We start from the raw sequence: 288358 nt of genomic DNA on the forward strand, positions 1-288358 counted from the left end.
AAAAAACTCGACTTTTGTCAATAGTGTAACGTTAGCAGTTAAAGTTAGGTGAAGAACGGCTAAACCAAGTAGCTTTATGTTGACCAATGCTGCGAATTTGCGTGGAAACCCCGATTCAAAATCGGCATAATTTTTTTCCACTTTCACACGAAATTCCAGATAATGAAGAGACCTTTATTAATGGATTTTACACGCAAAATTTCGCCAAGCAATGGTAGCTAAACGTGACCGCACCTAGATTGTAACTTACAGTGCTACTCGATTTACAATACACAAAATGTTATTTGTAAGGGTGTTTTAAAAATCGTCTACTCTTTATTAATTTGATTAACGTTACGTATAAAATGTAATCGTAGTAGTGGATTTGAAAGTTTGCTGAAATGATTAGCAATATGTCATAAGTGCTCTTGAGTGATGTGCAGGCTAGGTAACGTTAACTGTTAGCATACAATAACGTTACATGTGCTAACTTTATATAAAATAAGTGACCTTTGCATTATGTCTATTATTTATTACACAGCAAATGAACCAATCAGAAGATGGACCATTTTCCACCGACCACCGTGTTCAGTCTCACCAGATTTAATTTATTCAGGTAAGCATTGCAGTAAAATTCACTAAATCATTCATTCATATCAAATCAAGCATTCTAAACAGCTTAAGTTTTTATTTTTGCATTCTTTTGATCTATTATTAGGCCAAGGAGTCCGACCTGACCAGGAAGGTGCCTAATAAGCATAGCCTATCAGCGCACAGGTAGGTTAACTACTGAGGGAAAGAAAAAGATCATCACATGGGGATTTCTTGCATCATGTATCTTACTGTGTATTTGTCTCAAACAGCTGTCCCTTCACTGCAAACAAGTTGAAATTGGCTAGCCTAAATCCCTGATTGCAGTTAAGCCTACGAATCTCAGCATTTTTGGAGAGAATTAAGGAAATGTAAGTATTAAAATTTAATCTGGCATAATTTAGTTTACAGTTCAACTGAAATGTTTGAATGTGCTGACAAAAGGGTGTTACTTACAAATATATATATTCTGAATTATAGTATGATGGAGATTAAAAACAATTTGATGCTTGTGTAATTTTCTCCTCTCTCTCTCTCCCTATTATATTTTTATATAGTGTTGGAACTGCGATCTTCTCTGAAGAAGAACTGAGCACATTTGTGTTGGTGGACACGTTTGCATCCAGGAAACAGGGGACTGATGCATATGTCACACTTTTCTGGAAACACTTCAGGAGTTTCAAAGTCGCGATCTGATTGGTTGAATTCTACAGGATGTTCGGGAGATGTGAGTGTCGTGTTCTTTATCGGTTCGCCTGGAAACAAATGCCGTGACACCAAAACCCCTCGTGGAAGAAGAATGCTATTGTGCTTACAACTGTGACAATGAGCGCTTACCAGGATCAACTAAACACTGGATTTTCAAAAGTACTTGAAGTTCGCGGCTCCATTGTTTAACGTTCTTGAATGAATAATTTATTAGATGCAGCCAGTCTGTTATTGTAGGGACATCAACATCATATATTATCACGCCCCTAAACATGACGCAGAACAAAACGAACTGTGATTGGTTGCGTTACATGTCAGTCAAACGTCCTCTTGGGTGGTCCAGACATTGATACTAATAATGAGAACTGTTTCTTGAGCATCAAATCATCGTATAAGAGTGATTTCTGAAGGATCATGTGACACTGAAAACTTGGAGTAATGATGCTGAAAATTCAGCTTTGATCACATGAATAAAATATTTTTTAAATATATTCAAATAGAAAACAGCTGTTTTACATTGTAATAATATTTCACAATATTTACTGTTTTTACTGTACTTTTGTATCAAATAAAATATTTGGTGAGCATAAGAGATTTCTTTCAAAAACATTAAAATGCTTAATATTTTCTAAACTTGGCCACCAATGTACATCAAGCCAAAAATGTTTTGGAAATAAGTGAAATTATTTTGAAGGTGGGGAAGTGTGTCATGTTACCTAATGAGATTGAGAAAATAACTGTTTTATCCTATGTTGGACATTTCCTTTTTGACTGCTTTAAATTGTATTGTTCTATTCTGGATTGAATTTAATTGTTGATATGTCAGTCATAATAAATAAGATAATCAACCACAGACTTTATTTTGTCAAATGCTTATTTTGTTTAGGATTTAGGATTTTAGATACCTTTCTTAACACAGTGTGTGTAGCCAAGGATAGCACATAATGTGGTAATGTTACACATGTTTACACATCTTTTACACATATTTTACACATGTTTACACATCTTTTATGTTAACCTTTCTGACACATTTAGTGTGTTAAACTCATTAACACAGTGAATGAGTTGAAATTAACACAAATCTAGTAGTCCTGGAGCTCACCCACAGATGTGTTAAAATTTAACACAGGTTGTGTCATTTTTGACACATTCTTTCTAAGAGTGTGTTTGAATTAGTGTATAATGGGTTCTTTGAAACCTCAACAGGAAAGGACCTTCGGTTTTTATGTGCTCTGATTTAATAATCCTACGCCATGGAGATGAGTTATAATGCAAGCTTTGAAACTGCTAAACAATTTCACTCTTAGAATACTTATTTTTAAACGATACTGATAAAAAACAGGTTTATTGAAACAAGTAGCGGTGAGCACTAGTGGGTGATGATAATGGAGAATATATTTGAATAATGATGGTGAGATATACTGACAGTCTGTAGTTCTTTTGCAGATGATGAAGGAGATCGTGGATGCTGTGGTGAGAGATCGCTGGAGCACACACAGAGGAACAGAGAGAGGTAAGTAGCTGAGTGATGACAGGACTCATGGAGACTTTGGAGAAACAGGACAGTAGACGATCACACTAAACGTCAATCGTAGGAAAGTGAAAGTAAAAGTAACAGGGAAGTGAGTCCTTACTCAAACAAGACCAGACAATGTGACTGTGTGAGGTGAGTGCTTTTGTGCTAACTGTGCTGATGATCAGATGACGTGCAGGTGCGGATGATTAGTACTCAGGTGACAGCGATCTCTGTGATTGTGTGGTGGTGGAGCCTGGCTGATCCATGACAACATAAGTGCTAAAGGCAAATGTTTAAAAATGTCAAAAAGTGTTGTTGAAATAAATGCTTTAACAGCTTTTCAAAATGTTGTTGTCATTTTCCAGAGTTAATATGGGCAAGACATGGTATGACCTATCTGTCTATTCCTTAAAAAATAAATAAAATAAAAAACTATATTTTAGGTCCGTGATTGAATCACAGACATATTGTATAGACCTTATTTATCCCTGCCCCTTTTTCAGCTCATTTTGTTCTGTCTTCCAGTTTATATTTCCACATGCATGAAGGTAAGATCTTACACAGGATCTATGGTTGTAAAATACAAGTTTGATGAGAGGGAGTAGACTGCTTAGCTGCTCTTGTAGTGAACCATTCTTGTCACTAAACAAGGTTTTATATGGAGTAGAAAGTGACCCGTTTTACTTACATTTTGCACATCGTCATTTATTATTCATGACCTGTGAAATTCATCAACTGGGAGTAGCCTACAAGTGCACCTATACAACATCAGTATCCTATGAAATAATAATAATAGATTTAAAAGATCACTTAAAAAAACATGAAAGGTTTTCCATTTCAGTTGTTAGTACCTCTCTGTTTCCACAAATGCTGGTGATTATTGTGATGTGTATCCAATCATTTGATAAACTATTCGGTTACACACCAAAGGTAGATCTATTTGGTTTCAATCTCATCTTGTTTCATATTTCCTGTCTACAGATTCCCCTCTCCAATTGGTCTTTATCATATTGTTCCAGACACGCAGTGTGAGATCTTGATGGTGCAGCTGTATCTGATAGTGTAGCACTCACTTGATCTGCAAGCTTGTGGCTTCTACCTGCTGCGCTGCTCTGCCTTTTTCTAATTCCCTTGAAAAAATCAGTTTTGCATAAGAATGCAACAAGAAACAAGGTGCAAGAATACAATGACAACAAAGCCCTGAGTATAATACATTTGTTGAAAAACTTTTCAGGACATTTAGTGTGAAGAAAAGCTTAATGTTTGCTGAATGGCGGGTGAGACAGATAAAGCAAGGAAAAAACAGCTGCTGATATTCCTGTTGCTATGGTCAAGACTGGATTATCCATAGACGGGTTTGGACGAGTGTCCTGGGGCACCAGCCAATAGGGGGGCACCCCAGGCCGGATTATCCAATTGGCATTATTGGGCCCAAGCGAGTGAACAGGCCTTTTGCCGAACACGCTCTTCTCTCTTTTGCCAACACATGATATGTAAAACTTATAAGCCTAACATAAATGCCTCTAGCGTTATATTTTGCCAACAAACTAAAATCAAAACTGTGATATGACTTTGTGCCTTTATAAAACAGAAAAAGACTTTAATTAAGTAGCCTATAGGCAATCTGTTTGTGCTGCGTGATTTAAAGAGTAGTGAGCACTTCGCTCACGCGATCAGCATGGTGATCTGGTGTTTTCTCTAAAATAAAAGCTCAAGGGTTTATTTCTTGCAAGTGAAGAAATTAGGGCAAAAGTATTGTAATTTTCCTATACTATAGTGTAATGTAAAATATACTTATGAAATATTCATTTTCATTTATACAGTAGGCTACATTTGTTTTAAAATAGGCTATTTGGATATTACAAGTCATAGGAATAATTATATAAATCATTATTATATTATTATAATAATTGTTTGGCATTCTAAAACACCAGTGATAATGTAATGTAGACTGAGACTCATCATGGCTGAAGCCGGTTGAAGCCCTTAATTTTGAGCTCTCAAAGTGCGCCATATTGATGCATTTAACCTTAAAATGTACAAAATTTTCTTGCGGGGGAGCATGCCCCCTCAACCCCCCTAGAGGAACAGCGGTCCACCCAACATAATTTTACAAAGTCCTATGGCAAATGCTGATCATTTGTGAACTTTACTCCAGCATAGTGCAATAAAAAGTTCATTTTAAGTCAGTAAAACTGTTCATGCAGAATGTCCTTGGACAAACTACATTTGGCCTGCCTACAAGGGGGGGGGGGGGGGGGGGGGGGATGGGGCAACAAGACATTGTGCCTAATTGTGCCTAACATTGTGCTTAAGAAAAAGTGCATATATAGAGCTTCTGAGGATGCAGAAATGCTGAGATATGATTGAGCAGCTGAAACAGGGAAAGTGCTGAATCAAATGGAATGAACCGTCACTTTTAATTTCTACAGAAACTAAAATAACAAAAAGCCCATACACAAAAGAAATATATTTGAAAAATATTTTCAGTATATATTTTGGAATATATGCAAATATTTGAAATTGGCCCAATAAATATATTTCACACTTAACATCATATATTTTTGTTATATTTCAGAATATATTTCAATGTATTTGGAATATATGCCACATATATTTTGACACTTTAAAAATATATGATGTTAAGTGTGAAATATATTTATTGGGCCAATTTCAAATATTTGCTTATATTCCAAAATACTGAAAATATATTTCAAATATATTTCTTTTGTGTATGGGTAGTGACAGGCTCCACAACAGGTGTGTGTGTGTGTGTGTGTGTGTGTGTGTGTGTGTGTTTTGAACTTGTCATTATCACTTTGCCTCGTTGTCAGAACTTAAATAGGTTCAGTTGATTTAAAAAAAAATCTTATAAGTCATGTGAATAATGACAAGAGCATATCTTCATCAAGTTCTCAAACCATTCACCGCCACACAGAAGCAGCCAAAAGAAGCAGCCTGTTTTGAAAGTTTAATTATAAAAAGCTACAGTACGTGTGGCTGCGAGTAGTAATTAATTGCTTAACCCCATATCTTTAAATATAAAACAATTCTATTTGTTATAATTTTGATTAAAAGTAACAAGCTGGCATGATAAAGCCTAAATTGCAATTTAGAAAGAGGGGAAAATAACTGTTAAACATTTATCAGAAACTCTCAACATCTAAATTAACAGTGAGAGAGGGAGCAGATATTGCCATAAAAAAAAAAAAAAATTATTCCATGAATATTGTTACAGGCCACATTTTATAGTTCAGTTTTGAGTAGTCTGTGACCAGGTATGAAAACAATGCCTTGGCTTTAATGTTTTGGCGACATTGGAATCATTTAGTTCCTGGATTTGCCTTAACACTGTTTGAGCCAACATCACATGGAGTTCCTCTAATTAGTGCAGCTTATTATAATCATACTACAATGGGTGGCTCAGAGAATGTACATGATTAATTGAGTAATTAAGTTTGAGTCTCTGGGAGGTTTCACTTTGAAAATGAAATTCCCTTTTGTGGTGATGGCCTTAGAAGGATTTCATTTTTTGTGTTGTGCATTTTCCTTCTCTGTACTTTGATCTTAGTTTAAGCAAATTCCCTTGTTGAAAAATATTTAATTTCAAGTACAGTCGTGCCCTTAATAAACAATCAGAGCTCTGAATGGTTCAAAGAGCTTAGAGAGTTAAAAAAAACTTTGACAGGAGACATAAAGACCAGACACAGCCAACATGACTTTAATTTTCAAAGTTCAAAAGAGTTAAAGATAGGCTAGGCAATTTATTTTTATATAAACACTTTTTGTAATACTGGTTGAAACACTCTTCACATCCTGATATCAATCAATAATAGGAGTGGTCTAAATATTAAAACATATATAGTACATATAGTGCATCTTCTGTGGAAGTCTTGGGACTAAAAATGTTTGTCCAATCATTGCACTCGGTCCGATGTCCCACCTGCCTGTCAACATATGTATTTCCAAACCTCCGCGCACCTGCTCGCGCAGATATCACACGTCATCAGCGTGTTCCGTAAAGGCTATGCAGAGTTGTAGACAGATAGTCACTGAGTGCCGAAAACAAACAGCAGCCACATTTACAGTCCCTCCTGAACCAAAACATTGAGCTTATATGCTGAGTTCACGCCGTGGCACAACTGAATTATGAGAGGCAACCCGTGACGTTCTACCTGGAGCTGTTCACGTCCTCAGACTCGGATTTATGTGTTTTTATGTCAACACTATCAACGGCGAAATGAATCAGCAATCATATAATCAGCATTCTCAGCATTCACGACAGACAAATTAAAGTCTATTGCCTATTGTACTTTTATGAGGGTGAGTGAATAATGACAGAATTTTCATTTTTGTATACAATTTAAAGTTGAGAATTTCAAATGAAACACCAAGGCTGAGAAGTAGTAGTACTGCACAAATCCCCCTCAAACAACAAAGCAACATTCCCATCCTCTGCTTTGGTGATTCTGTCCTCATCTATTTAAACACACAGCTATTTCCTGGGTGTCCAGTGATGTGGCTTCTGCAATTACGGTTGGCACGGTAACCTGTAATCTACTGAAAATAGGGAACACTGACACATTTGAAATGTCTCCAACTTTTGTATGAATAACATATAATTTCTGTTGATGTGTGCCACACTCTCTGAAACCACTTTCTGCCTGTTATGTCTTTTTTTTTAAGCAAACCTGACCCTTTCTCTATCAGCACCCATAAGCAAATGCTGAAATTGGAGGCTTGTTCTGCAAATGTTATTGTCTAACATGCAGTTAATGTCTAACATCACCTCAGTTGAATTATATTTTTGCCATAGAAGATTTGGAAAAAAAAAGCTATTCATTGTAAACACGAGACGTGTGGCTGTAGATGTATTTTATGACTTCCTTGCCCTTTCCTGTATTGCAAAATGTCTTTTGTGGTGCAGGGAAAAACAAATACTCTGTAATCTAATGTGACGTACAGACAGAAGCACACACATTCACATAGACATTGTCAGCTGTTAGGAAATTTCAGGAGAGAGACAGCCAAGAGCTCTGTTCTAGAACCCTGTTTTGATAGTACTACCACAGCAATGTAGGCACTTTTCCCTCCGAAACAACCTATTTCAGAACCTCCCTGGCCTTGACAGATCCAGAGAGATTTCCGCAGCCATCTGTGTTATATGTAGTGACTGTGTGTAGGATTCCCTGAAGAGTTTTCTTGCTTTCATGAGCTCAGTTTTCACAGTGGAAGTAAAAAAATCTATTCGAGAGGCAGGATTAAGAGCGTATGTTACCACAGAGATTACAGTTCTATTCTAATATGTCAAAACTTGTTTAATATTTTCCAAGAATCAAAAGTTACCGAACCATGTCTCATTTGTCTTACAGGTGTTTAATTACTGTATGGGTGGTAAATATTCAAATATAACCTTTTTGATTCAAAGGTTTAATTTTTTTCCTGCACTTTTTTGTGCAACCCTTATAGGCAAGATTATAAAATTGGGGCTTTGTGCTGGTGTACATTTAGATTGTGGTGTTAGTTTTTACCCACAATATATTTTGGACATCAAGTGGCAACCCTACATGGTGCCAAACTTATCATAGAAAAGTAACAAAAATGTCTTCAAAATCAAAATATAATAAAAACGGAATATTATTAGAACCGCACAAAATGCTAAATTATTTGGATGGCATACACGGAATGGGAAAATTGACAATTTTGTAAGTTCATAAACTGAAGTGTGATTTACTAGGTGAATATGAGCCAAAATTGTATAGAATTATTAGAAGTATTAGACAGCCACTTTTATTGCATTTAGAAAAGACATCTACTTGCATAAAGACTGAACATATATTGCTTATTTAATACAATAGTTTCTCTTTATGGCTGTTTACAGTGCTGAAACCTTTACCATGGTAATAAAGTAGCAGTACTTACACTACTGTTCAAAAGTTTGGGGATCAGTACGATTTTTTAAATAATCTTTTAGGCTCACCAACACTGCATTTATCCGATCAAAAATACTGTAAAAATAGCAATATTGTGACGTAAAAATACCAAGTTCTGTCATGAAACTATAGTTAGTGCAGGCTGATGGGTCCTTAACAGAACCTGATGATATTTACATTGTCATAATATCCATTATATCCCGTGTTGTAGAGGATAAACAACATGAACAAACCATACAAACAGTCTTTAATGATAAACACTGGAGTACACAACTCCTTACTTAAAGGGGTGGTAAAACACGATTTCACTTATCTAACTTCAGTTAGTGTGTAATGTTGCTGTTTGAGCATAAACAACATCTGCAAAGTTACAACTTTCAAAGTTTAAAGCAAAGGGAGATATTTCCTTTTAAAGAAATCAATTTCTAAGAACTACAAAAAAGGGTCGGTAGGGACTACACGACATTCCTGCGGGCTTGCTGACATCACTAAGCCCAATATTTACATAAACCCCTCCTCCGATGAAGGATTCGCACAACGGCTAGTCCTGAAAGATGGAGCAGTTCCAACTTTAAAAACAGAAACTGTTACGGGCCACAACCTGTAAGTATGATTTAGTTTTCGTCGTTGTGTTTTCCTGTAATAGTTCATATTGTTAATTGTACGTTGTAGCAAGGAAGAAAACAAAGGACAACGCTGTTTGGATCCACAAACCAGTTTGTTAAATGCTAACGTTAATTCATACTTATCCGACAAACACATATAAAACTTGTTTAATATCACCAGCGCAGCGAACTTGGAATGTTCGTGGTTGTTGTCGTTTATGTGATCAGTGTAAATTCTTCTTTGATTATAGCTTTTATGTATTATCTACTGTACATGCTTGTTTATCTACTGTTTGATTTGGCTACTGTTGTAAAGCCAATGTTTAGTGTTCGTATTGGATTAATAGTTCAGGCGACAGATATTTAGCTACAATCGTTCTAAATATACAAAAGTAACAGTGTCATATAGCGATCTGCAGTCTTAAAAAACATACCTTTCTGAAACGTCCTTTAACAGCCGTTCTAGAACAGGTTCTGCTCGATCCTCTCCACTGACATTCTCTGGGTCTGATTCGGGCTCAAACTGGTATGGCAATATTGACGCCGTTGTTTACTGAAGCACAAACTACCGGTAAAGATAAGGGGCGTGACCTTTCCGAACAACGTGCACTTGGCGGTTAGCGACAGCGTATCACAACACACTGGGCCAGCTAACCAATCTGAGCCCATTGCGTATTTTGAAGGGGGGGCTTCATAGAACCCGGAAATCATCCGACCGTTTTTACAAGGAGGGACAGAGCAGTGTAGAATAATGGTTAAATATGTGAAAAATAATGCGAATTTTTAAAAACGAAGCATGAACACATGTTACAGTGCACCCCACAAACACAATCAAGCCTTCGAAAAAAGGTGTTTTACCACCCCTTTAAGACCAAACAGACAAAAGAATGAACAGAAGGTAAATGAGGGTACTAAACAGGAACAGCTGGACAAAATGATTAACTAATGAGTAACCAAGGAAACAATGAACTCAGGCAGTCACAAAAGGAACTAAATACAGAAACTCAGCAAAAACAGAACATGACTGTACTGTAGTGTGACACATTACCATGCTAAAAATCTTCCGAGAGTTGTCATTATAGAAATGTAATTTATGTATTATGTATTGTGTATTTAATGTATATTTATTCGGATGGCAATATTCCAGTATTCAGCATCACATGATCCTTTAGAAATCATTCTAATATGCTAATTTGGTAATCACGAAACAATTTTGGTTAATTGAATGCATCCTTGCTGAATATATTAAGAATTTCTTTAAAACACATACTGACCCTAAACTTTTTAACAGTGGGTATTGTAAAAATTAAATGCATTAGACATTTGAAAGGTGCTACTGTACAGCACATACAAACTCTAGCTCCAGTCTTATTAAGCGGCACCTGGCTTACTTTTTTTTTTTTTTTTTTTTTTCATTTTAATATTCATGTTAATTTAAAACATAGGAGGGCTAACTTGAAAAACAATTCTTAACTTCCTTCCTGCCAACTCAATCAATGACAGGGGTCGTGTCCGGCCTTCAGTTATATAACAAAGGAAATAGAGTACATGAGCATAAATTCAAGTCAAGGGGAGCGAAAAGGCCAAGTGCAGGAGCAGGTATAGAGGGTGACCTTGAAGCATAGTCATTAAAAGTCCCATTAAGTGGCCTTGGCTGGATTAGTTCATGGTGCAGAGGTCTGAGCACATCCCTCATGAGACTGTACCTGGAAAGAACTATGTGTTAGCAGGGTTCTAAATTAACTTTTTTGATCACCAGCCAATGTGGCTGGTAACTTTCTAAAGTTACCAGCCAATCAGAATATCCACTAGCCAAATTTTTTTTTTTTTTTTTTTTTTTTTTGAGTAGGCTACATGTGGCAATCCTGACAATACATGATGACATTATTGTGATCAAACACTAGCCATTCACGACCCGTCAGCCATTTGGCATTTTCTCTGTCGATACCCTCCTCATCCCCTGCCTCGTTCCTCTTCTCGCCCCCAGAAGTCTGTCCCAAGTTCCACTGCCGCATTTCGTTTAATACTTTACTAGCCAACTCCGTTCGTCTTATTTCTTGTGTTTTCTGTGTCCATTCGTTTCCATGGTTTCTCGCAAACTTTAGGCTAAAGAAAACTCAGAAAAAAGTTTCTGTAATTAACAGAAGAAAGACAATATAAGTTGCACTGTAGTTTCCACAAGTGTAATGGCTGCCGACATTAAAGGCCATGCACACTGAGTCCGAAATTTTCGTATGCGTTTTTTCGTGTTCGTCAGCCTTAAAATTCGTCACGCACAGAAACCTTGCACACTGAGTCCGATGCGTATTTATTAAACCTTTGCGGAAAAAAACGCAAAAAAAAACAAAAAGATTCGTCAAGCAGTGAGGATGAATTTGTTGCACTCTTTCTTTTTTAAAAAGAAAAAAAGAAAGAGGAAATATTGGGTCCATCCAATACTGAGATTGCGCCGAGAGGAAGGAGAGTTTCACCTCCTTATCAAGGAGTTGCGAAATTATCCCGAGGCCCGAGCGATTCAAAATTTACCTCAGAATGTCAGTAGAACAGTTTGATGCTTTGCTAGCGATACTGGAGCCACATATTAAAAAGAAGACCACCAATTTCCGTGAACCAGTCGATCCTGAACAGAGACTGGAAGAAGTATGTCTATTGACGGACACACACACAAACACACACACGCGCGACCGGCAGAAGCGCTGGCCAGACAGAACAGCTGTGTACAGGTTATATTTTATTCAGTGTCTTTGTAATCCGCATTTTATTTTTCATACAGTAGGCTACTTGTGCTGCGAGACGAAGTGTATCAACTTGTCAGACCTCATTCTGGATTTTGTCGTTCGATACGGTGGCTCTGAATTTTCAAAAAACCTCTCAAAACACTGTCTGTGGATGCGAAAAACGCAGAAAATCGAACCCAATCCGATTTTTTTTTTACGGACGAAAGTTTCGTAGGTCAGTGTGCAAGCGTGATTGACATAACGTGAGGTCGAATTTTTTTTTAACGTGCGAAAATTTCGGATGCGAATTTCGGAGTCAGTGTGCAATGGCCTTAACAGACGATTTTGCAAAAAATAAAAAAATAAAACCAAAAATGTTCCGTCTCGCCTCCGTGTTCGGCGATCAGGTTTCTCTCGCAGCTAGTAACTTCACGAGCGTCTTTTCCGCGCCGTTCTCTTCCGTGTGTGTGTGTGTGTGTGTGTGTCGGCGCGCTGCGCTCTCTACTCAATGTTCTGCTCTGTCGTTAACGGCCCAAATGCTCGAATCATGTACCGATCGGCGATCACGCACTTGAAAAGCGTGAAATTTAGAGGTGGATAAACACACTTAGGAGGTGGGTTAATGCTATTTCCGAATTTTGGGAGGTGCGTTAACGGCGTTTACGTGCGTTTAGCCTCCACTACATCCCTGCATGTAGCGCCTCATGCATCACCGGCCAAACTGGCTAGTAAGTTTTTATTAACACCCGCCAAAATGAATTTTAACCCGCATTTGGCGGGTTGGCGGGTGTTAATTTAGAACCCTGTGTGTTAGCATCCTCCATAGATTTGCAGCTATCTATCTGTCAGTAGATTAACAGGTGCGCTCTCCATCGCCCTCCATCTCTCTGAGGGGGTAAGCACACCAGCATCACACCATTAACTGCTTATTGAGGCATCATTTCTATCAATTACCTCTGCCTAAATCCCTCTATGCAAATCTGTCCTCAAGGACATGCTCAGCTGTCACTCTCCACCAGCCAATCAGTTTGTGCCATTGATTAGCATGGAAATGATCTTAGGAAGAGGGTGGCTTAGAGGTGGAGCTGCTTATGAGAAACTCAATTTTTAGCTCTATGAAACTTGTCATTTGTCTCCATTTTCTGTACCAGGCCTCACCTTAATGGCAGGGTGCTTTAGGGAGATTAGCATGTCACATTGCTTCTTTATGTAGAATCACAAGACATGAAAGGAAAATTAAAAGGTCATTTTTTTCTTTAAGCATTTCTGGAGAATGTCAGAAGCCTGATGACAGATCCACATTTTTACTCCCAAAAAGATCAATACTTAGATTATTATTATAATTGTTGTTTTAAATATTTAATATATGTGAAGAAGACATAACTTTTGTCTTTTATAATCTCAGAAAAATTAAGACTTTTTAAAAGAAATTAATACTTCATCAAGGATACATTAAATTAATTAAAGGTGACACTAAAGACATTTACAATGCTACACATTTTCGATTTCAAATAAATGCTGTTCTTTTAAAACTTTCTATTCATTAAAGAATACTGAAAAATTAGCATGGTTTCCACAACAAAAAACATAGCGCAACTGTTTTCAACATTGAAAATAATAATAAGAAATGTTTCTTGAGCAGCAAATCAGTATATTATAATGATTTCTAAAGGATCATGTGACACTGGAGACCTGAGTAATGATGCTGAAAATCCATGCCATTACATGAATAAATAACTATTTTATTATATATTAAAACAGAAACCAGGTGTTTTAAATTGTAATAATATTTCAATGTTAAAGGGCACCTATTATGCAAAATTCACTTTTACATGGTGTTTGAACATAAATGTGTGTTGGCAGTGTGTGAGCAAAACCACCCTAGAATGATAAAAATCCACCCAGTGGTTTTTTTACAATCTCAATAAATCATAAGCACTGTCTCAGAACAAGCTGTTCTAAGATTCTATGCAATGTGACGTAGAATTGAGCAGGCCCCTCCCACAACTGTTGATTGACACTGCAGTTTGAGCATAGACCCACCCTGAGGGAGTGGGACACAGTCCTCCATTGTTTCGAAACTTGAGCAGCTGTAGACAAGAATGTCTCCTAAGCGATTGAGGTGTTTAGTTGTTGGATGTAAGAATGAACATAGCAGTCTTCTTCATTTACTCTCGTTGTTACTCAAAGATGTATCTGTACTGTTTGTGATCCAGCTTACGGTCTCCGGAGCGACAGGCCTAATGTTACTGACCACGGCAGAAATGAAAGTGAGAGCGCGCACTTTATGACAGATAGTTTTACGGATTTACAGTGTACCAGTTTATTAAGCACAGACTGAAAAGTTGTGTATATATTTGTTTACTGTTAGTTATAACGAGTGTTTTGTGTACTTCGCTGTGTATGTTCCATGCTAATGAAAGGGAGAGAGAGAGTTTTGGATAAGACTTAAATGCTCACATCATACTGTGTTTATTTAGCTGCTCTTACAGTGATTTTCTGGAGTAAAACTAATGCTTCATCTTTTGTGTCATGTACAATAAACTTAATTGAACTCATCAGTATATTTTGGTCATCATTCGGACGAGGTCTGCTACGGCTTGTATTAATAGTGGATAAAAGCAGATGACAAATAAGTTATAACCATAATTAAGCTAAACTATACCTGTTCAGTCTCCATACAGTATATATTTTCTGGCTCTGTAGGCATTATTGTCCGACTCCAAGTCGGAATGAACACCGCAACTGAGAGTTTCAGTTCTGATATCATCACATGAGATTGTCCTGGCTCTGAGCGGAGCTCGTGAGGCTCCGCCTTTTGGGCCGGCAGCAGCAGTTCATTTGCATTTAAAGGGATACACACTAAGACACACTCTGAGCCTCAAAAAATGACAATTTAAACATGCTGTAAAAAAATATCTGTTGGGTATTTTGAGCTAAAACTTCACATACACACTCTGGGGACATCAGAGACTTATTTTACATCTTGTGAAAAGGGTCATAATAGGTGCCCTTTAATAATATTACTGTATCATGTTTTTCATTAAATAAACGCAGCCTTGAGCAAGAGACTTTTGAATGGTAGTTAACAACATATTCTTTCATTTTATTCTTTCATTTAAAAAAATTCTTTCAACATATTCTTTCATTTTATTCTTTCATTTAAAAATATGAAATGGGGGAAAAGACAAAAGAAAATGGATTTAGAGTACATGCGGTCAAAAAGTCATGATCCTATGGAGCCTAGTTTAACAGAAGCTGGTTAAGTCTATCCTGTGAAATAGTCAAGATTTCCATGTATATCTCAAAGTCTCTGTTTAGGAAACCACTGGCTGATTTGTTCACTTCCTGTGATAGTAAAGAGAGGCTTTTTAGTGTTTACGGAGCATTCACCCTGTACAAAGAAACCAATTACTCTTACAAGGTCTGCAGAGCACATTGCCATGCCCACTGTTTTATTGGGCTCCCAACTTAGAGGTGATTTTGTGTTTCACTGAACACCATCTGAAGGGAGGATTTCATTCACTGGAACTAAGGACTAGTACAACCCACATTAAATGAAAAGGAGGCTTGTGAGACATCTGTTTCTGTAAGCAGGATTTAAAGCTGTTTAGTTGAACAAATTAGTTGAACTACAAACCCCATGAGTCAAGACACTATAAATTGAAATCTTTTTCAGCTTCCTCTTTGTGGTACCATGTGCTATAAGCAGGAGAAGATGTGTGGTGTTTTTCAAGGCTTTGCAATAGACTAGGTGCACGTGGCCGCCATTTTGTATTTCGGATCAGCGAGTGTGCGCTTAGACACTTCCGCTTTCGCATTACGCCCGGTGCAGGGAGCCGGAGAAAGCCAAAAATTATCTTTTAAAGTTGTTTATATAATCAATTATCACTTAAAATACTACTAAGATCCATATTACTATCACACGAGCCAATGGCAATTAAATTAACGGATGCATAGTCAGATTAATGAATGAAATAACTGTTCACGAACAGAAGATTGTATTTGACTCATATACGCATACGCAATGACAGTTATGCCTACTGTAAATATAGAGTTACAACTACGATTAGAGTTGTTTGCATAAAATGCACCGCGAACATTCACATGTTTGCCCTGTGACAGGCTACAATTTATATCCATAAATACTATTTTCTCAATTCTGCATGCATTTTTACTTATTTTAGCTCGATCAATATTATCATCACATATTTTACATTTAATTATTTTTTTTACTGTAGGTAGCCTACCACAAACAATTTAATATAGGTAAGTTTGTGTATATTTTACACTGTATGTGTTGCTTATAAACACCAGACATATTATTATTATTATTTATGAAACAGATCTTTACTCATCTCACTTGCACAAAATAAATGCGCCTAATAGAAAGCATATAAACGCACAGGTGAAATACACTGAAAATTATATGCATTTAAAAATTTGGTCGAGTTGAAGTTATCCCTCCGGATCTTCTGTAGCCTATCCACTTACCGCAGCGTCAACGGGAATGCATGAAAGCTGACTTCTCTGTTGTAACGTGACGAAATGGTACAAAACGGCACACAACGATGAAGTGCTGTCACTGTCTGAAAGGCAAGTCACCTCTTGAATACTCATTGTGAAAAAAATATCTCTGTGGTAATGGAACTCGGTCGCTGTTGTCTTTCGCTGTCAGATCACCGTTAGTTTTCACTGGAAGTACTGGCCCACACACTCAAGTTCGAACGGTCGCCGTGCACGGAGCGAATTGTAGCCATAGACAGTGATTGTAGCCTATTACAGGACAAACGTGTGAATGTTCACGGTGCATTTTATGCAAACAACTCAAATCATAGTTGTTACTCTATATTTACAGTAGGCATAACTGTCATTGCATATGCGTATATGAGTCAAATACAATCTTCTGTTCGTGAACAGTTATTTCATTCATTAATCTGACTATGCATCCGTGCATTTAATTGCCATTGGCTCGTGTGATAGTAATATGGATCTTAGTAGTATTTTAAGTGATAATTGATTCTATAAACAACTATAAAAGATCAATTTCGGCTTTCTCCGGCTCCCTACACTGGGCGTAATGCGAAACCGGAAGTGTCTAAGCGCACACTCGCTGATCCGAAATACAAAATGGCGGCCACGTGGACCTAGTCCATAGCAGATGAAAAGACCAGTTAATTAATGAGCATCATAGAACTGAATTGTTAAGATACGGATTGTGATTTATGATGATTATAGTGAGTTTGATCTTAATTGAATTATTGAACTATGTGAGATTTGTTTAAGCCTTTTATATTGTAATCCATTTATGTTTGATGGTTTTAAGTGTTTTTAATTATTGTATAAAATGTATAAGGCAAATATGAATTGTCTGCATACTGTATATGCAGTATTCTATTTTTGTTTAAAGATGATGCATGATTGCCATTTACTTTTACTTTAATTTAAAGCATTTGTGGCTTAATGGGTGTCTTAAGAGATGACTTTAATGTTAAATGTCTTGGATGTTAAAGTGGCAAAGTGGTTTAATTTATTGTAAGTATTTTCTGTTAGTTTTTGAGCTACAAATGACAAACCATTTGTAGTTTTTTTTTTTTCTTCTTTTTTTTAGGGGCATAACACACAAGGCCTATTTTAGGAGGGCTTTAGCACTTCACACCCATGAAGGCATACTTAAGAAAACGATCATGCTAATTTCATTTGAAAATTATATATTTTTAAAATTTACAATTTAATTAAAGTAAATAAGCTTTTTAGAGGACCTTCGAGACTTTGTGACTTTTTCTTCTTTTGCTATACTTCATACTTAAGTACAATAAAATTGTTAAAATTTGTCATAATATTCATTTTATAATAAAATCCAAAAGCAAAACACTTTATATATATTTATATATTATCAACTATAAAAATTTACCGTATTTTCCGGACTATAAGTCGCAATTTTTTTCATAGTTTGGCTGGTCCTGCGACTTATAGTCAGGTGTGACTTATATATAAAATTTAATTAAAGGTATAGTGGAGGATCTTTCCGAATTTTAGATAAGACCCGCCCTCTCCACTTTTTGAAAAGTTTGATTGATTCACCAGAATGATTGACAATTAGGAGGACCAATAGTATAGGTGATCCACCCGGAAGTAAAAAATCCTCCGCTATACCTTTAATACTGACTGATATGAACCAAGAGAAAACATTACCGTCTACAGCCGCGAGAGGGCGCTCTATGTGACACAGAGGAAACAGAATTCAATGGATTCAAATTCAGTGAACTTGCTTACCGGTAACTTGCTTGTTTGAGTCGCTGGCTTATGTTAATTTAGTCTATTCAGCCTCCCAGGTATGTTCTTTATGCTGTTGTGTAGCTGAATAACTGTTAATGTGTTACGTTAACATACCGGGCACCTATTCAACCTGTTGTTCTGTGTGCTATTGTTGAATAACTTTACTTTCCAGATTAAATGTCTGTTCTTGGTTTTGGATTTTGTGAAATAAATTTCTAAATAAATAGTCCAGTGCGACTTATATAAGTTTTTTTTTTTCATGACGCATTTTTTGACTGATGCGACTTATATTCTGGAGCGACTTATAGTCCAGAAAATACAGTACTTCACAACTTTCACTTGCATTTACAAAGAAAGAAGAAAATATCTTGCTATATCAGTGGATTAATGTACTTCATATTCTTCAATTTAATCTCACTGATTCTCTTATGTGAAGTGAATCGCACTTTCTCTATGACTGCATCTGAAATCACATACTTCCATGCTGTATAGTACCCTAGGTGAAAAACAGTAAGTGACAAAAGAAGTATGTCTGAATTCACAATACTCCTAAAAGAGTAGGCAAAAAGTCCTTGGATGACCTTCCAGCGATCCCAAATGGCACACTCCAGCCTTGTGGACCTTCTTCGAGTTCACACTTGGTGACGTCAGGAAGTGGGCGCTGGCCTCGAGTCCACAAGGGCAAGCGAGAGTGTATTTTGGGACAGGCTTGATGACATCATGCCACCGAAAGTCAAACAGCCACGAAACTCCTCCTCTCATTTATCTGATTGGGCGTTCGCAATGATTCCTGGGTAAGTAACTCATGTGGAGGGTGCGAAAGTGCGGGCATCGCCGAAGTCTGCATCGAGGAAACAAAGGCAGCGCTCGCGAGCACACTTCTGAGCGCTGAAATGCCGAATGGGACACCTTACGGACTCGTACACTTGGCAAGCACGCACAATTTAAGGTAAGGAGACCTTTAGTCCACATGAAGTGTGCCATTTGGGATCCAGCCATACTATATAGAACATACTTTTTTAGTGATCGTTATTCAAAATAAGTACTTACTCAAGAGAGTTGACAATTTTGGATGCAGCCTATGTAAGCATGTAAGCCTATGTGATTGGCTGTTTGCTACTGATTTCACACTTTCATGTGCACGCGTTCCATAAACTCAGGATCAGGAAATGCGTTTGCATTTCTGCGGGAGGAGCACGATCAGATAATTAACCTGATTAACACGAGAGGAGCGCATTCAGCCAATCAAGGCAAGGCAAGTTTCTTTATATAGCACATTTCATACACAATGGTAATTCAAAGTGCTTACATAGAAGGAATTAAAATTATTACAACTCAAATAACGATAAGAGGAATATATACAGCAGACTTGCCTCTGTTCTTTGGCGGTTTATCAGCATGCCTCCACCGCCCCATCTCCTCACTTCTAGTCCTAAATATTATTATCACACCTGGGGGATTACTCTGGGTTTGGGCCAAAATTCCAAGCTAGGAACCCTCCCCCTGGACAGCACGCCAAATACGCATAACCCATTTACTTATAAGAAAGTGTGAACTCGTGATACTGTTTATACGAGTGAATAACAGAGACAAAGAAACTTCATGTGCAGTTAATTCGTTCTACTAATGACCCAGCAGCTGATTGGGACAAATTTATTAGCATTAGAGTAAAGGCATTTGTGGTTTTTGATGCGACTTTGCATAGATCCATGTGCTGTTATTATTTTTTTTAATAGAAAACAAAAAGGGAATGATTTAATATTGGACAGATTATTGGACAGACTGGCTATATTCTAAATGAGTATTAATGAACATTAGCTGATTATTTAAATTTATTTGAAATAAAATAAATATTCAGGGATTGACTTGATATAGTGTATAACCTACTGTATTATTCATGCCTACCCTAGTCTACAAACAATATACTAAATTAACTTTTTAAATCCTCATTGGGGGGTCTGATTCTGATAATCCCACAGTTTCTTTTCAAACATGGGGGCATTCTAGGATTTCAGTTCTGAAATCAATACTGACAGCCAGAAAGCAATTCGATGCTACAGTACTGAAATCAGAATCCCCCTATGTTCGAAAAGAAACTGTGGGATTATCAGAATCAAACAAACGCGACCATTGCAATCTCAATACTCAAGATGATTACTTTCATGCCATCTGGTCTTGCCCCCCAGTTACCAAATTTTGGAAAGAAATTACAGGAAAATTATCTGTTTACCTTAAACGTAAAATCCCGGCAAACCCGTCATTACTGTATGTCTTCTAGGAGACATATTACAAATAAACCCTCCACTGGAACATACATCATCCTTACTTCTGTCTCTAGTTATCACCAAGAAAATAATTTGGATCAATTGGGGGAAAAAAAGGGGGGGAAAATCATTATTACACAATGGCAACAGCTATTAATAGACCATATTATCAAAGAAAAACAGACGGCTAGCCTCAAACACAAAATAACTAAATTTAAACAAATATTTGGCACCATTACAGAATTCCTAAACATTATTGTGCCCTGAGAGGTGAATTCTCCCCGTTGGATTGCAACCTGGTAGTGTTCGGGGAGCTTGGGTGTCTCAGTGACCCCTAGAACTATACCAGCGGGAGATTTAAATCATGGTAGGGCCCCCCATGCTGGACAGGTCAACGCAGTGGCGGAGCCAGAGGGGGGTCCGGGGTGCAAATTTTATTTGCTACTGGCAGTTGCTGATGCTGATTAAAAAAAAAAAAAAAATTACGTTCGCCGGCAGCGCGTCGCGCGCGCAGTTTTCAAACGGACGAGCAGAGGACGAGAGATAGCCTAGTTGCAAGATACTGAACTTCACCGAATAAGAAAACATCATATTTGAAGTAAGTTTTTAAGGTTTAGCATCGGGGGGTTTGCTCCGAATACATTCGGCCTAATACACGCATACAGTAGGCTACCTTGCCGTGTGTACGTTACAGTAGGCTATACAAATGTTCTAGCTCTAATGTGAGGATATGAGATCAAAACGCAGGCAAAGAAGAGCAGAAACAAGCGATATCATAATGCGATCACTATAGGACTATGAAGCTTTATGGGTGTAGGGTGTTGATGGACTCGATCTGCTGTGTTTTGATCATCATTAAATCTGATCTAGATGTAGTCTTTGATAAAAATGCGATTTTTTGATAAAAAAAGACGCACAAAGCTAGAATAAAACTTTCTTTTTTTTTTTTAAGAACAGGGTCTGTTCTTTCTTTTGGTATGTTCAGATATTCATACAACAAAATATTCTGGAGTGCCATGAAATTGTGAAAATTACCAAAAACACCTCTTTTTTTATACTGGAAAGAGTTAAGATAAAAATATTTGTAATAAGCACAAACATAGTCCAGTCATTTTATGAAAAAAAGGTTTAACAAATTGCAGCAGAAGCAAACTCAAATAATTTTGTATCCTCAATATGTCCTGAGTAAGGAAAAAAAGGTCCAGAAGAATCCCATTAGGGGAAAGTTTTGAAAACTGTTTCTGGGGATTCACTTTTTATTTTACCTACTAATGTCTTCTGCATTCTCCTTACCATTGTCTCCTGTTCTTCCCTCAGACTCGTCCCCCAGAAACAGTCACACAGACCCAGGCCCAAACCCAATCTCTTAAAAATGAATAAAGGCTGGTTTCTAAAGTACTTCTTCCTGCCTCTATGTATTAATGCTCATGGGTAGCCTAAATGGGTTCATTCAGACATTAACATTAGGTATTTTACAGTTATATGTCAACAAGATTCAACAAGACATTTTCACCCGGCTATACCCAATGTTTAAATCTGTTGTGGTATTTATGCAAATTATAGCACATACATAATTAGATTATGCACAATTTGTCCATGTTAACAAACAATTTAAAAAAAACTTGTAATACATTTTTTGTTTGTCTTGATGTAAGTAATCAACTCAGTAATTTTCATGGTGATATCTAAAGGTTACAATTTTTACCCTATTCATATAAGAGAAAGAATGAATAGGCGTATGAATAGGATATATTTGGGTCTTTTTCGAAACTTTCCCCTAATGGGATTCTTCGGGACTTGTTTTTCCTTACTTAAGACATATTGAGTATACAAAATCAGTTGAGTTTGATTCTGTTGCAATTTGTTCAAGGTTGACCCCCATTTTGGCTTAAAATGACTGGACTAACTGGCCGATCAGACCCCAGCCCTTGCATCACCACTGGCTAGTCAGAGTCGGTGTGGTCAGACTTCAGGACCAGGAACAGGTCAGAGCATCTACCAGACACAGGCAGTCAATCACATACCCAATTCAGGATTTTAAGTTGAGAAGATTTTGCCAGATTAAAAGGATAGTTCACCAAAAAATGAACACAAAAAAATAATTATAAATTAAATAATTATAATTAGAAAGATGTTCAACACTTATAGACACAAACAGAGTGACCCAATTCCTTCCATAAGATTTTCCACTGTCTGTCTGTCTGTCTGTCTGTCTGTCTGTCTGTGTGTGTGTGTGTGTGTGTGTGTGTGTGTGTGTGTGTGTGTGTACTGTGTACCCCCGCAAGTAGCAGTGGCCACCCCCTGGCCACCCCATGTATAAAACTCTAGTTCCGCCACTGGGTCAACGGGTAGAGGCCAGACAAAGAGCAATCCACTGGTCCTCCAGGTTGGGGGTTTAGCACAGGGCTAACAAATCTGTCTTGTAAAAAAAACAAGCACGTTACGGAAGCAGCAACAGAAGGTATTGACACTTCCAGGGCTATCGTCAGATGCTAGGATGAATGCCATTGGTGAAAGCTGAAAGGAAGCCAGTGGCAGGAAGCTGGAAATCCTGAACGCCAAACTTAAGACTAGGATAGGATTTTGGAATGTAAGAACAATGTACGATACAGGCAAATTAGCACAAGTGACATCAGAGGTGAAAAGATACAACATAGATATACTAGGAGTAAGTGAAAGCAGATGGACAAGATCAGGGAGACTCACAACAAGCACAGGGGAAACAGTGCTGTACTCAGGAAGAGATGACCACCAACATAGGGAAGGAGTAGCCATCATTCTGAAGAAAGGAGTAGAGAAGAGCTTGATTGAGTGGAAACCTGTCAACAGTAGGCTCATGAAGATTTGGCTGAAGGGGAAGCAAATCAACACAACCCTCATCCAGTGCTATGCTCCAACAAATGACAGCGATGACACCTTGAAGGATAAATTCTACGAACAACTGCAGGCTGTATTGGAAACTACACCCAGACACGACATGAGGATAGTAATGGGGGACCTAATGCCAAGGTGGGAAACAGCAACACAGAACATGACAAAGCGATCGGAAGGGAAGGTTGCAGTGTCATGAATGAGAATGGGGAGGACCATGCATGACCTCGTCATAGGGGGAACCCTGTTCCAACACAAGGCCATTCATAAGCTAACATGGTACTCTCCAAATGGAAAGGATCAAAATCAAATAGATCATCTCATTATAAATGGCACCTGGAGATGCTCTTTACTTGATGTCAAGGTCAAACGAGGAGCTGATGTTGGGACAGGGAGCAGAAAGACAGTCAGAAAGCAATTCGATGTCGGAAAGCTACATAACACCAAGGTCAGAGGTTATTTTGTGCTACAACTAAAGAACAGATTTCAGGCATTCGCAGATATGTTGGATCATACAGAGCCAAAATCAGATATCAACACTATGTGGGAACAGACAAAAGCAGCTTATGTGAAGACCAGTGAAGCCTGTCTTGGATACAATGACAAGGAAAAGAAGGAATAGTTAAGTGATGACACATGGCAAACTGTAGAAAATAGAAGGGCCTTAAAGAAGAAAGTAAATGCGACAAAGTCTGAATGGCTTAAGGAAAAATACAGGAAACAGTACCAAGAAACAAACAAAGCCGTGCGAAGGAAAGCCAGAGCAGACAAGCGGGCATATCTAGAAGATCTTGCAAGTCAAGCAGAAGAGGCAGCTAGGAAAGGGGAGCAAGGGAAATCTGAAGTGATTGCGCTAAACATCTCAGATCCATTACCAATACATGTGAATGGAGAAGCTCTACTAACAACAAATGAGTTCACCTATCTTGGGAGTACTGTAAGATATGATGGGGGTGCACACAATGACATTAAAAACAGAATCAACAAAGCCAGAAATGCATTCAGAATGCAAAACATATGGAAGTCTCAGCAGTATAGAACCAACAGATTCTTCTGGCAGAAAAATCCAACAGATTCTTCTCAGACTCCTTGTGTGGAAGACTGACAGTTGGCATATGTCACTTGCTGTCATTCTCCCACACAAGGAGTCTGAGAAGAATCTGTTGGATTTTTCTGCCCAGCAAGATATCAAATGAGGATCCATTAACAAGATGTCAACAAGACAGCATGGATAGCATTGTAACAAAGCGGCGCTGGAACTGGATTGGGCATGTTTTGAGAAGAGTTCAAGACAGCATCCCAAGAGTAGCCCTTCATTGGACACCCAAAGGTAGAAGAAAGAGAGGATGACCCAAGACCACCTGGCATCGCACAGTAGAGGAAGAAATTAAATCTATGAGCCTGACATGGGGAGATGTCCAGAAAACAGCCCAGTGGAGGACCTACGTTGCTGCCCTACATGCCAGAGGCATAATGGGCAGTAAGTAAGTAAGAGAAGTTAATTAATGTCTCACCAATTACCTATATTAAGTAAAACACGCATATCATGCATGTATCAATATTATTGAATACCCTCCGAATATAATTATAACCTGAATTAATATATCAGGAAATGTAAAGGATAAAGACATCTGGGGCCCTATTTTAACGATCTGAAACGCAAGTGTCAAAGCGCAAAGCGCAAGTAACTTTGTGGGCGGGTCTTGGAGCTGTTGCTATTTTCCCGGCGGGATAATTGATTCTTGCGCCAGGCGCAAATCTAAAATGGGTTGGTCTGAAGTAGCTTCATTATTCATAGGTGTGGTTTGGGCGTAACGTGAAATAAACCAATCAGAGCGTCATCTCACATTCCCTTTAAGAGCAGGCGCGCTTGTTCTAAAGCGGGTTCCTATTATAACGGCGGATTTGCCAGGCGCGCACCAGGAGCGGTTCACAGCCAAGGAGAGCAACGCTCTCGTCAGGGACATTGGGGATGGAGAAACCCACCCAAATTAACTTCGGTTAAAAAGGCGTATGATAATTTGGGTAAATGTGTAAGCTAGATGTATGCTTTTATAATAAATTATCTATCTATCTATCTATCTATCTATCTATCTATCTATCTATCTATCTATCTATCTATCTATCTATCTATCTATCTATCTATCTATCTATCTATCTATCTATCTATCTATCTATCTATCTATCTATCGTAATAATGTATGATTTGCAAAAATGAAAACTGCTGCTTCTGTGTAGATGAGAGAATCAAAGTGTATGCACGTTGTGCACACGCTACATTGATTATTGCCAAGCATGCGCCCTTAAAATAGCATATGAATAACATGCGCAACGCGCCACTGACTTTAAACAATTTTTTCCTGGTTAGTGGCGCAATTGTTTTCTAAACCTGCAAAATAGCATGAGGGAACGTTTGCGCCGGAACACGCCTCCTTTTTTGCGCTGAACCGCCCAGGGAGCGCAAGTTCATTCCCTAGTTTAGCAACGTGCTTCTGTGGAGGGAAAAGCGCGCTTTGCGCGGGTGCAAAATAGGAATGATACATGCGTTGGTGTACAAAGTCAATTGCGCTGGGTGCAAGATAGGGCCCCTGATATATTTGCAGTATTGTTTTGCATTTTACTTATTAGTATATTATGTATGTGCATGTACGTATATGCCTAGGAAATGTTATTATTATTATTGTTATTAATATTCTATTATTAGGTATATGGGTATATATAACTATATGAAGGTGTATGTTGGTGTGTGTGTGTGTGAGTGTCTATATATGTATGTATGGGTGTGTATGTTTGTAGGTGTAAATATATATATATGTAAATGTATGTATTCCGCAATTACTTTGAATTACCTTTAACTGTTGCTATGATATTCGTGAAGGGCTTTAAAGGCACGAACTACACATATATCTAGCATAAAAGTACCATTATTTTTTTTCCTCCCCTTTCTTTTCTACAAACTCATCATTGATGCCACTACCACAACTATATCACTATCATAATTACATGTTTATATTTTTTTTTTTCAATTTTCTTTTCCTTTCTTCATCCTTCTATTCTTCTTTTTCTCACCCTTCCTTGGTCTCCTGCCCCCCCCTTCTCCCTGACAAGGTCATGACAGGACTACATGGCCAACGGGTCTGTAGACCAAGAAGGACTGGATAATATATGATACCTGGCTTAAAGCACATACCTTACGACTACAACTGATGGTCACTTTTAAAAGTTTTATATCCAAGCGCAGGCAGAGACGCGACCGGGTCATGCGCCAATGATCCGGAAGGTCCGGCCAATGTATTTTGGTGGGCCCTTCCAAGACATCTCTTCAAACGGTTGTATCCAAGCGCAAGCAGAGACGTGACCGGGTCATGTACCAATGATCCGGAAGGTCCGGCCAATGTGTTTTGGTGAGCCCTTGCAAGACATCTTGGAGTGGAAGGTGCATGTCCATATTGCACTGGAATGTCTATAATACAGAAGGAAATCGATTAAACCAGACAATAGCCATCTTAACCCCCACCCCCCTTTTTCAAATCCATCTTTTCATTTCTGCTTTTCTCTTCTATCTATCCCCATCTATATCCCTTCTTCTCTGTATATGCCTCTTATTTATTTATTTATTATTTATTTATTTTACAGTAAATAATAAATGATAGCAATAACATCGATGGGGAGATATACAATGTGTCTGTATGTATGTGTGTATATATATATGTGTGTGTGTGTGTGTGTGTGTATGTGTGTGTGTGTGTGTGTGTGTGTTAGTTAACCCTCACCCCCTTTTTCAATTCCATCTTTTCTTTTCTGCTTTTCTCTTCTATCTATCCCCATCTACATCCCTTCTTCTCTGTATATGCCTCTTATTTATTTATTATTTATTTATTTTACAGTAAATAATAAATGATAACAATAACATCATACATCATACAATAACATCATACATTATACATAAAACAGAAAGCAGAAAGCAATATGGATGAACATGCATATCTCTACACACACACACACACACACACACACACACACACACACACACACACACACACACACACACACACACACACACACACACACACACACACACACACACACACACACACACACACACACACACACATACATATATATATATAAATATATATGTATGTGTGTGTGTGTGTGTGTGTTCATCCATATTGCTTTCTGTTTTATGTTGTTTATATGTTTGTTTATTTGTTTGCTCATTTGTTTCCTCTCGTATTATGCATTCTTTCCTTGTTCGTCGTCAACAAGCTTATTTGTCTGATACTTGTTTTTTCAACATTTGTCTATATTTGTTTTTTACTGTTGTTTTCTTTATGTACTTATCTGTATTGTATTGTTTGCTTAATCAAAAAAGAAAAAAAGCTGTGTTGGTTGCCCAAGAGTTCTCATCTCTTGAGAGAAGATGGGGATACATTAATAAAGTGTGATTAAATGCATAATGTATATTTGTGTAATTTAACATTAACATTAACATTTAACATGTAATTACATGTTTGCGTAATATTCCGAGTTTGCATTTCACTGTTTTTATTCATTTTGAGGAATACTGAATCTAATACTGTGCAAATGAGAAGAGTAAATGCATGCTCCCATTTAGTCCAGAACCACAATAACCACCATGTTTACACCGCACACAACGCCTTTGCATCTCTTTACCGGTTTCTCTCAAAATGGGGACAGGAGAGGAGTCGGTCAATAAATGGAAAAACAAAGTAACTTGCGTTGTCCTGATGCGTGGCCACATCTCAGAGCCTTTCAACATTGCGACAGTTGTTTATTCTCACAGAGCTTTTATAGGCCAAACTACAGCTGTGTAGTCTGGCCCATAAAAGCTTTCTGAGAACAGAAAACGTCACAACACTGAATGATACCGCGGACCAGAAATGAGGGGCTGAGTGCGACTCCTCATGCTCCTCACTCAAACCCACTCGCACACGAACTGACATTTACTGTCAAAATACAGTAATATGATCCCTCTCTTCATCTGAGAGTGACTCTGCTCTGAGAAAACCATAATGATCACAGATTTAAAAATGTAAAAGTCTATTAGGATGAGATTCACTGATATCTGACACAAACATGGACAAGATGAATGATAACACAGAACATACAGTAATACTCACCGCCGTGCTTGTGGGATTACGTTTCCATTCTCCTTAGGAGCTTTATTAGATTAATTTGTGTTTAATTCAATATTCTGATTACATTACTGCCTATTAGTCACACACAATTTATATCACCACTGAAAATAAAAAGGAGACAGTGAAATGCTCATCTTGATCTCGCTCGTCATTTGCAGACAGACATTTGATTATATTGGTGGAGATCTGCATGCTTGGTCAGGATGATAACATTTGACCAACAAGTGATTAAACAAAGTTTAATTTGTTCATGTGCTATTTAGTGGTGAATTTATCTGAAACTGAAAAGAAAAAAAAAACAGCATGGAATGTTGTGCCCTTATTGTGTTATTTTAACTCTTTCGCCGCCCAAGGTTTTAAAAAATGTTGCATTTTTGACCATTTTCACAAAAATTCATGGCCCCCTGAATATTTTGTTGTATGAATATCAAAACATGCAATATGTCAAAAGAAAGAACAGACCCTCTGCTTTTAATATAAAAAACAGTTTTATTCTAAAACATGAATAAATGTGTCTTCTTCATGCATTATTTTTTTATCAACACTTGAATGTGTGTAAGTTTAATTAAAATACAACATTTTGAGCAAAAAGCTGAGAAAATCGTTTTTTTTTGGTCAAAGACTACGTCCAGGGCGGATTTAGAACAATGATCAAAACATAGATGGAGTAGATCTATCAACAGTCTATCAACACCCCTAATGATTGGACAGTCAGATACTGTAGCTTGATTTATATGCTGTTTAATGTTGATGATCACGTTATTTTACAGATTGGACCAATCTGAGTTACCACGGGGAAAGAGGTAACTCTTTCGTTTAAAAAACAAAACAAAAAGTTTGCTAGCCACCGCCAGCGTTTTTGGTAATTTTCACAAAAAATGTCATGGCCCCCAGAATATTTTGTTGTATGAATATCTGAACATGCAATATATCAAAAGAAAGACTTTATTCTAGCTTCAAATATTTTTTTTGTCAACACTTGAAAGTTTTTAAAGCAACATTTTGAGCAAAAAGCTGAGAAAATCGCATTTTTGTCGAAGACTACGTCTGGATCAGATTCATAATGATGAGAGAACATAGATGGAGTAACGTTAGACTGAGTCCATCAACACCGGTAACATTAGGCCGTTTTGATTTATATGTTGTTTACATAGACAGTATAAGAAGTGGACAGAGCCATCTCATTGGAACTCAATTGAGACAAGTGAAGCCCATTTTTAGCGATTTTTTAGGACTTCCGTTCCTGATGCGCAGACTCAAACCGACTCAAACAGAGCTTGACGACGTAGATGTGACATGAGCAACCCGTTTGTCTTCTAGTGGCTGTGGCATAAGAAATCTGAATCATTCCCTTCTGAAACTTGCAGAGACGGAGAGTGTGAGTAGGAGGTGTCCATGAGCTTGGAGCAGGAGAAACTTTTGCTAGGTATTCTGATTCATTATTTTGTCATTTTGCCTCCACGTCTCCAGGATTGCCCGCGAGCTTCTCCTCCCATCCATACGGTAATCTCTCTACTGTGCGACAGAGAGTCGCGTGGTCATGACGCAATTGTTAGCCTATTTTTACAAAAACTGCTTCTACGGGGCCATAACGTAAGCTACAAGGTAATGGAGCATTTTATACATTTCGTGTTTCTTTAGAAATAAATAATGGACAAATGGAGTCTTCAAACGCCTCAGATGTAAAGTTATTTGCTGTCAAAGTGACGCCAAAATGAATGGGAGTCAATGGAATGCTAACGCAAGTGAAGTTCTGCTACAAGATGGTGGCACGCGGCCGGCTTCAACTTCCGGTCGACTTCCTTCCCGCTTGGTTGTTTATTGGTGATGATCGCATTATTTTTAATTTGCATGAGATCGCTCGTTTCTGCTTCTTCTTTGCCTGTGTCCCCTACCTTACAACAGTGATAACACGGAAGCCGTAAAAACTCGTCAATGACAGCGAAGCGGTTTCTTATTAAAGACGAGATAACTCGTCAGTGGCGGGGAAAGTTTGCTATTTTTGTTTTGGACGTCTCCTAAGTTTAGTGATATGAACAGTAACGATGACCTTACCATATCAATTCTAGCCAAAGTCCTCATCCCATGGCAGGGAATGCAAAGTGAATTTGCTCTTGCAGTGCAGAAAACGTGTTAATACGGTGCAATATATGCTTCATATAAGTGCATCAAACAATTTCTCTCTCCTGGACAAGGACAACGTTGGCAAATCCAATTAATATTTCATCAGATTGACAACATAGTTTCCAGTTTTGTATGTAAAATGCATTAGATGGGCAGTGAACTGTGCTGGCTGAGGCTGGTATTATACAGTTACACTTGTATTGCACTGAAAACTCGCACAAGAACACTTCATTCAATTCATTCTACTATGTTTTTTTCACAATTCACAATAAATTAGATCTTCTTCAGTTCCAAAACATTTGTCAGTCACATAAATGAACATGCCTTTTAGTATAGAGTAAGCAAATGGCATGGCACAAACAAAAGGTTCTGACATGAGTGCACATAATGCATTTTATTTTTTTATATACATATTTTCCAAAAGTACTATTAATTTATTTATATGTAAAACCTTTTTAATGAGGAAGAAATCACTCTTTCATTTTGCTCTGAGTTACATCTTTCATCTGTATTCTAGGGAGAGGTAAAAAAAAAAGAAACAAATTCTGGATGTGGTGACTGTTCAGAGGCACAGAGCCCTTTAAGAAGATTCACAGTTTTGAGTTTTAGGGGACAGCAGGGCTTATTCTACATCACAATGTCTTACTTCTGCTTTGTTGCCAGCTCTTGCGTGCCAACGAGGTGCTGATGCAACTTTCAGGGGACGTATGACAGCATGTGTGTGTGTGTGTGTGTGTGTGTGAGAGAGGCTGTGCCAGTACTCTCTGTGTTGAATACCCCCCCGAGCCCGCTGGAGTATGTGTCAGATACAAAGACATCAATGCCTTCACACTACATACAGGACAGATAGAGAGATGTGACATAAATGAACAATGATTAACAATATATGTAACACTTTAGTTTAAGGTCCAATTATCACTATTAACTAGTTGCTTATTAGCATGCATATTACTGGATATTGGCTGTTTATTACTTATAAAGCACATATTAATGACTTATTCTGCATGACCTTATTCTACATCCCTTAATCCTATTCCTACCAATACCTAAACTTAACTACCCAGATAGATAGATAGATAGATAGATAGATAGATACACTCTCAGAAAAAAAGGTACAAAAGCTGTCACTGTGGCGGTACCTTTTCAAAAGGTACACCTTTGTACCTAAAGAGTGCATTTAAGTCCCTCAAAGGTACATATTGGTACCAAACGTGTACATATTAGTACCTAAATGGTACATATTAGAACCCTTTTGAAGGGTACTGTCCCAGTGACAGCTTTTGTACCTTTTTTTCTGAGAGTGTAGATAGATAGATAGATAGATAGATAGATAGATAGATAGATAGATAGATAGATAGATAGATAGATAGATAGATAGATAGATAGATAGATAGATAGATAGATAGATAGATAGATAGATAGATAGATAGATAGATAGATAGTTTTTTTTTATGTACATAAATGAAAAGAAAGACTGGGTCACTTAATTAGTGGAAGTGATCTGAGAGTGATAAGTGAAGATGGAGCAATCAGAAGCCCCAGTTCAGAGACTGAAGAGCCCATCACGACAGCTGTGGTGCTTTTAATCTCACAGACAGAGGCAGACATCCTCGCATAGGAACTAATGAGTCGGAATTCAGTATCAAAGGGTCATGGAGGGTAAAGCTTTATTCAAGTATGCCTTTAATGTTTGACTACAGACAGATCCAAGAGTAAACAAGGAGCACTGAAGAGTCAGAATGACTGATTTTTGTAACTGCACTACTATCAGGGCCAAATATTACCTTTAACACCTTCGCACCAGGTTTCCTTTGGACGCTGTTTGATGTTACACAATGACTAATGATGCCAGATGACCCTTTGCTTTATAAACATTAGAAAACCTTAGAAACATTACTGTCCTATCTTTAAGCTTCTGTTTCTATCTGATTGTTTGCTTGTTTTTAATGTTTTCTCCTTGGACGATCTGTTTGGATAAATCTTTACTGAAATTATCCCAGAATATGGTAAAAAGTATTTTTACTTCATTCCAGTACATGTAAAAAAAAAATATTTTTGAATATCAATAATATTTCAATATAATTACATATTCACTTTTTTTTTTATTAAGTTGCAAAAAATAAATAAAAAATAGCTGTTTTGCTAGTAAACAGTTATTTGATTCGTTTTTTTTAATTGTTAACTTCTTTTGGTCCAATCTGTAATCACATTTTCAAAACTCTAAACACAATAACACAACATCTGTCTGTTGTGACCATACCATTAACACAATTCATGTTGTTTTCACACAATATATACTGTCAATTAACACGTTTCTAAAATGCTTCTTTCCACACATGCTTACCCAATACTAAAATCATGGACCTTTCTGGCCTTATTTACAAATGTTTAAACAGCATGTCCCGAACCTTAAATAGAGTATAAAGCCTCTACTTCTGCAACAACAGCAGCTCAAAAGTACTGAAAAAAGATATATATTAAGAATATTGAAACAACTGATAAGCATTTTTAGGTAACAGATCAGTGAAATATTGAGAAAAAGTTCTTTCCATTTCTTGGACATACACAGTAAAAAATGGACTCTTTGAATTTGTTTCAGTTTCTCTCGATTGCTAACACACTATAACTGGTTCAGTTGGCCCAATTTCCCAAACCATTCATTCAGTTCTAGAAACCAAGACACATTTCTCAAAACATTTAACACATTAAACCTGTTTTCACACCTGTTCCAATATTCTCAATGTTTTCTGCAAAACTCTACACAAAAATGTCCTTATTTTGCCCAGGTTTAACCATGTTCTCATCCAGAAAACACAAACACTTAATAGAATTACCTGAGGTGTCACACTGTGAACTCAAATAGCACACATTTATCCATGCGTAAACATTACAGTTTTTTTTCAATTGCTAACAAACATTGTCAATACTGAGGCTACATTTTCAAAACTCTTCACACATTCAGTGAAACAGTTTATATGGTTTATACGGACCAAACTGTGAATCATGTTTCATTGCTTTCACACAAAATGCATTACAGTTTTTCTCGATTGTTTACACACATTTTCTGAAAGCGTGCCTCATATTCTCAGAATTCTACACACAAATAAAAAAAAAACTCACACAATGGGCAAAACCCCTCAATTCTCCTGCAAAATGAAACTTTACATTCAAAACAATGTTATTTCTTCTCAAAATGGTATTTTGTTTTCAAATGACACACGTAAACCATCATATGAATAGACATTTATAAGAACCAGTTGACCACTGATGTGCTCAATGTAAAACACTATGATGAATGCAAAACACTTCTCCATTCATCATAATGACTTAGGCCTTTTTTTTTGGCTCAGTGTTACACTCACTACAGACAGTACATATATAAGTGTGCTGTAAAATATTTGAAAATTAAATTATTTTTATACTCGGAACACACAAATACACGGTAACAAATACATTTTATTTTTCCCACAAAAACAATGTACACAGTGTACATCCCAACCATAGACTGTAAAAAACATTGAGAAAAACTGTAAATGAGCACGTTTCCCAAAATCCATGAACACTTTTGTCATTCATTCTTCACCATCTGCAAAACACTATATTTTTCAAATGCTATCACACTGATTTTAAAACTGATAAAATCACATTCAAATCAGAATGATGGCGAACTCAGTGCATTTCTGCAGTAATTATATTGAAATAATTGATATTTGCAATTTCAGCTGAAAGCCAACCCAGGTGTCCTATTTTTAGTCTCTATTACAGTAGTATTTTATATATTTTTTTCTTTTCTTTTTTCAGTTATCTTTTGGAAAAAATCGGGATGGCTTCAGATTGATTTTGTTTGGAAACATAGATCAAGGAAGACACATTGGTGTGGAAAGAAGAGTGGCGGAGAGAACCCTCACGGTACTGTACATTCATCCATCCATCCATCCCACACATTTTCCAAACCGCTTGTCCTGTAGGGTTATAAGGAGGCTGGAGTCTTTCCCAGCATCTCAGGTCGTAGGCAGGAAACACCCTGGACAGATGGCCGCTCCATCACAGGATGAGACAAATCTACGGGCAAACTTCCAGTCTCCAATTCACCTGTCCTGTATGTCTTTGGATTGTGTGGTAAACCAATGTAAACACGGAGAGAACATAAAAACTCCAGACAGAAAGGCCTCCTGACACAGCTGTTTCCAAAATGTTTTTTTTTTTTTTTTGGTTGTGATTGATTTGTAATTATTATTGCTTCAGGATTTTGTTGTTGTTTCAACTTTTTATTTTTTTGCATGTCAATTTCAATGTAAAGACAGAAAAAAAAAATTGCTGCATTTCTCATTCACCTTTATGCTGTAATACAGTCAGTAAAAATGAAAAGATCTTATTCTTATCATATAATGAATATTTATGTGAAATAAAAAAATAAAAGTTCAACATTTATGTAATGCTCCCTGTTGTTAGTGTTTTTTAGGTCAGTGTTTTATGAATGAAATGTGTGTTTTCTAAATGAGAATTGTTGCCAGTTTTACGGTGAAACAAGCTTATTTTGAGACATACAGTATATTAAGTGTATTTTTGGTCTGAGTGAGTCTTGGAGGTGATATTAACTGTTTGGTCAAGATTCATAATTGGCATTGCAGACTGTATGAAGAGTTTTGAAAATGTGGCTTATTGAACAATGCTAGTTAGCAATTGAAAAAAGCTAATTGAAAAGTAGCAAAACAGATGACACCAATCAGAATCTCAGGATAATATAAATAGGGCCACGGATGATTATGTGCTTTGGAAAATGAATCCTATAGTGATGGGTAAGAGGAAGAGGAGAGGAAAAGAAAAATAAAGGGGACGGGATCAAAGGATATTTTTTCCTGATGAAATACAAAGCACTATAGGTGACCATGTTCTTATGCATGGAATGAACATGAGGGAAGTTGGTTTAAAGGCTCATTTCACTACAGAACAGAACTTTCACTGTTCTATGTACAGCATATACTGTAGACCATCTTATACACCCTCAAACTTGTAATTGTCAGACTGATTTGTAGCAAGTACTTCTGACATTTCATATTTTTGCAGAACTGAGAGACGACTGCCTTGGGGAGGGAGAGAAAGTGTTGTCAGAAGACTAAGAAACTGCTTTAGTATGGCAAAATATAGTCATTATCAGTACTGCATTGCAGTTTGGCCGAGGATGCTTCATTTATTTCTTTATTTTTACTGTACTGTAATTGACAGTAGGCTATACTGTATTGTATTGCTATTCCAAGTTCATATTCAATTCTTTGGTATTTCAACTTTTCTTTTCTAGTGCTTTTCATACTGCAAGATCTCTTTACAGTATTGTAATGAAAATAAACTTTTCTTAAAGCTTACTGTTGAATTTCACTGTATCTGCACCCCTCTATTTATGTTGTATACTATAATATACATTGAGCAGTAAAATGATACCTGATTGCCAAAAGGAGGTTTTTGAAAGGTTTTGAATTGATCTCACAAGTGTGCAAGGCCAACGTTCGGTTTTTCAGCAAGATTGAATGGTTTTGAGTGGAGAGCTTCATTTCGACCTGAAAATAGGAAGTATGGGAAATTGGGTGAGAAGTTATTTTGTGTTTAGAGTTTTGAGAAAAGGAGGCATAATTTCAAGAAATGTGTTTAAGTAATCAAGAAAAACTGTAATGTGGATGCCAGAGAGAAAAAAAATGTTTGGGCGAGGGAGAGGAATAGTTGAAGGAGGAAAGGAGTAGTTGAATGCAGGACAAGGGAGAAGAAGAGGTAGAGTAGAGGAGGACGTTTTTTTTTCTACTGTACATTTTATAAAGTAATGCCTCATTCACTTTTAGATAGCACGTTGCCAAGAATGCACACATTCAACACTCAACCAAAAATGTAGAATGGCTTACAGTAAACGTGAATTATAAAAACAATGGATTTCATATTGTCTGCAGGTAGAACTGAAACGTGACAAGTAATGCAGTTTTCATAATGCAATCAACTGTTAGTATTTTGACAGTCATTGTGCATTGTGCATTGTGCTTCTATGTTGGATAGAAAACTAGTGCTAGTGTTTTGACAGAATTACTCAATTTTAAGTCGGGTTTGCTGTGTTTTGATAGAGTTAGAATACAGTATATAGAAAAAGGGTTTTAGCATTTTGAAATGTAGAGTTTGTATTTATTTTTATTTTTTGAAATGTGGTTTTGGCCAGAAAATAAACTATTTGGCCAACTGTGGGATGTTAGTGTGTTGTTGTGAGTTTAGAAAAAGTACTTTAAGTATTGAAAATGAAAGGGATAGTTCACCCAAAAGTTAAAATCCTGTCATCCTTTACTCACACTCCAGTTGTTCTAAACCTGCATAATATTCTTTCTTCTGCTGAACATAAAGAAATATATTTTGAAGAATGTTGGTAACCAAATGGTTGCTGGTCCCCATTGACTTCCACAGTAGAAAATAATAATAATACAGAAGTCAATGGGGACCAGAAACTGTTTGGTTACCAACATTCTTCAAAATATCTTCTTTTGTGTTCAGCAGAAGTGATAACTTCATGCAGGTTTAGAACAACTTCAGGGTGAGTAAATGATGACAGGATTTTCATTTTTGGGTGAACTATCCCTTTAAGGACACAAACTCTCACCCTGTGTGGTATGATAATTATTTATTAGATGCAAATTCTGTTCTTGGTTTTAGGTCTACAAACTAAAAAGATCTATTGCATCTCTAAATGCACTGTTATAAGGATCGACTGACATATATAGTGGGATGTGTTTGTTATTCAGTCAACTCCAGAATGACGAGAAGACCAAAAACAGCACTGAATACATTATGTTAGCGGAGGAAGCAATACAGTCATGGCAAATTATACTCTAAAACTTTTCTGGTAAGAGATTTTTAATTTATCTTTGCAAAGTGCAAAAGACAAATGGGTTTTATTTTAAATGTTAATCACATGTTTTCAGCATGGTGATGTGATGGGGTGAGACAGATAGAGAGAGAGATTTGAAATTCTGCAGGTGTCTGGCACTGTCTTGTTTTTCCGAAGGCTTTCACAATTCAGAGCATAAAAGTTTCATTGCTCTCACTCAAAGCAGTGTTTCTCATGGATTATTTATTAAATGGGGAGTGACTGTTTATCATACGTCTAATCCGGCTCAGCACAGGTACAGGCTAACTGTGCTGTCTGCGTGCTCATGGCCCGTGAGCCACAGCAGGAAAGACGTGTCTCATTCGTTTGACTCATCCTGGGTGTTTCTGAGAGCAGTGCGATGCAGTGGAGTGCTCTTTTTATTTAGCTAAATCAAGATCTCAAGAAGGGAAGTTGCATTGAGAGCTGTATTTTAATCCCAAAACACACAAAAAAGGGATTGTTCTGTTTTTTTTTTTTTTTTTCGCAGCAGCAGCAGCAGCAATTGCAATTATTACAGTAACAGTAATACAGGAATATTAATACTAAAGTCCCCTGAGGTCTTTACTTGGTATGATCATATCGGCGAGACCGACCAATCAGAATTGAGTTTTCCAGAGAGCCGTGTAATAGAGTGCCTTGGTTCTGTACATATTTTGCCATACATTTTTTGTTTAAGCATTATAAGCCAAGTAACCAAACATTACAAACTTTGATTTAAAGCAAGAAGGTTGTTTAAAACCGGTTTTGGTCAGTCTAGTTACACTTACTTTGCTACAGTTAAAAAAGTATGTTCTTTTGGCGGGATGGAAAATGCTGCTTCCGAAAGCAGCATACAGAGCTAGGAAGGTAACAATGCCTTTAAATGTTTCACATCCTTACTGGTAATTCTTTGTTAAATTGTGAACTCTTCTCTTACTCTCGCTTTTAAGTATTGTAATAAAACTGAAAAACATACATCTTTGGAATTGCTTTTCATACTGTAATATTTAACTCATGATATGTTTTGTTTTAAAGTTAGAAACTTTCATCATAATGTTTGGGACAGATCATCATCTCGTCCTCCTTCATCCATGTTTTCCTATTCTGTGCAGTGTAGCTGTTAATGTAGCTGCGTGCCCGAACCTAAATCTGGATATTATGGTCTCTTCTCTGTCTTCCAGTTAATCTCTGGTACCCTAAATTCCTTTAATCTAAAAAAAAATGTTATCTCGTTTCCTCATGTGTAACACCTGATCTCATTATCTGAATCCTATATAACTTTTGTGACATTTCAATCAAGATGACTGCTCTACTTTCAGTCTGTTCCCACGTAGGACCCTGGGAACATGGGAATGACCCCAAGCTCAAGGTCCACAGACTCCACGCGACCATAATACGGCTTTATATGGCTAGAAATGATTCTGGGTTTTCTGTTTTATTTTATTACCTCCATGCCGTGTTCTGTTGGTAATTCCTCTCTGCTTCCATTCATATTGACGCTTTACCACTTTTAACAACCACCAGCGTCTCATTTTAGTCATAAGGTTTGGTCCTTCCGTTGGGGAGAATAAATGCATTATTTCCATCCAGTCATATTCAAATACACAGGTTTCATGGTCAACCTTCCATTTCTACAATTTGATGAGGCCATTGGACGTAGCTTTTCCAACATTTATTTTGCTAATGACACTTGGCAGAACAAATGAGCTACCTGAGATATGTCAACATCACTAAGCTAGGACCAGAAAGCGTTGTCATAGAGATGCCGTTTACGCTGCTCTGATTGGTTGTCATATGCCAACAGTTAATAACAGAAGGGGAGTAAAATGACTTTTTTTTTTTATTTTTGTATGATTCCGTTAGACATTTAACACGCAATTATAGCTAGTGTTTTAAAAGGCTGTTCACACCAACCTTTGATATATACTTACACGATCACTTAGTCTCTGTCCAGATTGAAATGTCCTTCTCTGGGTTAGTGAAGAATGGTTGTATTGGACAAAAAAAAAAAAAAAAAACAAGCTGAGAAACTTCACAAGTCTCTAGGCCTTTTTTTCCTCCACATGGTTTGTTCTAAACATTCATTAAATAACTAACACTTCTGTATTATGTATTCTGTCCATGGGATGTGTATCAGTGCATGCTGACCAGTGCAAATGCTTTAAATAATGCCTCCAAAAAGTTTACAAAACACACACTTGCAAGATTTTCCAGCAGCACTTGAGACTTGATGGAGTTTTAAAAAAATGTGATCTGACAGCCGCTATATTTCTTGCTTTCTCCACCTCTCACCTGTGGGCATTGATATTCCCTCCATCTCTTCTAAGCCACAGTATTCCGCCTGCCTCTCAATCTCTCTCCCTGGCAAATATTGATCTAGCAAAATGACTTCTCAAGGTTAGGGTGCTAGTTTGTGTGCTACAGTAGATAAGGCGAGGGGCTTGTCATTTGCCGTCTGCACGACTGAAGCCCGCTGTGTCACGGGTGGAAGTCTGAGGTTCGCCAAAATCAGGTGTAAAATATTTTTCATCCTGACTTGTTTACTGATTTAGGGTTTCTTTTATCCTTTTGTCTTGGTTTTGATGTCTGCCGGCATCTACCGCTACTGAATCTTGAATGATTTGTGTGAGGGGAGCTCGGTGTTTTTTTCCCCCCATTTCTGCAGCTTGTCTTGCACTCATTTATATGACTAATAGCTTCATTTTAACGAGACTCAAAAGGATCAGTATCGTCTTTAACCGCTGTGTTGTGTTCATACTTTGCTGCTATAATTAGGACTCAGTGTTTTGCATATCAGAGCCACACTGCTTATAAAATTACCTCTTTTTTTTTCTCAGACAAAGATTTGCCAATCATTTCTTCAGAAAATGAGATATTAATAAAACATTTGCAGTCTATTTATGAATGCGTCAATGATGCAAAGGCATTCTCAATCTGAAGGATTACAATTACCTTCTATTCACTGTTGAGCCTTGGACTCAGAGCTTTCATAATTCAGTCGAGATAGATATGATTAACATTTGCATTCAAAACAGACGCCTTGCGAAGTTGCGCTTGTCTTTTTGTTCCTGTTTATTAGTCCATCCATACATACTGAAGATTTTTAACCTTCCTCACACTGATAGAAATTAACCACCATTTGTATGTTGTAAGACTCAATTTAACATATTCAATATTACATACATTATCATAGAAATTAAACTAACGACATAAGGAACATCTTAAGTGTGGCTAATTTACAAATGATGGCTTTATGTGTGTGCGTGCGTGTATTTATATACATTTATATTTAAAACTATGGTGTGTGTGTGTGTGTTATATATTTATACATAAGATATAAGATATATATATAAAGACAGAATTTGAAAATTAGTCACACTTAAGATGTTCCGTATTTCATTAGTTTAATTTCTATGATAAGTCATATTGAATATGTTTAATTGAGTCTGAGTTGGTTGAGAGTTCACACCTGTTGCTCACATCAATATATTGATCTGCAGTGAGCTGCAATACAAGCATGCTTTTAGCAATGCCTACCAAATGAGGCCTTGCGATCAAATGTAAATATGACAGGTTTAAAAATTTTCAATCATATTAAGCTAGAAGTCAGCCAAACACTTCAGAAACAGGCTGTAAAACGGCATCTTCTCACAAATTATGCATAGCATAAAAATGTTGTCTGCATTTTGTTCAGAGCTTTTAGTATTTCATGGGTGCTTGAATACATCCTCTTATGATTTAAAAGCCTGAGATCACACAGACATGGACAAATATGTCAGTGAAACCACAAGCTAAACAATACAGCATGTATAAATCTTTATAGTCTTAAAAAAAAATCTTCCTATAGAGATAGGAAGAATTTAGAGAGCTGCTTTATAGTGTTAGTGTGTGTGTGTTGAAGTGTGTAACGTTTGACACAACATGTTTTTAATGTCTCTTGCCCTTGCAGGGTCAGTCATGGCATCCACATGGTGCCCTAGATCTTATTGACACATCAGGCAGGAGGGACGGAGAGGGCACTGCCAGTCTGTTCACCTGACAAACAACTCAGTACTCCAAATCCGGTGTGTTCATGTAGCCTCAGGGACTATGGGCACTACCGTGACCTTTTTATTTCGCTTGACTTTGGAGAATGGGGTGTAAAATAGTCAAGTGTCATCCCTGCAACATACTGAGAGACCTGCACAAGTGTGAATGTAAACCCTGCGGTGATCTGATAGTTCGTTTTGGTGACAAAGAGAGGAGTACAAACCAGTTTGTTAAAAAAAAAAAAAAAGACTGCTGATGTGTTCAGAGCTGCTGATTGGTTATGTTCATTAGTGGAAATAAGAAGCAACACTTGGTTTTGACTAGTAAGCACACACCTAGGGGATTCTAAAAATCAATAGTCATGTAGAGTTTATCTGAAAACAAACTGTATAATTAATGCTTTCATTGATTTGCTCTGCAGGGGAATGTCAGTTGTTGATCATTATGAGTATCTGAGATGAAGCCTGGGGGCACTGCTAAACACCTCAAAAAAACACTTCATCTTTTATGACTATGCCCTAAATATACAGGATATAGCTAAGAACTGCACTCTGTGGTACAAAAATATCATTCTTTATTGATAAGGCATTGGGTATCATGAAATAATATCTCAGGTTAATGTTAATTTCTACATACACTTACGTTTAAGAGTTTGGCGTCTGTAAGATGTTTAAATGTTTCCGAAAGAAGTCACTTATTTCTCACCAAGGCTGCATTTAATTGATCCCCCCCCCCCCCCCCCCAAAAAAGAAAAAAAAGAAAAAAAGTGAAATGTTATTACAAATTAAAATAACTATTTTGTATTTTAATATGTTTTTATATGGAATTTATTCCTGCGATGGAAAAGCTGATAAAGAAACAATTAGACATTTGCTGTCAATGTTTTCAACATTGTTGCTTAAAGGAATAGTTCACCCAAAAATGAAAATTCTGTCATCATTTACTCTCCCTCAAGTTGTCCCAAACCTGTATGACTTTCTTTCTTCTGCTGAACACAAAAGAAGATATTTTGAAGAAAGTCGGTAACCAAACGACTGATGGACCCCATTGACTTCCATAGTAGGAAAAAAAAATACTATGGATGTCAATGGGGACCAGCAACTGTTTAATTACCAACCTTCTTTAAAATATCTTATTTTGTGTTTAGCAGAAGAAAGGAAATCATACAGGTTTGGAACAACTTGAGGGAGAGTAAATGATGACAGAATTTTCATTTTTGGGTGAACTATCCCTTTAATGTTTTTGTTGAAACTATACATTTTTAAAAATCAGGATTCTTTGATGAATATAAAGTTAATAACTGCAATTATTTTGAAACAGTAATCTTTTTTAACATTATAAATGTATTTTTATGAATAAGTTTTTATTTCTTTCGATAATAAAAAAAATCTTACTGACCTTATACTTTTGAACAGTACAGCAATACATTTTTAACATTAAAAAATGCTAATGCAAACATTAAGCTAATGTATTATGATCAAATATTAATTAATCATCTACTGTATGTATAAACGAACATTTATTAATAAATGTAGATCTCGCATGACAACTCTTGGAGTGATTGGCATGGTAATGGGTATGACAATGTTGTACGTTTGGTCTTGGCGGTATAGATCTGCTACGCTGCTGCTGCTTCAGAGCAAGTACAGGACTTGCTACTGCCAATACATACACAACATGCTGCTGTGGGCAAGTAAGACATGCTGCTGCTGTACAATATAGCAAACATGAATTACCCGTAGCAGATCAATACAGGTGGAGCTGGGGAAGGTGAAGGGTTTCTGAATGTGCGCTGCACTGCTAAGGCAAATGCTACCCAAGTATTTGAAGGTTCAAGGTTGAGCAGCGAGCTCATTGGCTACTGATACGGCAGGAACCAATCAGCTGCGCCCTATAGATAACGATGTGATTATGAACAAGTGAGTAAAAGGACCTATTAGCCTGCACCATCTAGAGTTTCATGCCAGAACTTTGTATTTCAATGTTAGTTGAACTGAACCTTATTCGATTTTAAGAGAGAATCATACCAAAAGTGGTTTTAACCAAAAGAATCTCTAAACACCACTGTGATTTTCCTTCAACATGTTAAGATCATTACCATACTGGTTTCAGGAAGAGAATAAAGAAAGATTTGTATATTTTTAAAATTTTCTACTAAAGAGAAGCAACATAGTTGATATTGATATGTTCATATTTCTCTCTCAGTTGTGTATTTAGAGTACACTTTAAAAAGACTCGAATGTAGCCATTACAAATGAGTATGCAGAATTTCAGGTACATATAATGTACATATGTCTCCCTTGCAGAACGTCTCTGTTATAAAGGCGAGCGTCGAGTACACTGTAGTCTACAGATGATATTGTACACATGGCTGTCAAAGGCTAAGACAGCTTCAGTCTCTATACAGTACATACTCTAAGAGTATGAAGAGATTCTACGTCACGCGGACGGTGCCTCCACAAACATGCAGTTTCGCTGATTCATTTCTCTTTAAAGCTTCTTTTATATTAAACAAAAAGTTACGAGATCAGAAGTTTCACAGATTGTTTTTCTTTCAGTTGTTTTCAACCTGTCTTTTCCACTTTAACTAATTAAAAAAAACTTTAAACATGGCACTTAGAAAACATCCACAAGGAATTCTCAATTTTATTTTAGAACAAAATTTACAAAGCCATTCAAACAGTCTGTATTTTATGTAATTACGTCTTTTAAACTCAACTTCAAAAAATCATGAATATTCAAAATACACTTTGACTTCACTGCTGTCTCTCATTATATACAAATATGTACAGGCAAGGAAATTCAGCGTCTCACAGTCATATATATCTGTACTGGAAAAAAAGAGAGATCTCCATATCTGTTTGTATGTATGTAATTGTATAAATGCAACCAGACCTGGTCCAAACTTAGTTTTTGTGATTGGCTGGTTGGCAGTCTTTAGAATGCTCTGAAAGGGTTGGCTCAAATAGAGGTCCCATGGCTTGGATCAATGGCTTCTGGGATGGGTCCCCCGGGCACTGCCTGGTAAGAGATGGGCATAGGTGTCTTTACGGGGCTCTGGCGGAAAAGGCCTCCGTTGGGCGCCCGGTGTTTGCAGCGCATGGAGGGCGGCAGAGTGGAACTGCTGAGAGGGAGGGGGAGGCTCCGTCCGGGCACGCGGCCGACCCCAGGACCCTCTTGGAGGAACGAAGTCACGGACAGGCCCCCACGGGGGAAATCTCTCATGGCTTCCTGGGAGCTCTGCTGTGGACGCATGCTGCCCATGTCCAGGGCAGAGATCTCCAGAGACTGACCTGGCAGCTGCTTGTGCGCCAGGTCGTCCTCCATCAGCCCACTCAAACGCTGGTGAACCTGCTCCAGATCCATTTCTTTGTCCTGGGAATGACAAAGAAACAGGGCGACTGAGACAGAGTCCAAGGTGAAGGAAAGATGAAAAGGTGGGAATTGATTTGTGGGGTGGAAGGCGGAAAGAAAATGAGACACGACGAGCAAAAATTTAACGGACACTGAAGCAAAAACAGACGTGAATGAAAGGAACATGGAAGTGCATGCAATCTTTCAGAAAATAGCAGAAGGTGTTTTCCAAGGGCTCCAACAATCACATCAGCTCTGATTAATGATACCAATTACAAAACGTACTACTGACAGCACGGAATAATCTCATAAAAATCAAATCAAATCCATCTCGTCTCCCACCCGCTCCAGCAAGCAAAAGGTTTGAATGCTAAAACAGCTTCATATCTGAAAAGTTATAAAAAATCAATGATGCAAATGAGAGTATGTGCTGGGAAACATGGGCCATAAATTGAATTGCAAACACAAGCCCTGGCGCTTCAATGTTTGGGGCTTATTTCGGAGGAGCCATGAAAAAGGTATTTCTTCATTCTTTGATACGCACTGCCGTGAAATAGCTTCGGTCACGCGCCAGTGATGCCGTGGCGTGCCACTTAATGAAAGAATCAAGCCAACATTAACAGGCTGCTAACTGCTTACATTTTTTCCACACAGTTCTGATAGTCATTTAATTCTCCTGCCACGCATCCCCCGTAAGAGAGTGAGGAGGGTGGACTCGATACTATGAAGCTTTCAGTAAACGCTGATAACCGTTACATCCAGGACTACTCTCTGTTAATCACTGTTCTTCTTCTCTGTTTAGTACAAGTCAGCTCAGTAATGCATCCTGTCCATTTCAATGGGACTGTTCGCTCCAAAATGAAAATTGTCATCATTCACTCACCCTCTTGTCATTCCAAACCTGTATCACTTTCCTCCTTCTTTGGAACACAAACGTAGTTCATCGGGGTCCAAAATGTTCTTTTGGACCCCATCGGCTTTTTATTACATGGACAAAAACAGGTTCTAAAAGTTTCTAAGAAAGAAATTCATACTGGTTTAGAACGACATGACAGAGTAATCGAATTTTCACTTTTGGGTGAATCAGCTCTTTAACTCAATTACAGAGGTCTTCGGGGTCGATGCCAGCGGATCAGCTGTATAGTCTACAGTTTTGTACCATTTATGGGTAATTAGAGGTGTCACATTATGAGACTGTTTCTGAGTCATAAGATCAATGAAGAGATAATTACTGTAGAGCTCATGAAGCTGTACTAGAAAGTCTGAATGTGCCTCTAATTAAAAATGCATTAATTTGCCATTAAAATACGCTCAATTTGGGGCACTTACAGCTGTGACAAACAACACAACTGGAGGCCAATCTCTTTTTGGATTCCAGATTGCAATATTTTGGGACATCGGTGTGGCCACTGAATGGGTGATCTGATGGATGACAAACAGATGATGAATTTGATGAGAATGCCGAGCGAAATGGAGAGGCGCACACAGTGGGATTCCTGTTAGTGCTGCTTTGGCAAAGAGATTCCATGAATAAAATAATCAGTCTCTAAACAGAAAGTACTTATTAATCCACACAATATGGATGAATTAATCTCTCTGACTATGCCTGGGTGTCTGTCATCAGTTAGTTCTCTATGCATGAGTGAGTCATAATTACCTCACCACCCACTTCCACATATGTAATCTGATTTATCTAGAGTCCTAACCCGCTCCAGGAGAACGCATGTCCTTCCTCTAAATGACTTCATATTCTCAAGCCCTGTTCACCCCACTGACAGGTATCCCTGCTCAGGTCTCGGCTGACCTGTGTAAAAAGCCTGCGTGTCTTCCCAGTCTCTTTCTCTCTCTGGCCAAACGTCCCGTGCGCATCCTGCAGCAGTTGCAATTTCATTATATGCCAATGAGCCAGATGCCATCTCCAGAGTGCAGCCCTTAGTGTCCTGTATGAGACCAATGAGAACCTGTGACTACCTGGACATTGGCATATAATTGCAATAAGAAGACACAGAGAAGGATATAAAACGTAAAATGTGTAAAGTTGGTTATTGTGTGGTTCTTATTGCTTGCCAGAGCTCCAATCACTCCCTTCTTCCAGTGTATATCATAACTAAAAACAAAACCATACATAAAAGAAACACTCAAATTGTACAGGCATATGGCAGACTGAACACCTTCAAGCGAGAACAAGAAGTCGGTGAAAGCAATATAGTCTGAAAGCCAGTAAACGTTTTTATCTCTTTATGTGGTACTAATTCAAACCCAGTCAAATTTCAAGCAGTTGACAAATGGTAGTCATAATACAGAAGTCTGATCGCTATTATTCAACAATGTCTGCAAAATTTAATATTATGTTATTGATAATCAACATTCCTGAGCTATAATATGTGGTTTATGAGCTGTTGCTCTCGCCAACGTGCTTGCCTCAACTCAAGATATCACCAAAGGGAAAGGAGAGAAGGAGAGGAGACAAGGACGGAAGAGTAACTGCAGAACACTTGAACAAAAGTCAATCAGTCACTGGCTTTCTCATTGCACACACTTTAGTTTAGGGATCCAGGAACAACCTTTGCCTATCAACCTAGCTGAAGCAGCAGAAGACATATAATTGACTGATATTGCAAATTGGGGATGTTTGTATGCAAAACGTTACTTGGAAACATCATTTTAAATAATACAACTAAATAAGTAGTTGCCCATAACAAAGAGCTAATGGATTTGAATACAAAAGCTATAATATACACTTTTTCAGTGATCATTTTCTGTGGTTCCAAGCTCGTATGATTTGTGTGGAACACAAAAGAAAATATTTTGAAGGATGTTTTATAGTTTAATCCATTATAAAGTCACCGGGACCCCAAAATTCAAAGCTCCAAAATGGACATGGACAAATAGCGTGAAATTATTATTATTTATTATTATTTTTGCACATCTTGTGACCAAAACAGTATGATATTTGTGGTTGAATCGTATGGATTAATTTCACGCTATTTTAATGTAGTCCATGAAGGTCGAAAGTTTTAAGTCCCGTTGACTTTTACAATAGAGACAACTGGCTTTTGAGATGTAGATGTAGTTGTAGTAGTATAGATTTTCTAATGCCCTGTCAACACCTGAGGCTATCTTCATGGCAAGTTGTATAAATACAATAAAAAAATTAAAACCAAACAAAAAGAAAAATCTTACTAACTCCTTAAGGGAACTTACAGCATACAAATGTTGTCTACTTGCATTAAAAGAGGGGCAGTCCAATAAAATGTGTGTAATGGAAGGGGGGGAGGGGGGGCTTGTAGAACATACAGAGAGTTGGGTCTTCATCTTAAAGACTTGTGTGAGCGTTGCACTTAAAAATGCACTAAAATTTACTAATTGTAAAGGCTGATTAATGTGAGCGTGAGCCAAAATGTTTGGAAAAGTCCAGCATATGTCACCAGAGAGAAGTCTGACATATTTTGATTAAACATTATGAAGTCAAACTTAAAAAATAACATATGTACAGATGAATCGTAAAAAAAAAAAAAATCAACAACATGCATTTAACTCTTCATCATGCGATCATCAACATTAAACAGCATTTAAATCAAAACTGCCTAATGTTAAAGAATGAAATGTCGACCCAGGAAGTTGTATAGGACTGTGAAGCTTTGTTGTGAAGGTGTTGATGGATTCAATCTACGCTATCTATGTTTTAATCATCGTTCTGAATCGGATCCAGGCTTTGACAAAAAAAACGATTTTCTCAGCTTTTTGCTCAAAATGTATTGATGAAAAATAATAAGACCAGCAGAGGGTCTGGTCTTTCTTTTGTTATATTTCATGTTCAGATATTCATACAACAAATTATTCTGGGGGCCATGCAATTTTATCAAAAACGACAAGTTGGTGGCTAGCAACTTTTTAAAAACACGTTAAAAATTAAAAATAAATGTTAACACTTTAAAAATTCTTTTGTGTTCCATGGAAGAAAGTAATTCATACGGGTTTGGAATGACATTAGAGTGAGTAAATGTTGACTGAGTTTTCATATTTGGATGAACTATCCCTGTAAATAATAAATGATTTAATCTGTTTTTTTTTTTTCTTAGGTATTTTGTGCTTTTTTGAGCGACTCCCTCCCCCTTCACCCTTCCCTCTTGCCATCTCTTTGGCAACACTTCAGCAAATGGGAGGCAGTAAGTTCTTGATGATCACACCTATAGCTGGGTGTACTGGAGCTCGACTAAATCAGGGCTTGCATCAGTGGCGTCTGGATCCATAAAGTAGAGTGTGGCAGTGGCTGTACAGTCCTGGGCGCGGTGGGCAGGGGTTGGCCGTAGTTTGGCCGGCTGTGGGGTCACCTCTTTTGGCTGTGCCCGTTGGCAGCGTGGCCCGTTCCACCAAGACTCCAGAGCGGCCACCAGGCAGGCCAGCAGCAGCCCCGCTGCTAGGATACAGAAGACCCCAGCGAAGCTGTGCAGTCTCAGGGCACGACCCTCCGGCTGAGGCTCCGCGTGCTTGTCCAGGTCACAGCGACCTTTCCGAGGCCACCACTTCTGCTTTAGAATGTCAAGGTCTCCTTTCTCCTGCAGGTCAAGGATCCTGAAGAGAAGAGGAAAGTATCTTGTTATGAGAATCGTGGCATGAATCTGTCATTGCTTTAATTTTGCCTTATATATTGCTTTGCTGGACACTTTAAAGAAAATGAAGCTCTGAAAAGTATACATATGACTGAAAGGGGATAATGAGGCAAATTTTGCATTCAGTGGTCAAGAAAAAAATGACAAAGCAACAATTGATGGAAACATAGTACATCTAGTTTCAGACAACAATTGTCTCTTCATATAAAAGGCAGAGATACAAGGTCCTCAGATAGTGTTAACAAAACCCTGAAAAAAATACTTCTATTACAATCTTATAAATTAGCTTTATCTTTATTCATTGACACGTTTTCTTCCTAGTTATTCATTTAAATGCAGGAGACGTTCAGAAAGAGAAAGTATTTGTAAAGAATCCAGAGCAAAAGGACAATAACTATTCATAGAAAGGAAAATGTCAAAGGTTGAAAAATAAAGTCTGTTCAACTGCAATCGTCCTGGGTATTAATTTAAAATGTGCTTGATTCTAATTCCCCATAACAGACCGGCAGGTGATTGTAGAGGATCCTTCATGGAAATGCATTTCAAGGCCTTGATGTTCCTGATATGTGCATTATTAATTGCCGACGAGCTTACCTCCCTAAAGCTAATTAGTATGTGAGCAGAGTGTCGGTACGAGCTGAAAATATGAATGCAAATGATAGTCAAACAAACGAAGGGCTGCAGGGTGAGGTGCTTTAAAGCCAGTGGAGAGAAGAAAGGATGGGTGGGAATGAAGATAAATGCAACGAAGAGCAGTAACTGGTGAATCAACACGATTCATCGGTTCTCCGGCAAGACTGCGTCTGCCAAGGAAATAAATGTAATGTAAATGAGAGAAAGGACAGATGATGAAAGAAAAAGGGGAAACAATCCATCACAGTCAGGCACTGTGATGTTTGCGAAGCTTTGGAGCTTGATATTGACTTGCAATGATTGAAACGATGGTGTCTATCCTTCAGCTAGTTTAACGACTTGTATCGTTCTTTGTGATCTTATTGCACATATACACTGAAAGCAAGCGCTCACTTCTGCGAGAAGAGATCTCTGTAGGGGCTGCCGTGCTGCAGAGCCAGGCCATATCCTTTGCTGCTCATGCTGTTTCCTGTGACCACCAGCGTACAATCATCATCTGTCAGAGCTGCATACTCTAACACCGCCAAGTCCCACAGGAAAGCGTATGGATCCCGCTTCACCTGAGAAACCAAACACACGCATGGTACAGTGTTTCATTTGCCCATTTATGGCAGAACATCATGCCATAAATACTTGTGGTTTTGATAATAGTAACGTAAACACAGCCTAAGGTTTTCCTGAGATGGAGAGCTGCTTCTTTTAGTCGCTCAGTTCTTGTCAGACAGGTCACAGACATCATTCAAAATGAAAGATGTTTATTTTTCACTGAAAGTCATGAGATGGCTTTGAACTTGTTTCTTCTCTGGAAACTAGCCACCCCCGCTTTCTTTTTCAAGAGATTAACTCTCTCTCTCTCTCTCTCTCTCTATGGAAAATGGCTTTCCCCCACCACACTAAATAAAGCAGCACAAGCGTCCGCTTTCCTTTCTGTCTCTTTTAAACTCAGGCTCTATCGCAGCCACACAGTTATGACAACTTTCATATGACAAGTACACAGAAAAAAATGGATATCAAAGAAGAAATGACAAAGAAGCTATCGTCCCCTGGCTCTTCCATATAAATATGAAATTTTCCCTATACCTTTGTAAAGTACTACAAATACCTGTCACTGCCTGAAATGATATTTACTGTTTGGCTTTCAAGTGTACATCTATTAGTAGGATTTTCACACTCTCAACCTATTAAAGCATTGATTAAATAACAAATCAAAGGTATACAAGTTTCCGGTTTGGAGAATGTGCATCAGTTAAACAAAGACAATGACCTCTAAAAGACAGGATAAATGGACATAGACATGCAGTAGGAATAACTAAACCAGTTGCTTATCGGGTTTATATGAGATTTAAATGGTACATTCATTATATGGTCACATTAAAACTCTCTTTGAACTCCAACACCCCTCCCCGACCCCCACCATGATACAAACCATGACACATTTTTTCCAGGGTTCTGATGAATAAAAAGTTAAAAAAAAAGAAGAAAAAAAAAGAACAGCATTTATTTAAAACAGAAATCTTTTGTAACATGAAAAGTCTTTACATTCATTTTTAATCAATTGAATGAATCCTTGCCGAATAAAAGCCTGTTCACACCAAGGATGTTAATGAAAACGATAAAGGCAAGGAAAACAATATTGTTGGAATCCCTTTCGAAACATTTTTTTTTTTTACCAGCTGATGCATGATAAAAACATTGACAGCCAATCAGAATCCATCTTGCTTTAAAGATGGCATACTATTTTTTTTAATTAGTACTAATGAAAATGTTTTCTTGAGCACCAAATCAAATTGAAATGATTTCTGCAGGATCATGTGACACTGAAGACTGGAGTAATGGCTGCTAAAAATTTCAGCTAATCTGTCCCTTGATTTTGGCCTCATTTCCACCACATAAAATGTTCATGTTTTTTTAGGGTTGGGGTGGGGGTGGGGATATATATAAAGTATTTTTATATAAAAAATGTCTAATGTGATACATGTGTATTTACTCCTGGACATTGTTAACAAACACATTAAACTAGTGAAGGTGAAATGTATAGCTGTTAGAGAATTATGTTTTTAGTCCACAGGGACAAAAGTGGCCATAGTTGAAGAAACACTTGTACTGTATATGTGAATCTTTTGGGCAATTACTGGCAGTTAAATACTTCAGCATGGATGGCCTGACAATAGCATTATTCAACACCATCCAAAGTGCTGGGTTGCAGACATACAGGCCTCTATTTCTCTGTGTCTTATCGCTTTTCATTATTCTACTTACTAAATCAGTTCTGAGCCTGCTGAATGGTTAGCTTAATAGCCAGTTATGAAAAAGATTCATGGTTTTGGTTATGTCTCCAGTAAAAAGCATGCCAATGGATATTTGCTATCTGTAACAATAAGATGAGCTGTGAAATTTAATAGCTGCAATTTTGTGAAGTTTTATCAAAGGGTTTGATGTGGATTTCAAGTTTCTTAAAGATTATCTTGGCATAAGCCACAGTTTATATACAAAGTGACTTTGAAAGTTTTACCAAACAAGCATAAATACATGAATGGATTCAGCAGCATATGAATTGTAATTTTTATGGCTCACACAATATGGAGGGATATTACAGTATCTGAGCCATGAATATTTATCTTGATAGTCTAAAGCTGTTTCCTCATGTTTTCTGTCATACTTGGATGCGAGATGCCAGAATCATCCTGTTACGAACCTAAACAGACTGCATTTTACTGATTGCTCTTTCTGTGCTCTGTGATACATGCTTTGGATTACAAAGAGCCACCGATAACCAGCCAGCATCAGGCACATGGTAGTGCACAGAAAAGCTTGTGCCAGCACAAAACTTCAGCACCACTGACAGCTCTTACCAATCACTACACAGCTAAATTCAGCACCACGGACAGCACTCCACTCTGTCTAACAGGGCTGGTGCTGATTTGAAAGGATCGAGCTGGTCCTGTTTATGCAGATATATACAATAACTGAACATATATGCAGACATGCAATTTTTACCTGGTTAGTTGAACTGATTAATTTCAAATTTCTCAAATTATTAAATCTACTGTTAAGTATGGCAGACCTATTTTTCTGACAGTAAGAAAACCAAATTTGCATATAAATATATTTGTTTTATTTTATGTCTTTAAAAGCATCTTTATAAAGTTATCTTTATAATATCAGACTTTTTTCCACAAACAATATACAATACAGTTCAAAAGTTTGGGGTCAGTAAGATTTTCTAAATGTTTTTGAAAGAAGCATTGTTTCATGTTTGCCAAGGCTGGTTTATTTGATCAAAAATAGAGTGAACACAGTTATATTGTGAAATATTATTAGAACTGCTGTCTATTTGAATATTAAAATGTAGTTTACTCCTTTTCAGCATCATTACTCCAGTCTTCAGAGTCACATGATCCTTCAGAAATCATTCTAATATGCTGATTTGGTGCTCAATAAACATTTCTTCCTTTTATCAATGAAAACATTTAGTGAAACCATGTGCTGCTTAATATTTTTGTGGAAACCGTGATACATATTTTTTACATACATAAAGTTTAAAAGAACATAAATTATTTGAAATCTAAATCTTTTGCAACATTATAAATGTCTTTCTATTGGGTCTGTGCATATGAAAATACATAGATGCCTTGATATTTAGGGGTTGTTGGCATCATAAAGTTTGAAAACTAGGCAAATTAGGCAACATATGTGGAATCTTTACATCATCTGTAAGTAACATGAGACTGATGTGTGTCTGATACCTTGCGGATGCCTTCAGCAGGAGAGATCACAGAGTTGTCCTGTCCCTGATTTTTATTGATAGTTCTCCACAGCTCAGAGAAAGTGCTGTCTTGCTCCAGGGGGTTCGTGCCCTTCACCCTGAAATACTCGAACACAGCAGACTCTCTCACCGTTCCGTAGCTCAGTTCTGTCTGCTTGGAAAGGTCTTGAAATGTTCTGAATGAGAAGAAAGTTATAAAATATATAACAAGCACATGTTCCTCAAAATGCATTAAATTAAAAATAAAACCAGATATAATAAAATGTAGAAGAATACAATTTTAGAAGGATACAAATTTAAATATTTACAATATTTATTAATGTGCTTGATAAATTGCCACTGTGTTCACATGGTGCCGGATGATTTTAGTGTTTAAACAATCTGGAGGTCTATAATATACTCAAACAACAACATAAAAAGCTGTTAATGGTACATTTCACAACCTGCCGAAACAGTGTGAAAGGAGCATCAAACAATTAAAATCACACTTTCCTTGGAACCAAACATTTGAGCATATCATATGGTGCTTTGCAGTCAACTGAATAACATGGAAGTAATATTGTACACACAAAGATACTTTTTGATGATTTTTTGATTGCATCATTGTCTAGTTTAAGGAAGTTTTACAATATATCTGAAGTATGTCTACTGAATACATTCAAAATATGCTAAAATTCTCTGAAAACCCCTCCAAAAACATTTAAGTAAGTGGATTATAACCCGGTTGACATGTCCTTCACCTATGATACTATTTCTCTCAAATGCGCTCATGAATCACAGAGGTGTGAGGTCGAGCTATTGCATAGCTGCATTTCAATTGGGTAATATGGGGGTTAATGAAAGACCCCTAACTAACACTACCATTACCGCTTGAACTGGCCCTCTATGTACCCATCTACAGCATGAAGATCTTTGGCTGGTTTACATATGCAACAATGCTCTTTGCTCCAGATTACAACAATGAAAGAGCTCATGCAAAAATCCAATCCCTAATGTAAAAGCAGACAAGCCACAACACTTAAACTGTCACACGTAATGAATGAATGCATAAACATGATATATTCATTAATTATTTGAATTATTTGGAGGAAAATAATACCCCATGACAAAATACAGTTCTAAATGAGTTTGCAGTTCACAGCTGCTGCCTTCCATCTGCAACTTCCGATGTCATGCAGTCCATGTGTGATGTTTTTAGGGCAGCCGGCTGCTCTTCCCTCTTGCGTAATGACACTGTGTTGCTTCTCCTTCTGGTTTTAGTGGGGAGCGATTTCATGTTGAGATAAGCATCTTCCATCACCCTTGACAAGCCTATTTAACAGGACTCATACAATTTTCTTGCAGATTCAATGAGTCGGATTGTTAATCTTGAGAAGATAAATCAGAACAATTAATCAGTTTAATTATAGTGGTACTGCCACATCTGGAGGGGAGAAAAAAAACAACTACGGAAATATGTTACGCATTGAGTCATCTCGTTATTTATGATATAGTCATATAGACTCCAAACCCAGCTGAGCAGCTTTTGTAATGAAAAATATAGCAGTTCTGAAATTGATATTTCTTTGGGAAAGCTGTGACAAAGCTTTTTTTTTTTTTTATTGCCTTTGGGACACATTAAACTGATCAAAAGTGACATTAAAGACATTTTTTAACAAATAAATGCAGTATTGGTCAGCAGAAGATACTTCTTTTAAATTTTTTTTTAAAAATCTAACCAACCTCAAACTTTTAACAGAAGTGTCTGTTACATCAAGTCTTTAGAAATTATGTTTAATTTCTGTTTTTTTTTATTTATTTTTTTATTTAAAAACAATGTGCTTGTGTCATGCCATGCTTGTGTCTGTATCATTGAGCCAAGTTTGGTCTCGGACCATCATTATACCGAGATGAGATACTGTTTGCTCTTGATTCACATTTTGGGGTTAAGTTGACTAAAACATGGACTGATCAACATTATTAATCACTATATTTAACAAAGTTGTTTAAATAAACCACCTTGGTGCCATCATTATTTTCATAACTGGTTTACTCAATTCGCCTTTGGCTAAGCCACACCCTAAAATGTAGATTGACCAATCACAGCGCAGCCAAGAACGAGCTCCGACAGAGGTCCGACTCTTTTTCACAGCGATTTTTCACAATCCTGACAAGTGTCGTCTTTGGATTAAACTGTGTGTGTGGACGTCCTCACAGTCAGCTAAACCCTTCAAGGATCAACAAGCACACTTTTGTGTGCTCTAAGGTAAATTTTGCTTTTAACCTTACAGTGAAGTTATACTAGTTAGACAGTTTTATGCTGTTTGTTTTAGCTAACTTTGTTATTCAAGATACTTTGTTATTCAAGATAGGATAACGTTAACGTTATGTGTTTGTATCTTGAATAACAAAGTTAGCTAACATCCAGCCGCTAGTCAAAACATACAATCCTGACTTAACTTACGTGATAACTAAACTATCGCTAAGCTTGCTTGCTAGCACCTTGATTCTTCATTAATTAGGGTAGAGAACCGAAATCATAACCTAAAACTGTCTAACTAGTATAACTTCACAGTAAGGTTAAAAGCAAAATTTACCTTAGAGCACACAAAAGTGTGCTTGTTGATCCTTGAAGGGTTTAGCTGACTGTGAGGACGTCCACACACACAGTTTAATCCAAAGACGACACTTGTCAGGATTTGACTTCGGTTTTGGGAAGGGGAAAAAAACGGACACCCCCCTCCAACCTCTCTGGGAAACGCGTATCTGTGTTACAAATGCCCCAAGCACAACGTTAAACCATATTTTTGATAAAACTACGACGGTAATAGCCTGCCGAGACCAAAAATATGAGACGCCTGCGTTAAAGTCAATGGAGCGCTGTGAAAAAGAGTCGGACCTCTGTCGGAGCTCGTTCTTGGCTGCGCTGTGATTAGTCAATCTTCATTCTAGGGTGTGGCTTAGCCAAAGGCGAATTGCCTCAGTTTCTGTAATCCATTTCTATTTCAGTTTAAGTTCCTGTTTTCCACTAGTTCTTGCTCAAGCAGATTTAAATGTATGGTCTGCCTACTGTGAAAATAGTCGAGATGGCATGTATGCACAGTATGAGGTCACAGTCTCCATTGTGCTAATATGGTTTGTGGATGTTCTAAAAAGAAGTCCAGGTAATGAACAAATGACCTGAACGAAACTTGAAAGAATTACTTCTAAAAATAGAAAAAATAATGTGGTAAAAACCACACATGCAATTATGACTCATGATCCATGTGCTACTATATACAACACACTTCACACCACACTTGGTGAGAGCAGGCAGCAAAGAATGAGTAATAAGCTGTTAACACAAGATGTGGTCTTGCACTCAAAAACAGCTAGCCAGAGTGCAAATGAAAACAACAGAATGAACACAGGGGTCTCCAGATGTGTGTTTTTAACTTGACACACTGGTGTAAAAATGTGCTCATGGTGTGAGATGCTGAAAAAAACATAGCCAGATGTCCAAAAAAGATGATCAGAGATGTCCATCTGACACGTTTATGCAATGGGAGATTTTTTTTTTTAATCTTCAATCAATTGAATAAACTTTTATTTGATATTGATATGTGTACAATATAAATAATAAACAAATATCTTAAAAATAACCACATGTATAAATAATACATGTAGTGTTTTAAAAATGATTTTGTCTAAACAGATATTGATATGTATCTGATTAATTAATTAGCATATTATGTAAAATGTTGAATTGACTGACAGTCCTAAAATGTAATGAAATTTCCAAAGGGAACCAAGCAGGTAAATACAAACTCCATGCCTCTGAGTTTCTTCCAGCAGGCCTCTGCAGGACATATCAATATAGGTGCTCTAAAAAGCTATTATTAGCTGTAATGGGGAAAATAATTTTATTAGATCCATTATCTTGTTTTTGTTGTGTATGAGGATGTTCTAGATGCCCTACATCCAACAAAGCATGGAAAAACTGTATTAAACTCCACTCAGACAGGCTTATGTTTTGAAGCCCCCAAAAATTCCAATTTAACTGCATTATTAATCATGCAAATTAAAAGGGTGACTACATGCTCACAAAATAGTTTACAAACAATTTACAAACACACTGCAAAATAGCAGACCTACATTTTCTACACAAAACGACATATTCAATGATCTGTTTTATAGCAAATAGATTCAACACAGCAGAGTCAAGTGACTCAAATAGTCTCATAACTGGCCAATCAGCAGCCATTCCACCAGTCAATCACAGCCCACTGACAGAGTGAAGCCTAGCATTTGGGGACCTCAGGACTGAACACAACATTTGTCAAGCTTGAATCCCATTTTACATCTAAGGCTGGTTAGAGATATGAAAGACTCCCAGTGGACTCCCAGCGTGCTAACGATAGCGTATCATGCACCAGCAGGGCTGTCTGATTTTAATAACAGTTACAAACAAGGTGATTAGCACAACCATAGCAGCTGTGGATGCTGCCACTGAGAGACACAATAATCCCCCAGAGCCTCACACACACTCACAAGAGCTTGAATGAGAAATGTGACGGCAGCAAACTCTCCATTAATGCTCCAAAGCAGAACCTTTGGGCAAACGGTTTTGAACTAACAGGTCCGCCAGGAGTATGAATTCAGAATTCAGAGGGACAGAATGCATTAAGCTTCTCCCACCTTGGATTTTCAGCTGGGCTGAGAGGGCTGAATTCAATGAGCAGGCAGATAACATTTACAGAGGCAGGAGAAAACTATTTGCACATCAGGTATAGGGCATTACCAGTTCATATAAGACAACTCTCACAGTCAAATAAGAGGGAGGTTTTAAAGCAGAAAGAGCATTTATTTCTGCTCTGACAACGCAATTATCCTTCTGTAGCGAGGGAACGAATGGAATCACTCCAGCTCTTTTGTGACAGATTGTTTGTGTGTGTATGTATATATATATTTTTTATTTTATATTATATTTTTTTGTTGCTTTTTTTTCTATATAGTATAAATAAATAAAAAAGACCTGTGTGTTTATAACAAGTGCATTATAATTATCTGAATTGAGAGTAGCCAGCATTGACAAAACCTGCAAAAGACATGAAAGGAGAAGAAAAAGGTTCTGGCATCTACAGAAAGAGAAAAAATGTAATAAAAAAATAAAAGAAAGGATTTTAATATGAGGCGACCTTTCGTGGAATTTATGGAGAATGTCAGGAACTGTGAGCTCCCTGCTGGGAAGTGAAGGGCCAACGTGATCTCTAAGAGACAGCCGGCATGCTGAGATTTCAGATTTAATTTGAAGAAATAGGATGTATAGCAGACTCACAGTATTACCTCTTTCAATTTTAGACCTACTTCCTAAACACCTCAAAAACAGAAGTTCACTGTTTTGCCCCAACTGCCAAACTGCGTCAGTATCAACTAGTCATTTCCCCTTTCAAATGCATAAATTGTTGATGACAACATAACTCTCATTATGCAAAGGTAAATATAAAATGAAACTAGAGAGCCTTGTATTCAAAAAGCATGTATTAAGTAAACCACACTGCAGGCACCTGAGATGAGCATATTCACATACAAGCCTAAATTTTCATGGATCACAGCCCCAAAAATATTATAGCTGTAATGCACTAAACAACTTTTGCCTAAATGTTTACAGTCTGACCGATTCAACGCTAGTTGCCAAAAGTCAGAGCCAGTCTGCAGATTTGAGTAGAGATTTCACAGAAAATCTCACATTGTATCATGGGCTTCGGACTATGATTCCGTCCACAGGATGTCAAACATGTTTGATATTTTGAGCTGATTTCAGAACAAATATTGTTCCCTTTCGAGAATGGTTCACTTGTATTGCATAGCTATACGCTATGGGAAAACTCCTTTTATCGAGAATATTGAAGCCTTTATTTTAAAATGCAGTGCAGCTGCACAGCAAGCACAATGCAGGCTGTCTAAGCACGCTGATTGGCTGGGCTGTGGCAACTGCACGAGCCTATAGCGAAGTAGCGAGGACGCGCAAACCTATCAGGGCGCTTCCCGCCTCGCACACACCAAAGCGCGTCAGGGCGGCTGTTCTCACTGCGAAAACATGCCGTTCTCTGCTTTGCGCTCGCGGCTAGCTCTCTTTACGTCAGAGAGCGACCCCGCCCCTCGCGCCCTCCTGATTCCAGCCCTCCTCCAGCCTCGGAGGAAGAAACGACGGGGTCAGAGGATAAATGAGCGCTCGGAGGCGAGCTATCTCACACCAAGTCCGTCCCTGCGTGCCTCACTAACTCCAGAGAACGAGTAACCGGTTCTCTTCACGAAGACGAACCAGCGCCCCTCCCTCGAAGCGGCAGGCCTCATCTCGCTCGGCGGATCGGTGGAGGATATGGACACCGGTGGAGGACACCGACCTGGCAGTGCGTGCCACCAAGACCACCGCCCAGGCCATTGGACGGAGCATGGCCAGCCTGATGGTGTTAGAGCGCCACCTGTGGCTTAACCTCACAGAGATTAAGGACGCAGACAGAACTGCTTTCCTGGACTCCCTGGTTTCCACCTTTGGTCGCTTCGGCCCATCAGTAAAGGGTTTTGCTGAGTGCTTCACTGAAGCACAGAAATCTTCGCAGGCCATGGGACACTTCCTTCCCAAGCGCTCCAGCTCGGCTTCAGGTCGCCCCAAGAACGCGCCGACCCAACAGCCAGTCAAACCAGCGTCACCGGTCTCTCAGCCCCGCCCAGCGACTGAAACCAGCCAAGCGCTTCCCCTGTCCAAAGCGCCAGGGCCCCTGAAAATAGCCCCGTTTAAATTTACGTACCCCTGCAAACAAACGCTGTTTGTGCGACATTCAAGTTATTCAAGCTGTAACAGCGACCCACATAAAGCACAAGAACAGCAAATTTCCTCTTCCAAACACCCCGATACACGGCGGCCTGCCCCCAGACTTCATTCAACCCCTAGTCACTTAGGATGCCATCCCCAACGTGTCAAAATGGGTATTGAGCACAATAAACGAAGTTATTCGCTCCAATTCGCTAGCAGACCCCGCGCTTTCAGGCTGTGGTCGAGACATCGATAAGCTAAAGGGGCTGTCGAGACAGTTCCCCGATCACTGAGCGAGTCAGGCTTTTACAGCCATTATTTCCTCTTTCCAAAAAAGGATGGCGGCCTCAGACCTATTTTAGATCTCCGAACAAGGCCCTCATGGAACAGCCGTTCAGGATGCTTACGACCAAACAAATCCTTGTGCAAATTCGCCCGAGGGATTGTTTTTTCTCAGTGGATCTGAAAGATGCTTACTTTCACATCCAAATAGCCCCCCATCACAGGCCATTCTTGAGATTTGCCTTCGAGGGGCGGGCCTATCAATACACAGTAAATGCATGGATGCGGCTCTCCCCCCCGAGACAGCTGGAAATGCGCATTCTGAACTACCTCGACGACTGGCTCATTCTGGCCCAGTAAGAGGCAGAGTCACAGACTCACAAAACCTGGCTCCTCCGCCATCTAGAACGCATTAGGCTCAGGATAAACTTCTCCAAGAGTGTACTGTCCCCCAGCCAGCGTATAACGTACCTGGGAACAGTTATCGACTCTGTTCAGATAAGAGCTTGGCTCACGCCAGGCCGTGCTCTCTCGATTCAACAGCTAGCTGCTTCATTCAAAGCGGGCTCCCTCATGCCCCTCGAACGTTTCAAAGGGCATTGTCAGTACTCCACCTAGGCCTACTGTGTATGCGCCCCCTTCAGCACTGGCTGAAACCCCAAGTCCCGGCTCATGCATGGGGACCTATCTACGGTCCTCAGGGCTCTAAAGGGACCCCCATTTCAAGCCGCTTCAGTCGGCTGACTTAAAGCCACTTTCGCTCAAGACCGTACTCCTGCTAGCCCTAGCATCGGTCAAGCGAGCAGGCGATTTACAAGCACTCTCCATGAACGCTTCCTGCCATGAGTTTGGGCCCAACGACTCCAGAGTCGTCCTTAAACTGAGGCATGGTTATGTACCCAAGGTGCTCTCGACTCGTCTCGTTCAGAGCACAGGTTATTTCACTATGGGCTCTTCCCCCGTCGGAAGACAATAGAGACTTAAATCTACTCTGCCCTGTCAGGGCTCTCAGAGTCTATTTAGAGCGTTCTGCCCCGTTCAGGCAGTCGGAACAGCTCTTTGTATGCTTTGGTGACTGCACCAAAGTGTCTCCGGTCACGAAGCAGAGATTATCACGATGGATAGTAGATCCTGATAGGTTTGCGTGTCCTCGCTGCTTCGCTATAGGCTCATGCAGTTGCCGCAGCCCAGCCAATTAGCGCGCTTAGACAGCCTGCACTGTGCTTGCTGTGCAGCTGCACTGCGTTTTAAAATAAAGGCTTCAATATTCTCGAGTTTTCCCATAGTGTATAGCTACGCAATACTCGTTCCCTTATCTCCCAGGGAACCGAGGTTATGCTAGTAACCGAGTACGTTTTCATTCATCATGCATCTCCTAGGAACGAGGTGCATGTTTCTGTGTGAGCTAGTTTGTTCGGAATAACTTGAATGTCTGGTAGTGTGTGATCCGCAGTTGTTTAGCGTATGATGACCAGTTGTACCTCTGTATTTGTAACCATTTACAAAGTCTGCAAGTATATGATGTCTAGTGTTGGCCATGGATAGAGGAACATACCATTTTCAGAACAGCATTTGGCTAAATTGCTCATGCCAACCAGATAAAACTTGGTCCCTTGTCTGTATCACTGAACCCCACAGTGATTTTATCTCATTTCATCCTCTGTTATGTTCCTTGCTATTTCTTTTTGGCAGTGACTCAGCACTGCAGCCATGTAATAAGACTCATTCACCCATCATCCATTTTTTCAATACCTGAAACGAATGAAGTCGCCAAAAGGCTGACACAACTATAAGTGAAAGGGACATAGCTTTTCTTTTTTTTTGACAGTTTTTCTCAACACAAGCTGTGTGAACCTTGCAATGAATATACACACGCACAACCATTTTCTCTATCCCACATCAACAAGCAGACATTTTCTCCCCTAACTCAACCTAGCGTTGAACTTTGCTGAAACGGCACAGTGCATAGTGAGTCATTTACATAAGGTAAACACTGACCGACACACTAATCGACTAATTTTCTGGATGACTAGTCAACTAGTAAAAATGAGCAGTCTGATCTGATCTAATCTGATGCTAATGAAGGCAATCCAGTGACGTGATATCCTAACCGGGAGCTACGTTTAGAGATGTGACAGGTCTAATAAAGCTCTATGACACACCATGTGGTCAACAGCGTGATGAGCGGGAGTTATCAAGCCTGCATATGGACAAGCATCTGCAGATATGTGGAGTTCTGGCACTGAGATGCAGAGCTGGACTAGTTAGCTTACCGAATAGCGTTATCCATGCGGGACACGGTGAGGTAGGCTGCCAGGTTGGCTGTGTAGGATGAACAGACAATAAGGGTGAATAGCCACCAGCTTCCCATTGCAATCCTGAGAGCCAATGAACTCATGAGGGATTCGCCACCTGCAAACACAAGAAACAAGAGAAAAAACATTCTACAGGTTGAATCATTGTTTTCACCATTTCAACTATATGCAAAAAGACACAACGAATAGCCAAAATACATTGAGTCAATGTAGAAACATGCTTATGGAGAGGAAGCAGATCCTAACAGGTTCAGGCTAAACCTTGACCCCTTGTCTATTTCACTGGACCCCTCTGTGATTTTATCTCATTTCAGCCTTTCATTATTTTCTGGCACTTTTTGGCAGTGACACAACACTGCAGCCATGTAATAAGATTCATTCTCCTATAACCCGTTTTCTCAGAAAAGCTCAACACCTTATAAGCCTGTGCTGAAATGTCAACACAATATTCCTCTCCAGCACACACAGCTTTGGAAATGTCATCACTGACACAGAGATGGTGAGAATAAAACGGGAAGGGAAAAGATCTGGAGCTATCAAGTTCAATTGAGCTTGTTAGGGGCAATAAGTTTTCTTTTTGGTCTCGGTCTCGGCCAAATTATCTGAGATCTGAGATGTTCTTTTAGGCCTAAAAGGATATCCACGGAGTATGTAATTGGAAAGGTCAAGGGTTAAGTGGGCATCTATACTCATTACAGGGCAGAGAGTACACTGGAAAAAGAAAGTCTCCCAAGAAAAGAAGTGATTGTGTTTTTAAATGCCCAGACATAAAATGTGTATCTTTAAACCACTTTCATTTGGAAATTTCTAAACAAGTACAACCAAATCAACATGCAAGTTCAGTTTGCGGATTTCACAATAAAATTACAAATCTTCTTTCATTAATGATGAGCTGCATTCACAACATACCAGCAGATATTTAGGGAAAAATTTAATGCCCAAATTTAAAAGTTAGGGGTCTGTACGATTTTTTTCATGTTTTTGAAATTTTATCATGCTCACCAAGGCAGAAATCATTCTAATATGCAGTTTGGTGCTCAAACTTTTTTTTACATTTTTATTATCAATGTTGAAAACCGCTTTGCTGCCTAATATTTTTGAGGAAACCATGATCATTTTATTCAGGATTCTTTAACAAATATAAAGTTTAAAAGAACTGATGGTGCACAACAATATGAAAATAGAAAGTGAGCACCCTTCATAAAGGAACAATTCACACAAAAATGACAATTATATCATCATTTTCTCACCCTTTTGCCATTCCGAACCTGTATAATATTTTCCCCTTTTTTTCCCTCTGGTATGTATCAGCAGGATTCTGTCCCGCCTGTTCTTGCAAAATTATGTTACCTTCTCCCACTCTCCCACTACCCGCAAAAGTCCACAGGGAAACATATATACATAGATTTTTTTCAGTATATCCATGAAATTTCCATGAAATAGTTTTAAATTATTTGTCGCCTAGCCACAATCCACACATCCCAGCATAAACGCTTCCGATAAATTATTTGCAATTTAAGAATCTAGATTCACAATCCACTGTTCATTTGAACAGAAAAGCAAGCATAAGCTACTGCATGCGTTCAAGCGTTCATGCGTTTGTGCATGCGTACTGCATGGCACAAACTACAAAGAACGCTCCCTTGTTGCTTTTGTGCAATAGATAAATAACAATTTATTTGTTTATAGATATTTCAATTTCGCTCATCAAATCTTGTGCCGCGCCACACTCTGTTCCGTTAGGTCCCGTGGTAGTCCCTTGGGAGTGCAGTTCTCTAGTTGGGGACCCTCTAAGAGTGCTGACACAATTTGGACACTGTAGCGCATTATAATTTATGGCTGTCCTTCATGAGTGGCAGTAAATGTTTATTTAAGAAGGTGAGACAAATGCAAGCCTATTTTCATAATCACTCGCCATGTGCGTTTCATTATTAAATTATGGGTCCAGGGATTATAATCAGAAATTGGCAAAACAGATGTTGAAAAAAAAAATTAAATGTCATTTAACAGCTGTAGTCAGTTGCTTGCATCTCAGCCTGAGTTGCTACATCTGAAAGTGCAGAGACAACTTAGAGTCAGGCTGGTGTTGACAAGATACCCAGAGTATCCGGAATAGAAAAGTGCAGCCATTTTTTGAAACCTCAACCAAACACAATTGGCACCTTTAGACGTATACAGCTTTCAAAAGTGAGTTGCAGAATTCCTATGGAATAATATATTTTGTCAAACAGTCAAAATGTGTGACTCTAGGGATTGTTTCTGGTGCTGTAAGTTGTACTTAAACATTTGAAGAATTATATATTCTGCTGAAAATATATTTTTCTTTAAATAAATATATTAAGTCGCTGCACAAGCTGTATTCGAGAATGTCAAGACGAGAATGTCAGCAACTGATTGAAAAATCCAGGTAAGGTGACTATTCAGCAATACCTCATCCCTCATGTTCATGTGAAATGACCCATCTCACCTTGCTGTACAAAGGCTCCGTAGACGATCCAGATGGCACTTTGGAAGGACGTTGTGACAGAAGTAGGCTGGTGGGGCCCAGGAGGATTCTGGGAGCGGACAGACTGGACGCGTCGGAGCAGAAAGACCATGACACCAACCACAGGAATGGCAGCAGCAATGCAGGCCCACACTGCCAGGTCAAACGGTGCCAGCAAGGAGAAGATATTGAGTCTCTCTTCTGTTTTAGTCATCAGGATTCCCACAGAATAATCCAGATAGCGTTTACTGAAGTCCACCACATTCTCTCGTTCCGGAGTGATGGTGATGGCTGAAATAGCCACATCTGCCCTCTAAAAAATAATGCATTGAGAGTATGTTAAATTTGTCTGAGATGAGATGACAATAACATAAATCTGGCTGTATAAATTACAAGAAAGTAAATATAAATAAAGTGCAATGCCTTCACAACTATTAGCGCTGACTAATATAAATATGCAGTTGTGCATTTAAAAAAACAAACAAACACTATATATGACTATAACTTGAAACAGTCTTTATGTATGTGAATCTCACCTTTCCAATTAGCTCTCCAATCATTCCGTTCCAAGACCCGTTGGCCTGAGGAGATCCATATTTCCCATCAGCCACCTGATACATTTCATACTTAAAGCCCAGAATTTTGGCCAGGGCATCCAGAACATCTATGGAAAATCCCTTATATCTTTTGGGCTGACCTAGAATGTTTTCTGCCACCATTATGAAGGGCTCCTCCTGAAGAAAACAGAGAAAACTTATTTTTTTATTTGACACTTTGGTAATCTGATTCAGAACACAATTAAGCAGATATGAGAGGACACATATGCTTGTACTGTATTCACAATCACTACTGTTCAAAGTTTGGGGTTGGTAAGATATATATATATATTTTTTTTTTTTGTAAGTCTTGTATGCTCACCAAGGCTGTATTTATTTGATCAAGCCTTAGTTTTAGAATTGTTTTCTATTTTAATATGATTTTATTCCTGTAATGCAAAGCTGTATTTTTAAGCATCACTTCAGTCTTCAGTGTCAAATGATCATCCAGAAATCATTCAAATATGCTGATTTGGTGGTTCTCGTTATTATGTTGTGCTGCTTAATATTTTCTTCAAGAGTCTTTGGTGCATAGAAAGTTCAAAAGAACAGCATTATTTTAAATATAAATCTTTTGTAGAATTACAAATGTCTTTACTGTCACTTTTGATCAATTTAATGAATTCTTGCTGATATATATATATATATATATATATATATATATATATATATATATATATATATATATATATATATATATACAGTGCTATGCATAAGTTTAGACACCCATGCTAAAGTTGACTAAAAAGAGGAATAAAAAATCATCTTTTGGAATTTGAACTTAATGCCTTAATTAAAAAAATTAGGAAAAATCCAACCTTTAAGGACACCAATTTTCTTTGTGAATGAATAATGTATCGTAAATAAATAAATGTTCTTCCTTAAAATACAGGGTGCGTAAGTTTGGACACCCCTATGTTAAATTCCCATAGAGGCAGGCAGATTTTTATTTTTAAAGACCAGTTACTTCATGAATCCAGGATACTATGCATCCTGATAAAGTTCCCTTGGGCTTTGGAATTAAAATAGCCCCACATAATCACATAGCCTTCACCATACCTAGAGATTGGCATGGTTTTATTTCAGTTAGCCTAATAGCTGGTTTGATTTGCATTGAGAGATGATCTTATGGAAAGTACTCCATGCCAATCTCTAGGTATGGTGAAGGCTATGTGATTATGTGGGGCTATTTTAATTCCAAAGGCCAAGGGAATTATTCATTCACAAAGAAAATCGGTGTCCTTAAAGGTTGGATTTTTCCTATTTTTTTTAAATTAAGGCATTAAGTTCAATTTCCAAAAGATGATTTTTTTTATTCCTCTTTTTAGTCAAATTTAGCATGGGTGTCTAAACTTATGCATAGCACTATATATATACTTTTATTCAGCAAGAATTCATTAAATTGATCAAAAGTGACTTTTTTTTAAAAATCATACTAACCCCAAATTTTTTAACTGTGTCTCACTTTGTGTTTGATCTTATTCTCAGTATATACAAGAGGATTAATTTGTAGAGGTTTTCAAACAATGGCATTTCTGAGTCTAATTTGCTCACAATTCACATATCACTATCACAGCATCTTGACAGTAATGGACAGGTCTAAAAGCTGACCTGGCATTATTTGACGTTAGTGTCAGACAGATTTAGATTGAATCTTATCATTTATTCATTTGAAGGGGGGGCCAGAGAACAGTCTGACTAATAGGTTTGGACATACAGTATTTCTACAAATAAAGATTTAATATTGATTGCGAACCTTATTTCTGTAGTGAATCCGTCTGTTCAGGTCGTGACTTGTGGTCAGATTGGCTCTCTGTCACATTCAAAGCATAGGCTGACGTGACACTTTTACCAGTGACAGATGGGACCCTTTGGTCTCAGGTTAATCTAAATGAAGTGTTTCAGCTGACCTATTACATCATGGCAAGGGAAGCGTGCAATGCCTCATCAGACAGAAATTCACCTGGACAATTTGCAGTAAGGCATATCGCCACCAAAAAAGACTCACTGTTTGTGAAACTGGCCTTGTGCACTCAAATGCAGATGGATGAAATATTTGAGGCTCAGGCTAGTGAACTATAATTGTATTTAGGGAAAGCACAACAGTGATAGACTGGAGAATATATAAAGATCAAACCCCAAAGGAATCCCTGGCAAAAACCTTCTCTGCATGACTAAAGTACTGATGTCTGATGAGACAAAAAGACAAAAACCACACAGCACAACTGTGTTGAAACATATACTGTTTATGACAGCCATAAATTTTTTTATGTGATTGTGATCCATGATATCTTACAGCAATACATTTCCTGATTTGAGTTCTCAACTCGAATCAATTCAGATTTCGATTGCATTTTATTAGATTTTTTATTTTTTTTTCATACATTTGGGCATATTTTAAAATTGCATTTCTTGTAATTATAACAATGTATAAAAAATTATAAAATTATAAACTCAAGTATACTGTGATATAATCTTTCATAAAAGTATAGAAAGTTTCATTAAAATATTCAGATCATAAGAATCATGCGTTTATGAATGGAACTACTTTTGCTGCCGTATATGTTTTTAATTCTCTAAAAATAACCAATTTAAAAGTCGTTTGTTCATGAATTGGACTACTCTGGTCCTGGTGTATGTTATTGCATGCAGCCTGTGATGGCAACTCCGGAAAAAAATACTTGTTTTCTTTCATGATATTTCTGAAAGAAATATATGTCTGTTTTTTGTCTTTTTGTCTCATCATATATCATAAAAATATTATTTTCTCAATAAAAATATTTCTTTCTGTTCATAAATTGGACTACTCTGGTCCTGGTGTATGTTATTGCATGCAGCCTGATGGCAAGTCCGGGAAAAAAGACGTGTTTTCTTTCACACAGTTGTGTTGTGTGGTTTTTGTCTTTTTGTCTCATCATATATCATGACATAAAATATTTATTTCTGTTCATGAATTGGACTACTCTGGTCCTGGTGTATGTTATTTCATGCAGCCTGTGATGGCAACTCAGAAAAAAAAAAAAAAGAGAAGTGTTTTCTTTCATGATACTCGCCGGCCCTGGAATTACATTCCTATCTAACAATCAGATGTAAGCTTAGGAATGGGCTTAGTGCCTTAAATAACATTCTTTCATTAATTATTCATTTTAGGTGGAGGGAAAATTACTGCTTGAAAGGAATCTTATTCCAGGAAATAGTCCTACTTACTGAATAAAAATTATGTCATTCTTTTTATTTTACAGTGATTGTATATAGTAACCTGACATCAGCAAGGCATTGACTGGACCTACAGGGAGCTGAATCAGATGCATTGGAATACGCACCAGTAAGGTCACCACTTTCAGAGTAACTCCCTGCATGCCATGCTCGGCCCGGTTCTCTCTCAGACTGCCGTTCAGCCCACGGTCCGAGTCCCACGTCGCCAGCTGGAAGACAGCGAGAGATTGTGATTGAGCTTTGATCAAGTTTCAGATGGCAGAAATGATTGCAAAGAAAAGGGAGATAGAGAGAAAAAACTGGACAGTTGCTGAAAGCCAGGGATGACCTTACATGAGTTATTGTCCCCAAACACTTATTTGTCTATGATAGACCCCTCACCACTGAGCAGCTCTTTCAGGATTCGTCACAGGGGTTTGGCTATTTGTGCTTTTGTCATGCCTCCAGGTGAAAATGGTCATATAAGTGTGAGAGGTGGTCGCCTAGGCAACAGCTGTCACATTTTCCACTTCTCTTTTAAAACTAATATGGAACACAGACCCAAGCGCACACATACATATCTGCTCTTTGTTGATATGCTTTTAACAGGCTGTTGATTAGATCCAATATCAGCACAGAAATCACTCTAAAGCTGAAAACAATACTAAAAGGAACAATGATTCTTAATTTCAGAAGGCTTTGAAGCTGAACTGTGGATGCTACTGCTAAATCATCATAGAACACAATAAAAATCTTAATTTGAAATGTAAATGTGCTGTAATCTTCCTGAAGGATTAACAAATGCTTAAAATAATAGTGGTAAAGTTTTAGGTAAGATTAGTTTTAGGTTTTTGTTGCTGAAATGCACATCATCCTACTTTAAAGCAACACTAAAGAACTTTTCCTCTTCGATCGCCCTACAGGTTGGAAACAGAATTGTCCATTACCGCTATCGTAAATAATTTCGCCACCCGCAGCCTACTGTCGCACGCACACTCGCTGTTTATCCAGCACCGGCTTTGGAATTAACGATGTCCACAGACAAGGTAGAGTATGTTGCATGATTTTATGAAAGTATGATGTATTGCGACATCAGAAACGAAGAAAAACAAAATAATGACTATTATAATGCTTGCTGTAAAGCAAGTCAAATTTGTAGTTTCTTATGTCTCATTCGAACTTTCATTTCACCTCTCTTAATGAAATCCACTTACTATAAGTTAATTACTGAATAGGCACAACAATACAGAACATGTACAACAATCTTTTTATCATACATTTCTGTAAGAATTCTATTTCAGTATCTCTATATTAATCCACAAACTAACACTATTTACAGCTTTGTAGGTATTATCTCTCCAGATTTCTTCAAGGGGAGGGTCTATGGTCGTGTAGATATATGGGCTTTTTCAGATCTTTCAATCTAATGGATGAAATAGGCTTGTGCAATTTACATACAGAGAGCAGCAGCTTTCATTTCTGCTCTGATAGCTGGAAGACCACTCTGAACGCTGTGAGTGCATGTTAGAAATCAGGTGTGGTGAGAGAACATTGTGCTTTGTATGATTTTCGTCTTTAAACCAAACTTAAATCTCGTCTGGCTATCGCACTTCCCATTATGTTTATGCATTATGTCAGTAGGCGGAGAGTAGGTGGTCTTATGTGGCTGACGCTTTCAAACGCATTCAACCACATGAGCATCAACACCACGAAAGCAATCCGGTCGAAAGCTTTTTCGACTACCTCTGCAAGTGGTTGAAAGTGGACAGGCTCAAAATATTTTAGACACCGTTTACACCTGTATATAGCGCTGTCCACATGTGATCTGATCGACAGAAACGCATCTTAATACCAGGTATAACAGGGCCTGAGTGTGGAAACTGGAAACTGCTTATATTCTCCCTCCACAAGCAATGACAGCGCTTCTGAAAAACACAGTGCCTCACTTCAAGATGAAAGCCGTGATGTATCTATCTTCATCATATTTTGAGCCATTCATCATAATCCCAATATCCCACCAGATCCGTTCCGCTGTGACGGATTGGGCAGGCCACTGCATCAACATCTTGAAAAGAAGAATCTCTGACTCTGAAATCATCCTTGGCTCTTGTCTGGCCAGCATTTGACCCCCCAAACCCCCCTCTCTGTGAGTGACAGGATGACAGAGGCTTTAGCATCTGCCCTAATGACACGTGTCATTTGTCTTCACTGTAGCGCCCAATACACAATCCCTCTCACAATAATAGCACCTACCTCATCCGTGAAAGGATTCAGTTCAGAAAACTTTATGAGCAAGATATAACTATTTAATATGATCAAATCAAAAAAAAAAAAGAAAGAAAGAAAGAAAGAAAAACAAAGATATGATAACATGCTAGGATTTTGAAAGCACGCAGTGCTTATTTTATTAAATAATTTTAGCTGTTTAGTGCATTAGCAGTGGGGATTTTTCAGTGTCTCTTACTGCAGGTTACACCCATAGGTCGTGATATGACCAAGTGTCTTTATGAGAGGTTAATTTGAATCATTTACACAAAACGCTTTATTTATTCAGGAACAAACCAAGCGAATATCTTTACGAGTGAGCCATTGAATCACTCACTCAAGCGATTCATTGAAAAATGTCACTGAGTCATTGAATCATTAGGGGATTCGTTCAAACACTTTCAGGAATGACACTGCTATAATACATGCAACAGTGGTTCAACTTTGGATCTCTTTCTTATTGATGGAGCAAAAATAGTAATTGGTAATATTGTGTCTAAAATGTAAGTCACTTAATGTTAACTTCTTGTCTATTGAACTGTTGTGAAAAAACAATGTCATATTCGCAATCGTGTGTCTGGGCTCACTGGCCCCAACTCTGCCAATTTGGCTCCAAGGCATAGGGTTATGACAGTTTTAATTGTTTTTTTTTTTTTTAAATTGAAGTTATTTTGCCAGACTATGTTTAGATTGATTTGTGAATTGAGTAAGTTGTAGTCTTACTTTGGACTGAAGTTGAATCATAGTTGTTCAGCTGCCTTCTGAGAGCTGTAAGTATTAGATCTCTTCTGCCATACACACTTCAGTAAGCTGAAAGAATTCCTCCATCTTCTCTGTCTGCTCTGTTTTCCCAGGTGAAGCTGACAGTGTTTTTTCTTCATTTCGTAGGTTTCCCACAAAATTTTCTCTTTTAGTTTTTGCCTGTGCTTCTAAATAGTTAATCATGTAGGTGGGTGTTGACAGAAATGAGAGAGCAATGTGGCTTGTCCACTGGAGATGTTCTGTCAGTGAACACATGAAAGCCAGATCTATCCAACAGCACAAAAGAGCTGCAAGTGTGTGTAGAATCAAATTCAGTGTCATGTCTCTCTTAATGGAACAGTTACCCCCAAAATAAAGTTTCTGTCTTTATTACTCACTCTCATGTTGTTTAAAACCTGCATGACATGATGTGAGAAATTTTGTAGAATTTTGGCTAATATAGGAATGACACGAAGGTGAGAAAACAAAATAACTGTCATTATTAAGTTAACTATTAATTTAATTAGAGCAGCAAATAATCAAAATAGATGAGTAGTGTCATAGTACCCACTATTTACTTTGACAGAAAGCCCATTAACAGTTACAAAAGCCCTCCTATAGTAGTGATTCACCAATATGAATGAAGCTTCCTGTTTACAGATGCCAATCGGAAGTCAGGGCTTCAGTAATCCTTTTTTCCGCATTTACATAATACATCTCTGACTGCATTTTGCCTTTGCTGAGTGTTGTGTCAGCCTCTTTGTACTGGCAGACGCTCAGCTGGTTTGTGCCGTTTTCTAGCCTCTCGTTCTTTTCATCTCTTGTTCCTGATATTAGTGCTACAAGTCAACAAGAATCTCGCCTGTGAAGACATGAACATTTTGTCAAGACTAAAGGTCTTTGCGGCAGGAGTTCACAGCTTTTATTGTTTGTAACTTGGATAGCTGATGTCTCTACTTGAGAGCACATAGGGAAAAGAGGCAGAGGAACAAAGAGCCAGAGAGAGAGGATTGCACACAAACAATACCGTAAGAAACAGTATGAGAGACAGGGTCGTGCAGAGCAGTGGAGAGGGAGAGAGAGAAAAAGAGAGAGGTGTTCTTAAGGTGCAAAGATGAAGCTGACATTTCTTTTCGTATTGTGAAGCAATTGACTTTTTATGATTCTGCAAGCTACTGTTTCTGTGATTGGTAAGTGAAAGAGAGAGAGCGGGATGTCTTTTGGCCTCTTTATTGAGTCTGTGAGAGAAACTCATTACTATTCATCAAATCAAATGAGACTCTCATGAGTGATAAATTCACCTCTTCTCTGCATTATCACACTTTCACACTATCAAAATACTCACACACAAAAAAAGACATCTGTCACAAATGTGATGCTTTTTTTATACAACTCACTGAGCCAATTTGAACAGATTATGATGTATATATATATATATATACCTAAGAATATATATGTATCTTACACACACATATATATATATATATATATATATATATATATATATATATATATATATATATATATATATATATATATATATATATATATATATATATAGTTTAAAATATAAAAAATCTTACTATTCTTCACTATTTACTATGACATATTTAAACTGAAACTGAATCAGCAGCTTTTTGTCAATATAGATATAAAGAACTAAAATTATGTTACTATATCACTTATACAGACCTGATTATCTGTATAACAGAACAGTATATCGCAAGCTTTTAAATATGGTATTGTGGAGCAGTATTTCTGACAGTAATAGATAAAAAAAAAAAAAAAACACTGCCAGGAAGGACATTGAGCAGACAGTTTGAAAAGTGAGAAGAATAATGATTATACTGCATATTTGCACATGTTAGAAAAATAAAGAGAATTTCAGGTTTTGCTTTTTCTCACAATAAAGTATGAGCGTCCTCAGAGACCCCCCCTCCCCCTCCCCCCTCCCTCCCTCCCTCCCTCCCTCCCTCCCAGATTCACCTGCAACCCCTGGTCAACCCATTGCCATGGGAACTGCTCAGGTAATTGTGCAGAGGTCACCCACGGTTGGCTCGGCCAGATTCAAACACAATACCCGTGTTCCTCGAGAGACCCAATTTTACCCTGATGTCACTCACAAAGATCAGGTGTGAGATCAAGTGTGTTGCTTTTACTTTGGCCTTATCTTTTAGCAGCATGTGCAGGACAAAGTGACAGTGCCTGCCTAGTCTGACTTGCTATTTGTTTGGCCTTCCCTTCTCTTACTCCCTTCAGTTTCTTGTTTATTAAAGGACAAGTTCGGTATTTTACACTTAAAGCACTGTTTACAGATCGTTTCTGATGAAATACTGTAGAACAGTTAAGATTAAAATTTGGACACATGCTGCTGTCCCGAGAATTTTAGGTTTCTTTCGCTTTCCCCCCCACCTACAGAATTGCTGCATACAGTAGGTGCACTGGAACAATCCTTCCTAAAAACGCATTAAACATTCGTTTACAAAGACGTGAAACTCACCGAGTGGTCAGGGGTGTCCACTGATATGCTCACACAAAAATCGCTGCAAAAGATGCTTTCCAACAGGTTTTACCATTCGTTGTAAAACTGTGGACCTATTTTTCCAAACGACTCACACCCGTACATTCTTCCGTTGAGAGCTTGAATAATAGACACTCCAGCCCAGTTGGTGGCGGAGTAATACCGTACCTCACCGCATATCCAATACAAGTCAATGGACATCCAATACAAGTCAATGGAGTTGGACAAAAACTACGATAAAACCTGCTGGAAAGCATCTTTTGCAGCGATTTTTGTGTGAGCATATCAGTGAACACCCCTGACAACTCAGTGAGTTTCACGTCTTTGTAAACGAAAGTTTAATGCGTTTTAGGAAGGATTGATCCAGTGCACCTATGCAGCCATTCTGTAGGTGGGGGGAAAGTGAAAGAAACCTAAAATTCTCGGGACAGCAGCATGTGTCCAAATTTTAATCTTAACCATTCTATTTCATCAGAAACGATCTGTAAACAGGGCTTTAAGAGTAAAATACCGAACTTGTCCTTTAAGATTGTTAAGTTGTTGAATTAATCTAGTTCACTAAAATGACCTGCTCACAGGTGTCTCTCACTGTCAATCTGAATAATGCATCAGAACTGAACTAATCTATCTCACATTACTGCCAATATGACACCACTAAACTATTAATTTAGATGTATTAATTCAGTGGCTTGTCAAGTTTGTCAACCATTAAGAGGTTTCTCTTCTCATCACCTGCTCCTCACATGGAGGTGTTGGGCTGATCTGCTCTGGGCGGGACTGGGAGCAGACTCATCTTGTATAAAATGCTAGGTTTCCCATTCTGGATTACACCGTATGAGACAATTTAATGAAAAGAGAAGATTAAAAGAAAGTGAGCGGGGGAGATGGGGAATGACAGATGGAATTGGTGAGAATGAGAGAGAATGAGAGAGAATGAGAGAGAGAGAGAGAGAGAGAGAGAGAGAGAGAGAGAGAGAGAGAGAGAGAGAGAGAGAGAGAGAGAGAGAGAGAGAGAGAGAGAGAGAGAGAGAGAATAGCATCTCCATCTTCATTATGGAGGTAGATTCCTCTCGACACCTGGCTGAAAAATAACCTCCTCATTCCAAACATCCAGTATACTAGTAGACACATTTCCTTGCTCTATAAAGCAGGGCTGTAACCACCATAGGCATGCTCAGAAAATCCAAACGGCTTGATTATTGAGAGTGTTTAGGCTTTTTGAGGATTAAAAAAAGGAGTGAATGGATTTTTTTTTGTATGGTGGTTGTGTCCACACACTGCAAAGACACATTTATATGCAAACACCATATAAAAGTGAATTTTACATCTGATGACCCCTTTAACGTTCACTAAAGATGAGTGTGAATTCCAACACAACGCTTTTAGTTTTTACAGTGAAAGAGTGCATGCGTGATAAGATATAATATGAACTGTTTTACGATGGATGTTTAACGACAGTAAACAGTAACATACAGTGATAAAAACCATTTTGAATCGAAAATATGCTATCATTTAAATTATGTCATTCATAACTGAATGCGAAAACAAGAAAAGTTTTTTACATGTTTGACATATTAGACATACAAACAAGAGTTAAATATTATTTGCAAAGAGTTTAAATGGATTACTTCACAATAATCCACAATAATTAGATCTGGAACTTCTTTTACCATTCTAATTTCTTCTTTTTTCCCTTAAATCCCTTTTAATCCTTTAATTATTTAATTTCTTTAAATAACCCACAACTCAGTTTATACTGATTGTTATTATTATTATTATTATTATTATTATTTGGTCTGCTTGGAAATCAGAAATGCCAGCACTGTTTTTTTAATGATCTCATACTATTTCTCAATTAACATCAGTAATTATACAGTGTTACTGTTTAAAATATCAGAATTTTATTATTTTTGTTTTTCAACAAATTCGTTGTTGTTGTTTTTTACTTTAAACAATTTCAAGTGAAAATTTGATGTCAAGTATACTGGACATTTATATATAGACAGACACAATACAAATACTGTAAATATACTGTAAACTAACTAACTAACTAACTAACTAACTAAATAAATAGAGGCATGGAGAGGAGAGAGTGGAAAGATTAAACAGCAGGAAGTGTATCGTGTGATGTGCAGAGTTCTGAGTTGATACGGCTTCAGAGAGCCTTGAGGAGGAGACATCATTTTAATGTGTGTGTGTGTGTGTGTGTGTGTGTGTGTGTGTGTGTGTGTGTGTGTGTGTGTGAAGTCATTAGCTCTCTGTGTTTCTTGCCAGAGGGAATGGTCGAGTTCAACTCACACACTTACTAATATTCAGGCAACAACATTGAGATTGTTTGGTGTGTGATAGACCCGGCAGCCTTGCTAATGACCACGGCCATGTTGTAAAGCACTTCCTCTGCCCAGCGAGCATGTGCGTATGAGTGCTTGTGCATCAGATAGAGAGATGAAAGAGAACTAGAGACAGAGAGAGAGGAAAGCGACAGATTCATCAGCTCTGATGGGTACATTTTGATTGTGTGTGTTGATGTTTGTGTGTTATTATGAGATTTAATGAACTCTGAGCTATTTGTCTGTGTTTGTGTAAAAGTATCTTGGCCATGTTCCATATCGGTGTCTTCAGTTCCAAAACACAGCAGGACCCATCATTCTGTCGCTCTTATTCTCTGTCCATCTGTCTCGCTCATCTCGCGTTCAGTCCACTTAGCTTCTCCTCTCATATATTTTCAGTTTCAGTTGTCTCTGTTCTTTCCCAGACATGTTTGACCTCTCTAAGAAAGAATTTGTATTGGTATTTTTTCTTTCATCTTGAAATGAATATGGTCAGGGTTTTGGTGGACTACCTTATCCCCATTTGATAGATGCCATAACAAACTAGATGTACCGCATCGCGGTACAAAATATGACCGCCGCTCAGGCCTGCACTGGCTTTCCACAAAAATAAATGACGTGGAGTAATTTGGCTGTATTGCGTGTTTATGTATATACCTAAAAAAAGTAATAATATGTGCATGTCTGTCTGTGTGTGTGTGTGTGTGTGTGTGTGTGTGTATGTGTGTGTGTTTGTGTATGTGTGTGTCTGTGTGTGTGTGTGTGTGTCTGTGCGTGTATGTATGTGTGCGTACATGTGTGCGCGTGTGTGTTTGTGTGTGTGTGTCTGTGCATGTGGATTTGTATGTGTGTGTATGGGTGTGTGTCTGTGCGTGTGGATGTCAGTGTGTGTGCATGCTTGCGTTTGTTTGTATTCCTGCATGTGTGTGTGTGACAGTATCATCCTAAACCAGCAACCCTTCGCTCAACAGCACCATCTACAGGCCGATGAGTGTACTAAATGTGCACATAAATGAATTTATTTTATACCCCCCCATGGATGAAATTCTACAAAACTTAGCAGAGGATACCCCCAGAGGATGTCAAGTTAATCATACACATGAAATATGGTGCAGTTCTGAACATCTCCACTGAAGATAGGGGCGATTAAAGCAGAATAATATTGCATTTTCATTTTTTTATGGGAGGGGCGCAAATCACAAATGAGTGATTATGGGCTAGGTTGATGGACCAACATACCATAAAAATTTCTTCATCCTCGGTGCCACGGTTCAGGTAGTTATTTAGGAAAAACTGCATTTTTTTGGGTTTGGGGGGGCCCAGCGCGGGGGGGGGGGGGAGTGGCCCCCGAGGACCAAACGAAATTTTTCTGTAGAAGTCTAGTGGGGCTACATGCCCACCAAATTTCATGTTCCCCGGTGTTTCGGTGTCCCTGGTATCGTTGACGAAAAATTTACGGGGGCCCCAGCGCAGGGGGGGGGGAAGTGGCCCCCGGGGACCAAACGAAATTTTTCCGTAAAAGTCTAGTAGACCAACATACCATAAAAATTTCTTCATCCTCGGTGCCACGGTTCAGGTAGTTATTTAGGAAAAACTGCATTTTTTGGGGTTTGGGGGGGCCCAGCGCGGGGGGGGGGAGTGGCCCCCGGGGACCAAACGAAAATTTTCCGTAGAAGTGTAGTGGGGCTACATGCCCACCAAATTTCATGTTCCCCGGTGCTTCGGTGTCCCTGGTATCGTTGACGAAAAATTTACGGGGGCCCCAGCGCAGGGGGGGGGGGGAGTGGCCCCCGGGGACCAAACGAAATTTTTCCGTAAAAGTCTAGTAGACCAACATACCATAAAAATTTCTTCATCCTCGGTGCCACGGTTCAGGTAGTTATTTAGGAAAAACTGCATTTTTTGGGGTTTGGGGGGGCCCAGCGCGGGGGGGGGGGGGTGGCCCCCGGGGACCAAACGAAATTTTTCCGTAGAAGTGTAGTGGGGCTACATGCCCACCAAATTTCATGTTCCCCGGTGCTTCGGTGTCCCTGGTATCGTTGACGAAAAATTTACGGGGGCCCCAGCGCGGGGGGGGAAGTGGCCCCCGGGGACCAAACGAAATTTTTCCGTAAAAGTCTAGTAGACCAACATACCATAAAAATTTCTTCATCCTCGGTGCCACGGTTCAGGTAGTTATTTAGGAAAAACTGCATTTTTTTTGTTTTGGGGGGGCCCAGCGCGGGGGGGAGTGGCCCCCGGGGACCAAACGAAATTTTTCCGTAGAAGTCTAGTGGGGCTACATGCCCACCAAATTTCATGTTCCCCGGTGTTTCGGTGTCCCTGGTATCGTTGACGAAAAATTTACGGGGGCCCCAGCGCGGGGGGGGGGGGGGGGGGGGGTAAGTGGCCCCCGGGGACCAAACGAAATTTTTCCGTAAAAGTCTAGTAGACCAACATACCATAAAAATTTCTTCATCCTCGGTGCCACGGTTCAGGTAGTTATTTAGGAAAAACTGCATTTTTTTGGGTTTGGGGGGGCCCAGCGCCGGGGGGGAGTGGCCCCCGGGGACCAAACGAAATTTTTCCTTAGAAGTCTAGTGGGGCTACATGCCCACCAAATTTCATGTTCCCCGGTGTTTCGGTGTCCCTGGTATCGTTGACGAAAAATTTAAGGGGGCCCCAGCGCGGGGGGGGAAGTGGCCCCCGGGGACCAAACGAAATTTTTCCGTAAAAGTCTAGTAGACCAACATACCATAAAAATTTCTTCATCCTCGGTGCCACGGTTCAGGTAGTTATTTAGGAAAAACTGCATTTTTTTGGGTTTGGGGGGGCCCAGCGCGGGGGGGGAGTGGCCCCCGAGGACCAAACAAAATTTTTCCTTAGAAGTCTAGTGGGGCTACATGCCCACCAAATTTCATGTTCCCCGGTGTTTCGGTGTCCCTGGTATCGTTGACGAAAAATTTAAGGGGGCCCCAGCGCGGGGGGGGGGGGAAGTGGCCCCCGGGGACCAAACGAATTTTTTCCGTAAAAGTCTAGTAGACCAACATACCATAAAAATTTCTTCATCCTCGGTGCCACGGTTCAGGTAGTTATTTAGGAAAAACTGCATTTTTTTGGGTTTGGGGGGGGCCCAGCGCGGGGGGGAGTGGCCCCCGGGGACCAAACGAAATTTTTCCTTAGAAGTCTAGTGGGGCTACATGCCCACCAAATTTCATGTTCCCCGGTGTTTCGGTGTCCCTGGTATCGTTGACGAAAAATTTAAGGGGGCCCCAGCGCGGGGGAGGAAGTGGCCCCCGGGGACCAAACGAAATTTTTCCGTAAAAGTCTAGTAGACCAACATACCATAAAAATTTCTTCATCCTCGGTGCCACGGTTCAGGTAGTTATTTAGGAAAAACTGCATTTTTTTGGGTTTGGGGGGGCCCAGCGCGGGGGGGGAGTGGCCCCCGGGGACCAAACGAAATTTTTCTTTAGAAGTCTAGTGGGGCTACATGCCCACCAAATTTCATGTTCCCCGGTGTTTCGGTGTCCCTGGTATCGTTGACGAAAAATTTAAGGGGGCCCCAGCGCGGGGGGGGAAGTGGCCCCCGTGGACCAAACGAATTTTTTCCGTAAAAGTCTAGTAGACCAACATACCATAAAAATTTCTTCATCCTCGGTGCCACGGTTCAGGTAGTTATTTAGGAAAAACTGCATTTTTTTGGGTTTGGGGGGGCCCAGCGCGGGGGGGGAGTGGCCCCCGGGGACCAAACGAAATTTTTCCTTAGAAGTCTAGTGGGGCTACATGCCCACCAAATTTCATGTTCCCCGGTGTTTCGGTGTACCTGGTATCGTTGACGAAAAATTTAAGGGGGCCCCAGCGCGGGGGAGGAAGTGGCCCCCAGGGACCAAACGAAATTTTTCCGTAAAAGTCTAGTAGACCAACATACCATACAAATTTCTTCATCCTCGGTGCCACGGTTCAGGTAGTTATTTAGGAAAAACTGCATTTTTTTGGGTTTGGGGGGGCCCAGCGCGGGGGGGGGGGGAGTGGCCCCCGGGGACCAAACGAAATTTTTCCGTAAAAGTCTAGTAGACCAACATACCATAAAAATTTCTTCATCCTCGGTGCCACGGTTCAGGTAGTTATTTAGGAAAAACTGCATTTTTTTGGGTTTGGGGGGGCCCAGCGCGGGGGGGGAGTGGCCCCCGGGGACCAAACGAAATTTTTCCTTAGAAGTCTAGTGGGGCTACATGCCCACCAAATTTCATGTTCCCCGGTGTTTCGGTGTCCCTGGTATCGTTGACGAAAAATTTAAGGGGGCCCCAGCGCGGGGGGGGGAAGTGGCCCCCGGGGCTACATGCCCACCAAATTTCATGTTCCCCGGTGCTTCGGTGTCCCTGGTATCGTTGACGAAAAATTCAGTAAGGTGACGGGAAAAAAAAAAAAAAAAACTTTGACAATCCCTATATGACCGCTTTCGCTAGCTACGCTAGCGGCGGTCATAATAAGCATTCACAATTAATATTAGTGCTGTCAATTGATTAACAATTAATAAATTAATTATTAATTATTTTATTTTATTATAATATATATTTATAATAATTATAATTATATATATATAATTATATAATTCTTCATATAATTATTATAATATATTAATTATTCAATTAATTATTAATTATTAACACCAAACATCAACATTTATTTTATATATTTGTTATATTGTATTAATTTCACAACAAATCTCCAAATTAATATAGAAACAACACAAAGACAGTCGCCTATATTTTAAATATTTGTTTAATGGCATATAGTATAATTGAAAGCTATCAATTGTAACATTTATAAGATTTTTAAAAAATACAATTTAAGTGAACTTAAAACAACCTTCTCATCCATTGTAATAAATGTCATATTTACCTATGCCCTTCAATATATCAGGGCTCAATTTTTTCCCTACAGGCCCAGTCAGATCAGTTCGGATTTTTACTAGTTAAAATGCACAAAAAGTTATCGTTTTCGTTGTTTTTGACCCATGTTACCTTGTAAATAGTGTTTTAAGATTTTTATGTAGGTCTAACAGGTAGGATACATGTATACAGAAATTTAATAAAGTTATCAAACACTTCACAGTCTTCACTGCATAAATTATAAATTAAAATGATTAATCCGTATTAAAGCTACAAATGTAATCCAGTCAAGAGCAGTGAGTGATTTTCTCTTTTTCTTTTGTTCTTTGATTATCCTTAATGACAAACAGCAGCAGGTTTATTAGGCTGCCGTCACTTTAAGAATTGACGCACATGATGCGGATCTGACACACATTTTCTCTTTACGTTCATTTAAAACTTCGGTAACACTTTACAATAAGGTTTCGTTAGTTAACTAAACTACTTTTAACTAATTTGACTGTGCTTGTGAGGATACTCTACAAAACAAATTTGTCCTTTCAATATACATACAGTAGGCCTATATCACAAATAATATACAAATATATATCAAATAATAAATAAATAAATTAAGTTATAAGTTATTTTGTAGTGGATGTATGTTTTAACAGTGACCAATTTATATGGTGGTGGAGACGGGGTGCTTTATCTAAATACATCACCATCAAACACCACAAAACAAAGATATCAGCATCTCTATAAATAAATAAATGAGCAACTGCAATTAAGTGAATAGCTTGCTCCAGGTATATTAGACCACTTTGTTGCCATGAAACAGTGAAAACAGAACAGTCAGTTCTATTAAATAAATAAATAAATAAATAAATAAATAAATAAATAGATAGATAGAATAAAGAATTACAATGCATGTCCAACAGATTAGCTGAGCAAGAGTAATAAATATTTTTGTGCATTTCTGAACAGATTGTATGGAATAAATAAATAAAAGAAAAGGGTCAAATATACAGCTAATAAATAAGTCAGTGGGAATAGCAACAACAACATCTTACAGCATACATTTCTGCCAAAAATGGTGCAAAATCCTATGCATGTCTATCTAGCTATCTGTAGAATCACACCTCTGAAACAGGTCTCCAGAGGAGGGTTTAAAAATAAAGGACAGCATCCAGCATACCATATAATGTGCGAGTGTTGGTTATATGTCGTTTTAACTGCTGTGCTATTTGGGGGTACTTATTTTATGCCTTAAATTTCCCAAGCACTAGTATAAAACACATATATTGCCATTTTCTGAATAAGATGACAACCAAGATGAGAAAGCTTTGGAAAATCACTGCATTACTAGCAGAGTTTCCCCATAACATGCCAAATAGTGCTGTTAAAATAATCTGAACTTAAGTCATTCATTATTTATAACTTCCACTCACCCATTCACAAGATTTGCACTCACCCGCTTTACATCTTTTCCAAACGTCTCACTGTAACTGGTCCCCAGGACCTCAAACTGGACATGAGGGTTCGCTCCATTGCTTCGGAAGTCCATTAAACCAGTGAGCCCAGAAATCCGTCCCTGAAGAGAACGACAAATAAGACTTCTGTTCAGAAAGAAATTCATCATTCAAACCAGACCAGTTTTATTAAACACTATTGAACTTTACTAGGCTGAACTGAAGAGAACTGAACCAGATCAAATTAAGTGTAATTGAGATTAATTGTAAGGTGACTTTTGACCTTTTGGATGGTGTCCAGCATGGACCAGCCTCCGTTCCAGGGCTTGGTTGACTTCCTCATGCAGTTCAGACTGGCCATGCTATGCCACTTCCTGTCCTCTAACTTCCGGTAGAAGGCATTGGCCAACATCAGCACACTGTCGTACAGGTACAGACTAGACACCTAGAAACACACAGACCAAACAAATGTGTGAACATATTTGTATTATTTTTTTTTTACATGCGCATCTCACAAAAGTTACAGTTACTAACCTGAAAATACATAACGTCATGTAGATCTTAAAGGAATAGTTCTCCTAAAAATGAAAATTCTGTCATCATTCACTCACCCTCTTGTATGACTTTCTTCACCCTCAAGTCCAGTAAGCCGTGGACATGTTAACCTGCTTCTTCATAGTGATGTCCAGTTCACAAATGAATCGTTCGTTTGAACTGGTTCTTTTTAGTGAACTGGTTCAATCAGTTTACTAAATCGGACTGAACCGTCTGAGACAGTTTGCGGCTTGAGCCAGTACAGATCTACAAGTTATTCAATCAAAACTCACTTACATGTCTGACAGTCACAATAATCAGGAGTATATGATCCTATTTTTGCCAACTCATTCAGCGTTCCAGTTAGTCCAACTATACACTGAACTGAGAACAGTACAGACACAGTATGTCCAACATGCTGAGAACTGTCTGGCAAGAGTTTCATAAAGGGGGCAAAATTTATGTTTCTGATGTCTTTTGCTGAAAAGCATAAAGTTTAACAAATAAAACGTATTAAAAATATAACAGTGATCCGATGGCAGTAGTTCTCAAGTCAACAGCAGTATACTGATAGCAGTTCAATGTTTACAACAGCTCTTGAGTTACCAGTACGCTGAACCGAGGAACCAGTTCAGACTCGGACATGTCCGCGAAGGACGGATGAGATGCTGATACAAGTAAGTGTAAACTGAGCAGTTGACTTTAATCAGGGGCTGAAATTAAAGTTTTTTTCATGGTTTATGTAAAAAGGTGAGTTGATTTTCACAATAGATGTAAAACATCTGCGATTCACATCATTATTGGATGCTTTAACAATATTATTGCATGATTACGTAAACTGCGTTTAACCGGTTCATTTAAACAAACTGTCGGAAAGAACCAGTTTGCGGAAAAGTCTTCCCATTACTACTACTTCTGGTGTTTTAATGGCACACCAACTTAAAAAAAGTGAATTTACGCCACCACCTGGACTGGAGTGTGAATCGCTGGATGGTACAAATGAAAACAACAGTAAAGACAGCAATTTTACAATGCAATTGCTTAAATTTCAGGTTGTTTTCATCAAAACCAATCCAATAAATATTAAGCTTTTACATTTTCTCCTTCTGAGTTCTATAAAAGATAGAAGTATAGTCATACAGGCTTAGAACAACATAAGGATGAGTAAATGATAACAGAGGTTATATTTTGTGGCGAAACTTCCCTTTAAGCTGTATTCATTTATCGGGTAAAGATGATAAATGGTTTAAGCACAATCAAATCGGCACACATATTTTTAAAATATATATTTTTTTTACATTACAGCTTATTCAATGTGCGTATGTCTTGTGTGGATATCTGTTTAGTAATTTCAAAATATCATGTAAGCATGGCTTTTATAATGATAGTTATCAGTGTTTTATTGTATGTCAATGCACTCAGTCCCTAACAAGGCTGCCTACACGATAGAGTTAATGTCAGAGAACAATGCAAATTCATTGACTCCAATAGGAATGGTGCGTTATAAAGGTATTGTGAAAGTGAAGTTCTTCATCATGCAACCAAAAGTACAATCATCCATTGACCAATGAAAGGTCCTGTTGTAATTTCCTGTTGTACTAAATCCAGTTCAGACTCGGCTGTTTTCACACCCTCAAAACCACTTGTGCATTGCTATCTGTCAAATGTTCAGTCAGTTTCTCCAGTGTGTAGGCGGCCTTAGTCTAAAAACATCTAAAAATGTAGCTGAATAGGGCTAAACACCAAACCACATACTAAAATTGGTCTCTAACTTTGTGAAAGACAGATTGAGTGTGTGAATGTGTCTGTTGACTCTGTTTGAGATAGAGAGCAAGAGGAAAATAAAGAGGGCTGCAGGAGATTTGCCATGACTCTGTCGTGCTGAGAGACACCTGGAGAGAGAAAAGACACCCTCAACGACAGCGCTGTTATCGTCAAGGAGACGAGAGTATGGGGGCTGCACGGCCAAACTCAATGTCCCCTCAGACATGTGATCCTGACAAAACAACACACTTATGAGCAGATCAATGCATAGATAGAGGGAATGACGGCGTGATTGAGAGAGGAAAGAGTGCAAGTGAGTGAAGCTGGAAGGTATAAAAAATGTAATTTTACAAGCCCTGTCCTAAAAACATTTCTCGTTCAAGAATGTCACAGCAGGAAATCGCAATTCCCTTTTCAATGCTAACTTCAAAGAACTTTTGCTTTTATATCGCCATCTGTGATTGAAAATATCTCAGGTTACTCCTGTAACCATGGTTCCCTCAGAATAGGAAACGAGACGCTGCTTTCTCTGGGGGTCGCTATGGGGGAATGGCAAAGGCAAAACTATGGGAAACATGGCAAAGGGACGCAGCATCTCGTTCCCTATTCTCAGAGAACCATAGTTACCTGAGACGTTCCCTTTCGAAAGGGAACTCGCGCTGCGTCCCCTAGGGGTCACTAGGGGGGATGGTATACCCACACCGACATGCTGAAGAGATGAGTGCCCTATTGGCTGAGCTAAGTCAAAGGACTCAAAAGAATCCTCATTCCTATGGTGAACACCCGCAGTGATCATAGACTGAAGCTTCTCAAGAATGGAGGCCTCAACAGGATGACTCTAAGAGAGGAAGCCTAACTACGTTCATATCCAAGCCAGCGTCCAAGGAGGCTCCCAGAGAGCCTAACAACCTAGAATACTATTTTATCGCCTAGCCAAGCTCTAGGGCATGTGCTTCTTGCGTTTCCATGGCAGATCTAAATTCTCCACGGCGCGAGACATAACGTCCAACAGCTTGCATATGCGGGGCAGGCGGGCTGAGAGCGCTCAGAAACATTGTCGTCCTCATCAGCCTCCTCCTGCTCGACTGAGAAAACGCTAACACGGATGAATACACATTCTAATACTCGCAGTGCTCGAGCTGGCCATAATAAACTTGCCTGTTCAGATCGCACGTTCAAACAAACAGTCTCCTGAAGACAATAAACGGATGATGTTTGGCACAGGTGCACTCTCTGTCTCACCTGTAGGCTGCTGCCTGCCAATGTCAAGTTCATTGTCGTGTTTAGATTCCCACTTAAGACACCGGTCATGCCAAAGGCATTCCCCCATAGCGACCCCTAGGGGACGCAGCGTGATTTCCCTTTTGAAAGGGAAATACATAGCCTAGAAATCTAGACGCACCCTAGCGGCAGCAAAATGTATTTTGCAGCCAGGGCAGTCTAGCAACTCTCCATTGACTTTCGAGCTGCAAAAACCTAAATTGGGTCAGGCCAATCACGTCGTGTATAGAGTAGGCGGGGCGGGCTTAACATAATGACGACAGAGTTGTGACGGTTACCTGCTACTTGAAAACAAAGAATGACGGCTGCTGCTGGAGAACAGTCTTTCGAATCGGCTTTGGCCGCGACTCTGGAGGACTTGGAGTTAAGTTTTTCTTTGAGAAAAGAGCATAGAACGGCACTTAAGTAATTCTTAAAAAAGGAAGATGTGTTTGTAGTTTTGCTGGCCAGATATGGCAAAAGTTGAATCTATCAACTAACGTTAGCTCCGCTGTTGGGAAAACGCTCTGGTTGGGTGAAGCGCTGTCCTATTGCGTGCAGAGGGAATTTGAAAGACAGCCGTTTATCCCGCCCCTCGGATTGAGCCGTGTCTATGGTGAGTTGCCAGACCCAACATCTTGATGTAGGTCTGGCTTGCCAGGCTAGGAAATACAATTTCGCATTTCAAATTTTGTTTTGTGAATCTGGCTAAAACTGACTTTTTTATGTTAAATGTTAATTTGTGTAAAATATTGTGTAAATACAAAGTAGTTAAAATTTTCACTATGTTCATTTTGAGATATTTATGTAGAGTCTCTTATGGTTGTTATATTCTCTAAGTGTTATAATTTGCCTAGGCAGAGGCTAAACAGATATACATGTAATGGTACGGAATAATGGCAACAGATGCAATGAAGTCATATGCCAGTAAACCAAAATCAAAGTGATTGCATTTCAAATGCATTTTTTGCACTTAATTCAGTCAAGCATAACTGTATACACGCATATAGCTGCAGGCGTACAGCTGTGACTGTGTTTAATTTCAGTTTACTACACAGTCAACTTGCCACGAATGGTTTACTAAAATCTTAAGTGCCATATGTGGTATAAAGTAATGGAGAGTGATCCTTATTTGCTCTGCTGAAGTTGGCAACCCTGTCCACAACCCTACTCATGTTCATGTTCGTATGGGTTTGCAATCAAGGTAAGAGTTGTTTGCTCATGTAAGAGTTACGTGAATGCAGAAACTGCTAATGTTCCCGTGACATAAAGTCACATGCTTTTGATCGCTGATGCTCTTCATCATGTCCTAAGAAGTGTTGAAGAGACTTCAGAACGCCCTGCCAGCTGTCCGATTAGTCAGACATATCCTTGACATAGATTTAAGGCTTCGAAAGCCCTGTGAAACTGTGGAATTATGAGTCAAGGCCCACAAGTGAGACAAAACATGTTATCTGTTTTAACAGCTTACTACTGATGTACTGTAGAGTGAAGACTCACACAGTTACTAAGAAACAAATAACATGAATCTGTGACTTAACTTCTCTGTGTGCTTCTGTGTGATGATTGCATGATTCCTAACAATGTTGAATGACTTGTTTTAAAACCAGCATGTTTCTCACTGAGAATTGATGATACCACAATGCATCCAATGCATTGAAAAGTGACTATCAAAGAGGTCTATAAGATAGCTATCTGTTTGCATTCACATTCATATCAATGTCAGTTGCTCAGATGGTGCTGGCACAAGAAAGTCATGATTTTAAATCTGACCATTTTATCATGGGCTTACTTTTGAATTATTCACATGCTCCATAAATGTCATCTGACTAAACACTCTGTAGGTGCAGGAAAATGATGTCAAATTAAAATTTTATTTCATTTTTATTTTATTTTTCATTAAATACACAACCATTAAAGATACTTTTTTTTTAATGTTGTTTTTGAGTGTCTTACACTCACCAAGTCTGCATTTCTTTGTTTAAAAATAATGTAAAAACAATAATATTGTGAAATCTTATCAGAATTTGAAGTAATGGGTTTCTATTTTAATATATATATATATATATATATATATATATATATATATATATATATATATATATATATATATATATATATATATATAATTCCAATTCATTAGCTACTATAGATAAAACTAGAAGAACAACACAACGGTAAAACTACTTGCGCTACAAACCAATGTTTATAATTATGACAATGTATTAAAGGGGTCCTATTATGCCCTTTTAAGTCTTGATTTTGTTTCTGGGGTGTACTAGAATAAATGACCATGCTTGATTGTTCAAAAACTAATTATATTTCAAATATTTTACATTATTGCAGCATCTCTCTTCCCAGTGTCTCAAATGCTCTGTTTAGTTCCTGTTTCGATTAAGCCCCTCCTCCGAAACATGAAAAGTGCTCTGATTGGTTACCTGGCCCAGTGTGTTATGATTGGCGAACTGCTTAGAAAATGTTCTGGAAATGTCACGCCCCTTACCATAACCACGAGTTTCATCTGCTAAGGTGTAAAAATTTACAATAGCGTTGATTTTGCCATACCAGTTCGAGACACTGAGAATGCTTACGAACAAGAGGATCATGCAGAACCTTTGCAAGCATGGAATTTACAGGACATTTCAGAGTGGTAAGATCCTAAGGATTGGTGAACAGTCCTACAAAAGCGAGAGCCTACAATAGCGAGACCTCCGTAGCTAAACACTACATCAATACTGTAATGTTAGCTAGCAGGCTAGCGAAGCCAAACAGCTTTGCTCTTTGTTTACATAGTAGCAACAACATAAATTATTGGAACTGTATACTAAGGCATACGCTCTAAATTGAGAATTAATTATACCTTTGATACAAATCATTGTTTGATTTGCAAACATACAGATGGTGGTCAACCAGAATGCCTATTACCGCCGCGCCAGCTGCCGCGGCGAAATTACCGCGGCAAAAATAAACCAGCCGCATTTCAAAGTCGTTCCCGAAATGACCGCCAGGTGGCGCAAAGGGACATTGTGCAAAACAGCAGCAATTGCCGTATTTTAAAATGTAAGTGGGTTAAATAATAGGCATATTTTTCATATATATAAATAGGCCTATTAGGCTACAACAGAATAGAACCAAAGATAGAATCAATTTTACAGCTAAAAAAATAGAATCAAAAGTTAAAAATAGAGACGATGTTAGGAGCAATGACGCTGAATATTTTTACTATTCTATTGAGGAATTAGATAAACGAAGAGCTCTCGTGAGCGATACAATTGCACAGTAATTTATAGTGATTTCAAAAGCAGTCCTTAAAAAAAAAAAATTACATGGAGTAGTGTGGCATAATTTTTGAGAGATTACGCGGAACACGTTTTAGTTAAGATCCTGGTTTCAATGCCCTTAATGTATATAGGCTAGGCTTTAAAAAAAATTCACAACGCGTTTTGAGATTGTTTTGAATTAAACATTGAAGTTTAAAATGTAGTGTTTTGGCACACCAGGCCGAGTGGCGTTACGCATTGTTCAAAAATCAGGTTTTATTCTGGCATGTTGAATTGGCGTTAATATTTTTTTTATTTATTTATTAGATTTAGATTTTAGGTTTTGTTAGATTTATTTTTCTCATAACAGCTAAAATAACTTAATATATGCCTTGTCTTCATATGATTTTTATCAATGAACTAGTGTTTTCTGACAGTGTCGACTGCAAAGATGAAGTTGACGATCGCCATATTTGTAGTGAACGCACCTAGAGAGAAATGCACAAAGACATAATCAGAGAGTAGCCTTTTTCTTTTTCGTTTTGAATTATTTCGTTTGAAGACATTTCAAGCTTTGTGTATTTGATGTATTTATCATGTCTGTGTGAGGCATACGCTGAGTTTCGTTAAGTTAGGATGAGATGCGCTCCAGCTGACGTGCAATGCAAGTGACCTCACGGGCGCCTCTATGATTAGTGTCTGTTTGCTTCTCTTACTTATTGAATCCAGACAATTGGGTGATGAAAAAATTTTTAAAATTAAGATACAATTTATAGAAAACGAAATTCACTTTAAAAAAAGGTTTCTACTAAACAAAACTTAATGAAGTGGTCAAAATCATGTCTGACCCACTCCATATCCATCTCTCGATATAATGCATCTTATCTTACTCATGCTGTTCACTTTTCATATTCAACATAGATTGAAAAAACAACATTATAATATTTTAACAAATATGATACTAAATGAGATTATTTAATGTCTACAACAGTATAGTAGGCCTATAGACTCTATTTGTACAAATTGCTGCACGTTAATGTAATTAAATGAAACCTTGTAACGAATTCACACTGTAGACTGTGTACAGTTGAGACACCTTAAATAACTTGCGTTCGCAGCAAGCACAAGTTGTGATTTTTGCTGTGCACTTGCATATTAGTGTCAGCTGAGAAGGAAATATAGAGACCAGACCTCTTGGAACTTTAATTGAATACATAGCGTTGGTAAAGCATACTGAAATTACATCCCTACAAATGTATTAGGCCCTACTGAAAATAAATGTATCGAATTTAAGCAAAGTAGCCTAAATGTTAAGACTGTAAGCCCTTTACTTTTTTACGTAGCCTAAAGGACTCTTATAGCCGACTTTGGGTTAATTTAATTTGTAGAGGATTTTTTAACTCAAACATTAACACTGAAATAAATTAAACTAAATTATTGTACATTTTTTGGCACACCACGACGAGTGGCGCTATGCATTGTTCTAAAGCCAGGTTTTATTCTGGCATGTTGAATTAGTGTTCAACAAATGCGGCGGCGCGTTCATTTGAATGAAGAGCGCTTCTCGCTCGTGTGAGCGAACACACACTGGAACGTTAGGCCGTATCGCAACGAGTGAATTATAGTGGCCGAGTGGTTGAACTTACGTTATATCGTATACGATCATTTAGATGACACGGGTTCGAATCCCGAACTAACTTGGACTACTGGTGTTTTTATATTAGCCTATTAATGCATTTTATAGTCTATTGTTGATGCAGAGAGATTTGTCTTCTAAAACATTTTTTTTGCCTATTTACAAAATAAAATCGCCATGCATTTCCATTTTACACTAAGGAACAAATATTATACAATGACTTTACTTCTGTAGCCTATAATAATTCATATATATGACGTTTAAACGACAAACAATAAAATCAGAACCAGTATTTGCGTTCATGGTTCCAGTGGCAGTAATGCATCCACGGCTTTTCAAAATGTCACAAAGCGTTTTGAGATTGCTTTGAATTAAATATTGAAGTTTATAATTTGTTTGGCACGACGAGTGGCAAACTCTTTGTTTTGTTTTGCAAACTCAGCTAGCCTGTGGGGGGTTTGGAGAAGGCAATACTTTGCTTTATCGTGGGGGTGCAGGACAGAGGTGTTAATGTTCCGTCTTTCATATGGAGAGTGTCGGAGCCAGCCTGATGAGGCAAAGGCAAAATTCTTTTAAGGATTAATCTCAAAATCTCCAAAAGTCCATAGCCTATGTACAGTAGGCCCTATATCTTATTAAATTATATATTGTAGTTTTATTGATTGTATAGGTTTTCCACAAACAATTTAAATTTAGCAGATACAGAGCTCTTTTATTGGCGACCCACCTCGTTTTATTGTAAGGTGAATTCAGCAAGGCATGTTGTATCTTTGAAGGAACAAAAGCTATTTGTTACAGTTTTTTCTTTCGTGATTTGTGTGGATGACACACAGCGACATATACAGTATTATCATATGGTGTTTTTTTACGCTGAAATGCTTAATTTCGAGAAAGACCCACCGCGCGCAGTGAGGGAGACCAAACTTAGCCTACTAAAAAAATATCCAGCGCGAGAGAGGCAAAGAAAAACGCCTGTTCTTAATTTATGTTGCTTTGAACTTTTTCCGTTTTGTACCGTTTTAATTTTTTAATTTAGCTGCAATTTCTTTGACAATAGAAATTTAAAATGTTGCAAGAATAGGCCTAAGATTCTGTGTTTCTTATTTTGCATCACAAAGGGAATAAACTCTATCGATGCAACCCTGTTTAAATAAATAAACTGTCCCGACACTTTATTCATATCTTAAAATGTGCGATGGGTTTTCAAACTTAATTAATTTTATTTTTATTTTACATTTTCATTGTTTATTTTTTAATTGAAAGCAATACTGTATTGAAAGTATTTTTCTGATTTGTTCGATCTGTTTTGAAAAATGTCTTCCGTTGATATGGCCGGGTATACTGTCAGTCATCTCAATCTCGTGAATGATTCACACAAACACAAAAAAATAATTTAGCAGATTAAAGACGAGCTTCATCATCTTCATTTTCTGGTGCGATCGACTGACAGTCTTCCTTCATCAGATGTGTCGTCTTTGCAGCGGGAATGTAGCAAATTTATGTTGTAATGTACAATTGATAATTAAACAAGATGATTGACTTTAATAAACAGATACATATTTAAGCATCAACAACACTGTCGGCTACACTGAGATTCGATCTCAGATCGTTTTGAAGCTCCGAGAGGCTATTGTTAATGCTTTGACCACAGAGCTACCGTCTGAATCGCCAACGTCTACTATTTTCTCTGTTTTAAAAGTTTGTAACATGTAAGGCTATATTTAGTTCTGAATATAACAAAGAATGATTAAACCGACTACATCGGTTAGGAGCTGCAAGTCCTGAAAATGTTTTAATTTCACGGTAAATTATTTTAATTTATTTCACTGTTATGTTTCAGTTAATAAATCTACAAACACATTAAAATAACACGAAGAAAATGACAAGTAACCTATTGACATAGCCTTTCTAAATTATAGAAAAACTGGGCACACAATGTTAACGTGTGTCTACTTTGTTTGAATTTAATGAATTTGAATTCGTTTAACCACAATATTTATCTTGAATTTATCTGCGACCTCAGCTCAGATTACTGCCGCGGCAGATTACGTCATAAAGAGAATAAACTGACACTTTTCAAAGTCTGTGATTACAGCGCCACTCAGCGGTAAAAGGCAGCAAATACACATCCCAATTTTGCCGCCGCGGGAACGGCGGCGGTAAAAGTCTCATTCTGGTTGACCACCATCTGTAGACGTTCACAGAAGGCTTTAAGACCCAGCAGAATCCAATGCCGGCTGGTCGCTCCCGCTTCACAGCGAGCGGGAGTCGCGCTAACAGCAAATCCCTTCCACTGTCCGCGTTTTGATTTTGGCAAATCAGTTTGGGCGAATGCAAACATGATTATTGCTCATGAGTCCAACATTCAACCACACAAGAAAACACGCAATCTCCCTGAGGGAAGACGTGATCAGTGAGTTGTCTTTCACTGTTGTAAGTTAATGTTGTTAAATTGAGAAAAACATTTTACATTTAAGTACCTTGTAGCGTATTCTTGGACCTCATTATTGAAACACAAAATAACCAAGTCTCAAGCACCAAAAGCAACCCATACTAATCCAAGTTCTCTTTAATTGAGAAATAGGCCTATGCATTTTCATTTATTCATACATGGTTGCAACATCATTTTCAAATTTTAAGTGTCATTGTTTAAAAACAAAAAATGCTTTATTGGTCGAAATTTCAAAGACATTCAGTTATCATGCTTTTAAATTTTATGCCATCTATGGCATCTTCCTGACAAAAACAAAAAAACAAAAAAAAACATCATTTTGAATAGAGGTTGATGATTTGTAATATCTGTTGTTGTAGCTAGAAAATGGGTAAAATTCAACTATTTGAACATGGAGCCACATTATATCTATGAAATTGAACCATATAGTTTGAACCATTGAACCATACGGTTGATTTCACAGGGAATGACCCAAAAGTGCCTGAGAACATTTTATACACCTTTTATACACATGCTTACCTGCAGACACTGAAACGACATACACTGTGTGGTGCAGTACACATATTTTGAGTGTCCCTTATTCTGTTCCTTATAAAGAACCACGATTGTCCCTTATTTTCCTTTCCAGAAGTTGGCAACCCATAGTAGCCGGCATTGCATTCTCTTAGGTTCTGGAAGCTACTCTCCTTAAAATATGCAGCACACAGATAAACGGTGGGGTTATAATGTTCAGGAACAGTGTTAAAAATAAATTTTAACCACTGTTTTCTAAGTTCGTCCACTTTAGGAAAGCCAGACAAAGGGGTTTTGAAACCGGGGTGGAAAAAACAGTGTCTCATCGACATGGCAACAACACGCTACTAAAGCAGGTCTTCTTCTTCGTCTTCTCTAGTACAGCTCAACCAGGTCTCACCCCCTTTTTTTGCATATAATTGTGGGCGGGGATTATTTAAATGAGTGGCAATGTGACTTCACAAGATCCGGAAGAAGTGCATTCTAGTCCCAATGAGCCGTTTGTTGTAGTTCTTGAAAAGTGTTTTCTGTTGAAGAGCAGATATACCTTTGGAGTGGACTTTAAGCTTTGTAACCTTGCAGATCTTTTTGACGCTCAAACAGCAACATTACACACTATCTAAAGTTGAAAAAGTGAAAAAGCATAATAGGACCTCTTTAAAATACAAAGGTAAGAAATACAAGTTTGCAATATCAAGCAGCATAACAAGCTGTTTTGTACGGCTAAAAATAACTAGAAGCAGATGACACCAGAAGCCAGACATAAATTTACAAATTACCTTGTCTTATCTTACGTTAAAAAATAAGGTGGAAAGGCAACATATTCAGAAGTGGAAATTGCAGAAGGAAAGCTAGTTTGGTGAAGCCTGGGGAATTGTGTAACCACAGAACAAGAACATGCTACATTTATGTGTATACGCTTATTTGAGGCATTTGAGTTGAAACAAGATATAAATCATTTATTTTCCTTAAATTGTTTTTACCAGTTTGAATTGGAATGGCATCCCAACTCTAAATTTAATCCCCACACTATAAATACTATGTATTTACTTGTAGAAATCATTAGTGTTTTGTCCTAATATCTTGTCACCTTTGCTGCCTATTGTCAACTCCTTCTCCAACCATCTATGCACTGCCAATGCAAAAAACCCAACCATCCATAACAAAACAAAGGACACTATATGATCGAATGCAGCCAGTCAATGTGTTAAACATCTAGATGTAAACATTTTGAGAATGTAACAATTTCAAGGACTCCAGCTTTAAATCTGAATGAATGAAGTTCAAATTAAGACATCAATTAGATGGATAAAAGCATGGCACCCACAGAGCTTTTATTCAGCGTTGCGTGAACTGTCAGCATGGCGCATGGAGACCCGTGGCCCGAGGGAATCACAATGCTGACTGCAACCTCTCGAGTTAATTAAAACAGCCATTCTGCCACAGCAAAGATTCAATCTCTTACTCTTTTCAACCTGCACTGTATCGTTAGCACCAATCGAGGGGCGAGAGGCATCCCAGCGGCTCCTAACATCTTGCATATCTCCTCCTCTTTTCTGTAAAGGACTTATTTGTCCTTTTGTGGTGCTGCTTCGGCATTAGCTTGTATGTAACCCTCTTTCTTCATGAATTATTGAGACACTGAGCCCCAGAGAACAGACACATGGATTTGCCATCTGCTCTAAAAGAGGGAAAATGGATTCTAAGACCCAAACAATGTTTTCATACTGTTTAAGCCAGAAACAGATACAGTGTTTTAATGTTGCGTAAATGGGAGGGGAATGTTTTCACAATTACAGCGTACCGTCTGTGACTTAACAAGATGATATTTGTTAACGGGTAAAATCATCAGGTCACAGGCGGCTAATATGGATCAGTCATGCATAACCTTGTTTTGAATTAAGATTCTAGATAAATTAAAGGATACAACTAAGAAAACAAACATGACAGTTACTGCCGTCATTATGCAGCATTACAGATACTTCTAAACTACAAATGCAAAGCTGTAATGAAAAGACAATTATAGATAAATTCAGACTTGAGCTACTGGAGTAAATCAATGCACTGAACTCCTTTTCTGGAAGAAAGCAGCTGCCAAGTATCTTAAATGCACTATGAATACAATATAACCTTTTGGAAAAGGCCACAGATTTGAAATTTCTTGTAAATCATGCTGCTTTCAGCAGCTCAATGAAAAAAAAGAAAGAAGCTTTGCTGAGGATAGCCTTGGAGCCAGAACTTCTGGTCAACTCTTATAAAAAGAGACTGTCTGAAGAGGCCAGCTGCGGTATTTGTTTTGTTTTTATGTCCTGTTTAGGTTGCGGATTTATCTGAAATAGATTATACTACAAAAATACGCTATCTGTGGCTGAGACTACATTGAAGATGACCTAATTTGACCTTGACCTATAGACCTCTTTCTGATGAATAAATATGAATTCACTGCACTCTTGAAAAGATACGCACCTCTAGAGATTGCAGGTACCCTTCCTGTGGGTCGCAAAGCAACGAGGAGATCCGGTGATTGTTCCTCATGCAGCGGATGTTGGAGTCCCTCCACAGGGGGAAGATCTGTCGGATCACTGTCATCCGGCCCAGAGCGCTGTGGACAAGCTCCATGATCTCTGTGTCACTAACCTCCTACACTCAGATAGAGAGAGAGAGACAGACACACACACAGTTTTACAATGGTGTAGTGTGAAGACAGGCATATTAAAATCTACTGGCAAAAAAAAAAAAAAAAAAAGCCACCAAACATACATATTAAACCCCTGGCTGCACTGAGGACTGTCCCAGCAAACAGAGAACATTGCTTTGGTCCAAAAGCATAAAACATCCCTGCTGAAAAAAGAAGTTTAAACCAAGCTGGTTTTTAGCTGACCTACAAGTGCCTAAAAACTTAGACTGCTTTATTTTTTTTTATTATTTTGATGGTCCCTTTAAATATATATCAGAAAGCAATACATAAAATATCAGTTTAATTTCATAAATATATGTCTGCTGAAATAAGGGATGAAAATACAGCCAAAGTAAAGAACAAGGACATGCTGAAATAAATGCTTGACAATTTTTTGACACATGCATCAATCTCTTGCTGGTCAGAGTAGCAGAACTGGGTTTCTGTCAGGACCACTATCGTCAAATACGATTGACAATTAGCAGTTAGGATTGGCGGTATGGCTCTGTTCTGGGCAAGAACTCCCTGTGCATCCATGCAGCCTAGCATGGATAAGAGCAGGGAGAGTTTACCCCCCTTAGGGTAAACAGAACAGAACCAACATAAATGTCTTGCAGATATCATTGATTCAAGATTTTAAAGTACAACATAATTCGAGAATTTATTCTGATTCAAGGGGAATCAGAATGCCAAATACTGAGTGCACGAGAGGAGGAGCTGGGGATGGAGGAGGGTAATTATCTCCTGAGAAACGCAATAGCTGCTGATAATACTGAAGGAGCTTATATATGTATACAGTGATAGGTGTCGTATTCCTATAGGTAGACTTGGATCAACTGAGTGACAGCTAATGTGAGCTTGACTAACGTGGCCTGGCAGAACTGACGCTACGCTTAATATTCAACTCACTCACTTTTCACGATACATATTTCATAATGTATTAGCATCAAAACATATCAATCAAAGTCAAAAGTGCCTCTGACTTACCAAGAAATAAAAGGAAGAAAATAAAGACCTTAAAACTTATAGTTTAGTTCATATAGTCTTTGAGTGCAATTCATAAAATTACACTGGAATAGCTAAAGCCTCAGGGAGTTAAGAATTAATCCTATTCTCTTAACTACTTTCAGGAATATAAAGTACAACATATGAAGGAAAAATAATGACAGGAATGACGGATTGGTCCCTCTGAGAATACGCTAAGTCAAAACACTTCTAAAGATCTGCAATACACTATAAGCTACAAACTGAAACAGAACTATTTCTTGAATATCAGCTATACAGTACCTGAGGTATAATAAATGTTCTCCAGTTTTAAAGTCTATAAATTAGTGAAAGATCTGAAGTTTTCTCCGCAACGTTCTCACGGCCTTGCATATCTGATGTCACACCAAGGCAGAAAAAATAAATAGCTATATTTCATAAATATATGTATGCAGAAGGCAGAAGCAAAATGTCTTAGGAAAGCTATTTAATTGTATTTTAGTGATTAAGAAATAATTGCAGTGTTTGAGTCAACCGCTACAAAGTTATTGTTTCTATTGAGTTAGAATCGGTGAATGCAATTTACAGGTTTCACAGAAACAAAATGATCAGTTGCTGTTGGAATACTTTGATGATTGCGGTACAAAAGAGCTCAATAGTAGAGACAATGTAAACGCAGAGACGTGAAAAAAATTTATCTTTTTTTTTTTAAAGAATATAGGCTTGAAATAATGGATATTTTAAAATAAAAAAAAATGGTCAATTTGCTTTCATATTATTATAGGACCATACAGTAGAATCAAACTGTTCTGCATGACTTTTTGAGAGAGGTTTTGTTCAGCAAGATAAAAATTAGAGGGAACATTAATTGTCTGTGTTGATTTTAAGCACATTTCTTCTCTCGAGACCCACCATGTGTGTTAGGCTGTGGCTGTGTGACAGTCTTTGGCTATCTAGGGCTAGAAAGCGATCTGTTATGTTATCGATCTGTTACGATCTGTTATGTTATCTGTTATGATGTTCAATGTGGTTCTCATCCTATTTACATGGAAGAACCTTTGCTGTGGAACTAGGGACCACTAATTCATCCTCTCATCCTGTCATCAGGTCAGGGGTTCATCAAGGTTAATGTCTTGGCCCTGTCTGGTTTTCCTTATATATGCTCCTACTGGGATTAATCTGTCAAAAAAACAATGTGGTGCTTCACTGTTACGCAGATGACACCCAGCTGTATCTACCTCTGAAATGTGATGATGACTCCAAACTTACATATCTGATTGATTGCCTGGATGAAATAAAGGTGTGGATGGCAACTAGTTTTCTGCAGCTAAATGAGTCTGAAGTGGTGATCTTTGAAGTTAGCCAAAAAGCTTGCACTTCACCTTGGCCCTTTAGCCACCAATGTCAACACTCAAGCAAGGAACCTTGGGGTGATTTTTGACTCGGAGCTGAAATTTGATAAACAAATCAATGGCGTGGTTAAATGTAGTTTTTTCCAACTGAGGGGCATTGCTAAATTGTAGAACTTCTTGACTTTTAAAGATATGGAGACTGTGATTCATGCTTTTATTTAATCCAGCCTGGATTGTTGCAATTCTTTATATCTGGAACTGTCTTGCTTTCTCGGTTGCAGTTGGTGGAAAATGCTGCGGCCAGACTTCTGACTGGCACGGGGAAATGTTCTAGTATCTCTCCCGTGCTGGCTTCTCTGCACTGGCTTCCTGTTGATTTTAGAGTGCAATACAAGATTTTGTTAATGGTTTTTAAAGGTTTACATGGTATTGCTCTAGAGTATATTTTAAGTCTGTTACAACATCACTGTGCTGCTTGACCCCTAAGATCATCGCAGAGTTTCCTCCTTAATGTTCCTAAATCACGGTTGAAAACTAAAGGAGATTGTGCTTACTGGCAGCGCCACACCTGCACATTAGATCTTGTGACTCGTTTGAATGTTTTAAATCTTTGTTGAAAACGCATCTCTACTCTGTTGCTTACAATTGCCCTCAGGCGTTTGGAGTCTGAATAGTGATGTGTGAAATTGTCAATTGTGTATTTTTGAGAGTGTAAAGCTCTTTGGTCAACTTGTGTTGTTTTTAAATGTGCTAAAGAAATAAATGTTGATTGATAAAAAAAAAAAAAAAAACTTTGCTATGACGCTGAACATTATTTAGTCCTATGTATTTATTTTCCTTATGAGAATGTCTCTAACTTGTTCTCATTAAAAATTGTTGTATCGTTCAAAAGTGGCGTAAAATATAAATGATCTAGTCCCAAGTGTAGGTATTAATTATTCCTTTATTCGTGACAATAAAACTTTTTACTGATCAAGGTGACATCAGAAGAGTCAGGTCTTCTGATGTCACTGTCTGTAATTAAATCACCACAGATGTTTGAATCCCTGAACATGCAGCATGAAATATGTAATTTAATTAAACTTCAAGCGTTTGTGACGGTAAGAGAACGTTCTGACATCTAATAAAGGTCAGATCCCCTGAATATAGCTTATCTGTGCCTGAGCTTGGCTTAATGAAACGATGTCACAATGACATCACAGGGAAAACAGAGTTAATATTTCCCCCCTCAATATTTCATTTAAATTATTTCCATTAAAAAAACAAATTATTTGGCATCATTTGTATGAAACTTGACTTTCAAACACTGATAAACCAAATCCAGGTTAAAATGAATGAACTTACACCAGATGATCCACCATGAGTCATGACCTTGATGAACGACAACCGTAGAGGCTTCATTTGTGCTCATAGTTGTTGTGTTGACCTTCATTTCTGCTTTGTGTTGAGGCACAAGCAAATTACTTAAATTACTTCAATTCGGGATAAGAGACAAAACAGAAGCATCACAGCGATGTGACTCAGTGAACATCTAAACCTCTCTAGTTCAACCCTTAAGGTAATGAATCATGAATTGCTTTAGTTTATCATTTCTAGGTTTAATGTGACTGTGCTTTAATTTGTTTATTGAAACAAGCTGAAAATAGGATTGAAGATGCATATTTAAAAAAAAAAAAAAAAAAAAAAACCCAGGTACACTAAAAGAGTGGTAAATGATTTACGTACATTTACATTTCCTTTCTAGTTACAATCTAAGTGTGCATACTGTACTGTAACTTGGTGGTAAAAGTATTACTGTTATCAGTGAGGTCTAGAAGAATTAACAGAGAAGTGCACTCATAGTGAGAAAATTTACTTTAAAAAACAAATATAAATCTAAAAATAACAATATCTTGTGCATGCTTTCACAGATTGAAGTGGAGCGTGACACTGCCCCGTTAAGTGGGCAGCTCCTATGATTTAATGTCTCATAAAGTTTAGTCAGTCTGATTCAAGGACATATACAGTACAGAGAGAGAGAGAGAGAGAGAGAGAGAGAGAGAGAGAGAGAGAGAGAGAGAGAGAGAGAGAGAGAGAGAGAGAGAGAGAGAGAGAGAGAGAGAGAGAGAGAGAGAGAGAGAGAGAGAGAGAGAGAGAGAGAGAGAGAGAGATGCACTACATGGCCTGAAAAGGAATGTGGGAAAACCCCTGAATTACAGGCTATCTTATTTAAGCTATACATTTCACAAGCCATGTTCCTTGGTGACTTTTCTTCATAGGAAAAGTTCACCAAAAATTAAACATCATTTGGTCACTCTCATGTTGTTCCAAACCTGTATGTATGATGTAAGTGAATGCTGAGCACATGATTTTCAAAGCTATGAATTATGACTTTCGTACACCGAGGAATCATATGGGTTCAGAAGACTAGAAACATATCATCCTAGTCCTAATTTTACTATGCTTGTATGGTGCATTTTGTCCTTTTTGGTGCTTAACAGCTCTTAGCCCCCATCCACTTTCAATGTATTGAAGAGGGTGTTTTGGGTGAACAACCCTAAAATACAACAACTGCCATTTTATGAAATGTGTCAGAATGAAATCAAATACCCACATCCATGTTCTTCTGGAAAGAGATGACTCCTACTCCATGTGAATGCTTTTGAAATCACATTTTTGTTTGGTCAGTAGTGTAGAGGGATACAGAGAGATAGACAGTGCTTTTGGATAAGCTTGTAGTGTGCTGTAAAAAAAAAAACCCTCAAGTATGACTGTCATATTGTCAGATACTCCCAGAGAACCAAACTAAAAGCAAAGTTTTCTTTCTCTCTCTCTCACTCACTCTGTATAAAGACACTGTCTGATTCTTTTTCATTTTATTATGTAGAATGTTGATGTTGGTGTCAACACATCAAACAGAATCAGAGTTTTCATGCCATCCACTGCACTCCGCTCTTATTGGGCCAGACTCTTCGCGCTCAGCTCTTATTGGCTTATAGGGCCAGACTCTAATGAGGTCTTACTTCCATCCAACTCTCAGTCAACAGAGTGAGGGAGAGAGACGAATAAGGAGAGCAAAACTGTGGCTCTGAGTTGTGCCAGTGCAATAATCCACTGTCAGCTTTGCTCTAGCATGGTGACAGCATATTACATACTGAATGAGAGATGTGCCATATATCAAACACTGGAAGTTGAAATTGGATATGACGACAGCAGACTGAATTTGGGCTGTTTTCTGAATCTGATTGCAAACAGCTTTGAGGTTGATGTCTCTTTTAAAAAATAGATATGAATGAGTTATGTTCTTACCTCATTGGCGTACACCCAGTGACTATCTTTGGATGCTAGATTTGTTTCCACTGCCTGCAGAAAACAAAAAGACAAAAGAATGTAAAAAAATTACTAAGATGGAAATAAACAGCTATCCTTTTTGTCTGCATACCAAAATTAGAAGCTCAAGCATGACGCAAAGAGAACCAAGGACACTCTTTAAAAAAATGTTTTACTTTCAAACATTCAAAGAAACATTGCTATGTGCTTTATTTCAACTTTTCAGAACACATTCTGTGCACTTCTCATAAATTAGAATGCCTGCTTCCTGTAACCATCTAAAAAGCAAACTTTACTTTTAATGTTTTAAATCTATGGGAAAAAAGCTGTCAAAAGTTCGAATCTCACATATGTGCAGACATAATAGTCCTAATAATTAATTAATTAAAATAAACTCAAAAGTAATTAGTGCATATTTTAAGTGTCTAATTAATGCAGTGTAAACCACACTGCACTTGATGAGGGTGTCTGTCAGTCACAATTTTTTGGCACAAAATGGGGTTGATGGAAACGATTTACATTACAAAGTAGTAGTTACAAAGTAGTTCACCCAAAAATGAAAATTCAGTCATTAATTACTCACTCTCACGTCGTTCCAAACCTGTAAGACTCCCGTTCCTCTTCAGAATACAAATGAAGATCTTTTTGATGAAATCTGAGAGCTTTCTGTCCCTCCACTGACAATCTACGCAACTAACACTTTCAAGGCCCAGAAAGGTTGTAAAGACATCATAAAAGTAATCTATGTGACGCCAGTGGTTTAACCTCAATTTTATGAAGAAACGTGAGTGCTTTGTTTGCGAAAAAATAACATAATTTACCACTTTATTTACAAAATATGAATCTCCAACGTGCGTTTTCGAGAGCAAAAAGAGGCCTGTGTGTTATGTTGACATGAGAGCAGACGTTGTTACATGAACGTGTTGGAAATTAATATTTTGTAAATAAAAAAGAAATGTAAAAAAGAAAAAAAAAAAGAAAAAAAGATTTGTTTGCACAAAGCACTCACATCTCTTCATAAAATTAAGGTAAACCACTACAGTCAGATTAATTACTTTAAAGATGTCTTTACTTTTCTGGGGCTTGAAAGTGGTAGTTGGGTAGCTGTCAATGGAGGGACAGAAAACTCTCAGAGTACATCAAAAATGTCTTCATTTCTGTTCTGAAGATAAACAAAAGTCTTATGGGTTTGGAACGATTCTGCCAGTATTTAACTGCCCTGCATGCATTTATATCTGTGGAAAATATAATATTTTTAAGAATGCTGCTAACTCATTCAAAAAGTTTAGGTTACCATTGACTTTCAATGTATGGACGAGAAAAATAAAGAAAAAAAAGAAAAGAAAGAAAGAAAGATCTCAGAATACATTATTTTTTGTTCCACAGAAAAAAAGAATGTAGTACAGGTTTAGAACAAAATTAGGATGAGTAAATCATTTTAATTTTTTGAGAATTTTCAATTTTGGGGTGAACTATAACTTTATGTTACAGTGACAGTACATGGTACAGAATTCCACATGGTACATAAATGCAGTCCTGTGGGTAGAAATGCAATGCAGTCACAACCTGTCAAAGAAATGGAATAGCGATTGTTGGATATCTTGGTGTGAATCTTGACAGTGGACACAGTGAAGATAGGAACACCTCCAGAGGTACAGTCTGGCTTTCATGGTTAGGGAATATATTGGACTAACTGCAGGCAGTAATGAGACGATAAGACCACATTGCAGGAGACTGATCAAAAATGTTCCTTATCAAACATCCTGACTGAGTTCAATATATGTGTATTCTACACAGAACAAGATAGTGGGAGTGTATTTCTATGTCAGACACAGACAGCAAAAAAAAAAAAAAGTAATTTTCCTGCTCAAGCTACATTTCTAAGTGCATATCGGATGCTGGAAAATATTAAAAAAACAGCTAGGGGCTAGAATGCCTCTTGCATGGACGCTTCAAAACAATGAAGAGTGTCTTGGGGTTTTTTTTATTTATTTTTTTTTAACTTGAAAATATTGATCTGGATTCTTCTACTGAATTGCTCTGGATTCTTCTACTTGTTGATCTGATCTGATAGATCAGATCAACAAGAGTATCCATGATTGCAATCATGTTCCAGGAAAAGTGAGTCTCCCTGGCTTACTCAACTGAAACTCTTGATTTCAGGAAGAAGATCCCTTTTGATCCCTTCTTTCTTCATCTCAACCTTCAAAGAACCTTTATGCCTTTTTTGTACTGACATCTTCTACAGCAATCACATAGAGAACATACAGTAGCACATGATCCAACTTTAATGACAAATGAAATAAAAAAGTGAGGCAAACTAGGCTAGAAAAAGCAGGTTTACACATGGTTCCACAGCAGCTTTTGAATAATACAATTGTGTTTTTTATGTACAGTAGCTTCATTAAGCAGCATGTTAACAAACAAAAATGAAATCAGAAACAGCATCACTTAAGAAAAAACAATCAAAACTTAATAACTGCTAGTGTACCAGACCATTTTAATGTGTTAATATTAACAAATTATTCTATTATTTGACAGACAATTTACTCCTTCACTACAGCGAGAAGTGTTTTGAAGCTGTGCTGTAAACTGTTATTTTTTATTTGCTCTTGGTAGATTACATTACGGAAAGTGTAAAATGCATCCCACTCCATTAACAGTTAAAATTTTCTCAGATGGAATGCAGACGAACCAATTTCAGCAAATCAGCTTGGTGTGTATATGATAAAGGGAATTCATGTAATGTAAAAAGACACAAAAAAACAGTACAGCTGTTATTTCTTTTATGTCATTTGTATTTCATCACCTATTAAAAATGTGTAGAATTGATCAATAACACTCTTTGTTAATATACTGTATATATATACTGTATATATATATATATATATATATATATATATATATGTATTTATATGAATATATATGTTAATAAGGGCTTGTTAATATTAACAGTATTAATCTACACTGTAAAAATTAAAGGTGCCTGGAGGAACCTTTTGGGGTTCTTCACTTCGCCACACCGGCGGAACCGTCTGTAGATCCTCTAGGCACCCTTTAAAAAGGGCCGGTTCTCTGAGGAACCACACAGGTTTCCTGAAGAACTCTTATATGAAGCACTGTGTGGAACCACTGTGGGTGCCTCCAGGAACCAAATTTTTTTTTTTTTTTTTATTATTTGTATTAAATTAATTTCATGTTGTTACTACGGTTACCATAAACTTCTATTATAATAAACAAACTGAACCAAATACAAAATAAGAATTGTTTATTACATATTTTAGATCCATTTTAATACATACACTTCAATGCACTTGGGGAAAAAAAGCTAGTAATAGATTAATATCAATGAATACACACAAAACAAATTGTATAATACATAAGTAACATGGATAATCAACCATGTGTATACAATAGGCTACACAAGAAAAGACATCTCAACAAAATGCATAGAAAACACATGTTCCATGTAATAAATCAATGTAAAAAATTAAAATTGACTAATTAAAAATGTCCATCTTCACTTAATTTTAAAACGTGTTTCAGTTCGCTTAAGTCTGACGCAACTGTTTCCAAGTCCAAAAGCTCTCTCAGATGCCAAAAACAAACAACAAACAGTGCTAATATGCACTCATTGTTCTGTAATATTCCTGAAAATTATGATCCTAACCTTTATCTCTATTCCGAAATCTCAGATGGTTAGTTATTCTGCTATTTTGAATCATAAAATGTTGAAGTCTGGGATGCCGTGAGACTGGAGACTGTAATGTACACTATGGCTTTTGAAAAGCTTAAATGTGACTTGAATCAACAGTTCCCATAAATGGTTGAGTATATTCTCAATATCTAGAAACAAGATAAAGGAAGTAGAGTAGAGGCTTTGACCCGGAAACAGTATTCCTTATGTCACAACAAGCAGAAAACATTTTCCATTTGAACAGAGTTAAGGTGCAGTAAAATGATCTGTTGTTCTGTGAGTGTTCACTGGTGAATTCAGTCATTTCAATAAGAATCCACACGATCAGCAATTTTGTGTGGTGCTTCATACATTACATTGCTACACTGCTGACAATGGTCAATGGACCTTTTTGCCTGTGTAATTTCATGAAATTCACAAATGTGACGCACCTTTACTCACTGCAACATAAAATGCAATCAATTATAAAATCTTCACAAGGGACATGTGAGGTACTTAACGAGTTAGAAAAGTGAAAAGGTGCATCAGCTTCATTTTCCGTTTGTTTTTCCTCTTTTCTGGTGGATGGTCCAGGCACTTCAATGATTTTCAGGTCTACAGGAGGATTTTTATTCTTCTTCAAACTTGTATTTCAGCTTACCGAGATCCCTGCAAAATACAAAATTTACTGTTAGTAAGGTTATTAAAGTGATTGTTGTGAAATTTAAATAATTTCCTCAGCCTTGTGACGTTCCAAACCTGTTTGACTTTCTGTCTGTGGAACCCAAAAGCAGATCTCAGGCATAATGCAACCCCTGACACCATTCAATTTCACTGCATGAAACACAAGCAGAAAAAAATTGTGTAAATCATTCATGAAACCATTCTTATGTACACTTGTCTAGTTCAATTCAATGCAACAATTTATATAAAAATGGTTAAGCTCCAAAAATGTCCCAGAAAAGATCCTAAAAATAATCAATGAATTCACAACTCATGTGTTATGGGTTGTGTTGTAAGTCTTATGAAGCCATTTAATAGCTTTTTCCTTTTTTTGTCGAAAAAGACCAAAGTTATAATTCAGGGTTCAAATGTCTTATATTCAAATGCATATGATTAAGGTACTATAGCCTATAAAAAATGCATAGCATTATTGGCTCCAAACCAGTGTTATTACATGAATGTAACATGAATGAGATTTGAGAGCATGAGGGAAGACGATTTTCAGAGAATAACTGATTAAAAAACACAAGTACACAGTCAAACAATACAATTGCACACAGAGTTCATAGTAATAAAGTACTTGCATGTGGTGCAGGTACTTACTGTAATTCAATGTTGCCACTGAAACATTGTAAGTTACTGGTTGTTCTGGGGAAACAAAATAACAAAGCTGATTATTCACAACATAGTATTTATTGACCACTAAATGGATTCAAAATGATATCTGAGAGAATGAGGGCACCTGTAGTAAGTAAAGTTAGGCTAAACAAAAACAGACCAAACTATATTAACCTGCTTTTGTTATTCATAACAAACGCCAATGACGACAGCAGGAATCAGCTAAATTAGTTAGGCTGTAAGTTATATCAGCAATTTGAAGACACATTTGTGCAGAATATGTTGAATTGAATGACTAACTTTAAATCAATCTAAGACAATAAGTCAATAATTTCAATTTGTTCATTAGATCAACGTAGTTTGCATCGCGGCTAAAACCTTCATACCAGATACTGTTCAATAAACCATAGCAATAAACAATTGAAAACGTAGTAATGTATAATACATTTAGTTTATATATGTGTGTGTTTGAATATATAGTGAGTATTTATATTTCGTTGGCGAGTTTACAAACCTTGTAACGGAGAGCCGAACAAACGGCGGAAGATGCGGCAGGCGCTGATGAGGAGAGCCGTTACTTTCAAACTCGATGACGTAGATCAGCTGAGCTTTGTTGCGCGCGAGCAGCGCGAGCATCACTGAAGTGACGACAGCAGAGGAATAGCAGCAGTTTCGTGACTGAATAAAACCTTTATCCTCATGGTTCTTCTTCTTCAAATAATAATTTATGAAGAAGTAAAAAATATTATTTTATTACTATTATTTATTCAATAATAATTAATGATTTTTTTATTAATATTATTATTATTTAGTGTTGTTGTTTAAGGTTTAAATTAATCAATAAAATAGGCCTATATAAATAAATGTAAGCTACCCAGGTGAAAAAGACGTAGGCTACTGTTAAATGTATTAAAATGCATTAAAGTAGGTTATATTTGTATTGAAGGCCTACTAAAAACACACTCAAGTACATTTTTAATAGTAGCCTATACGTATTTTTCACCTGTGTATGTATACTGAATCAAACTTAAGTAATAATAGGATAATAATAATATCATTCTGGCCTCACTGAACCACTGGGTTCCTCCAGATGCTGGCTTTAACATAAGAGATCTTCCAGGAACCACTTAAATGTTAAAAGATCTTCCAATAACCCTTCTATCGCATTCAGGTTCCTCTATTTTCCCCCAAAGCACTTCGAGGTCTCGTGGTAATGAAAAGGTGACTCCAGAACCTCTAAACTAAATACAAAGTGCTTAAAGGATCCCATAAGTTCCAGCAAGAACCTCAAATATTGTCAATGCTCCTCCAGTAACCCTACTATAGGAGAAAGAGCTTTGAGGCACTTAAATTACATTTTTAAGTTCCTTGAGTATCCGACAGGATATTTGAGGCTCCTTTAGTTTTTACAGTGTAGTCCAACATTATTACTGACCAACTCAACTAAACAGTCTCTCTTAGTCAATTTATGTTGTCAGCAAACTAAAATGAATAGGACTATGTAGCTTTTAAGAGGTCACAAGTTGTCACAAGAGTGATAAATCATGACCAATATATGGCAATATATTGTGAAATGGTCAAAGGTGTCAAGTAACGAAGTACAAATACTTTGTTACCTTACTTAAGTAGAAATTTTGGGTATCTATACTTTACTGGAGTAATTATTTTTCAGCCGACTTTTTACTTCTACTCCTTACATTTTCACACAATTATTTGTACTTTCTACTCCTTACATTTTAAAAAATATCCCCGTTACTCCATTTCATTTCGGCTTGTTTTCATTCTGGCTTGTCATTGTCAATAAAAAAAAAACAACAAAAAAAAACTATCCAGATAAATCGCGCCATCCGGATATTTGATTGTGGTTGGATGAGAAGTATAAACACATACCATTCCGACACCCTATTGGTTTGTACGCAATCCATCGCACCTGCACATGACACAAATCACGTCACACTCCAGCAAGGACATAGCCAGTGTTGGGGTCGTAGAATGCTATGCTATAGAATTGAGCATAGTATATACCAGGAAGGTATCAATCAGGATTATGAGTTATTTTTATTTTTTATTTTTTGATTAATCACTTGGATTAATCATTCATTTTGACAGCACTAATGTTTATTGTATATAGACAACCATACAAGGGTAATTGTTACTAAGCCTGCCCTGGGTACACCAATTTTCTTGTCCGTTGCTTTTACAGATTCCTGCAGCTAAGCTTGGATGTACATTTACATTCCAATAAAGGTTATTGATAATACCCCTCTGAAGTTTGATTTTTTGCACCATTACAATACTTATAGGCAACTAGTCATCATATCTTCTGCTCCATGAAACACGTTAATGCTCAGTAGTACATAATGGTTCTTTAATGTATTTGCATTGTACTAAAATGCATTCATTTTCAATGGGCATATATGCGGCTGAAACGGGTAACCTAGTGCATCCCAAATTTTTAAACATTAACATTTTAATATAACATTATAGTCGTTATGGTCTTCGGAAAAATGTTTTTTTGAGGAGGTGGGGTAGTGCACTAAAGGCCCCTGTGGCGCGGCCTAAGCTTTAGTCCTTAATGGCATTTTTTTCCTTATATTACTTTTACTTTAAGTAGTATATTACTATACTTTAAGTAGTTTTGAAACCACTACTTTTACACTTTTACTTGAGTAAAAAGCTTGAATTGATACTTCAACTTCTACAAAAGTCTTTTTAAACCCTAGTATCTATACTTCTACCTGAGTAATGAATGTGAATACTTTTGACACCTCTGGAAATTGTTAGTTGAAAGCAGTTGTGTTTCTTTCGGTTCTTGAGCACTGATTGCAGTGTCCCGGCTCCAGCTGTGGTGAACCTTGAATGAGACCAGCTGCAGTACTTTCTGAGCTGTGATTTTCCTTCTATCATCTCATCACACATGCATAACACATGAGTCCTCTTAATATATATATATATATATATATATATATATATATATATATATATATATATATATATATATATAAAAAATTCTACTGAATGGATGCATGGCCATGATAAAGAAAAACACAGCTATTAACAATTAACAATTCATGTAGCTCAGCTAACAAAGTGTTGCCAAGGTCATGGGTTTGATTGCCAAAACTGCATCTATGCATCTTATAAATGCACAAATATTGAACAAAATATTAAATATTCTGTCATAACTGACAGGGTTTCCTTCTAATCTGTTGTCTGTAGACTTTTTGTACAGTTGTTTTCACTCATGTAGTATACAGGAACAGATTTGACTCCAGCATTCCCAGCATGCTACTCTGTACCTGTTTGACTCAATAATATGAATCTGCTGCACAGGTGAGCGATCCTGGCACACCAATGCCTTGAGGACTGAGCTGAGGTTTGAGCTGACCACATCAAAATGTAGATGTGTGTGTGTGTGTGTGAGTGAGAGAGTAAAGATCTGTGGTACAGGAAAAGTAAACATGTTCTTGGTGAGTGGAAGCATGTATATATATATTGCTCTCAGATGGCAATAACAAAACATTTCAAAACACCTCCATAATTCAATTCTCTCTGGCAGAAGAAACATAAAGGAATAAATGCATCAGCTGAAGTGGATGTACACTTTGAAATGAAATCCAGTCTGCTATCTGCAGTGTTTCTCTCCTGATTCTCATCACATAACCTACCTGTTTCTTAAAGAAAAAATGTTTCACCTTTGTTGTCCTTTGCTTTGGCTTTACTTTTATACAACTGCAGCTTGCAAGAAAGTGCAAATATTATGTGCTGCTAAAAATCTGAACAAACTCTAAAAAGGACAAATATAAACCTAAACATGACAGTTGCACCGGCGTTGTTCTCCCTCAGCTGTTTCATAATTAAGTTGCTGAAGTTGAGAAATAAACAGCTTGTGAAAAAGACTAGGCTGTGCCCTTGAAAGATGCTCTGCTAAGATCATTTCTCACTTTTCAGATATACAAAAACAAGCGCCGAATTAAATTGTCATGGGAAAACCTGTGGATTTCCAGAGAAGAAAATCTCATGGTCAATCCGAGGAGGAATATTTCTAATGAAAATTTGATGTCTAAATTCACATTCACTCAGGGTCAACAGCCTTACACAGGAGAAAGATGCTCCACTTGAGACATGCTTCATCTCAAAAGAAAGGTTTAGCTTGACCAATCCAGGGACGCAAAATGAGAAGATTTTTTTCCCCATTATTTCTCAACCAGCAAAACCAGACAAAAACGTGTATGAGTTGAAACAAGAGTGCTAGGGACGTAACTTAGAATCATTTGGGATGATAAATTGCTTCACATAGGGAGACTCTCAGTGATTGGTCAATGGGGAGCTATACTGAGCTCTGATTGGCCCCTTCATTGGTTTACTGGAAAGAAATGCGAACAAACACATCTTCTTTATAGCTGTGAGAGCAAGGTGAATGCATTAACATCAGTTCCCCCGCAACTGCCCCATGACTCAAAAACATTTGTCTTCACAATAATGCCTGAAAAGATTGGACAACTGAAATCAAATCAATATTCGCTACTCACAAAAACACATTTGCCAATTTTCGGCCAGGAGGAATGCTTGCACCGGTCATGTTCACCTCAGAGATGCATGGTAAGAAACAAAGCAAAACACTACGGGTGTCAATATTCATTAGGTCTGTCAACAACACTTGAATAGGAGCCACTTGCTGTGTAGCCTGCTCACACATATCTCCCTGTGGGTTTGTTTATATATCTACTTCCATTTCATACGCATGACAGCATTCTGACAAAAACAAAGTTCACTGGCAAACCCCCAATAATCCTTGGAGACAAACACAGAGAAAGTGCAGCAAGGCTTTTCCATTACTGACAGACCAAGTAAATTGCTTTCCATACTAATAGCCACAGTTTCACTTTTAAATTAAACTAGGCAATAAACAAAACACGAAGATACTATAAATGTACACAATAGAATTAAAATAAGAACATTGTCTAATTTGGGTCTCTTTTTAATGACTACAGGGTGTTCCATTAAAGGCAAACATTTGAATAATGTTTGTTTTTGAAAGAAAATGTTTTTATTCCTCAGGGAAGGAAGATTCAATGAAAGTAGGAACCACATGCGGTTACTATGTGTCATGGCATGAAATATCACTGCCAGAGAAAACAAATAAACAGAAATCTGCAGAGAAATGATACGCCGCTTGTGCTTAACTGTCAAGAGCTGTTTAAGCAGGTGGAGGAGAGATGGGAGGACAGATAAGAGAAATGGAAATAACCCTGTTATGGGTGAAATGTGGAAATAGACGTAACAACAAAAGACTGCTAAATGGTTTTGATCAAGTGGATTGAACCGGGCGCAGTCTTAAAGCACTAACTAGGTTATAAACAGTCCGACTGGGCATCTTGCCCTTACACATTTGGGATCTACACTTATCTATAATTTTGTTCTGTACTATTTCAAGTCTGTCACACACTCTAACAGTGTGAATGATCTCTTCTGAACAGTCCTAAACAGTCTCTCTCTCTCTCTCTCTCTCTCTCTCTCTCTCTCTCTCTCTCTCTCTCTCTCTCTCTCTCTCTCTCTCTCTCTCTCTCTCTCTCTCCCTCCCTCCCTCTTTCCCCTCTCTATGTCTACCCATCAATATGTGCAACAAACAATCAGCTGAAAGCCAACGAGAATTGATTCCCTGACACTTAGATTTGTGGGAGAGCAGGAAGTCTTTGATAGTCCAGGATTGAGTTCAGACTCTTGAATCAAACACCTACTGATTGCTGTCAATCCACACCAGCATAAACAACAGCAAAACAGACAGGGATCCACTTTAAATGAGTCATCTATAAACTGTCGACCATTATGAAAAACAACAGGACAACTCATTTTGGAAATCAATTCTCCCCTAGGGATGCGCAAAACTACATACTGTAGCTGCACAATTGACTAGTAGAACACAAAAGATGATAATTTGAAGAATCTTTCTATTGGTTTTGTCCAAACAATGAATGCCAATGGCGTACAAACAGCACTGAACCTCACTGACTTTAATCATATGGATAAAATATATATAATATATACAGTGCTATGCATAAGTTTAGACACCCATGCTAAAGTTGACTAAAAAGAGGAATAAAAAATCATCTTTTGGAAATTGAACTTAATGCCTTAATTAAAAAAATTAGGAAAAATCCAACCTTTAAGGACACCAATTTTCTTTGTGAATGAATAATGTATCATAAATAAATAAATGTTCTTCCTTAAAATACAGGGTGCATAAGTTTGGACACCCCTGTGTTAAATTCCCATAGAGGCAGGCAGATTTTTATTTTTAAAGGCCAGTTACTTCATGGATCCAGGATACTATGCATCCTGATAAAGTTCCCTTGGCCTTTGGAATTAAAATAGCCCCACATCATCACATAGCCTTCACCATACCTAGAGATTGGCATGGTTTTATTTCAGTTAGCCTAATAGCTGGTTTGATTTGCATTGAGAGATGATCTTATGGAAAGTACTCCATGCCAATCTCTAGGTATGGTGAAGGCAATGTGATGATGTGGGGCTATTTTAATTCTCACGAGAGACTGGCGTTCCAGTGTATGACGTATGACGTAGGACGCAGGACGCTCCGGTGAAAATATGATAGTTATCCAATAGTTAACCAAGTTTGTTGACGTCGAAGGATATCCATGTGAATAATTGAATTGTTTGAGCGATACTCTTCATTTTCTTAGTCTGAAATGGTGTTTTCGTGATTCGCCATTCACTGCCATTATAAAGCTTGGAAGAGCCAGGACATGTTTTAATTTAACTTTGATTGTATTTATCTGAAAGAAGAATGTCATATACACCTAGGATGGCTTCAGGGTGAGTAAAGCATGGGCTAATTTTAATTTTTGGGTGAACTATCCCTTTAAGGTACTCACATTCACAATGTTGTTTCAGCTTTGTCTAATTCTAAGCTGAACCTTGTTAAATTTGATAACATGTTGCTATGGTAACTCTGATCTAGGCTTGTCTCCCAGAAAAAGTGTTTAATTTAAGATGGAAGACTTTAGACAGGGGCTGCTCTGCTCAAGGAAGCAACAGGTATTCATGAGACTGAAAATGAGCAATAAATAGGGCTTACTATCCATCTAACACATGAATTAAGAATGTGAGATCAATGTATTCAATGCTTCACAAAGAAAAACAGACATCCTCAGGGAACAGTGATGATATATATTTCTTTATTTGTTTATTTTTATTACCTTGTAATGTGTTGACATGTTTGGCTTCTTTTTTGCCCCTGGATATCAACATTTGCATACATGAACATGCATAAGATACTGGGTGCTCGACCTCACGGTCAGACGTGAATTAGATCCATGAATCTAGCACAAAACATCCTTCTATTAAGAGGGCCAAACATTTCCCCTTCATTGGATATTTTATCACACACAAGCTTGCATTAACTCACTCTGATACCTGTTGCCATGACAAAGACACTTAGCATCCCTCCTTTACTGAATATCCATACAGTAGCACATGCACTGCCCTGATATTATGGCGTTGAATGTATACAAGCTGGAACAAACCAACTCAACCTCCATGAATGTATTGCAAATCCAGTGTTAAAAGAGGCAAATACTTTTTTATTCTTATGTAATGTCATTAACCATCTGACTTTGTATTTCTGGCTTAACAATACACACACACACACACACACACACACACACACACACACACACGCGCGCACGCACGCACGCACGCACGCACGCACGCACGCACACACACACACACACACACACACACACACACACACACACACACACACACACAAAATGTACATAAAGTGATATACTTTGATAGGACATGCTTTAAATTAATAAACAGACATATGTTGTTGGCGCAGTCGCACAGAAGACTCAAAACCGGCCTGGTTCATGTGCTGAACTAATTTCCCCTATTTTTCCTTCCACTTTTCTGCCAAGTCATTTCTAAAGCAGTGGTTCTCAACCTTTTTGACTCAAAGGCCCACCATTGCACAAAACATTTTTCAAAGGTTCTCCTTCATAAGGGAAGATTTTTCTGCCAGAATTTCTGCTAAAATGAAGTTCTATCTTAAAAATAAAATAAAAATAATAATAAAGAAACTGGAAACCTATATTTATTTATAACATTTTAATTAAGTTAGATTATTTAATTTATTAATGATATTCATATCAATTGTATTATTATTATTACAAAATTATTTATTAATAAAATATATACTTTTAATCATTTTCAGTCATCCTGAGGCCCCTGGAAGTTTGCTAAGGCCCCTTAGTGGGTCATGCCCCCCTGGTTGATCTATAGCATTTGCAAACCATTTTACTTCTATAATATAAATATGTATTGTGTCCATTAGGGGATAAAATTCAAATCAGAATGGAGCCTGGATGTTAAAGGGAAGTTGTAGAAAAGTAAAAAGACATAGTGACATTAACTGAAAAGAAAAATTGTTTCAGAGGCAGAGAAAGGCTTTGATGAAATACTACAATTATTATTATTTCTTGGCGCTTTCTTGGTCTTCACACAGACAGCGCTTCAATCTATCACTTAACGCCATTGTGGAGACATGTATTCCTTATGATGAAATCACAAAACAAAATGCACACAAACGTGTCCATGCTCTTGATATACAATCACTGATGAACACATTTGGTTTTAATGAGAAAAAAAAAAATTACTATACCAGGGCAGATTAGAACCCAGAACCTCTGACAATCTTAACAAAAGTTTTACCAGACCATTAAGGCACACAAGCATTCCAAGCATCTATGCATTTATTCACTGAAATGTAAGCTTTAGCGTAAGTTCTGCCAGTAAGACTCAATTGTGTCGTCACTTATTACCTTCACAACCAATCGTGTTCTAATACTTGCATTATAAAAGATCGGTACTTACACAAGTCTGAGTTCACAGATGCTGACGCCATCAATTACCTCCATCCTCCCCACCATCACCAGGATGGTCCCTGTCCATACCTCCCAGGGGGTCGGCTGCGCCCCTGCTTTCGTCTTCAGGCAGGAAATGCAGATTCCATTACCCTCGGATTGCGAGCTACTGACGCCAAAGAACTTTATAAATGCTTGCTGGGCTGTTAATAAATTTATGCTCTGTTACGTTATTTTGCCTCCCGAGTCTTTCTGGTAGAACTTAAGAATCTCAGGACTAACAATATTGTATTATATAGCAGATGTAAGGATGAAATTATCACGTTAAACATGACTTTTGTGTCGATAAATTAAACTCAATGTACTATTGAAACAGATTTCTGGACATTGTTATGTTTTTTTAATGCAATTGTTATTGTACATATAATTATATTAGCAACTCAGGCATCAGTCAGTTCACAGCTGTTGGATACTCAAGGGGAAGTGTTTCATAAAACACCCTACATTACAGCAGCACTCAAGCAATACATTTTTTTATTTTTTTTTATTGGAGGTCTCCACTCCCGCAGGACTACCACAAAATCTGCAGGGCCGATGCAACAAAGTTTTGAACTGCTGATTGTGGATGACCGAGGGAAGATATTTATGTGTGTGCAAGAAACGTGAGAAAGAAATTAATCCTACAAATTATAGATATCTAATGACAAAATAAAGTTTTTTTAAGGTACAGAATGTTATTTGTGTTATTCCTTTATGGTTTACCGGCATAGGGTTGGATTTTCTCAATGTTGTTCGATTGTAGGATCAGTGAGGGAAAGTAGATTCCTTTTGCCTACTGTGACAAATGCAACAAGGTGAGGTCTGAAGCATTTTGCATGTGAGGGAAATGGAAACCAGGCACCAGAGCAAGACAGAGTCTTATAGGAAACGAACAGGAAATTTGCATAGATCTCTACCCGTTGGACAAAATGTGAAAGTTACAGGTAGAAGCGGGAATGCCATCCCTGATGTATATGACTTTCTTTATTCAGATAAACACAAAGATTTTTTAGATCTCTTTGAGTCCATACCACTGAATGGCTGCCACACACAGGGATCGTGACTGTAATCCACACGGATTGCAATGGATGAATCACGTCTTCTGAAGCCAAACAATAAACGATAAGTGCATATAAGAAAAATACTAATATTTTTAACTTCTTGTGGTATGCGATGTTTGCTTGCGCGTAAGTTGCTCCGGCTACTTTGATGTGTGTATGGTGTGAGAGTGGCACAGGTTTTTTGTCATAAGGAGAGAGAAAGTTTGACATGGAGCACGCTACATCTCGAACCTCCAGGGGAATCATTCATTTTAAAGGTGACAGCCACAGAGCGCGTAATAAAACGAGAATCAACATTGGCTTCGCTTTTCGGAGATGACAACAACAGAGGGATTTGAAATATTGTAAAAGAGATGCAGAGATATAATTTTTATTACTCAACAGGTGAGTTAGGTATTTTATTGAACAGATAAATTGCCATAGTTTTTAAAACACATGACAAGATGTAAACATCCATTATGTGCAAGCACGTACCAATTAAATCCATGATCTTGACATTTGCAGGTACTTTGATGTTGCAGGATAGGATTAGGATAGGAGTTATGGGAGACAGGTATGTCAAAAATATGGGAGGGTAGGTTTGTCTTCGGGGTCATCAGGTGGGCACCCACTTTCACTGATGTTTCGTTGATGAGCTCATAACATCTCCAGAGGGCTCAATGGTGATACCTGGCGTCCCAGGAACACCCCGCTCCGCTCCACGCAGAACTATATTAGGCCTGAGGGTAGCGGTTGTGATCTCTGATAGAAAACCAAGCTGCCGACTAATATCCACCAGCATCTTCCAGTCGCAGGCTATCCGAAGCTGGTCATCCTCCAGTGATGTAGGCCTGTTCCTGGTTACTTTTGCCCCTTCATGGACATTGATCCACCTCTTCTCCACCCTATCCCACCGTGTCCACTGTCCCAGTTTACCAAAGGAGACTGCCTTGGCCCACCTTGCTGCATCCTCCTGTCAACATGTTTCCTCTACCACCATCTTTCTCCGCTCTGGTGCTATGTCTTTGTTCCCCTCTGGATGTCTCATTGTTAATTCAAGGCCTCCTCTCCCTTGCTGAACATGCTCCACGATGTCCACATGTTTGATTGCTGCTATCGCCTCCTCCACTGCACTGGCTAGCCTCCATTTGTGGCTATCTGCCAAGACTGGTGCATTGTTGCCCAGCACTATGTCTCGTGATTCGTTCAGAGTCATCTGAAGTCTTACTTTAGCAGACTTGAACTCTTATGTGAGACTAGTGAAGGGCAATTTGAGGACAGAATTTCCGTAGAGGCCTATGTTGGTAAGACACTGTGGAACTCTGAGCCATTTCCTGATATAACCTGTGATTTCTCTATCTAGTTTCTCCACTGTCGAGATTGGAACTTCATAAACTGTAAGGGGCCGTAGCACCAGTGGTAGAAGGCTAAACTGCAAACACCAGGACTTAAATCTTCCAGGTAGTTGAGATAATGTTGCTCAGATACTGTTGGGATAGGGTCATTTCCGATGAAGAACTTGATGTCACTTAGCACTCCCTTGACAAAAGAGATGCTACGTGATTTGGAAAGTTTTATCTTCATTCGGGCCCAGCTGATATTCTCTTCTACATGTAGTTTTCTGAGTAGTCTTCTAGTACATGGCACCATGGTGGTGGTAAAGCAAAACTAAAGTATGTTGCAATTCAGAGTCCAGTGTAAAGCATTGTGAAGGGTTATTTTATTGTGGGTTGTTGTAGTGCTGTGCTGGAATTTATTTTCAAGGAAGTGCAGTGTCTGTTAACTGGGGCGTAGCACAAGATCCCGGGCCCTATGCATAGGCAGTCCTGATGGGCCCCCATGTTCCTCAACAAGCTAATTTTAGATATTATAGCCTATTAATTTAAAATTAAACAGTTTCAAATTAGGCTATTATAATGGTGTGTTGTATGCAAACAGCATTGTTAGTGTACAGTTTATTTATTTAGCCTTACCTCAGATTACATGTACAACCAAATTATCATCTGAAAGTGTATGTTCTGCTCAGTGGGTTGTCTCAGTTCATTTTTAGCACTAACGATCGCAGAGATATTCAAGCAGTTTAGCACTATAGATTTCGTGTTCTAGTTTGTGCTCACCTTTCTTTGAAAAGAAGTCAGTTACCAATTGTTTCCCCTCATTTTGTTTTCTTTCCTTCTCCTGTCTTTCCTTTCTTTTTTGGTGGTCTAATTTGGCTTTCTTTGAGAAAGACATTTCTACAGCAGAAGTTTGCACTCCACTATGCTCAACTAACTAACATAAACAAAATGCGTGCAGATGGACTAAATCATTTGTCACATTAGCAAGGGGTGGGACCGTGAGACCTTAGATAGTCTTTACTTTTTTGTATACAAAATAAATGATTGTCAGTCAATCGACCAAGTTATTCAGGCAATACACTAACTTTACTTTTACTTTTAGTTTAATACACACACACAAAAAAAACACAATAAAGCACAAATAAAAAAATGTTCTTCAGCAAAATGCATGCAAAATATTTTTAACTGCTAGAGGGCCAAAAGTTACATAGTGTGCCTTTAACTACAACTATAATGCCTCATAATGCCATGAGAGAGTTATGGGGGTGACAAGATTGCCAGTGCTCGTCATACATCAAAATGTGAAAGAATTATATTATATATTTATGTGTTTTCTTACACTCAAAGTCAGAAAGAGAGGAGCAATATTTTAAGCCACTCTCTACTAGACCCACTGAGGATCACATCTGAGGGCCCTATTTTAACGATCTAACGATCATGGTCTAAAGCGCACGGCGCAAGTTCACTTAGGGCATGTCCAAATTCACTTTTGCTAATTTAACGACGGGAAAAATGGTCGGCGTGCCAGGCGCATGGTCTAAAAAGGTTGTCCCTATTCTCATAATGAGTAATGGGTGTGTTTTGGGATTTACGTGAGTTCAAACAATCAGAGTCTCATCTCCCATTCCCTTCAAATGCCAGCTGCGGTCGCGCCAAGGCAGATTCGCTATTTACATGACGGAATTTGAAAGTGGAAAGACCAAACGCGTATCCAAAACGCAAATGGAACTGCTCGTGCGCAAGGTAAAAGTGCACAGGCAGACCATCTACGGGACAAGCCGTATTCCACCATATCTTTATGTACACAATAATAATCTTTTACATTGTAATCCTTTTATTTTAAATATTTGGCATGTTTGTGTGCTGCTCTGCGTCCCTGTGTGTTAAATAAGCAGAATGTATGTGCGTTGTGGACCCGCCTATAGGCGCACATTACTAACACGCTCATTAAATTTTTGCAGTCTATTTCTGTTGCCTCTAAATAGCAACGCGCCAACAATGCACCAGAACACACCTTGGTTTTAGACCATGGGCGTACAAATGGGCGCAAATGCATTTGCTATTTAAACAACATGGCGCAGGACGTAAAAATGATAACTGCGTCAGACTGAAACGGATCAGAGCTAATGTATCTAATGTATTAGCTATTGGAGCTAATGTATCAATAGCCTTGGCTGCCTGCTAAAAATATTACATAAACGCCCTTTAGAAGACTGTAACAGTAGATTACAGATTTTTGATTATCTGGTTTAGGTTATATCAGTAATCATGGCCTTTCAATATTAGAATAGAGTAGAAAATTACATATTCTGAAGATAAATATCAAAATAAGTGTGGTTGATTACACCCATTAACAGAGTGCCAACTCACTCTCTTTAAAAAATAAAATGTTTTAATCATTGCTTTAAAATGACCAGAACTAAATAAGTTTAAACTGTGAAAAACTTTAAGCTGCACAGAACTTTTATGTTGCAATAGTTGTATCTAGTATTCTTATTGCAATGCCTTAAAAATAATGTGTTTATTCAGTCTCCTTAGGGTTACAGGGACCAAGGACCATGGCAACACATTGTTTTTGCCTTTGAAATAATACTAATACTTGGATCATCTATTAATAATCATAGTGAGCAATACACTATAAACACTAAATTGAATCAGTACAATAATAAAATCACATTTTCCCAACAGTAAGATAATGTAGAACAGAGTATCCACATCACAATTTTCCTCAAATGATCTTTGCTCACCCAGAAAATGTATTGAGCGTTAGTTCTGAACAAGACATTAAAATGCACGAAGTAGACGGTGAACTCTAAACCTCTGAGTACCATCGCAAAATCTAAATAGACAGCGGGTATGTGAAGCTAATTTGTAGATTCGGGAATAGTTCTCTGTATAATTTCACTAGCTTGCTCTATCTCCTTAGCTTGAAGGTAATAACAGACTTCAGAGAGGAGAATAAAAACAAAATAAAAACAGTGGTTTCAAAAATTGCTTAAATAGATACTCTTGACTGACCAATTTGTGGCTTGAAAAATTGGAGCCAGCTGTCGTGATGAATAAAGAAAGCTCTTTATTATTGTAATTGCAAGTCACACTGACACATTCTCCCAGTGGGTTGGATAGATATTCATGCAAACACTTCACATCAGTTAGAAATGAATGTTGAATCTCAAACTCAACCACTGAAACTCAAACATATCTCATTTAGAATTTGAAAGACTATTTAAATTATGTTTCCAATAAAAAAATTAAATAAAACTATTGTTGTTTCGCAGTTTGTCCAAATTTTTAAAGTTTTCATATGACTGTAACAGTTTCAGGGGACTTCAAGCTAAATATAATCAAAGAAACACCACAATATGTCCCTTCACACTCTTGTGGATATTAAAAAAAATAATAATAATAAATAGATTATTTAGGATGTCATGTGCTGGTGTGTTTGAGAGGATTGACAGGTCTTGATTTTCTATGAAAGTTGGGTTAAAATGATCCATTAACTTACCTGCCTGCCAACCTGCTGTGATAACTAATTAAATCACCTGTTTCTCAATCAATAAACACCCCCTAAACCACAGCCTGAGCCATATAATTTGAAACAATAGCAATTTAAGCTTTAAAAGCGGTTTTTTTTTTGTTTGTTTTTTTGCTGTTTGTCTAGACAGAACCTTTCAAGCCTTATTGTTAAAGAGGCCTTTGTTGGTGTATATGTGGTAAAGTTTGGGGCCTTTGTTTGTCTATATACAGACACATATGATGGGAAATATATATATTCTTTCCAGCAAAAATATATTTCAAATATACGCTAAGCATGCTATATGTTGTAAACAGCACAGCTTAAGGAAATATATTTTTTACATAGAAAATATATTGCCCTTAAACCTTCAAATGCCAAAGTATACAACAAAACATACATCAAGGAGCAAGAAAATCCATTTAGAATATAAAAATGCATTTTGGATAAATGCAAAATAAGACCTAGTATAAATGCAAAATAAGACCTCAAAGAACTGATGTTTGTGTGAACAGCCTCGAACTCTGCTTAGCATCACAAACTTCAAAATCAACCACTCCTGACAGCTACTGTAAGAATCGGCACTGTTACAGGTTCACTGTATTACTGAGGACTGAAGCTAGAGACCTACTGAGCCTGTTTTCCCCATGAGGTTGCCACTTAGTCCATTCAATTACTGTAAATGATTTCGGATTGGAAAGTGTCATCCACTGGAAAGTTACTAAACAACCTTGGCTCAGCCATTAAATGACATGTAAATGACACACATCAATGCTAAATGAAGTTGATTATGTGTGTTTACATACATGGCATGTTGGAGAGTGATGGTAAAAAGAAGACAACACCATGATCAAAGCCTGTATTTTCCAATCACTCCTGCCTCCATTAGTTTGATATATGAGGCGAATCCACCTCCCAGACAGGGCCAAAGTCCTGAAAAATGATGCAATTACATGTCTTTGAATAGAGGGGGAGAGTGAGAGAGAGGGAAAAAAGAATAAGAGAGAGAGGATGTGTCATTGTGGATATTCACAAAGAAATGAGAATTGAACATTCACTCGTTTTCTTTCTCCATTAAACACAGCTATGTTGGAATCTGTCATATGATTGTAAGGGGGAACTGACCTGTACAGAGCTGTTACATCACAATAGAACAACAAATTATTCTCAGATAATTCTCAGCATCCTTTAGATGCAATGTGCATGTACCAAGATTTCATTTGACTTTCAACCATATGGAAGTTAATATTCAGTTACTTTAAAGGAAAATGGTTGCTTTGATCAGATTTGCTGGGCTAAAGCACCTACACGTGAGCAGCTCACTTTCGACGTAGACAAGCTGACTACAATGGATACTCTTTCTTTTTGGTAAGACTTGCTGAATGTTCTTGTTCTTGACATTGATTTTTAGAGCTTGCATGAGTACAGCATCCTTTGTCTGAAAATGTGCTTTGGGGATGAAGTAAAAACTTTTCTTTGATTTTGTATGGTTTTGTTTACTCTATTTAAGCATGGCCACCTTAAACAACCTTAAATGGGCATAAAAAGCATACGATATTGATTTACAGTATTTAAGTATAAAATATTTAAAGGTCTTAAGAACTCAACTTACAAATAACAAAATGTTTTATTAAATTAATAGTCTAACCATGGTCTGAACAATAAAAAAGTGCTATGATTTCTTATAAGCATCCTAGAGCACAGGAACCTCCCCTTCAGTAAAGGTCCGAAATTTTCGTATGCGTTTTTTCGTATTCGTCATTTGGTGACTCTGAATTGTCAAAACACCTTTCAACATGCTTGGTACGGCTGCGAAACACGTAGAAAATGGAACCAGATCCGAATTTTTTTATGACGGACGAAAGTTTCAGAGGCAGTGTGTAAACGTGATTGACACAACGTGAGGTTGTATTTATTTTTTAACGTGCGAACATTTCAGACGAGAATTTCGGACTGTACAAGGACCTTAACTCTTCAAATTTCTGGCTGGAAGTGATTGTATTGTGCCACTCAAAATAAGTAACATACACTGGTTTCCTTTTAGTGCCAAGAAAACAAAAAGTTCTTACGAACAGCACACAAGAGAACTCTTCTTGATGTTATTCAAAAACATCTCCTGCAGGTTTAGCAGTTTTGCTATGGTTTCAACGAAAATTATATCACACCAATGCTGATGTTGGCTTCAATTATTACTATAATTAGAAACAATTGTAAAGAAGCTGGTATTGAAAAGAAATGTCAGTGTTCAGATGGACATTGAAATACTCAATTAGATAATCCTTCTTGGTTTGGTATGTGTTAGCTTTTACTGAATAAGAGTAATGGGATGTAGACAAGTATTTTAATTGCACGGCAAACCATGTCTTCATTTGCCATTCATAAAAAAAATTATGAACAAATTGATACATTTCACCTATAAACTTACATAAAGCTAAAGTTTTACCAGAACAAAATGGAAATTTAGCAGTGAACCTGAGGCTTCAAAGACCTTGGTGTAATTTATAATCCACATCTTTTGTTGAGTCACAGCAAAAGAAACATTCTTTTACCTACAGCACATCAAAATATCTAAGATTTTCTTATATGAACTCTCTATAGAAAAAACAAGGTCTTTCGAAAGGTCTCCAGGATGCTGTTTACTACACGTTTCTACATCTGATGTCCTTGCTCATCTGATGGCACTAACAATGCCAAGGTCATGGGTTCAGTTCCCAGGGAACAAACACACTTGAAAAAAAATGTGTACCTTAAAATGTATTAATGTCATTTTGGATAAAAAATGCTAAAAATGCTGACATATCATGTTAAACTAGATGTACCGTATCGCGTTACAAAATATGACCGCCGCTCAGGCCTGCACTGGCTTTCCACAAAAATAAATGACGTTGAGTAATTTGGCTGTATTGCATGTTTATGTATATACCTAAAAAAAGTAGTAGTATGTGCATGTCTGTCTGTGTGTGTGTGTGTGTGTGTGTGTGTGTGTGTGTGTGTGTGTGTGTATGTGTGTGTGTATGTGTATGTGTGTGTCTTTGTATGTGTGTGTCTGTGCGTGTATGTATGTGTGCGTACATGTGTGCGCGTGTGTGTTTGTGTGTGTGTGTCTGTGCATGTGGATTTGTATGTGTGTGTATGGGTGTGTGTCTGTGCGTGTGGATGTCAGTGTGTGTGCATGCTTGTGTTTGTTTGTATTCCTGCATGTGTGTGTGTGTGACAGTATCATCCTAAACCAGCAACCCTTCGCTCAACAGCACCATCTACAGGCCGATGAGTGTACAGTCACTAAATGTGCACATAAATGAATTTATTTTATACCCCCCCATGGATGAAATTCTACGAAACTTAGCAGAGGATACCCCCAGAGGATGTCAAGTTAATCATACACATGAAATATGGTGCAGTTCTGAACATCTCCACTGAAGATAGGGGCGATTAAAGCAGAATAATATTGCATTTTCATTTTTTATGGGAGGGGCGCAAATCACAAATGAGTGATTATGGGCTAGGTTGATGTGGGCCCTTAAGAGCAACATACCATAAAAATTTCTTCATCCTCAGTGCCACGGTTCAGGTAGTTATTTAGGAAAAACTGCATTTTTGGGTTTGGGGGGGGGGGGGATAGTGGCCCCTGGGGACCAAATGAAATTTTTCCTTAGAAGTCTAGTGGGGCTACATGCCCACCAAATTTCATGTTCCCCGGTGTTTCGGTGTCCCTGGTATCGTTGACGAAAAATTTACGGGGGCCCCAGCGCAGGGGGGGAAGTGGCCCCCGGGGACCAAACGAAATTTTTCCGTAAAAGTCTAGTAGACCAACATACCATAAAAATGTCTTCATCCTCGGTGCCACGGTTCAGGTAGTTATTTAGGAAAAACTGCATTTTTTTGGGTTTGGGGGGGCCCAGCGCGGGGGGGGAGTGGCCCCCGGGGACCAAACAAAATTTTTCCGTAGAAGTGTAGTGGGGCTACATGCCGACCAAATTTCATGTTCCCCGGTGTTTCGGTGTCCCTGGTATCGTTGACAAAAAATTTACGGGGGCCCCAGCGCGGGGGGGAAAGTGGCCCTCGGGGACCAAACAAAATTTTTCCGTAAAAGTCTAATAGACCAACATACCATAAAAATTTCTACATCCTCGGTGCCACGGTTCAGGTAGTTATTTAGGAAAAACTGCATTTTTTTGGGTTTGGGGGGGCCCAGCGCGGGGGGGGAGTGGCCCCCGGGGACCAAACGAAATTTTTCCTTAGAAGTCTAGTGGGGCTACATGCCCACCAAATTTCATGTTCCCCGGTGCTTTCGGTGTCCCTGGTATCGTTGACGAAAAATTTACGGGGGCCCCAGCGCGGGGGGGGGAAGTGGCCCCCGGGGACCAAACGAAATTTTTCCGTAAAAGTCTAGTAGACCAACATACCATAAAAATTTCTTCATCCTCGGTGCCACGGTTCAGTTAGTTATTTAGGAAAAACTGCATTTTTTGGGGTTTGGGGGGGGCCAGCGCGGGGGGGGAGTGGCCCCCGGGGACCAAACGAAATTTTTCCTTAGAAGTCTAGTGGGGCTACATGCCCACCAAATTTCATGTTCCCCGGTGCTTCGGTGTCCCTGGTATCGTTGACGAAAAATTTACGGGGGCCCCAGCGCGGGGGGGGAAGTGGCCCCCAGGGACCAAACGAAATTTTTCCGTAAAAGTCTAGTAGACCAACATACCATAAAAATTTCTTCATCCTCGGTGCCACGGTTCAGGTAGTTATTTAGGAAAAACTGCATTTTTTTGGGTTTGGGGGGGCCCAGCGCGGGGGGGGAGTGGCCCCCGGGGACCAAACGAAATTTTTCTTTAGAAGTCTAGTGGGGCTACATGCCCACCAAATTTCATGTTCCCCGGTGCTTCGGTGTCCCTGGTATCGTTGACGAAAAATTTACGGGGGCCCCAGCGCGGGGGGGGGAAGTGGCCCCCGGGGACCAAACTAAATTTTTCCGTAGGAGTCTAGTAGACCAACATACCATAAAAATTTATTCATCCTCGGTGCCACGGTTCAGGTAGTTATTTAGGAAAAACTGCATTTTTTTGGGTTTGGGGGGGCCCAGCGCGGGGGGGGAGTGGCCCCCGGGGACCAAACGAAATTTTTCCTTAGAAGTCTAGTGGGGCTACATGCCCACCAAATTTCATGTTCCCCGGTGCTTCGGTGTCCCTGGTATCGTTGACGAAAAATTCAGTAAGGTGACGAAAAAAAAAAAAAAAAACAACTTTGACAATCCCTATATGACCGCTTTCGCTAGCTACGCTAGCGGCGGTCATAATTAGAGAAAAAATTTCAGTGTATCCAGTTCTACAGTGACTTGTAAATCATTTTGTGATTGTGCTCCCCATCTCTTCCAGAACTACCTGTTTAGGATTCAGACCCTTCGTTTCTGCATGTGCCATGCATTAATCGAAGAACAGAGGCCATAGGCCACACCCATTATATAGTCTACAGTAGACTGGGCCTTCTGTGTTGCTGCTCGCTCATTGTTTTGGATGGCTTGCTGTGGAATAGCAGAGACTACGACCCACGTCCTGCCCTCATGCTAGACCTGGCTATAAGTCTGCAGTTAAAGGTATCTCTCTCTGCACTGCCCTCAGCGTGTGCCAATTCAATTCTTCGCTAATGATGCTTTTTATTCCACCTCGTTTCTGCTCCAGAGCACCTTCAGGTTCACCGCAGATTAATTAGTCCTGTCAATCCACTCCCTTCCCACCATAAACACTACCTTTCTTCATCCTATGTTCACGTTCATGCCTGCCTTCACCCGCTCTTGCATTCAGTCTGATTACAACATTTCTTCCTGTGCAAATTATATTCTTGTTCTTGTATCTTGCAAATAAAATCAAAGTGAACTGGAATGAAATTGATTTAATTGAGTAACCAGCAACTAGCAAGCAGAATGTCTAACACTACTTCACATAAGCAAGCACACAGTAATATTAGCTTACAAATTACAGCAATTTGCTTCAGAATGAATTCATGTACATATTGATCCGACAGCTGCCTTTGTCAAAAATCCTTGGTAAAATATTTATTCTGATTATTTTCCAGGATAGCATTTGATGGAAAATGCCACATTTACATACCAAAGCACTTCAGATCTCTTAGCTGTCCAGCTCCAGGGAAGCTGATCTTGACTGGAATTCTACATCTCATCTCACTCGGAAACACATCAAGACCTTAGTGGCTGAATCTCTGTGGTAATGACTTTAGACATAGACTAATTATATCACTCTCTCTCTTAACATATAAATCTACATATTGCTTAAAGCAAAGGAACAGATATCTAAATATGTGTACTTGTATAGCATAGCAAACACACATCTTCATATAAACTGAAACATTAATATGATAGTTTTGTGAATGTATAGTTTGTTGGATTTCACAGAAAACATCTTCCTGCTGTTACCATTATTCAAATGAAAATCAATGTTGACATCTCACAAAATATATCATATTTGTTCTGAGAAGCAGATTGAAGGAGAAATACAAGTTTTTCTATTTCTTTGTGTACATGGTCAAGTTTAGAGGTCAGTGTAAAATAGTTTTCTGATTGCTCCCATTATGTCTGTCAGTGTGTTCCTTCAGCCATGGTGGTACAAAAGAGAGGCACATACAGAAGAATGAAAGAGGCAAAGAATAGAGCAATAGGACAGTCTAGGAAATGATACACATCCCTCATGTCTAATCAATTCATGTCAGACCACAGGTCTAGAGGTTTCAAACCATCCCACACCAGAGACACAAATGAGATTTACCAGAAGTGGACCAACAATGTGCTGCCAGTTCTCACTGAGTGAATTAAAAAGCCCCCCTCTCTCTCAATCGAGCAAAATTATACTAAAGAGGAATGACAGCTTTTATGGATCAGCTTTTCACTAGGGTTGTTGATCGCATGAGTTGCACAGTGACACCCGTGTTGTATGAACCAGAACAAAGGGTCTTATTTACTAATAATTGCATAAGTGTTCTTATCTGAAGGGATAGATCACCAAAAAATTAAAACGCTGTTGCTCACTTTCATGTTGCTCCAAACCTGTTTGACCTTCTTTTTATTCTTTGGAACACAAAATAATATATTTTGAAGAACATTGGTGTCCAAACAACATCCCAGAGGAAATCTCTTTAACATCTCAAATGTTTCTACTAGGCAAAAATAAGGTTATCATCAAATGGAAACTTTTGCTTGTGTGTCTCCTGCTTGTCTCATGAGACAAAAACTCTACCACTCTCACATTTGTCTCCTTAAAAGGATTCAGAAGAGATCTCCACCTCGCACGCACTTGCACCGCTGTTCATCTCAAATCTGACAACGCATAAGCATCTATAATATGGTTTGTTGAAAATAACGTGCAAAACAGACATTAGCCAAAGTAAGGCTAATGTGTGTTTCTGTTGATGGATACAAATTCTGCCTTCTCCTAAATTTTGCTCAATGCAAGTGTCATATGTTCTAAAATGACATCACCCGGGTGTTGATAGCGTGGGAGCACAGGTGAGACCTGAACAGCTTGCTTACTGTGTAAAACTAAAACTAATTTAAGCCTTGCCGATTTAAACATTCAAGTGCAAGAAGACACAAAAGACACGCGGGGCCGTGAGAAGATTGGTGTGTGCACTCATCCGAAGCGCGCACATGGAAAGCAGCATCTCAGACATCTTTCAAATCTTGTGCTTGAATGGACAAATTTACACAAAGCTTATGTGAACATACCCATCTTGACGAGTTTCCGAGCTAGCAAACATGGTAGTTATGTCTTAAGTGAACGCAAACAACTGAGAAAGACAACACGTGTATCAGTTACAGTATTTTGGATACGTGCATTAGTCTTAAAGTGACAGCAGCCTTCCTGTTGTCTGTATGTGTTTTTAATGTTAATCAAAAAAGACAAGGAAATCACTCACTGCTCTTGGCTGAATAGCTTTTATAACTTTAATAACGATTAATCTTTATTTCATTTATACAGTAAAGATTATAAGCAACGTTGTTTTACATTTGATTATTTCTGTTCCTGAGAACTATTGTAAGATACCTGAAAAACCTGAAAAGCACTGTTTATTTTGTTTGTATTTTTGCTTTATTGTATTTACTGTAGTTGTGCTGTTGTTTTTAGTTTTATTATTTGTTCTTATTTTCTTTATTTTAATTTGACAGTAGTCCTTTTTTCCCTGAATATACTGTAGCACATACCCAACCATACTGAAACCGTTACCCTAAAACCATGATAAAAACCAAACCATTGAACCATTACACCTCTAGCGCACACGTACATGGTCATCTATGTGATGTAAAAGAAAACGGGAATCATCAAAGCAGGCGACCTTCTTCCACTGCTCCAATGGTGGACAGGGGTCATCATAGGCAGGTCTGCAGCTACGCAGCCCCATACACAGCAGAGTGAGATCCACTGTGCGTTTTGATACATTTCTCCTATAACCATCATTAAAATAAAGACTTTCTGTTGGCTTAGGCCAGATGGGATAGCCTTCGCTGCCCTCATGCATCGATGAGCCTAGCCATAACAATAAGGCCCTTGTCAAAGTCACTCAGTTCTTTATTAAGGCTCATTTCTACTGTATCCAACACAATGATTTTCAAGAGCTGATTGTTTGCTCACAAAGTGTTATGCACAAATATATAATATTCGTATACATGCATTTATAAATGAGACCAAATAAATGAGACCCAATGAGTTTTGAGAAAACATAATTCATTTATATAATGACAAACACTAAGTAAACATTTCAAGATGAAGTAGTAGCTCCCCGCAGTTAACAAACAATCAACCTGTAAATCAGTTATAATACTGCCTGATTTAGCATGTCTGAAATAGTCAGTATTAAATCCCTAGCTGTTATATCATGCTAAATCAGGCTACAAATAAACACACTGATGGCTAGTTGCAAATTTAATCCTATGAACTATGATATTCATGACTGAATTGATTAATAACAATTTATTAAGAGCTAAAGTAATAAAAAAAAAGAAAATTGCGCTCATACTTTTAGATTATGCTTCTAAATAAAAAGAAAAATTACAGGATTCCACTGAGTTTCACTGTAATTTACTGAAATGGATTCTCGGGAAACAATTTATTTCTGAAGGGCTCTTAAATGCCCCCTGACGTTAAGCACTAACATAAGTAATAATCATCCATCACGTCGACGAGCTGCCAGATGTAACCTTTGCTGATTTTAATCTAACATCCTGCCACTTTCCATAACAATTTTTTCAACTCAGAAAAAGGTGTAAAACAATTCAAACTCGGGCTGTAAGTTAGTTAGTGGTTACAGTGCTGTTGATTGACAGTTTGAATGAAAACAGTCACATGAGACAGTTTTGTAATGAAGAGTGTGAACCCTGTCCTCAGGCATTTGATTAATTGGGTATGTGATTGCCTTAAGAGGTGTATTCTAAGACATATTCTATGAGTTCAGAAAGAGCTTCCTGAGAGGTTGAGAGCCTTTTAAAGACTTTTTATCATGTTTATGATTTAACTTGACCTAGCTGTGACTCAGCACCTTAAGATTTGCTGACTCGCTCGTGCACCACATCAAAGACGTTCCCTTTAGATTCTTCTAACAAGAGCTTCTGACACAACAGAGTGGAAATCTGTACCGTAATCACGTCCTTCCTTAATCATTCAGGCGTTCTGTGCACAGACATCATGTAAAACCTAGAATAGGCCGAGAAATTCAGTGTGAACGTTCAGAGCAGCATTCAGTAGACCCATATCCGTATAGGTTAACAGTAATGCTAAGCACACCAGAGTGCTGTCAGTGCTTTAGCGGTGATGCTGAGAGCAGCAGAGTTTTCAAAGTGATTTTGAAAGCTTCTTGAGTGTGTGAGGCAGCCTTCGGGTCAGGTGTTTCACAGTCACACTTTAGAACTATCACCTAACCACAGGAAACAGAGAATAGACAAGGAACTCTGTCTTTGATGTTCTTATTGGGGCTTGAGAGAAATCAAGGGCAAGGTGGAGGATTGATTAAAAAAATGCAAGGAGAAACAGAAAAAAAAAGACAGACAGAAAAAGGGATCAAGAATATCCTACATCAGATTTGACGAGAAGTCAAGTAGAGGTAGAAAAGATGTAGAGAAACAGAAAGTAAAGGAGTATTTTTCAAATATGAATGAGGATACGGACAGTGATGGATAACACACTGACAGGCTTAATTTGTTGCTGCGGTGGGGGGTCAGAGGCTCTGGAATGCAGGTAGTGTGTGTGTGTTTGTGTGTGTGTGTGTTTGTGTTTGCAGGGTATATGAGCTAAATACATAATCTATTGATGTATCAGCTCCGGGTTTATGCTGTGTTGATAAAGTGGAGGAGCAAAAGCAGACAGACAACTTACAATTATTTTTTCAATCGATTAATCAATCTTTTTTTTTTACTGCACTTTGGGGAATGCCCTTAGCGTAACGCATCTGAAGTATGAATGAAACTAATCCAATCCTGACTGGTGCTGCGCCATGACGTAACGTGACGGCACACAAGCTTCTGCGATGAAGCAAGTCGCTCCCAGGCAGGGGAAGGCGTGGCGGAGGGACGCAGTGTCTCGGAACAAGGGTTACAGTTGTAACCCGAGACGTTCCCTTTCGAGGGAACTCGAACTGCGTCTACTATGACACTTTGGGGAACGACTACCCACTATGCCACAACGAGCCCTGCCTGTCCCAGTGTGGAGCTGCCCAGAGGCACACTTAGGACGAAAGCACTAGAGTGCCTGGCATAGAAGGAATGTGCAGGCTATAGAATCTTATAAAAGTATGAGGGGTGGCCCATCCTGCTGCATCGCACAGTTCTTGGATCGGGGCCCCTGAAAGGAGGGTTCTAGAGGACGCCATGCCTCTGGTTGAATGAGCCCTCACGGCCAAAGGTGAAGGCAAGCTGCGCACCTGATAGGCCATAGAGATAGCCTGAACGACCCAGTTACTGACTTCCGCCATGAAGAAGACCTCTGGACATAAATCTTGAGAGCTCTGACAGTGCAGAGCAAATTAAGTCTTTCTTCATCCGCCGTCACGTGAGGTGGAGGATAAAAAGCCTGCAGAACTGTAGGCCGTGCCACATTAAATGGCACTTTAGGCACATAGCCCGGCCTGGGATGCAAGATAGCCTTAATGTCGCCTGGAGAAAACTCCAGGCACCCATGAGATATAGAGAGCACCTGAAGATCTCCTAATCTCCTCAGAGAAGTAATGGCTAATAAAAAAGCTACCTTATGGGAAGGTTCTTGGCCTCAGCCGACTCCACAGGTTCGAAGGGGGCCTCGACCAGCCCTTCGAGAACCACTGCCAGGTCCCATGTGGGAACTCTGGTACGAGCCGCTGGTCTCATCCTCCGAGCCCCACGGAGGAAACGTACGACCAGCTGATGTCTCCCCAGAGGCCCATCACCCAGAGGAGCGTGGAAAGCCGCAATGGCAGCCACATACACCTTGAGTGTGGACGGGGTAGGACCAGCCGAGAGGCGATCTTGGAGCTCCAGCACTGAAGCCAACCAGGCAGTTAACTGGGTCCACCTCACACTCTCTACACCAAGTGGAAACACATTCCACTTTAGGCCGTACAATCTCCTCATGGAAGGAGCTCTGGAACTAAGTATGGTCTCAACCACTCCAGCCAACAGGGCAGCCTCTAGGTACTGAACCCCCTCAGGGGCCAGGCCCAAAGTTTCCACAGGTCTGGTGAAGGGTGAATATTGAGAGAGGATCTGATGCGCCAATCTGGATAGAGGGCGCAATCTCAGAACCCCCTGATGAATCAAGTAGGAGACCACCGACACATTGTCTGCGTGGTGACCCCTGAGGTCCTAAGAGTCCTGCTATCCATGACTGCGCCCCAGCCCGTGAGGGAGGCGTCTGTCGAAGCGGCTTTCCGGCGACATGACACTCTCAGCACGAAACCTTGGTACAGAAACCAAGCTTTTTTCCACATAGATTGGAAACGAAGACATCTGCGCGTAACCCTGATCATGCGGAATGGGTTCCCCCTCGGGGAAAAACCCTTGGTTTTCAACCACCATTTCAGGGCCCTCATGTGCAGCAGGCCGAATGGAATGACATTGGACGCTGCTGCAATGAGCCCTAACACTCTTTGAAAATGTTTTACAGTGATGGCTTGGCCTAGCTTTATACTGGTCACCGTGGTGATCCAGGACGATCCGTGCAGGAGACAATTGTGCCTGCATCGTGACCGAGTCCCACACCATTCCCAGGAACTTGGTTCTCTGGGCTGGTGCCAACACGCTTTTTTCCGTGTTGAGTCTCAACCCCAGGCTCTGGATGTGGGCAAGGATGACATCTAGATGCCGAACTGCCAGCTCTTGTGACAGGGCCATAATAAGCCAGTCGTCAATATAATTTAGCACCCTGATACCCTGAAGCCTCAGCGGAGCTAGAGCTGCATTCATATTAGAACGCTTTACCCCCGAAAGCGAACCTCAGGAACTTCCTGTGAGATGGAAGGATGGACATGTGAAAGTATGTGTCCCTTAGATCTATCATGACAAACCAATTCTCAGATTTGATCTGACTCACGATGAAGGGAATAGTGAGCATCTTGAACCTGAATCTCCTCAGAGACCGATTAAAATGCCTTAGATCTAAAATTGGTGCAACCCTCCATTCCTTCTTGGGAACTATGAAGGAGCGGCTGCAGAACCCGGACTCCCTGTCCGGCGGAGGAACGCGCTTTATGGCCTCCTTTACCAGTAGGGAGTTTACTTCCTGTTCCAATACCCAACCCTGCACTGGGTCGACTGCAGTCCACACCACCCCATTTCGGTGGGTGGAATCGAACTGCAGCCTGTAACCCTTCTCTATTGTGTGCAGGACAAACACATATTCCAAATGTGATGCCTGCACTGGTCGTATGCAACAACAGACACAGCACGATCAGTGTAGACTGATCAAATGACTGTTATTAGTAGACTGTTTTCACACAAAAAAATTAATTCTATAAAAAAAATTAAGATTTTTAAAATAAAAAAAACATGTACTATAAATCTCTAACGAACTGTCCTACTGGCATTAACAGCAGAAGAGTTCTAAAAGTAATATGATGCACTCGCTGTGTGAAAAGTTTGGTTGGAGCAATTCATCACTTTTTCTGACTGTTTTTTTGTTCGTTTAACAACGTGTAATTAAAGACACACTGAAAACAGAATTATGTAGTAATAAATTCAGCTTTTAAATAAAAACAACTAAAATATGTTACCAAAAAGTAGTGTTTGTGTTTAGTACATTTGTTTTGGATTTAAATTGTTAAGTACATGTATTTATTAATTGGCACCAAGATCTAAAAGAATTGTTAATGGAATCGTTAACCTAAACGTTAAGTGAAATCTGAATCAGAACTATAATTGTTAAATTCCTTATGTTTCCCATTCCTAGTCCTAGCATTTTTGAAAAGGTCACAGTAAAGACCAAATATTTACAGTGTTGTCTGTGAAATCCCAAAGCGTTTAGCTGAATATACAAGGCATCTGTCAGGGTTTAGATGGATGCAATCATCAGGACAAGGACATTTCAGGGTATGGGTGGCTGAACTGTCATGGCAGCTATAATCACTACTAGCAATATCAAACCATGCAGAGCTGCAAAATATAGATTCATATGATACAACACTTTCAAACATATTACCTGCTTGATTTTAAACAATTCGGAAATGTCACTGCTTATAAACAAACTGCCAAGCTATGTTATGCAAAGCCTTGTCTATGAAATTGGAATGATGCACTCTTGTATTTGAATAGTGTTGCAGCAGAATGCAGAATTAAATCACCACAGATGTCATCTTGTACTGAAGAAAAAAATAAATAAAAAATCAACAACGAAAAATATCATTAGGTTTCCTGAATACCCATGCTGAATCTAGTCAAGGTCCAGTAAACTGTGAGCTGAAATTTCATCTCACTGTTGGTTTGTGTATGTTTTCATTAATAAAACACACACCCACACACACTGGGAGAGAAATTATGAAAATATGAGTTTAGGGGAATATTACTTTCATTTAAGCGATTTTATTTCCGGCCTCATTATGGCATCAACAAAGTATGAAATTTAGTTTGCGAATATTATTTCTGCTGAGACTTCCTTACCACTTGATGCAGAAGAATTTGCATGTTTAGATAAACAAAATAATAAAATCAAAAGCTCCCATCCCAGGAGTCCCCTAATACTCCTGACAAAAACAATGACTTGGAGCCTAAAACAATTGATGAGCCTGAGACTCATTGGCATTCTGTGAGCATTTAATAGGTCTTACTCCAACCTCCTTTTTTTTAATCAGCATGTTGGGAGTGTTCATTGGTGTTTTAATAATTAAATCTTTAAAATACAACTGGATCTGGGTAATTATCTATGAAGTCTCATTAGGGGTGCTTTTGACGGATATGAAGAGGGTAGGTGTACACATTATGTGTATCTGTTCATGTGTTGCAGACAGGGGAGGGTAAAGCACTCATATCATAATGAGAACAAAATGATATGCTAGGTGTCTAATTGTGCTGTCCACAATTATCTTTATGTCTGGTAGTAAAGATAATGATTTCATTAAGACAGACATCCCAACACAACTCTACAATAGTTGACTTATCAAAATGAGTTATAATAAATGTGACAAGTGTTTTTCTGTGCAAAACTCATATGCAACGATACAAGGGTGTCAAAATCACTACGAGCTTATTAGCAACACAAGCTAAAAATCAGCCAGCACTCTTTGAATTGCTCACCTTGGCAAAAACATATGATGCAGGTATATAATGCAGTTTAGACCCTGTTCAGCAGCACAAAATAAATAAATATATATATATACAGTATATATATATATATATATATATATATATATATATATATATATATATATATATATATATATAATATAAGACCGACGTGTGCGTGACCCCTTGGGGCCACTGGAAGCATTTGTTTCGGATGAAACTCTCAAACAGCTACATATTTTTCTGCATTTTTCATCTAGGTACCATCTCATTACAGTGATAACCTCCACCAAGCTTTACTAACGCCCTAAAAACAAGTCAGTTTATTTAAACAATAACTGTTGTAATTGTTGTAAATAAAACATTTTTAATTACTAGAAACAAAATTAATGCTACAATAATGTGTTTGTTAGACTTGGAGATCTAAAAACATATTTAGCAGCTTACACTGTCTACCACAACAGGGTGACTTCAGATTGAGCCAGAGTCATCTGGCTAATGGGCTTGTGGCTCTCTGGAATGAATGGATTTTTGGAGATCAGACGCATCTCTTGCTATATTTTTTATCCGGTTATTGTTGGATAGTTTGTACTTGGGCTCAGTACCTTGATTGTGTCCACATGCACGAGTGGACAGATATTAAATGACAGACTATATGTACTGGATGGATGTACCTTGTGTCCTTGGCTATTTTCCACCTCTCTCTGCAAGTCCTGACAGGCCGACACGCTCGGCCTAATGCACAGCGGTGGTTATGGCTGTGTGAATCGCATAGAGAGCCATGGAAGAATCAGAGCATGGAGAACCTCCCTAAAACACTGATAGCAGCTCTCTGAACCCAGCTGTTTATCTGACCGTGTCTCAGAGCAGCAAATCACCATGGAAATACACACATATAAAAGACTTCCTCAAACAGACAAGGTTATTCAGATAAGAGTGAATTACTGCCCACGGGGCTAGAGCAGGAGAAAGATGGCATGGTAAACTCATTCCCTCGACTACTCAGAGTTCAATTTAGACTTTTTAAACTATTGCAGAGAACTCCCAGGATGTTTTTCTGCTCTAAAGAACTCTATCTCTCAGCTGTCACACTGCTAACCAGTGGAAGAACCATGTTGTTCAAACTGGCCCCAGGTTCAATCTCAGCACACACATGTTGGTTCCACCAACACAACATTAACCCTCACACAAACCTGTTGATACCAGTAGATTTAAAGCAAAACCTGATTTAGCTGATGATTTAAGATACTTTCAAATTGTGATGACCACAATGCTATTGCTATTGTATTCATAAAAATCTACTTATACAGTACTGTTCATAAGTTTGGGGTTGGTAAGATTTGTTTTGGAAAGAAGTCTCTTATGCACACCAAGGCTGCATTCATATATCTAATACAGTAGAAACTGTAATACTGTGAAATATTTTAGTATGTTTTAAAATGTAATTTATTACTGTGATGGCAAAGCTGAATTTTCAGCATTATTACTCCAGTCTTCAGTGTTACATGATCCTTTAGTAAGTTTTCTAACAAATGTAAAAGTCTTTAATGTCATGCATCCTTGCTGACAAATTTTTTTTATTTCTTTCAAAAAAAATCGTAATGGTCCCAAATTTTTAAACGGTAGTGGACCTACTACATAACTTTATGCGCACTTTAAGATTACTTACTTTCTGCTAAACAGAATGTTTCATTTTAAATAATGTAATACTATTTGATCTAATAACACACACAGATGTACTCAGATGTCCCTAAGCGAGATTTTAATCAGTTTTATTAAACTTCGGGGTACAATTCTGTTCCCAAAGTATAGCTATGCATTGCAAACCCAAAGCCAAATACACAAATGCTCAGAAAAGACACACTCTCAGTACACATTTCTAATTAGCTGAGTTGGAAAGCAAGGATTTGTGAGAGGTGTAAAATTAATCAGCACTGCACTTTATGATTCGCAAGCAGCTCAAATTATGAATAAATAATATTTATTTTAAATTCTGCAATAGATATGCTGCAAAAATATGGTTTGATCAAAGATTATGTATAATAATACAGCAATTATAATAATTAACATACATTAAAATAGCCCCACATCATCACATAGCCTTCACCATACCTAGAGATTGGCATGGAGTACTTTCCATAAGATCATCTCTCAATGCAAATCAAACCAGCTATTAGGCTAACTGAAATAAAACCATGCCAATCTCTAGGTATGGTGAAGGCTATGTGATTATGTGGGGCTATTTTAATTCCAAAGCCCAAGGGAACTTTATCAGGATGCATAGTATCCTGGATTCATGAAGTAACTGGTCTTTAAAAATAAAAATCTGCCTGCCTCTATGGGAATTTAACATAGGGGTGTCCAGACTTATGCACCCTGTATTTTAAGGAAGAACATTTATTTATTTACGATACATTATTCATTCACAAAGAAAATTGGTGTCCTTAAAGGTTGGATTTTTCCTCATTTTTTTAATTAAGGCATTAAGTTCAATTTCCAAAAGATGATTTTTTATTCCTCTTTTCAGTCAACTTTAGCATAGGTGTCTAAACTTATGCATAGCACTGTATTTAAAAATGTTCTCAGGGACACTGGAGTGCTCGCTTTTTCATAAATATAAATTAGTTATGTATTTATGTATGTGGATGTATGCAATTCTCACTTTCACAAGGTGGCTGTCTGATAAAATTAGCAGTTTTCAACCCTCATATCACATTTACATTAAGACATTTAAATAAATAAGTGTATATAGATCAGTAAAGTTGTCCTGTAAAGGCTCCAGACATTTGGGACTGGTTAACACTTTATTTCAAGGGTCCACTTTAGACATTCTACTAACTACAAGTAACTTGCAACTACATGTCCACTAACTCTTATTAGAGTATTAGTAGACTGTCTGCTTAATATCTGCTAACACTTTATTTTGATGCTCCCTTAAAGGGGTGGTATAATGCCCTTTTCACAAGATACTGTATAAAGTAAGTCTCTGATGTCCCCAGCATGTGTATGTGAAGTTTTAGCTCAAAATACCCCACAGATATTTTTATATATCATGTTAAAATGGTCACTTTTTGAGGGTGAGCAAAACCGCCCTGTTTTATATCTGTTGCTTTAAATGCAAATGAGCTGCTGCTCGCGGCACAAAGAGCAGAGTTTTAAGAGATCGTGTCCTTTTACCTCACACAGACATGCACTGAACATTTCAAAAACGTTTAGCCTTTTATGTTTTAACCGAGTCAGACAATGATGGAGAGACTCAAGAAGAAGTGACAGGACATTTCTGAATGGTTAGTTGATGAATTTATGTAGCTTATGTGTAGTTATATTCTAGTCATTGATTAGCATATTCTGTCTTGATAATCTATAAATTGTGTTCCGGGGGCGGGGTTTATGTAAATTCAAGGGTTGGTGATGTCACTAACCCGGGAGGAATGTTGTGTAGTCTCTACCAGCCGTTTGTTGTAGTCCTTAACAAGGAATTTCTTTAAAAGCAAATATCTCCCTTTGCTTTGAACTTTGAGCATTGTAACTTTGCAGATGTTGTTTATGCTCAAACAGCAATATTACACACTAACTAAAGTTAGAAAAGTGAAATCATAATCAACCACCCCTTTAAGAGACATTCTACTGACTACAAGTATCTTCGCAAGTACATGTCAATAATTATTTTACTAGTACTCTAATGAGAGTTACTGTAGTTGACATGTAGTTGCAAAGTTATATCTTAAGTGGACTATGGAAATAAAGTGTAACCTGTGACTGTAATAGCTGGAAGAGTCATTTGGTTAGGTCTCTTTTTTGAGGGCCCTACGGCAGTGACCACAGCAGAGTGCGGGATTTAGATATAAACAGCCTCCTGGCACTCAGTAGTAATCCCTCACACATCCCTATATCAGGATTCAAACCAACAACCTTCTAAATTTGATCGCAATCGTTGCATTCCCAAACAGTGCCCACTAATTTAAACATGATTCTCTCCTCCTTCAATCGTAAAGTGTTCAGATAATTTTGCTGAGATTACAGCTAAACAGAATGCAATGCACAGGATGAGCCACTTTAGTTATTTTCCAACCCATTTTGCACAACAGTCCATGTGCCTCTCCAGCAAAAGCTTAATTCAAAAATGACTTATTAGCGGACAACAAACAACACAATGCCATAGACCACACAAACACATACAGCCTATTCAAACTAAATCTTAATCTAAATCAGGACTTTCTGTAGACGTCTTCAGACTTCTACTGGTTAATTATAATAGAACATTAAAGGGGTGGTTGATTATGATTTCACTTTTCTAACTTCAGTTAGTGTGTAATGTTGCTGTTTGAGCATAAACAACATCTGCAAAGTTACAATGCTCAAAGTTCAAAGCAAAGGGAGACATTTGCTTTTAAAGAATTCACTTTTTAAGGACTACAACAAACGGCTGGTAGGGACTACAAGACATTCCTTCAGGTTTAGTGACATCACCAACCCTAAAATTTACAAAAACCGCCCCCGGGACAACGATTTATAGATTATCAAGACAGAATATGCTAGTCAATGATAAGAAGATAACTACACATAAGCTACATAAATTCATCAACTAACCATTCAGAAATGTCCTGTTGCTTCCACATGTTGTCACTTCTTCTTGAGACTCTCCATCATTGTCTGAATCCGATTTGAACATAAAAGGCTAAAAGTTTTAGAAATTTTCAGTACTTGTCTGTGTGAGTACAAGCTGTTGAAGCTCCGCCCTCTGTGAGGGGAGCAGCAGCTCATTTGCATTTAAAGGGACAGACACAAAATGGTGCGTTTTTGCTCACCCTCAAAAAATTACAATATTAGCATGCTATATAAAAATATCTGTGGGGTATTTTGAGCTAAAACTTCACATACACACTCTGGGGACATCAAAGACTTATTTTACATCTTGTGAAAAGGGCATTATTTTAATATAATAATTTATTATAATATTACATTATTATTAACATATGTATATTGTTTTGTGTATAAAATTGATGTATATTATGATGTATATATTCTATAGCCTAATACATATTATACTATTTCAAATAAATAGACATTGCCGCATAACAGCATCATTGCATCTTCCCACCACATCACTTCCGAACTGCTTTCACAATGGCTCCTACCTGGTGTATGAAGACCTGGGCAGTGCGAGGACTGAGCAGCAGGATGGCCCGTCTGAGCGTGTCCCGGTAACGGTTCAGCTCCTCCATCCTCATCGTGCTGAACAGGGTAGAAAAGACCTTTGTCACATTCCGGTCAACCTGCTGTAGAGACACATCCAAACCCATCCGAGACGCCTGGTCCAGGAATCCACGCATCCCCCGCACATCTGAAACAGGCAGAGCATGAGAAAAAGCAAAAGACGGTGGTTAAAAACCATGGCATCACGGATGTCATGTAACGTTGTGCTCAGTCTAGTGAAATGGCTTTTTGATGGCTTAATCATCCATCATTGAGCTTTCGAACCATCTACTCGCAGAAAGGACACTAGAAATGTCTTCTGAAAGGGTCAAAATGTGAGAATGAAGGTCTAGAAAATGAGGTCTGATTAGAGCTATATAGACCAGTCATAAAAGCACGAATACTTCAACCTAACTGTGCACATTTATGGTCTTCACTTCGAGCTGTAATTAAATTTTCATAGCATGACACTGAGGCAGTCAAAATGTTGTGACGAGCTTAACTTGTCTGCATCTTCTACACTTTCCCTTTCGTCTTTTATTCACTGCTTGAAAAAAAAAAAAAAGCAGAAGAAACAGAATACCTTCAAGAACCTGTCAACGTAAGGAAGCAAAACAGTGGAGCAGACAATGTTTAGCCCATCTTTAGATTTCAGGTTGCTGACAGCAGCTTTGTCTCCCCTGCAAACAAATCTGAAACCGACTTTTTGTATAAGCTAGTTTTTAAGATATTACATTTTTGCAGTGGCCAGACCAGACCAAAATTATCATAAAAATAAAGTAAAATAAACAAAAATTTCTTTTAAAAAAAATGGAGATGTACTGATATTACCATTATCTACTTGACAAAGGCTGACAATGAAAATTGAAGATTTCCTAAAAGCACAAACAAAAACAACAGGAGTACAACTGATTAGCGAATCCATATTTATAATATTCTGGGTTATATTTTCTTTTATCCTGTGTTAGTTTGTTCACATTTTTTAAGTATGAGGGCATGTCACACAACCTTTGCTGTAGACTTCTGTCTAATTTTACTAGCATAGTGACATGAATATTGAAATATTGAAATAAATAAAATACTGAAGTTTGTTTGGATGTGTTTGGCATCAACAACAAAAATATATTTTAAAATATATTTTTCTCTTCTGTCTTAAAAGTTGATATTTACAGGTTTTTATTTTATTTTTAAAGTAGCTAAGTTATTTTGCAATCCTAATTATCAACAATTAAATGATTTTTCCTGCTGCCCAACAAAGCTGTGAAACATTTTTGGGCTGACGACCATTGTTGTCAAAAAGTGATGTTTTTGAAATTCGGACACATGGTTAAGCAAAAAGAATGATATATATCTCACAGTTTCCTTTTCTGTTTATCTTATTTAATCACAACTTTTTAAATTTCCTGTCACATATCTGCACTGTATGATAATTTTTGTTTGTTAACAATAATTATCAAACATATCATCAGATATTATCAAACTTATAAATTGATATTGCCTGTCCTTTCTTCCATGTATGACATCAAGTCTATCTTAACATTTATTCAGACAACCACACAGTCCAGTTTTCAGGGTTATATTGCAACACAGGAAAGCTAATCAGACATCAAGAATGATCAAACATCATATTATTTTGTACTTGGTATACTTGATCATAACTCCCCCTCTGTGAACTGTGGTATACTACAAGCTGTTTCCATGACAACTTACCATCAAAGCACTCCCTTCAAAACAGACTACATGCCCCACACCAGCCTCATGTGCTCTCAGAACAATAACCAAGAAGAAATTCTAATCATTTGAGCACTTGAGCAAAGAAGCTGGACTAAATACACTAATGAAAACCCTTTCAGCATAACTGGCAATAATCTTAGTAAGCTAGTATCATTTATTTATTTATTTATTGCATTTAAATTGTTATTAGTCTCATTCCAAATGCCTGCAGGTCATCTTGATGTATATTAGCATTTAAATACATGGAAAAAGGACAATGAAAACATGAAAAAACATAAAAAATATCTATAATATATGTATAATAATAATAATAAAATTAACAATAACAATACTTTTATAAGTATAATATGTTTTTCAATTTTTATATTATGATATAACTACTAGCATTATATACAATTTATAATAAAAGAACGTCTCGGTTACGTATGTAACCCTCGTTCCCTGAAGGAGGGAACGGAGACGTAGTCGACGTGTCGACTGATTGGGATCACGCTTAGGGAGCCTGTCATCTTCGAATATTGATAAAAACGAGCCAATGCACATTGGCATACGAGATTTGCAGCTCCGCCCCGCTGTGGGGAATTTTATTGGAAAATCCAGAATCGTAGTCATGCCAGGCAAAGAGTCAAAATCGTCTTAACACCGCAATAGTCATGTTCCCGCAATGAGAACATTAACTATCCACAAAAGCTGCTTAAGCCCAAACATGTGATACAACTACAGTGACCGTCAGAGGGGGACAGTGAACGACCACATCCAGGAACGCACAGGTGGAATGACATCTTTTTTCAAGATGCAAACGCACCCGTGTTGCTCTTTCAGGAAGTTTGGACTCTCACCAGTGCCGGAGCACACAGGGGAATGATTGCAGCAATGGTGCAAGGAACGGTGCAGCCTGTACCAGTGAAGCAGTCACTTTCTTCACCCTCAACCGACCGTCAGACAAACAAACACAAAAAGGAATGCTGTTACAACAGCAGTTGAGAGCTCAGAAGGCTTGCGACCACCGCTGCACTCGCGCTGTAGAAACACAAGCACCAGGAGAGACTTCTGGAAGAAGCACCGACACACTCGCTCGTTGAATATATCAACACTCTTCAGAGACATCGACATGAAGATCGATTGACTCCGAAGCGATTGACAAGTGGTGCATGCATCTGCTTCCGTGTTCATACCCTCACAGCGGGGCGGAGCGTGAGATGCAAATCTCGCACGGCAATGTGCATTGGCTCGTTTTATCAATACTTGAAGATGGCAGGCTCCCTAAGCGTGATCCCAATCAGTCGACTACGTCGAACGTCGAACTACTGAAAGGGAACACCACATTTTCTTCCATGACTCAAGACCATTAACATTTAGAAAATGAATTAGTGAATGGATGAATTAATATTTCCTCAGCCAACAGAGACAAAGTGTTATGAAGCATGTGTTAGTGCTATAAAAATACAAATTTGAACAAAGAAACTAAGAGAAGAGAAAGTTGAAGTAAGAGAAAGTTGAAGGAAACTGTGAGGACTTCTTGAGCAGCTCCATGATAACAGGTCATTTTACCCTACAGGTGATCGAGTAGCGCTAGATTAAGTGGCATTAGCAGTGCTTCCGTAGGCTTTCGGTAAGTATTCACAATAATTTCCAGCAGCTGTTATTTCTGTAGAAGAGTTATATTAATAAATCTGACAGTTTAAGAGCAAGACTAAAGCATGCTTGCTATATTAACAGAGCGCGGTGGAGAACGCAAGTCCAGGTAATGGTAAATGTCACTTCACACTGCTATAAGCTGATGAATTAACTTTAGCTAATACTATACATCAGGATGAACTGAATTTGAATATTTTGTATTTGGATAACCTGAACATATTTAATTAATTTCCACCAGCAAACACACCAGACACAATAGCTCAATTTCTCCAAACTCTTTCAGAGATTAGTTTCAGAATACCATTGTAATTCAATTATCACAGCTGTAGCTACAAACTGAAAAGAAAATTCAGTCTCTTGAGGATACGGTCGCAGAAATAAAGCAGTTGTGTAGAAAGAAAGAGCTGAGAGAAGTCTTTTGAGAAACAAATTGGATTTGCTTGAAGAGTGTAATTATATATCTAAAGGCATACACAAGCTGCCGACTCACTGGGTGAGACACGGGGGAAGGAGGTGTGCAGGGAATCAATGGAGCTCTAACAATCAACAGTTTGATGTTCCCCTGTTCCTTCATTTGTAATGAAGTTATTGGGTTGAAAAATAATAAATAACAATACAAGGCTTGTTCTTGAATTTAGAGCTGCATCTTAAGTAAAACAGCATGATGTTGTGTAACAAATCTACACTCTAAAAAAATCCGTAAAAACAGGGCACAATGTACTGTACTGAATTTCCGAAATTTTTCGTATTTATTTTTTACAGGTGTTTTACTGTACCTGTATTTTAAACTTTGAACTTCATTGCGTTGTGTTTAACGGAAATGTCCGTAAAATTACTGGATTATGTCTGGGCAATAAGCTGCCAGTACTTTTTCTATTTTACGGATTTATTTTTTTACAGTGTACAGCCATATCATGATGCAATCAGCAAGATCTTGAATACAACCCATCTACAAGAACTGCAGTCTGATATAAGCAATATCTTGCTAAGCTAAATAAATGTGAAGCTCTATCATGATATATTCAGAAAAATATTACTGAGGAATGAGATCATTCATTTAAATAGCAGAGGACTTAAAATCACAACAACAAAGACTGTACTAGACCTATATTGCTTCAGAATTTCATTATAACCATACATTAGTTAAGATTTTTTATAAATGCATCTTCACAAGATGACGTACATTGTGATGAATGGACTGCAGGATGCTTGATCTTTGCATTAAAGGTCATCGACCACAACCTTTCAAAAGATATGTTTAATTGGTTCTGCATAGGGTTAGGAGTTATGAAACCTCATCATTTGATCCTCTACAAAGGCATCTAGACAGTTGCTAGGAGATGGTAAAATCATTTCGTCTATAGTTTCTTTTCATGATTCTGTTTGTCTCAATCCACTGGCCTGTTGTACAGCGATCCGGGGGCTGGGGTGTGAGTATTACTCATGAAGGCCATGGGGAGCACACTTCCTAGAAAGGCTTGGAACACTTATGTCCTAATAAATAAGAGAGGGTTTGGTTGACACACTGTTGACTGAGTCCACGTGACAGCGTTGCAGAATCTACAGTCCTGGACACAGTTGCTCATTTAACTGTCTGTGATATGAACTGCCCAGAGACGTACCCTGAATGTAAAACAAAGCTTCTGTGTTTCTCTCTTCCTCTCTATCTCACTTAGAGATGGGTTCTCCATGTCTTGAACAGGGAGCCAATTAAAAAAAGGGTCATCGTCCTCTTGTTCAAAAGCAGGACACAATGACACAAACTCCATTATTACCCCAATGTTCTAACATAACAGGGAGACTTCAGCATTAACCACTGCATTTTCACAAAGTTGACTAGAAGACCACAAGAGCACATCCAGAACATTACAAATAAATGGCAAAAACACAAAACAAGATCTTACTGTGGTGAATTAAAAACAGGTTTAATAATTTAAAAAAGCATCCAAACAAAACAATACAATAACAACTGACACAAAAAGTGGGGGTGGTTGCAATGAGTGCATGACGAATGGAGTACAACAAATAAAGTCTTCAGTCAAAATCCAACTAGGAAACATGAAGGAGAATAACAAGGAGTAAAGATACACAACCATGTATAACACAAATGATACTGAAAACAGAACCAAGGGAAATAAGGGCTTAAAAACACAAGGAGGCTAATCAACGGAACTCGAAACAGGTGCATAGCATAATCAGTGTCCCTAGAAAGCCAAACTAAAACACAAAGAAACTAATGTAACCGTGACATACACAGGGGCTGCGTCCAAAATCGCATACTCTCTTGAGTAAGTACTTATTTTTAATAAGAGTGATATAGTGTGTGTGTGTGTGTAGATGAATATAATCCAGACATACTACATTCGCCATGTTGTCATTATCATGTGACCACCAGCGTCAGTTGAGTCACTTCACTGTCATTCATAAATCCTCTCCTGTGGCCTCATGGGACAGTAAAGCATTTATCGTATGAACACCTCAAAATCACGCCGGAATTAGTAAGTCATCCGAGTACTTTTCCGAGTACTGTGAATTCAGACATACTCCTTTTGTCACATACAGTTTTTCGCCAACTATATAGTATGGAAGTATGAGATTTCGGATGCAGCCATGGCCTATGAATATACTCTTAGATATTAGATTAAAAATATATTTTTTAGATAAAGATATGTTATAATAGCAACACTATGAATCGAAATGGAATGATTTCACTCAATTAGCCAATAGTTTTTATAATAAGTAAATAAAATGTCTGAAATGTATAGCTCTTGGAAATTTTGAATAACAACCCAATGAATTATATGAAGTATTAAAAAAATAATAATAGTAACACTAGCAACAACTTGTCACTCGGGTCCCTCTAGGCCAGTGGTTCTCAATTCCAGTCCTCGTGACCCACTGCTCTGCACATTTTGTATGTCTCCCTTATTTAACACACCTGAACCAGATCATCAGCTCATTAGGAGAGACTCCATGAACTGAACTGAGTGTGTCAGATAAGAGAGACATACAAAATGTGCAGAGCAGTGGGTCACGAGGACTGGAATTGAGAACCACTGCTCTAGGCCAATCTTACCTTTTCACTTCGAAAAAACTTAAATTAAATAACAATATTTTTGACTCCACAAATCTAAAAACATGTGTCCACAAAATGCCTTATTAAATAAATAGACCCAAAACGTTTGATATTCAACACAATAGAGTGTTACAGATCACTGCTTTTCAGAGACACAAAATAAAAATAAAATGACCTAAAATCTGACTAAATATAACAAATATTGACATTCGGGTGAAATGACAAAATTATAATTATTACTTACAATAATATTCAATAGTACTAATAAAATAAAAATTTTAAAAACTGTCAACTATTAAAACTCTCAGGCAAAAGTCATCATCAGACATCATCATCATCAACAGTTTGTGTGTGTGAGAGAAAGAGAGCAAAAGAAATCACTTCTCAGAACAGGTGGTGTGGTGATGAAAGATGCTATCCGTTCTACACCAGTGAATAAAGCAAAAGGACATATTACTCAGCGGCACGCTTAAAAAAGGGACACTCGTAAACTCTGGGACTGCTCAGCTAAATCCAAAACATCAATTAAACTGAGAACTCGCTTGCAAAACCAACTTTCGCAGGTCTATGGGCCAGCTTAGTGTTGTTAATAAATTACATAACACAAAAAGATCTCAACATTAAGACGTTTTAATAGACTCACTTTATGGAGGCTGGACGTACACAAAAATACTGTAAATGCAGTTCAAGAGAGAATCAGTTGCCAAAAAACTGACAGTCCCACTATAAAAATCTCCACCTTCAGGCATTACCGTTCTTATTGCTTCACCGTTCCATTCCGTGCTGATCCAGTCCAGCCGGTATGGATATGGTTTCATTTTCTACTGTGGAGCGGATAACAGAACTCTTTGAAATGTAATACAAATGCGTCAGTTGATGACTTGGCAATGCAAGCGTTTACAGACGATATGAGATGTAAATAGTGATCGTGTTATGGAGGATGATCAGATATTTATTTTAATTTTATTATTAACTTGCGGTTAACTTCGCTCAAATAGTGCGCTTAGCCAGATACAGAGAAATTGGTAGCAAGGCAACAGACAAGCGACCAATCCTGAGTGGCGACATCAGTAGGCCCTATACATTCTACCAGCACGGTTCAGCACGTTTGGCTTTCGGTGCCGAGAACGGAGAACAGCACGAGTGCCGTGCCGAAGCAAGCTCAAGTGAAAATATAAACGGAACCTTTCCTTGTAGCTCTTAGAAAGCACAGAAGTTTACCGAGGCCATCAAAACATTTATTTAAAAAAAAACGCATAGTCTTTAATTAGATCTGGAAAATGATTCATTTAGAACAGCATAAACAGATAAATTAGCAAAATCAATTTTGTCTGAAAGGTTACTACAGAAGTGTCTTGAATTTTAGAGACAAATAATTTACTTCAAACGCTATATGAAAGCCTTTCACTCAGCGATCCTTCAAGGCTGTTTACTGCTCCTTCTAAAAATAATAGCACCAAAATAAGTTGGTGTAAATCAATGCAAATAATGAGATGAGTTTCTGCAATGCTATTTAAACAGACATAATTAGTGATAAAAAAGATCATATAAAAAAAAAAAAAAGTTCACAGCATTTAACAAGCTTATTTAGAGTAAAAGCATGCAGCAATAAACTATATATTAAAGGTGTGAGTGTGTGTGTGTTTGCAGGGAGCTAAATACATAATCGATTGATATATCAGCTCCTGGGTTATGCTGTGTTGATTAAGTGGAGGAGCAAAAGCAGATAGGGCTGGAACTTACAATAATTTTTTCCGGTTAATCAATTGTTTATTTTCTGAATAGTCGATCAATCCTTTGGTTAATTTGCCAATAAATAATAACAAACTAATCACAGCTAATCTGAACGTTTACCTAAAGGTACTTGTAACGCAGTTCAGATGTTATGGGAAGAAGGAGGCGGGAACCGGCGAACATTCAAATACATTTTAATGATAAAACAAAACGAAAGTAAAAGTAATAAAACATAAAAACCACAACATAAGTCCAGGCCTGTCCTCTCTCGCTCTTCACTGTCGTCGCTCCTCCTTTATGCTTCCGCTCCTCCGTGAGAGATAGCCTACAAGACCGGTGCGTCGCGCAGGTGTCGCTCATCAGTAATCCCGCCACCGGCCTCGTGCCGCTCTCTCACGGCCCTCGGCCTCATCCTGCTCGCCACAGTACTATTTAAGAAAAAATATACATTTTATGTAGTGTAGGTGTTTACTATGGCTGTGTTCACAGTCACTTCTTGGGATTTTTTCAGCAGCAATTGATGCAAGTGTGAATCCTGAAATGTTTTGTTCCTTCAGGAGATTAATTGTAGCTGCTTGAATATGTTCATTCAGCTGTGTGATCAAACACTGAAGTCACAACCACATTCTAACGAACCATAGCGGTAACTGTAGCAACAGTACCAAAAATGTCGGTATTCATAAAACTGCAAACGATTGACGGTGCATAGTTAAATAAATAAGTCCAAATGAGGCATGAGTTCATCCATTAGATGAAAAAAATTATTATTAAGCAAACAATGCAATACAGATAAGTACATAAATAAAACAACAGCAAAAAACTAATTTAGACAAATATAGATGTTGAAAAAGCAAGTATCAGACAAATAAGCTTGTTGACGACAAACAAGAAAGGAATGCATAATACGAGAGGAAACAAAAAGCAATATGGATGAACATACATATCTCTACACGCACACGCACACACACACACATACACACACAAACATATATATATACACTCACCTAAAGGATTATTAGGAACACCATACTAATACTGTGTTTGACCCCCTTTCGCCTTCAGAACTGCCTTAATTCTACGTGGCATTGATTCAACAAGGTGCTGAAAGCATTCTTTAGAAATGTTGGCCCATATTGATATGATAGCATCTTGCATTTGATGGAGATTTGTGGGATGCACATCCAGGGCACGAAGCTCCCGTTCCACCACATCCCAAAGATGCTCTATTGGGTTGAGATCTGGTGACTGTGGGGGCCATTTTAGTACAGTGAACTCATTGTCATGTTCAAGAAACCAATTTGAAATGATTCGAGCTTTGTGACATGGTGCATTATCCTGCTGGAAGTAGCCATCAGAGGATTGGTACATGGTGGTCATAAAGGGATGGACATGGTCAGAAACAATGCTCAGGTAGGCCGTAGCATTTAAACAATGCCCAATTGGCACTAAGGGGCCTAAAGTGTGCCAAGAAAACATCCCCCACACCATTACACCACCACCACCAGCCTGCACAGTGGTAACAAGGCATGATGGATCCATGTTCTCATTCTGTTTACGCCAAATTCTGACTCTACCATCTGAATGTCTCAACAGAAATCGAGACTCATCAGACCAGGCAACATTTTTCCAGTCTTCAACTGTCCAATTTTCGGCCCATTCTCCTCTGACCTCTAGCATCAACAAGGCATTTTCGCCCACAGGACTGCCGCATACTGGATGTTTTTCCCTTTTCACACCATTCTTTGTAAACCCTAGAAATGGTTGTGCGTGAAAATCCCAGCAACTGAGCAGATTGTGAAATACTCAGACCGGCCCGTCTGGCACCAACAACCATGCCACGCTCAAAATTGCTTAAATCACCTTTCTTTCCCATTCTGACATTCAGTTTGGAGTTCAGGAGATTGTCTTGACCAGGACCACACCCCTAAATGCATTGAAGCAACTGCCATGTGATTGGTTGATTAAATAATTGCATTAATGAGAAATTTAACAGGTGTTCCTAATAATCCTTTAGGTGAGTGTATATATATATATATATATATATATATATATATATATATATATATATATATATATATATATATATATATATATATATATATATATATATATATATATATATATATATATATATATATACACACATACATACAGACACATTGTATATCTCCCCATCGATGTTATTGCTATCATTTATTATTTACTGTAAAATAAGTAAATAATAAATAAATAAATAAGAGGCATATACAGAGAAGAAGGGATATAGATGGGGATAGATAGAAGAGAAAAGCAGAAATGAAAAGATGGATTTGAAAAAGGGGGGTGGGGGTTAAGATGGCTATTGTCTGGTTTAATCGATTTCCTGCTGTATTATAGACATTCCAGTGCAATATGGACATGCACCTTCCACTCCAAGATGTCTTGCAAGGGCTCACCAAAACACATTGGCCGGACCTTCCGGATCATTGGTACATGACCCGGTCGCGTCTCTGCTTGCGCTTGGATACAACCGTTTGAAGAGATGTCTTGGAAGGGCCCACCAAAATACATTGGCCGGACCTTCCGGATCATTGGCCCATGACCCGGTCGCGTCTCTGCCTGCGCTTGGATATAAAACTTTTAAAAGTGATCATCAGTTGTAGTCGTAAGGTATGTGCTTTAAGCCAGGTATCATATATTATCCAGTCCTTCTTGGTCTACAGACACGTTGGCCATGTGGTCCTGTCATGACCTTGTCAGGGAGAGAGGGAGGGGGGGAGAGTAGAGGGGGGGACAGGAGTCCAAGGAAGGGTGAGAAAAAGAAGAATAGAAAGGAGGAAGAAAGGAAAAGAAAATTTAAAAAAAAATTATAAACATGTAATTAAGATAGTGATAGTTGTGGTAGTGGCATCAATGATGAGTTTGTAGAAAAGAAAGGGGAGAGAAAAAATAGCGGTACTTATGCTATATATATGTGTAGTTTGTGCCTTTAAAGCCCTTCACGAATATCATAGCAACAGTTAAAGGTAATTCAAAGTAATTGTGGAATACATACATTTACATATATATACATTTACACCTACAAACATACACACCCATACATACATATATATACACACACCTACATATAGTTATATATACCCATATGCCTAATAATAGAAATATTAATAACAATAATAATAATAAAATGTCTTAGGCATATACATATACATGCCCTGCACATACATAATATACTAACTAGTAAAATGCAAAACAATGCCACGAATATATCAGATGTCTTTATCCTTTACATTTCCTGATATATTAATACAGGTTATAAGTATATTCGGAGGGTATTCAATAATATTGATACAAGGATGATACAGGTATGCGTGTTTAGGTAATGGTGAGACATTAATTCACCTCTCAGGGCACACTAATGTTTAGGGATTTTGTAATGGTGCCAAATATTTGTTTAAATTTAGTTATTTTGTGTTTGAGGATAGCCGTCTGTTTTTCTTTGATAATATGGTCTATTAATAGCTGTTGCCATTGTGTAATACTGATTTTATTTTTATTTTTCCAATTGATCAAAATTATTTTCTTGGCGATAACTAGTAAGGTTGATGTATGTTCCAGTGGAGGGTTTATTTGTAATATGTCTCCTAGAAGACATAATGACGGGTTTGCCGGGATATTACGTTTAAGGTAAACAGATCATTTTCCTGTAATTTCTTTCCAAAATTTGGTAACAGGGGGACAAGACCAGATGGCATGAAAGTAATCATCTTTTTGATGATTGCAGTGTTATCATTTGTTTGATTCTGATAATCCCATTTTGAACAGTTTATGTTGGGTTAAGTGTGTTCTGTGTATTACTTTAAATTGGATTACTTGTACGTTGGTATTTCTGCTTAAACAAAATGTATTTAAGCAGACTTGTTTCCAGAAATTGACATCTGTGACTATGTTAAGGTCATTTTCCCATTGTTTAATAGGTATTGAATATGTATAATAATATTTATTAATATATTGTATAATTTGGATAGTAATTTTTTTTGTTGCTGATCTTTTCTTTTTGTTGTTGTTTTTTTTTTTAATAAGAGGTTGAGTTTTAGGAAGAAGGTTGCCAATCTTAGTTCTAATAGCATGATTAATTTGTATGTAATAAAAATACTGACCTTTGCCTAAATTATATTTTTCTATTAATTCAGAAATTATTATCCAAGAAAAGATGATGTAAATGTGTGATGCTAGCAATTTTCCATTTTTCATTAATAAGTGAAGATTTATTAATGGTAAAATCTGTGTTATGCCATATAGGAGAGAAGGAGTGTGGTGTTATTTGATTACTTTACCACCATGCTAATAATGTTGTATGAATTGTCATGCTATTGTATAAATTATGAGCCTTAATTACATCAGTAATGTATGGTAAGTCGGAAATGAAATCTTTTTAGTCTAACCATGGGTTATGGGTATGATTGCTGTTTATCCTTTTGCAGAGATATTGTAATTGTGCAGCTACTGTAGATAATAATGTTCAAAGTTGGATGCCCCTAATCCTCCCATATCTTTGTTTTTCTGTAATGTGGCAATGCTTATTCTTGTTTTTTTTTTTTTTTTTCTTCAGAAAAATGTATTATCTTGCTAAAGATAAATATTTATCTTTATTTATCTTTAATGTGTCTAACCATTTCTTTGTGGGTTGGATTGGTATCATTGTAAATAGGTAATTCATTTTTGGTAATATGACCATTTTTATTGTAGAGATTCTTCCTACATTTAATATTTAACAATATTATTGATCTGCCTTACTTAAGATGGACGATGACGCAGTTTTCTTCAAGAAACAAACTTTGTTGTATTATTTTCATGTTATCACTGTGAAGCTGCTTTGATGCAATCTAATTGTAAAAAGCGCTATATAAATGAAGGTGACTTGACTTGACTTGTCTATAAGAGATAATGGCAAATTCATCCAGCATTATAAATCACCTTGAGTGCCAGGTTTTCATCTGATTTGAAGCATTAGATTTGTTTAATAATTGTGTTGAAGTCTATGATTACAGCTGATTGTGAAAAATATGATAATATTGAGAAGTTTTCATCATCAATGTTTGGTCCTTAAATGTTGGCAATAGTAATATTGTTATTATTAATGGTAGAATTAATGATGAGATATCTGCCCTCTGTGTCAGCTATTGTTTTATTGATGCTAAATGTTAGCTTCCTTCGTATGAGAGTGGCTACTCCTCTCTTTTTTGAGCTATAAGATGAAAAGAAGATATGTGAAAATTGTGAGGTTTGAAGTTTCTTGTGTTCCGATTCTAGCAGATGGGTTTCTTGCAATAGACAAATGTCTGCGTAAAATTTTTTTAAGTGATTTAATATTTTGTATCTTTTAGTCAGTGAATCAATGCCTCGCACATTTCAGATAACAAATTTCATACCCTTTTTTCTCTCCTTTTAGGATAGACGGTACTGCACATTATCAACGTGATACCGTATTGTAGATTGTAAATTCCAGATAGTTCGGTATAATCCAGATATTTTTGCAGATTTCCTGGGTGTGATATGTTCAGTAAAAGGTAATATGACAACATATAACATTTAACATAAAACAAACACATTTTAGAAAACGAATGGCATTCACTGAAGTTGGTAAAAAACATGTTTATAAAGTGCGACATTGCATTTTTATGCATAGCTGATCGGCGACCTGATGATCTAACGTAGTCTGATATTAAATTATTTAAGTGGTATCAGAGTCTCTATAGAGTTGTCCATTTATGCATAATTTGTCGACGTTGAGATTGGCTCGTTTTTCTTCTTTTCAATGTTGTTTCATTATTGGGATCATTTTTTTCTCGGCGTTTTTGAATTTCTTTTGGGAACTGATCATTCAGTCCAAAATGTGTTCCTCTTAGCTCTCTAGCTTTGCTCTTCAGAAGTTCTTTGTGTTTATAATGTTTTTTTCTACAATTGGTCTGGGTCGTTTATCATCAGTCTGCCTTTGTCCAATTCGGTGAACGCGATGGAAGTTGATCGTTTTTACGGTTATCATGGGGAGTTTAAAAGAGGAGTGTATCAATTCTTTGATGGCTTCTTCGGGATTATCTTGTGCTGCTTCAGGTATACCTGAGAATATTAAATATTAAGTTACACTACATCCTTATGCATCGCTTTCTACCAGGACTTTTACATGCTTTTCTCAACTCAGTGAAGTGTCTGGGTTAGCAGTAGCATGAGCCGTCGGTCAAGTGTTATTTAAATAAACTCCTGATGTACTTACATACTTTCCAATGCCTCGTTTTATGAGTACAGAACCTATTTGTACTACTGTAGAAGTTTCGTACCATTCTGGGCATTATTAGTGGGGTAATTTTCTAGATACAAATTTGGAGCCAATAGCGCCTGCACTAAGCCATTCAGCTGATATCTCTAAATAAGCTCTAAATTTAAAAATGTTCAACCAAGGGAAAAAAGGCTTTTGGGGGGGGTGTTTGGCTTGATGCCATGGTGCAAAGGACCCTAGGGTGATTTTACTCCGAACCTTCCCTTTAAAAATCCAAATACTTTTGCTGCCGCATCATCGTTTTGAGGTAGGAGAGCCCTGGGATGTTTTCTTTTCAGATGCTTCTGCATAGAAGTTGTGCTGCTGTGGTTTTACAGACTGTGTAATGCACCATTTAATTTGGTCTCTGTTTAAAAAACACATACTTTAGCCACCATCATTGGGGATGACCATAAACAGTGCAACGAATCGATTCCATGCAAATCGACTAATTTACATAATCAACATAATCGATTACAGCGGCGCGTCATTCCAGCTATAAGTGCTTGAAAAAGTGCTTGAAAATGAGAAATGATAGTAAGAGAGTGAGAAAGACCTACTTACTCAACTCAGATCGAGCCCTAGATGCATTAAGAGTTAGTTATAAAGCCGATGCTGTAGTTTTCTCACTTGATTCACATATAAGCAATTAGGTTGTAATACAAAACGGGAATCAGTGAGTATAAATTAAAGATCCATAAATTAACTTTATATGAAGTCAAGGTGCATGCAGACACTATATGTCAGGGTCCCGCCCTGACAGTCTTGTCTGTTTTGTCACTGTTTAATGTTTCCTTGTTTGTCTTGTGTCTGAGCACATGGCTCTGTCTTTGTTTGTGTTTGCCATGTGCTCCTCTTGTCCTGCCTCCTTGTTTCCTGCTACCACGCCCCCTTGTTTAGTCCACGTCTTGTCCTCGTTTCACTAATTGTGTTCACCTGATCCTCATGTGCTCTGGTCCCTTTATATTGTGTTCCTCTCCCTCATGTGTTGCTGGTTTGTTGCATGTGTATATGTAGTGTTAAGACTCGTGCTTGTCTAGTGATCGTTTAGACAGTGTTTTCCTGCCAGTTCTAGCTTTTGTTTTTTTCTTTCATTTATATTTACTTTAGCCCAGTTCCAGTCTTTTGCTCTAGATTTCTGGAGTTTTATTTTGTTCTTTATTTAGATCTTGTCGTTCTCTTAGTAGCTTTAGTTGTTTATTTCTATTATTCCTTTATACTATTTATTTTCTTCTCTCAGTTTAGTTAGTTTATCTTTATGAAATAATTTTGCCAAGTCAGTTTTTATTTCTGTTTGGTTTTATTTTCTCTTGTTGTGTTTGTTCCGGCCTGTTCCTGTTCCCCGTCCTGACGGCTGCTTCCAAGACCCGGCAGTGAGACTGACTCTGCTTTGGTTGCAGCTCTCTGTGTCCAGCCCCTGGTCCCTCGAGCTTCTGCCTGTTTCCGGTCGTTATCTGGAGCATCCCCATTCCCTGGATTCTCCAGCATAGCCTTGCCTAGGTCGGATCTCACCTGTCGTCCATTTCCCCTGTTGACTGCCCTGTCCTACTGTTTGGATCATCATCACTCCTATCCATCCCTTTTGTGTCTTGTCAATAAATATTTCAATTCGTTGGTCATTCTGCATCTGGGTCGTCTTTCACCCTAAGACTGCCGTGACAATACCTGACATAACGAACCAGCCAATAACAGGACCCAGCAGAATGAGTTTCAAAATTGTTCCCCCTGCTACGGCTCAAGAGAGGAGGGCACTTCATCAAGCAGTGATGTCACTTCGTCAGCAGGGCCGGGAGGTGCGGTCCTTCGCCCAGTTCTTCTGGACTATGGCCAAGGGCCTTGAGTACGAGGATGAGGCCCTTAAGGAAGTTTTTAACCACTGCCTTGATGACTCCCTGCCACAGTGGGAGATTGAGCAACTGAGATTTCTGGATTTCTGGAGCTTCACCAACTATCTGCACCATCGTGAGGACTGGCAGATTCTCACACCACCAGAGTCAGCCTGCAGTGACCATACCGCCATTCCCTCCTCACTGAGTCAAGTTCAAGGTCCTTCTCTGACCCCAACAGTAAAGCGTAGACTGAGAAGGAGGAGGGCAGCCCAGACTGCTGTAGTCACCCCTAAATCAGACAAGACCGCTCCAGTCACTCCAGAGCCCGAGCCCGCTCCAGTCACTCCAGAGCCCGAGCCCGCTCCAGTCACTCCAGAGCCCGAGCCCGCTCCAGTCACTCCAGAGCCCGAGCCCGCTCCAGTCACTCCAGAGCCCGAGCCCGCTCCAGTCACTCCAGAGCCCGAGCCCGCTCCAGTCACTCCAGAGCCCGAGCCCGAGCCCGCTCCAGTCACTCCAGAGCCCGAGCCCGCTCCAGTCACTCCAGAGCCCGAGCCCGCTCCAGTCACTCCAGAGCCCGAGCCCGCTCCAGTCACTCCAGAGCCCGCTCCAGTCACTCCAGAGCCCGAGCCCGCTCCAGTCACTCCAGAGCCCGAGCCCGCTCCAGTCACTCCAGAGCCCGAGCCCGCTCCAGTCACTCCAGAGCCCGAGCCCGCTCCAGTCACTCCAGAGCCCGAGCCCGCTCCAGTCACTCCAGAGCCCGAGCCCGCTCCAGTCACTCCAGAGCCCGAGCCCGCTGCAGATACCCCAAGGGCAGTCAAATTTAATGCAGTCACCCCAGTGCCAGCTACGGCCGCTGCAGTCACCTTAGAAGCGGTCGATCGCGCATTGTTGTGCCCCCGAAAGCAGAAGCCTAGGAGGGCCCATATTGTGCCGTTTTACACTCCTTGTCAAGAGGTTCTAAGTCCAGTGATCCAAAAGGGTCAGAGTCAGGGGATCCCGAGTCCAGTGGGCCAAGAGGGCCCGAGTCAGGAGAGCCCGAGTCCATTGATCCAAGAGGGCCCAAGTCAGGAGACCCCAAGTCCAGTGATCCAGAAGGGTCAGAGTCAGGGGATCCCGAGTCCATTGGGCCGAGAGGGCCCGAGTCAGGAGAGCCCGAGTCCATTGATCCAAGAGGTCCCGAGTCAGGAGGCCCAGAGTCCAGTGGTCCAGGGGGACTTGAATCAAGTGGCCCTAAGTTCTATGGTCTTGGAGGACCAGAGTCAGCAGGTCACAAATCCAGTGGTCCTGGAGGACCCTACTCCAATGGTCCCATATCCAGTGGTGCCAGAACCATGTAGTCTGGTGGAACCACATCCTAGGCTACCCACTTCACCAGTAGTCTTTGGCCTAGTGAAGAAATCAGAGACTGTCAATGTTACTTTACCAGAACCACCTGTTAGTCCTGTCACATCTGAGGAGGGCATTCATACTAGACATGTCATGTCGTCAGAGTCTGTTCCTGTGCTGGCCACGGAGGCCACCCCTGAGGTTCCTGTCAGCTGTGTCATGCCCACAGAAGTTGATCTTGTCACTCATGTTGTGTTATCTGAGACTGTTCCTGCTCCGGCCATGGCGGTCTGCCCAGAGTATTCTAATCTGCCTGCTACGGCCACGGAGGCCGTATCTGAGCTGCTAACCAGTCAGGTCATGCCAACAGAAGTTGATCGTCTCAGTCATATCGTGCTCCCTGAGACTGTTCTTGTTTTCAATTGTGTTTCTTCAGAGATTGTTCCTGTTCTGGCCACGGAGGCTTTCCCTGAGTTTTCTAACCTGCCCATTAAGGCTACAGAGGCCACATTGGAGTCGTTTGACAGTCATGCCATGCCCTCAGAGACTGTCCCTGAGTTTATTCCCAAATCCAAGTCTGCCCCTGAGACCAAGTCCAAGCCTGCCCCCAACACCAAGTTCAGTAGGAGGCCCTCACCAGTAGAGAAGGTGCCTGTTTTTAGAGGCCCCACCAACCATGTCCCCACCCCTCTTATCCCACCCTCTGTTTTTCATGGTCATCTCAGTTTCCCTAAGCCGGTACCTCCCTGGTCAACTTTGAACTTGTTACCTGGTCCTATTCCCACCCACCCAGTTCCACCCTCTGTGTTTCCTGGCCAGTATGGGGCTTCAAGGTTTTCACTCCACCCGCCCTCCCTGGTGGTACCTCCTTTGACTCCATTGGCTAGTTTGGACGCCAGGAGGCGTCCATTGGGGGAGGGGTACTGTCAGGGTCCCGCCCTGACAGTCTTGTCTGTTTTGTCACTGTTTAATGTTTCCTTGTTTGTCTTGTGTCTGAGCACATGGCTCTGTCTTTGTTTGTGTTTGCCATGTGCTCCTCTTGTCCTGCCTCCTTGTTTCCTGCTACCACGCCCCCTTGTTTAGTCCACGTCTTGTCCTCGTTTCACTAATTGTGTTCACCTGATCCTCATGTGCTCTGGTCCCTTTATATTGTGTTCCTCTCCCTCATGTGTTGCTGGTTCGTTGCATGTGTATATGTAGTGTTAAGACTCGTGCTTGTCTAGTGATCGTTTAGACAGTGTTTTCCTGCCAGTTCTAGCTTTTGGTTTTTTCTTCCATTTATATTTACTTTAGCCCAGTTCCAGTCTTTTGCTCTAGATTTCTGGAGTTTTATTTTGTTCTTTATTTAGATCTTGTCGTTCTCTTAGTAGCTTTAGTTGTTTATTTCTATTATTCCTTTATACTATTTATTTTCTTCTCTCAGTTTAGTTAGTTTATCTTTATGAAATAATTTTGCCAAGTCAGTTTTTATTTCTGTTTGGTTTTATTTTCTCTTGTTGTGTTTGTTCCGGCCTGTTCCTGTTCCCCGTCCTGACGGCTGCTTCCAAGACCCGGCAGTGAGACTGACTCTGCTTTGGTTGCAGCTCTCTGTGTCCAGCCCCTGGTCCCTCGAGCTTCTGCCTGTTTCCGGTCGTTATCTGGAGCATCCCCATTCCCTGGATTCTCCAGCATAGCCTTGCCTAGGTCGGATCTCACCTGTCGTCCATTTCCCCTGTTGACTGCCCTGTCCTACTGTTTGGATCATCATCATCACTCCTATCCATCCCTTTTGTGTCTTGTCAATAAATATTTCAATTCGTTGGTCATTCTGCATCTGGGTCGTCTTTCACCCTAAGACTGCCGTGACAATACCTGACACTATATCTCTCACATCATATCTGGTATTTCATCTACCTGAATCGGAGTAACAGCTCTTTCAGATCAGTTTTCCCTGCTTTCAGATTCTGGGTATATTTTTAACACACCCTCAGCCTGCATGATTTTCAATTTGTACTGCCAGTGTTCCTGCACCAGTGTGACAGAAGTGACAAGAGCAGAACTGAGACTGAGATCTCGGATAAATGATTTTTCTCTTTTTCAAGCAGATTCATAATGTAAGATCATTTACGCACTGCTCCTCAAATGTCACTGCGCTTTTGCTGGTCTAAAACCAGTTCTCAGTGTATCTATTTTTAATACAGAATGAGCTTGTGAACATTAGCATGTTTTATGAAATTATGGTTTTGTTGAAAAGTTTAAAGGCAAAGGTGTAGATTTGTAAAAAAACTAAAATATGAAAAGAAAAGTTGTGAGACAAGTGATTAATCTATGCCTATCTTTTTCAAGCCATCACAGTTTTGAGTGATTATAATAGAAGCACTGAGTGTTATGTTTTCATCCATATAATGAAAGTATGGATCTTGAGATCCATTTAACGTTGTCCTTTACACTGTCTAAAACACCAGAAAACAATGCAGAAAAACATCAATTTAATTATTTTTTTTTCTCTTTATTATTCATTTGTACAAAAGTAGACAAATATAGACAGACTAAACGACAGGCAGACAGATGGACAGATAGATACATAGAAATATAGAATGATAGATAGAACAATAGATGGATATACAGACAGACAGACAGATAAATATTCTAAATAAACCCAAATGGTAACACTTTATTTTGATGGTCCCTTTTGAAGATTCTGTTGACTATAAGTGAGCTTGCAGGTGTTTGGTGTTTTAAGCCCCCAATGGCCCCTTCCAGGCAGCGAGGGGATGGGTAGGTTTAAGGTTGAGGGTAGGGTTAGCTGCCTCTAAGGAGCCATTGGGGGCTTAAAACACCATTGAGCAACTTTGCAACTACATGTCAGCTAACTCTCATTAGATTATTAGTAGACTGTGCTTAATATCTGCTAACTCTTTATTGTGATGGTCCTCCAACAGACATTCTACTGACTATAAGTAACTTTGCAACTACATGTCAACTTATTCTAACCATAACCCAACCAGTCTACTAATACTCTACTAACACTCTAATGAGAGCTATAGGTGCAACGTTACTTATAGTCAACAGAATGTGTTAAAGGGTCCATCAAAATGAAGTGAAACCAAACAAATGCACAACAACATGTCCCTACCAACCTATGCCCTTGCCAAGAAGCCTGTTATCAATGTGTCTAGTATTTCACATCCAGAGTGACTGGAGGGTGTCATGTTCAGTGCTAAGAGCTCTGCACAACCATCAATCATGTTATATGTCTTGATTGGGGCTTTTCCTCTGACCTCTGTGATACGGTTTGAATGATGTTACCTGCTCCAGGGTGCTTGGTGCTCTGACTCATCTCAGCCCACTGTCTGAACCTGCCTGAAGCCGAATTCAGTAGCAGTTGTAGCCCTAGCATATATGCTGAGCTATTTAAAGCGCAGTTTAGCTGAATCTATTCTGAAATACTGTAGATGTGGACCACAAGGGAGCTCTGCTTTGACTGTGGGGATCAAAATGCCTCATAATGGTTGTGAGATACTTTTCATCAAGACCTTTGAATCCGAGATGGCATACTGTTAGCACAGCAAACCACCCAACCCCAAAGCAAAGAAAGAGCTATGGGCTACAGAGACTGGCTAGGGATAATGGGGATTTTAAGAAGATAAGATGGGAACAAAAGGAGATTTGGCCTGCATGCTGGTTCTAGTTCACTCAAAAATGATTCTGTCATCATTTGTTTGTCCACGCAATAACAAGCTTCAAAAAGCACCATATAAGTAGTCCATCTCATTTGTGAGCTATATTCCAAGTATTATAAAGCACAATGACAGCCTTGTGAGGAATAAACCATAATTTAAGTTGTTTTTCACTGATAATCTTCCCTTCCAGCAAGCTGTTATACACTGATCATTGAGTCTGTGAGCTGAATTAGAGAATCACATCAGACCATGAACAAATCACTCAAATCTCAAAGGACTCATAGGATTCATTCATAAATCAAACATTGTTATTTTTTCTCATGAAGCTACAGGGTGGATGTCATGTTCAATTTTTGTTTGATCCTCAAACAAATATATCATATGGCTTCAGAAGACTAGAAATAAACAGCAGTGCAGTTGTATATCAATTATGCTTTTATGGTGTTTTGTCTCAAAAAGAGCAACAAATACAAAGTTCTGTCATGAATCTCTAGATGGCACAGGCTTATAGGTCCTTAACTCAACCAGCTTGCAATCACATAATTCTCTATAGGGCACAGCTAATTGGTTCCTGCTGTATCAGTAGCCAATTAGCTCATGAGTTCAATAGGGGTGGGAATCTTTAGGCACCTCACAATCCGAAAAAAACTAAGCTCATAATCGATTCTGAAATTCTCAAAATTGATCCAGAATCGTTGGAGAGAGAATCACGATGCATCAGTTATTTCTCCCACCCCTAGTGTTCAACCATCAAATATTTGGTTAGCATTTGCTGTAACAGTGCAGCGCACTTTCAGAAACCCTCCACCTTCCCCAGCTGCACTTGTATAGATCTGCTACGGGTAATTAATTAATTAAAAAAAAATTGCATTGTACAAGAGGAAAGAATCACAGGTTTGGGAAAAAAAATTACGGGTGAGTATTTCAATTTTGAAATCCCTTTAAAAACACCTTGCTACACCTTGCTTTGGCTCTCAACGAAGGCGGTCGCATTTTCCTACCCTCCTCTCCCTTATCTTCCCTGCTTTGCTCCTCTCGTCTAGTCTACTGTCTTGTACTTTGAGAGACTCTCTCCGCACTGCTCTACAAATTAAGAAATTATGGATTTGATCAACTGGTCTCTCAACGCAATTGACACCATCTTCTCGACGAGAAGCTTGGGTTCGGGGGAACCTGACTGCCCTGCCGGAACGTTCGCAGCTGGCTACACGATGGACGCATGGGAGAGGTGGCGGGTCGTGTGTCTGGCGGCTCTTTCCGTGGAGGACGTTGAAGATATCTACCTATTCGGAACCATGATAACAGGTTTTCTGCTGTTTGGATTAGGCATTACCCTGGTTTATCGAGGAATTAAGAAGACGGTGACAGCTGTCCAAAGCCCCACTAGGCTGCCCGTTATGATTGAAGCAGTGGGCAGAGCTGTTGGCACTCAGACTGTGACTATGAACCACAATATGGATAACATCATGGAGAAGCTCACAGCTTTGCAAAGGCAAATGGATCGTTTCGGAGACCCAAACGGACCAGGAGCTGTGTAAATTGGAATGCGGCTACTCGTACCAAGACCAAACAACCACAATCTTATCTGCTTTTGGCCCCCCTTTATCAGCACTGGCCTTGGCCGAGGCCGCTGCTGGAACAACAACTCCCTCTGGAGAGAGCACTGCAGCGAGACGCTCTTGCGTTCCTTCCCCGACTCCACACTGACACCTGCTGATTGTTGACTCTGTCTGGGACCTGATCAAGGTTGACTCCATGGCAACTGCTGTGTATCGCTATGACATCCTGCGGACTGAGGCACCTAGATTGGGATGACAGGCGTAGCGACTCTTCAGGCCTACACATACACGAACTCTTACATAGATACAGATATGCAATCACCCCCCCCCCACCCCCCATCCCACGCCTTCGACGCTTTTTACCACCAGTTTGTCAGGCGGGTCTGTGACCAGCGCCGAAATGGCTGCAGGACCGGATGGCTGCTTGCCTTTGCTGGATTACCTCCAACCCCTTCCCCCTCCCCCCTCCCCTGTTGCAAGTCTTGTGTGTTCATGTTGTGTAATGATTATGTGCAAATTGCTGAGGTGTTTTTACTGTCCCCAAACTGTACTCCCTATTGGAGCATAGTCTGGGGGTTGCCTTTTTTTTTTCTCCTCAACTCTCCTCATGTTATGCTGTTCTTACTAACTTCAGGTCGGTCCTAAATTGCATTTCGTTGCCTTGTACCTGTACTTGTGTAATGACAATAAATTGAATCTACATCTACATCTACAAAAAGCAAGCTAAATAAACCAAAAAATTCTTTGTTAAAATTCATAATTTCAGAGCCAGCAGCACTGCAGAGGAGACTGTTACAGTTTAAGTGCTAATTGGAGTCAATAGTAAGTACAAAGAATTTTTATGAGGGAGCTTTATGCTTGATCTTCTCCAACAAACCTTTTTTGTGTTTATTGTGTTGTTTTCAGGAAACAATATACTCCACATAAGACCCGACAATGAACAACGAACTTACAGTTAAAGCTGCAGAACTAAAGACCTTATTAATGTAAACTGCAAATGCTATAGCATTGCTTGTAAGCATATTCTGGGAACACTGAAACCCATAAATACATTTTACAGTCAGACACTGTAGGACTAAAAAACAGGGAAGAACAATCATCAGCTAATGTGTTTTGAGCCTGGTATTATCTTAAGGCAGGGTAAGGATTCAGGCACAAAACCAGGGTTGAGGCTAGGAATTGTTGTAACAAAAGGTAGGTTGTATCACCCTCAGTTTACCCAATCAGAAAATAAGCTAGAATGTTCATATAATGTCTACCACCTTCCTGACGTGACAATATTAATTAATACAAATATTAATATTTCCAATGTTTACTTGCTGGTTTGAATTCAAATGTTTCCTATCTGTTTATTATTTACACTACTGTTCCAACGTTTTATTTGTTTTTGAAATAAGTCTCTTATGCCCAGCAAGGCTGCATTTATTTGATCAAGAATACAGTTGTACTGTTAGGGTAAACGGTAAAGAGCAATCCTCATTCTTGGGCTTGATTACATTTTGATAGAGGTCAGGTTGAACGTTTTTTGTTAAAGATGTCCGACATAGAGACAATTCTGGTTTGACAGCCAAATTTTTATTCCCATACAGCTGAACATCATTGGCTCAATGAAGAAATCAGAAGGTTAACCTAGTCCATGTTTTATATACCTTGACAGTTTCATGGTTTTCAAAACACTACAATGCTGAAGCTGGTTAACAACTGACAGCCTGCCTTTTAGTCTGCTAGAGTCCACCTGCTCTCATCAAATTTTAACTTGCTAGCATTGCTCGAGGACAACATGTTTTTTTCTTTGAAAAGTCCTCTGAAATTGCTATGCACCAAAATAAAATGATGAATTGTGAATTCCAGCTGATACGTCACAGAACAACTGTCAGTGTGACCCCTCCCCTCCTATCATTAACCTCCAACCAGGCTCCCAACTGGAGATGGGTGCCACAAAGGTTCACTGTTACTCACCGTACTCACTGTCATAGAAAACAATGAACTTGTGCCAGCGCAGTTCAGAGACGAGCGTGATCATGACATCATTTAGACGCACAGGAGGGCGTGCGGCCAGCGTGTAGCGCTCTCCGTCTGGGCTGGGATTGAGCTGGCACTCAGCGCGGGGTGTGCCGTCTCCGTTCCTCTGAATGAACAGGTGAGGAATGTGCATGGCGTCCGTCAGAGATTGTAGCGCGTTGGCTGCAGCACATCCCGTCGACGACACCAATGCCAGTATCCCCTGATTCATGAGCTCACAGGCTAGAGAATAAAAGAGAGAGAGACAAAAAACAAGGATACAGTGAGGTTAGAGAATTAGAGGGTTTAGGAGTCATAGGCACTACTTTACAACAGTTAAGCACGTTGACCATTATGGAACTTATGGTCCATTTTCATCAACCAGTGGATATTAATGCAGCAAATGTCAGGGTGATCCCATAGAGAACAGGTGGGATAATGTGCCCAGATTTCACAGGGCAAATGTAATTCTCTTTAGTGTATTGCCATATGCTGCTAATTTATTGCCTCTGTTGAACATCAGTGCAACAATTTCTCAAGGAAATCTAGTTAAAGTGGACATAAATAATTTATGACATTTTATAGATGTTACCATCTGAGAGCCGCAGGCTAGGAAGCATATGCTTATACATTTAGTTACCCTTGTTTTTTTTTTTACAATGATAAAAAGTGGATTTCTAATCCAAACCTGTTCCAGGGTATATATCTGACAATGTGCCTACTTAAAAAAGAGCATTGTGGCATAGACAAATGGTAGTAATATTCCCAACTTAGAGCATTGTTTCCCATATTGTACAGCACAAAATCATTACATTTATGCACAAATGCATCTTGGGAAAGAGGTATAATATTTGTCACAGAACATTTGACTTCATTCTTCATTTATAAGGTTATTTCATATTATTTTCTCATATTTAAACAAATCAAAAGTAGGTAGAGTACTTTGTTGTATTTATTTGCATTGTAATAAATATTTTACCATATATCTCAAAAAGGGGGGGCTGTAAATTAATTTTGTCTAGTGACAGCACAAAAAAGTTTTACAACTGCAGGAGCTGGAAAATCAATTATTAATAAAAGCAAAAAAAAAAAGCATTCAAAATGCATGGGGCTGACTGTATGGAGAGCAGCTAATGGAGGTGGAATTATTCTAAAAAGTGAGAAATAAAACCCATTAGTTTCTGTAACTTGCACACAATAACTGTTTATCCACTTGTCCCCAGAGAGGCTGTGTGCTAGTTTCATTAAAGCAAAGCCTGGATTCATATTGGCTGATCGCAAAGGTTTTAAAGAACAGTTCTTAAAGACGTAGGTAGATCAATGGATTACAAATCCCAATGAAAATTAGAGGAAACACAATGACTTTTTTTTTTTTAACAAAGAAACTAATTACTTTTTTTCTAAGAAGCTGAGCAAATAATTTTGCACAAAGCTACCAGAGAAAACACTCAGTAAACATCTGAACAAACACAATTTACATTGTTATTCCAATGAATGGATCCACCTTAACTGAATACAAAATACCCTAAATCACTTACAGGTCTATAATAGGCTTTGCATATAGGTTGCTGAACACAATCCAAAATCCATTTTCAACATTAAATTTCTCCCAAACATTCCTCAAGTTAAAAAATAAGCCTTTAGAAATAATGAACTTGTATGTACAACTGGAAAACTCCAACAAACAGACACTCCATGTGGTTTAAAATAGTACAGAAAAGACACTTGTTATGCAACTTATAAAAATCTTTATTTATGGTCAAAAATTAAACACCAGAGAGGAAAACTGTAAGCCATCCACAAATTTTAGACAGTACAAAGTTAATATTAAATGCCCTTTGTTTAGTTTAGGATCCCTATGACACATAATGTTCTTTAACACAACATTTATCTAAGCTGACATGGAAAAACACATAGAATAATGCTTTGAAAAGTAATATGACTCAGATCTTACAGATCGATTTGTCTGTTCATGAGTTATGAGATTCTTATCTCTCCACAACTATGCAAATAGTGCCTTTTTTATCTTTAAAATGTCTGTGTGAGCTATGGAGAAATACATGTGTGACAAAGCCTGATAGATAAAACCATTTGCTGATTCACATCACAGAACACCATTTCCTTGGAAAAATCCAGTGAAAAAGATGGAAAGATTGATAGGGTTAGAAAGAATAAAACTTCTGAAAACTTCTGCCTCCTATAGTATGTAATGCCGTCAAGATAGAGCTGACAGACAATGCAGAAACAGTCGCGACTCTATCAATCAACCAGACAACATCCCCAAACTTCAGAGCAAGAGAAACGTCCACAACCTGCAGGGCACAGCAAAACATGCCACGGGAAACCTATAAGTCATGTGAGAATGGTCATTAAACCATCTGATGTGGAAATTCCCACTGACAGGCTCCGTTCGCTGGTCCATGAATTCTACATCTATACATTCTTACACATCATGGCGATGACAAGCACAAAGGGATATTTCACCTAAAAACGTCTGTCATCATTTACTCACCCTCATGTCTTTCCGAACATGTATAAACCTTTTTTAACATAAAAGAAGAGATTTTGAAGAATGTTTTTAATCCATACAATAAAAGTCAGTGGGGTCCAAAAACATTTTTGCTAAATATCTCATTTTGTATTCCACAGAAGAGAAGTCAGGTTTGAAACAACATAAGGGATATCAACATTCAGCATACTTCTCATGCAATCAGAGAAGCGAGATGGAACAATACAAGCACGCATCACTGCAGTGTGAGTAGAATTCGATTAGAATTTAGTGTAATAATAACGCTGCCTCTCTCTCTAAATCCACACATATCTTCTTATGCAGATTATGGCATATTATGGACTAATACTCAATTATAGAATCACGGTTTACGTACAGGGTGAAAGGCACCCTTTGTAATCCCTGATTTTAGAATTTTAATCTGTGCGTCTCTGCATCGTTGATATAATGCATTTAAAAATGTATTTGTCATGCAGATTAGAGGCCTTTATCACCAAACAGGATTAAAAAAATTATCTCAAGGAATATATGGGAGCTCAAATCAGAACGCAGGAATAATTTACAATCATGCATTAACACATGGCCAAATTAAATTAATTAATCCACAGCTCACAGCACACCTGCAGAGTCTCTGTGTCATTGATTTGAAAAGCCCACGTGTCATAACATTTACGATATGGCAATAGAGACGGTTGATTGGTGATTCTCTTACCAGAAATTACATAAGTCGTGCTGCCAGGATGATTTCACACTAACTGACAGATGTTTTCATTGGTCTTTGTGAGCATAGAAATAGACGCTGAAGGTGTTGTGGATGGGCTTCCGCCTAGCAGGGTGCTGTTTGTGGTTTGATAAGAAAGTCGTGGCCTTTACGCATAGTCCATCAGTCTATGATTGGTGCTTCAAGACTGAGAAAGATAACACAGTGTGTTTGTGTATTCAGTTTGTGTAGGAGTGTGTGTATGAACAGTATGTGTGTAAGGTGGCATGTCCACTGGATAAGCTTAAAAGATTACCAGACCACAAACATCAACCCTTACAAAATCCCATAATCCTGTTGGAATTGGCATCATCAAAGTCATTCAGTGCCCTGTACTATCAGAAGGAAAACGATCCTCCATCTGTACATAATGCAAAAGCCTATAATTAGCATTTTTGTCCTAAAAAACACATATTAAATCATAAATGTGCAGATTTGGAAAAATCAAACTTAATCAATATCAAACTTGACTTGAGCACTGTGATAAAACACTGTGAAAGATGCTGCACAAAAAAACATGGGACGTGTTTGTTAGTATGATTACATATGTTTACATAGAAAAACATGGGAGAGGCAGCGTAGTTCTGGGTAAATGTGTTTTTTTAAGTTGGATTTCTTGTAACTTCAGCGGAGCATTTTTAGAATGCCTTGTCATAAGCGAGACTGCAAAAGACGCGAGAGGCGAGCGCAACGGTCAAACACGTCCATCTAGCGCATGCTTACATAGAAGAACAATGGAAAGGCAAGTAATAAATAAGCAAATATAGAGTAACTTACATTTTTAGACACAATATTGACAGTTATTTTGTCTGTTTTGTTCCAAACAAAGCTACAGCAGAAATGCTGCAACACTTATCAACACACAGTAGTGATGTTTCCATCCTGAATGATTCTTTCATTTGATTTTTGAACAAATCTGCTGAATGAATGATTCAATGACTCACTCAGAAAGTGTAGTTTTGTTCCTGAAAGAATCAGTGTTTTTGAATCAGTGTTTTTAAAAATTCTAAGTGAATTCAATGATTCACTTGTAAAAACAAAAACAAAAAAACAGTTGCTTACTAGCATAAGAATGTAATTTGCAGAGAGAGTTTTTACAGTTTTTAGTTTGTCTGGAACACGCAAACACAGACAAGAAAATTGACAGAGAGTGAAACACTGACTATCGCAGCAAGCTTAATCTACAGTATTATCACAACAAAACTAACAACCCCAAATCAATGATGACGAATAAGGCAGTGTAGGATTGAGTGCGAAACAAACACAAATGAATCTTCCAGGTGAATTGTTCAAACATAGTTTCTCACAGAACTGAACATTCCAGACACCAAATCACCAACCCCAGAGCCATAAAAGAAGGCTCCAGCCAGCCAGTCTCCGCTGACCAACGAAAACCCCCAGCTAAGAACTTTATGGCCATGCAAGCTTCAAAGAAGATGAGCCCAACTAAAGAAAGAACTGGTCAATGTAAGATAGCTTGGAAAAGAATGATTGGCTCAGAGATAGCACAATTCAGCCCGATCAAGATAACAGCAGAAGCTGCTCGAGCCCACAACATTCCAGACTCCCCCCCCCCGTAAGGACCTCGGATAGACCTCAGGGTGTAAAATCGTTTCAAACCACAGAGCTGAGATTTTACCTATAACATAAATAAAATCATTCAAGAACAATTTTCAATGGACTTATAGATCAAGCATCATGCAACGACATGATTCTATATTGTTCCTACAATAGATGGGTGTATCTGATATGCTTAGATGCCATACAATTCATGTAATTGTAATAATTGATAGATTTTTGAATGAAAATGTGTTGTGTTTCATATCGATATGATCTTATGTTCTTAATTCAAAGGATGGCTTGATTGAAATCTGTGGAAAATGTTTCGGATTCTTATAATAGTAATAATGTCTTAGCTGTGGCCTCTGTACTCTTTGCTAGAGCTTAGAGAGTAAGGAGAGCACAGATAAGCTTGATTTATGATAAGAAGTGAAGAGAACGCCACCTCCTAAACAAAGACAGTGTCTAATTGGTTAGAACTGATCCAGGAGGCTGGGTGGACATTTGAGTTTAAAATCTTAACACCAGAACAAAGTAGAGTTTCAGTGCAGAACCAAAAATGCAGCGGGAGATGAAGATCTAAGACAGACAAGTAACCATGTAAAACGCGCAGACGAAATAACCCAAATCAAGATCTGAAGAACATGGGTTAAACAGCTTCATTCAAGCCATCATCTACTCTTCTCAATTTCCTTTCTTTTCTTAGTTTCCTTTCTTTTCCGTTGTGAGTCTCGGTTCTAAGTTAAGTTTTGCGACAAGATTTCGAGCCACGTTTCTTCTGCAAAGCCAGCTTCAAACAAAGACTTTCATTCCGCCAGCACGCCACGTGACTGACCACGTGACCCAGACATCAGGCACGCGGAGACCAGCCAACGAACGGACCGGGAAAACCCTTTACACCCAACAAAAGGGAATCCCCAAAAGCAAAGACAAGCAAGTACTGCCTCCAGACTCTTAAACTGAACTGGTGTATTTGATACTGATTTAATAACCTAGGAAACGATAAAAGGGTTAAACTAATGATTGATGGTTCATTCAGGTTGTGTTTTATAAGTGCATAGAAACTTGGGATTACATCATCTCACTCTTAAACTCACTCTTAAAACTTAATCTTTCCTTACTCTCTTTCTTTCTGCAACGCGTATGAATGTGTGTGTCTGTGTTAGATATTAGTTGTATGTGTTAGAATAATCAATAAAGTCTTGTTTGTATTTTAAAGAGAAATATTACTTGTGTTATTGTGCTTACAAATTTAATGTCTTAAACTTCTGATCTAAGTTACCTTGCTAACTATATAGTGTTTCACTATAGTTCGGATATTTATATCCGTTGCAGAGTTGATAATTGCAGCCAGTTCAAATGAACCGCGAACAAGTCATTTGCTCGGTTGTAATAAGTGACTCTTTTGAATTCCCTATAAATTAATTAATAATTCCTTTGAGCTAAATTGTAATCACTACAAATTACAAATATCTTACATATTGGTGGAGAATGCGGGCAGTTTAACCTAAAATTGTAAGCATATACGAAGTAATTATATTGTCATAGTAGCCTATGCGGAGAGATCCGAACCTCCGAGTCTGTGTATGTGACGTATGCAGCGCGCGCCGCGCGCTCTGTTTGAATGAATGACCTGCTGCTTGAGCTGTTACTCTAGTCTAGTCTGCCTCCCCATTTTATTCTTTTTATTTGTTATTTTATTCAAACTGCAGTAAAATAACCCAAGATATAAGATCCCACGCAACGATAAGGTAACAATTGAGCGTGTCCCTCGATTCTGAAATACTTTATTTATAGCTTAAGACATCTGCGTGTTCCAGAGTCTTTCAAATAGCTATAACGTTATGTGTGTTTGTATCAGTCAGAGAGATGAATTAAATTAAAACTGCAGTAATTAAAATAACCATGTAAAGGACGGACGAGCGTGTCCCTCGTCTAACGTGAACGTTAGTCCTTATTTATCTGATCGTCACTCAGTGCGTGTTCCACTGGGACAACATTCTCCTCACAGAGCGATGAGCGTGTTTCTAACGTTATTTGTTTGATTCACCGTGCGTGTTCCACGGCGATTCGTGATAAACTTAGAAGCCTATATTTGTGACTGGCAGTGCGAGTTCCACTGCTAGGACGAATATTCTCAGTTAAGTTTTAGTTTTTCCCAGGTTGTCAGTGCGTGTCCCACTACAATCCCCGTGATAAATAAGCTTATCTGTGTCTGTTCAATTAATTTTCGTATAAACACTGCGTATGTCCGAGTGTAATTGAATAGGAGTTATTTAAAGTTGTGTTCAAGTAAAGCTTGACGTTGAAACTCAACCAACAGTTAAGAACCCTGTTGTTTTCGTGTGCTCAGATAAAATTGCACAGAGACGATCCACAGAGATCGCTATAGCGATATATTGTTCCATCTATTACAGCACAAAGCTGTCCTTTAAAGTTAATCACTCTTAAACAACTGAGTGAAGCCCCACGTCGTAAAAACAGCTACGAGTGGTGTCCTTTATTTGTATTTTTGAAATGCGCCGACATTTCACGTAAGATGATCGACGTGTATATTCTTTGAACATTGTTGAAATGCGCCGACATTTCATGTAACATGCGTAACTGTTTACAAACTGTTGCAATTCACATGTTTGCCCACTAGCGTTGTTTTGTCGCCATAGTTACAATCGTGACACGGAAGTCTTAACCAACGCTTCCGGGTGAACTCTGACCAACGCCAAAGTGTAAACAAACTGAAACAAAACCCAGTTGTGGCTAAGCTAAGGCTAAAGCTAAGCTAAGTAGTTGTTTACAATTGAGGCCTAATATTAAATGCTAAAGCCTAAGCATTATTTCCGGTTATCAGTAGTAAAATCAGTGGTTAAATACAGTGTCTGTTTGAACAACGTTAAAGTGATTTAACCATTTAAACACCTTGACTTTTATACCTGTTGGTTCTTTTCTTCTTTCCTCTTTTACCTGTCTCATACTTTATTTTTCTGTGAAAAGGAAACTTCGGTTCACAATTATTAATTTCATTTACCTGCATTTTACTTGAAAATAAAAGACTGGTTTATGATTACTAATTGCCAAATTCTAATTTGATTTAAAAAAGGAAATATTAAATCAAGATTGAAGTTTTATTTTTCTAAACAGGTAATCTCTAACGATTTCTAGATTTATTTTTAATAAATCTAATTTCTTAATTCTCATAATTTCTAAATTTATCTTTTAGATTTAATCACTTCAGGTGAATAAGTCTTAAACTTTGAAAGTTAAGTAAACTTATTCAACCAACATTTCCCTATTACAAATATTGTTAGACTCATACTTGCTCCTGTATTGTTAGTGCGTTGTATCCTCCGTTTCTCCTTTCTTTTTGTTACGGTTATAAACCTAACTATTCTATCTGATTTAGTCATTTACCTCTTTATTTTAATTTCCCTTTTGCTTATTTCGTCCATTACATTATTACTTTCTTTCATCTTTTTATTACCTTTTTCTTTTCTTTTTACTCTAGCTTGGGAGTAACACACCTGAGCCTCAATAGGAGACATTGGTATCTCACTACAAGTGTCAAATAAATCAGAGATAACCCTCTCCTACAAAGTTTTATTTTTGAATGTTTAGTTGTTGGCAACTAGCAATTCTGCACTCGTAGTTCGACAAAGGCTCCAGAGCCATTTGTGGATCCAATCTCCTTCCCTCCTTTCCTTCTTACATCCTTCCTGTTCTGTCCTGCTTTCCCATTCTTCACATTTGTAGGGAACAAACCTGGAAGAACCATAAATCGAGTCTAAAGAAAGAGAAAGATAATTTTTCCAAAGAAAACAATTATTAGGTATTTGATTTTTGATCAAACCCTCTCTGTTCTCCATACTCTCCCTGCATCTGTAAACGCAATTTACAATTTGACATCTTATCCAAGATCAATTAACAGAGACAAGTGTTGAGCAACCGTCGCCTTCAAAGCATCCCATCAGAGCTGTAAGCGGTCCAAACTGAAGGTGTGTCAATCCTGTCAAACTTAGAAAAGAGGTATCAGCATTATTATTGTATTATTTTTCGTTGGAAAACAAACAATTACATTGTTTACCTTTCTGGAAACAGATTCTCTTGATAGGAAACGTTTACGAGAAAAATATTTCTCATAGTTAAGAACTTTCTTTCTTTTTGTTATTGAATTTGTTTTAACCTTTTTCTCTATTTTTCCCTCACTTAGTTGAGTGACAAAGTTTCCACATCACTAACCTACCTGTCTACACTGAGACCAACACTTAGACATTGCAACACTTCACTATTGTTGTACAGTCACTGAAACGACACTTAGTGTTCAACCACATATACTGTAGCTCATACCCCTCACAGATCTGTGTCAGTCTCTTCACTCCAGCGTGCCAACATGCCGTGGACGACAAACCCCACTGACGACGTGGACGTCTGGCTCAGAGGCATCACAGACTGCCTCACACCAAAGACAATTGAACTGTTATTATTTTTAATAATAATCATAACGCTGAGAAGATTCCTGACAAATGATTCAAGCCAAAACCACAACCACGTGGAACTAACCAAGATCATCTGTTCCCTAAGCAATGCCTTTACAGCCCAGCTGACACTAAGCGACAAGCACATCACCCACCTTCAGGAGGAGCTGACACGTGCCCAGAGCCGCATAGACAAGCTGGAAGTGAAAGTCCAGGACGACTTCAAGCGTCAGACCACTGAGTTCTTGAGAGAGCTGATGCACACTCAGCGCTGCACAGACCAGCTCAAAATGAAAGCTCAAGACAAACTCATGCCTGATGTAGTGGAGCAAGAAACAAAGAAACAAGTTGACAAGCTCCAAGAAGCCCTTGCAGTCACTGAACGTGACAAACAAGAATTAAAGACTGTCCAGAAGCACCTGGTAAACCAACTCCAAGAACAAGAACAAGAACTCTAAAATTAATGCTCTGAAAGACCACCTGGAAAGGTGCAGTGCTGACATTGACCATCTGACCCAACAGCGAGATGACGCCAACGACGAGCTCTACGCGGTCAGAGGTGAACTCCAGCACATTTTCCAACAGAAACCAGAGCCAAGAAGGGAGAGACCTCCCTCAGCATCACCACTGCTGAGCAGAACAGAGTCCTCCATCCAAGAACTGCCATACAACAGAAAAGGTGAATGGCCGCAACCCAAAACATCACCAGCCTTCACTACAGAACTGTTCACTGCCAACAAGCAACGAGAGCTCATCCAGGCAGACTCCAAAGCTGCGCAGGCGATGACCTTTAAAGATCTCAACAAGCTGGTTAAGAATATCACTCAGTTCAACCCGAACTCCACAGAGGGCCAAGACATTGAAGCCTACATCCGAGATATCAACTTCCACCTAGAGGTGAGACCACATGTGACTGACAGAGACAGGTTCTACCTCCTCCGATCCACCTGCAGTCCAGAGGTACGAAGCTTCCTAGACCGACAACCTGCTCATGTCAAGTCAAACTACCAGCTGCTATGTGAGACACTGATTAAGGAATTCACAGGCCCAGAGTCGGAACATGGTGTGTTAATCGCCTTGGAAACCAAACAAGGTCGACACGAGACTCCCCAAGCCTACTACCACCGTTTTCGACAAGCCTTCTTTGGTGCACATAACTCACCTGAACATGAAGAGGATGTGAATTTCAAAACCCTCTTCCTGAGAAACCTGCACCCTGGATTGAGTCATCATCTTTATCTCATGGCCAGCCCAGACACAATGACAATTCAACAGCTACGAGACCTGACACACAAGGCCCACATCAAACAGAAGATGTCCTCAAAGAAAGGTTTGAAAACATCCACAGTGTCAAACTCCTTCAGCCAAGACACAAGCTATGCACTGGAAGACACCCAGTGGCATGACAACACCACAGTCCTTCGCAAGGTGCACAGAGAACGTGACCCCCAGGCCAATGACGGCTACCACACCAACCGCATGGAAAAGCCATGGGACCAGCCACGCTTCTCAATGAACCCACAAGAAGGAAACAACTGGAATCCTAACTGGATATCCAAAGGCTGTCAACCAACGCATCCAAAAGCATTCAATGTGAGTAATCGACGACGAAACTCACCTCGGCACCACTCAGTCAAACACAACACTGAGTGTGCCCAAGAACAAGACAGTTTACCCTCAGAAGACATGGAGCAACTAATGAGGCAAATGAAAGTGTTCATAGAAAACAAGCTGAACACGAATGACCAACAAGATGAGTCAAATTCACTATGACTAGCGATGGAACGGAAGACCAATGATCATCTGGTACACCTTCATAATGAAGATGACGACCACCTGTTCTACAACAACACAGAACAGAGGGGTCTCTCACAGCCAACCACTGACAAACACCCAGAGGTACCAGAAAACACCACACTGGCTTCCCATTACTCACAAAGAAACCATCACACAAGCTCCAAACTCAAGAACCACGTGTGTGCTACAGTAACCACAGTAAGCACAGAAGGTCAGAAAGTCTGTCACAACCAGAAGGCATCACAAGAGGAGTGCAACAACGGAGACAAAGTTTTGCACCACAGCTTCACGCATCCATGCCAAACTGCCTCCCAATGTCTGCCAGAGAACTTCCTGCCTTACTGGACTGACCCCCAGCAGATCATAGAAGATCCCTTTCCTAAGGCAATGATGCAACAAGCCAACCTTCATCTAAGCTCATCAAAGCTAAGCCAAGAAGCACGTGGGCAAGCCTTCAAGAAAAGGGGGGGAGCCAAACAGACTGAGACAGATCTGACCATACATACATACATACATGCATTACCCTACGCCACTAACATGCTCACTAACACGTAGAGGTTAACCACATCTACCATGGAAAACATTCAACAAACATGTTTTCCCCACAGGTAGAAAACTAACTTCAGAAACTAGCTTAACGACTTAGCTACACTTACCATAGGAAACATACTAGCTATCCATCCAACAAGTAGAACACCTCTCATTACCCTGTGATACCTGACACCTTAGCTGCACAACAGTAGTTATAAGCCATACTAGGAACACTCAATTGTTTTGTTTTACCTCTTCCTTAACTTTCCTTCTTCTTGTATTAGGTAAAATGCATGTCTACCCCCCCTAAGGGTCAAGGTCACGGTAATAGGATTGACGCACCACGCCTGACACTTGTAAGCCGCCTTAAAACGAATGTGAGCCAGAGAGCTCCATGCATGATGGGTCACATAATTGTTACCACAAATTATTTCACCAGAAAATAAAAGGTAAAACGTCTTAACGTGAAACAACTTAGAAGAGAAGATAACAAACAAACGTAATCACAGAATTTGATCAAAGAATCACCGTACCGAAACAAATTAGAATAACAATCCCAAAATTTAAACTCTACTCAATATAATAGACCATATTGAGAGAATGAACTTGAACTTTTAATACTTAAGTAATCTAATGCCCTGCACCAGTACAGTGACCAGTCATGGAGGTGTTGTCTTGTTGTTTGCTTTGTATGTGTCTGTTTCTTCTACCCGTGTTTCTCCAGCGTTCACCGATGTCTTCATCTTAACACATCGCCGTACGAAGAGGGGATATGTAGGATTGAGTGCGAAACAAACACAAATGAATCTTCCAGGTGAATTGTTCAAACATAGTTTCTCACAGAACTGAACATTCCAGACACCAAATCACCAACCCCAGAGCCATAAAAGAAGGCTCCAGCCAGCCAGTCTCCGCTGACCAACGAAAACCCCCAGCTAAGAACTTTATGGCCATGCAAGCTTCAAAGAAGATGAGCCCAACTAAAGAAAGAACTGGTCAATGTAAGATAGCTTGGAAAAGAATGATTGGCTCAGAGATAGCACAATTCAGCCCGATCAAGATAACAGCAGAAGCTGCTCGAGCCCACAACATTCCAGACTCCCCCCCCCCGTAAGGACCTCGGATAGACCTCAGGGTGTAAAATCGTTTCAAACCACAGAGCTGAGATTTTACCTATAACATAAATAAAATCATTCAAGAACAATTTTCAATGGACTTATAGATCAAGCATCATGCAACGACATGATTCTATATTGTTCCTACAATAGATGGGTGTATCTGATATGCTTAGATGCCATACAATTCATGTAATTGTAATAATTGATAGATTTTTGAATGAAAATGTGTTGTGTTTCATATCGATATGATCTTATGTTCTTAATTCAAAGGATGGCTTGATTGAAATCTGTGGAAAATGTTTCGGATTCTTATAATAGTAATAATGTCTTAGCTGTGGCCTCTGTACTCTTTGCTAGAGCTTAGAGAGTAAGGAGAGCACAGATAAGCTTGATTTATGATAAGAAGTGAAGAGAACGCCACCTCCTAAACAAAGACAGTGTCTAATTGGTTAGAACTGATCCAGGAGGCTGGGTGGACATTTGAGTTTAAAATCTTAACACCAGAACAAAGTAGAGTTTCAGTGCAGAACCAAAAATGCAGCGGGAGATGAAGATCTAAGACAGACAAGTAACCATGTAAAACGCGCAGACGAAATAACCCAAATCAAGATCTGAAGAACATGGGTTAAACAGCTTCATTCAAGCCATCATCTACTCTTCTCAATTTCCTTTCTTTTCTTAGTTTCCTTTCTTTTCCGTTGTGAGTCTCGGTTCTAAGTTAAGTTTTGCGACAAGATTTCGAGCCACGTTTCTTCTGCAAAGCCAGCTTCAAACAAAGACTTTCATTCCGCCAGCACGCCACGTGACTGACCACGTGACCCAGACATCAGGCACGCGGAGACCAGCCAACGAACGGACCGGGAAAACCCTTTACACCCAACAAAAGGGAATCCCCAAAAGCAAAGACAAGCAAGTACTGCCTCCAGACTCTTAAACTGAACTGGTGTATTTGATACTGATTTAATAACCTAGGAAACGATAAAAGGGTTAAACTAATGATTGATGGTTCATTCAGGTTGTGTTTTATAAGTGCATAGAAACTTGGGATTACATCATCTCACTCTTAAACTCACTCTTAAAACTTAATCTTTCCTTACTCTCTTTCTTTCTGCAACGCGTATGAATGTGTGTGTCTGTGTTAGATATTAGTTGTATGTGTTAGAATAATCAATAAAGTCTTGTTTGTATTTTAAAGAGAAATATTACTTGTGTTATTGTGCTTACAAATTTAATGTCTTAAACTTCTGATCTAAGTTACCTTGCTAACTATATAGTGTTTCACTATAGTTCGGATATTTATATCCGTTGCAGAGTTGATAATTGCAGCCAGTTCAAATGAACCGCGAACAAGTCATTTGCTCGGTTGTAATAAGTGACTCTTTTGAATTCCCTATAAATTAATTAATAATTCCTTTGAGCTAAATTGTAATCACTACAAATTACAAATATCTTACAGCAGAATAAGTTTCCCAATAACAGCTAGATTTATTCATCACAGGCAAACAACATAAAACAGTGTGCTACACACAAACAATACCAGACAATGAGTGATACAACAGAGGAACTTAAAATAGACCAATGAGAAATAGAAACCAATGATTGGCGGGAAACTAAGACAAAGGAGAGCATGTGACTGAAAAAACAAACTAAAAGTCCATGAAAATAAAACTAACTGAACAGAACCGGGACAAAAACAAACAAATCGTTTGGCTTTTTATACACATTTGGTTTGCCTCTTGTGCTCAAAGATACTGTATAGAATATTATATACTACTGTGCCATATTATATACTACTGCAGTGTTTCCCCTATCAATTCTTCCAGCAGCGGTGCTGTTACATGCCGGAGGTTGCTACCAAGCCGCTCGCGGGGGGTCTGGGGGCATGCACCCCCGGAAGATTTTTTTTTTTTTAATAACCCCTTAAACCATGACTTCTGGCAAGTTTTGTGGATAGAAATGGACATTTTGAGACATGCAAATTTGACTTACCATCAACAGAAGACATGATTATTGCAGCACGTACCTTGAACTGGTCACAAACAGGATTAGGACAGGATTATTCATGTTTTTCTTTTGTGTTAATTTTCAGATGTAAGGTAGAAATTGATAGTGGAAAAATTTAACTCTTTCCTCCCTCACCTGCACTACTGATCTTTTTTTCTGTAACACACATTAGCACTTAGATACATCATCATGTAACCAGTACTTTCATTTATTTTATCCTGTAGACATTTTGAACATTAAAATCCAAATGAAACTTTTCATTAGTTTAAAAGGTGACTAGCTTGCATAGCCTATTTTACTTCACTAACCTCCAGGGACGTGCAAAGAGTTCATCAGGGGCAGGGGCTCAAATGTAAGAAAGACAATTTGCTGTGATTAATCGCAATTAATCGCATATCCCCCAAACTTGTAATCATCAATATTTAAATGTAGAATCACTAATTAAATTAAACAACACACAAAAAAGGGGGAAAAAAGAAAAATGTCCTCACAAATTGGACAGAAAATAGCCCTGTATTAAAATAAAAGACCCGCACATGAAGTTACTAAACAAGCTGTGCAAGAATGAAACCTGATCGCCGAACACGGAGGGGCGGGATGGCATATTTTCCATAGACAGTAAAAAAAATGGACACAGCGGCTCCATAGACTTCAACGGAGAAAAGTTCGTACCGCTTTCTCCTTTCCACAAGCGTTTGCTCGCTCTCCCGTGGCATCTGTTGTTGCTATGCAACCATGAACCGAGGCTCGCCGCGTCGCTTGCCGCGCGCCCACATTTGAAATATTTGCATGTGAACGGCCCCTTATGGCAACGTGACATTAGCCTAATCAAAAATATTTCCATTTGTGGCTCTTTCCTCCTTTCTTGTCAACAAGTGGATTCAGAGCCATCGCACTGGCAACGCCACCGGTCGCCATGTTTCAGTGTTTTTAGGTGTGTAGGTGAATGTCGTGTGATATTACAGATCATGTGAAGATTTTGATGCGGCGCAGAAAATCCAGCGGTGGCGCTGCGCCGCTGCTTAATCAAGCGGCAACCTCCCTGTCTCTCTCTTGAAACCAACACGGAAGTGAGTTAAACTGCAATTCATTGACTGGCCGCTTGAGGCTGGCTGCACAAGTGAGTCAAATCTGTATCTCCCCCATGTTAAAATTACCAACTTTAGCTAATTTTGCCCTTCATAACAACTGTGAGGGGGGTGAATTTTTTTATAACTCATCTGTTTAGTTGATTAATATTTAAAGTTCTGCATAATTAAGGGTGTGGCCACTTGAGTGACAGGTGGATTGCCACTGATGTCAATGCTAGCCGTTTGTACTAGCTGTTAGTTGTTGTTACTAGCCGTCACTTCACCTCAGCAAATTTTAGCTGCTGAACTTGCCACCTCTGCAGTGTTTTGTGCTTTTTTTCGGGATTATTTCATACAATTTACACCCATTACTTCGCCCACGGCTTAGGATTCCGTCGTTGTCGTCGAGTATTGTTCGAGAGAACAACCAGCGCTGTATTTCAGTTGTTTTCCTCTGTGAACATGCACTAATGGATGTCTGACAATTTCGTTGCTTTTTTGGAGTTTTCAGATTTAAAAACGTCAATAAATGCTCGTTCGTTCTCACGGAACAGATAGATATGCTTGTACCGTTAGATGAAATCCTGCAGGTGTCGGCGCTTTCTCCGTCCATGCTATAAATGCACATTCTTGAATGAGCGCGGATTTTCTAGCGCATTTACTTGAACTTAGGTAATATATCTATGGTTTAACCCATTTGAGAGGTGGCCAAAATCAGAATTTAAAATGGACTGAATAAGCTCTCTACGAACTTGACGAGCGATGCCGCGCTGATGGACCATAGACTATAAAAAAAGAGTGACTGACATGTATGCACATAAATCACTTTCACACACACTCTCTCAGAGTAATATTAAGTTACTGCATAATACATTTTCAACTAGCAGAATAGTACAGAATCACGATACACAGTCTCACTTGTAGCCATGTCTTTTAACTATTATAATATTTCGTAGGGCAAAAATAGGAACTTTTAATTGGCTTTACATCATCAACTGTCACTTTAGCGCGAGGCCCGTGCAGTCGCAGACTTATAGCATTACCTCCCCAGCCTGAGCCAGGCTCCTCAGCTCCACTCAAGCCCCGCCTCTTTGCCCATTTTCTGTTATCAGGGAGTGACACAAGGCCAAGATGGCGACGGCCGGCTCTGCCCACTTTAGGCTTCAAAAATGCTCTTCAGAAACCTACGGGTGACGTCACGGACACTACGTCCATATTTTTTTACAGTCTATGTGCTTAATACATTGTAGGGGAAACACTGTACTGTGCCATATTATATACTACTGTGCCGGAAGGAATTGACTTTTTTCTAGTAATTATAAAGAATGTCAAACATTTAGCTCCATATGAATGTTATTATTATTATTATTATTATTTTACCACCAGTAATTCATAGAAGAGTATTTCTGTTTCCCCCCTGTAAGTTGGCTGTAATTTTCCACAGGTTTTGACCTGAAGTCCCATTTACTTCCATGGATGAATGGAAGCAAAACTCTTTTCTGTACAATAGAGGATAAGGATGAAAAGAAGGTGCAAGCGGGGAGGATACAGAGAGAAAGGAAGAGCTAATTCACTGAATTATTCTCCGTCATCCACACCCCACACATCTTTCCCACCACTCCTCTTCTCCTCTTCATACTAAAACCCAGTCCCAACAAGGATACAGGATGAAAAGAGAGTCTCCATCGAGCAGACAGCCCGGCACTAAGTCCTTCCTGACTTTGTCAGAGTGAGTTATTCATATTGTCCCGCCCTGTACTGTGTCCTTCATTAATACATAATGTGTAGCACCTGCAATTATGCGCAGAAAAGCTATTTCAGGTTTGATGCTCTGAATTACAACAGGCTGGGAAGCAGCCTTGAAAATACGAGGCTCTTGTCACAGAAATTTTACATTAAAAATTAGTTATTGACATTTTACCTTGACAGATGCCAGTTGCCAGTCTTTTCTAGTAAACAGAAATTTAGTACAGCCTGGATTGAGCTTCAAATAATGAAATACATTCCTTTTCAAACTAACAACACTTTAAACGTTTATTTTTAAAGTTTACTTTTAAGGTTTAAAATTTTCTTATTTTACTTCTGTAAACGGTAAAAAAAGAAACTCCTAAAAAAAAAATGCTTCAATACTACAGATCTCAAAGAACTGTTCTGGGAGGAGAGCCTGAAGAATTGGACGAGACACTTAGGCGAGATTCTTAATCCGTGTGACTCCTCTAAAATGTCCCAGTACACCTTACAGTGGAAATAACAGGACAGAAGCCTAATCTCTTCCATTTGAGTTCTGCTCTCTAGAAATCAATGATGGTAGAGAAGCTAGTGTGTCCCAGAAGAACAGAGCAAAACAATGTTTCAGAGGCGGCTAAACAACATTGGCTGTCCTTGTGAAAACTGCAGAATGTCCTGATCGCACATTACAAAAACATCATTCCACAGCCACTGTGGTTTTATGGCAAATCAGAATATAATACATCTATGCTGGTCCAGGTTGGCTAATGCTGGTGGACCAGGTACATAAATGCAGGAAGGGCTCTTCAGGTGAGGCACTTTGACCAAAAAAGTCTTGCTTGTTAAAAGAACACGCCGAATTTTTGGGACTTTAGCTTGTTCACCGTATCCCCCAGAGTAAGAGAAGTCCATACATACCCTTCTCATCTCCGTGCATGCCGGAACTCTGTCTGACGCACCCACCGCTAGCCTAGCTTAGCACAAATACTGGAGGTAAACGGCTCCATAGCCTACTGCTCCCAATACGGCAACATTTTCCTATTTACACATTGTGATTTGTTTAGTCACAGCGTGTACAAATAACAAGGTCACATGAGACACAGCCATACATACTGGGAACCATATACATACTGGGAACTATATTCTCAGAAGGCGAAGCACTGCTACTTGGGCGGAGTGATTTACTCGCACCACCGGAGAAGCCCCATGGTGAGGAGCAGAGAGTTTGCTCAGAGTTGGAGTAAATTACTCTGCAGAAGTAGCAGTGCTTCGCCTTCTGAGAATATAGTTCCCAGTATGTATACGGTTAGAAGATGGCTTTGTCTCATGTGACCTTGTTATTTGTACACGCTGTGACTATACAAATCACAACATGTAAACAGGAAAATGTTGGCGTTATTTTGTCACTTTTTGGGAGCAGTAGGCTAGATGAAGCCGTTTACCTCCAGTATTTGTGCTAAGCTAGGCTAGCGGTGGGTGTGTCAAACAGCGTTACGGCACGCACGGAGAAGAGAAGGGTATGTATGGACTTATCTAACTCTGGCGGATACGGTGAATAAGCTAAAGTCCTAAAAAGTCGGCGTGTTCCTTTAAAGTAGTTGCATTCAGTACATGCAGGCAAAACACAATATATTCTGGAGAAATGCATTTAAATCATGTTGATTTCTATTATGTGAAATGACCTTATATAGATCAGAATCAACCAACCAAAATTATGAGATGATACACATCCAATCTTTTGACCTTTATCATACAGCTTTGTTGACATTTCTCCATAGTGGCAGGCTGTCAAACCAGATAATCTTTATTTTAAGTCAACATAAAATAGCGTTCATAACCTGTTCCACTTCCAAAATGTGATGTATTCCTCAGTTAAACAAGATGTTCAAAAAGACAAACAAACAAATAAAGGGAAAAGAGCGAATTTTGAGTTCAGGCTGACTTTGACAACAGCAGTGAATGGTAAGGCCAGTGGTACCAATGGTAATCTACAGAAGACGTCTGTCTACACTTGTGTTGTGTGTGTTTTGAGTATGTGTGCCTATTTTTATGTATAAATCACCACACTGTGGCCAATACTTTTTCTAATTAGCATAGTTAGTCTATCACAGCTGGATTGCTGATTGCTCTTCTAGTTGCAGAAGCCTGAACTGTGACGGACCAGTCCTTTAAATGGGGAGACGCCAGCCTCTGTGATAAGCACTCTCCGGGGCTCAATCACATAACTGTTTCATGTTAAATCCACACCCAGATTCCAAAAAATTCCCATATTCTGACACCCTTTCACTTCCTTCAGAAAATTACGTAACTTAACCAGTTGTTTAAAAGTTCTCTTTGAAGTTACAATCTTCATTCAGTGGGCTTGTGTGATAACCCCCCTCAGTAGGCTTTTAATTGTTTTCTTTTTAAACAAAGTGTATGAAGCCTCTCATGAATCATAAATCTATGGGGGTGGGTAAAAAAATTATTTTTTTAAAAGGAATTTCCCAGTAAATTCACTATTATGTATTATTTTTTGCCACGTTCAATGATTTAATTCTATATTTTAATTTGACAATACTTATATATGTTGCTTCTTTAGCTTAAAGAAAAAAAAACAGCTATTTATTTAATAATTCAAACATAAAAATGGAAATAAAACTATTTAAAGACCCCTGTGGTAAAAATCAAGGTTTTAATATTGTTTATATGTCTATGTGGTGTTCTATGGTCAAACCATGTGCAAATTCATAAGTCAACTCCATTGCCGAGTATTTTCTTCTTAAAGTGGACATGAAATCAAAATTGACCCTATTTACTTTGTTAGCGCATATTACTAGTCTTGAGGTGAACAATTAATCCGTGCAAGTTAATACACAGAAAAAAATTGTTTGCCGTGGTAATCTTTAATCAAAATCTGAAAAGTTACTTCCGGCCTGGAATGGCGTTCCTTCTCTGATGATGTAGGTTTGACGGCTTGGGTTGAAAATGCTTAACCACTCCCCTCAAACGGTTAATCTGCTATGAGATGGAGAAGAGGAGTGCTAAAGTAAAACCCTGCCCTCTGTTCAATATTCTGTTTCACTTGGAAATACATCACAACACTGGAGAAAAATTGTTTGCAACTTCCGGTTCACAGGGACTTTAAAACTGCAGTGAAAAAAAAAGTCTCAAAAAAGCGGTTTGAAATTGCTGGTGTTTCTAATGTCACACACTACCTTGTAACCAATCACGTCAACGTGCCGGCAGCCTTTAGCATATCATTAACTATGCTGCAAAGCAGGAGAGTCTCAAGAGAAGCCAGGTTATCCCGGTATACTTTTCTGTTGATATGAAAAATCGGGTACATTTAGCAATATAGTGGGTGAATTATGTATATGATGTATTTCATGGTGTTATGATTCACTATATGCCTTTCTCCACTGACGTTCTATCTAAGTTTTTCAAAGTGTTTCTAAGGATGCTGATTTTTAGAAGGCAGCTGTCTGACTCTGAGATGGCGAACGGGAACATGGATAGTTCCTACACTTCCAAGTATCGAGAGTGCTGGAGTACATCATAAATAGAACGAGGCATCAGTTTACTGTCGGGGATTTGTCTTGTCGCGTCGCACCACGCCGCATTTAGTGTAGACAACATTATCACTGATTATCATTTCCCAGAGTAACACAGTTTTTTTTGTTTTTTTCTTAATTAATCCATGTTTTGAACACATATCGAGCGAATCTATGATCAACTAAGCCATTCATAAAAACATTCACTTGCTCTGTTCCTGAATGAATGAATGTTCCTGTTTTGAACGAATCATTTGAATAAATGATTCAGTGACTCAATCATTAAAGGTGGTATCAGCGATTTCAGGCCCAAACATAAATGATCACATTCATCTAATATTTCCTAACGATCCGCTAGCTGCCCGCCCCATAAGCATGCTGTCAAAAAAACGCATCTCTCTAGGTAGCCTAGGCTCTGAGATCTGCACACAAAAACAGTTGGTATCAACATCACTCAAAACCAAAATAAATAGTATTCCAACAAATCACCGACAGGGGCGGGTGTTGTGAGGTTTTGTGCTTGTGCACGGCTGCACGCAAAAACCTCACAACACCTGCCCCTGTCGGTGATTGGTTGGAACACTATTTGTTTGGGTTTTGAGTGTTTGGCTAAAACGGGTGAAAACAACTGTTTTTGTGTGCAGATCTCAGAGCCTAGGCTGCCTACAGAGACGCGTTTTTTTGACGGCATGCTTATGGGGCGGGCAGTTAGCGGATCGTTAGGTAAGATTAGATGAATGTGAACATTTATGTTTGGGCCTGAAATCGCTGATACCACCTTTAAGACTCGCTGCCACCTACTGGGGGCTTTAGGAAAACCTAGTCTGTTTTCATTTACATCTATGCATTTATGAAAATTTGGTTCATTTTGTAGATTCTAATTTTTAATTAACACAATACTGCATGGTATCATAATACTTCAGCTGGTATAGTATCGTAAGAAGTATTTATGGTATCATGACAACACTATTCACTATGTGCCACTTAAAGTCGATGTAAGACGGAATGTCGTTACTGTATATATAACTTGTTAGAATTGTCCTTTGACCTTCAACAAATCAAAAGTTAACTCAAGTGTTGCTAAACAAGTATAATTTAAGCACGCTAATTCTGATTGAAGCACCATGTTGGTGCAAACATGACAACAGTTAGTTAATTTTAGGATCTTCTTGGCACTGAAGATCTTCAAAGCTCAGCTGATCAGAGACTTCCCACGGCTGGCTTCTGTTCTCTCAGCGGTAACTGTGGTGAAGGAGCTAGCACACACTTTCTGCTTAGAGTGTGGGTGACTGGTCACTTGGCGTCCTACAGAGGAAAGTTATTGAAAAGACCTTTGGGGACAATCCTGACCGGATTTATTGCGCTGCTAATTTTATTTTTACCTCGCACTGTTTCGTATGGTAAAAATAAGATAAGAAAGATTTTCATCATCACAATGCTGATTCAATGAGACTAATTTAATAAAGTCAAAAGACAGACACAATGAATAAGAGAAAAGAGAAAGCGGAGATTAAGAAAAGGAAAACACAGACCTCAAAGAAGAAATAATGAAGACAGAAATGATGCAGACTCGAACAGAAACAAGGCCTGTGGATGAAAGATACAGATAAAAGTTTTGAATGATCAATAAATATATCTAAGTCTCACTGTAGACAGATAGAAGAAAAGAGTGAAAAGATAAATCCAGTTGTGTTTGATTTAAAATCACTAAAGGCTTCAGCAAACAGTAGCACTGGAGAACAGATAAGCACGGTCATCTTTGAAATGTCTGAAGATTGTGACATTACAAGAAGCATCAATAAATGTTGTCTTGGGGGACTTCAGCTCAGACTCACACAAACACTCTCTTACAGAAAGTTACCATTAGATGACAAAATGTCATGGGATTGTGTTTGCTGAGCTTATACAAACATCATAATGTAGAAATCCTGAAGACAAAAAAACATCAGATATAAGCTTTGGTGACGCATGACTTGATGGAGAGAGAGAAATAAAGAGAGGGTCAAAAATGACATAGCAGATGGTTGCCAAAATTGTATCTTCGGGACCATATGTTCAACAAAGTCCCCAAAATGTGACTCCAGTTTGAATTCATGTGACATTTACGTCTGAAGGCTGATGTGACGACGTTTGCTCTTGTGACTAGGAGAGATCCTTACTCTCTTTTAAATGCATGGAATATTGAAAACAGAGCACAGGTGTCACTCTTTCTTTCTCTCGCTCCCCCTCTCATCAGGTATATCTTCTCTCCTCTCACTCTCTCTCATCTTTGGTCTGACATTAACTTTCAAAGGATCCAGTCTATAGTAGAATGAGAGGTAGTCAAATGTCACTGAGAGTGTTTGATGGACAATCCGCCTCCCTTTAAATCATTGTTGCACCTGTCTTAAAGGGACACTACACCAGGACTTGTTCTATACAATTCTGTCATTGTTTGCTCACTTGCATATCTTTTCAAACCCATATGATGTTATTATATATGGAACAAAAATGGAGAAATATTTCTGGAATGAATGGGATCCCATACTGTTTTAAAGAGCCACTATAATATCAGCATAAAATAAAAAGTAAAATCTTTCAAAGTCTGAAGTTTGTTTACTGCGGAAATGGCAACAGCAGTTCACTGCAAATAATCTTCCGTAATCACTGATTCATTCCTGCTAGATCATTTACTTGGACTTGTGTAATTGAACCCACCATAATGACTGTCTGCCAAGCTCTACATTCAACTCCCAAGATAAATCAGGAGGCATGCCAGCATTATAACAGGATAAATAAACAATGTCATATTCTAGTCTATCTACTTTCACGACTCCAGAGTGCTGATCCGACTGTGGGACATCAAGTGAGTCATATAATGGAGTTCAACACACTAATGTAGAGCATCATGTCTCATTTATGAGGCTAGAAAATTCCCACGTTTGGTGATAACAGTCAAAATTACCTCAAGAGATAAGAGTCATGGAAAGATATGTTGATGCACTTAATGTGCTGTTGGGTTTACTGACGACTAATTTGAAAAAAATGTTGTAATATTTTTAACTATAACTATAATAACTACTTATGTTCAGTTAGTTTCATTTTCATGGGCTAAGTTTTTGTTTTCATCAGTCACAAGTGTTCTTTGGCTGCGTTTACACTTGGCATTAACATGCGATCACTGTGATCCGATCAAGCAGATCAGATCATAAGCCAATCAGGACATGGTGCATTTACACATGTCCACATCGAGTGGCTTTTGTGTCTGGATAACAGATCGGATCTCGCATTCCCGCAAAAAAAAAAAAAAAAAAAAGGATGGCTGCAGTGCAAAATCGACCTGAAGTGGTGGGTTTTCTTTTAAAACCAGTGTGGTTTCATTTTACAAATCTCACAAAATGAGGAGGATGAAGAGGCTGCAAGTGCTAATAATGTGGATAGATGCCGTAATGGAAACGGTACAGAGAAACGTATGGGTCCGAGAACGTTGCCAGCTGTGGTGGGAAAAATTTGCGTTCTTTACAGAAAATGAATGGTTCAGCAACTTTTGGGTGCGAAGGCAAACATTTCAGTATATTTGAAATGTAGGGGAGAGCAGGGCACAACCTAACGTGGGGCTAGTTATAACACCCTTGTTTTAAATACTTCCACACATGCTAGCATGACGAAACTTACTGTATTTTCTAGTTGCCATATCAACACTATATAGAGATTTTTTTTTAAAATTAGACACATCTGATATTATTTTAATCTCCAATGTGTTATTTAACAGTTGATATAGTTCTTTAATGCTTCACAAACTAGCAGAAGACAGGGTTTAAATCCCAGTTGTGCAGCGCATGGGCACGTTATAACACTGCGTTACAATGAGCCCCTATTAGAACTATGCTATTCTATTCTATACTTTTATGAATGCTATTGAGAAAACATTAGAAAAAGGTGAATAAAGACTGAGAGATTATTCATTATTGGAAATTATTCATTATTATTATGTTTTAAACTACACTCACCTAAAGGATTATTAGGAACACCTGTTCAATTTCTCATTAATGCAATTATCTAATCAACCAATCACATGGCAGTTGCTTCAATTCATTTAGGGGTGTGGTCCTGGTCAAGACAATCTCCTGAACTCCAAACTGAAGGTCAGAATGGGAAAGAAAGGTGATTTAAGCAATTTTGAGCGTGGCATGGTTGTTGGTGCCAGACGGGCCGGTCTGAGTATTTCACAATCTGCTCAGTTGCTGGGATTTTCACGCACAACCATTTCTAGGGTTTACAAAGAATGGTGTGAAAAGGGAAAAACATCCAGTATGCGGCAATCCTGTGGGCGAAAATGCCTTGTTGATTCTAGAGGTCAGAGGAGAATAGGCCGACTGATTCAAGCTGATAGAAGAACAACTTTGACTGAAATAACCACTCGTTACAACCGAGGTATGCAGCAAAGCATTTGTGAAGCCACAACACGCACAACCTTGAGGCGGATGGGCTACAACAGCAGAAGACCCCACCGGGTACCACTCATCTCCACTTCAAATAGGAAAAAGAGGCTACAGTTTGCACAAGCTCACCAAAATTGGACAGTTGAAGACTGGAAAAATGTTGCCTGGTCTGATGACTCTTGATTTCTGTTGAGACATTCAGATGGTAGAGTCAGAATTTGGCGTAAACAGAATGAGAACATGGAACCATCATGCCTTGTTACCACTGTGCAGGCTGGTGGTGGTGGTGTAATGGTGTGGGGGATGTTTTCTTGGCACACTTTAGGCCCCTTAGTGCCAATTGGGCATCGTTTAAATGCCACGGCATACCTAAGCATTGTTTCAGACCATGTCCATCCCTTTCTGACCACCATGTACCCATCCTCTGATGGCTACTTCCAGCAGGATAATACACCATGTCACAAAGCTTGAATCATTTCAAATAGGTTTCTTGAACATGACAATGAGTTCACTGAACTAAAATGTCCCCCACAGTCAGCAGATCTCAACCCAATAGAGCATCTTTGGGATGTGGTGGAACGGGAGCTTCGTGCCCTGGATGTGCATCCCACAAATCTCCATCAACTGCAAGATGCTATCCTATCAATATGGGCCAACATTTCTAAAGAATGCCTTCAGCACCTTGTTGAATCAATGCCACGTAGAATTAAAGCAGTTCTGAAGGCGAAAGGGGGTCAAACACAGTATTAGTATGGTGTTCCTAATAATCCTTTAGGTGAGTGTACGTTGTATAGCTGTGTTTTCTGGTGTGTTCGTTGTCAAACTCAAAAATGATTTCATATGAAAAGGTTAATAATTGTATTTTATTGAGAAAATATTTTAGTTTGTCTTGTATATTTTTTTTATTAGATCAGATAGCATTTTAAGCTATCATATGGTCATGTTACAATGTACCCCACCTATGGGGCATGTTGTCACATTTCACTTCCATTCTTCCAGGGTATATCAAGAAAAAAGTAGACACTGCATTAATAAAACAAAACAACATACATGTACTAGACATGTGGGAAAAAATAAATACTCTGAACCCTAAGTAGGTTTACAGAAACGGAGAAAGTCAAAAAGTGTTAGGTTGTGCCCCGCTCATATGACAGTGGGTGGTGTTTTGTGTGACGTCCACCTGTGAATGCAGACACGACGGCTGGATTGCATTTACATTACACTGAGATCTGATCACAATGCGTCCTCGACTACCTCCGAACCTGGACACGCTGATCAGATAACGTTCCGATCAGAAGCGCGTTTACACTTGTCTTTTCAATGCGTATGGTCGCATGTTCATGCCAAGTGTAAACGCAGCCTTTGTTTCTCGCCACTCATCTGTTTCCATGGACACTAATCATCACAGCAGTTCGTCATTTAGTTAATCACTATGTGTATTTAAGTTCCTCACCTTCACTCTGTGTTTGTCGCTGTTACACGCTGTTACGCCTTATTGGCTGCTTGTGGTTTAAACCTTGTTTATATTTTGAATCTGCCTTAGTCTGTCTTCAATACTCAGTCTTGTAACAGTATTTAACCCTCTACTGCATAGCGTTGCCCTCAGGCAACGGAAAGTTTTCTTAAGCCCTGTGTTCAGTACATTTTTCTTTAAATGATTGCAACCAATTAGAATGTTTGAAAAAGTATCAAAGAACAGTCCAATAAGGTTTGGAAGTCACTATCAAGCACCATTTGAAGGCGGGACGTCCTTTTCTGACACATGGTCACAGGAGCACATGGTGTGAGATGAAAGCAAGATTATTTGCTTTAGTAATCATATTTAAAATGACATGAACTGTACATAAAAAATATGTGTGTGTGTATGAAGGTGTAGAGAAGCCTTTTGGCAGGTTTTGTGAATTTTTTTTTTATTTTGCATGTTCACAAATTCAGTTTTTCTTTTTGTTGCCTCAGGGCAACGTTATGCCATAAGGGGTACTTTTCAAGGATGTCTTGGACAATACCTCACAATGGCAAATAATGTGTTACAAGTAGGGAAGATGTAGGGTTCCTGGGTGCACAGGAATGACCAAAGTCACCAAAGTGACACTAATGTGCAGCATCCACAGTCATTTTAGAACAGAAAGGGGCCATCTACAAACTGTTCCCACAAAGTTGGGAGCATGAAATTGTCCAAATTGTCTTGGTATGCTAAAGCATTAGGAGTTCCTTTCACTGGACCTAAGGGGCAAAGCCCAACCCCTGAAAAACAACCCCACACCATAATCCCCCCTCCACCAAACAACCCCACACCATAATCCCCTCTCCACCAAACAACCCCACACCATAATCCCCCCTCTACAAAACTTTACACGTGGCACAATGCAGTCAGGCAAGTACTGTTTTCCTGCCAAACCCAGACTCGTCCATTGGATTGCCAGTCAGAGAAGCATGATTGGTCACTCCAGAGTCCAGTGGCGGCGTGCTTTACACCACTGCATCCCACACTTTACATTGCACTTGGTGATGTAAGGCTTGGAAGCAGCTGCTCAGCCATGGAAACCCATTCCATGAAGCTCTCTACAAAGTTTGGAGGTCTGTAGCTATTGACTCTGCAGAAAGTTGGCGACTTCTGTGCGCCTCAGCATGTACTGACCCCACTCTGTGGCCTAGTTGCTGTTGTTCCCAATTGCTTCCACTTTGTTATAATACCACTAACAGTTGACCGTGGAATATTTTGTAGTGAGGAAATATCACGAATGGACTTATTGCACAGGTGGCAACCTATCACCGCGCTTGAATTGACTGAGCTCCTGAGAGTGTTTGTTGAAGCATCTGTATGCCTAGGTTCTTGATTTTAAACAACTGTGGCCATGGAAGTGATTGGAACACCTGAATTCAATGATTTGGAGGGGTCCCAATACTTTTGTCATTATACAGTAGTGTATATGGGGTTGATTAGGATACATGAAGTACATGATATGACATGACGCACTACATGATACAAACCTATGTCTGTATCAAATCAAGTATATTGATGTGTTTCAAGTGTTTTTCCCTTTTTACTTAAAAAAATAATAAAAAAATGTCAAGAAATCATTTATTTTTGTATTGCTCTCTGAGAATTGTATAATGATCATTTTCTCTATGATTCTTTACCATTGTTGCATAACGTTGCCCTCAGGCAACAAAAAAATATTTTGGGTTGGGGGGGTTGGGGGAGGGACATTTTTCAATAAATCAATAAAATGTTCCCAAATGAGCCAGGAAATGATGTGAAATAATTTTTATCATGTGTCATCAAAATTCATGCAGTAGAGGGTTAATTTATGCTTAAATATGAGTATATTCACAGATGTAAAGTAGATGCATCTAATTTTGTTTTATTAACTGACATGCTGTAATAAGTTGGATTACTGGCTTATGTTATATATCATACACAACGGTGAAAATCCAATAACCCAACTTATTATAGTATGTAAATACATGAACATAAACAAAATAAAATACAAAAAAATAACAATGTTTGTATGTAGAAATATTACACATATAGATATATAAAGTATTTATTTCTCACGTTTAAAGGTCAGACCTTGTCTTGTTTTTCAAGAAAACATCCAAACATATTTAAAACAAGATCAATTTACCTGAGAAGCAAAGTTCTGTCAAGTACAGCTGAATTTCTGTAGGTTTGTTTATCTTACCCTTGTGGCATAGCCATCACTTTATACAACTTAATTTCTTAAGCAATTTTTGTTTAATCTACTGGGGGAAAATACTGATTAATGATTAATGTTTTTTTTTTTTATATAGTTTTGGGTTTGGGTTGTTTAGGGTTAGGAAATAAACTCTACTTGAAAGTGCCCCACAATGCATCAGGACACATAAGTTTCCCACAAAAAAAAGGTTGTTTGTTCAGTGAACTTAATTAAATTGAGGAACTTTTCCAGGCAATTACTTTAGGTCAGTACAAGAAGGATAAAAAAGTGAATGTGTCATACTAACTAGCAATAGCGTACGTAATTTAGTGTACTATTATATCCATCGTATAGGATGAGCAAAAGAGAGACTGGTCTCAGGACTGGCGGTTACCACAGTTTTTGCTCATTGTGTGAAGCAACAGACATCCAAGTAATCATATAACCACCCACAGCCTAAGCACAAGCACCACTTTTCAGCCCAATGATAACCACAAAACTCAAAAACATAACAGAAACTCAAAAACATAACTGAACATTAAGCAATAAGCAATAAGTCTTTCATGTTATTACATCTAATTTCAAAATGTACTTTCCTAATGCAGTCCCATCCAAAGCATGCTGGGAACTACAGATCCACTGCCCAGTTAATTATGTCAACAAAAATGATTCAAGTAGTCCCAACACAAAAAAAATGCTTCAGCAAATTTTAATAAAGTAGCAAACAAATTTTTTTTTTTTTTTTTTTTGAGTGCACCTTCTCTACTCTGGCTCTCAAAAATAAGTATTGCATAAGACTAATTTCAGTTGACGTCATGGGCTTCAAATTCCACAAAAACAGCTTCACTCTGCTGGACAAACACACCATCTGACATTTAGGCCTGGAGGAAGCAGGAGGCTGAGCTTGAAATTATTCATTTGGAGTTTTCCATCAGACCCAAAAACTAAGGAACATAATGTGCTTCTTCTGTTCTGTATGCAAGCAAGACCCTGCATGTTTTTTTTGGGGTTTTTTTTTTTGTCTCTCTGTTTTTACTTAGTCTTGTTTCATCATTTAATTGTCTTTGATCAATATATTATTACTGCGTATTGTGACGCCAAGTGAAAGGTATCTAAATGTTGTATTCGGTTCTTGTCAAAAAGTCCTCTTGGCTGACAAGCCACAGCCAGACGATTGGGGAAAAACATTATCATATCTGCTTGATTGGCTGATTATTAGGCAGAGTTTAAGAAACAGCTCCCTGCTGAGGTATGTCTCTCTGTGTGTCATACTAAAAAATTCCAAGGCATCTTGACTCTTTCGTTTGCATCCAATAGAGCTTCTAGAGAGGCATATCAAATCTGAAATAACATCACATAAAATAAATCATTATTAAATTGAATGTCCATTTTTCAATCATTTTTCAGTTTTCCTCATTTAAACAAAAAGTTTAAAATTATAGCCTACCCCAGATAAATACTCTAAAAACAGCGTTATTTTAGCTTATTACATGGCTTGGCTGAATTCCAATGTAGAATCCGGTCTGTTATTTCTTGATAACAGACCGCTGCGAAGTATAACAGACCGTTGCCATGAAAAACAGCGCGTTGCTATGGACGCGGAATGGACTATTTTCTTTAGCGGAAGCAATACAATCGTTTTTAAATCAATAAACTCCTTTTTAAATAAAGAATTTGTGTCAAATTATTTATTTATTTTGTAGGTAGCCATGTAATAAGTGGGATAATGTATAGTGAGCCGGTTGTTATAGTGAATAACAACCCCTTCAGGCTGATTCAAGATCCCTCCGCTTCGCGTCGGGATCCCGTTCAGCCTGTCGGGGTTGTTATTCACTATAACAACCGGCTCACTATACATTATCCCTTACATAATAACAGTGTTATTTTATGTGTTATTACAGTGTTGCAGTGTTATTTTGTCACATGTTATGTCACATATGACATGTTGAGATCACGTGACCAGTCAAAAACTTGACCTAAATTCGAATAATTTTACTATTTATTACTGGACAACAGAAAAAGCTGTAATTGGGCAACAAGCAGAATAACTAAACATGACACAAGGTTGGATCTATTTGGGAATCAAATTAATATTGTGATCTGATCTCCATTGTTCCTGCCAAAATAGGGACTGAAGAGTTAGAATTTAATCCCCCCCCCCCCCATTTCATGTAGATCAGACTTACTGTACCCTCAGTGTAACTTATAAAATATTAATACGTTTTGATGCGTTTATTTATTTCCACTCTCCAAGGCCATAATGGACTTTGTAATAGTGATGGCTGGGCTGATGCCATTAGTACCAGGGCTTAATGTTTGCTCACAGAAGCATGTGGGCCGCATTTAATGTCTGGCAGGATGTGAGCATTGGCTTGACTTTGCTTGGCTAACGGCAGGTACCCATATTTGAAGCTAATGAATCTCTCTCCCTGTGTTTTAGCATGTCTGTTCTCTTTAGAGGGCAATGAGGCTTAAAGCTACAGAACACAGCATCTGGGTAATATGCTTTTTAGTGTAAGGCTGTTTGCGCATTCATCTGTGAAAGGATTATGAGCCATTTTTAACATTAGCTGAACATGCTAATGCATCTGTTTTCAGGTTGCGGCCAAGATGTGAACAACTTCTGTAAGAATTTAACATTATTGTGCAAATTTTCAGCCATAAAAACCCCTTTAAACATACAACATGTTACAAAATTATTTTAATAACATGGGAACTATTGTCATAAACCATCCAAAAATAGTGTAAAGACACAACTCGAGAAATCAAGTAAAATATAGAAACCAATTGTAAGTATAGTGGAGTATAATGAAGTGATTTTAAAGCTACAATATGCCATTTTTTTGCCGCTAGGGGTCGCTAACCTCTTAGGTTCACTAATAACAAAGGCGTAGGTTGATGATGCAATGAATAAGCGGAAATCATGGAACTTGTCATCATGCCGATGGATCTAATAATGTTTATGGATGAGTGAATACATTCATGTTTTTTAACATGACTATGGTATGAAGCAGGTCGCGATTGCTAATGAGAGACAGATATCAGTGCCACACGTGAGTCCCGCGGATATAAAGGAATGAGGACATTTCATTCTACCGAACTACACGCAAGTGCTGAATTACTTCTCATATGGGTCAGTTTTTTTGACAAATTAAACTTGTGAGATAACGCAGCGCTATTTCACTTGGTCTACACCAGGGATGGGCAACTTCAGTCCTAGAGGGCCACTGTCCTGCAGGGTTTAGCTCCAACCCTGATAAAACTCACCTGCCTGTAGCTTTCTAATAATCCTAAGACGCTGATTAGCTTGTTTAGGTGTGTTTGATTAGGGTTGGAGCTAAACTCTGCAGGACAGTGGCCCTCCAGGACTGAAGTTGCCCATCCCTGGTCTACACTATCACACTAAACTGCATCTGAGTGTGTTGAAAGCTATAATGTTATTCTATGTGTTAGTTTGTTGGCTGTATGAGACTAGCATTAAGCTAGCTCAACACTAGAATAACATACTGATCATATTCTATCATTTCATCATGTTGAGCTATATAACATTGATTCGTTTTATGTACATTTGCTCACCTGTCTAATAAAGTACATGCAAGAGCAGCATCCCTCTCAAGTCGTGACTCGTGAAGCTCTGTCAAGTCAAAGTTAATTGCGGACTTGGAGCTCTCGGCATCTCGAAAACGCCACGCTGCTATTGATCCTCGTTTTAGTTCTCCTTTTGTCCCAAAGCCTGCTTGCCATGGTCCATAATGTTTGAACGAAACAACAACAGCGTGAGCGTGCCGCTAGACGTAACGCAGTTGTCCACGTCTGTCGCCACGGTTACTATGGCAGTACGAGCGGAAACCAGGGATAACGCGGATATTACGTCATTGACAGGCGTCAAGTTACAAGGGACGGGCACTCTTTAAAATTGTGAATTTCTCTTTATTTACAAATTCTTGGAAACATTTAGCATAATGTAAGCACACAATTGAAAGAAATATATAACACTGTGCAAGTGCTTTTTGGATATTTTGATAAAAGTTTCTTACATATTGTAATTTTAAGGTATAATCCTATAATGAATGAAAAAACTTGTGAAGGTCTGGAAGAACCTCTGGCTATTATTAATGTAATGACACCGACAAAAATAATAATTTTCTAACCTAATATGATCAGTATTCCTTGTTCTTTGATATTTCAAAAGGTCCACGTGTCTTATCGCACTTATGGAAGTTTAATTTTAGAAAACCTCCCACAGACCTGCGTCAGGTACTTTTATTACTGGGGAAAAAACTCAAATTCAACCATTAATGTGGCGGTAAGCAGCACTTAGGGATGGCTTATTAAAGAGAGGAAACCTGATGAGTATAATTAGCTCATATGTTTCCCTCGACAGATGCGCTAGGGACATTAATGTGTTAGTAAAATTTCTCTTGGATGCAAGCTTACCACTGATTATGCCGATATTGTCACAAACAAATGCAAGCTGCATTTAAATGTACATTAAAGAGGACTGCACCAATCATCATGTAACGGGAGCAAGCTAGGACCAAATGTCAGATTAACACTATATATGATTCAATAAAAAACAAAACATTGCATTGCATTAAATATAAATAATGCAAGGATAAAATGCTCAGAGAAGTGAGGGACAATGCTTGAACTACTGCCCTTAGTATAGCTTTACAACTACTTCCAACAAATTTCACAAATACTCAAACTTTTCTGTAATGAGCATCTAAATGAAAATTTTAGCAAGTAATAAAAATTTCCCTAATTAATGTTTTTTTTTTATTCTTAAAAGCTTCCTGTTATATTTCATTAAGATGGTTGCAACATGATGCTAACTGCATTGAAAGAGAGAGAGGTCTGCTTCATTCTACAGGCCTCCAGACAGGTGTCTCTTTACTGTGCTGTTGCACTTACCAGTAATCCTAAAGCGGCACTGTTGACTCAGTGGGCCACATCTAAAATTAGAAGCAGAGCTGATGCTGATTCAGGCCACGCTCAGAGCCCAGGCTGTTTCATTAAAGAGATGGGTATGCCCTATAGGTCACAGACTCAGACAGGATCTGTCACGAAAAACCCCCGAGTCAATGCCTCCGTCCTCGCCTACACATGCTGCTCCAGAGATGCATTACAGAGCAAACAGAGAGTTTTAATGATCAGTGGAGATGCAAGTGGTGAGCTAGCAGCACTTCTGACTTCAACCTGTATTTAGCTTAAACATGAACAGTTTTGAACCATTCTGTTTAGTGTTCCTGTAGCTCATACTGTATGGTAGAGTATTAACAACACCATAGAACAATGTGTTCACTCAAACTGAATCAAACTGAACTGAACTGAATCAAACTGATCTGAATAACTGAACTGAACAACTGAACTGAACTAAATCAACGTACTTGCTAGTTACGTACTTGCTGCTTAAAGCTACAATATGTAATATTTTTTTTAAATAAGCTGTTTTTGTACAGCTAAACATAACTTGAAGTGGGTGACACCAGACATATTCAAGTTACAAATGACCGCATCTGCTTTTACGTTTAAAGCTACAATATGTAATAAAATATCCAAAAATCACTTGCACCGAGCAATATATTTCCGGCAGCTCTGTACTTACAATATCCCAAAAGTTCCCAAAGATTTCAGAGAAATTCCAGTTTTAAATAATGTCACGTCAATGTCGCCCGGTCCCTCTTGTCGCCTGTCAATGACGTAATATCCGCGTAATCCCTGGTTTCCGCTCGTACTGCCATAGTAACCATGGCGACAGACGTGGACAACTGCGTTACATCTAGCGGCACGCTCACGCTGTTGTTGTTTCGTTCCAACATTATGGACCATGGCAAGCAGACTTTTCAGACAAGCTGATCAATATCAGCGTGGTGTTTTCGAGATGCCGAGAGCTCCACGTCCGTGAAAAACTTCAACTTGACAGAGACGCACAAATTTAGAGGTGAGCAAATGTACATAAAACTTATCAATGTTATATAGCTCAACATGATGAAATGATAGAATATGATCAGTATGTTATTCTAATGTTGAGCTAGCTTACTGCTAGTATCATACAGATAAACTAACACATAGAATAACATTATAACTTTCAACACACTCATATGCAGTTTAGTGTGATAGTGTAGACCAAGTGAAACAGCGCTGCATTACCTCACAAGTATCATTCGTCTAATAAATTGACCTGTGTGAATAGTAATTCAGCACTTGCAGGTGAGTTAGTTCAGTAGAATGAAATGTCCTTATTCCTCTAAATCCGCGGGACTCACGTGTGGCACTGATATTTATCTATAGATATTTATATATTTATTTATAGATATCTGTCTCTCATTAGCAATCGCGATCTGCTTCATGCAACATTCATGTTAAAAACATCAATATATTCACTCATACATAAACATTATTAGATCCATCGGCATGACGGCAAGTTCCATAATTCCACTTATGTGTCATCAACAAATACGCCTTTGTTATTGTAAGAGGTTAGCGACCGCTAGCGGCGAAAAAACAAAACAAAAACATATTGTAACTTTAACAACCATTGTATGATATATTGTTGAAGAAATCAACAAGCTAGTTACGACTGTTTCCCGAAACCATATTGTCACAAATTTGTCATTCAACCATGTTGGTTAATGATGTCACACAGGTGGTGGAGTAAAAACTTATTTTAATTAATCCGTTTGAGATCGAAATAATGCCAGATTTTTGCTATTGAGAATTGAGGACTAATTATCATTTTTCTCAGTTATTTTGCTTTATTTCCAGATTCAATCATTGGCTCCTTCTTGATTACTAGAGAATATATGGACATGTGCACTCTTCAAAAACGGTGCTTTAAATCTCTTTACAAACTAAAAGACGTATATTCTAAATAAAATATATAGATTGTACTGAATGTCAGCTTGCTTATTTTGCTCAAGATAAGGATTTATTAAGTCCACGTCTTGCAAATAGGAAACAATGCAGCTACCAACTTTGCAATGCTGTTTGCAAATGTTCATTGGAACGATTTGTGAACCACAGACTCACTGAACTATATGCTGATATGACAGAACTTGTGATCATAGTTGGCTTACGTTGCTTTTGGGAAACGCAGCCCTGAACCGAACCAAACTGAATCAACCGGAACTGAACTAAACCAAATCTACCAAAACTGAACTGAATTGACTCTACTTGAGCTGTACTGAACAGAGCTGAATAAACTCAGCTTGAATTGCACTGAACTGAACTGTACGGTGAACTGAGCACCGTCTCAATATACACACATTTCATTTACGTCTTTTAGTTTGTCAAGAGATTTAAAGTACTATCTGAACTGAACTGAGCTGAATCGAATAAGTGAACTGAACTGAACTGAAGCAAACCAAATCAAAATGAACATACTTGAATAACTGAACCAGACCCAACCAAATTGAACTGGTAATCACTGCCATTTACAAAAGCTCACAAAATTGTAATTTATTCAAAAGCTAAGAAAGATAGGAGTAAAGACCTCCAGACTCAGAGCCAAAATTAATAAATACTGATGGCCTAATGGTTAAAGATATGGGCTATTCACTCCGTGCACGATGACCGTTGACGTTCGAACTTTAGTGTGCGCGCCAGTACTTCCGGTGATCTGACAGCGAGAGCGAGAGACAACAGCGACCGAGTTCCATTACCACAGAGATATTTTTTCACAATAGTCTTTTTAGGATTCAAGAGAGGCGACTTGCCTTTCAGAGGGTGACAGCCTCAGCACTTCATCGTTGTGTGCCGTTATGTACCATTTCGTCACGTTACAACAGAGAAGTCAGCTTTCATGCATTCCCCGTTGACGCTGCAGTAAGGGCTGAGTAGATACAGAAGATCCGGAGGGATGACTTCAACCCGACCAAATTTTTAAATGCATATAATTTTCAGTGTATTTCACCTGTGCGTTTCTATGCTTTCTATTACTGCATTTATTTTGTGCAAGTGAGATGAGTAAAGACCATCTGTTTCATAAATCATTATCTGTTTGGTGTTTATAAGCAGCACATACAGTATTTTACTATGTGTAAAATATACAGAAACTTACCTATATTCAATTGTTTGTGGTACCTACAGTTAAAAATGTAAAATATTTGATGATAATATTGATCGAGCAATTGATGTAAGTAAGTAAAAATATATGCGCAGAATTGAGAAAATAGTATTTATGGAGATAAATTGTAGCCTATCTCAGGGCAATCATGTGAATGTTCACGGTGCATTTTATGCAAACAACTCTAATCGTAGTTGTAACTCTATATTTACAGCAGGCATAATTGTCATTGCGTATGTGTACCATAGAGGATGTGTACGCAGCATGAATCAAATACAATCTTCTGTTTGTGATCAGTTGTATTTCATTCATTAATCTGACTATCCATCCGTGCATTTAATTGCCATTGGCTCGTGTGATAGTAATATGGATCTTAGTAGTATTTTAAGTGATAATTGATTCTATAAACAACTATAAAAGATCATTTTCGGCTTTCTCCGGCTCCCCGCACCGGGCGTAATGCGAAACTGGAAGTGTCTACGCGTACACTCGCTGATCCGAATTCCAAAATGGCAGCCACGTGCAACTAGTCAATTGGTTTGAATCTGGTTGAGATCAGACATCCTTTTTGTTCTGACACTCTTGAGCAAGACACATAACCTGACTTGGCTCCAGCAGAACTGTTCCTGTAATTAAATCTGTGTCTAACACGTCACATGGGATGAAAGCGTCTGCTAAATGACTAGTAACTAGGCAGGCATCAGACAGTGACACACTTATGGCGAAGTATGTCTGCCTCATCACTGGAGGTCTATAGCCCGAAACTGGCATCTCCTTGAAGACCACAGACAAGATTACAGGAAAGAAATGCTTTGTACAAGGTTGATGCCTACAGTCAGTACATTGCTTTAAAGAAATGCAAAACCTTTGAATATAATTTGAATATTAGCCAAAAGCTTTTTTTGTGTTCTTTGTGAAAACAACAATCTGCCACGGTCAGCACATCTGAAACAGTCCATCTGCATGAACGAGTAAAACTACACAGCCACAGGCAGTCCGAGTGATTCTCTCCAAATCATGCTTCCGTTTAAACTCATCCTGTGGTCACACAGTAAGCTCTCTGTACAAAACAGCTCAACTCAGCAAGATACCGCCATTTCTAAACACAGCGGATGAAGACAAATGTTTGCAGGCACCATAAGGTGTCTGTTCCTCCCATTTTTCTTTTTCTTTTTTGTCAAGTTTAATGCCACCCAGTGTGATAAATTATCAAAAGCCAAGAAACTGAATCAAACAGCATCTAAGATGCTTGCTCACGACACTTCAGAAAATAGTTGGAGATTTATGCCATTGAATGGATGCGGTCAACCTTGGCATAAAAGGCCAGTGGGGGAGATCACATGCAGGAAGGGAGGAAGGGAATGGGCGAAATAAAATTACACCAAATAACATGTTACGGAGGAGAATGCATAAGCAGCTCTGCGATCCCCAATGGCAAAGCACGAGTCGTTAAAACCAGAAGCCGAGCTCGAGGAGAATGGGCTGCAATTACTCTCAGAGAATAACACTGTCCAAATCAATCATTGCCAAAACCCAGACAGGTGTCAGGGAGAATGAGGCGCGGTCCGATCGGACGCACGCTCCGACGCTCCAGTCACCTGAGAGTTTTGTCATAACACCCCCCCACCTCCCCCCCCAAACCCCAGTATTAATTGGGAAATGATTAACGAGCTCGTGGGAGACGTGTCCTTGAACGTGCCAGGGAAAGCAGACGACTGCATCATTCCTCCAAGAACTGTTCCAAATGCTCATGTTTATACAGATTTCAGGGCCTCAGGAGTTTCTGTCTATCATGTTCTGCAAATCTGCCTCAATGGGTCAAAATTGTTGAAATGGATGAACTAATTACACAGTAAACAACTCAACAACTCGGATATCTGCACTTTCAGACACATCACAATCTTAATAACCTCAAGATGATGCGTCAGTGAGTAAGCCGGTTTTAGCAACCACTCTGCTCAAGTAAAGGTGCACCTTCATGCCAACATCCTTCATTACACTTACTGAGAATTTTATGCCTAATGGTCCAAATAAAGGTGTTTGAATTACTCTTATTATTTTGAAGCAACTGAACATTAGCTTAAAAACTCAAACACAGAAACAGGACTTAGTCTTATCATTTTATGCCACTACATGCCATACTATTGTAAACAAAGAAATCATGAATGTTCTTTAACTTATGTCTTTTTTATGGATAGACTGTATTTATTCATTTATTGTTTTACACTTGTGCCAGATTTAGTGAAATAAACAGCGTCATTGAAATATGAGACGTGATGTCTGAAGAAAAAAAAATTGGTAAAAATTACAAAATGATTTAAATTTTCACATTTTATTACATTTTTTAATGAAAACAGCCTAGAGTGTGTAAAAAGGTTTAAAAGTGCCCATAGTTGAAGAAAATATAATGACTTCCCGAAACAGATAAATGATAAATTGTTAAATGTCATATCAAAAGAGTGTGATATTCTACATACTTGCAGACTGCTATTAATCATTTATTTTTTTATTTTGCAAATGCTGATGTGTTGTCCAGTCTCTAAAGTCAATTTGCCTAGGGTTTGTGTGGAAAAAACCACCTCACTTTCAAATTTCATAGTTCTGATCTTCATTTGTGATTTTACTCAAGCAAGGTTTTTAGAATCACATTATTAATTCCACATTTACTGACTTTACAAATTTTTGAGTGAGGCATAATGAGAAATAATTTGCATCCGAAACATACAAGCTAGCTGTGCATAAAACAATTTCCTGAATATGTGCTCATTTAGGATCAGTAATAAAGAGCCTTTATACTCTCAGCATGACAGATCAGTGCAGAAGCTACAGTATAAGCAGAGGATGGAAAGTTCATGGTTATAATCATTATTTGTGCCCTTCATCTACTCAGTCTTAACTGCATGTCTCGACTTCATGCCCCATAACTCCAGTTTATGGACCAGCCGGTCCAGTTCTGGTATAAAGATAAAATTAAGACGCCCTCAAATTCCTGTCCAATCTTATAAAGTGGTTCTAATGGACATCAACATTATGGCTTTAATATTAGATAGTAAAATGGCATACTAAAATGTAAAATAAGGAAAATCAAGGCTTTATATACCATCTTAGCATAATTTGTTCAATTTTATTTTTGGAGGTTTCAGACAAGCAGATGCATTGGACATTCATAAATTTGCATGCAGAGGTTAATATATTTTAAAATCTAACTTATTAAGCTGTGTTTTCAGCTCATTATGCCTAGCTAAACATTGTAATATGCTGAATCAGTGCTATTCCTTATTATCATCAATGTTAAAAACAATTGTGGTGCTTAATATTTTTGTGGAAACTGATACATTTTTCTCTGGATTCTTATTGAAAATAACAGTGTTTATTTAAATTTGACATTTTAAAGCCCTGCATTTCAGCCCAAGTCCGACGTGCCCCGACTTATTTACGGCCTTAGGGCCAGGCTTCAGGCCAATTTTCACGTCATAATTCACACGCGGGACGGGCCTCAGGCCTGTTTTATGCTTATCCTTCTTTTTATATTTTAGGCATTAATTAAAAGAAATATGAAAAGGTGACGATGGAAAAACAAACATAGAAAGACATTTTATAACCTATCACACTGACATACAGTACTGTGCTAAAGTCTTAGGCATGTTAATACACCCCCCCCCCCCCCCCCAAAAAAAAGAAAATGGTTTTAAGTCAGTTATTTATATCTTTTTCTGTAGTGTGTCAGTAGGAAATATCAGGATTCTTCAAGCATCTTGGATACGTTCCCGCAGTTCTTCTGGATTTAGTCTGTCTCAGTTTTTTCTGTTTCTTCATGTAATCACATACCGTAATCATACCTGCTGTTGTCAGACTCCTTGTGCATACACAAATCTCACTCGATTATTACAATTAATGGCAAAAAGAATGTTTGGAAATGTAAACTGATATTTACTACTGACACACTACAGCAAAAGATATAAATAACTGACTTAAAGGAGACATATCATGCTTTTAAATTGTTCCTTTTTTCATATAAATCATACATTTGTAGTCTATATAAAGCGGAACTGCAATGCTTGGGTCTGAATTCCTCATTATTATAGCTCCACAAGCCCCATTTCTACCCCTTTTCTGACGTGCGTCTGAGATCAACTCGTTTTGGTGCGGTCTCTTTAAATAGAATTGAGACACTTCATACCCCGCCCCCTCTCCAGGTTGCAGAGGTTCAACTCCACCCCGTTCGGCCATTTGCGTAGTCTGATAGCAGAGATAGGATTATCTAGCGGCACATAAACTTTTTATTCACACGTTATTCACAAAATATCAACAACGGAAGACTTGTCCAGCCAGCCTTACATGTTCGAGCCAGAGTCGGAGCCGGAGCGAGATGAAAATGAAGACGACGAACCTGCAGAACAACGTCTTCATATGGATGTATCGCAATGGTGTGTTACTGTATTTAACTGTTACACATGAAACTTTGGTCTTCCGACCTTTTACCACCGTGTCGATTTATTTTGATTAGTATGTGCGAGGGAGAGAGAGCAAGACAGCGTCTAGTTTGGAGACGGTGATGTCTTGTTTACACTTTTGCCTCTCTGAAGAGAGAGAGTGAGTGAGTGAGTGCGCGCGCGCGCGCGCGCGCGACCGGGTCTCTCTCTCTGCTCGTTCTTTCAGTCAAACATGCGCCACAAGCGCGGTAGTTCATCTACATTAGACGGTGTAATAAAGCGTGTGGGTTACTACATCCAACAACCGAACATTTTAACTTACCCTCTCGTAACTTCTGCATCCTTTAGCTTGGACTACAAAATTGCAGCGAGAAATAATAATGGCGGATTGCTCGAAGTGTTGGGCCGGAAGTCAATGTCCTTATTTGGCAGTTCCGCTGCAAATACTGTGACGTAATAGTTCACAAAACGTCATAGATAACAGAAAAATCGGAACAGGTTGAAAAATGACCAAAACAGAATATAAAGATATCAACGAAGCACCTGAAGAGAATAATTTCATCTTTTCTGTAGTTCTAAACACTCCAAATATACAACAAAATGCATTTAAGAGCTAAAAAAAGTGCATTTAGCATGATATGTCCCCTTTAAAACCTTTTTTTTGGGGGGGGGGGGGGTATTAACATGCCTAAGACTTTTGCACAGTACTGTATGTCCAGAGCCATAGAGAGAAAGAGTTGCGATACTCTTTGATGTCGCCGCTATGGCTGTCACGTCGTTCATGTAAGCCCCATTAGTTCTAAAACATACGCTGTTCTTCATGATGAACATCAGAACATCATGTTCTTCTATGGGACAGACAGCAGCGATTACATTATTGAACGGTAAATATAAAATAAAACACACACCCAAGTACTTTTTCAGCTGTTATTGCATTATTGCATTTTGTTAATGTCAGTTTTGCATTTGGAGATAAGTTTTAGGCTATATTTTTGGAGGGAAAAGCTTAGTGTTCATGTTCGCATGGGTAGTAGCACTGGCTTTAGCGGCTCTAACTTAACTTTTCCATATCATTCATCTGATGATGGACGTCTCATGATATTTATTTTAGCACAACTGGGCTGTATTAGGCTATTGATTCCCGTGATTTTGCTTATAAATTTTGATTCAGCCATTAGCCTACCTTCGTGATCACGCAAAGAGGTCTGCCGTGGCGGCCCGTTCAGAGTTCGCTTAAATATTTTTTATTAAACAATGACAGACAACAAAAATGTGTGCTTGTGTGGGTGTGTGTGAACAAGAAAAACAAAAACCAGGGGCAGGTGATCCATGAAACAGACAGGACTGGTGATCCCATAACAATCCTAGAGGTCCAGCATTGTTCTCACAAGCCGCTTCACTCAAGACAATAAAACATAATGAAAAGTTAGTATTATTAATTAAATAAAAGTTGCTATAAAGGTGGTAGTGATTCATTACCGAACTCTTACTGTCACAGCTGACAAAGTCGCACTAGCTGGCAGGCAGTGCTTGAAAATTGGTTGAAACAACCAACATAAAATATAAATAATTACGCTGTGCATATACAAATGAAGACCAGTATAAGCATCGCAAAGGGCCTCTGATACAACATAGACAGTTGACAAATCAAAAGAGGTCGATATTTCAGCAACTTAACTCTAGAACAACTCGACGCGCAGCAATGTAAGTGAATGGTGTCCAACGCCAAAATGACAGTGTTTGGAACTATTCCGATCTTCAAATCCCGGAAGTAGGCGGTTAAAAGCGCCGCCATTATTTACAACGGAGGTCTATGGGAGTGTCACAACTCTTTCTCTCTATGGCTCTGTGTATGTCATATGACGAGATGTGCATCGCTGGTGTAAACAACACGAGACCCTGCTACTGCAACTGTCAAGACTGGCTCGCTCTGTGTTTAGTGTCTCCGCCAACAGCAGTAGTAGTGAGTCTTCAGCGCAGCTGGAAGAGTTATAGAAGAAAGAAGGACTGGATTAAACCCTTCCACTGTGGATGCTGTGCTTTTTCTCCACAATGCTCTGTAAGAGACTGTTCTTAGCCATGTTAGGAGGCTGTTTTTTTTTTATTATTTGATTGGTCTTTATTTTCATTAGTCTAACTGTTGGAAACTATTGGAAATAAGAATGACCATGTTCTGTAGTGAAGACTTGATTTTTGAGGTAAGATAACCTGCATGTTTGTTATTAATTTAATTTATTTTATTTTATTTTATTTGTTTAGATTGTATAGCTCATTTCGTTTGCGAGCGCTGTTGCGACTGCGAGCAGCAGAGCAGCCTGCCTCAGCTTTTCACAAATGTCGTTTTACTGTGGTTGTGATAATAAATGTTTAAACTAACTGTCTGTGTGATATGCTTTAAGTGTTTTATATCTATGGATTTTATTGTAGCCAAGTAAAGTGTTGATTTGAGAGGCTAAATTTATCAAACATGTTTAACGCGCTGTCGGCTGCTTGGTCGTCATTAAAAAAAAATAAATAAATTGCTCCAAACATTTGTCTAAATTAACTTAATAAAGAAATGAAAAGAAACATAACTACTTTGCCATTGAAAACAAAACTGAAATATTTTAATGGCTGCAACAGTAGTATAGGGCAGGCTGTGTAATGGGAAAAAAAAGGGGGCTCCAGTCGGACTCGGGCTGAGAATTCTGATGAGCTGTCGGACACGGGTTGGGCTAAGGCCTAGATTTGAGGCCCGTGCAGGGCTTAAAGACATTTTGTAACTAATCCAGTTCTATCCAGACTGGACTACTGTAATGCTTTCCTGCATGGCTGGTCTTCCAGCTTGCACTGTCAAACCTCTGCAACTGATCCAGAATGCTGCAGCAAGAGTGGTCTTTAACAAGCCGAAGAGAGCACACGTTACTCCTCTCCTCACAAAATTGCGCTGGTTAGCCAGTTGCCGCAAGTCACTGACGTTTGCCTACAGAACAACCACTGGCTCTGCTCCCTTTTACCTAAACTCATTACTTCAGACTTATGTGCCATAAGTCTTAAGTTTTGCCATAAGTTTTACCATGACTGTTCCCTGCTGGTGGAATGATCTGTCTAACTCAACTAGAGCTGCTGATTCCGTAGCCATTTTCAAGAAACGGCTAAAGACACATCTTTTTCGGCAGCACTTGATCCATTGATATTAACACTTTCTCTTCTATTCTATATCTGTGTATTAAAGCCCCACTAGGCAGAAATTCCGTTTTGGTCAAACAACGACCCCTAGAGTCGCTGTGGACTACTTGTATTTAACGTTACTGTCGTAAATACCACTCACGCAGAGCAGTCTCTTCACTCACGGCCTGATCCCCTCCCCCCTGTATACCGGTCCCTGTTCAGTCGGATGGAAGCTGTAACGAGTGGAAATAAGGTGTGTCACCTTTAAGAGCTGCGGGCGCCCTGTTTAACTATCGGCAGTCTGTATTGTATGTGAGCCTCGAACACCCCGTAAGCGGGTTGTTTCTGTTTGATGCTCATTCTTGTCCTATTTTTGTCTATCAAGTAATGCTGTGGACGGTAGAACGTGTGACAGACAGTTACACGAGTTCAACTGGGGAATAAACAACGCGTTACAATCGTCAGACATCGAACAAGCACAGCTAGCCTCCGAAGATGTCTAAGTTACTAATCCATCAACAAGAACGCCAGGTGATTTTTAGCTCACACCAACGAGTGAAAGCTTGTCCGAGTGATATACAATATAAGCAATATACTTACAAGTCCAACAGCATATGAGGACGTGTTGGGGGAAGTGAGGTAGCCTATGCCGTAAAGCAGTCGAATTTTGTAGTTCTTTTTGTGCTCGGGTTACTACCCGAATCCCGAAGTTTAAAAGTACGATTAAAAACGATACAGACCCCGTCAGGCTATGGCAGACGTGTCATTCAACCTATTGTAAGTCGATGTACCATCACAAGAGTCTTGGAAATATATTATGAAGGTTGAAAAGTTACCTGGTGCTGCTTTAAAAAAAAAAAATACATTAGATTGAACTGTTAAGGGTCATAGCACTTGCATATTGTTGTCCTACTGTTAGTTTACAGTAACTGCTTCTATTGTTCTCATTTGTAAGGATTTTGGATAAAAGCGTCTGCTAAATTAATAAATGTAAATGTAAATGTTATGCATTCTTGGTGAAAAAAAACTAAACAAAAAACATACTGACCCTTAACTTTTGAACAGTATTGTATAATATATAATACAAAAATATCCAATGAATTAACAATCATGAACATGACAATGCAAATATACAGTAATACAGTACAACTAAATAATTTTAGGCGCTCTTATAATTTTAGAGTAATTTTAGGCACTCTTATAATTTTAGAGTAAAAGATCTCCACAGACACAGTACAATCCACATGGGATAATCTCACAGTTTAACAAGCAGATGTACAAAATATGATACACCAGTGTTTTGCCAGTTTATCTCTTCTAATTATTTTAATACCTGTATCCAGGGCTGGACTGGCCATCGGGCATATCGAGCACTTTCCCGGTGGGCCGACGTGCTTTTGGGCCGATACATCTCATACTCATACATAATTTTTATTATTATTATTTTTTATTTAACGGCCCACAAAATGTGTACATTGGCAGTACACCGGTGTTTTGCCAGATGAGAAGTTTATTCTATGTATCATCTTTTTACTACTTTAATTCATTTTACTCTAATTTTATAACTGTATCATTTATCTCTTTTAATTCCTTTTATAAATGTTTTAATTTCCCTTGCTTTTATTTTGTGCTTATTTTCTATATGCAAAGCACTTTGAATTCCCATAGTGTGATATTTTAATTCCTTTCTCTGCAAAGCATTTTGAATTACCATATGAAAATGTATGAAATGTGCAATATAAATAAACTTGCTTTGCCTTGCCTACAAAAAAACAATAAAATAAAATAAAAATAAAACTTTATTTAGTTTATTTAGTTTATACATATTGTCATGTTTTAAGCAGGGATGATGAGAGGTGAGAATCAAGTCCAGCAACAGTTTATTCAAAAAACACAAACCAAACTAATTCAAGACAGAGACAGGATCATAATCCAAACATGAGAAACAGAGACATAATCCAGACAGGAGAAACCAGGAACACAAGAACAGCTTACAAAGAGGTGTATAGACATGCAAGAACAACGACCAACCAAAAGACAACTGAAACACAGGGGTATAAATACACAGGGAAGACAAGGGCTGATGATGGACAGGTGTAGATGATTAGTTCCAGTGGAAATTAATGAGGGTAACTTCGTAAACAAACAAGGCAACAGAGGCAAACAGGAACTAAACACAGGGACAATAACTTCAAAATAAGAGTCCCTGTGACAACACAAATGAACACAAACCGAGGGAACATGTTACACTGTAAAAATTAAAGGTGCCTGGAGGAACCTTTTGGGGTTCTTCACTTCGCCACACCGGCGGAACCGTCTGTAGATCCTCTAGGCACCCTTTAAAAAGGGCCGGTTCTCTGAGGAACCACACAGGTTTCCTGAAGAACTCTTATATGAAGCACTGTGTGGAACCACTGTGGGTGCCTCCAGGAACCAAATTTTTTTTTTTTTTTTTATTATTTGTATTAAATTAATTTCATGTTGTTACTACGGTTACCATAAACTTCTATTATAATAAACAAACTGAACCAAATACAAAATAAGAATTGTTTATTACATATTTTAGATCCATTTTAATACATACACTTCAATGCACTTGGGGAAAAAAAAGCTAGTAATAGATTAATATCAATGAATACACACAAAACAAATTGTATAATACATAAGTAACATGGATAATCAACCATGTGTATACAATAGGCTACACAAGAAAAGACATCTCAACAAAATGCATAGAAAACACATGTTCCATGTAATAAATCAATGTAAAAAATTAAAATTGACTAATTAAAAATGTCCATCTTCACTTAATTTTAAAACGTGTTTCAGTTCGCTTAAGTCTGACGCAACTGTTTCCAAGTCCAAAAGCTCTCTCAGATGCCAAAAACAAACAACAAACAGTGCTAATATGCACTCATTGTTCTGTAATATTCCTGAAAATTATGATCCTAACCTTTATCTCTATTCCGAAATCTCAGATGGTTAGTTATTCTGCTATTTTGAATCATAAAATGTTGAAGTCTGGGATGCCGTGAGACTGGAGACTGTAATGTACACTATGGCTTTTGAAAAGCTTAAATGTGACTTGAATCAACAGTTCCCATAAATGGTTGAGTATATTCTCAATATCTAGAAACAAGATAAAGGAAGTAGAGTAGAGGCTTTGACCCGGAAACAGTATTCCTTATGTCACAACAAGCAGAAAACATTTTCCATTTGAACAGAGTTAAGGTGCAGTAAAATGATCTGTTGTTCTGTGAGTGTTCACTGGTGAATTCAGTCATTTCAATAAGAATCCACACGATCAGCAATTTTGTGTGGTGCTTCATACATTACGTTGCTACACTGCTGACAATGGTCAATGGACCTTTTTGCCTGTGTAATTTCATGAAATTCACAAATGTGACGCACCTTTACTCACTGCAACATAAAATGCAATCAATTATAAAATCTTCACAAGGGACATGTGAGGTACTTAACGAGTTAGAAAAGTGAAAAGGTGCATCAGCTTCATTTTCCGTTTGTTTTTCCTCTTTTCTGGTGGATGGTCCAGGCACTTCAATGATTTTCAGGTCTACAGGAGGATTTTTATTCTTCTTCAAACTTGTATTTCAGCTTACCGAGATCCCTGCAAAATACAAAATTTACTGTTAGTAAGGTTATTAAAGTGATTGTTGTGAAATTTAAATAATTTCCTCAGCCTTGTGACGTTCCAAACCTGTTTGACTTTCTGTCTGTGGAACCCAAAAGCAGATCTCAGGCATAATGCAACCCCTGACACCATTCAATTTCACTGCATGAAACACAAGCAGAAAAAAATTGTGTAAATCATTCATGAAACCATTCTTATGTACACTTGTCTAGTTCAATTCAATGCAACAATTTATATAAAAATGGTTAAGCTCCAAAAATGTCCCAGAAAAGATCCTAAAAATAATCAATGAATTCACAACTCATGTGTTATGGGTTGTGTTGTAAGTCTTATGAAGCCATTTAATAGCTTTTTCCTTTTTTTGTCGAAAAAGACCAAAGTTATAATTCAGGGTTCAAATGTCTTATATTCAAATGCATATGATTAAGGTACTATAGCCTATAAAAAATGCATAGCATTATTGGCTCCAAACCAGTGTTATTACATGAATGTAACATGAATGAGATTTGAGAGCATGAGGGAAGACGATTTTCAGAGAATAACTGATTAAAAAACACAAGTACACAGTCAAACAATACAATTGCACACAGAGTTCATAGTAATAAAGTACTTGCATGTGGTGCAGGTACTTACTGTAATTCAATGTTGCCACTGAAACATTGTAAGTTACTGGTTGTTCTGGGGAAACAAAATAACAAAGCTGATTATTCACAACATAGTATTTATTGACCACTAAATGGATTCAAAATGATATCTGAGAGAATGAGGGCACCTGTAGTAAGTAAAGTTAGGCTAAACAAAAACAGACCAAACTATATTAACCTGCTTTTGTTATTCATAACAAACGCCAATGACGACAGCAGGAATCAGCTAAATTAGTTAGGCTGTAAGTTATATCAGCAATTTGAAGACACATTTGTGCAGAATATGTTGAATTGAATGACTAACTTTAAATCAATCTAAGACAATAAGTCAATAATTTCAATTTGTTCATTAGATCAACGTAGTTTGCATCGCGGCTAAAACCTTCATACCAGATACTGTTCAATAAACCATAGCAATAAACAATTGAAAACGTAGTAATGTATAATACATTTAGTTTATATATGTGTGTGTTTGAATATATAGTGAGTATTTATATTTCGTTGGCGAGTTTACAAACCTTGTAACGGAGAGCCGAACAAACGGCGGAAGATGCGGCAGGCGCTGATGAGGAGAGCCGTTACTTTCAAACTCGATGACGTAGATCAGCTGAGCTTTGTTGCGCGCGAGCAGCGCGAGCATCACTGAAGTGACGACAGCAGAGGAATAGCAGCAGTTTCGTGACTGAATAAAACCTTTATCCTCATGGTTCTTCTTCTTCAAATAATAATTTATGAAGAAGTAAAAAATATTATTTTATTACTATTATTTATTCAATAATAATTAATGATTTTTTTATTAATATTATTATTATTTAGTGTTGTTGTTTAAGGTTTAAATTAATCAATAAAATAGGCCTATATAAATAAATGTAAGCTACCCAGGTGAAAAAGACGTAGGCTACTGTTAAATGTATTAAAATGCATTAAAGTAGGTTATATTTGTATTGAAGGCCTACTAAAAACACACTCAAGTACATTTTTAATAGTAGCCTATACGTATTTTTCACCTGTGTATGTATACTGAATCAAACTTAAGTAATAATAGGATAATAATAATATCATTCTGGCCTCACTGAACCACTGGGTTCCTCCAGATGCTGGCTTTAACATAAGAGATCTTCCAGGAACCACTTAAATGTTAAAAGATCTTCCAATAACCCTTCTATCGCATTCAGGTTCCTCTATTTTCCCCCAAAGCACTTCGAGGTCTCGTGGTAATGAAAAGGTGACTCCAGAACCTCTAAACTAAATACAAAGTGCTTAAAGGATCCCATAAGTTCCAGCAAGAACCTCAAATATTGTCAATGCTCCTCCAGTAACCCTACTATAGGAGAAAGAGCTTTGAGGCACTTAAATTACATTTTTAAGTTCCTTGAGTATCCGACAGGATATTTGAGGCTCCTTTAGTTTTTACAGTGTACAATAATAATTAATTGCATCACATATCCCATAAAATAAACAAAAGTTCAGTTCACTCACATGAGTCATCTGAACAAATTGATTCACTAGAATAATTCAGACTTAAAAATAACACATATGAAAGCAACAGCAGTTTTGCAGGAAGTGTTTGCCTCAGCTCGCTTAAATCTATGCTGTGTGCAAACTCAACTAAAAAGTAACCACAGAACTCCAGTAACCCAGAAATATCAGTTCATGGGCCCTACAGTGTGAGAACACCTGCCTCAGACACAATGGCAGCAGGTAAAACAGGATTATGCCGTTTCACCTGAGAATCCAACTGACAAATTTTGGATCATGACCACCTTTTGACAGCCATAATCCATAAATAGCATATTTAATGCACCACGGGCCTGTAACAACACTGCTATCAAACATAGAGCAGTGTAAACCAGAGATTCACAGTTCACTGCCTTGAACTCACTCAAACGGTCATGTCATCAGGATTATTCATGCAGAAGATCTGGACCTCAGATTACAGGAAGACCGTATCTGGTTTGCTGAGGAATGAGCCAAGCGTGAATGTGATAAGGGCATGTGGATGAGTGAAAGTATGAAGCTATTTGTTAGAGAAGGACTTTGGCCTTATACACGGCCCTAACACCCAGGCAGCTCTTCGGTTCAAGGTCTTCCAGGACCTGCATAACTGAACTAAAGAATTAAATAAGGAGAGAAAATGGGCTGCAAGAATTGTGTGTAAAAATAACTGATGACACACAACAACCATAAAAAGGACTTCTTTCCATTAATTCATAGACAAACCTTTCTATGAATAAACATGCATATATCCAGGACGTTGTGTGTATTATTACTGTTTCGGATATTGTCTTTTGTATATTATACTGTTTTATGCATGCCTTATGATAGAACTATTCGATAATTTAACCTTTGGTATCTGCTTCATACCAAAATAATCCTCAATTAACTCTCAACCCATTGGTGTATATCACCTTCTCATAACGTACATCGTATGAACAAAATAACTGCCAGCCCATGCCAATCATGCAAATGAACCAGCTTCCAAACAAAGGAACTGCACCATTAAATTGCACCATTTTCATTGGTCAAGCCAAACTCAAGAGGTGTGACCTCTGCAGAAGTTTAAAGGGCACTATCTCAGTCACCCTCGCTTTCTTCTGGTTGCTGTTTGTGTGGAAAAGACTGGAGTCATCCAGTCAGACTGCGACGCCGCGGGACCCCACTCTGCCCCAGAGGGCCTCAACACATCAAGCCATGTTGTAACCTTCAACTCTCTCGACCACAACCAAGTCAGACTAACATCACTGCAGTTCTTAATTCTTCAACCCGAAAGAACCTGTAGCAACTTCACCACCATCAAGCAACTGAACCCTCAAAACTTTCTTCTGAGACTGCATATTCGGACAATCATTCAACGGCTAAGGTATTGTGCAAGTATGATACATTTAACTAACTAAACAGGTTTATAGTAAGCTTTAGACCCCTTGTTGCCAAGTTGCTTTAAATTGAGAAACTGATGATTTTGTTGAGGTGGTTAACTGACTCAACTAACTTACGTTTCCATAGGTTCATTCCCATTTCTGTTTTATTAATTTACTTTCACTTTCAGTGTTGATTCTGTAGTCACTGCTTGCAAAACAAAGTCCCTTTAATGATGCGATCACAGCTACATGCTCTGTGTACTACTGTACCCAGTAAGGGTTATTTTTCTGTGGCCTCAAAAATAATCTTTCTGAGAGTTGATAGATCATTAATATTAAGGGCCCTATCTTGCACCCAGCGCAATTGACTTTGTACACCGACGCATGTATCATTCCTATTTTGCACCCGCGCAAAGCGCGTTTTTCCCTCTACAGAAGCACGTCGCTAAACTAGGGAATGAACTTGCGCTCCCTGGGCGGTTCAGCGCAAAAAAGGAGGCGTGTTCCAGCGCAAACGTTCCCTCATGCTATTTTGCAGGTTTAGAAAACAATTGCGCCACTAACCAGGAAAAAATTGTTTAAAGTCAGTGGCGAGTTGCGCATGTTATTCATATGCTATTTTAAGGGCGCATGCTTGGCAATAATCAATGTAGCGTGTGCACAACGTGCATACACTTTGATTCTCTCATCTACACAGAAGCAGCAGTTTTCATTTTTGCAAATCATACATTATTACGATAGATAGATAGATAGATAGATAGATAGATAGATAGATAGATAGATAGATAGATAGATAGATAGATAGATAGATAGATAGATAGATAGATAGATAGATAGATAGATAGATAGATAGATAGATAGATAGATAGATAGATAGACAATTTATTATAAAAGCATACATCTAGCTTACACATTTACCCAAATTATCATACGCCTTTTTAACCGAAGTTAATTTGGGTGGGTTTCTCCATCCCCAACGTCCCTGACGAGAGCGTTGCTCTCCTTGACTGTGAACTGCTCCTGGCGCGCGCCTGGCAAATCCGCCGTTACAATAGGAATCCGCTTAGAACAAACGCGTCTGCTCTTAAAGGGAATGTGAGATGACGCTCTGATTGGTTTATTTCACGTTACGCCCAAACCACACCTATGAATAATGAAGCTACTTCAGACCAACCCATTTTAGATTTGCGCCTGGCGCAAGAGTCATTTATCCCGCCGGGAAAATAGCAACAGCGCCAAGACCCGCCCACAAAGTCACTTGCGCTTTGCGCTTTGACACTTGCGTTTCAGATCGTTAAAATAGGGCCCTAAGTGTTCGTTGTACAAAGAGGTTAATTGGTTGAATATTAATTCTGCTACAAGTAAATTTTATTAACTGATATTTATTCATAATTATAATGAGATATAATTATTACTATTAATATTTATTTATATAACAATTAATATTTCCCTTGAGCTAATTTGCTACAAAGTGAAGACCAGATGTTGACAAAATGCAGTGTCTTAGTGTAATAAGTGTCTTAGTAAGATGTACACATTAATGTTAAATTGCTTGTGAATGACTTTTGTGAATGAATCTTCAGACTGAATGATTCAATTACTTATTTTTTAAGGGACAGTCACCTAAAAATGAAACAACTTATTCATTAAAATGAATTTTTTGGGGGGGGAAATCCTCTTGTGTGTTCGACATGAGAGATTCATACAGGTTTGGGACGATATGAGGATGAGTTAATAATGACAAAATTTTCATTTTCGGGTGAGCTAATACTTTATCATTTGAAAATAAATAAAAGTCACTTGGAATAATGAAAATCACCACAGATCCACCAAGCCACTCATCCAACACATAGATCCCCCTTCTCACTCCCTGTTAAGAAAATAACACACCAGAGCTAAACAGCTCCAAGCTGAAGATGTCAAAGAAGTGTTCCTAGAATAATAGTGTTCAGAATCTGTTTATTGTATGTCACAGGGTCTATAGGGTCATATAAAAATAACATGCTTCACATCAAGATACTACTGCTGAGACTGAAAAAGCACAAAAACATGTTTATGTCTGCAACATGGTTGTTTTCTGTGTGTTCAGTTAGTTGCTAATGTTCTTTGCTGTAACAACGGTCACTTCAAGGCCTTACATGGACAGGCATGTGTGGGAGAGAATGACAGGAATTCAATGTAAACAACAAACATTTAGCCATACATTTTCATTTTACAGTGCTCACTTTCGCAGAAATTGATTGATGGTGTAGTTGGAATAGGTGTTTTAGAGTTTAAACCAAAGAGTGCTGTTCAACTTGAGTCAGCTAAAAAAGAGAATGACCCACCCAACCCCGTAAAAATGATTTCACTGACTTGGCTAAATCCTTCATGAATTCTCTCTCTCTCTCTCTCTCTCTCTCTCTCTCTCTCTCTCTCTCTCTCTCTCTCTCTCTCTCTCTCTCTCTCTCTCTCTATTCTCTTCTCTTCTATTTTCTCTCTCTTCTCTCTCTCCCTCTCTCTAATCTTTTTGTTCCCACTCTTGATTTTCTGTGCTGAAATTGCAGATATAGACACTAGTTATATAGACACATACTGTAGATATGACACAGAGAATGTGAAACACAGATTTACTTCGCTGTATTATCCACCTGTTCCCACTGGGTACTCTCAAACACTTCAGTTCTTTTTAATTAGGTAGTGAAATTGTGGCAATGCTACTAACTGGCTATATTTGTCAGTGTCAGTAGTAGCTGGTTTCAAAACACTTAAGTTTTTTTCAGTAACAAAAGTCTTTTAACAAGTAGAGACAATTTATTTCTGCCAACACACACACACACACACACACACACACAAACACAGAGAGAGAGAGAGAGAGAGAGAGAGAGAGAGAGAGAGAGAGAGAGAGAGAGAGAGAGAGAGAGAGAGAGAGAGAGAGAGAGAGAGAGAGAGAGAGAGAGAGAGAGAGAGAGAGAGAGAGAGAGAGAGAGAGAGAGAGAGAGAGACTTTCCAAAGAATAAGTTAATTTGGTTAAAAAGAATAAAACGATTCACTGTCAATTTACTGAATCAATTCATTCAAACAGTTTGTGTTAATAAATTATTCAACAAGTGTCTGTACATCACTCCCTGTGCTACATTTACTGTATATCTTTTAGTGATGAAATATTTAGTAAAATTCTGCAATTCTTCACTATTTTTTCATTTCAGTGTTGTAGATTAGAATGTTTCCAGTATTGTAGATTAGGATGTTTCTAGTTATATTTATATCTCTAGTTGTATTTAGTGTAAATATACCTACTAAGGTAGGCTATAATTTAATATTTATGCAATTGTATTATGCTTTATTCTGTCATTTGTATGAGAATCAATACAATTGTTAACCTAAATATTTAATATTTCTATTGACTTCAGTAGTGAGCAAATAGTATTTCATATCCCTTAATCTAAACCTTCCATTGAGAAACATTTTAGCATTTTACATAAAGACTTTAGTTAAGACATTTTCATTGTAAGGATTGTTGGTTGCTTCCACAAAATGATTTCAGTTTGCACTAACATTCTGGGGACATTTGCTTACAGAATGTAGGCACGACCTGACCAACACACACACTTTCCCTGAGGGAATCTATGTCAAAATCAGTGATGTTTCTGCAACAACAGTGGGCCAGGTAGAGTATTTACTGCTTGTAATACACAAATAAAATAAAAATAAACCAGCCACTATTGTAGGACAAAACTTTGTCCAAAACACAGTCAGTACAGTCTCTGCTCATCGGCTCTTGCTAACAGACCAAATGTCAAAACATTACATTGTCATTTCATCCAATTTCCTGTTGTAGGAAATGCTTGCTTCTTTCTCAAAGTATTTAATTCAGCAGATATTACAAATGCAGAGATTGGTAAGACTTTAGTTTAGGGTCCAATTCTCACTATTAACTAGTTGCTTATTAGCATGCATATTACCTTATTCTGCATGACCATATTCTCCATCTCTTAATCCTACCCAATACCTATACTTAACAACTATCTTAATAATATTTATAAGCAGTAATTAGGGGTTTATTAAGGTAAAAGTTAATAGTGAATAGTGAGAATTGGACCCTGATCTAAAGTTTGACCCAGAGATTAAACTGAGTTTTGCTTCACATAATATGAGAAATGCTCCCAATTTATGACTGCTTGACCGATGCACAGATAAACATCTATTTCTATATGACACAGAAGCTTTTAGGATGTCATTTGGATTTTTATATTACTAAAGACTAAAGGCTGTAATACACTAAACTTTTAAAATCTGAACAGATTTTTTTGTGGACTGATGACTATAAAATGATTTGAAACCTATGCAATTATTATTAGTTAAAATATTAACTAGTTTGTTTCAAACATTTTGACATTTTCTAGATTGATCTTAATTAACTGCCAGTTTCTCATGTTGAAAGACATTACAAAAATGACAACATCCTCACAAATCAAAAAGCCAAAATAGTAATTAATAATTTAAAAGGATTTACCTATATAGTGTCACTTAATCCTGATTATCCTTGAAAAAGTAAACTAGCTAATATGATTCTCTTTTTTATTATTATTATTATCATCTTTAATTTTGTACATGCATTACTGTTCAAAATTTTGGAGTCAGTATTTGTTAATATTTTTGAAAGTCTCTTATGCACGCCCAGGCAGCATTTATTTGATAAAAATATGTAAAAACAATAAAGTTGTGAAATATGATTACAATTTAAAAATATAGCTGCAAGCAGCAATTATCGGGACCAAGCAGAATAAGACGACAAGACATGGCTGAAAGTGACAGACCAACAGCAACAATGAGCAATTAAAGACATTTGAGGAGGATTTTAGGCGAAATGGCTGAAAAAGCATATAAACAGTAATAAAAAATATGATTTAATTGATTATCATTTTTGACCAATAGGTGGCGCAGTTACAAAACTGATGTGATGTGGTCAGAGTGAAGTGAAAATGACACATACAAAGTTTGGTGTCAATATGTCAAGGTATTGCAGAGATAAAGCCTGAATAGTTATTTTGATATCATGCCTCAAATTTGCTGCTGCGGTATACGATAACGGTTTCGTCTATAGACACGAAATCTATAACTTTTAGTCGGCACAGTCTGGAGATGATACGATTCGATTTTGGTGAAAATCGGACAAACGGTCTAGGAGGAGTTCGAAAAAGCAGGTTTTGAATGAAAATCAAGATGGCGGACAGGAAGTTCAGCCAAATAAGGAAAACTTGGTATTTATGTTCTCGGCTTGACCCGAGGAATCTATTAAGACCAGTGGCATTTCAATAGGCAGATTTATTCAAAAGTTATTAGCCTTTTTGGAATTTTTTTTATAACTTTTGACCACTAGGTGGCGGTGGTTCGAAACTTCTCACGCTCCTTCAGGGTATCGTGCTGATGACCCATACCAAGTTTCGTAACAATCCGATAATGTGTTCTTAAAATACAGCATTTTAGCACATAATTCAAAATGGCCAACAGCCAAAATGGCCGATATGGTAAAATTGGATATAAGTCGACTCGGCATGTTGCCCTTGTTGTAACGAGACCAATTTTATGATTTTTGGACAAACTGTTCAGAAGTTATAAGCAAAAATAGCCATTTTTCATATCTCCAAACCAGTAGGTGGCGCTGTGCTGAAACACAGCATGTAGCCTCGGGTCATGCTTGTGATGAGATGTACCAAGTTTGGTCTGAATCCGATAAAGCGTTGCGGAGATACAGCCTTAAGTCTGTTTTCGCAAGCGCTACGTAAAATTTATTCGTGGGTTTATCGAAAACGTTTTGGCAAATCAACTTGAATTCCAGAACTTTTTGTCGGCATGGTCTGGAGATGATCTGGTTCAATGTTCGTGAAAATCGGAGCAACGGCCTAGGAGGAGTTTGAAAAAATAGGTTTTTCGAAAAATTAAAAATGGCGGAAAAAAATCCATGACGTCATGAGTGGTGCAAACGAATCGTCTTGAGGCAGGGAATCAGAGGGAAATAATATTTTGTTTCTAGCCCTTGTGGTTCAAAACTTATTAGCATAAACATGAGTGCAACTTTGGACAGTTGGTGGCGCTAGAGGGAAGGAGTTGGAGACTCCAAATTTGCTATGCTGATAGGTCAGACTGTCCTTTATCAGTGTGCCAAATTTCATAACTTTGCCGCAAGCGATTCTATGGGCTGCCATAGACTCCCAGTCAGAAAAAGAAACGGAAGAAGAAGAAGAAGAACACTAACGATTACAATAGGTGCCTCCGCACCTTCGGTGCTTGGCCCCTAATAACAATTTTCTATTTCAATATCTTTTAAAATGTAATTTATTCCTGTGATGGTAAAGCTGGATTTCCAGGAGCCATTACTCCAGCCTTCACTGTCACACAATCCTTCAGAAATCATTATTAATTTAATTAATATTCTGAATTGCTAATCAAGAAACATATTATTATCACAGCTGAGCTGCTTATTTTTGTGGAAACCGTGATGCATTTTTTTCAAGATTCAAAAGAAAAGCATTTAATATATTGATATATGTAAATGTAAATGTCTGTATTGTTCCTTTTGATAAATGTAATGAATCCTCGCTGATTACAAGTATTAATTTCTTTAAAAAAAAATGTAATTACCCCAAACTTGGAACAGTAATTTATATAATAGGAATAAGGGAGAAAGTCTTGGTGCTTCTGGGACTATAAAGTTGATGTCCTTCTCTTCTCTTCTCTTCTCTTCTCTTCTCTTCTCTTCTCTTCTCTTCTCTTCTCTTCTCTTCTCTTCTCTTCTCTTCTCTTCTCTTCTCTTCTCTTCTCTTCTCTTCTCTTCTCTTCTCTTTTCTTTTCTTTTCTTTTCTTCTCTTCTCTTCATTCTTTCTTTCTTTCTTTCTGCCTCCACAATTTTCCTATTAAACAACTTTTAACTTTAACATAACACCCATCTAATCAACACCAACAGCACACAGACAAAGTGCAGGATAAAACAAATTAACAAAGCTGCCAGTCAGTGAGACAGTGCTACATGCAAATATTACAAAAGCTCATGAATAGTCATGGCGAGAGGAAAACAGGTGTTTATAAGGCAGAAATGAAAAGATATGGGCTTTAAACCTGTCCAGAACATAATAAGAACCTCCAAAAGCCAAACAAACGAATCACTATCCAGCTCTGAGTGACTGACACTTCATCTTTGTAATAAACTTGGGCCGAGACAACAGCACAATGGAAAAGTGCCAGCTTTTATTGGATTTTCTGAACTGCAAAGCCCTGCAGTGATCACTGGCCCAATTGTGCAGGAACTTCTTGTTTTCTTTTCCCCCCTCCATTCTTCTGACATTTTTCACTCCTCTGGCTAAAAGTCAAATTCTCTCTTTTCTTTCTCCTTTCTGAATAATACACGCATTCCACTGGAAATTTAAGGTAGTTCACTATGAGGCATCCACTGTGGTGAAACTTTTGTTGATGTGAGGTAATTTCCAGTTGCTGGTTGCTAGGTTTGCATAATGAATAACGAGTCTAAAAAAATGCAGAGGAAAGCGCTGGCTGCATTAACAAGGAATAGAGAGCTAATTTTGAATACTATTACAGAGGAAAAACACCAGTCAAATTGTCACAGAATGTCACTCTTGAACTTTTCGGGGGAAAAAAGTTTGACTGCCAAGAGTAACCATCAAACATTTACCACATGCAGTACTAGCACAATGATTTATTATAGTGAGCACGACAAGACCAGTCTCTGGTCATTTCATTCATCAACGTTCAGTGGCAGATCCGTTCAGCATGCACTAAAAGCTTTAAGTTTCTTTGTACTATAGAGGACAGCAGATTCACTTTTGATGTGTCTGCTGAGATTGGGTCTCATTTGCAAAGGCTCCATTACTTTCTGTCTGACGCAATGATGTCTTTAGCTATTAGACCAGATAACATTATTCTCAGCACTCCACTGAGCACAATGCCTGGCCATTTAAAACCCGGTTCAACCAAGAGGTCAAGACGTGACTGATTAGCATGTTCCGGTTAGCCCCAGCGGGTAGATATCGTAACTATACTACCTGGACCGAAAAAGCATGTTTCTCCTTTGGCACCTGCTCAAAAGCAGTAGAGATCAAGCATTTGGCCATTCCAAAGCATTCCAAAGAGTATTCTGACATTTTTTCTTTGCAAGTAATGAACAAAGCAAGATATTATATAATATAATAAATCATATTAAGATATAAAACAAGAGTTCATTATCAAAGATGATAACCAGGCAACTGCTAACATGATGAATGGGAATAATAACAAATAGCTTTTCTCCAGGTATTACCAGCCTCGATAGTGATCAAACACAACATTCACTTCATTTTTTCTTTTCTGAGATTACAAGGCATCATCTGTGACTTTTTTTTTTTTTTTTTTACAAAACTTTAAAACTCACAGACCTCAATAAGCATTCACAGAATCTAGATCGGATAAGTTCTGAAAGTAAGTGCAGTGAGAATGTTTTCTTTTCTTTTTTCTTAGGATCTGTAAAAGGCAGAGTGAGAGAGACAGTGAGTACTTTTTCATTCCTCCATTCAATTTTTGCAACAACATGGTCATTTCAGCCAATCTTAAAGGTCAGGTCAGGCAATGAACCAATGGTTCAGATGAAAGGCCATTGATAGAAATTTGGAAACATAAATAAATATAACCGCCATTGGATCTCTGCCCTGAAGAAAGTTATGCTATTTCAACAACTGCAACTATTTTCAGAATATATAACACTCACAGGAAAAAAGACTTGTTCTGCTCAAGAACAACTTTGAGCCATTGTCTACATAGACATGAAAGTTATTTCTCTCAAGGCAAAACAGACAGACAGACAGACAGACAGACAGACAGACAGACAGACAGACAGACAGACAGACAGACAGACAGACAGACAGACAGACAGACAGACAGACAGACAGACAGACAGACAGACAGACAGATAGATAGATAGATAGATAGATAGATAGATAGATAGATAGATAGATAGATAGATAGATAGATAGATAGATAGATAGATAGATAGATAGATAGATAGTTCCATTTCCATTCAATCATCCACTGAATTAAGAACAAAATACTATGAGTGAAGGAAGTACAAAACATTACACATTATGACGACTTTTGTCTACATTGGTATTTTGTGGCCGATTGTATCTGAAACCCTGTCTGAATTCTCTGTATTTGACCCCAGGACTTCAGTGATGGATGTCACCTGCCTCAGACCTTCTTCTTCACTCCACAGGCCCACATTACTCTTCTTTTCAGATAGAGAGTGGCAGTGAGAGCTTATGTCACAATGAATGCTGGGAAATATGTTTTCCTGGGCCCAAACAGATTATGTGTCTGCAAACTCATAGGCCCTTATTCATCTCAAGGTTAGAGAGGTGACTTCTAGCACTCAGTCTTCAGCAAAAGAGGGATGAGGGAATAAGAAAGAGAGAAGGAACGAAAGGGCGAGTGAAGAAAAGTGTTGTTTTTAAAAGCGTCTCTGTCAGAAAATGCACATTACGTGCTGTCACATCCATCAGTGTGTGCGGTCCAGGCAGATGGAGCTAGATGAACACAAATGAGAGGATGCTGGAACATAAACCAGATAGCACATCAAACATCATTCATGGTAGAATCAGGCCCTGAAACGAATGGTATTGAATAAAATCCACTTTATATTTGACCCATTTGTACAAGCCATTATATAAAATATCCACAGCATACTGGCTTTAACGTGTTCAGAGTGTCAAAAGATGTATGGATGTGTTAGACTGCTGAGATCAATCAATTTCGTGCCATATTGTCCATATGCAGAATATAATGTCACTTTTTTTTTTCTTTTGAAGAAAAACTTCTAAACTTCCATTATATAGTGATTTTCATTACTCCAATTCAATCATTTCAATGTCTTTACAACAGTAATTTTTATTTAAAGGTGGGGTAAGCGATATATTGTTGATATTTGAAATCATCCCAAACAAACACACCCCTCTCTTCATTGCTCCACCTCCAAAACTCATCCTCCAATCCTAACCACCCTGCTCCGAGTCGGTCTTGAACACCGATCCCCCGGGATGCGAGGCGAGTGCACTAACAATGCCGCTAAACATCGCATTCTATAGCAGTCGTCAGCGCGACTCTCACTAGCTGGCCTCCGTTACGCATGCAATCCAAGAGTAGATGTCTGTTTATCATAGCAAAAGTGCAATAAAATAATGCTTCACGAAAAATAAAGCGCAGATGATGAACGAATGACAAGAAAGCACAAAAAAATGTATGTACAGTACACAAGAGTAATTACAAACAAGAGTTCGTTGCCAACAGCACAGCAGCTCCAGACACACAGCGACACTCAAACCCAGTGTTACTCAACGTGTGGAGCGGAATCGAAGCAACCTCTGTGTCTGTTTTAAGGCCTTCCTGCTTATCTCTCTCCAGCGCTGGAAAGCTTTTCTAATATTAATGCAGGTACTAAAGCTCTTGCCCAGTTATAACCCTTCATTTTCCAGTGATTTCTGATGTGCTTTTCTCTTTTGTATTGTGCCTCATCTCAATTTCTGCAGTCTTTCTTCAAATCTCCCTCTTGCTCAATTCTCTCTCCTCCTAATGCTGATTGGCTACATATGTTGGTTGTTGTTTGTTCGTGTGTCAGTCCGACTAGCTTCCAAACAGCGTTTTTCAAATATCGCTTACCCCACCTTTAAACAAAGAACAATTCAGTGCGTTGGTGCCCTGGTGAAGCTTAACAAGTTAAATCATGATAAATTAAAGCTAAATTAATTTTACCAACTCTGACTTTGGATGACATGCCATTGGCTGGTAACTTGGAACTGCAACATAATACAGTAGATGGCTGAATGATTTTATCTGACAGAGGTAATGTAAGCAAATAAAATATAATCTACTAAGAAAGGCTGGGTTAAAGTCATGCACCATCTGTGAAATTGTTACAGTGACTGTATATAATAGCAGAGCTTCATGCAATGACATTCTTCACATTATGCCACTGAAAATGAAATATAAGGAATAATATTTTAATAATAACAGAATTAAAAAAATTCCCTTTTTTGTGATAGGTGATTTACTACAAATATTTAATGGATGGGAATCATGCAAAATACAGTTTCATGGCCATTTTGCTACTACTAGGATTAAACATCCTTAAATAATAAAAACAATCATAATTAAAAAATATATATATATATATATATATATATATATATATATATATATATATATATATATATTTTTTTTTTTTTTTTTTTTTTTTTGGACCTTGAATACTGTCATAATCTATAAACACTTTACAATTTATATTAAAAGCAAAAAAAAAAAAAAAAAAAAAAAAGTTTCTTTCTATTCATTTTAGGGTGAAATGTGACCCAGACAGATTCTTGGCAGGATTTGTGAGATCACCTTTAAACATCCATCAAACCATCAAACATCCACAGTATGCATGTAGAGCATCACCTGAGCCCTTCTTCGGTCTCCACACACACACACAGTCATTGCTTTGCCCAGGGCCGGCTCTAGCCCTTTGGTTGCCCTAGGCAAGATTGAGTTTTTGCGCCCCCCCCCCCATCCCCCCATCCCCCCCGCTCTTTATAAGAAAATAGGAAATAAGAAAATTGATAAGTGTCAAGCCTTTATTTGTTATAATTTTGATGATTATGGCTTACAGCTTATGAAAACCCCAAATTCAAAATCACAGAAAATTAGAATTGATATGAATTGATATGTCATAAGCTGTAAGCCATAACAAAGTCTTGAAATATCTCACTTTGCATGTAATGAGTCTATATAATATATTAGTTTCACCTTATAAGTTGAATAATTGAAATAAATGAACTTTTGCAATATTCTAATTTTTCGAGTTTCACCTGTAGTCACTCCAACACTTCAACAAGCAAAATATTACTTAATGATACACTCTAATAAATTGCACATACAAAAATGCTACAAAGAATGTTCATTGATGAACAAACAAAAATGCTCTAATAGTCACTCCAACACTTCAACAAGCAAATTATGACTTGAAGAATCAACTGTAAATTGTTTATACACAAATTCTACAAAGAATGTTCAAGGATATTTACCAAATTGGATTAATTTAAGCAAATTATGACCATTAAACTGGTTTAACTATACCTTCTACAAACAAATATGCTATTATGGATCATGTATGTACCACTACAAAATTAAAATATTTAAGTTCTTTTAGTTCTATCTCAAATAATAAAATATTAACAGTTGTTTCTGCCATTTCTATTCACCTTCAAAGTAACTATAGCTAGCAAACTATAGCTTAGTGACAGCAATGAAACGTCCAATATTAGGTGATGTAGGCTACAATACTAAGCAAATTTATTTCATTGGACACCTTAATAGCTAAGATGAGAAGACTTACTCTATACTGAGCTTTATTTTTTATCTTCTTCCTTTCTCCGTTTTCGTCCCTGTGCACCAAAGGTTTAGACCGCTTCATTTTCGATCAACGCGCCAGCAGCTGAGCACTTCCCTAACGTAACGTAACGCAACCCTCCCGCCCCCCGCCAATCCAGAAATGGTCGACAAAAATCATAAATTCAATCTAATAATCAGGTTGACAAGTAATTAAACGTGTGGTTGAGGGGGCGCCCTTTGATCATGTTTAATAAAAATGTTTTATTTCGCGTTTCGTTCTAATTTTATGATTAATATGGGAAGTAGAAAGGGCGACACTAGAGTGCGTCCGCGCCCCCAACACATTTGTCGCCCTAGGCAACCGCCTAGTTCGCCAATAGCAATCGCCGGCCCTGGCTTTGCCATTAGGAACATCCACAGTATGCATGTAGAGCATCACACCAGTGCTGGCAGAAGAATCACAGCTGTGTCGGGATGTATGGTGTGACTCTCTGGCCCTGTGCGTGTGTGAGTGGGTACAGTATGTGTGTGATGTTTATAACTACTCCCAAACCCAGAACAGATGTATTCCTAATGGCAAAGCAATGACTGTGAGGCTGTGCATGTGTGTGTGGAGGACGAACAAAAGCTCAGGTCTATCAATTTAACATCAATTTATTACAAGATCCAGTGTTAATGCAACACATACAATCTCATACTTTCGCTTAAGCACTTGTTGGTTATTAATTTCCTCTCTTTTTCTGAAACACACGCTCACAGACGGGTGAAGTCCAAGGAGAAGGTCATAGAAAGAAAATATTTGAAAATGAAATTCAGCGTCTTTATGAGTGACATTGAAGTTCATCTCTTTGGTTCCTTTAAAGTCTTTTTAAAAATCTGCTGTTCATAAGAATGTGATGTAAAAAAAAAATCTAAACAAAAAGGCAGACATGCCTCCTTGAAATACGAAAAACGTTTTTTTTGTTTTTTTTACACACAAAGTCGAGTCTTAATTGAGGTCCAGAAGTGTAATAGCGCTGGGTTATCGCACTTCGACTTAATTAAGTTCACAGAGAGAGGTTACCTAGTCGAAACGGGAATACGTTTTCAGGGGGATAGTAATGGAATGGTCTGTCTATTTCAACTTTCAGCAACAAAACGAATGAAACATCTTTGAACATTTATTTAGTGAATCTGAGTTTTAACTGAATAATATATCAAATTATAAGCATAGCCATTAAAGTCACAAGTACAATTAAAAGTCTGTAAATTATGTAATCATAAAATCTCTTTACTGGGCGCAGGGCTGTAGCTCTGACCCCGAGTCATGATTCCTCCATGGTGCCATTATGAAAATTCTGTAATTATTAAATTTAACAATTAGTGAAGAAGTCTTGCAAGGAAAAATGCTAACAATTCATTCCATTTGAAATTAACATGACCCATGGCAACTGGATGTTAATTTTGCAAGTTTATGAAGGCCACGGAGCAATAATCTGATTAAACTATTATTTCAAGCAATAATTAAAGGGAAAAGTATAATTGACTTCTCATTCTGTGTCTAAAGGAATTGTGTAAGAAAGCAGATGAGTTTATGATGCAACAACAAAATAAATAAAAAGAAAAAAAAGAAATAAAACCTTCTTCAGTGAAGAAAGGATTTTTTTAATGTGTATGAGTCTGAGGATGATGGGACTACCTTAGCAACAGAAGTGACAGCCTCACAGCAGCCAGACGCCCGCAGGGGGTTTGGGGAGGACAACGTTTGCCCTAAGTGAAATGTGAACCAGCAAACATCTCATTCATGATTCAGGCTTCCTGCTCTCTGAACCACAGCTTTGGAGATGTCAGAAAACTCTGATTATGTCCCCAAGCTCCTCTAGCTGTCTCTGAGATGACAGGTGATAGACGGAGCTTTTGCCAAACACACACACAAAAAAAATATTTTCAATGGCTTTGCTAGTGTCATAAAGCCATGGAAAGGTCCAAATCATAAGATAAATTGGCTAGTCAAGAAGCATCTAATATGTGGTTGCAAAGCAGAAATAAGAACATCAAACAGACAGATCAATCAGAGGATCTGTGCTCATACTCAGAGAGGAAAAGGCTTCTCCCTCAGGCGAGCTGTTTGATGGAGGGAGCAGTTTAAGGAGAGACAGGCAGAGCGGCAGCCTTGATGAAGGTAAGGGATGTTATCTGCTGGATGGATGATGGTGGTTTCGTGTCATCAAAGAGTACACACAATTATCAACATTGCATTCATTGGAATTCATTTGAATCTAATAAGAGCAAAATCCACAGGAATAGGAATTGGAAATGTATGAATATAAAAAATAAAGCTGATGTGTATTATTATTATTATTATTATTAATACTGTTGTGGTAGAATGGTGTAATTATGACTAAACTATTACCTCTGTGAGTCTTGCCTACTCTCTCTGCATAACAACTTCATTTTGACATTGACAATAAACTTTGATGGTAATTAGCATGTCTTTTTCCAACAATAATTCCAAGTGCCAAAAATTAAATTTGCTCTAAGCAATGTTGGGCGACGTTACTTCTTGTTGACATTCGAAGTATTGTCAAACAAAACGGAGGCTAGTTCGACCCTCCCTCCTCCTCATCCCGTCCCCTCCCCCTCACTTCCGTGCTTCCTGAAACAGGCTTTTCCGATGTAAATTCGGAACTTAGCGCATTCCTTCTCCTTTTCCCTTTTCTTTGCTATTTGTTCATCGGAACGTTGTCTCTTTGGCCATGTGTCGGCCATATCAAAATTCAAGAGAATATAATTATAACGTTAGTTGTTGTCGTTGTCTAGGACATCTCTCCTCTAGCTAACTTCCCTCTTCATGCTTCTCTCTCCTCCACTCCCCACACCCCCCTTCATGTGTGTAACGCGCACTAACCCCCCAACCCCCACCCCCAAATCATTCTTGTCGGTTATTGGCTGAAACACTGTTTGTTATGTTTCGTGGTGCAGGTTGGGCCAGTTTGTTTTTGTTGCCGTTTGTGGAGCCTGGGCTGTCTACAGAGACAGCATTTTGTTACAGTGTGTTCAGGTGACAGGCAGCTAGTGGATAGTGAGGAGATGTTTGCTGTATGTGACAAAAAAATGTTTTGGCCTAAAAATCACGTGACATCGCTTAGAGCTCCCTAACATTCCCCTAATGACAAATGCAAGTCAAATTTAACATAAATAAACTGGCAAGTTTATATTTATTTATAAAAGATAAAATAAATTAAGTTATTGGCCATTTAGCTGCCAACCTTAAGACCTGCAACCTAAAACATAAGGTTAAATTGAAAGGATAAACTAATTTTTACTTAAGTTAGATAATGAATCAAATCAAGACCAAATGGGGAAAAACAATGCAAATAGACAGTTGTTTATAAGAGATAGCATTTAACAAAGAATGATTTGTATTAAGTCTTATTTTTTTCATTTATTATTCATAGCTGATCAATTTTAATTCCTTCTATTCACCTGATATTGGCAGGTTTGGATAAAGTGATCTTTTTTAACCTTATATTAGAAGCACATTATATTCTGCCATTCACTAAAGAGTACAGAGGCCTCACCAATATTTCTCCTTAGCCTTTTTGTTAGTGTCAACTGTAATCTCCAAATTCCATGCTTTGTCACCAAAATCAAGTATTTAAAAAAAAAAATTTAATTGAATATTGGTTTCATCCATTAAACAAAAAAAAAGTAAAATCTCTGTTTGCACTGCAGCAGGCTTTAGCAGCTCATTTGGATGTTAAGTTTGGGCTTTCAGGGAGGAACGAAAGTGCACCGCTGTGAAGGACAGGAAGGTGTGCGGGACGGAATGTGGCATCGGCACAATAATCACTTCACGCAGATTATCTATAATAGTCGGAAGTCGAAATCAAAAATCAATTACGATTAATCACACAGCCCTATTATATACTGCTTATTGTATGTGATGAATCACAATGTTAAATGATATATTTTACATCTTAAACCAGGGACACAATGAGACAATCCATATAATTCTCTTTATGGCTTGCTCTCTGCAATTCTAATTAACCTTATCTTGTAGTAAATTGGCTAGTTTAATATTCTCAGTACGGTGCTAATGGGGTTGCCTGTCATATGAACTCCTGTAGGAACATAATGTAGACAAAATAAGGCACAAATACATGCTGTTCATGCAATTCACATGATCCGCTTTAATATGCAAGCCATACTTCATTGGGAATCTACAGCGGATACAAGTACCAATGATTTTAATGTAGCGAAGGTCAATGTTCATTGGACAAGAGGCTCTGAAAACTCCATTTTGGGTCCTGCTCAGACATTGTGCTTCACTGTTTTATTAGATGGAAGGTTTTCAATCAGTGTATTTTTTGAAGTCTGACTTCTCTATACAGTTTTTAATTGGGTGAGCTCTAAGATGGGTACAATAAACAGCCAATAATTGTTAGTCAGCTAGTTTAGCTAATTTACTGTTTATCAGTAGAGTGAGAAGCAGCTTTTAGGACACAGAAATAAGAAACAAGAATACAAAAGAAATTGTTAATTGACGTTCCTGGATTAGCATAAACTGGCTTTCAGCTCACACACACAGTGAAGGGTCGGCGTATATTACCGCTTGTATCACTTGACTCAGTTAATGCTATTATAATATCTGACTGACTGGGTATTATTAAACATAAACATAAGTGACTTCGGTTCTTGAACTTTTCACTAGACAGACGAGGTGACAGCAGTTCAGGCGGGTTTGTTTCCAGGTCAGCTGATCGTGGGACTGATGAGTAACAGAAGGAAGGTTACTGAGGTCCTGTCCTGTTTTGTCACTGCGGTACCCTCCAGCAAGTCGCTTCATCTTGCATCATATCAAGAGAATTGCGGTTTGTCTACTTCGGATAAAATTGAAATTTCAAATTTAGATATGTTCAAGGAGCTGAAGGCTGATAAAGCCTGGGATTTATAAACATTTTCAAAGCTACTGACCGAGCAACTGACTTTCTTTTAGCTAGGCTCAAGCTCTTTAAAAATGCAGGGACATATTCAGTATGAATTTGAATACATAACCTGCAGGACTGCCATGTTTATTTCTAAATGTTATGCCGATTACATTTACATTCTTGGCAGACACTTGCTTACCAAAGTGACCTACAAGAGAGTGGATTTATTGTGTGCATTACAATTACAAGAATAGATAAAAAAAAGAAAAGTCCCATGCACAAACATTTTAAAGGGCAGTGGCCCAAACCAAAATGACATCACACGCACTTGGGTTTCCTGAAGACTTTCCATAAACATAATGATTTTTATACTGTGCAAACTGTTTTTTTTTGTTTTTTTTTTAAGACTGCCAAGACTGGGTACTGTGGTTCAAGTAATGTGTACTGTACTGAATGATTCATGATTGATTCTGCTTCTGATTAAGCATCAGGGTGGCACAAGGTGAAGTTCACACTAAGAGTGGTTAGTTCACTCTGACATGCCAAATTTAATTTTGTGGATCTATTTAATAAGTCACTATCAGAAGCCAGAAGTGAACTTCTGTTTGCTCTTACAAAAATAAATTACAGCTTCATGTCATTGTGTGAAATAAAGACTGACAACAAGTTATTCACCATCACCATTCCAACAGAATCATAAAACAGGAAACTAATTCTCTATCTCTGCAAATGCATAAGTATATAAATAATGAAGCAGTTTAATTTTAAGCTTCAAGTGTGTGTGTGTGTGTGTGTGTGTGTGTGTGTGTGTGTGTAATAGTGTGATGAAGAATGTCGTGGGCAAGACTGTTAGTATGACAAATGTTGCACATGTGTGCCTGTAATGAGCGTTTAGGGAAATCACTGTATATGTGTGTGTGAAGCTTGCAGTGGTTTCCTGCTGTGGGTGGCTCAGGATTAAAGGTGGATTTATGCAGTTTAGTAGCTCTAATCTGCCTCAAACCCTCCTGTGTTTGTCCACAAAGCTACAAGATACTAAGGCCCTTTTTACACCTGTATTAATATGTGTTTTGGTCGATCGGATCAAACGTGGACAACGCTAAATACAGGTGTAAGCAGGGTCTAAAACATTTTGAGCCTGTCCACTTTCGACCACTTCCAGAGGTAGTCGAAAACACATTCAGCTAGATTGCTTTCATAGTGTAGACGCTCATGTGGTTAAATGCATTTGAACAACCACAAAAGACCACCTCCTCTCCGCCGACTGCCTTAATGCGTAAACAAAAGCCAGTTCACCCAAAAATTTTAATTACCCCATGATTTACTCACCCTCAAGCCATCCTAGGTGTATATGACTTTGACTTATGGTGTATATGATAAAGGGTTAATAAAGGCCTTTATTACGTAATCCAAGCACCACAATATGAAAGTAATGTAATCCAATTACTTTTGGATTCTTTCAAGGTCACGTGTCAACAGAGTCAAGTTAAAAGTAATATCATCAAAGTACTTTTGTTTAATTATGAATTTAAAGTTAAAACTAATTAAAACTTAGCATTAATGTCTTGTTTCACCAACTAGAAATTACACAGCCCCATATATATATATATATATATATATATATATATATATATATATATATATATATATATATATATATATATATATATATATATATATATATATATATAAAAGGCTATACACACATCTAATAGCTACAGTATTGCATTACAGATGGTTTTATTTTAAATTTTTACTTCTTTAAAATATTTAAGGAGATAAATACTTATAGTTTATACACAACATTTAAAAGTCTACATCATTTACATATTAGTTTATTTTAAAATACATGTAAATCAAGGCCATGATCTTTCTTCATTTCAAGGACTGACCCTGGGGCGTTCCCCTTTGTGGGGACTCTCGTGTTACACATATACTATGTGTCTCCCTCGTCTATTTGCGATCCAATTGATGGTTGTAAACAGGGCCTAATTTCATGACAATGATGATCAGTGTCATACGTTGTGAAATACAGTGAAATACAGTGTCATACGTTGTCAATTTAAAAGAAAGTAAATGTTTTCAAAGAAATTTAATTATTGTCCAAATAATACTTTAAACTGACTGATATCAAAAGCAAATTGTCAGAGTTGGTTACTGAATTTGAGCTGCTCCAGTTTTTCTTTTACACTGTACAAGCCTGATAATTTTTAAATGTTGAAATACAACACTGTTGAGCACTGAATACCAAATCAACACAGTGCCGCCAAACCACAGCTGAAACAGCCACACTGGGGGTAAAAATATTTTTATTCTATAGCTCAAGGCAGCTTACAGCCTCTAGAGGAACTTCATCAAGGGATTTTTGAAGGGATTTTCATATTGTCTACAGTGAACTAATGAACCAGAAGGCTACTGGATAGAAAGCCAGTCCTACACTTACTTTTACATTTAGCAAATGCTTTTATCCCAAACGACTTACAAATGACGAACTTCACAAGCAATTTATCATAAAAGAGCCAACAACAGGCCTACATGCAATACCACAACTGCAAGTATAAAGAGTTATAGTACAGAAGACAGAAAAATGCAGAGCCACTGATTGCGAAACAGAAAGCAAAGGATCCGGACTATTTCTTAAGAACTAGTCTGGCTTTTTGTCAGTGTTTACTCAAGTTATAGTCTGCCTTTGTTAAATTGAATTCAAATGTAACCCAAGCAAGGCTTTTGTCTTTCTTTTGGTTTTCTCTGTGGATAATCCTGACAGGGTAGAGGGGTTTCAGGTAGTGATACTGAAGAGGCTTTTGCTTCAGATTCCGCCTTCATAATTAAACAGAGCCGGTCAGAGGAGAACTGCATGCAAATCCAGTGTGTACAGCACCACAATATGCAGAAAAGAAAAGCCAATGGGATGTATTATTGTCTTGAAGAGAGAAGGGAGAAATTAGCAGTTACATGCAACTTTTATTTACCTCCATCAATTCTTCCTTCATTTCTGCTTCTTGTCTTTCCTTCTCCGAGTCCTAATTTCATCAGCACCAAGATCCAGTGCACACAAAGGCTCAATTCATGGTAAACACCTCATAAAAATGCCCAGCAGGAAGTTGACTACTGACAGCCAATCCTCAAACAACAGACAATTAATTGTTCTCCTTCCTTTAATCTCGTTTGCTTTCAAATGGCCACTTCTTTATTCATTGTGTCGCGCATTTCATTGCTCTCATTCCTTAACTCCTTTTGACATCTTCTGTTCCCCTCTCATTCTGCTCTTTCTGGAAAGTATTTGTTGGTGCTTCTTCATCCTTTTCTCCACTTAAAATGGATGGATAAAGTAAAAGTCTGCTGAAAGGCCTTAAGCCTGGACAGAAGATATCCAGAGTGTCTATTTACACCAAGTATAGCCCAAATTGTTGGCAGTGGCTATTTGCACTAACTCCGCCCACCATTATCTGATTGAGCCATGCAGACAAACTGACAAAAGAAATCCCACAGACAACAGAATCAGTGGCATCAAAGAGTAAGGTAAAAGTAAACAAAACTATCCTCAAAATTAATTATTATTAATATTATCATTATTATTTACCTTTTGCAATTTATAAAATTTTTAGTTCCTTAATTATTTTAAAGTAAATAATTCACTCCATACGTTATTATTTTTACTATAATTATTATAAAAAATATTATTTGCTATTTGCTGCCAAGTAAGCTACTACTAATCATTGTAAATAATGATATTAATATAATAATAATAATAATAATAATGTATGCAGTAAAGTTTTACCTTTTCAATAATTTAGGAACTAAAAATGTTTATTCCAATAGGTGAATAATAATAGTAGTAATAATAATAATAATAATAAATGTATGCCGTAAATGAAATAATAATAATAATACTTTTAATTTGAATAATAATAAAAAAATAATAATAATAAAATAATCTAGAAACTTATTCTAATAAATAGAAAAAAAACTGCCACTAGATTCTACAATAAGGAATATGCACAAAAATAATTTTAGTGTATGCATGGCCTTTAAATTACTAAAAAAAAATTACTATCTGTGAACGCAGCAATACAAACCAGCATGTTATCATTGGGTTATGACCCACAAGTTGAGTTGACTTACATGAAGCCACACTAAAGCTAAAACTATGATTGCCATTGTAGTACGTAACAAAATATCATGTGGCATTTATTTTGAAAGATAGAACAAGCACACTCTTCGAGCAAACTATTTAATAAAAAGATTATGCATTTTAAATTACATTACAGTAGATATACTGTTCAAAATGTAGATGCTTTCTGGTTGTCAATGTGATGAACTACAACACCTGTGGTTACTCTGCTGGGACATCCACTAAAAATCACATTAAGACCTGTAGAGTAAAAAGACATTGAACAAATGACAAATTAGTAAGCATCTCTGGTTTTCAGATGCATCTCAATTGGATGTAATTTTTTATCTAATGTACTGCCTCTGAATTGCAATGAAAAACAGGCTTTTAATTTGCAAACACAAGTACAGTCTCACTGCTGGTTCAGCCAGAATCTCACATCGCTCAACGAAACGGCAATTCTACGCCAGTGTCACACTCTCCAGGGAAGTCAACCTATGAATGCTTGGCTTATTGGCTTACTTATAGCTGTCTCTGCATATTAAACTTCTCCTTAAATGAACAGGTCATGCCACATCTTTCTCTGACTGCTTAATCTCCACAGTGTTACATTCATTTTCAAGCAATGAATTTAGCATGTCTAATGCTACTGAAATGGAACACGTGAAGCCAGGCAGCTGTGCTGTGGTTGTGAAGGTGGGAGGAGAGAGAAATAATTAGCCTGCCAGCAGTCAAGAGCTAAACTAAGTCAGGGTGAAGCATCCAAAGCCTTGAAGTTCATAAGCTGCTATCTGAGTCGTACAGTGAGGATGAAAATGTCACAGTGTGTGAATGTGTGTGTATTAGAGCAGAACGAGATAGAGAGGGAAACTGAGAGGACATCAATAAAGCATGTAAAAGTCTACTTTGACCGTACTAATGCAAAAATTCCCAACTGTTGATCTGCTGCTCTCTTCATCTTTTCAGACAATTTACCTTTGACCTGAAAGCTGCTCTCCACCGACCTCAATAAAGTGTTCTCGCTTCAAATGAACACAAACCAGGGGCTTTCATTGCTTCTTAATTGTGCAGTCTTTTTTCCATTTAATTTGAATGACATGTCTGGCAGTCAGAGAAAAACCCTTGCAGGAAGCCTCAAGCTAAACCAGCTCAACCAGAACCATTCTCAGATAGAGAGATCAGAATTTGTTTACAGTCTGAGTGGAATGAGACCCTGTTTCCCACAGAGAGAAACATTTATGAATAAATTAATAACTTAAACTGTATAAAGCTTATTTAAAATGTAAATGAGGTAAATAAAATAAAGACTTATCCCAAATGTCTTGAGCCACTCAACACATGATCTTGCGCTTCGGTAGTACCTGCTTCAGTTGGATTAGCAACGTTTTGCTAAGGGTTTCAGCATAGTCTTTTTGATCCAAGTTGTTGCCTATTGATATGAATCTTTGCTATTTTTTGTCTTTTCTTTGGTTTACAGTTGTAAGTTGACGGACAAATTAGTCGAGAAGCACACTAACTTTAGAAACCGTAAAGCTATTTCTAAAGCTATTTCCCACAACACACATTCATTTTCTGATGTAGCTTTTTAGGATGATACATTTGACTCTGGTAAAGCAGTAGTGCTTGAGCCTAATAATAATAATTTGTTATTATTATTATCTAACATTTTTGTAAATTCTTATAACAACATTTTTGCACACATAGCTACTATTGAGAAAAGCTGATATCGAGGTTGCAACCTGAAAGACGTCTGTCATGACTTATTCTTCAGTCTTCAGTTACTCAGTCACTGTGTCAGTCTTCATAGAAGATTTAAAGTTTCAGGACTGAGCCAGCAGTGAGACCACAGCACAGATCCTGCATGTACTAAAGGTCAGTCTTTACACGTCTGGGCCTATACTTCAATCTCACAAACCTGTGTCCTCTTATCCTCTCTGCTAAATGCTGCTCTTCAATCCTCCTCAAAGAATGTGCAAAGAGAGACACAGTGGGTGTGGCACCGGGCTTTAAAGAGGTGGTTTATTTAAAGGGATAGTTCACACAGAAACGTACACTAGAGTTCTCAACGGGCCTGAAAATTACAACCCGACCCGACCCGGCCCGTGGCTTTTAAAGCCCGGACCCGATGTAACCCGACACATAAACATGAATTATCTGCCCGAACCCGACCCGCGGCCCGACGCCGCGTCGGATTTTGTTTTCTCTCATACACGTATTATCATGACCAGCAGACGGGAATTCAAATCAACCTTTAATGTTCACGCCTTTTAACAATACAAACAATACAAACAACTGAAACAATACACTTTAAATATATAAATAGGCTGTAGTAGCGACGGTGAATTCACCTGCGGCAAGTTTGCTTCTCACCAACTCCATCTTCTTCTCCAGGCTAAAGGCGTGCACGCAGCGGCGTCAGGTCTGCCCCCGCCCCTCTCCATGATGCACGTTACACGCAGCAGCCAGACTTTCTTTACGGTGACCAGCAGCGATGATTAATAAATTAGATTAATTAATAAAAAGTTTTTTTTTTTTTTTTTTTTACTGAGCGGAAAAGATTAAGCCCGAGGTCCGACCCGACCCGAATCTTTTGATTATATTTTCGACCCGAACCCGGCCCGAGCCCGCGGGTCCCGTCGGGTTTGTCGGGCCGACCCGACCCGTTGAGAACTCTAATGTACACTCTGCAATCATTTACTCACCTTTTTGTTGTGTAAAAACTGTATGACTTTCGTTCTTCTGTGGAACATAATAGAAGATATTTTCAGAAATGTCAGTCGAAATATTTTGTTACAATGAAAGTCCAACATGTGGTTGAATACATGATTCAGAAAAGTTCATTTTTGGCTGAACTATCCCTTTAAAAAAACAGAACATAATATATTAAAGATGGAGAATATAGTGCTAAATTTGAAAGGGCTGTGGTGTCCTAACAGATTACAGATAATAGTTTAAATCGAACAGTTCATCAATTTTTATCCCAGAATGCATCATAGCTGTATTTATTTGCATGTCTGTATTGTTGGCTTTTTTCCACATAAGCTGGAACACTTCAGTATGACCTTCTGAAAGGGTCAGCAGAGTAGTCCACAGAGGGAGTGTGAAATCGCAAACAGTGCCCATAAAAAGTGTTTATTTTGACCTCTTCTTGTCTAATACAGAGAGGTTCAGCAGCGTTGCTAGGTAACATGCTAGGTGATCATTTTAACAATGCGAAAACACTGTAGAGGTGTAAACTTGAGACATGATGCTGGTACTCAGCCCGCACACTTCCCAAAAAGCTACATTGATTAAAAACTAGACGTCACGATTAGGATTAACCGCTGGTGGACCTTTCTGGTGTCTGCCAGGTTGGTCAGCCAATGATAATTAGAGCATATGCCAGGGATAACATAACATTACCTTTAACAGAGACAGGAGGAGTTGGAGGAGGAGGAAACAGATCATGCATAAAGAAAATGATGGGAAAAATGGTGGCCAAAATGGTGGCCATAGGAAAGTAAAATGATTGAAATAACTTTAATTGATTAAATGTTTAAAAGAACCAACCACCTGGCTATTTTGCTATTTCGAGTTCACGCGCGTGATCATAGGTAACTAAGCAACAGTGGACAACTCGAAAACAGGAAGTAAATACAGGTATGTGCGCTTGCTGAATTAACATCACTTTTATTCATATCTTTCACATCTACTGCAGTCAGATTCACCGTGTTCACTCTGAAGGAATCATCTAACATGGCTGGGCACTTGTAATGACACATCAAGGATGTTAAAGGAGAACTCTTTTTTGTAAATTTGGAGTGCTGTCAGTACAGAGAACAACGACAAAAATCGGTGTTGCCTACACCGTGTTATCCTCTTTTTAAAATTTGCACCCTGTTGACTTAAATGGGGCAAGTTTTAAACCTGCTTTTAGCCTCTTAACATCCTTGATGTGTCACTACAAGTGCCCAGCCATGTGAGTGATTCCTTCAGATTGAACACGATGAATCTGACTGCAGTAGATGTGAAATATATGAATAAAAATGAAGTTAATTCAGCCAGCGCTTATACCTGTATTTATTTCCTGTTTTCGGTTGAAGTCCACAGTAGTCGATTGTCGAGTTCGCGCAGCGCGTGGATAACACGGTGTAAGCAACACCGATTTTTGCTGTTGTTCTCTGTACTGACAGCACTCCAAATTTACAAAATAATGAGCTCAATGTTAAAATTGACTGGAGTTCTCCTTTAATGTTGCCATATTCAAAAAATAATGTAAAACTATTTAGAGAGTGGTCATGATTGAATTATAAATATAATAAAAAATATAGCTTTATAACTTCAAAAGTAGTACATTTTGTAGCAAACAGGAGGGGGGAAAGAGTAAATATCCACACACTTGCAATAATACTCCTCATTTTATCTTATGAAGACCGGAGAGGTCAGTACGCTGCAGTTATTTAATAGTTCTGACATTCTTGCTTTTATACTGATGAGAGGGAATAACAGCGGAATGAGTAAATGTTTTGGAAGCATTCACATGTCTAATTCCACTAATGTGCTAACAGGTCTGTTCCATGACCCCATCACTCACAGCCAGGGTATAAGGGGGCACTGACACTAGAAAACAACAACAACAACACACTTTTTAGATTTGGGGTTAATTATAATCATATATTTGACTAATTCCAACTCATTATGCACATTACATGCATATATGAGCAACTTCGATCAGACACAAATAGAAGATAGCATTTGGCAGATATGCCCAAGTCGTTAATGCTATGAAAATATGACTCATGATTTGTAGTACTCAAATTTAATCATTTTTAAGGATGTATATACACTGATTATGAAGAAAAGAAAAGACTGAAAAGAGTCTTTAAAATTAGCTTAATAATAAATTCAAAAACATTTTAAATGATTTCCATCTCTCTCAGTCCCCAGACACACTCTGACTGACTCTATTGCTCACTTAGTTTCAGATATTCATGTTGTGCTAATTACTAGTGAAACGTTCTCAAACCATAAACAGAAAATTGTGAATGCAGCTAATATGCTCTAATTCCACAGTGTTACCAAGAAACAGACATTTTTGGTGTGTATGTGAACAGGAAGTTAGAGAATATTAGCTGCATTCACAATTTTCTGTTTATGGTCTGAGAATGTTTCACTAGTGATTAGCACAGCATGAATATCATGGTAACATGGTAGCATTTGTCTTGGGGAGACATTGGTCACACAGAATGTCCTCACTGGTTTTAAATTCACTTTTAGAAGCAGTTGCACTAAAATAAAATAAAACTCTTGGCAAAGATTTGATTCATCCATTTATGTGAAACAAATCCTCCATTAACATGTTTTGTGCGTGTGTGTGTGTGTGTGTGTGTGTGTGTGTGTGTGTGTGTGTGTGTGTGTGTGTGTGTGTGTGTGTGTGTGTGTGTGTGTGTGTGTGTGTGTGTGTGTGTGTGTGGCTTGATTTAATTGTTGTTCACTTTGCTTGTCAGCCAGCCAAGTCAGTGGTTATAATAAATATATATATATACATATATATAAATATATATATATATATATATATATATATATATATATATATATATATATATATATATATATATATATATATATATATATATATATATATATATATATATATATATCACAATCCTCCCAACTCATTCTTATTGTCATCAGTTTAAGTATGGAGACTTCTCTTGTCTGCATGAGTGAGAGCCATTCTCTTCTATCTCTGTCTCACAAGGGAATTTCTGTACCACCAGTAAATTCAATTCACAGTCTGACAGAGGAACAATGACACGGCCACCCCCTGGTCCATTATGCAGACAGTACCTTTTGTGCTTTTGAATTTATGAAACGGCACTGTTAGAAATCACATACAAACACATGCAGGAAATAGTAAAAGAAGAGTACAAGGAAGAATAAGTTGCCCTTTGAAGTACAAATAATGCTGCTTGGTCTTGATGAAAACACTGTGATAACTTGGAGATATTTAGTGGACAATATTTAGCCATTAAAGTGGGAGCTGGGCGAACACAACATTTTTTTAGGTGATTCTGGTGCCCTGTGCAGGAGGAGATTACAAGACACGCACTTTTATATTTAACCCTGTATATGTATTACATTTTTTATAATTTTATTCATTTTTCCTGTTTTTTGTTTGCAAATAGCAAAAAATAAAAATGACTGAAAAAATAAAACACACGTGTTTGTTTGTTTGTGTATGTGTGTGTGTGTGTGTGTGTGTGTGTGTGTGTGTGTGTGTGTGAGTGTGTGAGAGAGGGAGAGAAAGTATCCGTAGCCCTAATTTCTTTTTTCACATTTTGTTGCTGCCTTATATTAAACTACTTTAAATGACTTTTTTCACATCAATCTACACTCCATACACCATAATGACAAAGCAAAAAAACACATTTGTGACAACTTTGCAAATTTATTCAAAAGGAAAAATGTATTAGTGCGGAAATGGTGAAATTAAAGGCTCTCTCAAGATTTTCATGTCTGTGATCAGTGTTTACTGAGCTTGATGACTGAAAATCCAAAAATAAATGTACTATTAGCCTATAAAGAACAGCTGAACCTCAGTTCACAAATAAAATATATTGTTTAAATTATTACTGCCTTTAGATGTTATTTTGGGAATAAATGCTTAAAAACACTAATTTGATTATATTTATACTTGGTTTTAATAAATAGAACATTAATAAGATTGTTAATTCAAAAAAATAAATATATAATTGTATTTAGTTTCTTATTGTATGCAATGTTTATTTAACCAGGAAAATGTGACAACATTAAGTGTAACTGGGACATGAATTTACATTTGATATATTTATATATGACTTATTTATGACTTTTATATATATATATATATATATATATATATATATATATATATATATATATATATATATATATATATATATATATATATATATATATGGTTTAATATGTGTATTATAAATTATTTAAAGTAATAACACATTAATTAAATAAATATTTAACATTTATATGACCATATTTAACATTCATATATATTTTTTGTCCTTTTTTTTAGTCATTCGGATAGTTTCGACCAATGTTTTTCTCTGTCTACAGTACATGTACAAGTCATAAAATGTGTGACTTGTGCACAAATACTGAATACTTCATGAAATAATATGTGCATATCTATGGGGAAATGTCTACGGCAGACCATTTAAACATGTTATGTAAAACCAATGAGCTCCATCGAACTGACTCTCAGACCTATACATCCCTTAACAGTTTAAATATGGTGTCCAGTGAAGTGCAACAGAACACGGTTTACAGTAGTTCAGTCCATGAAGCTTGGGCACAAAAGAAACTGCAAATGATGAAAGGGTTGAGACAGTTTGTTATCTATAAAACTGAGTGTGAAAAAGACATATGCAAAATAATTCACCTGAAGAGTAAACTTTACACTTTTTTAGCTAATTTTGAGCTAATTTAATGGCCATTATGCACTTTTCCAACTAGTTTTTGAGCAGGCCAGTACCAGTAGCAGTGCGGCTCACATGTTGTCCTCTGTGAGATAAAGAGAGCAAATAAAGCTTAATTTTTGTGTAGCATACAAGCAGCACCAGGTTAAAATCCCAGCCTATTAAACTGTATATAACGCTTCTTTTAAATAAAACTTTATTATACAGGTACAAATACTAGGAATATAAGTACAGTTAGCTATAAGTTGGACTTCCAAGAAAATGCACTTGGCTCAAAAATCAGAGACGACATGTTTGAAATAGCACGGCACCACTGGCTATTTCCCTTGTGAAAATGTAAAAAAAAAAAATATATATATACTTGTAAAGAAGACATTACCTAGGTTTGAGTTTTTAAAAATAGCTTTAGTGGCAAGATGGACAATCATGCACTAACAAAAAGAAGTACTGTTCAAAACAAAATGCCTATTCTAGCACTAATGTGATTATTTTCTGCATATAATCCCCTGCAGGCTCACAGGATATATTTATGTCTTTTTCTTCTCTTTTTTTCTTCTCTTCTCTTCTTCTCTGAAAGTTCAAAAAGGGATTTGGATGTTCCACTCGGACAACTAAATAAATCTACACAAAACCAAGCATGACACAATCCGAGAGAGGATGAGATGATGGGAGGAAGAGGCTGGGGAGAGCTTGGAACACTTAGCAGTATGTGATGCACAATAAAATCACATGACATGTCCGCTAAGAATGGGGCTCCTTAAGGTCAGAGCACAGGTGAAAACAATCAATTTGTTTCCATCACAGACAAATGGCCTTTGAGTAGCTTGTGCACTGCTGTATGCCACTGTTTCTATTGAATGTATTTGCTAATGGCTAAATAGCTTGTGGCTTTAAACCAGAAAGGATGATTTATGTTTCAATCTCAGACGCGATTCCCTTCTTCTGACTTTTGCCGTTGTGCCCGGGTTCTTTGAAACCATTTTTTGTGCTGTAGGGGGTGCTGTGTTGTCTCTGAAATTATAATGTAAAATATAAATAGATTCACTTCTTCTGGTTCCCTACTATATAATGCAAGCAGGATTTTATGCAAAAAAAGAAAAGTTCAATAACATCATGAGGGTTACAAAGAAACATTTAGAGCCTCCTTGGATTTTAGAAGTAAATATATATTTTAATTTCAATAGGTAAATAAAAACATATTTTACACTATAATAGAATTACACACTATAAATCACTAACTTGTTAAAAATAGTTTTCTTTTCTTACCTCGCCTAGGGAAAATTAAGCTTGCACTGCTGCTGTTGCCCCGTCAAATAAACTGCTCCATGACACCCCTGCTTACTGATGCTAAAAATATTATTTTCTTCTCTGATCATTCTCCTTGATATTTTCCACCTGCAGATAATGTGTTTTGCGTGCCCTTTTCAAAAGCACAGACCACAGCAGAACGGTAAGCCTCAAAGAGCTGCAGTCCAAAAATGTGCATGCACACACACACACACAAAACACACACACACGGGCAAACACATTTGAAGCTGCCCTCTTGCTGCCAAGTGATTGATAAAGCTAGTTGCTCTGATTAGCGTGTCTCACAGATTAATTAGCGATGAATGGAAATTAACTGAAAAATAGCATTTGTTTGCAGAGGAAGGAGGAAGCAGCGTGGGTGGCAGCGATGGGTCTGATGGGCAGTGAAGGATGAAACCTCCATGTTTAAATCAATTTTAAACTTCCGGTGCTCACAGTAATAGTCTGTATGGAGCTACTCCAAGTCAAGGCAAATTAAAGATCAGCATTTGTTCAACCATTTCAGCACTGAGAATTCCTAGAGGTCAGAACAAGAGCACTAAAACAGCACAGTGATCTGTAAAAGGCAGATTACTGACAATGAAATGTTAATGTCTCCATTGCCGTTTCAATCGGCAGGTTAATTGCACTGTTGTTAAATTATATTCCAATAAGCACATGGCTGTAAAACATTTCCTCCTGTTTTCATTCCATTATGACCATTAATTCACAGAAGCTCAGAGCAGCCAAAGCCACAGGTTTGGTTTAAATCAATCAAACTACAGTATGCAGATGCACTGTTTTAGCTGATCAGATTTTTGCGTTTGTATGGAAGTGTTGTCTTATTATTATTTTATTGTATTTTGTTGTTAAAAAAGTAAAGATTTAATGCCTTATGCTGCTAGCATCTTGAAACACAGTGCATAGAAAACACTTAATCAGCTCTCAACGCCTCTGAGGTGCACATGCAATCTGTAGTGGTCTTTGCCACAGCAAATGTGTCTAGCAGTTTATTTGGAACAGACAGTGTTCAGATGAGAAATGGAGAAGCATGTGCATTGCCATCCTATATCGCCTATGACCAGGTCCAACACTGAATAGAGAAAAGGATTCAATTAATTCCACAGATTTTAAAGGGTGATTCAAAGTGAATTACACTGTAAACCCTAACGCTCAAAAAAATTTATTGGTTTGAGTAGGACAAACTTAAATGAAACAAATTAGTTCAGTCAAATTAACTTTTATGAGTATTTAGCACTTTCTTTTTCTTTCAAGTTCACAGAACTGATATATTTTAAGTAAATTGAACTGTTTCGTTGTTTTGGGTTTTATGAAATTATTTATTTTTATTTAGACGAACTTAAGTTTAACTGAAACGGCTGGGATGTCTATTTCCCAGCATGCTTTGCCGATGGCACTCGAAAGGGAGAGTAAATGCTAAAATTAAGTGTAATATAATGGTTTTTTTTTGTGTAAGATTAATGTTAAGTGTGAGATTTAGTAGTGATTAATGTTTTGTTATGCTACAGTAATTCAGAAGAATTTCTGTTAATGTTGGCTTTAGGATAGTTAGTGACAAGTGGTGCATGCAGCTTGATTTGAGAGCAAATAATCCCTTTATATTGTTGCGCTCATACAGCAAGTGCTTCTGTATAACATACTATTGCTAAGATGTTAGCAAATTAGTATGTTAGCAGATTAGCTTTTTAAAGCTAACTAAGTTTATACTAATAAAAGTGTTCACATTGAGATTACATGAAAGTTTTAAGTTAACTGTGTGAATTAAAGTACTCATACATTTTAATTGTTCTTAACTTGAAATGTTTAAGTACAAAATAAAAATCTGCTAGTTCTGCTTACTTAAACTTTGAATTTCAGAACATAAAAAATTTGAGGCAATTGATTGCCTTAAATATTTTGAGTTCTGCCAACTTATTCGGGTTTACAGTGTACTAATCCAGTTCATTTACTTATGAAAACAAGATACAGAAGCACTATTTAAACTGCTGTTCAAAGGTTTTGGGCCAGTAAGATTTTTATTCTTATAAAACATTTCTATTTTTTAAGGTCATTTTAAACTTTCTATTGATTGAATATAATCCTGAAAAAAAAATCACCTTCAACATTAATAATAAGTAATTATTTTTGAGCATTAAATCGGCATTGAATTTTCTGAACGATTGTGTGACACTGAAGACTAGATTAATGGCTGCTGTAAATTCAGCTTTACCATCAGAGGAATACATTGCATTTTAAAACATATTAAAACAGAAAACTTATTTTATATTGTAATAATATTTCACAATTACTGTTATAACTATTTTTGATCGAACAAATGCAACTTGGTATTGCGTATAAGAAACTTCCTTTAACATTAAAAAAATCTCCAAACTTTTGAGCACTTGTGCATTTAATGTTAAGGATTGTACACTTGTAGGCAAATCTGTACTCTCAATCTACCAAATATACAGTCTTCATACAAGTGTTAATCCCACTAGTCTGCAGGGTTTGCTTTTTTGCAAAGCTTTCTCCATTTGGCATGGTCGAATATACACTCCATATTTTTTAAACAAATTGATAGTGACCTTTCAAACCCTTTTTGTTTTATACTTCTTAAATATAATCAGCTCAGCCGCAGGTTAAGTAAAACCTCCTAAATCTGTTCAAACAGAACAATTAACACGCAGGATAACTTCTGAAGTTCATTCAGGTATGGTATCATTAAGGGAAGATAAGGCGAGTTAATTGTGTGTCTCTTAATTGTATCTAGCCAAGACCTAACTCTCTGCTTTGCATATTACCTAATCCTTTTTTTTTTTTTTTAACAGTGGATGGCAACATTTTTTTTACCTTTTCTCACAGCTGCCTTGAACTAGGGATTGTAGTTCTCTTGCAAAATCCTAGGATGCTCCTCAAACCCCCTGATATAATCTGTACTTCACACTTCATGTCTTTCAAACCCATAAGGACTCAAAAGAAATTAATACACCTGACCAAAAAAATCTAAATGCGGTGCCAGATACATGTCTGATAAATGTTTCTGACATTTACTGTATGTCTCAGTGTGAGGGAGTGAAATAAATATGGCCACATAACACATACTCAAAGCATTCAATCTATAGTGCTGTGTGGAACAACCGTTCATCCACTCTCACAGATTGTTTCTCTGTTATGCCGGCATAAAGTCACACCATAATGAAATAATCCACCGTGCAATTAATCTCTTTAGGACAGTGGTCACTAATTAACAAAAATCAACCAGATGCATCTTTGCAAGTCATGCATCTTTGATCTGGACTGGAGCAGGTTTAATTGTCTACATCAGTGTCCAGTAAATGAGCAGTTTGAACACGGACCTGAACATGTCTCCAGGTGTACGAGTGAATCATACAGATGAGAATCTATTCTGGTCAGGTATTAGAGAACCCAGAAAACAGAAGTGAGAGACGGCAGTTTAGATCATATAGAAAACAAAAGAACAGAGCAGTTCAAGACACTGTTCAGCTGAATAATTGAGGCCACGTGGCCAATATAAAAGTCAAAGTGAATGTGTTATTTGGCTTCTATTCAATTTTTTCTATGCTTGACTTGTCGTGCCTGGCTACAATCCACATACGGACCACAGGGATCAATGGTCAAGACTGGCTGTTATCATGGCCCAGTTTGCCCCTGCTGGTAAATGTTGTAATTACACTAATTTGGAAGCAAAAACCATTGTTCTTCACTGACAGCCATTCAAAAGGTACTACGTTTTTTTTGGCAAAATAAAAATTTTTAACATATAAACAAATTAAATATTTTACGGTAGATGTTTTAGACTGCAGCAGCAAACTTCTAATGTGTATGGCCTTTTTTGCTTTGCTTTGAAAACGTGCCAAATATTATTATACAATTAGTGTTAATGATAGTATGAGTACCTGTAGCTATGTTAGTGCCATGATTATGCAGTAAGCATTCAAATATTATGGCAACAATAAATGAACAATCTATTATAATTTATATTATATTATAATATTATTATAATTTGATACAATTAAAGTCAGTGGGGTCCAATGTTGTTTGGACCCCAAATGTTCTTCATTACACAGCAGAATAAATGTTCTGTTTTCCACAGCATAAAGAAAGTCATACAGGTTTGGAAAAACATGAGAGTAAACAAAAGATAACAGACAGCTCTTTTTTTCACCTGAACTATCCATTTACGTTTCATGACTTTTCAATTCAAATTGAATCTTGAAGAGCACTGTGTGATCTAGACACTTTTCGCATCAGTGTACCACAAATAATGCATGGATTGGTTAGAGAATGCCACATCTTGGAGAGATTGACACATTAGTTGCACTTCACAACTTCTGGCAAGACATCTTCTTGAGAGTTTCATAAAAATAAAAATAAAACATTCAAAACCCATGGATGGCATTGAGAAAAACTCTTCTTTGAAAGTGTTACATTATGTGAAATGTTCACAGTCGGCAAATGTCTGGATTGTCAGAAAGACAAAAATACACACTCTGCCGGCTCTGCAGTGCTGTTGTGTCACTCGTTGCTAATGGAAAGCACACCAGGCAAATGAGATCACGGCTTCCTGCAAATGAGGTGTGTAGAAGAGAACAGCAGTCTGCTTTAAAGAGCACAGCACAGACAAGTATAACACACACACACACACACACACACACACACACACACACACACACACACACACACACACACACACACACACACACACACACACACACCATTTTCAAGCAGACGGGGCTGTAGATTCTTCAGTAAGTGTAAACAATGCTTTTAATTAAAGTTTCAGCATGTGTGGCCCCACTAGTCTTCCCTGACCACCACACCTTGTGCTTTTCATCTCTGTCTGTTTACTCCAGCTCTGATACTTGTGTATTTTTTTTTTTTTCAGAGAAAAGACACAGGTCAGTGTTTGCTTTTGAAATGCAGTACTGTTTGCATGCCACAAATTTGGCTTGTGACTAGGCAGACCAAAGAGAGAACACACACATCTACACACACTGCAGAAGTAACAGCAGCTGAAACCACCTCTGTGACAAGGACTTGATTTAATATCCAAATTATGTCTTATCTCATGTTTGCTGATCACACTGTGATGGCTAAGAGGAAGAAAGAATAAGGGACAGATCTGGAGATTTCACTGTGTTGTTGCCAGTATTAGGTAGTAGATTCGCTATTTGTAGCAATGCTGTTATCAGGAAAGTGGCAGTAGTGTTGCTAGTTTTAAAATCATGATGCTCGTGATGATCATGATCAAGATGTGAAATATGAAGCTTTTTGGTATCAAAGGTATTTTACCAATTAAGTAACAGAAGCATAGACAAATGCTACGTTACATTTAATTATAAAGTTAACGTAACATAACGTAGTGACAGATCTTTTATTCCGTATTTCGACATACATCCGAATGAAATGGATTATTGAAAATAAAAAAGGAAGGGTGGGGACTTGGTTGTATCCATCGGTTGTTGGCTTGATTGAGGGAGATCTGAATGTGAGCTTGCAGTCGATTGTAAGAAAGGGGTGGGGTTAATGACCAAAAAAATTATAATCAGAGAAGTTCGGCATACGTCATGAAAAGCTTGACGTTTTACCGGGCGATTGACAACATGTTAACAATGCAACAGCTTGAGGTTGTCTACACTAGACGAGACAAAGTGACCGTTACAAATCCATTTGTTAGTATAGAAAGTAGCGTGAACTTGAAGTATGTTAGAAATAGAACGGGGCATCAGTTTACTGTCGGGAATTTGTCACGTTGCGCCACATCCATTGTTGACAGCATCACTGATTATAATGGGTTCTATTTGCTTTTGTCATGTCACGCCGCTCGCATCTGGTGTAGACCAGGTGCCAGTTATGACATCTTGATAAATTACAAAAAATGACAAAGGAATTTAATTAAACATATGCATGGATGAATAGTTTACATTAAGTTGCATTTCGAAAAAAATATATGTTAAAGAAATTATGTTGTGTGTAATAATATTTTCTGTCAGAAGAAATGATGCCTGATTCATGAATACATTTTTTGTAGATTCTTTTCAATGAATGGGTTAACATAATGATCTGAATTATCTGAATCTTTGAACAACTCACTTATGCAGTTAATCATTTCTCAGTTTCTCACAACAGTAAATAGATACTAGAATACACAGTAATAGTTGTTGTTGTTGTTTTACATTTGAAAAATAAAACAGCAGCCTATATATTTTAGAAAAGGGTGTCCCTCACAAGCGGATCACAATATTTGGGCGTCTTAAAGCCTGGGTAGACTTCATTTTCCACGTTCTGCTCCATCTCACGTACAGTTGAGCGTGCAAGGCTTTCAAAGTATACTCCTTTGACCATGAGCACGGAAAGACGCGTTCAGCACGTACTCACTATCTAGTGGACTTTGTTTTAAAGCGCTCAACTCACTCGGATATGCACTATTGTACGCACTGTGTGGACATAAAAAGTGGGCTGCACGCGGAACCTCCTGATGATGAAAATTATGTCACACAGACAATGCGTGAACCGTCGTGGAACACGGACAGCCGAAGTATACTTTGGGCTTTAGGCATTACAAGGTTTGAAACCTCTGAACACAGAGAACAGAAAGACAGCTGGATACAGAAGATATTTATCTGCACTCAACTGAAATCAAATCTGCAGATGCATCCGGATTTTTGTCAGTGACGAATAGGTTTTTAATGAATTTTAACACCTGCAAGCTTGAATGACTCTGTACTGCAAGTAATAACATTCTCTGACCAAAATACATGAAAACAATCAAGTAAATGTAAAATAAATACAGTAAATATTTATTTTTCTGTTGAGTAGTTGGTAGCTTATCAAGCAACGTTTTTTGAGTTACTTGTTGCTTCACAAAACACATTTTATTTTCAATGTGTCTTTATTGCCTACATAATGGCATGCACTTTTAGGAATATAAAAACATAAAGGCTAATGACTCATTCTCTCAATGCACTGTTTACTTGTTACATTGTGGGCTCTAGTGACAGCTTAGTCACGATCAAATTGCAAAAGGTACAAATTTTGTAATTTATCAGAAAACAAGAGCATACGTCAGTCTATAGCCAAAAAAGCTAAATAAACAACCTAATTTGCTCTAAACCAGTCTCACTTCCTGGCAAAAGCATTACTGCCACATAGTATATAGCATTTGCAGATATTAGTCAGGGATATGTGTTAGCATGTGAATGTGTAATAAAATAGAACTAGCAAACATTACTTTATGGTTATAATGCTAACAATGTAATGCATAGATCAGTTTTAATACACCATGAATGTGTACACTGTACTAAATTTATTTGCTCTACAGAACTGTCAGTCTGGATACACATAACATCATTAGCAATCATAATGTTTTTTTAACCAGGTGCATATCAGTTATTTTTAATGCATTTTTAATATAAAAGTCCTTTCAGCCATGTTGTGAGTATGTGAAAGCCATGCTTGTAGAAATGTGAAAACTGAACTGCACGTGTCACAAAGAACAAATGCACCATCTCAGGTTTTTTTTAGAGTTTTCAAAGCAGCCGAATGAATAAGTGGCAGATGGGGAGAGAGCATTCATTTGGCATTACGCAGATTCACCTCAGCCTCACATAGAAAGAAAGAGAGGGTGAAATGAACAGACATTAAAGGAACAGATATATGGTCTGAGATAAATCTGAAGTAGGAGAGCGAGAGGAGCGAGATGAGTTGTCGAGTGGGTGGCTGTGGTCAATTACACGCTCAACGTACTAAAACAAAATGGCTCCATCTGAGCAGTGTTACAGCAGACAGCGCTCGGGTGGGCTGAAGATCTTTAATGAATGACTCCTCGTGCACGGATACAAAGAGAAGAACCTCACGTGTTCACGTAAACTCAGAGGAGTTCTGGGACTGTACTGACAGAGGAAGTGAAGTGTGTGTGGGTCAAAAGGTAGTTTGGGATTGAACCGTGCCTGTGTATGTTTATGTTTAATAGAGAATACTGTCCTCTGGGTTGGTTGCATTTATGATGCAGTTTAAAAATATTTTTTCCATATGCTGTAATGCTGCAACACTAATGTCAGAATATGATAAATCCTTGCCCCTAATTTTCAGGGCTGATTTGCCATTAAGTTTAAACAGTTTTCAGCCTACACACGTAAACAAATCCAAACTACAGAAAAAAAAGAGCAAGAGTTACAGCAAAGCACACCAAACGTCTACCAGTTCCTATGCAACCACCAGTCAGTCGAATCAACTGCTCAGCTTAGACAATTATCCAAACTACTAATATTATTAATCATTAAATTAAAATGATTTAGTGTGCAAATCAAAATCCATTTTTTTTAAATGTTTTTTTTATCCAAATATTTGACAGTGTGCATATTAAATATGAATGGGTTGTATTGAATTTGAAAAAATATGAATACATTTAATATCTACTTTATGTTTTGTACAGTACTTTCTGGGAAAATGCAGGATTTGTCCTTCATGTTCAACCTTGATACATTATATTTTCCCATTTAAAAATAATGTTATAATCATTTTGACATATTTACAAAAATGGCATCTTCAAAGTCTTTTTGACCATGTGGTCCAAACCGAATATTTGCGATAGATGGATGATGGATGGAAATAGATACAAACAGACAGATAGACAGATAAATGACTAAAATGTAACAAAGACTAAGGACCCTATCTTACACCCAGCGCAATGCAGTGCCAAGCGTGACACAAGTGTTTTTTATAGTTTCAGTCCGACGCAATTATCATTTTCACGTCCTGCGCCACATTGTTTAAATAGCAAATGCATTTGCGCCCATTTGTGCGCCCATGGGCGTGCTGGTCTGAAAACGGGGTGTGTTCTGGCGCATTGTTGGCACGTTGCTATTTTGAGGCATATGAGTGGAAGGATATGGAGGATATGGTGGAATCCGGCTTGTCCCGTAGATGATCTGCTTGCGCACTTTTACCTCGCGCACGAGCAGTTCCACTTGCGCTCTGGAGACGCGTTCGGTCTCTCCACTATGGGAGATGAGACTCTGATTGGTTCAACACACGTAAATCCCAAAACACACCCATTACTCATTATGAGAATAGTGACAACCCTTTTAGACCATGCGACTATTTTTCCCGTTGTTAAAACTAACAAAAGTGGATTCGGACACGCCCTAAGTGAACTTGCGCCGTGTGCTTTAGACCGATCGTTAATATAGGGCCCTAAGACTAAGCATTTTCGTCTGAAGATGAAGACTAAACCAAAAATGGCTGTCAAAATGGATGGATGGATGGATGGATGGACGGATGGATAGATAGCATTTGATAAAAAGGATAATTAACTGTAAGACTGTTATAGAAAACTCAAAGGAATTGAAAGCACTGAGTGTATTAGTGCAAGAGAGTGACAGAAAAAAGTGGAAAGCTATTTTCTTTGACAGTATTTTCATGTGAAACAGCCCCAGCACTTGGTGTAATGTCAGCTTTAACGCTACAGTCTCTGACACATGTTGACCCGTGGTGTGTTGCTGCCGGCAGTTTTCTGACACTCTGGACAGGCTACAGCCTGACCATAGGTCACAGAACATCACTGAGATTGAATTTTTATTTTTAGGGATGGGGAAGACCTTGCTTCACGTACTCACACACACCAACACCCTCATGTCTGAGGTTAAGAGAGATGGGAATGTCAAAACCAGAGCAGACACACAAGGTGTTGTTCTCATGGGACAACAGGTTAAAATCTGTTCTACACCTGCATGTCCTGATCCCATCGCCTCTCTATTTAAAAAAAAGCTTTTCTTTTCTTTTTACAACTCACGCTCATTGGAAAAACATGCCAGTGGCGGGATTTTTTACATTGATATTACATTCCGTCTTGCATGTTTTATGACTCTTTCAAAGTGAAACGTCATCTTATACCAAACCTACAGGCAGAAACTTAAATCATCTAAACCTGTAATAAAGAATCTTCAGCCAGCTTCCAGTCAACCCTCTATCAGTTTGGAAAGGCCTGAAAGACATCACCAATTACAAGACATCATCCACCAGCTCTGTGTCGAATCAACAACTGGTCGATGAACTGAATGAGTTTTATTGCTGGTTTGAAAAACCTGGTCTCACGCCCAACACCTGTTCTGACTTTTTTTTCTATGCATTTATTAACACCTCCAGCAACCTCCCTTCCTCCTGCATTTACAATATGTTAAGAGGATGTGTGCCGGGTCTTCTGGAAACAGAAGACAAGGAAAGCATCAGGTCCATACGCAGTTTCACCAGATGTCCTAGGACCTGTGTGAGGATCCTGTTTGTGGACTTTAGCTCAGCTTTCAAAACCATCATCCCAGATATCCTCCTGACTAAACTAACCCAGCTCTCCATCTGTCAGTGGATCATCAACTTCCTGACAGACAGGCAGCAGCTAGTGAGGCTGGAAAAATTCACATCCAACACCTGCACCATCAGCACTGGTATCCCCCAGGGGTGTGTTCTCTCCCCACTGCTCTTCTCCCTGTACACTAACATCTGCAAAATAGTTTTTTTTTTTTTTTTTGCAAAAGAAGTTTGCAGACGACACTACACTCATTGGCCTCATCCAGGACGATGACGAGTCTGCTTACAGAAAGGAGATTTAAGAGCTGGCTGTCTGGTTCAGTCATTACAAACTGGAGCTGAACACGCTCAAAACAGTGAAGGAGATTGTGGACTTCTGGAGGAACACCCCAGCACTCCCCCCACTCACCATGATGAACAGCAACAGTAGAGTCTTTCAGGTTCCTGGGCAATACCATCTCTCAGGACCTGAAATGGGACACTTACAAAGGCTCCATAGTGAAAAAGGCCCAGCAGAGGTTGTACTTCCTTCGTCAGCTGAGGAAGTTCAACCTGCCACAAGATCTGCTTCTGCAGTTCTACTCTGCAATTATAGTCTGTCCTCTGCACTTCTGTAACTGTCTGGTTCCGCTCGGCTACCAAATCAGACCTCAGAATACTACAACGGATGGTCCGGACTGCTCATCGGTAAACCCCTTCCTACTCTCCAAGAGTTGTACTCATCCATAGCGAGTAAAAGGGCTGGGAAAAATCACTCTGGACCCCTCATCCAGGCCACTTCCTCTTTAAACTGCTACTGTCTGGTCGGCGCTACAGAGCACTGAGCACAAGAAAAGTTTCTTCAACAATTGAAATGAATGCCCCCACTGGGAAATAAACATGTGCAATACAGAACACTACTTATAATCATATGTATTTAGCATACCATATATCTTATTCACATTCCCTTGCATTGTATATAACATACCTGTACATATTGTCCATTGTCTATTTTGTATACTGTGTATTTTTTATACATTTATTTTTAATCACTTATTTTATTTTTATTATTTGTCTTGTCGATGTCATTCTGTCAGTGCACCGGAAGCTTCTGTCACCAAGACAAATTGCTTGTATGTGTAAGCAAAACAGCTAGAGCGAGAGTCGAAAGAGGAAAAAACGAAAATGCCATTTTTGGCTGATCACTCTTGGCGACCAAAATTTCGTGCATCTCTAATATTTTTCTTCATTTTTATGAAAAAATAAAAACCTTTTTGTTCCAAAAACAACAGAATGATCAGAATGGCAAACTGCAAAAGAATATTATACTAATGTAAAAAATGCCAGTGTATTTTTTCCCTTCTTGTAAATTTCCTGTTTTTAGCTGTGCAGTATATTACTAGAGGCATAAGGAATCAGCGTCATCCATCAGGGACTATACATGAGTGCGTTTACACCGATATCCATCTCTCACACATATACTACAACACATGACAGATGCATTCTTCTGTTTCTGTCACATCCAGAGCTGATTCTGCCCCAGTCATCCTCTCAGGCCTGAAGCGGTATTTATGTAGAGTATGTTGTTAAAATGACAAAACTGTCATGCATGTGACATACTAACGTCTTAGCCGACTGACCCTCAGCACCTTAAGTAAGGCAGAAAAACATATGCAACCCATGCTATGTGACTCAATGTGCTGTTCACACAAGCATAACATTACGCATCATGTAATTCGCACTTCATAATCTTAATGTGTAATGGAATTTTCCAAAAAGAAAGAAAGAAAGAAAGAAAGAAAGAAAGAAAGAAAGAAAGAAAGAAAGAAAGAAAGAAAGAAAGAAAGAAAGAAAGAAAGAAAGAAAGAAAGAAAGAAAGAAAGAAAGAAAGAAAGAAAGATGGGTTCTTGCATGTGGAAAATTAGGTTTGATCTTATCAAATAATTAACTCTGAAAGGTTTGGTGCTCTAATATACACAACATCCATTTGACAGGTTGCTCTGGTTAATATCTTGTGTTATCAAAGAGGTGAGTTGCTGTCGCTTTTGGTATAATGACATATTTATCATAATACATTTTATACAACTGCACACACTTTCTGATTGCATTAAGCACAAATCAAGTACCACAAACATTAATTCCATCCACTTATCTATTCAAAAACTTACTTAGAATGTTAGGTAGCAAGCTATAAATTAACTAGCCATTTAGGTAACTTACAACAAAATTTGACTTTATCAGGTAATTAACTATAAAGGTTGACTTTTAGTAACTTTTAGTCAATTTTTCCGGATAACCAGCGGTTATTTGAAACTGTTGACATTCAATTTTGATAACTACATTAGTAAATATATTATTAGCTACAATTTTCACTTATTCAGGTAGCTAGCCAGGGGCATTCTAGGAGTTCAATCTTAGGGCAGCTCAGACAAGCAAGCATTTAAAAAATGTATTTTGTATATTGTTTGCATAGGGTAGACATGAACAATACAGTAGGTTATACACTACATATCAAGTCAATCCCTGAATACTGATTTCAAGCTTTAAAGCTTTAGTGCAGAGATTTGCTGTATCACAATTTATTGTACCTACTTATCCTTCATCTTAAAAAGTAGCAAAAGAGTAGGCAAGCTTTGGGACATACTACATCATAATTGCGTCTTTAACGGGCCGCTCTGTTGCTTAGATCCTGTCACCGTTTAAACTGCCCTGACAATTTTGTCACTGTTAAAATCCTCCACATTCAATTTAATTTCCTATTGTACCAGAGAGAAATGAAGTAGCACGTTGATCTGCCAGTCGTGTCTTTCATGCGGAGACTCTCCTCATGTGTCTGCATAATGATGCATTTGAAAGTTCACAATGTTATTCCAGATTAAATATAATGTGGAAAACAGTATCTGACCTGATGCAAAAAATATTTATTGTTTATTAATTATGAGTCAAACCCTCCTATACTTAACCTTCGGTCTAACACATCTGCCATGTTTGTAGTTTTAAAAAATAAAATTATTTGTGTTTGTAACTCTAATTTAATCATCTTCAACGCACAATGGGTTGTGGGTAATATTAGCAGTTAGTTATTAGCAAGAATCTACAGTTAAGTGGAAATAGTTAAGCAGAAATAATAGATAGGGCTGCATGAATAATCAAAATGAAACCGAGCCCGCAATTTCGCTTAGTGCGATTATGATGTATTATGTATTTGATTTTGCATGCCTCCTGACAAAAATTAAGAAATTATCATCAAGATTTTTTTCATAATAATATAATATTTTATAATAAATCCCTACTTTTCTAATGATCTATATAGTCATAGCCTGCAAGCATGTTAACATTTTAACCCAGCAGTTTTTTCGTAAAATGTCTGTAAAATAAAAATATTATTATTATAAGTATAAATACACCATTTTTTATTTTTAATAATGAAAGTGTTATTACAATAGTACTATTTTATATATTGTTTAATATTTTTATTTAGCAATAATAATAATCATAACAATTATTATTAGTAATATTACTAAATAAGCACAAAATGTTGGGGCAAATTAAGCAGCCCTACAAGCAAGCACAACAAACCGGGTGAATATATATAATTATATATATATATATATATATATATATATATATATATATATATATATATATATATATATATATATATATATATATATATATATATATATATATATATATATATATATATACGCAATTCGATTTTTTCCCCCAAATCGTGCAGCTCTAATATTGGACCATCCAGGTATCTTTGGAAAACTCATTTCAACATACAGTACTACAATTTAGGACACACTAATTCTAATTTCGAATACTATTTAGGATGGATAGCATGCAAATTGGGACGCAGCAATAGTGTCGGGATTAACCCCCTACAATGCTCCGAGAATGCTGTGGGACAATAAGAATGCAACATGTTGTGGTTGCTGTAGTGTCTGTGGAAGGGACGTTTTAACTGAAATGATCTAATCTGGTTTGAATTTCTGCAAAGTGCCTCAGCTGAGATACATTGAAGCCTGCAAATGGAAAATGAACTCTCTTCATCTCTTCTATTTCCAAATAAAGCCATAGATACCACCAAGTCAAATTTAGATCGCACAAAAGACACTAACAGACAGTTTGGATTTCAGTATTAAAGAAACCATTTTAGCTGATCTCTATTTTAAGGCTCTGCAAAAAAAATACCATTTACTAAAATAGCACATCAAGTATTCTGGTCATGCTGCAAACTCCTCCCAAGGTTAAAAGCCATGTAAAGACTCCTGACCCAGACTAAGACTTGAGAAGCCAGAACCAGTTCAGCAACACATTTATCATCTTGAGTGGTCTAGAGGCCGAAGGTTAGGAATAAAAACTGCAGGAAATGGGTTAAAGGTCAAGATGAAAGTATTAATAATTTAGACCCAGGCAAATCACCTTCTGAGTGATTTGTATAAAGACTGTAATCTGTTAAATAAACGACAGGTTTCTCCTGATACACTACAGACATAATTAGTTTTCTCTCACCTTGAAAGCACTTTTTTGTTTTGTTATCAATCCTCTCATTGGGCATTTAAAGAGATCAATTACAGAGCTATGGTGTACCTTCTCCTTGAGTCTGGATCAGTAGACATTGTTCTTGTATATCAGCAATGGGAACACTATTTCTTTGCAGACCTGGCCCAAGCTGACACTAATCATTTTCAATTAGAACATATAAGCCTCCTTGTTCTCATATTTAATTCATATCTTTATCAGCTCCCTGCCATTGAGATTCTGTTGGGATGCATACTAACTGATCACAGGACCACCTGCAAATGGGTGTCAGAATTACAACAAGTATCGACAAGCTAGAGAAGTGTACTGTGTCAGACCTGATTGATGTAAACACAGTGTGCACTCAATCATAGTAGAAGGGTTTACTCCCTGCACGCAGGTATGTGTGCAAAGTGCTTTACTGTTTTCCTTTGCATATAAATGAGCCACCTGTGCCACAGCAAATAAATAACAGGAATATTATGTAATGCTGTCTTACCTGAATAGTAGCAGGTATCATCAAGTGGAGAAAGCATGAAAAACAGAAAGAAAAGATAAGCACCTGTGAGTTAAAAAATCACAATGTGTATACACACACACACATGCTCAAAAAAGCCCTATTCTGATGGTAATTTTTTCTCAAGGGGTTATAAGGTATTTTACATGATGTTTTTCTCTAACCACCCGCAAAAAAATCATAATGAATTACTGTTTTTTGACAAACGCCAAAGTCGTGTGGTAATTTAATTACCGTCCGAAACCAGATCAATGAGTTTAAAAAGAAGAAAATTAAAAATTCACTGTTTAAATCCTTTTGACCACTGCCGAGCACCATACTATAACTGTTGCACTTCGCTGTAACTTTGATGCATTTTAAAGATCAAGCCTACACTTTTATTACTGAAATGCAAGAAAGTATTTACAAAAACAATAATTCATCACCGCTCAAAAGAGAAAAAGAAGAAAAGCACTTAAACTTTCGAAATGGGCTGTAATTATGGCAAAAATTATATACATTAAAAATTAAAACCATGCAACTTTATGTTTACCCCATGTAAATAAGAGGCTGTATTAACTTATTTCCACATTTTTTTTTAAATGACATCTATCAATTTGAGAAAAAATACACCATTTTAACTGTAGTGTGCCTATCTTCCTATTTTTAAACAATAATTAGGATATTGTTTTCCTATTATTTAATTAAATATGAACTTATTATTCCAAACATATGATATTTTATTTACAGCAGACAATCATGTGATTGACCACGGGAACAGCGCATTCCCAGGTTCATAGGATCACAAAATCCGCTCCTCCACTGTGAATAAATCGCCATCTGAATGCATGAGTTTTATCACTGAAGTGCCATGCAAATTTATTTTTACATACGTCCACATGAGAAACAATTACAGTCTGAATAGGGCTTATGGCTGCATATTTATGAAAAATACAGTAAAAGTAGTAATATTGTGAAGTATTATTACAATGTACAATAATAACTTTTTTTATTATTGAAATATATTTTAAAATATAATTTAATCCTGCAATGACAAAACAGAATTTTCAGCATCATTACTCCAGTCTTCAGTGTCACATCCTTCAGAAAACTTAAGAAACATTTAACATTATTATAACATTATCATCAATGTTAAAAACAGTTGTGCTGCTTCATATTTTTGTGAAGGGGTGGGGGGGTGGGGGGGGTAATCTTTCTATATGAAAGAATGTTGCTGCTCACAGAGAAAAATAATGTTAACAAAACTTCTGCATTCCACAACAGCTAATGACATCTTATTAAAATCTATTTTTGAACCAAAACTCTGTTAGTCAAAATAAACCTCAAAGCAAAGTCAAATGGTTTAATTTTGTGCGGTGTGAAAAATGTATGCTGGCAGGACAGAATTTCAAAGCTATTACATTTAGTGTGCTGTCAAAGCAAGCCATCCAGTGTACTTAAATCATTTAATGAAAACAACACATACAACTTTCAGTGGTTGCCAAATACATTTCAGTCTAAAATTCACACTTGGTCGGCTGCTGTACTGTAGCATTAACACCTCTTGGTTATTTGAATGATCAGTCAACATGTAAATAATTAAATGTACAGTCCACAAAAAAACTGCCTTTCATATATATTCAGAAGACTCTACTGTCAGTCTGTGCATTACCATTAACCATCCAGATTTAACACCTAAAGAGGGGATGTCTTAACCTGGATGCCAGCCGAACTTAGCCCCGCCCACAACATTTGAAGTCGGGAAGTTCGGTCTGGACTTGATCCGTTTTGGAGCAACTATGCTCGAACCAAAGCTGTTCGGACCAATCAAATTGTCAGGGCGGGCTTTATATGATGATGGAATGATGATCGACAGTAACGTAATCATCCACGTCACCACGTCAGGTTAGGGATGTCTTCCTGATAAGACTACTTCATTTACTTCTGAAAATTTCTGAGAATTGCCCAATTAACAATCCATCAGAATCATAATCACAGGGGGTCGTGCTATCTTATCAGTGAGATTCATCAAATGATCCCATCACTCACACTCCAGCTGGGACGTACCGTTCCTGACTTGATCACAGTCATGCCAGATTAAAGACAAAACACAAAAAAGAGAGAATGAATAGTACAATGCTACAGTTCCTGAGTGTTTTAATAATGTCACTTTAACTACTCAAACTCAGTAATGGATGACTGATTCAACGGATGAGGGAAGTTAATTGAATGCAAGATTCCGGAAGAGGGAATATGGTCAGTTTACTTAAAAATAACATTGAATGGGTTTGTTTATACAACTGATTAAGTCAGGAAATAATTTACCATCATGCCCTTTAGATTTAATACGAGTGCAATAATGTGGTAGTTTTCTTGCATTGCACTAAAGCAATTCAGATCATACAGCAAAAGAACTGCACACGATTTGTATGGCAATATTCAAGATTTTGAGGTTGAGTGATCAGCTTCTCAGACTGATATATCACACACAACTGTTAGTGAACTAAGTGCCAACACATGTGTTAACCACTTCAGCTTCAATTTCAGTCTCTCTCAGTCTCCTCTCTTTCATAAGGCTGTCATTCAGTCCCTTCCGCCTTCTGTTTTGGGACTCTGATAAGGAAGGCCAAGCTATTAAATTTATCTTCTAACCTCTCTCTTTGGCATTATCAGTCTATTCTATCAGTCTTTAGAGATGTCTCCGCAGTCCCTTTCACTCCCTCTCTATCAATCTAATCTTAACAGCTCCAGCTGACGACAGACGGGAACACACACAGCAACTCACACACTCCATCAGAGACTATGGCTGCAGGTTTTGAGGCTCTATGATATGATAAGCTGTCAAGATACTGTTGAGATCTCTCTCTCTCTCTCTGTCTTTTCCTCCACCACTCTCTCTCTTTTCTCTCTCCACACCCATGCACACTCATAGAAACATAAGTGCAGACACATAAAATGACAACTGTTCTTTTATCTGTGAAAAGAAAGCCACTCCTACTAAATAACTCCTGTGGTGAGAACCACTAAAACAGTACTCGCATCACAAGAGTCCTGCAGAGTGTGGACTTTAGGTCTACAAATTCCCCCTCGCAGGATATCGGATCTAAAATAACATCATGAGAGCATGTGACTGGGTCATGAACCACATCCTGCTGGCATGTGGGTGAAGTGGTCATGTTGGGCAGTCTGCGATTGGCAACACTTGATCAAATACCAGCATGGTTCGCAGCAGGTGGCTGGGGGGGTGGGCGCTAACCAAAGGGCATCGCTGGCGTGAGGGATTATGTAGGGGGAGGGCCAGCTGGTACTAGTGAATGGACAGGTTTGGGCCTGGAGATGCCAAGTAGGGCTGCGCAGATAGAGGTGCCAGGGCAGACAGCCCACGGATTCAAAACAATGCCTTCGGCCCAGCCCCGAATAATGTGAGCTGAAGGACAAGGAGATGGAGATGCAACAGACTGACGAACACCAAGTGTGTGAATTCTGCTGCAGCGCACTGCAATATGGACTCCCGATATGGACTCCTGAATGCTGAGATCACTGTGGTTGAAAAAGTGTGAATGTGTTCAGACTAGCTGGAGTGAGATGAGGAAGAACATCAATTCCATTATCTATGAGAGTATGTCTAGTGTGTGTGTGTGTGACTAAGAGAGTGTATGTAGAGAGGAAGTCTGTAGCATGTCGGCAAGAGAGGAAGGAGTGTGAATTTGACACACTCTTGATAGACAGAACAATAGATGGATAGAATGATCTACACATGGAATTATAGAATGACAGATGGACACACAGACAGACAGACAGACAGAAAGATACTGTAGACGGACAAGTAGATAGAACGATAGACAGGTTGAACGATAGAACTACAGAATGACAGATATAATGACAGACAGATACGTAGATAGTAGAGATGTGCCCAAAGCCAAATACGTTATTCGGAAAGAACGGATAACTGGCTTCAATACGAATAATGAATTAAAAAAAAAGTAAAGTGAGTGAATGAGTATTAATGAGTGAATGAGTATAAACTCTATGAATGAAATGAGCGCAAATTAAATAACCACGTTAGACAGACAGACAGACAGACAGACTGCCCATGATAATTTTCTGGAAGTTAAGTCTTATGAAGTTTTAAACACTAATGTCACTCTATTCATGTCCTCGTCCTTGCTGTTATTCAGAGGTGCAGCACGTTTGTCACACTGCTGAGTTTTAAATTCGGTTCCTGCTGTGAGTAAATGTTCACGCCGGTGTCTCTAGCTCCGGCCACTCAAAGGACGACTAGGGGACTTCAGACACAGAGTTCTGCTCATTCACTCACAGAAGAATTGGAGAGAGAGGGAAAATTTAAAAAAAGAGGGCGAGACAAGACTCTAGTCCTCTCCACTGGTTGATTCATAAAGAACCTGTACACGACAGATAAACGAAACGAGGAGCGATAAGGTACTCATCTCTTCCCTTTCTGATGGGCCTAACATTTTTTTCTCTCTTCTCCCCTGCTGTTCTCTACCTTGTCCTCTGGTTTGCGGGGCTACCGCTGACCCTCTCAGACAGACAGTTCGGCACACTGCCATACCCTGGGGGAGGATGAAATTAGTTTTAAGAAGAAAAAAAAAAGAGAGAGAGAAAATAACCAGAGAGTCCAGCGAGGAGTAATATTCAACATGGCCTGGCAGCAGTCGTCTAAATGCTAATCCACTATCAGGTACACAGTGCCTCCTAGTCCTGCGGCTCCAAAACAGTTCTATCAGTGTGTGTCAGGAAATTACAACAGCTTAATTTAATTAAGACACAGTCAACACATAAAGTTGATGCAACAGTTCGCACAAGCATTGTGAGCAGAGACTGTGACCTTTCAATACGACGCGGCACTTTGAAACACAGACAGTTAACAGACCCTGAGGCGGGAATGTCGCAAAAGTCTTGACCCATAAAATGACCCTAAAGCTGTTTTCCATCATCCATTAATTCTCATTATAGTTTCTGAACATGCGACCGAAGTCTGAACATAGACTTTACACATAGACTTTTAAGCCCAAAGCACGTATTTACATGGCTCATTTGAATACCCAAATTAATTGACTACTTCAACGGCATATTCAAGTGATTTCACAGAAAAATCAACAGGGTTTGGTAACAAGTATACAGTAATAAAGTACTTACAAACTATTAGTTATTCATAGTTTGTATATTGTAGTCTCTACATTGTAAAGTAAATTTTTATTGTTAATTGGCTATTAGGAGTAAGTAGTTCTCACTTTGGATTAGGTCACGGAAAATGGCATTAATTAAGTGCTATAAACCAGCTTTTATTGGACATTAATTCAATTCATATTCAGTATTCCTTAAAATGTTTACAAATACATTAAGCACACACACACACACAGTCATATATGGTTTACATATCATGGACTCTCCATAGGCATAATGGATTTTATACTGTACAAAATTGCACAGAAAACTATATATATATATATAATTTTTTTTTTTTTTTTTTTAAGGGACACTTAACCGTGTCCTAACCAGACGCAATGCGATAAGATTCCAGCGACAAATAATGTGTCTATCCACATTAGACATTACGCGACTGCGAGATACGTCAAAATCAATCAAAACCCTAGGATTACAGATCTAAGATTTTCTTCTATTAAATCATAAGAATCCAAAGTGATCATTACCATACCCTATAACTTGAAGTTTAGTAAAAACAAATGTGAAAACAGAAGTTTGGAAATATGTCCTATTGTGTTTAAAATAGTTTTGACCTCCTTAATTGACCTCAACTTTCTAAATAAATAGAGAGGTTACTTTCATTACTTTCACCTTCCTGCAACTCACCTCAAGGGTGCAAAAATGGCATTTGGAATCTGCCCAAAATCATATTCTGCCTCTGTTCCTTGACGGCTACATGAATAGGCAGGTTTCCCCAATCAGAAAATTGTAAAAGTCATCAGCTCCATTTTATTTCATACTTAATTTTCCCTACTAAGTGTGTGTGTATGTGAGTGTGTTTTCTGTGACAGGGTATTTTGAAGTTTATTTGCATGTGTTTGCATTCCACCCATCCTTCTCCCCGGTGAGTGTGAATCCGCTGAGGGAAAAAGTCCTGTGTTTTTTGAAGTGTGATGTCTTGGAGCCTGAAGAGAAGTTTAGGAGTTCTCCTCTGATTTCAAGAGTCGTGAATACTCATCTGAATAATTATACCCACTCTCTGCTTTCTTCTGTCAGTCTAAATGCATTCCCTGCATACATTAATGGCAGCTCCACACAAACCTTGCCCTAGTTATCAGCATCTTCCCTAAAATAAAATAAAAAACAGAGATGCTGAAAAGTAAATTGTCCACTAAAGGATATACACATTTTCTCTCTTATGAAATTGCCGGTTCAGTTATGATATTGACTTTAAAATCATATAAATTACATCGTATGTGTGTAGAAAAATATAAAGGTAAAAACAAAAACAAGAAGGTAACATAAACCACACACTCGTATAAATTTGTGATGTCAATCGTTTAAAAAAATAACTAAATGAATCACATTTTTTTCTGTGATTAATCAAGATTAATCGCAATTAAAAACACTTACAAGTTTTTTAATTTATTTTATCAATTTAAACATTTCACAGTTAATTTCCAGATTAAAGTAGAAACAACATACATAGAGTACTTTTTAAATACTTGTTTAATGGCATCTTTTTATGAATGAAGGCCAGAATCACTCATACTAATATATCTACTGATGTCTCGATAAAAAATATTTTTTACCCCAAATTTAAACATTTATTAGGATTCAAACAATATAACATTTAATTTAAGTGAACTTAAGACAATCCTCACATAAACCCATAATAAATGTCATATTTATTTGTGCCCTTCCTGTCAAACAGAAATTGAATAAAGTTATCAAACAGTCTGCACTGCATACATTATAAATTAAATATAGATTAATCCTTATTAAAGCTACAAAAGTTCTTTAGTTAAGAGCAGTGTCACATCTGGTTTTGGTTTTGTTTCATGTCAGTCATGTTTCATGTCTTTGACATGTGATTCCCTGTTAGTCATGTGATCCTGCCATGTGTTCCCTTGTCTTGTGTGTCATGTTGTCATTGTTTACAGGTGTCTCTTGTCTAGTCATTAGTCTTGTGTATATCTAGCCCTCATTTTGCCATGTCAGGAAATGGAAGGGGAGAACTCAATACATGATATTCTTGAAGAACAGGATATGAAAAAGGAGAGACTTGATGCTTTATTTATTTTTCTTAATAATACTGGTATAATAAAAAGAATATAAGGTTGTTTTTGTTTTGTTTTTTAATTCAAGGCTAAGATTCTATGAAGTTTATGGTATTACACACTCCTGTACAGCTGGTGGCGGTATAATATAAAAGTAGTAATCTGCCAAAAGAGAAGAAGATTTTGCCATGTGTCTTTGTCAAGTATTGTTTCACTGTAACCTCTGTGGGTAAGGTCCTGTCATGTTTGTTTTGTTCATGCCATGCCTTTGTTTTATGTTTGATCACAGTCTGTAAACTGCACTTGGGTTCTCTGCAAACTTGCCTTCAGTGGACTATACATTACATGCAGTGTGTCATTTTCTCTGTTCTCTTTGTTTAACTTAACTGAAAGACAGAATTAGTGGCTTCTGTCACTTTAAGACCTGCCACTGCTGACAGAGACGCGGATCTCAAATCGCGTATCACTCTTACAGCTCTTTTCGTTCATTTAAGATTTTATTTAACTCATTTAAAGGTATAGCGGAGGATTTTCTTTTTCCGGGTGGGTAGTGTAAACTATTGGTCCACCTAAGTGTCAATCATTCTGGTGATATGTTTACGTAAGGCCGTCGTACGTGCTCGTCCCTTAGTTTTCGCTTTCTGCGCATGCGCAGTTTCAGGTGTTTATGTGTGGCGAGCTAGAGCTCAGCCATTCATTGAAGCTCGCCGTTTCACCGGGTCCTTTGAAAATGTCTGAGGGTCGCAAGAGAAAAAGTTTGTACGAACTGTATGAGAAGAAGAGAAAGGCCTCAGAAAAGAGAAACAAGATCAGAGTGTTTTTGGGAGATTGTTTCACACGATGGCGTGCGCTGAAAACACAGGTTGGGCTTCCCACTGATGCCTCAGTCGCGAAGTTTCTACTTGACAGGTAAAGTTTGGCATGCTATTTGGAGAAAAAGTGCAAATCTTCTTTTGGAAAGTAATCTTGTATGAGCGATGCCGACAGCAACTTGTAAACAGAGCGTGCACGAGGAGAACCTCGCACACGTTTAATAGGCGTTCCCTCTCGGGAGCAGGTAGAGTGTTGCGCATGTGCATTTTTTCAAAAAGTGGAGAGGGCGGTTCTTATCTAAAATTCGGAAAGATCCTCCGCTATACCTTTAAGACTGCTCTTATGATGATACTCAACAAAACGGACATGTTGGCATAATTGTGTGTTATTATTTGTTCAATCGAGAAAGAGAACTCGATTATAGCACGCTGTCTATGCACACGATACTGGCTTCAGCCAGTTCTTTTGTCTCTTGACAGACTCGTGCTTGAATGGTTTAAAAGCATTTGCATGAATAAGAGCGTGATATAATGTAACGCTAGCCAAATGATGAGAGAAAAAAACATACTGTGTTAAATGTTTTAACACGTTAAACTGGACAAAAATTAATCGCATACAGTACGTTAACAGCACTAGTATAAATACAAATACACGTATTGTAACAAGTCCACTGTAGGCGAGTTTGCAGAACCCAAGTGCAGTTTGAGAATCCCAACATGAACAAAATAAACAAAAGACTTGACTTGAAATAACATGAACTCACCCAACAGCAGATTACATGAGCAATACTAGACGAGAGACAAATGAAACATGAGGGCTATATATATACACAAAATGAATGACCAAACTAGGGACACCTGTGCACAATCAAACAAAGAACCAAAGAGAACAGGGCTGCGTTCAGCCCTGACAAAACGTTGCACAACGTTTTTTTAAACAGAAACGGTGATGCGTTGAACACACTGTTCTGATGACGCAAGAGTTGCAACTATGGCAGCTGAGAAGGCCATTCTTTAATTGTGTTCTTTGTGAAGAATTTTCGGAGCCTGATGAAGTCGGTATAAATATGTGTTTAATACTACAAAATATGCCCGATATTACAGTTACTGCACTTGCCGCCCAGAACAAAAGAGAACATCCCAATCGAGTGAAGGGATTTGTGGAAACTGTAATGGAAGCACACATCTTACCTAATTCAGACTAAAACACATCTATTTAGCCTCACATACTGACTTTATTTGTAGTTCATACTGTTTTAATACCCTGTATTTTCTTTCTCATTTTTAGGAAAAGCACTTAATTACCATTGTTTATTTCTATACCAAATGTCATACACTTGCAATGAAGCTAAAAATATAAACAACTACATCATTATGTTGACATCCTATATTTTTACAATAAAACTTACGACAAACATGTCTTCTAATATCCTCAGTTGTTGCGTATACCGAGCTGCATCGAACACATTTGTAAATTACTTTCCTTGAACCCATTGTGCGAGTTCACTTTAATACCGCGTGCTTTATATACAGTACATGTTGCTGCTGATTGGACTCCAGTTCTGATACACCCACCAAACAAGAGAAAACGTATCTCAAACTCCGTTGCACACCGGTGCACGCCGTTTCCAGGAAACATGACGTTCAACCCAGAAACCGTAGCAAAACATTGCGCACCGTTTTGAACTTGAACGTGTCCCAGGGCAGATTATCACATGACAAGACAAACCAATGAGAACATGATACAGACATGAGAAGCACAAGACATGATCACATGAGGGCAAGGAAGTCACATGACAGGAAAATTGAAACAAGACAAACTACAAAATAAGGACATAAAAACAAACTAAACCCAACGTTACACATATGAAGCATATGTGATGCATCATAGATGTATTAACTATGCTTGAGTGGCAAAAGGTCTAGCTCTAGTATATTTAGGAAGCGAATGTCAGTTTAGTGAGCAATACGCATCAGACGGTCCGCAAATGGACTGTGGGCGCACGTGCCGTCTGAGGCTAGAGTGACAATGAAGCTCCAACATTAAATCACTGAAAGCAAATCCCATCATAATGAGCTTCACTTAAACCAATCCAAACAGATAATTTAATGTAAGCAAGGAGCCCATAGGGAAAAACTGCACAGTTCAGTGGGGTTAAAATGAGTCAAGACCCTTTTTTGGAGATGTTACATCAGCATAATCTAGCTGATGATGATGAGAAAGCATAAAAAGCATGAATGGAGATGAGAAAGAGAGAGTGCTTTGTATCATTTTGGACTCAAACCAGAGCATATGCGCAAGTGCTAATCAAAAAGTCTGTGTGTATGTGTATGTGTGGTTGTCTCTCCAACTGTAACACAATGGTCTTTGCTTCACACTGGCAGCCATGTGAATGGTTGCATCGCAGCGTTACTGTGCACAACACAAGAAATTTGGCACAGAGGGCAATTCCACCCCCATCCCCTCTTCCTTTCTCTTCAGTGAGTCATTATTGCACTTTTATCCAAATGTGAGTAAAAATCAGTTGTTCTGATTTGAGTGCTGCAGTTTATAAGTGATTATCAAGCACGAGCAGTTACACTAGTAGAGATAATTAGTGCTGTTCATCGTGCAGAGAGAGAAAAATCTTTTTTTGAAGTCAAGAGTTTCAAGTGAAGTCAGCTCAAGAGTGGAAAAAAACGAAAAAAGAGCAATAAACACTTAAAGGGGGGGTGAAATGCTAATTTTCACTCAATCTCCTGTTAATCTTGAGTACCTATAGAGTAGTATTGCATCCTTCATATTTCCCAAAAGTTTTTAGTTTTATTATATTTATAAGAGAAAGATAGGCTGTACCGAGTCTTTCCGAAAAAAAACGAGCGGCTGAAGGCGGGCCGTGTGGGCGGAGCTAAAGCTGTGCTAACGCGCCGAGCTAACAACACACAGAGACATTTGAAGCAGTTTTACTCACCGCCCGGTTCCAACGCACGACCGCGAACCTTTATCATTGTGACTGCTTGATCCTTAAGCATTAGACGATCTGCAAATCCGTCGATCTGGGCTTTGTTTATAAAACAAGCATCGTCGAAATGCAGGGAACAAACAGTCTTGCACAACCTCCGTTGATGCTCTGAAAAAACAAACTCCATCCACTGGTCCCTTAACGCCGGGTTCTTTGGGAATCTGTGCAGGGTTGTCTTGCCCTGGCAACCAAAAACCCACTTCTTTGGTTACATTGACTTCCCTAAAGCCGAGCATAGCGCTTTGATGGGCGTACTGCTTTCGCTCTCTCGCTCTGGTCTACGGTTGCGCGCGCGCGCGCCCGCATCCTTCCGGAGAAGTGCACCTTAGGACCCATATAAGGAAATTCCGCTACATCTGACGTCACACATGCCCATACTCGAAAAAAACTTTCCGAAACTTGTGACAAACCGGAAGGAGCATTTTTGGAACAGAAATACTCCTTCAAACGTACAATTTAATTTTTGAAACTTTGTCCATGTTTAGCATGGGAATCCAACTCTTTAACAGTGTAAAAAACGCAGTATGCATGAAATAGCATTTCACCCTCCCTTTAAAGGGTTAGTTTACCCAAAAATGAAGATTCTGTCAGTAATTACTCACCCTCATGTTGTTCCAAGACCTTCGTTCATCTTCAGAACACAAATTAAGATATTTTTGATTAAATCTGAGAGCTGGATCACTCCTCCATAGGCTTCTAAGACATTATAACTTGCTGGCCCAGAAAATGTATTAAAGAGATCATTAATATAGTCCAAGTGACTACAGTGGCTCAATCTTAAGTTTATAAAGCGACGAGAATACTTTTTGTGCGCAAAAAAAAACAAAAATAACGACTTTATTCCACTTTTCATTTCCTTCTCTCTGGGCCTCGAGTTTTTTCACGTAGTGTTTTAGCGCAGCGCATCTGTGTTGTACGTGAGCACCGAGATAATCCATCTCACAGGTCTGGCATATCAAGATGCTGATTAGACAGTATGATTATTGCACAGGTGTGCCTTAGGCTGGCCACTCTAAAATGTGCAGTTTTATCACACAGCACAATGCCACAGATGTCGCAAGTTTTGAGGGAGCATGCAATTGGCATGCTGTGCATGTATATGAAGACACACAAGCTTCTGCACATACTTGCACTTAACCAATTCAAATGCTGAATGCATTCATGTCACATTCCAAATTCATTTACAAAACAAATGCAATCTCTTGGAAGAAAAGCACTGGAAAAGACACAGAGCATCAGAGTTCTGCAGCAGCGAGGCTTTCCATATCTGAGCATGAGCCTGTGTCCATATAAATCAGAAAACACAATAAGTGCATGCAGCAGTAACCATATGGAACTGAATGGGTGATGGAAGTCATGCAAGAATGATAGCTTGCATATAATTATTTATGATGATGTATCCTGGAGAGCATCATAATATATATTCAGTATATAGCTATATCACATATTTACCCCCAGGAAAAACCATCATCTTTCATGATTTAGTATCTGATTAAGTTTAAAATGAACAAGGCTGAATTTTAAGCATTACCATGTGGATCGAGAAAGTGCAGTAGAAGTCTAAAACAGATCCTATATTTAAAGAACAAACATTTGTGCGTTTATATTTGTTAGTCTTACCATCCCCCAATAAAAGTGACCAAAAACAGAAAATGAGGAAAGGGAAATTCAAAAAGTGGCTGAAGGATTTTTGGGAGGGTCTGCTGACATACAGGTTCTAATTTACTTCAGAGATGAAAGTGTAAGATAAAACACCTTGCCACACATGCAGTGCCTCCAAGAGCTGAACATCCTGTAAAAGCCTTCAAAGATCCCCTGCATGACACTTGCCAAGAACAGGATTACTGAACAAGATTTCAGCATCTCTGCAGTTCCCGGGCCCTCCTCCCTACCTGGGACTGAACCTACCACCATAGTTTTGAAGACTTACATCCTTAACCATTAGTCTCAGACGGATCCACTGGGCCATAAAGGGCAATGGCAATAAAAACACGTCTCATCTTGTCAACTGCTGACAATGACCACCTTCTCCCAGCCTTCACCTTCCCGCTCATCCTCACCACACATCCTTCTGATTTCACCACAAACTCTTTTAGAATACAAATATAAAACAAAGGGGTTGCGTGACACACAAATCATCTCAAAAACTAAATCTGGATTCCCAGATGACCAATTACAAGAACAAGAAGAGACAGCAGTTGATGTCATTATTTGCTTTATTTATCTGTCAGTTTTATTCATGAGCTATTAAAATCATCCTTGAAAAATACCAGTTAATTTTCAATTAATGAGCCAAGTTTCAGTTCACGCTGGTGCCAGCTGAATCTGAAATTACATTGACCCAGGCTTAATTGATTTCGTAAAAAGCCATTAGACTTTGGATTAGAACTGCCCTGATGAGAACGGCTCTCCTCTTCCCAAGAGAGGATTGATCATATCTGCGCTGTAAACATAAGCACTACACAAAAACTCTAAAAGAAATCAGTCAATGTAACTCAGCTCATGCTCCCTTTGGTCCCTATTTTTTTTTTATCATTATTTACTTTTGTTTTTAAATCTTAAGAGCTAGAAAATAATAGGAGTGGACCGAGTAAATGTACAAAAGAACTACTGTTAATTGCGTAAACAAAAAGTATGACGAAAAATGTTCATCAACTATCTTTTTTCCATGACTAAAAAGAGATGATGGCGACTTGGCAAGACGACACAAGGTCATTAAATGATAACTGTAACTACAGTATATTAACATGCAATATCGTTAACAAAAAAAGATGACACTTTAAAAATGTCCAAAAACTTTGTCAAAAAAAAGAGGAGACTAAATATTATAGACTGCTTTTCAAGCCTCTAGTACTAGCTCACGTGCTTTCTCGTGAAAGTGTCGTTCAGTCAGTCTGTGCTCCTTCATGAGCCTCTTGCGCTGTTTGCTGAGACTGAATCTGCAATCAAACCTTCTCAGTGATAAACTGTAATAAATTCAAACATGGATCTCGACTACACTCAACCAAATTTACTGAACTACAGGACGGGATTAAGCACTAAAAGGTGAACTGACAACCAAATTTAGCTGCGGTGTGTACATGGCCTCTGAGTATATGCTTTGCAAAGAAGGTGCACATACTGTACAGCTGCTACAGCCAGAGCTTTATGTTGAGCTAATAGTGGGTTAAAACTGTCTTCCTGTTTCTCACTACAGTACTTTATGTAACACACAGAAACACATTGGGTATGAACAGTACGCAGCCAGCACTATTCCCATCTCTAATGCTGAGTAATGTTGGTAAATGGCTAATTATGTAAGGCTTTGTTTTGACCACTGCTCTCAAGAGCTCAGTTTCCACTCAGTTTTGAAGGGCATCTAGTTTTAAAGCCCATTTGTCTGATAGCAGCATTGAGACATTCAAGCCAATTACTGCATCACACAGCCCAAGAAACCCACAAATTTGTTGCTTATCTCTCTGCTGCTCTTTTTATGCTCCCCCAGAAAGGACCGAGAAGCAGCAGAAAAGGCAACATACAAGATTCATGTTAATTAGCGAGTCTTGAGGCTCAGTGCTAAATTAATAAAGCAGATGCAGCCGATTAAGTGATTAGGTGAAATTAACTTTTGTCGTCACATTTTAATGCTTCATACTTTCTCCTTTTTCATTTCAAGCTCAGAGGAGTCGTGAGTATAATTGAATTTTTCATAATATACTCACAGGAGAAGGATTTGTGATGCTCCTCTACATACTGAGACATGACCAGCTTTGTAAATAACATTTAATTATATATTCCTCAATATTTCGGCATCTCATCGCGTTGCGTTGTGGACTTCTGTTTTTAATAAAAATCACGCCTCCTCTAGGCTCCATACGTTCAAAGACAGCGAATGAAACAAACAACATTTCAGGTCTGTAAATATTTTATAAAGTCACCAGTGTAATATAGTGCAAAAGCTCATTTGTTTCGGGAGTCACGTTTATGCATGCATGAGATTTTCGCTACATGTCTTTTTTCCTTCAGATCATCTATATCCTAATGAGAGCTGGAGATCCTCTGAGCATATAATGCAATAACCACAGAGTATGAAACCACGAGACTTCAGGCTACAGCCAGAACATGCAACATACAAACAAATTTAGCAGCACAACGCACCACGCATCATCATGTGATTTGTTCTGGAAGAGATGTATTTGTATCAATAATAAGAGCAGATGCGTCACTACTATTCTCCAGTTGTTGCTATCAGTCGCATGTTCCTAACAGTACAGATTATGGTGAAGATGATGGTGGTCAGCAGGGCTGCCACTGAATGCAAAAACACTATCTAAACCTCTTTGAACATTACATTATCTGTGACAACTCACTGAAGCTGATAATGAGGTGCAGAAAATAATTAGCAAAGATAATTGCAGATGAATGAATCCTTTTACATCTGCTGTTGATAGTATCTAAGAATATTTTGAAAGGGGTCATGACATGGATTTTTTTTTAAATATGTTCCTTGAGGTTCACTTATGATGTTAGTAAAGTTTTTTGCACAAAAAAAGCAAACAAACAATAATATACAGTATGTGTGGAAAAACTTTGTTTTTATTTTCAACCCTCTGTTTTAAGGGGTGGCTCCTTTAAGGCCTGTCAGGAAATGGCCACTGTTATGATTGGCTAAGATCATTGCTTAGGAAACAGTATCAACACCCAGAGGGGGTATTGTATGCAAGTGTTTTGAACACATTATCAAGTCATTCAAAGACAAAGCATTATGAAATCGTTACCTTACGGTTTGTGATGCAGGCAGATCCAATACAGTTGGCTGCTTCATGTTTCAACAAAAGTTGAAAACCACACACTTGTTCTTGATGCTGGTAATCTTCTGAAGTCTGTACAGAGACGCAGACGAGATGTTTAAACTGGACACGTCAAAGCAAATGTCCTTTCACTCTTCCATTTGTCCCGTTATCGACAGTCTCAAGTGCGTGGAGTATGTACTATCTGTATACTGTAACCAGTGTAGACAGCATCAGTGATTATAATGGGTTCTTCTTGCTTTTGACGCGACGCTCGCATCCAGTGTAGGCAATTGTCAGCCATTAAGTGACTGAATGCCAGTGGATGGGGCCTATGGTGTAATGTTGTATAACTATTTGTTGATGTCTTGCTCTGGAGAAAGTAAAATTCAAATGTATTTGCCAAAGTGACATCACAAATCCCACAATATCCAAGCGAGATGTTTTTTGGAGCTTGATTAAATTAAGTTTTGTTTATAATGTGGAAGACATTTTAAACGATGAAACTTGCAGGATGTTTTAATGGTACAAAGACCATGTCATAGGATCAAGGCAAATTTGATTTCTCATGTCATGACCCCTTTAAAGCATTTTTACTAAGGATGCACAACAGTGGTGTCAATTCACCAAAAGCCAAGGTAAGGATAACAAAGAGCTGATAACACATATTGAAGCTTTTTGACAAACTGAAATTGCAATTCTTGCAAAGGTATACCAATAACAGAGAGAAAAACAATCAAAATGCTGTTGACAACAACACCAACTTTAAAAAACTACAAGAGTGTGTGTTGTGCGTCCAAAGATGAATCACATAAACCAGCAAATTAGACAGTTAGACCACTGTTATAAGAATTAAGGACTTTAAGTATTTTTAAAGGACTTTCAGGTATTTCAGTTCACATAACTTTTTTTAGCACTTCAAAGCTCCAAAGCTCCTACCGTAGTTCTATGTCTCTCATAGCATTCCGTAATCACATTTTCTTCTCACATTTTTGTTTTATTTAATTATAAAGGGACCATGAACAATTTTTATCATAAATGTTTCCATTTCATGCACTGTACCAGATTTAGCCAAAGGATCATTTTCATCCGCAGTCCCCAGGCAGGTCAACACTCATATAAAATAACACAGACAATACCTATAGGTATACGTACAATAAAAACATACACACACACACACACACTATCACATCACATACTATCGGGCCAAAAAAAAACCTACAATTTCATAACAAATAAATTCAATTCAAATGATTATTCCACGCCCATTTATTTCCTAAGTAACATAATAATTAGTGGGATAATGTACAGTCAGTCAGCAAATATTGTAAAATAAAGCCCATCAGGGTGATGAGAACCCCAAAATGAAGCAGAGAGTGGCTGTACATGATCCCTTAGTTAAAGAATAATGTAAGGGACCTTTTAAGTGTATAGAAATGAGCAGCAATCCATTCCCTACATGCAGAGAGAATGCTTGCCAGAGCTTTTACCGACAAATACCTTTTTTTCCCCCAATGAAATCTCTCTGTTCGCTCCTACAGTATAGCCCACTTTGACCTTTTCTTTCTGTCAGTTCAGTGTGTACTTGTGTCTTTTGATGAAGATGTCAGAAAGCCACGGCCTCTCAGATACAGAGGGCATGATCTGCTGCTTTGTAAATCACTGCAAACATTGAGGGTGAAATCTGTTCATGTTTATGCTAAAGTTAAGTGCTAAGAGAGGTCAGGCCTTTCAAAACATCTAATGTAGACTTTACCCAGAAGGAGCGATAATAATAAATGTCAACCTATTGATTCATAGCATAGGAGTGAATTCTAACCATCAGAGGTCAAAAGTATACACTTTTTACACTGACCTTGTTTTTTGAGTTTTTGAATCTCATCTTATCAGAAAAATAGGCTAACAGACTGATTGATCTAGAACTAGACTATTCAGTAATGATCAGGCTTGCACATTGAAGAAAAATAAGATTTTACTTTGACTGAACCAAAGGAAGGTCTCTGAAGCACAGGAAGTTCAGAGCTGTCAATGAGCCTCTTTCTAACCTACAGACACAATGAGTCACCTCAGTGTATCTGACACCCAGCGTCTGACAGCAGTCACACTAAATTCAATCACATTACAAGCTACAGTCTTGCACTGGACCAAGCAAATGCTCCAAACCAAATGTTTTCTGACTCCCCATTAAATTTCAAGATGACTCATTCTGGGGAGCTTGGAATGAATGCTAAATGTTAAAAAGCATTTAGCCTGGCACAACTAGCCTATGATTTTCAAACAAACAAATGTTAGACCAGTGGCTGACAACGTTTGCTTTATTTTAAATATAATTCTTTTTTTGTTACAATAGATCTGAATTCTTATTTATGCTTGTTAAAACTTTATTATGCTTTTAAAACTTTTATGCTTATTAAAGGCATATTCGATAAGCAAATGGAGATTAAATACGAAGTATTTGATGTTTTTAGAGAGCTCATGGGTGTTCGGCTCTCTGCTGTGTGGGGGATTTAAATAGATCGGTGTGAACGTTCTGCCTGTTACTGTAGAAAACTTAGCAGGAAACATGAAATTGATCTGACTAACCTGTATATTCTTAAACATGTATTTTGTGAATACATTACTCTACTTTTTAAAGAGAAACAAAGAAATCTCAAAAGAATTTCCAAAGCCCCTTCTGGGGCTGATTATAAAGTTAGACAAAGAAATGCTGAGTGGGTTGAATTCAAAGCTAATGCCTGCGGACACACACGTACACAGTACACACTTACTTAGACGTAAACGTTCCCCTCCTGGCGTTTCGGGCTCTTCCTGTGCAGGGAAGCTGTTTCTCTTTTATTCAGCATAACCACTGTTCAGAAATGCAATGAATAAATGACATGCATCTTCTCTCATTTTTACCCTTTCGTCCTCTCCACTCTTCCTCTTTTCATCTTTGCCTGCTTATTTTCATATCTACTAACTATATCTACTACTACTTATATATCCAGATAGATAGATAGATAGATAGATAGATAGATAGATAGATAGATAGATAGATAGATAGATAGATAGATAGATAGATAGATAGATAGATAGATAGATAGATAGATAGATAGATAGATAGATAGATAGATAGATAGATAGATAGATAGATAGATAGATAGATAGATAGATAGATAGAATGCATTTCTTACAATGTCAGACTAATTCTTCTCACGTGTGTCATCAGGGGGTTCACACTTCAGATGTGTAGGCTGCACAGATTCATTTGTCAGTCTCACAACGCTCTGAGGAGATTCTCACCTGGCAGACCGAAGCCAAATGCAAAACAAACGACCATTACATTGACAGAGCAAATGGAAGAATTCGCCCTGTAAAAGGTCCACAAGAGGTCACCTGAGACATGCACAGACCATTTCTAAAACAATTGAGCCTACAGGGTGCAGTTTTCTACTGATAAAACCAATGCTGCACAATGCCAGCCACACAAAGTGCAACCGTATCTGCAAAAACACCATATTTGAGGTTGTGTTGAGTACGGAATCACTCACACTGTTATCAGCGATGTACCGCTCGCTTCATTACCCATGCAGACTGTCAGACCGTGGGTCGCGAACAGCAGACAAACAGCCATTCGGGCCGTGTATCATCAAGGTGACGCAGACTTCACAGGTTTGGCAGGTTTTTGCAGGTGAAGACATGAGCAGCGGGTGCCTGTTTTGCAGGCCAGATGGCATTGCTTAGTTAACCCTCCTCTGCTAGGCAACCCATCACAAGGTGAAAGAGAGGGAGAAGGTAAGAGCGAGCGAGAGAGAAACGCAGAGGGAAAATGTCCAGTGCCAGGGGTTCATTAGAGGCCAACCAGATGACTCAAGAGGCTGCTGATGTGTTTACATGAAGGCTGGAACTGTTTGTGGTGCAAATTATTCTCAGAAATCAGGGTGCATTCAGGGTCAGTGCGGGCTTGTGGGTAATCTGAGATCAGCTTTACATATTCAAATAGGCTATTGTGATGCAAATGCATAGTGTAGTTTTCTTTGCAATAATATTTACAAATTGCATCTTTCTTTCATTTTGACTTTTAATCATGCATTAACACCAATTTAACGTGTTGAAATCTTGCTGCCATGCAATTGGGCTGTTAACACATGTTATAGTAGTGATAGTGTGAATACAAAAACTCCTTGCTCAAGGCAAAACCATGCAACTCCGCTTCATACTCTAGTGTGAGAGAGAGAAAAGTGAAATGTAAGGTCTGAGTAGCAGTCTGATGCTAGTAACTGATGCAATTTGGGTTTCAGGATAAATGACTGGTTAGTATTGCAGCACAGTGAGATGGGAGAGGGAGAATGGCGAAATTGAAAGTAAAATGGACAGAAAGAAGCGAGTGAGAGAGAGAGAGAGAGAGAGAGAGAGAGAGAGAGAGAGAGAGAGAGAGAGAGAGAGAGAGAGAGAGAGAGAGAGAGAGAGAGAGAGAGAGAGAGAGACCTGCCTGAAGCGCTCTGTAATTGCAATGGTTTGCAATGAATAAGGCCATTACTGTTAATGTCTTTAGGGATAGTGCGTACCATTTGTCATTCTTATACAGTCAAGCGGCAACAAACCCTTAAAATATGCCATGGTCATAATCTAAACCGCTTCTATAGGCAAAATCAACTGTACATTTGGTCAATACGTCATGCTCTGACAGCTGTTACATATAACACTGGCCCAATGAATAATCAATCTCTCTGTCAAATAAGACAGATGCTTATAATTTAAAGACTTAAGAGTCAGTGTCGAATCAGATGTAAAGCTTTATTAAAGTTGACAAATTTTTTCATTGCAAACAGTCCTTAAAAGCTAATGTGACAACAAAAAAAAAGGTTTGTAACGACCAGATGTCCTGTAGTCGTTCAGTCACTCAGAACATATCATACATATTTTACAGGGGTCATATACATTTATACATCATATATATACACATCATATACATCAGGCAATTTTCTTTTCCTGAGGTCCTTATGGTATTTGTTTCTTGTCTTTTTCTCTCTGACTCTTAGAATTAAACTTTTATTTGTTGGTGCTGTACCTTGATGATTTAATGGTTTTTTTATTTTTATTTTTTTTTAAGTAAGTGATTTAAAGTTTGGCTGGTTAGCATGGCCCTGTTAGCCTCTGCTGTTAGATGCCGTAACTACACCATCTGGACCCAAGCACATATCAGCACATCACATATTTACTAACATATCATAATGATGATTCCCAGTGCCCAAGAATTTAATAACCATTCAAATAAATAAATCATTAACTGGATGCTTTCTCCAGAATTGGAGAAATGAATTGGAACAGCTTTCTCCAGATATTATAGACCTCACTGATACACTATTTATGTAAAATGAGCAACAGTGCTCCAAATATAGTTTGCACTGCCCCATCCTTCAATAACAACCTCTTTACACAGCCTGCATTGACAGGTTCACTGAACAACCCACGCTGAAATGTGCCGCACACACTATCAATGTTGGGCTTAAATGTTTTGGTAGATTGTTAAAATAAAAAAAACTTTCAGAGCGGCACGTGACTCACACACAGCCAGGGACAGCACAAGCTTTGTCTTTACTACATACACTTTAAACAAAATAAGAGTTGTTGACATGTCAATGGGGCAGTCATGAGTTAAGAAAATTGAAAAGCAGTACAGTTAGTCTTTTTAGACTGGGGAGGAAGATTTTGAATGTTTTCATAGCACATAAATCCCTCTTGTACGGCCCATTTAAAGGGTTTAGTAATCTTAAAATGTCATGTAAACACTTTTTCTGACTGAAATCGTGGAAATCACATCATCTACAGTTTCTACAAGTTTGTTAGTCTGACTTTGCATTGTGTTATGTATATTTTGACAGAGGGTTTGTAGCCAACCATAATTGTGTATGTAATCATACTGCTTTAGCCTGACTTGTTTCATTGGTTTTCTCACATCTTCCTGTTAGATTTGAGGGTTAAACATTCAGAGGGTTCTGCCTGAACTGATGACCCAAATAGAAACAATGCCCTTCTGTGGCCTGAGGCCTGCCCAGCAACACCCCGCTCCTGACTTGGCTAGAGGAAATGGCTTGGGTCTTCAGCTAGAGCCATATGTCCGGTGACAGACCTCCCAGCATTAGGAGGCCAACGCTGTGTCCTGCCATGACTCTGATCTCAGGGCGTTCAACGCTGAGCCGAGGACAGAGTTTTGGGCGTGTACCGTAAGATTCCCCTTTTCTGGTTATAGGAAATATTCATGAGGATGTGACTTAATGGAACTAATGAATGGACAGATTCATTCATGCAAGCATCGTCTTATTGGGAGCACTTCCTTGTTTTTAATATAACACTACAGAAGGAATCTGTCAGTTCATATGAATAAGGATAGTTATGAGAATATCATAAACAATGTTCCATTTGATAAGCTGAAGAGAGCTTTAACATTCCTGCCAAAATGAAGTGAAGCTTATTTTCTTTGACAGCCATCAAGAACGAGTGTGAAACACAAACCAAACGCCGAACCATTCCTGCAATTTGATGATCCACCACCATCCTGTAGCAAATTGCATATGCACCATGGGAAATTTAAGTGGATGGAAAATTCTTCCCGGAAAGAAAGAGCTATCAGCACACCTTATCCCCTCTCTCCACTCCTGATTTGAAGCTAATCTTTTGTTTAATTGTGCAGCTCTTTGATTGAGAATAAAGCCTACCATTTGGAAACATAAAGTGTGGCCCACCCTGCTGTTCTGGTTGGAGATGGGCCCACAGATAATAATTTTGGCCTTGAGTTTCTAATTCATCTCAGACAGCATGAGAGGTGCTTTTTGACTGCCTCCAAAAACAAGTTCCCCTCGTTTGCTGGGTCTCCTT

The 288358-nt window shown here is 38.2% G+C and overlaps 1 protein-coding gene and 1 long non-coding RNA gene across 2 annotated transcripts; one reads left to right on the forward strand and one right to left on the reverse strand.

The window, feature by feature from the left end:
• Positions 1-284: 284 nt before the first annotated feature.
• On the forward strand, positions 285-2124 carry LOC308707498. Its single transcript, XR_014032175.1, has 4 exons — positions 285-595; positions 698-756; positions 843-941; positions 1128-2124. It is a non-coding gene; the product is annotated as an uncharacterized lncRNA (long non-coding RNA).
• A 42150-nt stretch (positions 2125-44274) lies between these two features.
• Positions 44275-168451, reverse strand: grid1a (glutamate receptor, ionotropic, delta 1a). Its single transcript, XM_081347778.1, has 14 exons — positions 168173-168451; positions 143303-143508; positions 103569-103622; positions 97734-97907; positions 84132-84293; positions 83851-83970; positions 69798-69899; positions 66415-66612; positions 65861-66191; positions 63352-63490; positions 54002-54197; positions 50649-50815; positions 49344-49584; positions 44275-45030 (listed from the first exon to the last, which is right to left on the reverse strand). Exons 1-14 carry the CDS (start codon positions 168444-168446, stop codon positions 44617-44619), a joined length of 2778 nt encoding a protein of 925 aa, XP_081203904.1. The 5' UTR covers positions 168447-168451; the 3' UTR covers positions 44275-44616.
• Positions 168452-288358: the final 119907 nt, after the last annotated feature.

The sequence above is a fragment of the Scardinius erythrophthalmus genome (assembly GCF_964197995.2).
Source record: "Scardinius erythrophthalmus genome assembly, chromosome: 19".
Taxonomy (NCBI): Eukaryota; Metazoa; Chordata; class Actinopteri; order Cypriniformes; family Leuciscidae; genus Scardinius; species Scardinius erythrophthalmus.

Excerpts from the sequence above, each read along its gene's own strand:
- grid1a (XM_081347778.1), bottom strand. The coding sequence starts at position 168,446 with ATGAATCAGGGGATACTGGCATTGGTGTCGTCGACGGGATGTGCTGCA. Across the intron at positions 143,509-168,172 it reads TTTCTATGACAGTGAGTACG|ATGTGCGGGGGATGCGTGGA; the intron begins GTGAGTAACAGT and ends TGCCTGTTTCAG. Across the intron at positions 54,198-63,351 it reads CGCATGGATAACGCTATTCG|AACATTTCAAGACCTTTCCA; the intron begins GTAAGCTAACTA and ends CTTCTCATTCAG.